A 288,358-nucleotide genomic window follows, 5' to 3' on the forward strand; every position below is an offset into this window, starting at 1 on the left:
AAGTTTTTTGTTCTTTTTTTTTTTTTTTTTCTTTTTAGAAAATGTCAAAAGAAATACTGGCTTTAAAGAATAAGTCATAACTTAAATTATTACCTATATTTCATTAGCTTATCTCTTATGTTCCTATTCTTCAGGGGCTCAGGGAAAAGTGTGAAGGAAAGTCAGTGGAATCTCACTCTTTTCCTAATACTCAAGTTTTTAGTCACATTCTGTAAGAGAAAACCTAAAAGTTGGTTTAAATACATTTAGCAGTTAGAGTGCTGCTGGGTGCATGAAATAACCTTTAGGTCTTTCACATTGTGTGACTATTCCATTTAATGGCTGTATTAGCTTTGTTAAAGGAATTTTTGCCCCTTTAGTTACTAATTTTTTTTATTATCTCTTCTCTGTCTCTCTCTGTTTATGTCTGTCTGTCTGTCTCTCTTACTCACTCTTTATCTTTCTCACTCTCTCAGTGGTTTCTGAGACCTCAGAATCAAGGTATTTTAGGGAAAATGAGGTCTTTGGAGCCAGATAATCCTGAATTTAAATCTTAGTTTTAACAATTCTGAAATTGTGGCATTGGGCAAAATTTCTAGCTTTTCGGTATTTCAGTATTCTAACATCTATGGGTCGGAAGAGTAAGGGCTACTCTATCTGTCAAGACTGCTCAGTTACGAGTGATCTGTAACCTTACTCAAGTTAGCATAAGGAAGAAGGAAATCTGTTAGCTAATATGAACTAAAAAGTCCTTAAGTAGAGCTGCCTAATTCCAAGAAGGGTTTGATCTAGGTCTCAAATAGTGTCATAAAGATTTATTTCTCCTTGTGCTTTTGCTGATTGGGTATATTCTCCAGTCCATATAGTGACCCCTGTCCACTTCAAACTTACACGTAACACCTGACCAGTATAAGAGACTCTGCTCCTCCCGTAAATGAGCCAGAAGTTCTGGCCTTGAGTCTTGTCATTGATGAGCTCCCATTGGTAAAGATTCCTAATCTGAACCAGCACCTGTGGCAAGAGTTTTGGATTGCACTAACTGGCTTAATCTGCAGCACGTGGTGAAGGAACTGGGAAGGGTGGTTCTTCAAAGTCAAAATCAAGAGCATACCATAAGAAGGGGACTGGAAGCTGAACAGAGAAATAAGACAAAATGAAACAAAACAAAAAAACAAAGTAACCCAAAACTCCCAAGTCCACTAAAACTACCTTGAAATATTAAAATATATGTTAAATTATATAGTATGCAAATGTCTTCTGGAGTAGTTTTCTCCTCCAGAATTTGGGAAAGGCAAGATGTTATTTCACTCATCACAATATATTTTTGTATGTCTCATGTGTGGGTGGATATGTGTGTGTATAATATTTGTTTGGTCACGTAAATTATTTACTTGTTTTTGAAAAAGGCATTTTTCACATTTAAAGTATATCATGTTTAAAAGAAACAAAAAGTTATATTATGAAGTCTCCCTCCTTTCCCTGTTCCTCACCCACCTGTCTTTCCCAAAGGCAGCAAATCTTAGCAATTTCTTGTATAGACTTCTAGAAATAGTTTATAGCTATCCAAATAAAGGCCTGTTTTATCTCCCCGCCCTGGTCGTGTTCTCCTCCCATTTTCTCTTGTCCCCGACTCTCCCTTCTGCTTCTGCACAAAATAGTAGAATATGTCACATATTCTAATGCCTCTTACATTTTTCATTTAAAAATATATCTTAACAGTTTATCCATAATTGTATATAAAGGGTTGTTTCACATTTTTACGTAATATATCATTAATGTGTTTGTTTGACAGTAGATGTTTATTATATGCTAGGCCACCTGTGAACAAAACAGAGAACAAATTTAGCAAAAATACCTGGCCTTATGAAAGTTACATTCTAATGGGAGCAGACAACTAAAAAAATTAAGAAAATAAACAGATTATATAGAATGGTGGAAGACGATAAAAGCTATGGAGAAAAACAAAGCAAGCAAGGAGGATGGAGTGTGAGAATTGAAATGTTTAGATCAGAAAAGACCTCACTAATGTGACATTTGAAAAAAAAATAAAAGAATTGACGACAGTAAGGAAGGGAACCATGTGCTTATGTGGGCTAAGAATTTCCTGGGTGGAGGAAGTGGCAGGTACAAAGGGCCTGAAGCAGAGATGTACCTGGTGTGTCCAAGAAAAACCTGAGAGGCCCATTTGGGTTGAGCACTGAGCAAGAGAGAGAAACAGGAGGTGGTGCCTGAGAGCCAGTGGGCAAATCATTGATGGCCTGTGGCAGTTGTGATGACTTGATTTTTACTCTGCATGAAATGAGAAACTCTAGAGGGTCGTCAGCAAAAGAATAATGTGATTTTACGTGCATTTAAAAGCCATCCCTGTGGTCAACACGTGAACAATAGACTAGGGGGAGAAAGGGCAAAGATGGAAGAAAGGAGGCTACATTAACATATTTTTCCATAATTTCTATTTTATTAAGAATGCCTCTCAAGAATGTATGTTGAATTTTATCATGCACTTATTTTAGCATGTTTGGTAATAATTATGATTTTTCTCCTTAGAGCTTACTAATATGGTGAATTATAGTAATAGATTTCCAAATAAAAAATCAATCATGCATTCCTGAAATAAGCCCTGCTTGGTCATATATTCTTTTTAATATTCTTACTGTTTCCCCATAATAATATTTTATGTGGAATTTGTTTATTTATGTTCATAAATCTGATTGGTTGGTAGTTTTGTTTCTGAGAAACATTTCTGGGGTTCTGCATCAATGTTTTTACTACTGCGGAAAAAAATGGAAGCTTTCTTCTCTTTTCTATAATCTAAAATGATTTTCAAATAGCATGAGAATTAGCTGTTCTTTAGAAGTTTGTTAGAACTTCTCCTGTGAACCAAGTCAGCCTTGGGCTTTTTTCGGAGGGAGTGGGAAGATGAAGCTATTTCACAAATTTCTTTATTTCTTCTATAGTAATTGATCAGTTTGGATTTTTCTCTCCCTTCTGAAGTCAGTTTTGGAATGTTATATTTTCCTAGAAAATTTTCCATCTCAACCAGATTATGAAATTAATTTAGAAAAGTTGATTAAAGTCATCTGATATGATTACTTAAATTTCCTCTGTATTTATAATTATTTCTTATTTTCTGTGTTTATGTTCTCTCCTTTCTTGATTGTATTATTTAATAGTTCATCTGTTTTACTGTATGTGGGTGTGTTGTTTCATTATTTTAAAGACTATCTTTTAGATTTATTTGTTAGTCTCCGTATGTCCTATATTCTAATTTACTAACTTTTGCTTTAATATTTACTCTTCTTTTGATTTCTTGTGCTGGTCTTATTAATCTGTTCCTGATTTCATGAGTTGGATACTCAATTCATTGAATTTCTTCTTGTTTACTAATATGAGTATTTAAGTATGACTTCACTGATGATTGCCGCTTTAGTTGAATCGTGCAGTTCTTATAGGTGGGGTTTTTACTGTCAGTTTTCAGACATTCTGCAATTTTGATTTCTGAGTATTCTCTTTGACTTAAATGGTTGACAGTGAGCTTTCAAAATTTCAGGTGGTGGGTGATTTCTGTTTTCTGATTTGTTCTGCTGAATTAAGATCAAGTTATATTTTCAGTGCTACTTCTACTTCATGGAGTTTTTTGATATTTTATTAGTGGCCTAAAATATGTCTTTTTCTAATGACTGTTCATTCGATACCTGACAATAGAGATATTCTTTGTTTTCAGGTTATAGGGCTTCACATGTATCCATTAGAGACACCATATTTATTTTTTTAGGCCTCCTATATCTTTATGAATAATTTTTGTACTTTTGATATGTTATGGACTAAAACGAAGTAAGTCTCTAACTGCCAATGTAGCTCTGTTTCTTATTGTTATCACTAGTAGTTTTTGCTTTAGGAATGTTAATATATTACTTGGTAACTAGATATTGAGAACTTCTTTGTGGATTGTACCCTTTGGTATTATAAAGTGTTTTTATTTGTCTGGGTTGATACTTTGTGTGCTGAACCAAGCTTTGTCTGAGATTAAGATCACGACCCTGATTTCTTCTTGTTTATACTTACTTGCTATGCGTTTGCCCATCTTTTGTTCTTAACCATTCAGAATCTCTTTGCTTTACCCATCTTTTATATAGCACACGGAGTTTTCTCTGTGATACTATCTGCACATCTTTTCCTTTTAATAGGTGAGATTAGCATGAACATTTAATAATATGATAGATGTGTTTGGTCTTAGGTAGGTTTGTTACTTTATGTTTGGCTTCTGGTTTTATTACTCTCAAATACTTTCATCGTGTAGCTTGTTTTTATTGCTTTATGCATGTGTATGTTTCTTCTGATAAATTTGAAGGTTTGTAATTTTTTGTACTCGCTTATTATTGTAAAATTTTTCATAATTTCCTTTCTCCTTTGTTTTTTTGGCATTATGTATTAATTCCCTACCACGAGTAACAATGAAAATTTCTAATGTTTTTCTCCTCCCCTTCCCTCATTCTGTCTTGCTAACTCAGTTTTAGATGATCATTTTGTCTTTTTTATGATTACCTTTTTAACATTAAACTTTTACTTTTTTTCCATGATGTGTCAGCCTTAATTTATTTTCTTTGACCTCTATCTGTTAAATATGAGAAAATCACTGGGCTTAAACTTTTCACCTTCTATCCTGTCTTCTCCAAACTGTTGTTAGTTATAACATTTCTAATTTTCCATCCTGTTGTCATTATATTCTTTTTTATGAAGGCATTCCACATACTTGTTTTAATCATAATACAGCAGTTAAATGGATTCCATTTCAACCAGTGGTCTTTTGCTGTAGTGAGATTTTTTTTTTTTTTTTCTGTTACTTCGGAATTTGCTTAAGTTTATTTTCTAGTAGATTGTCCATAAAGTTCTCACACGAAATATTTTCTGATTTCTTTAACATTTTAAACTTTTAATTATACTTGTACTTAAATGACATTTTGACTAGCTTTAGATTATAGGGTGACAGGGTGACACTGTCTGTACTTCAGAATTTTGTAGTTTGTGTGTTGCTTTAGAGAAGTTTAAAGCAACGCGATTTTTGAATTTCAGTTATTCTAAGTTACTTTACCATTTCGCTGGAAGAAACGATGTGTTCTTTGGTTTTGTATCTAATAGCTTCTTAGTATTAAGTGTATGAAGTCACTTTTTTTTTTCTGGGAATAGGATGCCTTTCCAATAGGAATATTAAATCCTTTTGTTATTTTTGGAAATTTTTCTTTATATGTTTTAACATTTGTTCTATTTCATTACCCTGGTTTTCTTTTTCTGAGACTCCAATTGTGTTGGATTATGTGTCCAATTATGTTGGATTATCGTGCCTCTCTGTAACTACTCTTGAGTTCCTATTTTTCTCTGCTTCCTCCTTCCCTTTTCCCCTGCCCTCTCTTTTTTATTCCCTCACTCTCTTCCTTTCTTCTTTTCCCTGGGATCCTGTATTCTGGGGTGTGTTCTTGCTTCTTAGAAGCAATTGTCATATCAAGGGTAGTAGTAGCATTTAATTAGTTAAATATTTGTCAATGTTTTCATTTGCTCCATTAAAACATTTTTTCAGAAATTTTTGGTGAGTGTTCTTCATCTACCGTTATATTTGTGATTTCTTATTTTTTATTATAGTATCTCTATATAATATCCTTATCTGTTCCTTTTTGATTGTTCATCTTGAAATAGAAAATTTTCTTATTCTGAACCCACCATTTGCAGGAGGTTTCTATGTGTAGGGAAGACCCAAGATCATACTTTAGCTGAGTAGGAATTTTCTTTTTGATCCAGGTGAAGATGAGACTTTGTTTAGCCTTTAAGTCTCCCCAGCTACTAGAAAAAGCCCACTCTGGGGTGGTTCATGATGCAAACTCTCTTTTTTCCCCCACTGCCACAGCCTGCTTCCTGCAAAATTTGGCTTTTTTGTTTTATTCTTCTTTGGGTGGTGTTCTTTTGTTTTTCAGAACCAAGTCCGATTTGGGAAATTCCTGTGTCCAGCTGGTGCATATCACTGTTGTGGTAGTATATTTTTACCATATATTTGGGAAAGAATAATTTAATAGCTCTTTCTGATTTCTCCAGCTGAAGGGACTCCCCTCTTCATCCTTCTGCATCTATCTCCATACGTCTACACTGCTGTTAGCAGCCACTCCATCCATTTTCTGATTTAAGGTTTCAACTGTATCCTAATCTTACCAGATATAGCGCTTTAAACTTCTTATTCACGTTCACCTAATTTCTTTGAGGGAGGAGAATTTCTAACAGAATAAAGGGAAAATACTAACTTCATACCACCATATTAGAACCAGAACTATTTCTATTTCAGTAGTTTAATTCAAACACTTGTTTAAGGTATTTCAGCCATACCTTTTCATTTTGATCAGAAATAGTCACATCTCACATAACCCCAGTTGACCACAGTGTTTTCATTTACCAAACGGTTATTCTGATTCCTTATCTTTCAACCAGTTTTAATGATCAATACATTATTTGTCATTATTTTTAATAATGATTAAATAAAGCCAGATTTGCTTTATAAAATTTGTACTTTCGTCTTTATGGAAAAAGAAAAATAGAAACTAATGGCTCCCAAGGTCTAGAGAATTAAACACCTAATTTTAAATTGTGCTTTTCTTTTTTCCATAAAAGTGATAACGTAACTAGAAATATAGTGCCTTAGAATTGTCAGTCTTTGATAACCCTACCTGGTTTCTGAGTCTGTTAGTGAGAAATATTTATAGCTTCTTAATATGGGCATATGGTTAGATCATATGCCATAGATCAGTGGTATGTATGGAGTTAAATTGATGGATGGAGTTAAATCCAAGCCCACAATAATGATTAATTTTATTAAGAAAGTCATGTCTAATTGGAGAGACTGTAATAGAAAATCCCCCTAAATTATATGAACTGGAAATAAGGGGGGGGACCTTAAAGGAATTCTCAGAAATTTTATCAAAAGTATAATAATAAATTCAGAAAGGACAATCTGTCACTTTCCCTCTCCCACCTACCCTCTTTCTTAAAACTCGTGAATGGTTTGCCTTTTCCACTTAGGAAAAAAATCAAACTCCTTAACATAGCCAACCAACCTTTCTGTGGTTTGGCTTTTACCTGCATCTCTAGCTCCATTTTACATCAGGCCTCCATGTTGCTTTTTCTGGAGCAGAAAACCTACTCTACTTCTCTCATACTTGGCATGCACTTTTCACTGCAGGGCCTTTGCACCTGCTTTTTACTCTGCCTACAGAAACCTGCCCCTTATCTTTGCTTATTTAACTAACACTCATCTTCAGATTGCAGCCCAGGAGGCTCCTCTTCAAAGAAGCTTTCCCTGGCCTTCTTGACTAGCTGCCCTGTTGTGTCTTCTTACAGAATCTATCCCATTCCTTTGTAGTTTTCATGTCTCCTCCATTAGCTATAATGTCCATAAGCATGGCTGTTTTTGCACATTATTTTATTCCCAGGGCCTATCACAGTGCCTGTCATGTAGTAGGCACTTTATAAACATTTATTGAAGGAATTAATAATGATTCTTAACATTTTTTGAGTGCTAACTTTGTGTCAGGCATCTGTATTTTCTTACCAAAAATGCTGATCTTCCTTTTAGAAATTATGAAGTAAAGTAAAGGATAAAATAGAAGAAGAAGAAAAAAAAGGAAAGAAATGAATCTAATTAAGTGTCCTTGAGGAAGAATTTTTGATCTTGTAAAGTTTTGCATATTTACTTCTAATGTCAGTTGAATATGAACGGTACCCAGGAGTCTAGAATTTGCATCAAAGCCTGTCTAAACTCTTAAGCTTATAAAAATGACCAAGGAATCTAATGATGGATTTTTAGAAGATATATTTGGCATTTTCTGCTTGTAATTGGATTAGAATTACAAGCAGATCAAATTTTCCTGCACATTTCTTACTTCTACTCTTGACCATATACTGAATCAGAAAGCCTGAGGTAGCAAGGGGAAGATACTGTTTTTTTTTTAATGTATTGTAATCCAGGCCTTTGTCTTCTGGAACTCATTGAGAAGTGTGCTTCAGGTTTTGATTTTTAATTTCTCATATTTTTTCTACTTTGCAGCACCTGCTGAATATTCTTCCTTCCAGTGCTACTTTTAATTTTGAGAGAAGAAAGTGACGAAATTAAGAATTACAGAAGATAAGAGCTCAAAAGGGCTGTGGGGATGATCTGCTCAGTGCTTTTCATTTTACAGATGAAGAAACTGCTACCCCAGAAGCATCAGTGCTGGAACAGTGGTGAGAACTCTGGCTTCCACACTCCTTTCCCAAAGTCCATGCTTGCTTATGGAAAAAAAAAAAAAAAAAAGAGTTAGATCCTGTGTTAAACCTTACTCATATATCAAAACTAGTTTTCTCATTGACTTGGCTTCAAGATAGAATAATGAAAAAAATAGTATCTTGAAAATAAATGGATTTTATATGGACACTACAATAATAACATTAACACATTTCAACTCTCAAGTCTATTTTCCTTAAATTTGATTTTTTAATATCATATAGAAGGTATGACTTTTAATCCATCTAGTACCTAGATAGCAGAAAGTGCACACAGAGCTTTGGCATAAATATATCTATGTTCAGTTCCTGACCTCTTCCACTTCTTAGCTGACACCTTAGGCAGACTACTTACACTTAGAATCTTAGTGTCTTCATCTAAAAAATATAAATAATTTAAATATTAGCACTTATTTAATAAACTACCTGAAGTATTTTCTTGGTGTGTTAATATGCAGATAAATATGTATTTAATAAATAAAATTCTTTACAGATTTCTATGAGGAAGAGATGATACAACAGTGCATGGCATGTAAAAGATGTGTGCTAAAACTTACTTTCCCATCCTTTTCTAAACCTGGTGGAGCTGCTCAGCTCAAGTCAGCTTGGGTGAAGTTTTGCTTTTCATTGTGCAGAGGCAGGCTGTTTGAGATCACTTAGGGAAGGCACCACTGGAAATGTTTCGTGTCAATGTTACCTGACATGGAACATGTACTGAGAATTTTTTTGTTGTACTGAGTATTTAAGTGGTTTATAAAATGACCCCTATGGTGGTTGCTGCTGTAAATGACAGGAAAAGGCACATGCTCTTGTGATGGAAAATCACTGCTTACTAGCATACCAAACTTTTGTTAATGTATTGATGGAGAATATTTGCATACTAGTTTAAAGTTCTGTCAGTTTAATAGATTGGACTATCAACCAGAAAATAACAGATTTTTAGAACAAACCACAAAGGCAAATTTAGTTTGCCTCATGAAGCAGATTAAATTCTTCAGAAGGAGGCCACTGCTACATGACACTTGAAGAATTGTTTCAAATCTGCAGATCCTGGCTTTTTACACTTAGAATCCTATAGCCTTGGGAAAAGGCAGTAGAATTTAGTGGGATAAGTAACACTATCTTCCTCTAGTTCCCAGAATCATGAAAAAGGAGCTGAATTAGCTTCCAGGTAATGGAGTGTTGTGGAAAAACCACTGATCGAGAAACCCAGAATGTTGGTTTTCCTCCTACCATTATAAGGTGTTGGGCAAAATCACCTAACCTCTTTCAGTTTTCCATTTCCTTATTAATAAAGTCATAGACCTGAAGTGGACTCTCAGTAAGGGAATAAAATTCTGAGTCTGATTCACTTACTATAAAGATATTTTTCCAATAGCCATGGGGATCCAGCACCGGGGGTGCATCAGCCTGTAAGGTAGTCTACAATACCCTTGTTTACACTGTATTCTTCTTCCTCATAATACTTTAAAGACTTCAAAGATAGCATGTTGTACCCCCTCCCGACTCTTGTCTTTTCTAGGCTAAATATCCTTATTACTCTTCACACTAATGTCATTTCAAATTATTTTACCAGCCTGGCTGTGTCTTCTGGACGAGTTCCCACGGCTTGATCCCCTTGTAGACTGGATCCCTTGTCTTCAACATAATAATGCTCTTTATAGAAATTCTCCAGGGCAGAGGACAGAGGCCAGCATTCCTTACCTAACGATCTATCCCAGGATTCTCCATTTTGTCTGCAAGAGGTCTTAAGACAATGATCTACTGGTCTCGAAAGCTCTTATCAAAGAACGGAATGTATTTTGTTCAGGATAACTCATTTCTTAAAGAATCCAGGGAGACTTCCAATTGTTTCTGTTTCCTTTGCTAATTGCCCATAACTTATCTATTCAATTATCTCTATGAGAATTTTCCCCAGAAGTTGTCAGACTCATTGATTTATAGGCTTAGGAATCTAACTTTTCTCCTTTTTTCTTGGGTATAAGTACACCGTTTACCCATGTTCCATAATCTGGACTTTTACCTACTCATCTATTTACACTAAGAGAACCATTTTTGGTTCTCCTCATCATTTTTCTGATGTGAACTTTTTCAAAGTCCCTGTTTTTTAATCATTTCACCTCTAAATGACTCCAAGTCAAAGGATGTAAAACTAGTGCGCTAGAAGTCTGAATTTGAATGCTTGGGTAGAGCACCCACTCTCCAGCCCACCCAATCCTTACTAAGCTTTCTGTTTTCTTAACCTACCATTTTCACACATTTATGCAACAGGACTGGTCCATGAAGTCTTCTGAGTTTGCAGCCCCTGTTGGTTCTACCCTTTCATCTTGAGGATTATTTTCCTTGGTAGTGAAGAAGGAGTTGCTGCTAAAGGTTTCCCCACCTTTGCTCACACTGTGTTCTCTGTCTAGAATCTTCTTCTCCATTTCTCCTAATGGTTCAGAATCTTTCCAGCATTATCTTATATGACAGAAGCAATGACAACAACTATTTATTGTGCAGGGAATATGGAAGTGAATGAGACCTGGTCCTGGGCTTAGATCCTTGGTCACTTATGAAGGAGTGGTATGTAAAGCTACACTTACAAGATGGTGTGTACTGTGGTGTTTTTGCACATGAACTCAGGAACCAGACTGCCTAGGTTCAAATCCAGGCCCCCAACACCTAGTGACGATTTATCCTGCAAAAAGTTTTTAACTGCTCTGTGCCTAAATTTCCTCTTCTTGAACTGGGGATAGAAGTAGAACACCCTTTTAGAGCTGTTGTGAGGATTAAATGAGTTAATGCATATAAAGGATTTAGAATAGTACCCAGCACATCTAAGATCTCAGCGTTTGCTGTCACTTTATTACTCTTAAAGTATAAATGTAATAAGAAAACATTCTCTGATCCCCTTCCTGCCCCTTATAACCACTCCCATGTATTAGATGTTCCCTCTCTTTGCTGTGCCACTCTCTCTATATATTTATAACAGTCAAGGCTGAAATGATATAATGTAATGATCTCGCTCCAAGGTACTGGCTGGTAATATATTGAAATCATTCCTACTGTTTGTTTTAAAAAGCTATTACCTCAAGCTTAGCTTCCACCCAATGTTCCCAGTCATGGTCTCCTTGGCAGCCCCAAGACCCATCTCTGGTATTCTTTGGAATTCCTTAAAATATAGCAACTAAAAGGTTAATTTTTGGCATGGAGGGGTCTTTATGATCCCATCCCAATGCTAATTTTCATTCTTTCATTCTGGTTGACCAGTGCCCCAACTATAGTGTTGTTAAACATTTTGAATTTCACTCTTGTTTTCTCCCTCTGCAATTTAAGTAGAATACAGGTCCACAATTCTTTATCCATCATCCCAAAGTTAGAAAAGAACTGAAAACCAAGTTTTCTCCTTCCTTCCTTCCTTTCTTCTTTCCTTCCTTCCTTCTTCCCTCCCTCTTTCTTTCTCTCTCTCTTTTTCTTTCTTTCTTTCCTTCCTTTTCTCTCTCTCTCTCTCTCTCAACTTTTACTAAAACATATTTGACCACAAATCTTATCCTGAACTGAGGTATGGAGTTTACAGTCTTTATTTGTTATCCCGTTTAGCATTAAACTAACATGCTTCACTATAAAGCTACTAATAAATGTATCATAACCACTACCTCAGACTATACTGGGAATTTTACAAAGTAAAAGTGAATATATTGTCTTATATTTCTGAAATACAAAAAAATTCTGAATTTTCTAAAACATGTCCAGCTCTAAGAGTTTCTGATAAGAAATTTATGAATTTTATAGGCTGATACCTTGGATTTAAACTCGCCCTTTTATATAAATTATGTGATTTTGAACAATTTAGTTAACTTTTCTCTGCATCAGAAACCCTCATCTATAAATAATAATGAATAATATTAGTACCTACCCATAGATTTGCTAATAGGATTTAATTAGCTAATGCATGGAAATTGCTTTAGAAAATGCCTGTCTCATAGTAAGCACTTATTTATTAGTAACTATTACTTTTAAATTTGTTGTTGTTGTTTTTCTTTGAAGGAAAGGTTTGTACTTTCCAACTTAATGCTTGTACAACACCTGGTGCACAGTGGGGACTCTAAAGGCTTACTGGATAACTTCGTGAATGAATGACTCCATGGGCCCCAAGTAGTGAGCTGATTCCTTTCCTGTTTTTCCTCAGAAAAATGGGTTAAACAGGTTAAAAAGCCTCTTTCACTTTTTTACACTTTTCACACACCTCAACTCATTTTAGCCTTTTTGTTTCTGACAGCATCTTAGAGATCTTTGCCCTCCTGTTCTTCCCATCCTTGGATACATGCTTTTCTTTCTATCTTTTATATATAACTTTGTTCAGTCAAGCACTTTTAAAGTATACACTGTCAAGCATACTGCTTTCTTTAAATTTTCCTTCTTCTTCTTCTTTTTTTTTTTTTTTTTTGCCAGAATTGATGTTCTAAGAATGTCTCATCGTCCTTGAGGCATCTTCCCTCTTGTGATCCTCCTGGAATTCACATACTGCTGTCTATATTTCCTTGAAACTTTCTGATATCTGCATAATCGAGTGCATATTCCCTCTCTGTGGCTACTACAAACCAAAAGAAATAGGAATATTTAACCCCAAGAAACATTATCTTTGGTCCTTAAGGTCCATTTTTGGTTATGCAAAATGCATAACAACATTTCAATACATTTTTGTTTTAAAAGATTCAGTGCTTCCTTATTGGTCAAAATGAAGTTCAGGGAATCTGCCACAGTCATCACTTACTCCATCATCTGAGAGGTAAAATTATTGTAAGGATTAACTAGGAGATATGAGATTGTTCTGCATGTAATAGAAGGAAACTCACTGAACAAGTCCAGATCATTGAAGTTACTCAGCATTATTATGTCTTTCCTCTGTAGTTATTTATTTTATAAATTGCATTTTCTAGCAAGGAAATCTGCAGGACACCCCAATGGCATTATTTTTCCTGTTTCTTTTCTCTTTCATTTTATCTAAGTTCTTTTTATCTGCAGGTTCATGTAGTTCTCTACTGGTATCCTCTTTCTTGGCACAGTGTGTTTACTTCCACCACTTCCATTAAATGTCTTAATTTTGAGCAAGGTATACCTTTTCATTGTCATACCCTTATCATGAGTCCTATCATGTCAGATATCAGGAATTCTTCAGAATCAAATTTGCTTCCTTTGTTGAATGCTTCATTTCAATTTATTATCCAAATATTGCTCATTGGTATCTATGTATTAGAAGGTACATTTATTATCTGTGATACATTTCCTGTTACTTGAGAACTTAAGTACCTCTTTCCTAGTATTCCGTGGCATACATAGCCTCTTCTCTACAATTTTGGGCCTTTTTCCTTTCTCCCAAATACCATTTTATCACCCATCTGATCTAGTTGTAAAGTCTCTGCTAAGAACATTCTTCCTAGAACACATTATTCTTTACCAAGAGTTCTTTATTCAGGAAATGTTTACCATGTTCCAGAAAGGCAACGTTGTTCCTTAACCCTGTATGCCTCTCAGGTCTTTAATTTCCTGTTGCCAGTGGCCTGTTTCTTCATTCAGTATCATTTATGTACTCTTATGGCCTTGATTGGAACCATGCTACCTCTGAAGTTTCAATTTTAAATATCTCATGTTCAGACTGTCTCCCATCCTTCCACTTCATTCACTGAATCTGCAACTTTGTCAAGACCTACAGTCCAGTACCCTATCCATCTCATTCCTGAGGAGAGGGAAAGGGCTCCTTCTGCCTTCTTCCCAAGATGAGTTTCCGTAATTCATTAACATAGCCACGGTCTAGCAAAGGTGCCCAGTTCATTTTATCTAATTCCCTTTTTGTTTTTCTTGACAAAGCCCCAGGCTGGTATCTTCTCAAATCAAACGGTTTAAGTTCATTGAAAAAAATCAAATATGCGTCCGGAATTTTGTTTCATTTTAAATTCAAGATTATAAACTTCAAACCTGCTGGACAGCTGTTCTGTATTTATTTAGTAAACTCATATTTCTACCCGACCAAAGACAAAGACTCTCTTAATGACCAAACTCTGGACAGGTTTCTCTGAGTCCTTTTGTTACTAATCCCTGACCTTGGGCTCCATCCTTGGCCAGCTTATCCAGTTTTAGCAAGAATCCTGCTGAGTCAGTTTAGAAAAATCCACCACCCTTGATATCCAATTACCCTGTATTATCTGATCAAATCCCTCATCCCCCCACTCTAGATATCTTATCACCCTGGCCTGCCTTCAGCAAGAATCCTGTCAAGTTGGTTAAGTTAGAACCCTCCTTACCATTGATGTTTCCTTCCTCTTAGTAATTTTCCATCCACTGACCCCTACCTTGCTTCTTGTAAGTCTCCACTTGTCCATGTTGTATTGTGAGGTGAGCCGATCTGTCTTTCCTGCTGCAAACTGCCTCCACTACTGCAGTGACTCCTCACAAATAAAGTCTTCCTTACTGCCTTTAACAAGTGTTATGAACAATTTTTTAATACAAGATGACATATTTCATACTTTCTTTCAAACTTCCACATCCTCTTTTCTCCCCTTGCTCTTAGCTGATAACCTTGGTTGACACTTCATTTATATTATAGAAGCTCTTGGTCAGTCAAGAACTCACTCCCCCTTCTCACCACCAAATCTACACACCTACCTGCCTCTTCACCAATCTTCTCTTTCCTGTCTCCTGTGATAATGATGGAACTGTCCCTTCTCTAAAAAGTTTCAATCTTCCCATCCTTTATTGCCTTGTCATAGAATTTAGTTCTTCCCTCATTCTCTCTTTCTCCTCAGTCAATAAACTCTTCTTTATATGTGGATGAACCCCATTACTGTTAACATGCTCCAGAGTCTTCCATATTGAAAGAAGAGAAGGAAATCTACTTTGACTCCATCTCCTTCCCAGCAGCTACTGTACCATGTGCTTTCTTTCATGACCAAATTTCTCAAGGATTTGTCTAAATGTGAGATCTCCACTTCCTTATCTCCCAATCATCCCTCAACCTATTCCAATGTAGCTTTTACCTCCAACATTCCATAATGTTGCCAAGTGAACACTTAATCCAAAATATTCTTTTTTATTCTTGTCTTACTTGACCTCTTAGCAATATTCTGCACAGTTCACCATTTCCTCCTTCCTGAAGTAGCTTCTTTCTTTAGCTTCTGAGGTACCACAGTCTCTGTTTTTTCCCTACCTCTTTGGTTGTTTCTCACTTCCTCCTTTTGTCATGCCTTTAAATGTTGACATTGCTCAGATCTCTAGCTTAGGATTCACTTTCTTCTTTCTGTACAGATTTTTTCTGGGTGATTATTTTTCCTGGAAAAGAAAGAAATGTCTTTCAATACCATATATATGCTGATAAGCCCCAAATATATGTTCCCAGCCCAGACCGTATCTCTGAGATATCCATAGATGTCTAAATTCTAACATGTCTGGAACTGAACTTTTGCTCTTCCAACTCCATCGACTATTTCTCTTCCTCTATATTCCTCATCATGTAGTCCTTATTCTCAGCAACCTGGGACTTGTTGACTGCTCCTTCTGAGTCACTACCCACAGCCTATCCATCTCCACATGTTAACAATTCTATCTTCACTATCCACTCAAATCCATCTTCATTTTCTCTTTTTGACAGTATCCCTCTAGTCCAGGCATCTCTTTACTGGGTCTCTATAGTAATCTCCTAATTTATTTCCTTGTCTCTATAGTCATCTTGTTCCAATCTATTTAAAACAGGGCATCCTGAAGATCTTAAAAATGAAATTGATAATGTCACTCCTCTGCTTAAATCCTTCAGCAGTACCCCCTTATGTTTAGGACTGATTCACGTCCAAGCACAAACTGTGCCCTCTCACAAGTCAGTTACAACTCATGAGCCACCATCACCCTCACTCATCTTGCTGCCTTCACACTGGCCTTCTCTTACTTCTTCAAACAAGAATGTTCTTCCTTTGTCTGGAACACTTTTCCCATACCATCTGTGTGTGGCAGCTTCATTCTTCAGGTCTCAGATTACAGATGTCTTTCTCAGAGGCACTATTATTTTCTTTAATACAATATATATTTTAATTGCTTGCTAATTCATTTTTCCTCCCATGTCCTCCCCAGACTAGACACTCCATGGAGGCAAAGATAATGTCTCTTATTCACAAATGGAGATACACTCAGCATCTACCAGTGTCTGGTATGGGATGAGTTTAATAAGAATTTGTTCAATGACTGAATCCAAAATTCTAGCTGACAAGATCTTAGTGCTTCTTTGACTCCCATTTTAGTCTCTGTGAAATTCAGTAGTGTGATTCTGTAGGTTGGTGGGAGATGTCTATATTAGTTACTACTTTGTGTCTTCTTACACTTAACTATGTCACTAACCATGGTAAGTCAAGGGAATCCCTATTCCTTGATCAGCTTGATTAAAATAATATCCTTCAATGATATCTACCCACCTTACCACCTCTTGGAATTCTCACCATATAAGTCAGTTTTGTTTTTTTTTTTCTCTTTCAAAATCCATTTCACAGCTATTTTCTCTGATGAAAGTGGGGTGAAAAGGAGAGGAAGAAATCTTATTATGGTATGTAATTCTGTTCACACTGAATAAAAATTCAGAAATAGCTAGCCTATTTAGGCTATATATTCTTTAGATTTAAAAAAATGAGATGGAATAAAATATATGTTGTAATAACCATAGGGGAGAGCCCATGGATCTCTATATTTATAGAAATGTAAAGATTTTAGTATGAAATGTATACAAATATATCATATTAAGTATGCCAAGTACTTTCATCAAAATGTTCTTTTCTAAAATGACAATTATTTTTGTATTTATTACCATTTCAGTAGTTTAATATATTTAAAAAGAACATGTACTTGAGTGGTAATTGACAATGGTGTTATTTTCCTTACAGTCTTAAAAACATATTCAAAAGTAAAAGTTTACTGGTAAAACGTCTACAGCATCATGACAAGAATTCAATTTATTTAATTAGAGAGCAGACATTTCTCTTAGGATTATAGCAACCTATGACTAGGATTATTCAGGTGCCAGCATTATTAAATAATAGAGTCGAAAGAAAAATCAGTGTAACATTTAAAATTCACTTACATGCTAAATTTTAATAGAGAGAAGGAGAACATAAAACAATGTCGAACCAAATTAAGGGCTAAGACCTCACTTTGTGAAGGCTAGAAATAAATGCACAAATTTCTTCCCCAGGTTTTCACTGTTTTGCTATGGACAGTCTGGATTAATTAGAAAATGCAGTGCACTTTTTCTTAACAGAAGAAAAAAAAACTGAATCAGCTGAGAGATAAGAAGAATAAACACTGAAATCAACATTGCAGCCGAAACTAAAGTAACTGAAGTGAGAATGTTTTCATAATGAACTTTTATGTTTAACAAGCCCAGACACTTGGAACAGTGTAAGCTATATTAAACCCTTTTATGAAAGGATTATGTTTTGTATGATGAGTGTTTTAATATAAGTATAGTACACAGCGTAAAATACAACTACATTTAACTCAAAGTAATTACGAGAACTCAGGCAAAATTATTTTCTCCTGTACTATCGATATAGAAAAGAAAATTCTTCTGGAACCTTTTCCCAACGTGTCTCTGTTTCAATTATTTTTGGCAGTATATATATTGCGTCTCTGCCTCCGCTACCTTTTATATCGACAGTTGGTAGCACAAGCCTTTTAACGCACAAAGGGTAGCAGCTCTTCAGCCAATCTGTGATAAAAGGGAAAAATGAAATCACTATGGAAACTGCAGGAAGGATCTAAAAGCTCTCTTTATAAAGTAAACGTCTGATGTTTGTGACTGCAGGGGTAAAAAATTCATAAATCTGTATGATGCTATCATTTCTGATTTGTTATCACTGCAAATGCCAACTCGAAGCAGACTGACCTTAGCTTCATTAAGTGCTGTCTGTTCAGAAACATTTACTATTCAACAGGAGGAAGACGTGGTCTGCAGAGAGGTCAGGGGTTTAAGGGAATAGTGTGGGACGGAGCGAAGAGACTAATTTGCTTAGAATGTTTCCTTTCTTTTCTCATTGGATTGTCTCTTTCTTTTAAATCACAGTGACTTGATGGAATCAGGCACACTGAATTTTTTGCTTTGTGTTTTATTTTGGGTTGTTTATCACTCAGAAATGGGGCAAATCTCAGACCCAAATTCAACTTAGAAAACTATGTCTGTCTTTGAGTTTGAACTGAAAAAAAAAACAAAACAAAAAAAAAAAAAACTAACCCTTTCCAAAATAAATACCAGGGAGAAGCCATTCTCACTTCAGCACCCAGGACCCCAGGCAGAAAAAAGGAAGGAGATCGTGACTGTACAAACTCTGATGAATTTGATCCGTCCACAGCCAGCAACAGACACCTGTGTCAAAGAAGAAGTTTCAGAATATCTCATCAGTTCTCAGAAGTTAAGTGACTTTTAAAAGAGAATTGTATGGGTGTTAAAATAGGGAGCTTTTTATTTAATAATAGTTCACCTATGGAGAAGGGACTCGGGTCAAGAGGAAAGTGAAAAGTCTCAAATGTGAAATTCTGCGAATTTGAGAGTAGTCTTAACTTAGAGGAAGATGAATATTCAAGTAAGTAAACCAGTTTTAGCACTGCATAGGCTGCTTCACTTATTATTTTCAGTGTTTGCAATTGAATACTGTATCATTAGCTAGATTTTCAGGCGATAGAAACTGTGGCTTTTTTTTTAAGTTTATGGAAACTTTACTTCAGTTGTAATGCATTGAAATGTCAAAGATTGATGTGCGTGGTAATTGATTTCATATCATCATGCTGTATTTAGAGAATTATAAACATTGCTAATCTAATGTTTCAGGGTATTTATGAACAATTAGCAGTTCTGCACTCGCATCTCAAACACACTTTTGATGACAATAATATACTGAGATAAGTTCTGTAAATCCTAAAAGGGCTGTTGTATAAATGATGATTAGAAAAAAATTAGAGTTTGTTTTTTTTTTCCCTGGTGAAATGAGTAAGGCTTTGAAAATAAAAACAGGAGTATTCTGGTGGTGAGCATGCAAAAATGCAGCACAATTAGCAGGGAGAATTCTTTGCTTTATAATAATATACTTGTTCAAAATTAAAGACTATGACATCCACCATTCTAACTTTATTGAACTTCTCCTACTACTACTGACTAGCGTGGCTGTTTGTGCAGGCTTTACAATTTCCACAGTGCTTTCTCCCAGGTCAGAAGAGCGTTAGTGGTCAGTGATACAAAATCGAATGGAAGTGTGTGTTTGTGTACTCAAACAGAAATCCATGCAGACTTTCATTTGAAAATACTTAAATGCATCATACATACCAACTTCACTGATGCTTTTTGTGCGTATAATGAAAACCAATTATCTGTGGAGAAAACTTGACTGGGTGGAAGGAAATTAAATTGGTTTTTAAAGACTTCCTTAAACAGCAGTAGCTAGGGAAAGCTCCAGTAACGTTTTAGCTCAGGACTGTAATGACTTTGCCATATTCATAAATCATGCTTTATCCTGACTTTTATCAGAAGACTTGGATGGGGAAGACTGCACGTGACAGGAGGCGAGAAGAGCACTTTCAGCGGAAGCTGTGCGTGTCTCGGGGCCGCTCTCCCCGTTCCTGTGACACTCTGGGAACAGCTGCTGGAGGAGTCAGGTAAGTCCTAATTCACTCAAAGAAAATATCTGTCTACTAACAAAAACTTCTAATGGTAATTTCTGGAAGGAAATATTCATGTTCTGGAATATGCTGTGACTTTTTTTAAATGTGTACGAAACAAATGTGAGGAAATCTTTACCAACTTTTCTGCCTAATTTCCTTCGGGGAGTTTCCCAGCTTCTGTCAAATGCTTTTGTGTTGAATATCAACTCTCATCAATCAGCTCCATGTAATTTTTGTTGTTGTTGTTGTGCTATGAGTCTGAGACCACTTAAGAGGCCATTTATGGAAACGTGGAAAACATACCGTTTCATTTACACATGGAACAATGCAAATACTTTCCCTTTGTTACTATTCAAAATATTAAATTCTGTTCTCTGTATGTACTGTTCTCAGAGTTGACTTCTAGCAGCTACTGGAGAAGAAGGAAGGCAGAATACACTACCATTACCTCAGAATATCTGATTACTTACTAATTGATGAGTAAAGTACTTCACTGAGTTTTCCCAAAGCCAAATATTTATCTAATTTAAACTCTATGTCAGAAAATTATGCAAGCAGACTCTATAAAAATATATATTATTGTGCTGCAGTGAGGTGGGATTGTTAGGGAAAATGCATGCTTTTCCTCCTATTAATTATCAAATGGCCAGACTATTACATGTTGCAGAAATTTGGATGGTGTAAAGTAGCCTCTAAAACTTTCCATTAAATTTTCACTGACTTTTCAGAACAGTGCTCTTAGAAATAGTGTTTTCATTTAGTGAATTAAATGGAAACCTAAGCAGCATTTACCCCATCCTGGATCTTAAATACTAAGAAGTTTATTTATTTCATGATGTGTTTTCGAATCAGCCAGTTGTATGATCGGATTTGTAAGATACTGTTTTTGAATATAATCATAGCAATATTTTCCTCTCACACCCCACAGAAATTTCATCTCTCAGTTCTCTCTCTCCCCAGCTCTCGAGAAAGTAAAGTTCTGTGGAATAAGTCCCCAGGGAATCTCTTTATGGCACTAAATACCCAGGGTCTACAGGGGGTTTCCGAAGTTGTTCACAGTTTTGTATTGTTTTCTTTCTACTGGAAGTACTTTGTGATACTGCCATGAATTGCCACCTTGGAACCGTTGGAAATCCCAATTCTACACGAGCTCTCACTCTAAACCAGAATTCAGTCTCTAATCTCAAATCGGCCAACTGAGATAAGACAAAAACTTTTAATTAGAATTTTAATATGTAATCCAAGCCATTTATAGATTATGCACAGAGGTGATCTTCTGTGTATTTAGATAACTGTGTGGAGAACTTAGATAATGTTTAATTTGGTGGAGAGACTATTTTTAACTTTGCTGGAGTCGGGTTACCTGCTACTTTCCGGGAGAGTCTCTTAGAAGTTCTATCAGTGTGAGGTTTATTGTGTGAATGAGTAACTGTAGCAAGTCCTGGGGGGAAATTATAAAAATTGAACTATTCTGTAATATAAAGAAGATACTCTGTTTTCCTTTCACATTTCTTCTGGGAAACCTAATTTCATGTCTCTCAATTCAAGCTCTGTGGATGAAAAGAGAGAAATAGCCAGTTGAGACCCAGGGGAATTAGCCTACCCCTTACTACTATTAATGAGTGGTACCTCTAACCTCATGTGTTTATTCCTCAAAACCCAGCATATGAAACAGTTTTTTTTCCTTCCCTTTCAAGAAACAGTTGGCACTTTATGTTGGACTTCTGCTTGACATGAATTATTTGGCAAATTGGTGACTGAAGTGTGAGTTATAAACTTAGGGCTGTGTAATAAGCTTCAGGGGTGTTCTACAGACAAAGACATCCTAGTAGGAAGTTTAGGAAAAAAAAACTTTATTAAGAAAAAAATAATCTTTCCTGCCTCTCATGAAACAAGGATTTAAAAAAAGATGTGTACCTTGCTCAAAGACTGATTCGCAGTTACACACACACACACTTTGCAGGAGTGTATCCTCTGCTTTTTATTTCCATGTGCACATGACTCTCATTAATGTTGATAACCCTCTGCACATGCCTCCAGAAAATAATGGACCCCGACTGTGAGAACTGTCTGTATTCAAACATGTTAAGAGCTGAATATTTAAAATCTGTTTGGCACACCAAGCTTTGAGGTTTTTTGAAGACAACAGAAGTTGGACAGAAAGATCAAAGGGGGAAGAAAAACACTGCAAAAGATAATGACATCTGGATGGGGCCTGGGTAATGCTCTAATTAAATGTACTTACACCTAAGTCTTATCACATGCTCAGGAGCAGAGCTTAGATGCCCCTTTTAAACTGCAACATTAGAGGCCGTGGTGGGAGCCTTGCCTGGGAGCTGTCACCTCCCCTGTGATCTAGCTCAGTTCTATATGTGTACCTATAATCTAACTTCCTTTCTTTCACTGATTGGGCTTCTGCTATTTTGTTCTTAAGATAGTCATTTCAATTAGGTTATCCCTTAAGCTTACAAAGATATGCATGTTCTTTGAAATGGGCTTGAAAAAAAATCAGTTTACCCCACCTGGAGAAAACAGGCTACGGGATTCTCTTCTTCTGTTGCTGTCTCGTAGGTGAAGATGAGCTTAGTGAGAAGCCTTGCACACGTTTCTCCCTGTTCAGGTGAGGTCTTTTGACATCCTTTCCCTTCTGAACATAACAGAAGCTTTCCCAGAGGACAGAACACAAGGTAGACTTCCAGAAGGCGCCAAGTCAAGGGAGTTTAACTTCTGAAAGAGTTCTGAAGCCTGTATTAATGGCACAGAGTTCAGTGAAATTAGCATGACTTGAACTGGTTTCAGAGTTCTGGCATTTAGGATAAAATACAGTGTGAAAGGAGGAAACTGTATTTGCTAGGTCTTCTTTCTTTCTTATTTTAATTGGGTTTTGAGACATCATGATGCAATCTCTTACTAGGTTCTTAAAAAATAAATAAATCAACCTTAGATATTTAGAAGAAGCTTCCAGACAGTGCATAGACATAGAGTGCATATCTCATTACCATTAACAGCCATGCATGGCTAAACCTCCCCCTGTTGCTTTGAGTATTTACCCTCTGGCTTTGTAAAGTGATGCTTGAGTGTGGGCTTTCCCAAGAAATTTCATAACAATTTTATAGACTCCACAGCACACCTACTAAATCAGAATATGCACATTTTTTCTTGAGTAAATGTTAACAGTGAATGAAATTGGTGTTCATTCTAGAAGAAGTCCAAAGTGCTTGTCTAGTAAGTCTTTGGGAGAAGTATGAGTCCACCTCTTATTTTAACTCAGTTTGAGAAGCTACTTTTTCTTTATCTTTTGTTTCTCCATTCCCTGCCTTCTAACACTGTTAAACAATCAAATGCAAGGCATTTTGCCTTCTTTCACTCTTCAGGAGAAAATTAATACACAAAGGTGAAGGTTAGAAATGCACTGTAATCTAGAAAGGTCCAGAAATTAAGAGAATCAAATGTACTCTCTGGATCTCGGGATCCATTAGGGAGAATATAGAACTAGTTATTTTTCTCCGAGCTGCCTTAATTTTGTTTTACTGCTTTAGGCATAATTGGAACACTGGCGAGGCTTTGAGGAAGGGAGGTGTTTCGGGGGTGCTTGAGATATCTAGTGAAGTCTAAAAAGAGAAAGACCAAAAAGACTCCAACCCCCAGGAGAACGGAAGTCTACTGGGGCAGATTTTTGTGCAGGATGAATTCAGTGTGCCACACCCCTCTGCAAAATGTTGGGACCCTTTTGGCTCAGGTAAGCCCATTCATGTTCTAGGGTACTTTGAAGAAACCCAATTTCTGTCTTCCTTTTAAAATTGGCTGTGCTGTTCATCTTAGATGTTAAGGTTTTCTTTTACTTGCTAAGTCTTCCCCATGTGATCTAATGCTTCATTTCTTCCCAGAAAAATAAGATATTTGCATCAAATTCAGCATTTCAATAATAGTAGTGGAAAGTCCCTCTTTGCCAAAGGTACTGGGTTAGTTCCTGCCACGAGCTCATCTGCATCATCTCCATTTATTTCTCGTGGGTGATGAGAAGACCTTTGCATTTGACCAAAAAGCACTAGTAAATAAGGAGTTAAAATGAAGGCAGGCTCACTGGTTTGCTGAGATCTGTCAGAGTCTGACTGGCTGGCTACATATCTGTCTCTGGAACAATAGGTACCTGTATTCTGCACGGACTGCTGGGCAGCACTGACACTCTGGAGAAGGTCTGCCTCTGTCTGCGCTTTCCTGGTGAGAATCCCCAATGACAGTTCCACTTTTCAGTGGAGGAGAAAAAAATATCTGTCTACTCTCTTGATGAAGGACAGAGCTTTGATCATTTTTATTCAGGCTTGTCTTGGCTGGAGGTTTCAGGTTCTTAGTCTCAAGTCAGCTGTCTCTCCCTTTCCCTCTCTCTCTCTCTCTCTCTCTCTCTCTCCCTCTGTCTCTCTCTCTTTCTGACACACACACACACACACACACACACACACACACACACACACACACAAACACCCCTCTCCCTCTGTCTTACTCTCTCATTCTCTCTCTCTCATTTCCCCTTGTAGGTTGCATGCAGGCAGATGAGTGCCACAGCTGTAACTGAGGCACAGAGCAATAAACAGAGTGGAGCCAATTTCTACGATGGCGAGAGGGGGCATCGGAGGTGACAACAACGACAAGGACTCAAGGACCGTCCTCCTGACAAGTTTTAGGTAAGACCATATTTATGCCCCGATTCTTGTATTTTTGCATCCTAGTGGCTGAGAGAGACGTGGAGCTAGAAAGCGAGTCTCGGGTAGGGAAACATTTGCGTGAGAGTATCATCTGCTGTCACTTGCCTGCAAACCTGTGTTCTCAGGGCTTTGTGTTACTAGAATCATCGGGGTGAGGTGTGAGCAGGGCTGGGCAGAAGGGTGAGTTGCTTTTTATGTCTGTCTGGTGACATTTATCATGCTGTTTAAATTCATATCTGGAAAAAATTCTGTTTGATGATAGTTAGCAATGTTTTGTGCAACGTAGAGCATATGGCCATGTAGAATTCCAGTGATGCTCTTTCATTCTTAATTTCTAATTATTTTTACACTCAACTGTACTGAGGTCAGAGAGTTTTAAAAATTAATGAGATTCCCTGTGGAGTTCAAATAGTACTGCCTACGTGAGCTGCCACAAAAAAGATAAAATGTGCTTGGTGCATTTTTAGCATAGATTTAACTGACTTACGTTGAACATACTCTATTTGAAATATCTGAATTGCACAATAGTTTATGGAAGCTTAAGTATTTGGGGATATTAGTGTTTAAAAATTTTTTTTAATGTCCTGGAGAAATTTTTGTCAAAATTAGACTGTAAAAGATGAGTATTTTGTGTGGCGATACTGCAAAAACTTAATAGGTATTATTATTATTATGGCAATGGAGAATACCTTTTGCTTTCGAGGAAATGACAAATAATGAATGAGACACATGCTAAGTAAATCTGCAAATTGCTTCATCTTAAGAAATATATCACAATTCAGGAGATATTTAAGGTAAAAAATTGCTAGCACGAACAAAGAAGCAAGTGTACACATAGATGAGAATTCTTTGTCACAAAAATGAATCCAGGGCATGGATTTAGGAGGTTAAGTGATTTCTACATTCTCCATGCCCCACAAAATTGGTGAGTCTAGGCATTTAAAAATGTACCAAAAACTTTCATTTCCCACAATTTAAAAACATTGTTTATGTTCCTGATAGAACACATTGTTTAAAAGAGGGGAACTGAAAAGCAGTCTGAGTATACAGTAATCGGGGCTAAAGATGCTTTTTATCCCGAGTTCCCCATTTATAAGACCCATTCTGAGCTTCCTGTGATATATTGTTATGTAAATACTGTGCAGCCAGGGAAAGCAGTACTATGGAGATTCAATTTACTTTGAAAGTTGTTCATTATAGCAGGGATGAATGTTATTTATTTGATGTGATTCAAAGGCTGGAAATGACTTTTTCATTGTGGCGCCTTTTGTAATGGGTGCAGGGTGATCTAATCTTTTTAATTTTGGCTTTCACACCAGTGGAGATGAAAAGAGATCTGAACTCATTTATCGGTTGCTAGGTCCTTCTGGAGACCCAAGTCCTGTTCTTGGTTGCTATGGCCAGTCTGACCTCAATCTCTGTGGTTTTGGGGACTTAAGCAGTCTTTTTTTTTTTTTTTTTTTTTTTTTTTTGAGGAGCATGTACCTTGATTTATGTCCAAAATTGTGGCTGAACGTCTTTGTCTGCAAGTGATAAATGGTGCTGAACAATTCATCAGTCCTTACAAGTAAACACCGCTGTCCCGCTAAAAATATGTTTTGTTCTGAGTTAATGGTATGGAACGAGGCAGCCTCCACACACAGCTATCTTTTACTGCGGAGGGGCCTCAGAAACTTGGAGCAAAGTGGAGGAAATTGGCATTCATTTTCTTGTCCATTAGCATTTCATTTGTGATTCGGATGGTGTGGCTTTAGGTGCACTGAGGATGAGAGGGTAAATCTTGCACTTCCTTACTTTCTCTTTAGTTGGGGCTGCGTCCGAAACAGGCTTTCTCCAAACACCTGGGTTCTGCTGGGGCCCTAAGAACTCAGGAGTAATTTCTCCGAAGGGGTCGGCCTCCTATTCGCAATTGCCAAGTGCTAGGGCGTAAACAGGCAGATGTGCCGCGGCTCTGTTGCCTTCAGTCTCATGCTGGTTCTTTGAGGAAAAGTTGTATCCAATACTGGTGACTCCCAGGGATGTTCTGCTTCTGTGCTACTTAGTGGTCCCTGGACGTCTTTGCATTCTAGAACCTTGTTAAAAGGAGCCATGGTGATTCAGACACTGAGGAATATATAGCCGTTCTTAGCAGCTGAGCCCTCATACATTTCCCTGTTCCCTTAAAAACTGCTTAATTGATGCTGCAGGGAGCACACACTGTGCTTTATAAGATGGTGATGACAAAATAGGTATCAGGAAAGGCATTTATTGCTTATAAGCGCCATCAGCCTTTTTCCAAGAGAGATTGCGGCTTTTGTAGTGTAGTTTTTTTTTTCTTTTAATAGTAATATGCTAATGGTTTTTATTCTAAATTGGCCAGCACTGAGTATCTCCAGGAAAAATGCGTTCCCTAAGAAGTGGCATCCTCCTCGAACTGAAAGGTAAAATTGAACGTTTTAAAAATACAATTTACAAGCCGTTTCATGTACTTCTCGCCAGCAGCATTAGAAAACTGCTTTCTAAATAAAATTTAAACTATTGTTTTGAACATAAAACGTTTAAAGAAGAAACTATCTTAGGGAATTTTATTGCTAGCAATTTGCTAAAGATTGGCTAGCTTTTATTAACAAAATACAATTAGGTACTTTGTATGTTTACTTTCAGCCTTAAAAATCAGCAGAGTTTTACATTTTAGAGAAAATGATCATTTTGGGAGTCAATAAAAATGATCTTTATCTATTTTATGTAGATTTTATTTCTAGAACTGGTAACAAAAACCAGGGTTAGGTGATGTGGATGGCCTCTTCCGTCTTGAAAATTCTTCAGAGTGCTAGTTTTCTGAAAAAACACATAAGGATGCCTTTATTAGTATAATTGGGCTAATTCAACTAATGTTTAGCTCTTTAGTAGAACAGCAGTTAAAAGTTCTATGCTCTGTTGTACAGGTAATATTTGTGGTGGAAGTAATTTCTGAAAAATTGATTTTTGACGATTTTTTAAAACTGCTACTTTAGTGCTTTATTAAGAGTGAGGTTTTGCAAAGCTCAATTGTGGCTTCTTGGGTTTCTTAGGTCTTCTCGAAGGTAATACTTTATATGAGTGGTTAATTTCACAAGAAATATTTAATTCCAGGTATCTAAAGACAAATATTCCCCGGTATGTGGTATGTATCTATGTATGTATATGAACATATTTTAATATAAAATGTCTTATAAATTTCACATTGTGTTTTGCTTTGCTGTTATTTCAAAGGATTTAAGTGAATGTTGGATAGCACTCAATTTCCTGAAATGATTAAATTCAGTCTCTGAAGAATCTGGGGAAAAGGCCTGTAATGACATTTTGATGACTTTCATTTTAAGGTGTAATAGAAATTGAGTAAAATATTTTAATAGCTATTCTCTAATATCTCATTCCAAATACAATGTTTTTATTGCTCATTCTAGCTTACAATTTTCTGGTGATAATAATGTTGGCTGGTAATTGTTTATTACACAGAAATCATTTCATCCTTATGTAAAAGTATTTTAGAAAAGGGTTCATGAATTTATCTCAGCTGAAGCAATTGTATTGAACTGTTTAGATACAACAACGAGTATTTCCAGATTCCTCCTATTTTAATTTGATACTTCCTTATAAGACTTAGGTGTAAGTTAAAGGGAGGAACATTACATATGATAGTTTGTAGTTTGAAGAGGAAAAACAATGTCAGGAAAGGCTAACAAAACAGAAGGAATAAATACTATGCTACCACAAAATTGACTTTCCTTCCAGATATCCTGTATTTTTTTAATTTAAAAAAGGATTAGGAAATTAGAAATCTGTGTATAAATATACAGTTATTATATCTATCTTTATTGAATAGGTAAGTGTAGATAGGTAAACTTAATTTGATTGCAGCTAATGTTACCAGAAACATCTTGGCACCTCAATTCTTTCGGGACATGTAGACACAAATAAAGTTAATCACATAGCTTTTACAGAATCAGATCTTTGGGGAACTGGAGTTGTGACGTATTAGATCAATTTTTATGTAAGTCAAAATGAAAACCTTAAATCAGTTTTTCTATGTGTGTTACACAAAGCCATTAGCTTCCAAATTGCGTTGTTCTCAATGCTAGTTAGAAAAATTGTTATACAATTTAACTTAATTGTAGTGAATATTTAAAGTCAGAATATAATATTATTGCTGAATTAACATGCAGTCAGTGCATTTTTTAATAAAAGTAAAATTAAGCACTAGTATCGGATTATTCTCTCCTAATGTGTTTACTGCATTTCCCTAAGTTTGCTTTCTTTCTGTAATTAATATTCCTTTCCACCTACCAGGGTTGCAGAGTAATCAGTTACTCTTTTTGCCTCCTCTAATTGTGGTTTTGTGTTTCTGGTGTGCCATTATTCTTATCTGTCACCTAGAAAGTTATAGTGACTTTGGAGCTATTTGTCTGACCTTTTTGTCTGAGTTTGGGGAAAAAAAAAAAAAGCCCTAAACTTGTTTCATTAGAAATTACGTATAAAGTGCTGAAAGATTTGAGTTGACCTTGGGATGTTGTTCAAGGAGTTGATATTAAAATGTAGAATATTCCCAGTAGTGGCAAGCTACTGGAATAATTCACTAAAATCTTTCCTTTGCCTCAGTTAGCTTATTTTTCACAAAATAGTTTGTCAAGTGGCAAAACTCAGATTACAGTGAGCATCATCTAGAAAATTTATTATAGAGAAAGAACTGGCAGGGAAGGGGGCCTCTTACACAGCTAATGGAGTCGCCCCAAGTTACTATCCTAGCATGTTGGCAAAGACACATGGTAAAATTTTATCTACTGGTGTTTAGTGTTTAATTACCTCAGAGATCCAACAGCAGAGTTTAATTGGTATAGCCATCAGTCAGATATTTCTGTTTAAATGATACCAGAATGACTTAAGAAAATGAAAGTTTTGCCAAAAGCAGAATTATATACTCTAACAGTCACTAATAATTAACTGAAACATTTAACATTTATTCAGATTAAAATGTGAAAATTGTAATTTGCTGAATGGTGTTTATAATTTTTTTATCAAAAGATGGCCTATATAGACTTATAGTGACCCCAAGTCCTTCTAAAGGTACTAGGCTTTATGATCTTACACTATCTAGTAAACAGAACCTTTTCACATTCTTAATAATATTTCTAAGCCATAATTTATATTCTTGATTTCGCTTGGCATTATTTAAGCATGATGTACTTGTGATACATAAATCCTTGAATTTCCTGTATTTTTCTGACAATTGAGTTCAAAGTCCGAAAGCAGAGACTAAAATATACCATAAGGCTAGGCGTGTCCTTAGAGAAAGAAAGACAAGGTAGCTTACCATGGCCAGGAACATATGGTGGATAGTTAATTATCATGATCTCAAGGGTTTTAACATAGTTTACTCCAGGCATCTTTGAAAGTGTTGGATTTTCAGGAAATATTTGAAGAAGAATTCAATTTGCTAGAAATTTGAACATGGACATCAAATAAATTATAAAAGTGTCTTCCCATATGGATTTAGAAAATATTCGTTCATTCAGTCATTCGTTCATTCATTCAACAAACACTTATTCAGGGCCTAGCCTGTGCCAGACCCTACTCCTGTAGCTCTTAATTTAATATTCACCATTGATTCAATTTAATTATTTGCCTGGTTCTGCAGATTATAGAAGTCTCACCAGTTATTCATACATCATCAGTTAATTACAGCACAATCGATGTCATGTGGGAACTTGTATTTCTCTTGGCTATTCTTTAAAAGACTTAAAATATATTCTGGACATATATGCCAATTTAGAAGAATATATTGGCAGAATAGTCCAAATGTGTTTTGAGCAGTTATCTTATTGATATGCAGGCCCACGAAGTAGTAGATACAGTTGGTTTTATTGCTTTTATGCTTCCTTCCAATGCTTCTTATACTATTTTAAGAGACCTCTAATTCTAATTATAAATAGCTAACATTCATTTTCTATATGCTCGTCAAGGTGCTAAGCCTTTTAAATTTGTTTTCTCATTCAACCCCTTCAATTACGTTACGCCAAAGGTAGTATCACTGTCCCTGATTGCAGATGAGGAAACTGAGGCTTTAAAAAGTTAAGGAACTCCCCGGAGGTCACAGTTAGTAGGCAGCTGAGATGACTTAAAACTCAAGTCTTTCAGGCTCCATTCATTCTTCTGGTCATTCAACAAATATTATTGAGCATTTACGATGTCCTCGGCCACTCAAGATGTTTAGAATAAAGCAGTGAATGTAACAGGCAGGTCTCTGCCCTTAGAACAGGTCCTCCCAAGCACCTTGATACTTTCATTACGTTATTTCCTTTTGCATCTATGGGTCCCCCAGGGCCAACAGGATAACATTTTAAAATTTCAAAACTTCCTCAGACTTCTCACCCTTTGGCTTCAGTCTTTCCGATTACGTTATTGCCTATTTCTGAACAGGGCTTTTCTACACTGGAAGGCTGATCTGCTCATTGCCCCACAAAGATTACCTTGCATTTTCTCTAATCATTCCTGCACCTGAAACACTTTTGCCACTGCTTTCTCAATGCCTCCCATCCTTCAGTGTCTGTGTCAAAACTCGTCTTAGAAATGAAATCCTAAAATTCCTTTATCTGAGTCGATCATTTGACATGTGACATTTGCAACAACTAGAATAACCTGTGGCTAGGTAACGTTTCACATATTTCCTGTGTCCTGGCTGCTTCAGTGTTGGTAGCTGTACCCAGCTGACATGCTGGCAAAGAGTTCAGACAACCAGCAGTAAAATAAGTAAGACTAAGTAAGACTAGAAGTCTTGGAAGCAGGAGCCCCACTGCCTAGCACAGCACCTGCCATAGATCATACAGTTAATACGCATTTGAAGCTGGGGAAGAGAGGAATGAAAGAGGGAGAGATGGACAACAGAAAGAAAGTTAGCAGGGAAAAAGAAAATAATATCCTTAAATTTATATCTGAGGGCCTTTAAAGATTTTTAAATATTTGATAAGGGTCAGGGATCCTATTAAGGAATATATACATACATACAATAATCTTTTTTTTTTTTTTTTAGTGGAGGTACTAGGGATTGAACCTAGGACCCCGTGCATGCTAAGCATGCACTCTACCACTGAACTATACCCTCACCTCTACACAATAATCTTGACTTTCAAATATGTTTTTGCTTCTTCTGAGAATAAATTGTCACTCATCAATATTAATAAATTAGATATATAATGAACTCTGTGGTGTTTCTGAAAGAAAGTGCAGTTGTGGTCTGTTTGTATTTGTTTTCCATCACTTTTCAGGCCCATGATGCAGCAGACTCTAAGTAGGTTTTATTGTTTAATGCTGAATATCATTATTTTTCTATCCTGGGGGCATTTTTCAATATCATAGAAATTGCTGACCCCCCCCCCCAAAGAGCTATTCTCTTAACCATCATAAAGTTTCATTAGTTAATACTTCACGTTGCACTTTTTTTGATAAAATTCAAATTCAACACTCAAAATCCTAGTGCAAATCTCCTGTATCAACAAGCAGCTCTTGTGGTTAATTTTATTTATGTTTTCACTCAATTGTGTTAAAAAAAAATGTAGCCTTGAAATCTCAAGAGAAATATATATGTCTATATGTTTATGGGTTCTCAAATTCAGTACTTAAGGTAGAAAGTTCACTTTGCAGGAAATTGCAGGTAGATATTTCTTAAAGCAACTGCTACATCTGACCACTGCTATGGAGCTGTTTTACTGACTCTAAGAGCCATGACTTGTCCTCATAGATACGAATATAGGGTTCACTTCAAAGAGGTATTACTAGTACATAATACGTATGTAACGTATACTAGTTTTCCTGGGTGAGGCAAGCTAGAAAGTTTGCGCCCTGAATCAGTGAGCATGATAGCCTGTGTGTACCCTCTAATTTATAGGGGTACTCTGCTAAAGCAGCCCCATTCTTTGGGCATCCCTACCTGCTAGTTGAGATAAGTGAGGCTAAAGCTTCAGCTATGAGGCTTTTGGCTATACCCTGCTTTTAAGAAACCAGGTATATTTCTGCAGACAGTATTGTAATAGTAGCAGCTGAAACAGTCAATGAGTATTCCAAAAATGAAACTGTGCTCCAAATGCTTATCTGCTTATCACACACTGTGTTGATGTTGGTAAAATGCAGAGGATGAGCTTGTCTCCCCTTTCACCCTGGATTTCTTTGGTCCTTTCATTTTGACACTAATTTCAGGCATGAACCTTGGCACTTAGCTACAGTGTGTAATTGTTGGTATCTCACTGCCACCTGAGTGCACAATGGAGAACGATATTTAGCCCCTGTGATTTGCCATAAGAACACACCACATGCAGTTGGAAAGGGAAATATTTAATCAGCCAGTTTTCTCATGCAGTCCCAATCAGCTGAGTCTTTTAAGATTTTATTTTCTCTAAGTTAACTGGTTGTTTTGTCACTGCGCAGATAAAGCCTTGGGATCCCTCTCATGCTGTGTACATTTAGGGACATTGTCTATCAATTTGAATGTACAAACAAAAGGAAGATATTTTTAAAATATGCTAAGTTAAAACTCATTTTGATCAAAATATTTTTTCTTAATGTTCCTTGAGTCCTCTGTTCAGTTGTTGGCTATGTACTTAATATGCAAAAGGCTCTAAGTGACGCACGAATAATACCATTCCATTTTTAGTCATGTTGTATTATGATGCTGTTGATCTTTAGAAGAAATTCCATTTGGTGACATTTACAAAAATAGTTTCACGTTACCAGCTTTTAATTTTAATTTTTAAAAAATATCGAGAATGATACAACTTGCAAGTAACAAGAAAATCACCTAGGAGATGTGTGTACTTATATAATTGGAAATGTGAAACACCTTGCCTCCCATCTGATATGCTTCTGTGCAGTCCAGGGAAACAGTTTTGACAAGTAGGAAAATGGTATAAGAATAGAATTATTTGTATAAAAATGCAGCATATCATCTTAAAGATTGAGTTCTATTTTTTTAAGGCTGGTGCTTTCAAAGTGCTAGAAAGATCTGAATCCAGAGTTTAGTCTTCATTGTAACTTAGTCCTACTAATTCAATGCTGCAATACAATGCAATACATTTCACTTCAGCTCATTGAATTTCTAATATTTATGAACATTTTAACCTCTTCAAGTCAATTATCTCTTTAATTATTTTATTTTATTTTATTTTATTTTATTTTATTTTATTTTGTTGGGTAAATACGATAGGAAATGTCAGTACACATGGCAAAGGATTTCTGGTTCTTTACCACAAAGCAAAATATTTTTAAAAGTTCAGAATTTCTATGTGGTTTAGAGCATTTTATTTTTTGCATTCCAAATTGGTTAAAAGTTGGTACAGTACATGATCTAACTAAAACGGTTTCTCTTTTACTCAATAATCATAATTATTGTCATAAATTTGGGAAGAATTCAAGTCATTTATTTACTCAATTATTCAATTGGCTTTTTTCCCTTAATTATCTTGTCTGGCCAGTGTTGCTAAAGGCACTGTGGAGGATTTTATAAAAGGAGAAAATGTGATCTTTCCCTCATCAACTATAGTGTAATTGGAGAGAGAAAAAGAACTCTGAAGAACTAATTGGATAATATAATAAAATTACTCTTAGTAATCATGCTTCAGTACTGTGAAGGGAGAAGCTATTTTATCACAGGTAGAAAACAGTATTAACAATCAAATGTAGCTTTTTGGCTCAGAATATTGTTTCAGATTATTTGTTGTAAAAACAATAATAAGAACATGTAGAATAAAGGCCAGTTCTTGAAAACAGATTTTACAATGATCAGTTGATTTCATCAGCAAATTTTTCATTTCACCAGGACTTAAAAAAAAACAATGAACTGTGTTGCCTGGTTAGTTGTTAATTCAACTGTCCAAAACTTAAAAATGCCTTAACAATTTATAATTAAATATGTGGGGGGGGGGTGAAGTTTACCATTGCCTTAATTGTACTTCAAGATACTCTTCAAAATTTGAAGACAGACATAAATTGAAATATTTTTAGAAATACTTTAACTTCCTAGCTATCTTGAGGAAACAGGCTAACACATTCTATGAGGTAGAAAACTTTTCAAAGCTGTCTTTAACAACATCCCTGTGTGTATGAAGCCTTGCTTTGCTCTCTGGGAGAAATATTACACCAGTCATTCAAATAGATAAAAACATTATTCCAAATAAAACCCAACATTGAGCAAAGAGCTTTGGGATTGGCTCAAGTTTTATTTTCTATCTCAAATATAAAATTTTAAGTTTTTAAGGAAAAGCAACAACTTTGCCTGTAGATTATCATTTTCCAAAGCCAAAGATGAGTCAGCCAAAAAATTTCAAAACTTTATTTAATAAACCTTAAAGTGTTTCCCCTTAGTTACATTGACAACTGTGTTGAAAAGCCCAGTGATAACTTAAATAGCCTCTTCTTTCACCTTGAGTGGTTTATACTTTGTAGACATAGAGAGAAGAACCTTGACCACTTTTGTTTTCTCTGCTCAGGAAAGGAAAGAATCAGATAGAAAAATGCACACCACATTCCTGCCAGACCTTGCCTATGGACAGTGTATGGCATCCACTAAGTGAGGAAGACGAATGTTCGCATTTTTAGGGGCTGAGGGGAGGGAACAGCAAAGAACTGGTTCTCCTGTGTATCCTAGCATGTGAATGAACTGATACTAGACATATCACAGGGAGAATCAGACAGAAGGATACTTAATGAGATCCACTCAAAGACCAGCATCCTCTCTAGAACCCAGCAGTTCTTGATTCTCAGTGTCTTTGGGAAGCAGGGTTCACCATCTACCTGTTTAAACAGGTAATGAGAGCAAAGGCATGACACACATCCCTGTGATTTTTGAATGTCTTCACTGCCCCCAAATAAGGAACTCCTCCCACTGCTGTCTGCTCTAAGCTGCATTTCATTTTGATAGCCATTTGCCGTAGGCACTTTGGAACTCCATGCAATGCAAGAGATATGGTTGAGAAATTCTTCAATGGGATTTCTCCCTACTCCCCAGTAGGGGATTCAGAACATGATTAGAGACTTTGAGACATTCTATTTAGCCTACTTCTAAAACTACACATTTAGGCTCACACCATTAGAAGAAAAATGAAACAAATCAGAAAAAGAAAAAAAAACTCGAGAAGGACAAAGTATTCTACATCAGGGAATATGGAAAATGGTTAAATTTGTGAAATCAGAAGAGATAAAAGAAAATATTTGGAAAAAAAAAGATCAAGTTTCTCTTGAATTACAGATTCGTTGAGTCTCAGTTTTACTTTCACTTGCTAAATCATGACATCCACTGTCGTCTTCAAATTTAATTTTAGTGTCATGCCTCTAAAAGTAAATATGTTTTAGCATCAACATCCTCACCTTGCTTATTCTTTCTAGGGGACGACACACGTCTTTGGCCCATCTTTGTCATGCTCACTTGTAACAATTTAACTTTAGCATCATTTACTCATTGTCATACAGTTCTTTCTCCCAATAAAGTAGCCGCAGTGTTTTGGTTAATGGTGCTTCTAATGGCAAATACAACTTTTTGTGCTTCATCTTGAAATATTTAAATGCAAAATCGAAATTAGAGTGCTATATCAAATGTCTAAGAGCACAGAGCCTTTTTCTTGCACCTTTGGTGAATCCACATCTCATCAGTAATCAGTGTCATTTTCAGGTTCATGCTCATTTTTAACGCTATACCGACTGGCCATGGTTTTAGTCATTTTTTCCTTTTGAGTTTAGTGCTCTGTGATTAGAGCACCTTGAATGTTTTTTGAAAACCTAATAGTCTAACATTTGAATACACACTTTGGAAGAAAGGATTATTAAAACGCAGACATCCTTCAGTGTTCACCAAGATGGTCTTCGGAGAATCTTCTCAGCTGACATATTTTCTTGTTCACTTTGGGGCTCTAAGTTAAGCAGCAGCCTTTGAGGTAGGAAAGTTTTAGTCTTTGGATTCAAACCAAATTGTTTTCAAATCCCACACCTACCGTTACCTTGGACCAATTGTTTAGCATCATTGAAACACAGTTTCTTCCTCTGCAAAATAAGGATTATAGCACTCACCTTACTAACATTCCTTGGCCATTTCCCACATCCCAGACACCATACTCACACGGCTATATACTGTCATTATCCACAGTTTACAAATTACCACATTGAGGCTTGGAGAGGTAAAGAAAACCCACTTAGGCATACGTAATTGTTAAGTGGTGGGGCCTCTTGTTGGTTCTTTTATTTCTGTAGAATTTGTTTTTTAGGAAAGGACTTGCAGGGTCAAAAGGTAGGTACAAAATAAATTTTTGTAACGTCATTTAGTTTCAGGCACTTGACTATGAGATGCAGTACTGAAGCTGTAATTTGTATTTCTCCATGTTGCTGCATTAGGGACTGATGCTATTTGAGAGTGTGCTTTGTAAGTGGCCATGGAGAGCTATATACTACGAGAGCCGCTTTATGCTTTTCTTCTTGAAGATGGTGATGGTGCTCTCATCTTGATGAGCACAACTCATTTTCAGTAAAGATTCTGGATAAAGGGCTGTTGCATGGAATTGAATGCTAGTCTACAAGGCAATTGTTCTGCCTTCGATGAAGAGTGGATGCCATTTCCAGAAGAGCTTGACATTCTCAGGGAAGAGTTTTACAGCCTTGAAGAATATGTGTGATTTGTATGATTCTTGATAAAGAAAAAAAAAACCGAGAGTTATATACTAGAAATTTAAAACTTCCATTCTGTTGTGGCTTCATCTGCGGCCCGTTCCCTACTCGCAAGACACTACTAACTTCAGCGTCTTCTCCTACTTCACCTTCAGGCTCTTGAAGTCTGTGCGATGCCCAAGTGTGTATAGAAACACAGAAATAGCACAGTCCCTTTTGTTAAGAATAACACATCAGTTTTCTTTCCTTGCTTTTGTGTGCTCTCTGGAGTTCACCCATGCATGATGTTCCAGTTGACTTCAAAGACAAGTCTGTGGTTGGATTAGCTCCACAGGACAGGCAGCAAGGTAAGAAACAGGCTTAGTGCTTTCAAAGCCTACTGGGGAACTGATAGAGCCAAGCTGTGTGGTTACCAAGACAGCTTATTCATTATGTCCTCCCAGAAGAACAGGTAAATTTGCATAATACTTTCTATTTTGTCACTACTAAAATTATTTTTTAAATGATGACTGGTCAGTACCCAAAAAGGTTGACTTATAGCTATATAATTCCTGCACTTGGGGAGTTTAGTGTCTAATAAAGGAGACACAGATATAATAAATTTGGAGTGAGAAAATGCCGCTAAAGTCATGAAGGTAGAAAACATGCAAATCATAGGGTAATTTTAGGTATTAAAAAAAGGGATGACTTAGCGAGTGGTATGTGCTTAAGAAATTGCAACTAAGGTACGTTTGCTTTCCAGACATTGCCAGCAAAGGTAGACTTATTACAGAACCCTAGAGCCAGGCATTGCATCACAAACTTAGGTCACACTTTGGGAGATGGCTTAGTAATGAGAGAGGCATGGTTGAATGATGTGGGCAGTGAGATGATTTCCCAAAGAAGAATATGGCAGACTGGAGAGGGTAAAGATACAGAGCAGACAGGGAAGTGTGAAGTGCCCCATGACCTGTGAAGCTGGGAGAGTCTGCAAAATAAAATGGAACTGCCTTTGATTCGGTCCCTGGAAAATAGGGAAGCAACCCTAGCAGTTCTGCTGAGTGTTGACCATAGCCTTATTCTTCAAGTTTGAAAGCCACGTAAAGGCAGATGAAGAGTCTTAATTTTCAGAAATCAGAGGACCAGATAAAACAGGCCACAATAATTCAGGAGAGCCACTGCCAGGTCTTGGACTGAGATTGTAGACGTGACGTTTAAAAAAAAAAAAAAAGGCTGTAAATTTAATAGATATGAAGGAAATAATCATACAAAATAACAACATTGACAAAACCCAACACCATGGAAGGAGGACTGAGAAACAGTAAAGGATAGAATTAAAAATTGCCTGAAGGAGGAATTACAGGTAGAGCAAGAATGAGTGAAGGTATCCAGCAAGTTCTCGAAAGAGGACCAAACATACTTGTTGCATATTTTTATTTCTGTCTCGGAATGAAGAAGAAAGAGAATACAGCTATGTCTTTGCACTTTGATTTATTCCATTTCAAATCCAGGATCACAGAGAATTACCATATACTAACATATTGAAGTTATGTAGGGCTAAAAGTACTTTTTAATTACGCGGCTCGTACACACGAGTGCTTTGTGGTCATTTTATTTGGCATTGTATAGGGAAACACTACAAAGAGAAACTGCTGTCTGTGTGGTACCCAAAGGCATAGACTTTGTATTACTGAACCTCAGACTGAATCTCGACTGTGGTTATGTTCTAGTGAATAGAGCAGAAACAGAAATGAATCATTTGTCTCCAGAAATTGTCACTCTGACTTTGCTTTTGAAAACACTGGCATGTGTACTGTGGCTGGAACAATCCTGCTTTGGTTTGTCATCAAACACTTCATATTGGACTTTGAAAGGGAAGAAAAATATTGTGTGATTCAAATGAGCTCTTCATTTGAAAAAAGAAAAATGTATGTGTGCTCTCATCCACTGATTTTACAATTACTTATAAATTTTAAATGTAGTTCAGATCTCCTTCCTGAGTTTAGGCTCAATATTCAACTGCCTGCACTGTCCATCGGGTACCCTCCAACCCAACATATGTACACTGACCCTCTCGTTCTTCTGAAACCTGCTCTCCGTAGTGTTCTGTGGGGCTGCTAAACTACAAACCCGGGGGGCATTTTTGGCTTCTCATTTCCCACTTCTGTTCTTTTCCCACCTCAAACCCATTACCAGGACCTGCTAATCTTCCATCTTAAATACTTCTTGAATCCGACTGTCCTGCCCATTGTCACCACCACTGCTACAGTTCAGACCTGCTGCCATTTGCTGTGGTTTATCTCTTGCCTGGCCATCTGCACCATTTGAATAGGCTTTCTTCCCCCAGCTTTGTCACCATCAAATCCATCATACGTACAACTATTTTAAAGCTTGATTTATCCACATTTCAGAGATATTATTTTTCATACCAAGAAGTAGCACACTGAGCTTTGCTGTCCCCCAAAATATGACAAATGCTATTTTCTCAGGCAAAAGGGTGAGGTTTATTTTTTGTTAATGAAATGCCAGACAAGCCCAGCCAACTTGCCAGGCATAATTAAATTGGAGCCTCTTTGGCAGTTAACTCCATCCATGCAAATGTTTTGCAAAAATTCATTTTAAACGATTTTTTTTTTGCCAGATTTTTTTCAGGATAACGTTGGGATATTCAGGAATCGGGGCATTCTCACAACATTATAAACATTTCTAAAGGCTGGTTAAATAAGCTCCATTATTATCCAAATCATTCAAATCCAGCCTTTCTTTCTACCCCTACCACAGGCACCAAAACTTCAGCACTTGGCCCATGTGGGTGTGAATGAAGTGGCAAAGTTCAGATTTAAAAACATTGCTTGAAAGTCATTTCATTTCTATTTCCTCTATGTTTTACAATACTACTTATCCACGATCTCTTTTTCTTCTTCCTAGTATCAGAGAGGGAACAAACACATTCCTTAAGAACTCTGTAGAATATCCTACAGAAGTAGATCCCCCAAAAGAACACACCAAAATGGAAAATAGACAAATATGTACATCCTGTTTTTCAAGCATACCATCCAATTTTAATTAATACAATCTCCATTGTGTCTTACCTCTTCTGTTGTAACTCAAAACTAGCCATAGATAATGTATAAACAGATGAGTGTGACTGTGTTCCAGGGAAGCTTTATTTGTACAAACAGGTGGCAGACTGGATTCGGCCCACTAATCAGAGTTTGCCAAGTCCTCATTAACTCATTACTTCTGTTAGTAACTCTTCTATTTTGATTTTTAAAGTTGTGGACCTAAAGATGAATGCTTACTTCTATAATGAATAAAATTTTAGGTTATATCAAAGACAAACGCATGAATTCTTTGATGGTTAGAAAAGATTAATTTTTAAGAACTTTTCTGTATTTGAAGTTACGGCTTACGCAATTGTGTGAATAGATGATAATTCATCTCCTGCTCTCACCATGACCAAAGTGCCTGGTTTGTGGTAGAGGCATAGTTTTGAACAAATAAACGGTTAGAGCCAACCCATAAGTCAAGTTGATCATATTGTAGACAAAATATCAGATCCAAGTTTTAAGACTCTCAGATCTTCGTGTTCTGTTACTTCAAATGATCCCGGCTTAGCTGCACTGATGTGGGATAAAGAAGGCTGCCCCTGGCGGTGGAAGCAGCACATGTTTCCCCCTGCATGTGTGCTCAGAAGCTGGTGGGGATTGTCCAGGGAAAGCCTGTGTGGATAGGTTGAGAATGAGTAGGGTATGGTTTTTTCTCTAGACCCATTACAAACAAGAAGGAAAACCCTTTTAGCTGTGAATGTGGGCTGACAAACATGATGGATTTACTAGTCTTTTGACTCCTTAGATCTGAGGTCATTGTGGGCGCAATGTCCTCAATGAGGCTTTGAAAGTACTTGTGACTGGTAAACGACCAGATGCCGGAAAAAAAGGTGCTATTTACAGCAATTAAAATATCTATTCTACAGAACTCTGTGACCACCATAGATAGTAGTAGGCTTGATTACAAAATACTGGTAGTGTATATATTAATATCATTCCACGTTAACTGGTGTAAATCTCCCTCATTCTGTTTGTAAAAGCACTGCCCATTGTAAAATCACGTTATACGTTTCTCCCCTCTCCACCATAAACGCTGTGCTGTTCTGATAGCAGTATTCCAAAGTTGCTGTGTTAATGAATGAAGGAGATGAAAACAGTCCTTCCCATGTTGGGGAAATGAACATCTATGTTTATTAATCTAGTTTTACTTTTAATTGGTTCACGGTTGATTGTTGATAGCCTTGTGGAGTTTTACAACACTCTGCCAAATGTGTCCTTGGTTCTTCCTTTGGCATATTTTTGTGTAAATGTGTGCGTTTATAATTATACAGCTATAAGGGCCCCTGCTTGCATACGCACACACATGCACATATGCAGATTTATTAATTTCAAGGAGATCATTCAGATGGCCAGGCTCAGAGTAGAGGTCATTATGACATGCATCTGCCTTTTGTGCCAATGACATCCTGGCAGATACAGCGTGCAAGTGTTAAGCCTGAGAATACCCTACCATTCTACAATAATTGCTACGTGTGTTTAGCCATATTAACAAAGAGTGTGTTTAACCTTCTACAGAAGAAACCTTTATACCTTACTATTCAGAGACAGCTATTTTTAAAATTTCCAAACTCACTTGCAGCTCTGTCCTCTGCAAGATCTTCCTATCTATTCCAGCCATATCAAACTATGCCAAAAACAGAAGAAAACAAGAAGAGACTGTATATGTCACTCATGTTGGCTGAGAGATAAGCTGAGAAAGCAAGAATTGGATGATGGAGGAATAAATGTACCATTGCCAGAAAAAGAACTCTTCTCTTTCAAGCCATATGTAACTTATCCATTGTAAACTGAGGAAGACTATTAATCGTAATCACTATAATTACTTACCTTACATTTGTCTATGCCAATAACTTACAAAAAGCCTTCCTCAAATTTGAATTCACTTCCTCTTTTTTGACAGTCCCATCAATTAGTCAGGCTAGAGTTTAATATTTCTTCCCTGTTTCCCACCTCTGCAAGTTACTTCCTGCTGTTCTTTCCAAAGCTGGTGTGCCAGATGTGGAGAAACAGAGCTCCTGCCTCGGACACCACCCAGAGGTTGCTATGTTTGGGCAACATGCTTGCTGATGTGTTAGAATGTGAAAATTTCTGCTGTGGTTAACATCCCCTTTGAGAGAATACAAATCACTTAAAAGCTCAGGGCAGATAACTTAGAATTATCAAGGCGATGCTACTTTTTTGAAATAGAGACATGTGACAGTATTAAAAATGGATAGTATGGATTAATTCCTAAAATTTATTCTCAGTTATATCATAGAGTCATTTCAATTCCCTTCATTTCTCTAGTAAATTAGCCACTGATAATCATAATTATGACACTTAGGTACAGTAAGACAATGAAATGCCTCCTGAATTATTAAGAAGTGTTAATTTATGTCTACCCTGTTATGTCGTTTCGAGTATTCTACTACATTATCATTTCTTGAAAATTGGTCACCTGTACATATGATATATACGTAAGATTAAATTTTAGTAATGGTAATTTTTTTTTTAGAAGAAAGCCTTATTCCTAGTGTTGAATAAACATGATTATGTTTTATATGGTTATTTCACCTAGATTTCTGTTTAGTGTCCATGACTTAGTTGCTCATTAGGCACAGGTTGTTATCTGGGAAAAATAATGCCGAGCATTTGTATGATGCTTTATTACAAACTAATGCTTTCATTGTCACATACACTGTCCAATTTATTATATAAACTTCAAAAGGTATTATTACCAACATTTTATAAAGTAAGCCTCAGGGAGCGTAAGTGGTTTGCTCAAAGCCACATGGCTAACGAGTCGTAGCGAAGAAACCCAATCCCATCTATCCGAGTCAAGAATGTTTTCCATCAGCCACAGCCATCTCAGAAACCCGTCTCCCAGAATTTGTTGGGCGGCTTCAGCCTGCATGGGCCTCTCTACTTGTGAACCCACCTGGCAGAGTTTTTTTCTAGAGCTTGTCAGAGGAGCTGTTACCAACCAACAAATCTGAGATTCAGAAAATGTGCTGTAATCCCCATTATCAGTGAAAAGGGCTAATGTCTCCAATATTAGATTGCATTCCATCCACCTGGGGAGGTGCATAGAATGCATCATTCTGCAGAGGGATGACTTCATTTATCCAACAATACAACCAAAGACTGTGCTAAAGCAGGACCCTTTGTCATAGCTTTTTACCGTATATGACGATAGTAAGCTTTGAAAGGAACTATAGCTGTGGGCATTCTCCATTTACCTTGGATACAAAACAGATTTTCTGCTTTTAATGAAAAGAACAGGCAGTGCCCATTCTAAGGAGAGAGTGTGAAATAAGAGAGAGCTCAGAACGCAAGGTTTTATCATCACCTCCTGGTTTTATTTTTTCCATTCTAATCAGAAACCTGCTTTGAAACAAGCTGTCCTGATATTAATAAGTGATATAGAAAAGTCACTGCCTTGAACATGCTTGTATGAAAAGTGGCACGAGAAGATGAGGGACACCTCAGATTAAGAAGTGCCTTCGCCTTTAATAATTAATTAGAAGGAACAAACAGTGCCTGGGAGGCAGGGCTGGATTCAGAGAAATAGAAATCTGAAACATTAGGACAGACTGCTGTTTTTCCTGAGATACAGCTGATGCTGAATGCACATTTCCAACTGGAATAAAGCTGGTAACAAAGTCTTCCTACACTCATCCAGTCTGGAATAATAAGGAGAAATGTCTCTTGAATTTATTAAGCCACTTCTAATTATTTCTGACATGTCAAACATACTGGGGATAGAGAGAAGAGAAGAAGATTGGGGGGAAACTTTTTTTAATGTGATGTGAGTCTCCAAAGAATTGAACAACTGGCCCCAGAAATCATCATTTTTGTGAGTATGACACTGCCGCTTAATAAACCAACAGGAAATATTGAAAGGAATTCTGTCCACATTCTAGAACTAGTGTAATTTCCAACAATGCAGTGTAATGGCAAGATCAAGTGTGATGTCATGCTGTACAACATCTAATTCTGTGAAATTAGAAAACTTGAGAAGGAAAGGGAAGGAGAAATATGTCAGGGTGGAATGGAGGGAAGGGTGTAGGAAGCCTGAGGTTCCAGTTCTGTCTCATCTGACCTTACTGATATGCAAATTATTCCACTGAGTCAAAGTAGCAGAGGTGAAACAATCAAGGTTTCCGAGGAAAAGAATTTCCAGCTTCACCACAGAAAATGGCAAGTTTTGCATTGGAAACGTCTGAGAGAGCATCTGAAGTGTTGCCTCATTAAAATTTATGATTAGAATTAATTCACATTCATTTTGCTAAGAACCAAATCCCCTGGGTGGAATCTGTGTGGGGGATCATAAAAAAGGATGATGAGAAGTGACAGCAGGTCTGCGGAGTGGTCAGCGAGGAGCACTCGGCCGAGCTCATCTTCCTCTTTCCCTTTTTTTCAACTTCCCATTTGGTGTTTGGAGATGATTTGGTGTTTGGAGATGATTTGGTGTTGGGGAATCAATGTCATTGGTTGGCATTTGTGTATGATATGAAATAAGTAGGATCCTTTTAAAAATCACTCGGGTTAAAGTGTGGATTTAAATGGCTTTAAATGAGACCCAAATATGTGGCAGTCAGAATACTGCTGCAAGGAAATGAGAATTTCATTTGTTAAAGAGAATTTTGTGCCTGGCCCTGTGCTCCGCTGACCTCATGGTGCTCGCAGAGCATGGGATACCTCTTGCACCGAGTTGCTGAAACCGTCCATTTCCTTTGCTCCAGATGTATGATCTCCAGTGAGAAACCAGACTGTGCTGTTCGGCTCCTCGTTGCCCCTCTTCTCCACATCCTCTTGGTTGCAAAATGCCGAGCCCAGCATCTCCTCTACATGCCTCTGTCGTCTGTGTAGATAATTCCCAGCTGAGGATGCTGACATCTCTTGCTAGGAGAAGTCATTTGTTTCCCGGTCTCTCCATTTTCCTTCAAATAATTCAATTGCTATCAGGAAATTTATTTCTTCTCTGACACTTTAGCCACCTTTTTATACCTCCATAACTTCTAATCCTAGAATTGCCCCTCACTCAATGATACTTAAGGCTGATGACTATTTCTGGGACACACCATCCTTACCTAGAGAACTGTAGGCTGATTATTGCTAAAATCTTATATCAGAATGAAGGTCTGCTGGTCTGCGTATTTATAAGCCTCTGCCTTCTGAAGGTTGATAGTGGTGAGCTTTTCCAGGTGCAGATGTGGGATTAAAATTGAGACCTTGTGTTTCTGTCTCACCATTGCTTTTTCTGTCTACTCTCTTAATACCAGACGCGGCTACTCACTGACCCCTTTCTTTAAAATTTTAATTCTTGACTAAGGTGCTACTTTATACATCAATACTTTCTTCCCCTCAGGATTGCCAAAGAATATCCCAAGTCTGAGGCACTGAGAAATGAGGCAAATGTTCCCCTCCTCACTGCCAGCCCCTTGGGGACCCGCATGTGGTTCCCAAGTCCCATGGCGCCTGGACCACAAAAAAGCAATTCAGTGCATCCTGGGAATATCCAAGTGAAAGTGTGAGGTTTACCTAGAATGGCTTCTACGTGGCTCTCCTGCAGGGCCGCAGGGCTCCTTGCTCTCTCGCTAGTGACCGTGTCCATTTTAGAACTGACAGGAAAAAAGGTTTCAATCTGTTCCTTTTCCGTTGTATAACACTTACTGAAGCACTTGGTGCATTCGGCAAGTCATCTTCTTCCAGTACTCACATTACCCTCTCTTTGCGATGGAAATTTCTATTTCAGGTTCCTAAGCAGCCATTTCTAAGTCTCTCATGTGGGACTTGAACTTAAGCTTTTAAACTGTAGAGAAAGGAAGGGAGCAAAGAAAGAAAAGACAAGCTGGATGTGTGGGCAGTTTTACTGCTGCTGAATTGCACAGTTGTTAAAAATTGCATCTCTGCTGTCCAGGTCAATTTCTCTTCAGTGACTCTGTGCAGAAACCTGGATTATAATATAAAAAACAAACAAGTAAGACATCCTTTTATGTTACTTAAAACCTAACTATGTAGAAAAATCTACTTCTGGATCTTGGGGTAAGTGTATGATAACACTGTAAGCTCTGATGCTTTACTGTGATATCCTGTAATGTGCCTGTGCTCTCACCTAATCGAGGGGAGTGAAGTTATTTGTGGAGCTATGTCACAGTGAATTTTTAAGCCAGACTGTCCCTCAGCTGAAAGAATTTCCTGTGATCATAACTGATTTTCCTAAAATCTGTATTAATGCTTTTACACTGCAGTGTAAATGATAAAATCTTGAGTCTAGTTTATACAAACCACATGTAATAATAACAATAGTGCGTATTAATTGAGTGCTTACTACATGCCATGCCCTAAGTTAAGCATTTTAGGCACTAGTTTATTTAATCCTCACAACCCTAAGTGGTAATACCGTTTTTATTCCCATTTTATAGATTAGGAAATTAAGTCAGAGAGAGATAAATAACCTGTCACATTTGCAAAAGGTAGTGTCAGGATTTGACCTCAGGTGGCTCAACTCCATTAGTCTGCTCCACTCAGAGGCTCTGTTTAATCATTGGTATTCTTGCAGTTCCTTCCTGATTTGGTGTTTTACACATTCAGTGAGCATCCTCCAGAATCAAAATTTTAAAGGAGTAAATGGTTTCCCGAAGTGATGATCAGTGAGAATCAGTTTTGCTTCTGAGTGCATCAAACTTACTCTTTTTTTTAAAATATATTTTTACTGAAGTACAATCAGTTTACAGTGTTGTGTCAATTTCTGGTGTACAGCACAATACTTCACTCACATAGGAACTTATTCTAAAAGAAGGAGATGCTGGTTCGCTGTAGAAGAAAAGACCTGAGAAAGAAGTAGGTAAATGAGCCTCAGGCCCCAAACAGCTCAGAGAGTAAAGCTTTCAGGCATATTATTTCTACTCGTGTAGGAAAGAAAGAGCCAATGTAAACAATTCACTTTTTGATATAAATCTCTATCCATCATGACACTGGTTTGGTGGCCGGGCTCGGAGAAGAGAAGCAATGTCAAAGGACTCCGGAGCCAGACTGCCTGGATTCAAATCCTAGCTCTACCGCTTCCTGACCATGTGATCCAGGGCAGGTTTCTTGTTGCCTCTGTGACTCTGTTTCCTTGTCTGTGAAAAAGAGATAATAGTACCTACTTTAGAGAGTCGTCATGGGGATTAAATGAGTGCATTGTATATAGAGCATTTAGAGCAAGCATTTAGAATAGTGCCTGGCACATAGTAAGTACCATAAGGGTGTTTGCTATATCACCATCATCGTCACCACCACCACCATCATCATTACCAGGTGCTCAAACATGGTGTGGCAAATATATCAACAGTGGTCTTATATGTAGACATTCTTAGGGCTTTCATGTAGAAATGGAAGATACTAGATTCGATTTCTATTAGACTTTGCTGTATAAAATGATTCTTAGATCACCTAGGTTTATTTCTATTTTAGAATTTGAGTGGTAATTTATAAGTTAACCAACAGACGTGCTGCTAGCATTCTAAATCAAATGATAAACAGAAACAGAGAGACTAACCCCTATCTTAAAAAATCTGAAGATGGGAGTAGCAAAAAATAGGAGATAATCCTACTTCCATTAGGGAAACTTGGGTTTGGAGTTTATAGCATAAAAATAGCTAATTTATTTGGGGGTAATATCGGTAGAGGTAAACTAAGGCTCATAGAGCACAGTTCTGATAGATTCCCACAGACTTAAATGTTCATTCCTGCTTTCTTCAAAGAGTTGGAATGGATGCTCTCTGATCCCCTTGAGGGCATCTCACCTCCACAGGGGTGAGAGAGGCTTTATGCCTTTAAGGCAACTTGGTTCAACTCTGCCTGCTTACTGATGGGGGAGCCCTGGCAAAACTCCAGATGTGATTAGTGTTGTATCTGTTATTTCACAGGGTGGGGTGTGTTTGTGTGGATGGAGGGGGAAGCCTATAATTTCATAGCTGTTAGAAGAGCATTTCTACTAAACCTCTTTTTATTCTAAAAATTGATGAAAAGATCTCAATGTTCAAGATGATTTGAGGACATTCTACTGTCCCCAGAATAGATTTAGTTACGGTTGTTATTTACTCTTGATGGCGCAAGTTGGAGGAGTGTAAATATTTCCTCCAAAATATCCATTACTATTTTGACCTTTTTTTTTTTTTTTTTGGTGAGATCAAAACCATCTTTTTAATTATTTGAACTCTGGAGATTGTTTCCCATAAATATAAAAATCAGAGCTATAAGCTTAGCCTAGACCAGTTAAGAAATACTGCATTTTAAAATCATAACACCATTGTCTTGTTGAGGAAGAGTATGACTTAGGTTAAACTGAACATTGACTTATAAACTATTTCAATTACTCATATTCATTGCTGCCTTGTGAAGTATAAGCATTCTTATTTTTCTATAGATTCTTTGAATTACGTCCTAAATGACTACCATGTAAATAAATGAGAACAACAGTCACACCATGCTTTTTGTCATTTTCATCAAATGCTTAGTGATCTCATTGCACTTGTGGAATTAAGTGAAGAAGCTCCACCCCGGCATCCATGGGTCAGCTATGTGGACTCTAGCTGCCAAAGGCGCTTATCCTTCTGAACAGAGCGCTTTGCTCAGCCAGTGTAGACATGGCCTGATAAACAATGGAACTTCTCCCTTGAGAACTGGAGTTTGGATTGATCTAATTCTTTAACTCAAAAATGTGCACAGGTTTGATGAGCGGTTAAAATGCCTGCGTTTTAGTAAAACAGGAGCTTAAATTGACAGTAATGTGAAGAATAGCATAATTTATAATGAACTTGAAAGGCAGTAGCACTCACTGTTGTGCAAGCTAATCAAGGGACTATCACATCAAAGTTTGAACGTGAGCTTAAATATCTGTGGCAGGGAGGTTGTTCTTGCCGGTTTACATCTGTCAGGTCTTAACACTGAACCTGTCAGAGTGCAACACGGCCATGTCACTTTTAACAAAGATGTCACATGTCATAGATATTGTGGGAAACAACCTGCTTTGTGTTTCCTTCTCTAGGATTTTACAAGGAAAAGCAGATGTAAAAGGAATTTCTTTAACACTGCATTTTTATTTTGCAGATTCTCAGACTGATGGAGTGAGTGACGGAGTGGGTTGCCAACTGTAGTTGATCCACTCAGCACAGAATGGCTGCGGGGAATATATTCAGACATGCCCAGAGAAGTCTGCCCAGGGTGAAACAAATACCTTTGAGGTTTAAATCAGGTGTGTGAAGAATGCGGGAAACATGACTTCTTAGGTTTTTGTTTTTGTTTTTGTATGTATGTTTCCCAAGGAAAGTGGTAGCTCTTGCCTCTTCTCCCAATTCTTTTAGTGCTATAAAACTGCCAGCCCAGAGTTTAACCCGCCCTCTCTCCCAGGATTTGATATATTCTACTCCACTGCCTTGAAGGGTTTTCTATTTTATCAAAGCTTTTGATTTTAAAGGCATAATTGTGGTTTTTCATATTCAAAAAGGGTTTTGATTTTGGAGCTATTTTAAAATTGGGCATTGAAGTTTGATACACTTTACCATTTGTCTATTTTCTTAGAAAAATAAATGCTATTTATAATAAATGAATTAATGTGAGATACCTAAAATTACATTCAAACGATCTTTTAAAATACATGTTCATGTTATCTGTAAGAGGTTGTTCAGAGGCTCAGAAAAATCAAGTTAAGGGAACTGTTTTTAGAAAATGTAAAGCACACTTCCTTGCAGGATGAAGTTGTGCTTAATAGCCTCTGTTTAATTTATTCAGAAACGACACGATTTTTGTTGCTATATTTTGTTAGAAAGGAAGGAGAGGCTGTTTCTACAGGTGTCATAGGAAAATCGATACTGAGCCACGGATTGTTGGATCCCATAGAACCATGGAGACTTGGCAGTGAAATTCTTCCAAAGGTGAGTAGGGGCATTGATTTTCCTTCTTGTCCCTGAAGAAATATGACACAAGGAATGAAGGCTAAATTTAGACTTGGAAACAAGTCTGATTTGAAACCATGCCTTTAAAAATTTGGTGACAAGTTTTTCAAAATATTAAATGAGGCAATTGAATGAGAATTTGAGTATATACATTTTTCTCAGATATTTTTCTTAGATTCACTTCTTTTCTTTATTCTTTTGGATACTTTTGAGGGGAAAAAATGGCTCTTTGACCAACGTTTTATCTGTAATTCAGACCCAGTGATTTCCTGATGGAATACTTGTGTTTTACAATACAAAACAATCTCTCGCTTAAACCTGCCACCAAGAATGCAATAGTCCTTTAGTTTCTAAGAAAAAGCATATTATATACACAATCAAACTTCAAATTACTGAGCCTGTCACTGATCTTCCTTATTTAAACTGTGTAATCTTCCAGCTAATTTGTGCCTTAATTTTTAGACACATACTTGCTTATTTATGTACTTATTTTACAGTTTCTTCTAGATTTCGAAAAGTTGAAAAGCTATACGTAATGTGTTGGTTGTTTTACCACATTGCTTAGCATTCCATCCGTACAGGCAGACGGTGTTCCTAGGTTTGGGAGTATAAATCCCAGGGGAAGTGAGCTGAAGAACATTTTATGCATCACTCATCCTATTATGAGCCCTGTGCTGCTCCATCTCTCTACAAGGTAAGCAATATATTGTGAGTTGGCTTCCGGCAGCCGAGAATGATGTATGCTAATGTTCTTGCTTTAAAGTGTATGTTTTTGGAACTCATAATGGGGAGTACAGGAATCATTTTATAAGCAAAAGAATAATTGGAACAATTTAAGTTACTCACACACGCTCTAGCTTGCTCATCTGTCCCCAGGTAGTATTTGGTTGTTCTACCTTGGGACCCACATCCTGTAGTGTTGTCTTCCTCATGTGAAATGAGGTGGTAAATTGGTCATTTTTATAATGAATTTGAGCAGAGTAGATGATCAAGGAAGATAATTCAGGCCTCAAAGTAGAAAACTGCCAGATTACCACCACTCTGCTATGTCTAGGGGTTGATATAATTAGAGTTTTAGTACATTGTGGGATCAAAAATTGATTATAAGAGTTAAAATATAAGATGATAGAAAGTTCATGGTAATGTATAGAATTCCCTTAATATTGTTTTCTTTTTTGGTGTCCAATGGAAAATTCCTAATTCTTTTTTTCTTATTCTGAACTTTCAGATTGGCTGAAACAACCACCACAACAAAAATTGTTCATAATTTGTGTTCTGACGTTGGATCATCTAGTTAATACCCTGACTCTGATTACCCGAAAGACAATGCTCTATAAGAAAGACTGTCCATTAGAAGGTTGCTACTGCATTATTAGTAAAATAACAGGGAAAATGCAACATTCTGCATGTCCCATCTGATGAGGTAAGATTTTATCATGTCCCGTAAAATGAGATTACATTTCATTTTATTTTTTACTATCCCAGGTCCAAGAAAGTTCTGCATTTCAATCTGACACAGAAACCCATAACATATACATTGTCTCAGCTGTGACCAGCCTGAGGCATTTAAAGCCAGGCTGTTTAATATATTCTATTTAATGTATTTTATTTATGCATAAATTACATTATTTTTACAGTTTTTCATCCCTTCCAACTTAGAAAACTATAACTCAATGTATCCTGCATATTTAAATAAAATAAATTATGTGCATTATAACTCTTACGGGGAGGGTAAGGCATACTATTCTCTAACCTTTGATGAGGTTTAACCTTTGATGTGTGAATTCTTAAATGTGAACAAACCACAGACAATGGAATACTTGGAAGTATTCTAAAGTTAAAGAGTTCTAAAAAGTTCTAAACTAAAGTTGAAAACTAAAGAGTTCATGGTAAGTGGCAGCTTGTGTTCACTGTTATAATAATACAACAACTGCATGGGAAGAAAGAAGTACACAAGACAGTGGAGAGGTGATGGAGGAGCTGGACACGTGGGAAATTCCAGGTGCCTGTAGATACAGTATGAGGCTCCTCAAATACCTGGCCCTCTTTTTTTTGGTACATATTCTGTCGTCCATCAAAGTGCTTTATTCACAGTCCAAAAATATTAGTGTTTTCAACATCACTAACCTTTATGTTTACAGCGAAATCTCCCACAGTATGTAATGTATCTTATCCGTGTCTGAGCAGCATGATAGTAGCCATTCTCTCTTTGGGTTTAAGCAAGCATGACTTTTCCTAAAATATTGCAAAGAGCAATTTCTAGTAGATAATTTGTAGTTTATAAAACATGATTTTTAGGGGACAAGTGGCAATTAATTGAAGTATAATTATCTTCCATGTGAAAATAGTCTGGGATGCCAACTTTGGTGAGCCGAGTCTTTGACTCATTATCATTTTCTTTGCTTGCTTTGTTGTCATCCTTTGGTTCTTTCTGGATCCATCTCTCTTTTGTTTCCCTCTGACTCCTCTATTGTATTCCAGTTGGCAGTTAAAGAACAGAAACAGAGAAATAAGACTGCATGGCTACATTTTCCCAGTGCCACCAACTGGGAGTTAAGCTGACTAACATTTTGAAAGCCCAGCCCATTTCGTTCACAGCAGGCATGGCAGGTAAAAGCATTTCTGTATTAAAGTACACACTTCGCTTCTTCAGGTTCTTGGTCTAATTTCTCTTGTTTGCCAGTTGTGGGGAGAAATGAAAATAGGTCTCAACCAACTGCCTGGGGTATTTAATCAAATGCCCAGCAACTCTTGATGATAGGATGCAGAAATCTCACTTTCAAGGATTAACTGTGGGGATTTTGTCAATCCAAATGGTATCCCCTTCTACGCAGCATGTTACCGGGCTACTTCCTACCCCTGACTAAATAAGATGTAGTAGAAGAGCTCCAAGTGGCTTAAGTAATACCTCCTGGGTTAGCAGATATCAAATATGCAGGATGAAAATTTCCATTAAATGTAAGTCTTTGCGAAGGTCCTCAAGCAGTCCATTTTACGTGTTATTGGTTGCTTCCGTTGGAACAAGGATTTGAGAATTGATTTCACTGTGTTCTGTTAATTTGATTATTACTTCCTAAGTGGTAAGTATAAACTTCTTAAATATTTTATGAAGCTCAATTAATCAAGCCAATACCATAACGCACATCCCAATATTGATCCTTGTGCTTTGGACCCGTCGCTCGGCCACGTTGATGCCTTTTTCTCATGTCCTTGTAGGGGAGAGCTTAGGGAGCTGGAAGAGTGAGGGAAAACATCAGTCCTTCTCCCCGAGCAGCAGCCGGCCTTGGAATTGTCTCCTGGGAGGGGATTTCCTTGGAAGTGGTGAAATTGGGATGAAAAATGCCGGTTTGCATTTATATTAATGTATTTTTAAGGAAGCTTAAGGGCACTATACAAAAGTCATCCAGGAAGGATAAATGTAATATTACATTTAAGGTGGGAAGCCTAAAGCTCTGAGATGCTAAAAATTATTGTGATAATATCATAGCTCATTTATGAATAAATCAAAATATTCCTTAGCTAGTGCACACGTGCCTTTTATTGAGATAAATTTTATAAAACCTCTCCTTTCACTGAAGGTAGAGTCTTTACTTAGACCTTCTTACCATGGAGTATAACCTAGTTTATTTTGTTTTGCGTTCTATGACCATCCTATGGCTATTTCTCATCAGACTGGATCAAAAGTTGACAGAGGGAGCAGTGGAAAATTAAAATAACTTTTCTTTGAAATGTTAGCAAAATAAATACATATATATATGAATAATTAAAGGCCAGTGGATGTCCACGCCATGACTGTTTTTGGAATCTTTTTAAGAGTGTGAGGTCCCGTCTATTTTAGTCACTAGACAAATTCTTTAGCCAATTTGCCCTCAAACTGGCAAAGATATTCTACTTATAAACGTCCCTTGAGGGGGTCCATGAAGAATCTCTGATACTCGTTTATTTTCTAAAGAAAGGTTCAGTATCAAAACATTCAGAATATTTCAAAGTTACCATGTACTTCTCTGCTTGACTAAAGGAACGTTGCCGTGGCTATAGCTAGAGTCTTTGGCTGAAGAAGGTTATCTTTTCACTGTTTTTCAGAGGTACAGAAATTTCTTGTTTTCCATTTCTACTTTGACAAGGGTTCCACACTTAAAAGCTTTGTCTCCCTGCATTTTCACACTTTCCCTCCTTGTTTCCCACCTTTTCTAAAGATGAACTGCCATGTTTTTACCTTCTTACCCCAATGTTTGTGTGCTTGGTGTATATTAAACCAAAGAAATTAAAAATTCAATAAATAGGGGGCTCTGTCTTCTTTGCTACAGGGTCTGGATATTTGTGTTTGTGTGTATGTGTGTGTGTGTGTGTGTGTGTATGTGTTATAATGTAAACTCTGCAGCTTAAGTTTAGTATACAAAGGTAGTAGTTAAACTGAAATTGAATTGACTGGTTTGAATTCCTGCTCTACCACTCACTAGCTGCGCTGTACGGACAGTTTCTAAACTTGCTTCTTCAGTTATAAAATGAGGAAAGTAATCGTACCTACCCCTACTTGGTTGATGTAAAGATTAAATGGAATAATGAGTGTGAAGCACAATGCTTAGTAGGTGGTAAAAGGCCAATAAATCCTAGCCGTGATCTTTGGTATGACTATTATTTATTGCACATTAGTGCAGATACACACATACCCTGTATATGCAGTTTTCTACATAATTCAAAGAATGATGGCCAATCTTAGGCAAAATTGTGAAAAGGCAGTATCCGCCCTCAGCACTGCCAGCTTATATTGAGAAGGAGCATTCTCCCCTTGCTCCCTTTGAATGCCCGATACCCTGCCTCTCTTCTTCCCTTTACTGGGAAAACCGCCTTTCAAGTAAGGACCTGAAATTTAGCCACACAAAGGTCTAGATGACTGAGAACATTTGAGGTGTTGCTCTTGTAAAGGTCACCGACCTCTTATCAAAGGTGGAATACCAACCAGCATTTTTAGGCATCCAGCAACAGCTGGAGAATTTTGTTTGATGGTGTGATCTCTCCGTTGCCTTCTGGAGATCTCCCCAGAGTGGGAACGGTTAACTGGGCTGGGGTAGAGTTAGTTCTGCTGCTGAAGGTACCCACTGGGGCTCTCCTGGGGCTTGTTTGACATCCTCAAAAGCTGCCTCTCTCAAAGCCTGGGGCCATTTAGGAGTGTCTTGTCAGCTTTTCTATTTTTTTTTTCTTCATTTATGTCTGTGGGTTTTGAATCTAGTTACGCCTTAGACCACAAGCAGTAGTCTTTTGAACATTCTTTCCTAATACTCTTTTTAAATTTTGGGATATACATCCATTTTTTTCCTACCCACATCCCATCTATATATTCATTCTCGGTTGTCCATTGTATTTCTTTCACAAAGGCCTGTATTCATGATTTAAGTTTTTCACACATCAAGCTGTTATTCTGAGACAATTTTCTGAAATATTCTTCTTCTTTTTTTTTTTAAACATAACTCTACCTGTATTTTCTACACACAGATTTGGGGATTCGAAGGACTGGGTATTCCTTCACCAGTAACATATGATTGGAAAACCATTTCATTTCTCAGCTTCAGTTGGTCAGTGAAGTGGGAAGAGAAGGCTCTGCTGTGGTGTTGTAAGAATCAGAGGACAGTGTTTTGTAAACTCACAAGTGGAGTAGAAGCTTTTTGGTTTCCTTTTCACCCATTATGACTACCTCCTCAAGCAATTTTTTTTTAAGGGAGGGCATGAAGAGACACATTATGCTTAGTAACTGGTGGAAGAAGAGATGGGATTCTCTCTCTTTGACATTTTTCCTTATTCTCTGAAATAGCTATTGTGTGCATTCTTCTGACATTCTGTCAGTTGCCTTCTGCTAGCATTATCCCGTGTAATGTAGAGACAGCCCAGGGAGAAATTCTCAGATGGCGCTAGAAAAGGAGAGATGTCCACTGGTAAACAGAAGGGGCCTGTGTGAATGGGCGAGATCCACAAACTGTTTCTCATAGGATCCAGATCATTCTTTAGAACATCTGTATGCATCATGGTCAGGCTGAGATACTCCCAGGTCACTCCGAAGTTTAGACAGAGGCCATGATTCTGGAAAATATTTTTTCCAGATCCTCTACATCAGTGATAAAAGAGAATAGCTAATATTTATCAATACCTGCTATGTGAAAAAATCACTTTCAATAAGAATAACCACTAATTGGGTTCTGGGTAGACACCAGGTAGGCACTGAGCTACAGACATGACCCAGTTGTCTAGTCCTTACAACAACCTGGTGGCACTGGTATTATTGTACCCATTTTATAAATGACGAAACTGAGGACTCTCTGACTCCACAGCCAGTGCTTTTGGATTTTCCCACAGGTCCTGAGATATAAATAGCATTATGTCCATTTTGCACGTGAGGCAGGTTGAAGAACTTGTCCCAGTGGCTCCGCGTGGAAGACCTGGAGTCCCATCCGGGTCGGCCTGACCCTACACACTGGAAACACTGCCATTCAGAGTGCTCCCATTCTCAGAAAGGACCTTTCTCTCCCTCTTAAGGTATGATCTGATGTGGATTAATACTGTCGTAAGTTGGATAAAATTGAATTACTGACAAAATAAAATTAGAAAAGACATATAAAACACAACCAACTTCTTTATTATTCGATTCAACAAACATAAAATTACCCTCACATTGCTATAGGTTCTTCCAAATGCTTGCTTACAATTTATGGCTTATCTCATGGTGGACCGATACAAAACTACCTGCACCAGCATCGACGGATGCACGGACAGTGCTTTGAGGAGCACTACTGGAGGCCTTTGGGATATAAAGATAAGGCAGATTCCTCACTCATTAACAGAAGTCTTGTAGCTGTAGATTTAATTTCAATATTTACCCGTGAGGCCTTGAATAATAGCCAGGTTGGAAATATACTAAACCACAGTTAAAGGTTAAAAGTCATGGCCCTTAGTTTTTGTGTTTTTTATCTAACCACAGTTAAATAGAATGTCTTAACAATATACCCCCAGGAATAAAATTAATTTTGTATGAAATATGGCTATTACATGAATGCCTATCTTCTTGTAACCTGCATAACTAAAAAATGTAGACCACTGTAAATTAGCTTATTTGATATAATAGAGATAGCACAATATTGGAGGTAAATCACTTTCTTTCCAGAGGACCGGTTCATTGCTGTATTCATTAATTAATGTTCTCTCCTGCTGTCTCCAAGTAGGTTAAAGAAATTAAAAGAAGTATGATAACAAAGCCAACAAAGCAAACATTTCTGGTTAGTTCCCACAGTGACTTGAGAAATGCTTGTCACCTCTTTCTTCTTCTGGGGCAGAGCAAGTTAGCTTAGCAGGGGTCCCTTTTTCGGCGTTCCTGAAAGCAGATCTTAAAACAGAATGGCCACGAGAAACAGCGAACACGTGTTTCCTAGGGGAGAACAGGGTCTGCAGCAGGTGCTTGTCTCCACATCCATCTGTAGAAGTGTCTGCAGGAAATAGATGAGGGAAAAGGCTTGATAAACAGAAAACTTGAGTTGCTATTTTTGATGTTTATTTAGCAACGTTATATCCCAGATTTCAGGACAAAGTGTAATTTTTGCCTGATTCCTGGCCCACCTCTCCAAGCATATGACTGCTGTTTGGATTGCTGTGTTTGCACGGTGCTAGTGCTGGTTATGGTTAATCTTAATCGGGCTCTAACTTCACGGAAGAGGTGCTAGATTCGAGGATCTGTTCAGATCAATCATTGTGTTATATTGTGTCACTGATTCTCTGCAGTCAGTTGAGGTAAAAATCGTGGCAAAAGATAGGCTCTTTATGTGTCCTTATAATGGAGCCCTTTGCTGACCATCACTTTGGCCCCCTTAGTACATTGAAATTCAAAGGAGGCTCCTCCATTCTTGTCCTTAAGCAATGGCTAAAGCAACCTAATGTTACTCAGATTTGCTGTCATCATTCATACATTGATCATTCATTTATGGAGTGCCCAACAGGTGCCAGGTCCTGTGGGAGATTCCTAGATCCTGGAGACATGATTATGAAGACTTGGTTTCATCTTCAAAGAATTTCCAGCTGGATGGGGAGGCACAGGGATGCAGGGAGAGATTTAGAGCATTGTAGCACTTGCTATAATAAATGAGGCCTAGGAATGTAGGAGAAGTGACAAACTGGGGCCATAGAGTCAGGAAGTGCTTCACAAAGTGAGTGACATGCAGCCCAGATTCGGAAAAATAAAGAAGAGTTTTAAATTTAATAATGGTAAACACATATCAGTATTTTTGCACAGTGTGACTTTCCTTGGGTGTTTTTCATTCGTGGCCTGTTTTTTGAGACTCTTATTAAGTGTCCTAGTGGAACTACTGTTTTTATGGAATATTTTGTATTATTTCTGTGCTTCTCCACATCATATTCCTGTGTCTGGACAACAGCTAAAAGTTAGAGTGGTTAAAAGCAAAATTTTATTTACACTTTCAGTATCTCCTTACTGAGTGTCTTTGCCATATTGATTGCCAGCAGCTTTCTTCTGGATTCAAAAACTCACCATCTGCTGATGATTTTTATTTCCTCCTCTGCCTATGATAAAATTCATTAGTAGTTAATGAGTTCCTAACTGTTAAATAGGGTTTTAGCCTTGCCTCAAAGATCTACAAGACAGGGCATACCTAAGATAGCATTTAATTTTAAAAACTAAGTTCATACTTAATTGAGTTTAGCGATGGTAGCCTTGACAAAATGGAGGCTTTTGTTTTTAAAAAAGAGAATGAGTAAGAAACCAGTGAGGAGATTAGAGAATGTTTTAACATTTTTTTTAATTCCAGGAAAAAACTGTAGTGCTTAAAAATAAATAACTGAGCACTTTAAAGAATAAAGGCTGTGACCATGCACTGCTAACTGGCAATTTAGACAAGGCCAACAAAGAGAAGATTATACTGAACAACAGGGAAAAATGCCCAAGTGAGCCAAATAGGCCATCTCACAATGCTTGATTGACAGCTAGACATTGGGTGAGACCACACAGAACTTAAGGGTCATTGATACGGAGTGCTGTGATGCAGTATGTCAGCTAAAGTGTGAGGGTAGCACATCCTGATACATGTCAAGAAAGTGGCAAGAGTAAATCCCAGTGTCCTATTTTTAACAGATGCATACTCTATCCCCATCCAGAATCCTGCCGTTCTGCCATGAATAAAGACATCTGAACATTTGAAGAAGTTGATAGAAAATGCTCGATAAGTGTCAGTCACTGTTCATTTATTAAGTTGGACTGATAAAACACTATTTTTAAAACCAAAACCAAAAGCTTGGTACCATGCCTTTGCATGTGCCAGACGGTTCTCCTAGAGATTTGAGACATGGCAGTGAATGAAAAAGTAGTCTTCCCTCTCCTGCAGCACTTAAGGCCCAGACAGGGAGACAGATACTCCAGTGTTAAGCATGTGACAGTAAGGTGGGTGGAGGATACAATGGGTGTGAGTGGAGAGGAGATCTCTCCAAGTTCTGGGATGTATCTGAGAAAGTTCCCTCAGCAAGTGAGATTTCATTGGGAGTTGAAGCTAGCCAGCTGTGAATAGAGGCTGAGACTGGATGGAATTTGGAGTTCAGGGGTAGGATGGAGAGTGGGGAAAAAGTGTTGAGCAAATGTGAGAGATAGGAATGAATTTCATAATAGGGTAGACCTATTGGCTAAATCCCAGAATATAAAATTGTAAGACAGCCCTGGGAGCTTAGAGGAGTGGGAAGATCAATCACTAGAAGACCAAAGATCTTAAGACCTAATGACAACTCAGCAAGTTCCCTGGGGTCAGTTCAGGTGTGTCTCTCGGTCTCTCACAACTGCTTTTCTCTCATCTGTAAAATGGTGGAAATGATGCATACCTTGCTTAGCTCATGGGATACCTGTGTGGATCACATCAATATATGAAAGTTATTTGTAAGCAATGAAGCATGTATGGTGATAGATTTTGTTTATCAGTACTTTACATGGCAAGGGAAACTTTGGGGAAAATTTCAAAATACAAATCCATTTTGGGAGATCTAGATCTGAGATTGTGTATGCAAATGAGCCAGCCCTTCATATTAATAGTGAAGGGAGCTCAGTCAGGGCAGCAATACAGAATAGTGGGGACTGTGGCAAAATGGAAAAAGGCATGCCCTGCCTGAAAATCAAGAAAATGTGTTGTCATATAAAAATATAGATACAGAAATACCAAGTCTTCTAATTTTAACTTCTACATTTTTAAAGCTCTTCTAATTATAAAGTTGGAAATTCAGATGTTTATGTGAAGCTAGTTGGTGCTAGTTCATATATTCAACAATGGCACTACGTGTGTGGGTCAGTGGGAAACAATGCTCCTCCCTCCAACTCACACACATAGGAACTGTGAAAACTGACCTATGAACTGTGACATCAGGTTCAGATGACTAAGGGAGAGTAAATATGTGCCTTATCACTTGAAATTAATGTCAAGGACATATAAGTGAGCCAAATTCTTTGGTGCATAAAGAGAGGATACTAGGCTAGAATACTGAGTGATGCGAGCGGCAGTCTTCCTTGTCACTAGACTGCTAGGACGGTTTTGCTTACTCTTTCACCTTTTTTTTCCCTTTCTCCAAAACCCACTGCAGCCTTCAGAGTCATATTTGCCGAGTTCTTTATGGAACATGTCACTCCCTTGCTCAAGAACTTTGGGTAGTTCCCATCACATACATCAAACTCCATGTCTGCTTTCTCTTGCTTTGTCTTCTTCGCTCATCCCTTCTTTGTGTTCTACTCTTTATTCTCTACATCTTTCTAAGAGCCAGTTCTGTGCTTTTTTCTGTGCACATTGAGCCTTCTGAATCCATTTTATTGGCTATCAGCTCTCAGAGATCTTTAGAACCAGAAATACGCAATGGCAGTGCTTGTAGTTATTTTTTAATGCACTTCGAGAAATTTTCTTAAGCTGAACAAGAAATGTGGACCTTGTTAATCATTTATTATTATGGTCCTGTCTTATTAAACTATATTAAATCTCAAACTAACTGAAAGTAGATGTAAATACCCAATTAAGAATGTGCAGACACACACACTTTAATGACTAGGTTTAGTCCAAACTTTAATGACTACCTTTCCTAAAACATACTTCTTATTTTATATTAACATTTTCATTATAACATTAAAATATTGCTCTAAAAGTGGTAATAGCACCAAAACCCTGCATGTGTAATGGGTGTGATAGCATAAAACCAAAAGCTTTTATTTTTGGCTTTTGCATTCTCAGTAAAGGAGAACTTTGAGGATTGTATGTCTTTTTAGAAACAAGAAGAAAATGTTCTTAGACAAAATTACATTTGTTAAAAGTGGTCACTTACATTTATTTTTATACTTACTTTCACCATATCTTGGCTATCCTAATACATATGGTTTCAGACTTCAGTTTGTTTTATATCCAGGATATGAGGTAGGGAAAATGAGTGATTTCTTTTCACTTATTGCTATACTGAGTTCTTCTTATTGGAAGCATGGCAAATGACTCTAGGACGTACTTGCTATGATTAGAGAAGGAAATAATATAAGAAGGATTACCTTCCTGGAAAGCTGGGTCACCCCTGTTTGAGAGCCTCTCATTTTAATCTTCATGTTATGTTCACTTTTATTTCACCTTGTTGTTGTTGTTGCTTTATGAAAGATGTTAATTAGAAATTACTAGGTTCTCATTTTTGCTCTGGGGTTTATACTTTGAAATAAGTGAAATTTAGTTGTCAGATCTGTGCAAATTATTTAGAGGTGTCTAAGGCAAAATCAATGTAATGGTTTCCCTGAAGGTACTTACAAAGCAATTAGAAAAATATTAATATTTAACTCCTATTATTATGCTTATAGAATCACAGGTGAGCATAGAAATAGTTCTAAGAATGCCTAGGTAATCAGTGGTGAATGCAAATCTCGAATGACTGCTTGCAAAGAATTTGGGTTTTGTCAAAAGTGTAAAGAAAATTTGACAGCTGCATAGGCTGAAGCTGGACTTTGTCAGATATTTGGATCTGACAACAAAGACTAAAATGGTTTGCATGGAAACTGAGAGTAACCCTGGTTTTCTGCAGTCGTGAGTACTTCAAGCTTCTTACTGTGAATTGCAAAGAGTTTCGTTCATGAAAACCATAAATAAATATGGTGACAAGGCCATGCATTACCAACTCTTTCATTTTTCTTATCCATCACCTCACAAAATATACATGGTTGCTGTTGCATTTTGATAACGGGGTGGATAATACACAGGTGGCTTCTGTTTTACTAAGATCACTTTTGTTTATATTCTTCTAGGGATCTGAATATAATACAAAGAAACATTCCAGAGCTGGATTTAATGACAGTATTTAAAATGACAGTATTTAAATTATATAAGTAGAAGGAAGCTTCTACTTATATAATTCTTATTGCCAAAAACAATTTAAAATTTGATTTGTAAATTTTCAGATAGGGTGAAAAGGTACCTGAAAAGCAGTTTATTTTCTTATACATTGCCAAGAGGATAATTTTGATTTAAATTATTTTATTATTTAATACACTTACTACATGAGTGTGTGAACCATTTAAAATATTTATTGATTTCTATTGTGAGTGCATTTAATGGTACATTATAGTCTCAATATATAACAATTAGATAGGTAGACTGAAAAATATAAACTTATATGACCACATAAGATTTTATGTTATAATATAGTTGACAGGAATGTGTTAGTTATCAAGCAATCTTAACTGTCCAAATTTATCCTATAAATGAAATTTATAAAATGGTTTAAAAATCTGCTGTCTTTATGACCTATTTAGCTAATTTGTAAAAGTAATCCTTGTGTTTAACATGATAGACATACTGAAATTAAAAATGGTGAGTTTCTTTTCCTATCTGAATCCCAAACTTAAATTTTCAGTGATTAATGTAAAAAACATGTATGTTTCAAAAAATGTTTATCAGTGTGACTTTACTGGCTACTTCATATGTCCCAGGCACTCTGCTAGGCTCTGGAGATACAGAGATGGGCAAGATAAATTCTCTGTCCTAAAGGACCTCATTATCAAGTCAAGATGACTGGAAAGTGGATAAATTGCCACACAAGGAATCAGAGAAGATTTACTTGGTTTCAGTGTCTCTGTGGGGTAACTGGGAAAGGTTTCATCTAAAAGGATGAAATTCAAGCTGTTTACGGAAACATGCAGAATGAAGACATAGGGGTAGGTCATTCTCAGCAGGTGTGAAAACAACACCCACAAAGGTACCCCACAATATGGTGAAACTTGGAGTACATGCACATGTGAAGGAAGAAAGGTAAACAGTGAATTAGAAAGATGTGACAAGGCCAGATGGCAACGAGCTTTGAATGCAAAGGAAAGGAATCTGAATTTTTAATCTTGTAGAAAATAGTCAACCAAGGTATATAATTGCATTTTTGGTTTTTAAACAGGCTTGTGATTTGAAATGTTTAGTTGTTATTTTTTAAGATGGTTAACTCTGCCAATCATCGAAAAATATACATAATATATGCTAAAAGGAGAAAAAAGAGGGGAAAACAAGGAAGATTTTATAATTTTCTAGCCCCTACCTGAAATAATAAGGAGCTGATGAGATGGAAGAAAGGCTAGATTCAATAAATGTTTCTGAGTTAGTACAGATAAATGTTAGTGACCAATTGAATGTGAAGAGACAGAGAGAGGGAACTGTTAAGGATGACACTGAATGTTCTGGTTTAGAAGACTGTAATGGATGACAGTGCCATTACGGTTAACATTGGAAGTAGGATAATTTACTGGGGATGGGGAGGGAAATAAACATCAAATTTGAAATACTTGAAAGAAATCCTAGTAGACATCTCCAGAGATAGTAATGTGGATGTGGAACTCAAAAGAGTTGCAGCTCATTCTTATTTCTAACTTTTTGAGGCAAGTGAGTGAGTGTTGACCTGAGGAGGTAGAGTTTTTTTATGTAGCGATAGAGTACTTCCTCTATAACCTCCAATCTAGGAGATTGAATGAAAGCATTGAAGAGTACCAGGGATGGAAACTTAGCAAACTGGCTCACATTAAAAATGTGAGTAGAGTGGAATAGTCTGTCAAGGGAGACAGAATGAAGCAAGGGAAGACTTAGGGAAGAATGGATTTTGAGCAGAAGGGAGTCCTGTTGGTGCCAGATTTCACTAAAGTGCCAAGGAGTATGAAGATTAAGCCTCAGTTTCGGGTTAGAAATAAGGGAGTTTATGGTCATACCAGGAAGACTGAGTTGGGGGAATGTAAGCCACATTACAGTAGGCGGAATAATGAATTCTACTTGAGGAAGCTGAGTCGGTAATGGCAGGCAGCCTACATTTTCCACACATTTGGTGTTGAAGGAAAAGAGGGGAATAGAATGGTAGCTGCAAGTTGTGGTAGGATCGAAGGAAGGCTTTTGAGAAAGCAAAGTTGAGAACAGTCTTGGAGAAAGATATTTGTAACAAAAGGGAAACAGATTACCTAATGGCACAACTTGTAGGGGCAATGGGAGAGGATACAATCCACCTGGAAGAGGGACCTTGGAAAGAAAAATGGGTACCTCTCTCCTCCAAGAGAGGAGGAAAGAAACTAAAGACAATTGTCAAATGGTAAAATAAACAGGTTTCTACCTCTTTTGCTCTTTTATGCTTTAGGAAGTAGGAAGCCAGATAGTTAAATGACAGTTGACAAGAGAAGAAGAGTAGTAAAGATTTGTAACAGCTGCTTGAGGACTAGGACAGAGAGATGAGCAGGTGTAAGTGAAGGAGTTTCTGAAGTCACCCCTTTGTAGTCGCATCAGTCTGCCCAGTGGTATAAGTTTTTTCAGCATCATGGAATAGCTTTGGAGCAGGAATAGAGAAGAGCTATTAATTAAATTACCCTGAGTCAGAAATGGATCCAGGGGTACGACAGAAGGACAGTTGGTACAAATATACAAGTCTGAAAGTGGTACTATAGTTCTGTAGGGTGGGGGAGGTTAAATAATCAAGATTAATAACATTGCTTTTATTTTTACTCCAATCTTGGAGGTTTAGGCAAAAAGACTTAATTTATTCTAAGTCAGCTTTGAAAGAAGACAAATATTTAGACAGGAATCAGCATGTCTTCTTTATAGATTCATCATTGTGTAAGTCAGCATCATGGCGGAAACCTACATTCATCGGCTTAGTTAGTTTTCCTGAGTCTTTGCAGTAAAATGAGTTCCCAGAAAGTTCATCCTCTGAGTAGGATTTTAACCAGGGAGACCATCATTACTTTGTCTCAACAACTATCTTTGTAGTTGCTTGCATTCTCACTTCTTGTTTGTAAGGGATAACAAAGATAAACCTTTGAGAAGGGATAATTGTACATTTATTTGTAAAGATTCCATTGTAGGCGTACAGCTGATACTAGATTTCCTCTCTTCTGTTGGCACCTTAAGTCAAACCTTTAACTGACTGTCACAGAAATTTGTTGAAGTCTGCCTTTATGTATAAAAAGCTTTTTCATTAAAACATCATCTAGGATGTGACAAAGTGGACTATATACCGAACTTGCTGGCCTGATTCTGCTCTTAACCACTTAAATCCAAATATGTCACTTTATATCTTAGAGCCACAATGAAATCAGCATAAAAATAACTGCTTTCCTTCAAGATTCAGGTTGAGAGCCTGCCATTTAGGAGAAATCATCTTATAATAAAATCCTCTTAGATGGACAGTTAAGATGGTTCTGCCTTCTCTCAGTCCCTTTCCATTTCTCATCCCTTCCTCCTCTTACTGAATGAGGTCAGAAGTAAATTTCAGTAGAGTCAAACATCACCTCCTTATCCATCACTCAAGTCCCCAGCACAAGTGCCCTAGCTTGATGTAGGGTTCTGTCCTCTTTATTCCTAGTGCCGTGTGATTCATTCAGTTGTTCATCTAGTCAACGAATATTGAGTGCCTGTGGGATAGTCACTTGTCTGGGCACTGTGAACATTCTGTGACATCTGTGAACGTGAATGATTCTCTGTAATGCTATTTTTACCCAACTGTGTTGAAATTTTATGCTCATGTTTATGTCTTACCCACCAGACTGTACATACCCGAAGGTAGGGAATTGAACCTTATTTCTTCAAAACCCCATGATCTAGCATAGTGTTTGACACTGAGTGAGTGGTCAAAGATTTGTCAAGTATGTTAATTATTGCAAACAGCTCAGTTAGCAGGAGCACATTTATAGTCTGAGACTTATAACGGAGGAAACGTATTTACAGAAGACTTGATATAACAGTCTCTTAAGTTATAGTGATCTGCCATGTTAGAAATACATTTAATCAACTTGATTTGTTTGGTGACCTCAGAAATGAAGCAACTTTGTAGTTTTGGTGAAAGTTACAGCTAAACTTGAGAAACATTTTCTGAGAGTGCCAACAGTAGATGGAGGCATTAAAAAATCCTATTCATGAAAACCAGAGAGGGGCAGGTTAAACCCATGGAGAAAATAAAATCTTTGGTTTTCATCATTGCCATCTAATAAGTGATTTCTATGAGTTATTTATTTACTTTGTAATTGAGCAAGTCATAAAATGAATTGAGCAGCCACAGATCTGTTGCAAATGAAGATGAAACATCATGTGCTTTTATTTAATAAGAAATTTAATCTTATTAAATAAAATTGAATTTTCAAGATAGTTAAAAAGCTTGGTATGTTGTATGGTCATAAGGCCGTTATTCAAACAAGTGACTGTCCAGTTTCAGTAGAATGTTAGTGTATTCAAGGGGAACATTTTCACTAAATTGGCAGTTGTTTAAATGCATTGGTCAAAATCGTCTTGATCTTTATCACATAAAGGATTACTTCTGGAAACTCAGTAGGTGATAAAAAATTTGTCGTGCATGTTCATTCTATGTGACATTTACCAAAATGGTTCAAAATTTTTAAGAAATTCAACTCTCACTGGTCTATTTTGGCTCATTTCCACCAAATAGGTAGATTTGCTAAATTTTCTTTTCATGTGCAATATTTTTAAGTTGAATTTAATAGTTGATTTGTCATTGTGCAAACACTATTTATTCACATGGAGTCCATGATTAGGATCTTGTTTCTCCTCTGATAAACTTTTTTATTATTATTATTTTTTACCTCTACTAGCTTCTTCAGTTATAAGAATGAAAATTCAAAATTTGACATAAATTTCAAATTTGAAATTTCTTTTAGTATGTTGATCTCTGAGACTGTAGAGCAGAGAAGGAAAATTATCTTAAGGAGAATGGTTTTCTACTGAAAACTTACAATAAACTATTTGGGAAATCCACAAGAAATACTTCCCCTCTATCAGGAAGATAGAAATTATTTTAGAGGGTCTTTCTTTAGAAATTCCTTGACATTATTTTTCCATTCACATTTGCTTTTGATTTGCCTAAGGAGAGCAGAGAATAATGAAAAACATAGGATTTGGTCTTGAGGTAGTACCTGAATTTGAATCCTAACCCCAGAATTTACATATGATGTGACCCAGGGCAAATTGCCTCAGTTGTCTCATGTAGGAAATGATGAGTGTCATTTTTGAAGAGTAAATGTAATAACTAATTTTAGCAGGATTAAAAGTAGAATGAAGTAACCTATAGAAAGATACTCACTTTGTAGTTGAAAACTATGGGATGTGACAATGACGAAATGGCTTTGAATCCGTTGTCTCATAGGCAAACCAGAGCCACTGCTTTACAGTCACCTTTTGTTCACATATATGCATTTGGATATGATTTTAGTTATTGCAAAATGTGATCAAAACCAAGACAACACTCAAAAGATACTTATATAGATGAAGCTCTATATTTAGGTTTTTAAAAATCAGTTTTGTGAGTACAGAATGGAAGGGACCTAGTTTGTCAACAGCGCAAATAAGCAAAGATCTAGCAGCTTTAAATGACTGCTTTGTTCATTCACCAAATATTTACTGAGTACATACTGTGTGCTCAGTGCTGAAGATGGAGCAGTAAACAAAACACACACAATTCCCTGCCTTCAGTAACTTCTGTTCTAATTGATCATGAGCTCAACCCAAAACAAACCAAGTGAAGCTACTGTGAGAGAGGAGAGAATTTGCTTTTATAATGCAGTTTCCAACTATAGTAAGTCAGGGTTCTAATGGATTTTATGCTTATGGAACATACTTTGTGTTCTTATGTTTATCTTTGGTGATAACAAATTAAAAGGGATATGATAATTTGGAGTGTCTTGGGAAGACAACATCATGAGTTTTCTGAAACCATGTGCATAGTAAATGGTGTGCTAGGAGAAATGCAGGAGAAACTAGGTGGTTTATGTCCAGAGAAGAAAAGGGCCGGAGGAAGTGATAGCTGACCTCGAGCATTTAAGGAGTTGATTCAAAGGAAAGGCAACAGACTGACTTTACGTTGCCCCAAAATGGGACTAGAACCAAAGAGTAGCAGATTTTAAAAAGTAGATTTTAGCTCAAGACAGAGAATTTTCTGCTTAGAAGAGTTATTCCATAGCAAGAGGTTGTCAAGGGACAGGCTTCCTCTTTGCTGAGGGTAACTCAGCAGAAGCTGAGAGAACACTGTGAGGGGTCCTCCCTGAGTGGGAGACTGGCAAATGTACCTCTGAATCTCCAACTCTGTAACACCATTTTTGTTCTGTAGTTAATCACTGCAAGGATTCATAGCCCAGAAAAGCTCCAGAGCCCTCATGATTCCAGTGACAGTATCACTGTAGAATCTCTCTACTTTGTAAATTTTATAGGAGAATGAGGTTTTCCTTATTTATCAGCCATGTTCAAGAAGTGTTTTGTATGATTTTGCTTTTGTTTTTTAAAACGGCGACCCCTTAGAGATTTGCCTGTCTAAGTCCATTTTCTTGTCAGGATTGGAGATGGCCAGTTATTCTGATACTTAAATATTCATTTCTGTGGCATATCTATATATTTCATTGGCCAACCTTCTGTGAATTGTCTGGATTTTGATTAGCTAAACTCCTGGCAAGCTAAATTTCTCTAACAATCTTCAATCCGTTATATTAAATGCCTGTTCAACCTTGGAAGATATATTGATTTTTTTTTTTCTCAGCAAAGTGACAAACACCGATTCCATGACTATAATAGAGATTGATTACATTTTATGGAACACAAAGAGAATGCTGATCTTAGTGAGACAATCTTAGGGCTTACAGAAATGAAAATATCATTTGAATTAATAATGAAGTTAATGAATTCATCTGTTGCTGATGAAGTATTTTGAGAAAATATGAAAAGCTCTGCAACTACACAAACACTGAGAAGAATTAAGACGAATTATGATATGCTGGAGGTGTCGGTTTTGTGAACCCTTTTAAAAACTTGATAGTAATTGTTCTCCAATCCAAAGCTATGGCATTAATCCCCAGCGCACCTGGGCATGTTGCATGGAAGTGTTCCTATTAAGAGACATTTTTCAGTTAAGTCAGGACAAAAGTAAATCATGATCGATGTCAACCAAATTCAAAATATTAAGAAGTCTGTGGGAGTTTCTGATATGATTTATGTTTCTGATATGATTTATGTACCCTAAATTTAAAGTTGAACGAGTTTTCCTTTTAGTCTAAGCTTTTTAATGGTTAAGCCTAAACTAGAATAAATAAATGTTAATATGTTTTTATTATTCTGCTTTGCTGTCTAATAGCTTTTACTTTATAACTTAAAAGGTATTTAAAAAACAAACAAAAAACCAGGCACACATGTCATAAGCTTAATGTTTGCAAAGTATATGGACTATGTTTTATGAGAGAGAATAGAAATAAGAAACAAAGGTAAATATTTTAAGGTGTTGAAATAAGCTATGGTGAATCTGGAAAACGTTGTTAAGGGAAGAGTATAGAATTACTTTCTCTGAAAAATCCTTGGAAAGAAGGAAACCAGCTTATGTCTGTTTAGGGACCTTATCCATTTGTCCATCTTCTATCCCCGTCACCTATCATTGTGCCAAACGTGAGATCTAGCTCAGAGGAGGAGTTCAGTAGCATCTGTTAAATGAACAAACAAGTTTCCCTGATAGCAGAAAGAAAGAGAAATCATCATAACAAACAACGTTTGTTGAGCTACTAACATGTGCCGTGGGACATTACCTGTTTTCCCCCAAGGTTTCGCAGTTCTTACATGGCTACAGGGCGGTAAGTCTCAGGGCAGGGCTAGGGGCACTGGCATTGATGAAGCTGAAGAATATTTGTGCGTATTCTGAAAGATCTGTTTACATGTCTGCTATAGTTGATGAAGAAAAGGGACCAAACCTGAGGATTTGGGAAACATCAGAGAAATTATTGTAAGTATTTTTGTGGCCCATTCTTTTATTCTATGATTGTACTATGCATGGTAATACTATTCTTTTTGATGTGTTCTAATTATTTCATAGGTATATGCTTTGGCTTTTCTATAAACTTTTTGTTGGTAAATTATTTTTGGTCCATCCTAGATGTTCTCTGTATCTCTGTAACTTTAGATTCCGAGAGTTCTAGAAGTCTTAGGTCCTTGATCCATACAGTGAAGAGATGAAATCTCCAATTTAATATAGTGATGAACAAATGATGCAGAAACTACTCTAACAATAGTTGACTATTTCCTTTGATCTTGTGTCTAGAGAAAACATTTTATATAATTTTTTATTTTATTGAACTTTACAATTTCAGATTTATAGAATGAAACCTTTTACTCAAGAACTCAGCGTTTGCTTAAATATTCTCACAGTTTGTAAAACATGACTTTAAAAGTAATTTAAATAAAATAACAACTTAGGACTAGCTAATTGCCACCAAACTCTACAAAAACTCTGCAGTAAATAGTTTTCTCCTTGTTATTTCCTATCTGAATAGACACGTTAAGCTGTTCCTTTCACTGTAACTTATTCAGCCAGCGAAGGCTCATGTGCACCCATTGGTACTATTAAGTATATGAAAGTATAATTTTATTTACACCATAGCTATTTTATATTTTATTTTTCCTCTCATATCTCCTAAATTAGAGTGAAGCTAGAATTCAGACAAAAACTAATTGCTGAAAAATTGGAAAATTAAACCTAGGAAATACATAAATCTACCTAACTATAGAGAATTTCATAATGAAATTATGTTTTATTTTAAAAAATAATGTTTAGAAGTTAAAAGAGAGAGATCCCCTGACTTTAAAAAAAATACATAAATTAGTTTTGTGTTAACTTTTTAAGTGAATTGTTTTGTTGGCGTAGGAAGAAAACATCTTTAACGTAGTGTGAATTAGTGATTTAAATAGCATCCGTTGGAGGTGATTTTGTGAACAAACTGCCGTTACACTTACATGTGAAATAAGTGTTCATATTCAGGATTCCCACTTATTGTAAGCTAAGATATTTTATGGGAACCAAGTACCTAACAGTATTAAATCACAGAATGAATGAAGGTAGTCTTATGAAGGGTATCTAATGAATGATCAAGTAACATAATTACTTAATGCAGTCTATAAACTCTAGTATTATGGGTATATATTTATTTCATACTCTTTAAAAATGTAAATATAAAGTTACCACCATCAGGTGGAAAGACTGATTGATTAATTAAAATGGAAAGGTTTTTGTAAAGTTTAGAAGTCAGTATGTAAATCAGTAACTTTTCTGAATGATTTTTAAAGCCTGCAGTTCTATTAAATTTTGAGAATTAATGAAAATGAAAGGAAGCCAGTTTCCCCTCCATACCATCTTCAAAAGTGACATTATTTTCAAGTTTAAATCCTAGGCAAGCATTTAGTAGATTGCAAGTACTATTTTTTTTAGCTAAGTTAGATTTCAAAGTTTCCTTTATAAGTTGTAGAAGTGGTTTTGCTCACTGTTTAAAAAATCTACGTTATACAGACATGTGTAAATTAAAAAGTGGAAGCCCTCCCCTTCACTTGTTTCACTCCCCAGTTTTGCCACTGCTATATTCAATATCTTGTAGTAGCTTGAATATATTTCCCTGTGCTATACAGTATAAAATTGTTAATATGTTTTATATATACCAGTCAGTATCTGCAAATCTCAAACTCCTAGTTTATCCCCTCCCACCCCGCTCCCCTCTGGCAACCACAAGTCTATACTCTTATGTATGAGAGTCTGTTTCTGTTTTATATATAAGTTCATTTGTCTTTTTTTTTTAATTCCACACATGAGTGATATCACATGGTATTTTTCTTTTTCTGGATTACTTCACTTAGAATGACATTCTCCAGGGCCATCCAAGTTGCTGCAAATGACATTATTTTATCATTTTTTATGGCTGAGTAACATTCCATTGTATAAATATACCACAACTTTTTTACTCAGTCTTCTGTTGATGAACAAATATTTAGGTTGTTTCCATGTCTTGGCTGTTGTAAATAAACTATTGTTTATCTGAAGGGTTAGAATTGGATGAGACCTTCTGAAAATAGACACCTAAAATAGAATTATAAGAAGCAGAGTAGTGTACTTTAAAAAGAATTTTTAAGGTGATAGTAATGCCTTACCAAAATCAGTTGAACTTCAAAGTTGGTCTTAAAAGCAGACTGGAATATTGATATCTAAGAGTTTCTGATGAAATTTTTGACTAAGGGCTTTTAGTTTTGAAAGAAATGAAAATATTGATGTTTATTTTGAGCAAAGTTGATTATTATTACCACACACCTAGGTTAAAATAAGAAATTCTACTTTGGACTCTTGCCCAGAGTTTCTCCTTGTCTCCTAATTCTCTTTTCCCCAAGTCCTTCTAATGTAATCTTCAGTTCACTTCTCCCTGGATACTTTGAAGTTTTCTTGTTGCCTCTAAGAGATTAAAAATAATATCATAACTAGTAAATTTGTTCAAAAATCCACTTTCTCAGTTCTCACCTCCAAAGATTCTGATTCACTATGTTTAGAGTGGATCAAATTATCTGAATTTTCAATAGGAATGCCAGGCAATTCTCCAAGTTATATCTGAGAAAGACTAGACGAAAAAGTTTGTATACTAGTAATGACTCTTAATAATTTTACCTTTCTTTCCTTTTTTATATTCACTAGTTTGTTTTATTTTTTAGATTCCACTTATAAGTGATATCATACAGTATTTGTCTTTCTCTGTCTGACTTATTTCATTTAGCATAATACCCTCCAAGGCCATCCATGTTGTTGCAAATGGCAAAATTTCATTCTTTTTTTTTAGTGGCTGAGTAGTATTTGTGGTATCTATAAACCACATTTTCCTTATTCTTCCATTTGTTGATGGACACTTAGGTTGCTTCCTTATCTTGGCAATTGTAAATAATGCTGCTATGAACATTGGGGTACACATATCTTTTCGAATTAGTGTTTTCATGTTCCTTTCTTACGTTTTTAGCCTCACATATAGTGTCTCTCTATCCTCCAGCCAAATGGGATGACATGCTCTCTCTCAAACTGGATTTTGAGTTCTTCTATCTTCGTGTTTTTCCTGGAAAACCAATTCCCTCCTCTCCACCTCTATCTTTACGTTACTCCTCATGTTCTAAATCAAATCCCACCTGTTAAACGAGAACTCACTATTTCTTCATCCTGCAATGGTCCATTTCTACAGCATTTATCAACATCACACAGTTGGTGCTGTGGTGTAGTATTGCTCCTTATGGCTCACGTGCAGTTCTTCTCTGTATTTCCCATAGTGCCTTACACATAATCAACATTAGAAATGTGTTGCTTCACTGGTTGAGTGAGTGAGTGATAATGTAATTAGACTAATAGGGAGCAGGGCAAAGACTGCACTTCAACCCCATGAAGCCACTTCTTGACATTTTGCAACTTGTTCTTCTCCTGAGAGACTCCATTACTCTCACTTCAGATTGGATTGCTTGTTTTGGTGAATAAAACAAAAACTAATGTTTACTATTTGTTTGAGTCTGTTAATTACATATTTAAACCACCCTACTTGCCATGCTTGAGGAAGTTAATCCATAGCAAGGGCAGAGTTTAGACATTTTATTTGAAATCTACTGTTACAACTCCAGACAGTTTTTACCCCAGCAGGTCTAGGTTGCTAAAGGTTCAGATGTTAGCTTTCTTAAAGTAGTTTAGCTTTCTTAAAAGAGAATTATATTTATGTTCAGAATAACTTCCTGTCAGTAGCTACAACATAACATTGTGGTGAGGTCTTTAGTGTAAGTGCAGCATTTGTCACAGGCACAGCGCTTGAAGTGCATTTGGTTTCTGTGCTGTATTCTTGCTACGTGGAACCAAATTCTACAATTTAGCATAGCTGTGAGTATCACCTAGCACTGTGTCCATAAAAACGGGATATACTTCATGCTACTGGAAACGATAATTTCCCGAGAATAGAAAAGGGAACTAGCATATATTTACCAATGTTATTCAAGAAAAGCACTATTCATTTGAAAAAAATTTCATCACGAGACAGGCATCTTCCTAATACTGTTTCATGACATAGGAACATTTGCACTATTTTTTCTCAGTTTTGGAAAGCAAGCACTTGGTAAGTCACCTTGGAAAAATGGAGGTGATTTATTAATTTGTCATTTTCTGAGACTGAAAACATCTTGACAAATGAAAAGATGTCCATCGACATATATTCCTTTCTCTTAAAACTAGCAATTTAGTACATTAGGGGAACGTCTTTGGGCAGGCTGGTCTCCTGTAGGTTTGACTGTGGAGGAGCAGGTGCGTGCTTCCAAAGTGTCTTTACAAGTGTCTCAGTGGGGCTTCCCTCCCACGCCTCCGCAGGAGACAGCTCATCTGTTTAATCCTTATGTTTCAGTCAACCTTTCTTATTATGCAGACAGGGCTCTGAGGCTCAGCTGGATTTTGACTCTCCCAATGAATTGATGGGGCTCTTTGATCTTAACTGTGTATTGCATCTGTTTCATCTTTCCTCTTCATGCATGGCCTTCCAAACTCTGTTGCTAGCTGGTGCTTTTAAAGTAAATGGGTATTTATACGAACAAACAAATAAAACTTGCCATATAAAGCTCAGGTACAAACTCCACTTTCCGAGTTGGACTTTTTTGTTTTTGTCATAGTAAACTTTCTTGAAAAAAAAATCCCCAAAGCAATTTAATTAGGTTACTCTGTAAGGGACCACCAGACTTGAGAGTATTTAACTGTGTGTGTGTGTGTGTGTGTGAGTGTGTCTGTGTTTTCTAGGATCAGATTTGCACAGAAAATAAGAATGACTGTTCTTCACAATCTAATACATTGTATGAGAGCATAATATCTTATTAATAGACCATATTGGAGCAAGAGGCATACAGCTCGCTTAGAAAAATCTATCACAGAACTGTAAAAATCCTGCTGGGCAATATTCTTCTTTTTGATGGGAGTGAAGAAAGCAGGGAAAATCAGTTAGAATCGGAACTAATCCATATGGAAAGATCAGACTAGGTTATAGGATGCTAAAATAGCATTTCTTTTAAGTAAATTTCTAAGATGAAGGATGTGCGGATGGACTCGTGTGAGGTGGGAGTGGAGCAGTGCTGCGGGAACAGCGTGGGTTGTCTGCTTCCCCGCAGTAACGCATATAAAGTCATGATTAATTGAACTAGAAAATACCAAGTTTTTATCTGTGTAATCTTTGATGCTCTAGTCTGGTATTTTGGAGACTTGTATTAACTCTTTCTGTTTTTAATTCTCCATGAATCCTCATTTATCTTTGAGTGTACCACGATCTTGTGATGATAATGTAATGTCCATGCTGTCAGGATGATTTCAGCTGCGCCAAAAAAATTGACGTTTCATAAGAGCCAGAGGCCCTTGGAAGAGTTATGAAGAGGTTTCTCTCCGAGAGGAGGAAGACTGTGATGTGACCTTCTAGTCTATTAAGCATATACTTTATCCCAACATACATATAGTAAATGTACTAATAGCTATTAGTGAATTGTCAGAATAAACATTTAGAGATTGAAAAATATAAGCGATTTAATCCCTACTTGTAGCTCTATAATACCATTTTTTTTTTAAAGAATATTCAGATAATTTTCTTCCACTCAAAAGGACCTCTCTAGCCACACCATGATACTCAACTCTGAACCGGGGAGATTTTCATCACTATTTTTGCACTTTCCATGTGGAATCTGGGAATGACTATGCAGGAAGGAAGTATGAAATGTTACTCAGTCCTTTGTCAAGCAGAACACCCTGAGAGCCACTAGAGATGTTACTTGGCCTTGCCTGCAGGAAATGCATTAACACAAACCAAAATCTTGTTTTATTTCTGTGCTTTTCTGTGATTCACAAGTCCTGAAAAGTTCCAACATATGTTAGAATAATGTCCATTTGGCTTATCAGTGTAACCCTAGGTCGCTGCAGCTTACTGTACTAGAATTTATTTCAAAGATGCTAAATTGCTGCCTGCACATTTCCTCATGTTCGTCAGTTCTGACCTTACTATTAATTCGTAACTTGACTTCTTGTTATTTCCTAATAGTAATTGGGTAATTCATTTGACCTCTGTTATTCTACCTAAATGTGAAGGGTGATCTTCTTACATTATCCTCTAGAGAAGGGAGGAAGAAGACATTTATATTGGGTGTATTGGTGGAGATATGGTTTCTAAATATGAACTGCCACTGAAATACCCTTGTCTGGGCTCTCTGACCATGCCTTTTGCTCGATGACTATCACTGCATGGTCTCAATTCTTGAATATCCCTTGCACCCATTAATTTCCATTGAACCAGAAGTTACCCAAGACTGTGTTATTTTAATTCAGAAGTTTAAATGACTAATTAGTGGGTCATGAAATCAACTTAATATGTAGATCATAACCAGCATTTAAAGAAGAAAGTAAGAAAGAAAAATATCAGAGTGCATTGCATATAATAAAAGTATTGTTTCATGAGGAAATTTTTTCAAAAATATTTTGAGTATATGTGTGGTACTTGGTTGTGCTGTAAATATTTTCTTACCATGGATCTCAATTAAAAATCAAAAGCCTGAAATATCAAGCCAAATCAAAACTGAGCTGGATCATATGGCCTCTAGTAAGGTTTTGCCTGGATGCTGGGTTTTAGAATTCAGAGTATTATTTTACCATATTCAAATTATGTTTTTCACTAGTTAATCTCAAGCAAATCAAAGAAATTAGCTCATAGCAATAGAAATAATAATGGAAGCTTAGCAAGTGTCTCCAGAATTGTTAAGAGATAGGCTGTACCAGCAGACTGAGGGTACAATATTCTTACCAATCAAACCATTTGGCTTTAAGTAGTTGTTTTAGAAACATGAATATTTAGTTACACCAGAGGAGCATACGGATCACAGAAGAAGGATTTTGTTAATACCTTATTTTGTCATTGGGCCAAACAGAATGAATGTAAACTATGACTGCATACTTCTGTTATATGACGAGAAAGGATGTAACAGTTACCACTCTTTAAAAATATCTCAAGGTTAAAATCTTTGCCTTTTCACTTAAAAAATGTCTTTGTAAGTGTGATCCTTTTATTATGAATGATATAATTGGGTTTTATTTCCCCTTTGCCTCTGTATCTACCAGGGATTAATGTAGGGAGGAAACTAGTTGTCCTTATATTGCACACTTGCAGTTTATTTCAGGACTGAGAAATGTCAGTGCTGTTCAGCGAGGCCAGCAGGAGAGACAGAAGAAGATTATAATTTGGTTGTGCACATGTGTATATGGTTTAATCTTCTTGGTCATGTCATTCTTACCCTCTGTAAAGTCCATGCTGGTGTGTAAATTTGGTCCTCTGTGACCAGCAGAAGCAGGCACTTCAGAGCAGAAATGTGGGGTGTCAGGCTCCACCCCAGACCTACAGAATCAAAATCTGCATTTTAACAAGCTGCCCAAGGGAACAACATGATCATGAAAGTTTGAGAAGTGCTGGTATATATGATAAGTACTACTGATTGCCATATAGACCTGTATCCATTTCGTAGGTAACATTTGCTCTGGAAAAGAAAAATTGACAAGTGAAAAGAACCAGCAGTCTTCCATATCCCAGAGCTGCAGTTGATCGTCTAATGGTGTCTATAATCAATGACGATGGAGAGCTGCTGCTGCTGCTGAGAGCATCCATTACCAAGTGTTGGCCGTCGTGTTGTCCATCAACTAACCCATTTAACCATCTTCTTCCCCTACCAGTTGGATGCTGTTTTACAGAGGAGGCAGCAGAGGCCAGAGGGCCTAAGATCACTCTGTTTTGAATCCAAGGCTAACATCTGTGGTGGTAGTTGCACCTTTTAAACGTAAAAAAGTCTCATTTGTTTCAAAATAGGGAGAAAACATGACACTTGAAAGATTCCTATGAGGGTATCGATTGGCATTTGTTTAGGTAATATTTTTAAGTAACATGAGTTCTCAAATTTTGTGTCTTTGAAAGACAGGAAGTCTTACGTTTGAAGTTTTAAGCCCACATCACACTTTAAGGTCATCAGCTCACAATTTATTGTATACGAGAATACCTGCTGTGTGGCTTCACGTGGCCCCCAGCTCCGGATGTTCTGCTGGTGTCTAGGGAACTTAGCCTTGAGAAGGAACTGCCTGTTTGTACATTTGTACATTTGTACATTTGTAACATGAATAGAAGAATCCTTACTTGAAACGACTCGAAAATTGTACAGAACGCAGGAATGCAGTTTGTCTCTCATGTGCTGAATTAAATCCTTTATAAGGAAGACATCCTTTGAGAAAGAAGATGCTGCAGGAATGTCAACATTTTGGTATTTATTGGGTGAAGAAGATCAACTCTTGTAACAAATGCTATTAAAATAGCATGGAATATTTTTTCTTTTTCTTTTATTTTGTATCAATATGAGATGAAGGGTGTTTACTAAACTTATTGTGGTAATAATTGAATAAGGTATATAAGCCAATTCATTATATTGTATACCTTAAACTTGTAGACTGCTGTATGCAACTATGTCTCAAAAAAAGGGAATAAGAAACAAAATTATACAGAACTGGAAAAAACAGCATTGAAATGAGAGTTGGCAAGGTCACCTTATGATGCAGAAGAACAGTGCCATGTGCTTCATAGCACATAGGCTGGTGAGCCATGTCCACTAGCAGGCGGAAATAGAATGCCCCAGCTTTTTTATAAAGAAACTAAGATATACTAATTGCACATTCAAGTGGGCATAATGAAAAAAATTTAGGCATTAAATTTGTTAGTATTTTAAATACATATATACATAAATTCATAGAATAGTGAAGAATATAGTCTGAAGAGTAGTCCTTCCTCCACTCCCACTTCCCAAGCTCCAGTTTCCATACTAAAGCAACCATGGTTAGCAGTTTTTTGTGTATTTTTCAAAAATATTCTCTACATACACAAGCATCATGTACAAAATCCTTATTAAACAAAATGACAACATACACTACACATGGTTCTGCGCCATTCTTCTTGAATGTATCACAGAAATAACTTCATGCCAGTACATCATTTTAATGCCATGCAGCATTCCAAAGCATGGATATAAAATAACTTATTTAACCAGTTACCTTTGGTAACTTCTTAGATTATTCTCCGTCTTTTGCTATTACAAATAATACTGCAACTGGGTTATTGTCTGTATAATGTCAAGCATATGCAAATATATGTATTCTCAGGTCTTCACATGCCAAGTCCTGATTTATGTTTACTATGCAATAGTTAAATAAATGGGGGAACATAACCAAATAGCATAGTGGGCAGAGTAATACTAATAACTGCGAATATTATTTACAATGTAGTAAGTACTTCATAGTAGTTGTTTCATTCTTACAATTCTATGCGGAAGTTGTTGTTACTATTATTGTTGTTGTTAATTATCTAAGTGAGAAAGCCAGCATCTGAATTCCCCCAAAAGCTTGACTCTTGAGCCCTTGTTCCTACTTACTGGGCTGTGCTGCTTCCCGGTGATTCCCTTGCTCCTGTAGCAACGACAGAGCATTTACTGAACATCTACTATGTGCCAGAGAGCTGATAGGTATGATTTAACCACAATGGCATTACAAGGCGGTGTTGTTTTTTAACAGAGCCTTAATAAGGTTTAGGAATTTGCCCCCATCCCAGGCCTATGAGGAGCCAGGAATGGAAACAGGGCATCTGACTCCTGAACTACACAGCACAACGAAGAATGGAATTCAGGCCTTCAAGTCTATGTTCAGCAGGCCAGAAGGCAGAAATGAAACGAATGGACCTGCGAGAGTTAATTAAACATGTTCAGGTGATCAGAGGGATTAGGAAGGCTGTTGCAAGGGCCAGTGGAAGACGTTTTGGGGCACACGGATAAGAGCACCTGCAGCTGATTAGGGCTGGGTGGTCTGTATGCATCTACAGTGGTTACTTCTGCATGGTTCTCCATGGACAGTGTTTCCAAGTCTAGATTGCCTTGTTCTCACCAGCTGCTTCCATCTTAACGAAATCCACACCTACGCATTGTATTTATATGTTACACAACCCATTGTAATGGTGGCATTGGCACGCCCTACAGAAAAAAGCAGCCTTGGTGATTCTGCTCTGAGCCAGAATTTGTGCCTACGGGGATCAGCAATCAGCATGTGCTCACATCGGAAAAGAAAAAGAAAAGCTCTGAGATTCCTCAAGGTATTGACAATTCCTCCAGGTCAATTTCTCTTTCAGCTTCCGTTTTCTTAGTGGTCTTGCTTTTTTCGAGCAAGTCAGAAGCTGTCATAGAGAAGTCAAAATTAGAGCCCTCTTTAGAAGACCTGTAAGTCTTATAAAATTATAGGTCTTATGCAAATTATAATTTGTAATTGAAGTCACAAGTGTCTGTTGATTGTTGTTACTGTGTTATTTTAGAAATCAGTTTTATCATCTAGGCTGTGTTCCTGTGCCTGGTCTCTTGTGTTTAAAATACTGAGTTTTCCCTGGTTTAGATTGCCTTATTTATATTCAGTGACTCTTTGGTAATGTTTTATAGAAAAAATGAAGGATGTAGTATAGGTGGACATGTCAGAATTATTTATATGGTGGTTATACTAAAGATAGTAACTAAGGTACGTAATGAGTGTTTACTAAGCAGGTCAGGAAATATGCGGCAGGCTTTATACACATTATCTGAGTTAATACCAAAACCCTATTAAGAGAGTAGTATTATTGTTGCTGTTCTTATTTTACATGTGAGGTCTTTTATTCCTACTTTTGAGATCAACAATTATAATGATGTTAAAGCAAGCTTTTCTAAAAGAAGAAACACTTTCTAATTTTACAGAACATATTTCCTATTTTGGCATTTCTCCTTCCAGTCTTTGTCCAGATGGACACAGTAATCAATATATGTACAATTCTGTATTCTACTTTTTTCAGTCAGTATAGTCTCATAAGAATTTGGTTTTCTCAGTCATCCTCATTATCACATAATGACTGCATGTGAGTAATTGCCATAATTTATTTAATAATTTCCCTCTTTGGGGACATTAGGTTGTTTCCATTTTCTGTTATAGATAACTACTTCAATGAAAAGCTTTGTGTGTGTAGCATATTTTATTCTCTTGGAATTTCCTAGGAAAAAGTCCTTTCAAATAGTAAAGAGCTTTTTTGACTCATTTTGACTTTCTGAGTTAGATTATTTTCATAGGAGCAAATAGTGAGCAGTATTGAAACATTCATTTTGGAATTATAGGAGAAATGTCTATTTTGAACTTTTTTTAGGTATGAACAAATTTTCAGTACTTTAAAGATATAATTTTGAGAGAATATATACCTAATTAATATATAGTTATCACATAAAGCCAAAGTTGTGATTTTTTTGCATTATTAATTGTAAAAGTAGACAAATTGGGCCTTGAGGAGGGTGTATGCAACAAAAGTATTCATTCTTCATCAACATGTATTTCTTTTTTTTTTTTTTCTTTTTCTTTTTAATGAGCACAGCTCATGTCCTAACAGGGCGTTACTAAAGTCACAGCTAAGTCTCTGTCCTTGATGTTGTGTTACAGCACACTCTTATATTGTAGCATTTCCAACTTCTTTATGTTTTGGCTTTTATGGAATCTAACTCGTTGCTTAATATCAGCCAGAGATGTGAAGAATAAAGAATATCATACGCACACACACACATATACACACTAAGAATCACTGAAACCATATTTTTCGCATCTCTGTTCTGGTGAAATTGAAGAAACCCTTTTGTCTCCTTAGGATGAAAGTATCTTTCTTTGTAATTTGGGGGATCCCTGAATCATCATATCCTCATTCTTTACATTTTAGAGTGCATCTAAATACATTTACCTTTTCAGCAATCTGCCTAAATAAACCAAGTGCAGGATTTTGGACCCTCTGTTACAGGAACATCTTCATGTGAAAATAAAATAAATTTAGGCTACATACCATGACTTATTAATGCAGTGTACTATAAATGCAATTTTCACAGGTAGCGATAACCATTTTGGTCCCTTTAGGGAACCAGATATAAAAAATCCCTATGCAAAAATGAGCTTCAAAATTGCATTTTAACTTTTCACCAAATTCTTTCATCCCAGAAAGACGTACTAATTTCTTGGTGAATATAACTTTATCATATTGTATATTATTTTTTAAACTCTGCAGTGCAGACTTTTTACTTCACTGATGTTTAAACACTTCGATGTGAAAAAATAATTCTTTAGCAAATATTACATTGGTTTAATGGCTTACCAAGCAGATCAAGCTCTTTACTGACCGAGTGAACGTTTCACTTTCAAAGATACTGTCATATTTTTATAGGAATTTTATATGTGTTAACTAATATGCATTTAAATTTCACTAAATTCTCTATATGTACATTTGTGTATATCTGCATATTTCTATATGATTTAAGTAGACTGATTTTTAGAAGGGAAAATTTGTATTAGGATGTAATGATATCTGTCTCTCAATCTAAAGTTGTAGAAGTTATTGTTAGCAGAGATGCCCAAATTAGTTTCTCACTTTATTCTATATAAATATGATTTGAACTTTTATGTGAGGGTACGTTCCAGAAATTGAAATTTATGAAGTACTCTTCTTGATGAAAAAGGGATGCGTGGAGACAACTTCTTATGTCAGAATACCTGTTCCATGGGTTGACTTAAAGCTATTTGGCGATTAAGCTGGCTCCTCCTGATAATAATCTGCCCATAGACATTACCAAGGTAGCACAAAGAAGGAAAAGAAAATACAAAGGCATGTGAAAATGGAACTCTGGTAGATTTTTAAAAATTCTCCTTATTCTAATATCCCATATCCTTAACATTGAGATTGAAGCCCTCCTTATTGCAACTTTGCACATCCCCTACTGCTTGAACTAAAAACCCTAAGAACTACATGTCTGAGATCTGAATGTATTCTTGGTCCCAAATCAATCTTGTCACTTGTCGGAAAGCAATGCAAGATAATAAGTAGTATTCACCTGATTGCTTTCCTGCTTCGAGACAGCTGGTGACGCGTGTCTTCCTGATAACCAGGAGTTTCAGATCTAAGGCAGGGATAAAGGGAAGCTGGGAGCTTGCAGAATCTAAATTTGACAGTCGATGGCTGAGGAGAGGGTCAGAAGGGATAGAATCTGTGACACGTATGAGAAAGGAATAAAATTTATCTGCTCTGGTTGCAATGATTAGATGTCTCTTTGTCTGGCTTTCTTACAGCGGTTGACTGATTGTACCTGCCAGCTGGTTAATATCATAATTAACAAAGTTACTACTATGTCTGCAAAGTTTAATCGAAAAATTTGCCAGGGATATGATGGCATTGTCACAAAGATCACAAGGGACTCGGAGTCGATTTTTGCTCAAGGTGGAACGGCAAAGCTGTGTAGGCAAAATGAGAAATCTCGAACTTGTTCAGCCAAAGGTAGGTTTCTGTCATAATCCAACCTCCTCAGCTTTCTTATTAAGATTTTTATTTGATGGTGAGTGGGAATTTTTTGTTGTTTTGTGACCAAAATTATTCATAAAAAGATCCATATGCTTCTTGAGCATTAATAGCATATTCTCTGGAAGCTTTGGGTGTTTATCCAAATCTGGAAATTCAGAAATACAGTGAAATAGCTTTTGATACTGAGAATGGAATATAAAGCTATGTTTGCCTATTGTGTCTAGCTAATCTTTATCAGTTTACAGACTAAATCTTTGGTAGCAAATATCAATGTATATTGTGTAGCACTTGGATTTAGTTTGCTCAACAATGTAAAAGCCATTACTCTGCTTTATTCTATTGTGTCAACCTTAAGGAGCAAAAAAAAAAAAAAAAAAAAAATCCACAAGCATAGTTATAGAATATGTAGAGGTTCTATTTCAGTTTCAAGAAATGCTCAGAGTAGGGGGAAAGAGGGCTGAGGGGCTGAGGTCTTAAAGTGATTAGGGCTTTTTTTTTTTTTTTTTAAGAGCACTTATAAAGACCGGTATTTGGCCATTGATTGTTAAACTTGTATTTTCTTTTTACTGTGATTTGCTTTGCTTGATTGAATATTCAAGCTCTGAGGAGTTTCCCAAATGATAGCCTTCACATGTTGCTAATTAATGAATGTGAATATTGATGAGGAGGGGCATGTGTCTCTGTGTATATGCCTGTGCGTTTCCTCTGAGTACAAAGAGAGAGGAAAGCATCTCAAAAATATGCAGAAGGCAAAATTTGGGATATTTATGCTGTGTCACAGCACCACTATAATGGCAAGGCAATCAATTTGCAATGTAATGGGGGATATATATTAAGGTTCTTTTACTTTCTCTCCATGGTCATGCAAGCCACTATATCATGGCCAAAAAAAAAAAAAAAAAGCAATAATTTGTTTTTTGTCTTTTGCTATCTATCTTTTGTGTTAATGGCAGTTTTTAAACATCATGAATAACATTTTGGGAACAAATTAATGCACAGCATGTATATTTTTTAATATGCCCATAAACTTTCTTGTGGGTTTATTCCTAACCATGGGAGACTAGATATTCTGAGTATGCTCATTTTACATTTGACAGTCAAATTTCATTTTCTCAAATTTTAAAAATGAATCCTTTTATGAGATTATACATTTTAAAGCCGTTGAGGGTCCAGATAATTTAAAAAACTATAGAAATTTCGGTTAAAATTTGACTTAGCACATTTGCAATCTTCACTGAAATTTGATGACGTTGATAAGAAAAACTGAAAGTGGAGGTGTAAATCATTATTTTATTTTATTCTGGACATCATTTTCAGAAAAGAATGTTATTCTCCTGTTAAAGGCGCTCTCTTTTTTTTTCCCTTTGACTTTACATCTCTCCCTTCCTACTATCTGGCACCTGATAAGCACTCAACATGTATTTATCGAGTGAATGAATTAATGAATTTGAGTCCTGCTGCTGCTATTCAAATATGGTTAATATTTGCTTCCTCTAAATCAATCTTTTTTTTTTAATGCAGTAAACATTATGGATAGAAACACATAGATGAATGGCACAATCACAGACAATAGGGAGGATTAAGTTCCTAAAATAATACAATGTTGTTTTAACCTAAACCCCCATAATATTTTGTGTAATTGAGATTTGCTGTTGTAAGAACTCAGTTGGAGTAGCAAAGGTCTATGAGGATTAGAAAGGGCCAGGGAAGTGATTCACAGCGGATACACCCGTTCTTTTAAACAGGATTATCTCCTGAGATGTGTAGAAATGAACTCTTGTCAGAGTTTCAAAGGAATTAATATTTTTGGTAAAATGTGCTAATGTAAAGAGTTAGAAGATTAGTGATGCATAATGAAAGCAATGCATTCTTTCACATGGAAATAAGAATATAATAAATGTCCTGCAGGTGATTGGGGCTGTAGCAATTTTATTCACGATTCAAGTTTGATTGACCTTTGTTAGGGTGATTAACCCTTCTGAAATTAAAAGCCAGAGCTGAATTATTCTGGCCAATTTAAATGCAAACATTGAACAGGTCGTGTGTCATTCAAATAATAATAATAAAAAACCCTCCTATTTTAATTTTCGTTTTTGCACGTCTGAATGAGATGCTGCCTTAGAGGGATTATAGCTCAGGCAGAGCGTACTAGTGGCAGAGAGTATAGAATAATGTTCAGATAATTGGGAGCACATGGAAGGGTCCCAGGCATCACTCCCCCCATTCAAAACATCAAAACCACCACCCCAACAAAAGCAGGGAGCCTAAAGGCCATCTCCACACAACTGAAAATGCGTGCTCTCAATAGAAAAAGCTTAGGAATATCCTGAAAAGGTTAGGAATAAATAACAGTGACATCTCTATTCTAATCCAGTGCCACTAAACTGTATATTAGATCCACATTAAATCCTGAAAATGGGGGCTTTTGGGTACGGTTGCTTATGAAGCTAATCAGAAAAGTTAATTATTTCTGACGTCTGGAATTTCATTCCCCATGATCTCTGATAATCTATGGATAAAGCCGGTATTTTCAAATACATTGTTAAGAGGAACATTCTCTAGTTGTTTACATAGCCATCTAATGGTGTGGTTTTGTTTTCTCCATTCAATTTTCTTGAAGCCTTGGTGAAAGGTTGCACGTTCAAGTTGCTTCCAAAAACTGTTTCCGTTTTTCATAGCGCATTAAATTTTTTTATTACTAAGTCAGTGAATATTTTTAGTTTTAGGTCCCACCACATAGTGAACACATCTTCTTTTTATGTGTCTGTGGACTATTAAAATGATAATAAAGGTTCTCGTCCTTCCATATGTAATTTATTTCTCTCTCTTTTCATCAAAGAATTTACTCTGAATGTGTCAAGGTAGAAAAGTCCAAAGTATTATAGTGTAAAAATTAAGAAGCCCGAGGTGCTATAGTTTATTTTTGCACAAGCGTTTCATGTACTCTTTTAACATCCTTCTGAAAGACAGGCTTCTACTCCGGGCCTGTGAAGAAAGTCAAAGATGAAAAACTTGGGATGGATTGACAGATTATTCAGCTAGCAAAGTGACTCTGACATCCTCCAGAGAGATGGATAATACCTTGCAGCATAGATTAATAACGTGTTCAACTAAGATCTGTTTGCTGTGAGGATAATTTCCTAATTCTTAATTGTGGGGCTAGTATTCAACCATAAAGGGTAAACAAATACTATCTGCACCTTGCCTGATAAAGTGTAGATAATCAGCTTTAGTTTTGATACATTGAATTGTCAAACTTAAAAAAAAAGAAAATCCCAGTTGTTCCACAGTAATATTTTCACTAAAAAAACAAACACTGCCGCTAAGTCAAATCTCTAAAATAAACACCACTAATTCTTCAGATACAAGTCGGTGCTATTCTCTAATTTGATTATTCTTGTTTTACCTCTTACCAGAACGAAATGAAAATAATTGGGGGCATTACAATTTATTGTCAATACAGCATTCTCGAGGCATAAAAAGCTAATGTGATAGCATCTTCTCAGGGTTGCCATTAATTGTCAGTAGTCTTTTCCATAAAAGAAAGTCATGGCTCGAGAAAGTGAAATTCATATTGTTTTGGGGTAGAAAAAAGAATTAGTGAAAGAGCAAAGGCAAACGAGATTGTATTTTGTTAAATCCTAAATCCAATCATTTGTTTTGCTTCAGCGTGTTTAGAAGACATTTTTATTTCTTTGTTGCCTTTGTTTCTGGCAATCTGTTCCCCTCTAATCCATCCACTCCCAGACCTAGCATTTTTGCTTATAGTTGTGAAATAACTTTCTTTGCATTAATAAGCCAAAATTAATCCATTTGACATTTTCATGGGCCACATATTTTAGCTGGAGTCCTTCTGTTCAAAAAAGCAGATGATTTGAAAAGCAACTAGTTATTTTATTCATTGCGTGTTATTTGTGAGTCAACAATTTAATTTAATTCCACAAAATTTACAGTAGGCCTACCAAGAGCAATTTTATTGTTCTGGGCTAAAGAGAGAGAACAAGTGGCACACTGGAGGATTTTCAGGGTTTTTAAAATCATTAAATAGTGAAAAAATAGTCACATGTGAATTTTTCAAGATGTTACTCTCTTTAACAACCATTCTAGAATGAAATGAGTTGGTTATGTCAGTCAGATGAACTTGTTTTTGTAATTTGTTTGATGAAACAATATTCTCTAGAGACAATAAATTCTGTATGTTGACTTTCCAGCTAATTGTGAAGGCTAGTTTCCTAGCATTGGTCTTCGGGTGAGTCGGAAAGCTACCTAGGGTAGTGCAGTGGCCTGTGGCCTATTGAAGCATGCTGTGCTATTTGTAATCAAATGATCACACCACCTCTACACGTTCCCTTGGAATCCAGAGAACTGCTTAACATGGCAACTTTAACTAGCATGCCTTCAGCATTACTATTTCTGGAGCCATCACTGACTAACCTGTATCAGTTTCAACAAGTATTTATTGAGGACCTCCTAGGTTCCAAGTACCCCTCAACCCAGTGGGGTGGCTCTAGGAGCCACATTTTATGGACCAGAAACTGAGACTCAGTAGAGAGTGATTTGCCGAAAGTTACACAGCAAGTCAGTGGCACAGCCTGGGCTGGAAGCTGGTGGCGTAATTCAAGGCCTTCGTCACCAGAGCTGTTCCTGCATCATCTGTAGCCTTCCACTTTGCCACAACTTGCTGATTGTGAGCACAGGATTTTTAGATGGATTTAAGCATTTCCCCCAGACAGAGGAGTTTCCTAAATCACAGAAACTGCAATAAAAGAATTAATTCTCTCCTGATGCAGTCCCAAGAAAGTAAGAGATGAGGAGATTTAGAATGACACAGGTTATTCACTGGTGTATCCAGGCAATGGACTTCACTAAATTGGCTCATTTCATGGAGACCAGAAATTGTCCTTCCCAATATTAATCAATTAGTTCATTGAAAACCAGTCATTAGTCTCTTTTTAAAATTGTCCTTAAAATGTGTGTGCTTACCTATCTTTCATTTAAAATTCTTAATTAATTCTGTCTAACACAGGCAAAATCTGAGGTACCTCCGTCCCACCTCATCCATTTCTGTTGGTCAAAGAGCCATACAACCATTGATAAATGTGCCTCTAGATTTTATAATTCCTGCTCTCAAAACTGGAGATGATCACAAAGTCTGGTAGATTTCTGTTACATAGGGAATGGTCCGATTGTTTATGCCAGATGAGTTTAGAGGAATATGTGGGGAAAAAAATCTTTTTGATAAATATTTTTAAAAATACAAGTTTTATGGAGTTACTGCAATATGAGAAAAATACACCAAGCTATTTGGTGAAAACAATTTTGGTTCTCATTTCCTGATTTATTATGAGAACAAATGAATTAACCTGGGGTAGGCAAAAAGTAAACCTCTTAAAAATCAGCCTAGAAAGTTTCAAAAGTTTGGGATTGACAGATAAATTTTCACTTGGAGACGTGGTGCACCTTTTGAAAGTCGATACTTTTGGTCTTTAAATTCTCAGAGCGTGGCTCTGAGAAGTGTGATTGGTCTAAATCCATCTCTGTCTACCCACAGGGCCTAGAAAAGGTGCCTGCCACATGGTAGGTACTGAGGAAATGTTTGTTACATTGGATTGAAAGTGACTGTTACCATCAGATAAAGCTGGGGACGCTGAACACAGTACTTAATTATAAAGGTCTGGTGTCTGCACTAAGAAATAAACCTAAGCTTCTGATCTGAAATGGGAAAGGAGAAGTTGAGAGAGAGAGAGATGGACAGAGAGACAGTCATAGATATATTCCCATGTCTCCTTCAGGATGCTTTTCAAAATGGCCCAGGTTCTGTTTTACTCCAGCTGTACCTCTAGGCCTATCAGCCTCCCTCAACTCTGAACTGTTAGTCACTAGTCAGTCACTTACAACCTACCAAGGGTGGAACTCGTTTTTCTGAGCTGATTAGAATTTTTAATCAAAATTATCAGGTTGGTTTATGTTTGTAGGAAAGCAGGAAAAATAATTCACAGTATTCCTTTTTGAAAATGAACGAAAAGGCAACTAAAGGGCATTGGGTAGAACCAGGGAAGTTGAAGAGTGTTTGCTGGAAAATGAGAAATTACTATTGTGATTGTAATTGCAAATGGAAGTACTTTGCAACAGAGAAGACTGAAGTGTGTGATAAAAGGAGACACACTGAGCGCATCTTCCCTGAGAGATGCTAGGCAAGAGAGAAGAGCAAGTTTGACCAACATCTCTTCTAAGGATGTAAATACTCGAGCGTTCATTAACCATTTGAGTCCTGCTTGATGATGATTAAACCCTTGGGCAGATGTGAATCAGCTTTACTATGGAAACATTGAGGAAAACATTTATGAAAAAGATGATCCAATTTTGGAAAATACAGGCCAATTAAAGTATGAGATTTAATTTAGGAATTTTTACTCTGTCTACATGATGTATATATTAATGATGATTTATCTCACCTCATTCTTCATCTTCTTAAGCAAAAGGAGATTTTTACTTATTGACATATTACTGAAGAATCGAGCTTTTCTCCAAAATTACACTTTTTTTTTGCATAAATGTGCCTAATTACCTGAATTCAGTTTTGATTAGCAGTGTTAATTGATGCAGCTGTGGATGGTATCTGTTTACCTAAATTACCATGTGCAAACGGCAATATGTCTGGAAGTGAATATGCTAAACTGAAAATACTAATTAGCTAAGACAGATTGTTATTCAAGTCACATAGTGGAGCTTTCTAATGAAAGCCTGGATGTGTCAGGGTTTTATGATATTCAGACAGAAATGTCTATATTACACATGATTTCTAAATTTAATTCATAAGAACAGATGGGATGTCAGCCAGGGTTCTTCCGCCTTATTCCAGTATTAATGTGAATATTTTACTCAACTGGAGATATATTCATATGTTTTTTTGTAAGAAACTGGTTGTGTGCTTTGACAGTGTGCCAGCCCTGCACATTCAGACTCAGCTATTTCTTGACCAGTATATTCACAGGTTATATCCACCTACTATCCCAAAGGTGAAGATAAATAAACCACATCGACTGGCTAATTTAATGAAATCAAAGAGCAGAAAGGTTAGTTAAACAGACAGCTTACACTGAGTAGTATTTTATTGGTGTTTTCTTCTTGCATCCCAAATAAGTAATAACAGTAAGTTTGATCGTAGGATTTTTAAGAATCAGTGAGCAGTTTGCAGGGATGAAAGGTGATTTCTCATTGTCCTTAACTATTTAAAAATGGATAGCAAAGCAGTGCTTATTTTCAAATACCCAGTTTTACAGTATGGCAGCTTTTTCTGTGTCTGTGGTTCCTATTGCCTTTGTCCTAAATCATGGTCTGCTTTTGCTTAAGGTTTCTCTCCAAAGGAAGCATTAATCTCTTACTGTCTGCTGAGGCACTCAGCACTCGTTAATGGTGATGTTAACTTAGAGGTACCCAAAGATTATAGTACAAATCCTGCACATCATATAGTGAAGAAATAATGGACCCATATTCTTTTTCCCAAGAGGCTAAATAACTGTACTTAATGCATAAATAAGTCTCTTCTTTCCAAAGGCTGTGAAAATAAGGCCTCTTGACTCAAACTTAAGAGTTTAAGATCCCTTATTAGATATTTTAAGATGCCATGAGCAAAATGGGAATACTTTTCATGATGCAAATTTGAACATAATTATAGTTTGGCATATTTAATTTAGGTTTAAGTGAGAATTATAATTACCAAAAATTGAATTATTTCAATTATGCTAATTTCTATCCCCAAAGTTTTGTGTAATTTGGCTTCTGCAAGATAGGTTTAGATCCAGCAAAATTACAATGGAATCTAATACTAAAAATAAGGAATTTGTAAAAATGACTCTGCTCTAGTTACATTTTAGCCACAAAAATGGTAAAGTACTGTTAACTGGCCTAGGAGGACATGCAGTGCTTGAAATAGCTTAAATCAAAGTGGAAAGGGAACATCTTGCACTGCTTGAACCATTTGCTTTCCATTTCCTGTATCAATACCAGTTGTAGTGCATTATTTGCTATTTGCTGTCTAATCAATGAAGCTAATCCAGTATTTTAAAAATAAAATTCATGTATGTTAGTTATGATTATTTAATAGTACACTTTGAAAAGTCGCCCTCAGAATTGTGTTGCCTTTGATGATCATTTTATTTTAGCATGAGTCCTTTCAAAGAGGCTTAATGTAAAATTCCTTTATTTTTGAAAACTTGGAAGGTTTTACTTCCCAGTGGCAAATCCTAGTTTGCTGCATGTTCTGTGGATAGTTTAATAGAGCTCGTTGTTATAGAACCGAAGTGTGTGTGTGTGTGTGTACACATTCATAAAAAATCACCTAAGTGAAGAGTTGAATTCTGGCACTAGAGTCAGTCAGCTGGTTTGACTGTCGGTTTGCGTTTACTTTCTGTGCTGCTGGATTCACTAAAGCAGCTGCTGAATCAGTGTAAGTCTGTTTTCCAAGCATAGATAAAAGAAGAAAAATCTTCTCTACAAAGTTAAGTCATTTATTCTATTCAAAGTGATGTTTGGAGCACTCTTTGGTCATCATGAGATTCCCTAAATATTTTAGTAAAAGTTTTATTTATTTATTTTTGTCTCCATGTGCAGACATGAACTTGTTTTGTGTCAAAATCTTTTCTGTAATCTTAGTAGACACACGTGAGCACTTCTACATAATGACATTAAAACGAGAATACAGGTTCCTGATGTGAAATGTGAATGAGTTAAGGAGTTTTATCAGACATTGCAATGAATTGTCTTTAGGCAAATCACTTAACCTCAGTGTGCAAATTAGTTAATTTTAAGAATAAATATAGCTATCTTTCTGACTTATTAAGGATTTATCACTTGTGCCCAAGGTTCAGTGGATCTATAAATGAAGTGTATGAGGCTTTTCTTTGAACTCTAATTGGCATGTGGGGGGAGCAGGTCAGACTGAGTTAGAGGCTGAGGGACTTAATCCTTTGAAGAAATTTTGATTTAGTTTTATTCCTTCTAAGTATTGCTAATGTAGTCTAAGATTAATTTGACTCTTTCACTGCTTCGTTTGTGCTGGTTCTTTTCAAAAGGCTAGAGTGTAGGCTCCCTGAGGGATATCTCTTCCTTCTTTGTTAAATCTCTCCTCTGCCTTCACAGAGCTTTATCACAGGAGAAGTGGTGCTCACAGGTCCTCCTTGAGCAAACTGTGGTTCCCAGTGATTCAAAATCACGGGCATTAACCCCACTTATAAACCTCAGTAACCTATGTTACAGGATACCATGTATTAGCTGACTAGGGGCTGTGAACCCTATGAAGACATTTAAAACATTTTAAAGCTCCTGGTTATTTTGGAAAAAAATGTATATTTTTGATCAGTTTATATTCTGGTCAAAGGAGCCCTAACATTTCATAAAGGCTAAAATTCATTTGAACTTGCTCCCTGAAAAGTATAACATATGTTACACTTGAATTAATGCAAATTTCAAATGAACGGGATTTGAATTGGTAAACAAAGCTTTGTAGACAGGCAGACCTAAATGCAGATTTTGCCTCTATCATTTGCCAACACTGTGATCTTGGGGCATCTTCTTAATTCTTCTGGGCCTTAGTTTACCCGTATAACAGAGAGAGAGTGATACCTACTAATAGTGGGGTTATGGTGACTAAACTATATAATGTATGTAAACACCTTAACTTAATGCCTATCATCAAATTGACATAAATAATAGGTATAATTACTGTGTAAAATACAGTAACTCTGCATTAAAAACCAACAGAGGCAATTATACAAATGCTTTTCATGTGGCATTTATTAACTCTTAAAGTTTTATGCAGTAAAGTGATTCAGATTTCCCACAAGTATATATACAAGTCTGTTTTGTCCCAGGTGTATATGTATGCATGTGTGTGTACACATACACAGATCACTTACATGAGAACGAAATTAAACCCCTGGCTTCCCAAAGTGGTACATGAACTTCCAGCTTCCTTCTTTTCCAGTAATTTCTGTCAGCTATGTAACACTTCATAGCCCCAAAGTTCTGTGCACATCATCACATGTAATCTTCACAGTGACAAGATAAGGCAAATGGCATTACGTTCTTTTTTATAAATGAGATTTGCAAAGATGTTAAGTGACTTACCCAGTGTCTCTTACTATAGTGAGGGACTAGGTGGCAATGAAAGAAGGAAAAAACACTCAGAGTCTTAATCTGGATTATCTAGGAAAAAAAGAAGTGAATAATGCTGTTTCTCCATGCACTACTGTCAGAGTCATATCCTAAGAGAATATTGCACATTTAAATATAGGGCTCAGAGATGCGTGTATTATGAAATCCAAGACATTATCCGGGATTTGATGGGTGGAGTGGAATTTGTTTCTCCTCAACAAACCTTTATAAAGATATTCTGACTCACTGCATTGTTCATAATAGACAATATCATTTTCACAGTTATTACTGGGGCTGATGTAGAAATGGGGTGGGCCACATTTGGGACCAGGAACTTAGGTCTCCCTTAGGCCTGCACAAAAGGCCTAGAGGACTAAACATGGGTGCACGTCTAGGGATTTCTTAAGAAATTAGTACCTGGAGCTAGATTTCACAAACATGTGTTCTTCTTTCTTACAAAGAGCTAGCAATAGGAGAAGGAAAATGACCCAAGGATGCCATTTCACCTGTTTATAATTCGTTATGCTGGGTTAAAATATTTCACCGATTCAACAAATACCTTATAAATACCTTGTCGTGGTGAGGTATTACAAAAAGCACTGTAGGGACATAGAAAGATAAGACGCGATGTCTTTAAGGATTTTAAAAAACTATCCTATCATTGGATACCTGCAACAGCAATATAGTCTAAGGGGCAAATTCTTCCTCCTTTAATTCTAGATGTAGTAAGTAATGCATTTATCCATTCATATATTCATTCAACTAGTATTTTATCCTCCTTGCGCTAGGTAGTGGAATACGAATGTGGTCTTTGAAATTGGATGGCCTGGGTATAGATCACTGGTTCTCCACTAATTAGATGTAGGGCAAATTATTTGAATTTTCAGCTTGCTTATCTATAAAGTTGGGTTGATCTTAATTGATTAATATTTGTAAAGCCCTTCCCACTGTGTGGGGCACACACAATTGCTGTCATTTCATGACAGTGAATACTCTTCCACTCAAGGGACGTTAAAGTAGTTGGAATGGGTAGACACATACCTAGAGCAGCTAGAGAATTTTAGCATGTAAGTAAGTACTATCTAACATGGTCCAGACTCCATCGATGCTGACAGAATTTAGAAATAGAAGAGATCTTTTAGAGAAAGGGAAAACAGTAGTGAAACTGCTTTCTGAACAGCGTGGTGTCTAGATTCTAGCCATGCCTTTTGCAGTATATGCAGCCCAGTAAGCATCTCCCTGGAGACCACTGTTAATTTAGGAACCTACAACATCTGTGCAACTCAAATAGGACCAGAGCCCAAACCCAAAACCACATAGAACATTTCTTATGCAGTGTGGTTGAATAGGACAGCACCCATCCCTGGGTGTTCATAAGCTACATGAACCTAATTGACACCAGCTTGTTGCCTGTTCAGATAGCACGCATGGTAGAGTTTTGGTGCATTTGGACTTGTTCAGGGTTCTTATGTCCAGAAATTCCAAATTTGATTTTTGTCATTAGCTCGTTAAGCTTGTCTTAAGCACACTTAATGAGGTCTGCCGGTGGAATGGCTTTTATGTTCTGTGGCCTTTGTGCTTATTCTCAGCGACTCTCAACTGTGGCTGAGAAGTTAATGAAGTTACTGCAGTGCTCGCTTGTCTGCTGCTTTGGAAAACACACCTCGTATGTGTTTGGGTATTTAAATTCTGTTTTCTAGCTTTTAGGGTTTATATCCTCATCGTGCATTCAAGTGCTATGGAAATAAGACCAGATGGATATGACAACCAGCCGTTCGGGAAATTACATACACATTACATTTTAGAAAACCAGTGTACATATGTCTTTCTGGATGCATTCATATGCTGGATTATTTTTGTTGCCTCCAAATGGTTGGGATTTCAATGAAGCAGTTACCTAGAATGGCAGCTTGAGAATTCCTTTTGGAGGGAAAGCGCAGCCTGCAGTGAGCCATTTAGTCAAACACAGCTGAGTGTGGGGACAGAGTCAGGGCCACACTGCATTTCTCTCCCTGCCTTTAGTCTTCTCTTTAGTACTCATCCCTACAGACATTATATTACAAATTTGTTTGTCTGTCATTTCCCCCAGCATGTGAACTCTGTAAGGACAGGAAATTTTTAATAGTAGTGCTTGACACATGGTAAGCCTGCTCGATGTGACAGTGGAAAAATTGGCTATCACTGAGATAATGAAATGGTATTCAATCCCCCCTTGTGCTGAAGCCAGCTTAACAGAGAGATTTCCTTTTGTCTCTTAAATGATGGACATCTGATTGCGAATCATGATGGTGATGAGCATACCTAACACTGACCATATGTGTGTGTGTGCCAGGCACTGTTCTGAGCACTCACAAAAACCGTCGGTGTAGGGGCCGCTTCTTCTCCCTGTTTTTCTGGATGGGGAATCTGAATACTACAACGGGACGGGGCCACGAAGCACACTCACCAGCCTGTTCTTCGATGTTTCATGTGCTGTTAAAATGCAGCTCCCAGGGTTGAAAACAAGTCATCTTGGGAATGTATCCACCCTTTCAATTAGCAAAAATCATCACGGAACCATGATTGATTAGTTCTGTGCTATTCTTAAATATGCTATTCAGTTCAGCCCAGTGGTGCAAGGAGAATTACTCACATTTTACTGGAAGATGTAGGAATCTGGAGAGGCAGTCCCTTTTCTTATTTTGTATTACCCTCTTCATTAACTTACCTACCTCCTTGCTCCTCTGTGGAAAGGAGAAAATAAGACTAGACGATAAAAACTATAAATAATTACTTCAAGTTTCTCTGCTGTTTCAAATATTACGTTCACAAGCCCACTGCATATTGTCAGCTAAATGGAACTATTGGTATTTGGGTTCTACCTTGGCTTACTCTTGGCTATTCAGGTTTCATTCTTACTAACACAAGTGGTGGTAGAAGAATCAAATTTATACTTGAAATCAAAACACAGAACTTTTAGCAACAAATGTATCTGCCTAGCCGGTTTTATTTAGGTTGATATTAAAGATTAATTTCCATACCTCAGCATAGACCTCCATGGTGGCGTAGATCTTGACCCAAGTGAGTGCTGGAATAGAATTGTTAATTCCCTAACAGTTGGTGAAAATCACCTCCAGACACATGGGTAATGAGGGAGTGGACAGTAGAGAGAAAACAATGGCTAATAAATAAATCTTCAGAAGAATCCAGTTTTCAGGGATGCATTTGTGTGCTGAGTGAACAGTGTTCCATTGCCTTAGGGACCATATCATAACTAAAATTGGGAATTATATCCATTGCCTGTATATTTCCTTGAAACCTTTCCTATTGTCTATCCTCAAAGCAGTATTATTTTACCAATTCATTTCCCTCTCACCTCCTCTGAGCAGTCTAGATGTTCAAATCAGTCTTCCTGCATTTCGTCTTTTCCTGAATTTATCAGTTCTGTGAAACCCCACTCAAAAATGAAATAGCTTTATATTGGGCTGACCTAGTTCTATTTATTCCTTTTATTTAATATGCATTTATATGTTGTGCAATTTTGCTATTAATACGGTAGGATATCAATTTCTGCCCCTGATAACTGAATGAGATAATTTGTGCAGAATTGCTTAGCAATACTAAGTACATGGTTACAAAGCCCAATAAATGACATCTGTTATTAGGCTTCTATTCCTATAAACATATTCAAATATACTGTAAGAAAACTGAAGAAATCCATTTTACACAAGAACTTTTGGATGAGCCCATGATTTTTCCTACTCAGAGTCAGATAAACAAAATCATATGTTCACGATTTTTATTGCACTCTTGGACTTTATCATACACGCTCTCTCTAGTCTTCTAGCAGTTATCTTCGTCATCATCACCACCATGATAACTATCTCAGAAAAACACCAACAATATTCCCAGAGTACTACATTTTATAAGGCACCTCTTCTTATGTTTTCTTCTTTCCACAACCCTCTGAGTACAGAGTAAACCAATCATGTCGCTAGTGTGGGACAGAGCTGAGGTTCAGAGTCTAATTCACAATGATAAATGGAAGATTGGGGCAATTATTAGTACTGCAGAGGATTTTTAATAACACCTGCAAACATGTCCCATCTTTAGAGAACAAATCTTGGAAAAGACTTTTTTGAACTAATCAGTGATTGAGCCTGACCTTAAGGAATGTAGACATTCTTGCCTGTGTTTCTTCCCCTTTCACCTTCCATTAGTGACCTTGGAAAGGGCTCTCAGATACTGGTTTCCAGCTGCCCCCAAGCTCTTCTAGCAGGCAGAAAGGCAAGCAGGGGTTTGGGGTGCAGTGCTAGGAATATTTGCTTTTTCATCAGGATTGTAATATGGCAGTGCCAGAAATATGGCAGGTCATGACATTTCTTAAAACTTCATTTTTTTAAGAGCAGTTTTAGGTTTACAGCAAAATTGAAAGGAAGATACAGAGATTTCCCATATAGCCCCTGTTCCACACATGCATAGCCTCTCCCACTATCAATTTCACTTACCAGAACAATACACTTGTTACCAAGGGTGAACCTACACCAACACACCATAGAAACCCAAAGTCCATAGTTTACCTTAGGGTTCAGCTCTTGGCGTTCTACATTCAGTGAGTTTGGACAAATGTATAATGACATGTATCCATCATTATACTGTCACACAGAGTATTTATATTGCCCTAAAAATCCTCTGTGCTCTGCCTATTCCTGTCTCCCCCAACCCCGTTCACCCCTGGCAACCACTGATCTTTTTGCTATGTCTGTATTTTTTTGCCTTTTTCAGAACACCACATAAGTTGGAAACAAACAGTGTAGAGCCTTTTCAAATTGGCTTCTATCACTTAGTAATATGTCTTTGAGGTTCCTCCGTGTCTTTTCCTGGCTAGATAGCTCATTTCTTTTTAGCGCTGAATAATATTCCATTGTCTGGATGTACCACAGTTGACTGACCCATTTACCTACTTAAGGACATCTTGGTTGCTCAGGTCATGGAATTTGATAAGGAAAAACTCCTGGGGATGAGCAAGTTCTGCTCATTCATGTTTCTAACACGGCAATGTGACCTGACTCCACGCAAATATGTCTAACAGCTTTAGAGCTGAGGAAGAGATGGATGGGATGTGGCTTTTACAAATGATCTGTGTTGCTGGGTGGGATGAGAAATGGAATATGCCAGGTTTTATTTAAACAACAGTTCGCCAGGTGACAAAGAATTAAGATAGCAGGAAGGGCTTATCTGTGGGTGCGAGGCTGAGTGTTCAGTCATTGCGGGCACAAGAGGACAGTGGGAACCAGAAGAGGATGATTTCAGTAGAACTGAAGGAGCTATGCCTCCATCGTTATTATTATAAACTAACTAGCGTTATTTTTCTATCCTAGACCCCAAATTTGGATGCCACCCTCATCCTTGAAGGGCTTATACCCGAGGTAGATAAACATTGCTGTCTCTGTTCATTGATTTTCCTAATTATTGACGATATTTGAAGAATACATGTATTTTTGACAGTGAAGGTTTAATCTTTCACATCTCTGTTTTTAATCAAGGAAATATTAGTGTCAAAGTAAATTTTTGTGACTTTGACTATTTTGTTGTGGTGAGAGTGAATAAAAAATTTTGATCACATAAAAAACAAATGAAGAAAAGTCTACCAACTAAATATTAAAAATAACCAGTGGAGGTTGACTTGACAGGTTTGTTTTTATTTGCTCAAGCTCTCACTGACTTTTAAGTTCTGAGAGCAGAAGCTTTGGGGAATAATGATCTAGGAGCATCAACAAACAGAAAAAAGATTAATATTAGAGTTTGTAGAAATGCAGGCCTGCTCATTCCCTGCTACTCACCTCGAATGGTTTTAAACTCTGAAAATGATGCTAGAACAAACAGATTTGCACATAACTAGCTTTAAAACAGGGCCCTGTAACAAGTCGAAATATTCTTACGGGAACAATCGGTAGAGCCTCAAACCCTTTTTGGACTCCAGGAGAGAACATGTTTTACCTTGCCGTGTGACTGGTAGAGTGTTGAGAATACCTTTTGTATACATGTGTTTTTATTTGATTTGTGAAACAGGCCCTTTCCCTTTATAGCCAGAGGAACCATTCTCAGAAGGCACGCAGGCAATCAAAATATTTTCAAATCCCGAAAGCCAAAGAAACACTAGCTTTCGGTTTATTCACTGGGCTGTGTCTTTCTAAACATTTTCTTTTTTAAGCTGGCCCTAAAGGGCAGTAAACTAGGCCTCTATTAGGCCTGAGCGAATAAAAAAGTTGAGGATTAAACGGCATTCAGCAGGAATGTCACCCAGATGATGTCTGTCTTAAGATGGATGGTCAGTCAGGTAAGTTGAAACAGAAAAAATAAACAGAGGACCATCACGCTGTGTTTATACAAAACAGCCAAGACTTACTCAGCAACATGCTAATCACAGACTCAACTAGATGTCAAGAAAACACATACAACGGGTTTTCTTTCTTAGTTTTTCCCCCATCCCAGCCTCATTACTCTGTGTCAGCAGTGTGCTAGGTATTGATAAGGCAATATAAGCATTGAGGAAATGGATGGATATTTTTTACTGGAAATGTAACTGTTGACATATAAGCAGGTATTAATAACAAAGGGTAGGTTGGAGACCTGTGCTCCACAGAAAGAGAACGAAATGACCTAAGCCAAGTTGGAATTTCAGATCTCTGCTGAATTCAGTATTTTGTAATGACTGTTTCCGTTGCCATTTTATATGCCAAGGGATCAAAACACACAATGTTTGTTAAGTAATTAGCATCAATCAAAAGTTCACAGTTGACAACAAACGGAGACAATCAAATGGTATTATTGGCAAAGAACCCTTTCTGAGAGTTCTAAATGCTGTATTTGACGGCCATTAACAGTAAGTAAGTATTATAAGAACTGAAATAATGTAGATGGTGTCCAGATAGGGGGACGTCAACTGTGTTTTGACAGTTCAGCATGGGACTTGTTCAGGGACTTCACCTGTGTGGGATAATTTAAGATGTAGTTGACAAATCCTGATTTCCTTCGAATCATAGAAAATATTTGTGAGTTACTGTCAGTTGCTGCAAAGCTAAATTTAAACCCATGCCCTTGGCTTCATGAGATGAAGTATTTCTGTAGGATCTTTATTTTCTTGACATTATCGTTTCCAGTACAATTTATACTGGCACCTTCATAATTCCCTGCTGCTATGGAGCCAGAAAACATACTTTGTGGCATCTCTTGTTAGTAGATGTCTTCTGGCCACATATTCATCCACATACATGCCAAGTGGGGTTGGGAAAGTGCAGGTAGAAAGTAGGCTTATCGTATCCCGGTATCCCAAAATGATGGCGTTGTTTCTAAAGCCACTGAGGAAGGTGAGTTGTGCTACCTTTATTGAGCACCTACTATATTCCAGTTTATATATACAAGTCTCCCCCCTCCCCGCTATCTGAAAGTAGAGCATTTCTGTGAAACCTTTTGTAAGCTGAAATGTCATAAAGCAAAGAAGCAATTACCTTATGACACATCTTGGTAATGGAGGCACAAAATAAATCGAGATGAAGCACAGATGCTCACAGACTCAGTTCAAATCTATCATGGCTCGATGCTGAGATGCTGAGGGTAGTTCCCGGGGAAGGAGCTTGACGGTGTCTTTCTCGTCGCTGGGAGGAGCTGCCTCCAGAACAGCTCACTGCAAAACAAACGCTGACAATCAGGGACACCTGTGAAAACTCTGATTGTCCACAAAACCCCAGAGAAGTAGGCAACAATATCACTACTTTGTAGACAAGAAAACTGAAACTGTGTTTAATGAACTTTCCCGAGGCTACCAGATCAGATTTTTAAATGAGCGTTGACTCAAAAGACCATATTCTTCCTATTACACCATAACATGCTATCTGACCACCTTGAGAAGCTGTACCAATTTGAAATAGAAAAAGAATCAATGGTGTTCATGATCCATTGTGAACAAACACTAAGCCTTGTCACACTGGCTCCTCAGTCCTCTTGGTAACTGAAATTACCAAGCCCGGCATTTCTTATGCCAGCCAGGGAAAGGTAAAGTTAGCTAAAGGAGAAAAAAATAAGAAAGAGAGAATATGAGATTGGTCTGCTTGTTGCTGGCTCTTAGAGGACGTAAAGGAAGACATGTGTTTCCCTACAACTTTTTTCTGTTTAAAAGATAAGTGGGATGGTCTAGGGTGAAGGGCAAAAAAGAACATTGATGTTGTGAGAATGAGCAAAGGAGAGTTGGTTTGGGGCTTATTATTCCATCTCCCTGGTCATTCGTCTTTTACTGAATGAGAATATTCCGTTTGGCTTTCAGGCTGGGCTTGTCATGAGAGAAGTGTACGTTAATTTCATATTTTCTAATAACTTTCTTTTGGGGATAAGCATTTTGGTTTTCTGCTGTTTATTATTTCAAAGGCATCTATATGCTAATATGTTTTATGCTAATTATTTTCATGTTTTCCCCTTAGGTTATGCTTCATATCACCCACCAGGGAGGATCATCTCTCATGAAAACTTTCAAATTTGATTTTGAAAATTATTCAGAAAAATTTAAGCCCTGCTATCTCCCAGTGTAGGAAAGAATATGCTCTGGAGAGCCCTGTAATTCAAAGAAAATGGACTCAAATGGATAACACTTGAGTTCTCATGCTACCAAACTCCTCTTGAGAAGAACAGCCAGGTACGTGAAGCGTTTAACATCATGACATTGAAATGTTGGAAGAAAAATTAAAATAAAAATCTAATAATAGGTTTTCAGAAATCACTAAATTACTATTTGATCCAGAGAAGAGAAAGGAAAGGCTGTTTTCATTCTCCGCAGCGTCTGAGGTGTGTTAACTGCTTCTATTGCTATGAATACCGTATTTTAATTGTATGTCATCATTTCTTAGTGTCATCTCTAGAAGTTCATTCTAATAATATTAGGGGCTGAAACTGAGTTTGTGCTAACAGGAAGAATCAGGGAAAAGAGGACTTGCATATAACAAGCTAGCTCGGTGTTTTCTTCCAGTTTTTTTTTTATTAGAGATTTTTTTAATGAGTCATAATTTAAAAGTAGGTTGCAATTAAAAAAAAAACATAGTTTAGCCAAGTCATCTATCTTAAAAACCTTTTTGCAGGCATCTTCTTTTGAAAATAACCAAGTCTTAAAAACTGATTCCTCAGCATGAGGTATTAAAACTGAGATCTCTTCAGAGAGTGATTTACATTTCCATGGGTGAGGAATCGGTTCCCAAGCACTGCAGGAGCCCAAAGAAAAGGCCCCCATTTCACAGGCCCCTGCAGTGGTCTCTGCCCTGCTCTGTGCTTAAGAGAAGCGAGGAATCAGAAGCCCTGGAGGCTTCACAGCTGACTTCAGTTGGTCTGTGTCCCGCCTCTTCTGGGCCGGTTCCTCCCTCCACCTTTGAGGGCTGCACCTGATTTCATCTTTATTAAATGCTTTCACTTTCCGACCTCAGCAGTGACTTCACCCTGCAAGAAATGCAGCCCAGCTGCTGCTATTCTGCTCTTGCTTCACTTCAATGCCTCTTGAACTCTAAGACAGCTGTGTCAGTAGGAGAGTTCCTTTTCGGGGTCGGAAGAAAGGTCTCCTGCTGGAAGGGGGCCTGACAGGTACGCTAGGCTCTCCTCCGGCAGAAGGGGCTCAGAGTCAGCCTCCCAAAGCCAGGCGAGGACAGGTACCTGGACGACCTGCTCTGGGACTGCCAGCCGGCCTTTCGACACCTGCAGTCACCACCTCTCTCCAAATGGGAAGAATCATTGCTGGGGATACATCTGGTAAATTGGTTAGAACAGAGGATTGTCAGTTAAAGGTAAAATAACATTTTGTTGAAACCTGGCTGTGTTTGGTACATTCTGTTGACAGAAGAGACCTGCAATAGTTTATGTGCTAAGCCTTTGTGGCCCATCATTATTTTCTTTTCATTCTACCTTGTCGGTGACAGGAACAAAATAGCTACACATTTTCCCTTTTAAAGTTGTGTTTGGGGAAGGAGTCCCTGAGCTAACACATGTGATCTTAATGCAGCCCCAGCGAAGAAGAAGCTTTCTCTCCTTGCTCCTCTCTGAACGTAAGGCAAAGGTAGTTCAAATAGAAAAGCAATTTGCATACAATTAGGCTCCAAAATTTATTAGGTGTGAGATGAGCCATGCAGTTCGATTAAGGAGGCTACTATGAGTGTATTATTCCCTTTGAGAACTAAATTCCCTGAGGACAGAAAGACAATCTGTCGGTAACTGTTAGCCTGCCATAGCTCTAGCAGGGGGTGCAGTTAGTGGACTTGCAGCAAACTTCTGGTGGGCTTGAGCAGCGGAATTGGTTGAGCACAGCTCGGGAAATGCTGCCTGACCTGAGGGGGGGCACTGCTGGGTTCTGAGCGTTGTTAAAAGTACACAGCTTTGAAATAATAGGGACTAGAGTCAGAGAAGCTGACTTTGGGTCTGTCGACTAAAATAAATGCACAGCCTAAAAGTTGAGAGTTATGTTTTATTTGGTGGGAGGACTCAAGCCGAGATGACAGCCTCTCAGATAGGCTCTGAGGGACAGCTCCAAAGAGGTAGGGGAGGAGCTAGAATACACAGGAGCTTTACAACAAAGACCAGGTAGTTGGAACAATAAAAGGTTACTTGTTATCTAAAGAAAAACAGGCATCTCAAGTTAAAGAATTTAGTGCTTTTCTATGTATGGGAGGAAGCAAACATTTGGGCTCATTGAATTCATTCCTTTGACAAGCACCTAGCTATCTAGGGCCAGTATCTTGTCCTTTATTATTCTGAGTCCCCTCAGGGTGCACCATTGTAAGTGACTACAGAGGCTGGGCTGCAGGCTTGTCTTCGCTTGGGGGTGGCAGCAGCGGCTGATGACTTGATGGTTTCAGCATTCTTTGTTTACTGATACAGTTTGCAGTATTTTTGGTTCACAAGTCCCACATCCATACTTACTAGTTTTCTGACCTGAATGCACTTCTTGGTCTCCCCAAACCTCATTCTTCTCGTGGGTGATATGGGGAGGGGGAAAAAAATCACACTTACTTTTTTAAATTGTTGGCTGCGAGGATTAAGTGAGATAATATATTTACATGGTGCCCACACCTAATAAATGCTCAGTTAATGGTCATTAGTTCCATTATCATTATTCTAACTAGGAAATAACACTTTCAGGGTTATTATAAGCATTATCATCATTAATGATATAAATGGTTATATGAAAGGTTCAAAAGTTTTCCTTAGGTTGTGGGAATTCAAAGATACACACACTGGATACTTTCTTGCTGGGAACACAGGTCCTGTGAAATGAAGGTGTGGACAGGGTCTAGCTTGAAATGATTCACTGGAATCTTCTGGAATCCCAGTGTTTCACTGGAAGCCTTTATGCCATGGCAAAATTTCAGGAAACACTCTTTGGGGGGGGGGTCACATCTAAGATTCTGCACAAGATGAAAAGTTGTAAAAATCCACCAAATGCTACTGCTTGCATTAAGCAATGTCAAATACTGACTAAGATAGAAAAAAGGTCACTTAGAAGCTTGCTATTTTTACCCTCACTACGAAGAATTCAGGTGTCCAGCTAACGAGCTGACTTTTGCACTTGTCTTTTCTGTACGTAAGATTATGAAAAGCCTCTAGTCTTGCTGTTATTGGTGGCCTCGTTGATTATAGGGTACAGTTTGAAATTCCTGAGTCTTACGAGGTGTGGGACTGATCAGAACAAAGGGTTCCAAGAGGAAAACCATCTTGCTGGCTGAAAAGCCCTACTGAGCTGCCAGGCCATCCTCACGGACCCAGAACATCATCTGAAAGCATGCAGTAGGGTCTCAGGCCAGGAAAAAGTTTCAGCCCTGCTGCTAAACTGGAGAAGAGTAAATAGGCTTGTGTTGGTCTCCAAAACACAAGGCTGTTCCCAGACAGAAAAGGCAGATGTTAATTAACCATCGCAGAGTTAGAATGGCTCGTGCCATTCTGCATTGAATAGTCAGCTTTGACTTCTGATTGCATGCCAAACAGAAAACAAACAAACCCAATGTACTTGCTAACAAAGGTTCTTATTGCATACAAGTCACATTTAAGGTAAAAGAGGAATCTTTTTGTGTGTATGTGGGTATGTGTAATCATAGCAGAGCCTTCACTGAAATGATCTCGAGTGTATATTTGTATGTTTTATTTAATTTTCTTCCTTTCCTGTGGAGTTCCCTCTTTCATGAAGCCATCCCTCAAAGTAAATGCTGATAAGAAATTAACACCCACACCCTGGTATACTTTAAGGTATTTCATTTTAAATATTCACACTTGGATTAAAGTGTAGCATCATTTATTTACCTTTCACAATGCTTAGCATATTGTAGAGGCTAAATACATAGCAATTAAAATAAACTAACCTTACTAGAACTATAGTGGTACTTTCCTAGATTTTATTTGACATTCTGTCATTCTTAAATTGGTCTAATTTCTCCTCAAATGGCAGGATTTGGGATTGTTCACAGTCACAAATGAGAGAACAAAATAAGAGAAAGGCAGTCTTATAAATGAAAATCTCTCTTATCTATTGGTCTTGCCTCCCAGACTGTCTGTCTGTCTCTGGAAAGCAAAGTCAATAAAAATGATAAGAGCTGGCATCTCACGAATGTACACCCTTAAACCATGAAGCAGTAATGCTGTGCAGGGAATATTTTTCTGACCTTTTCAAATTGCATCCAACTGTCTCGGGAATTTCTCAGTGACTAGAGGTAATAAGGTTCAATCTGTTTTACTGGCTGGCTTCAAATTTAGTTCCCCCGAATCTCTAACTTATCTATTCTTTGCATCTTAGCTCTGGCATCCATTCAGCACAGAAATCCATGCATCTCATCTTTTTTCCCTTTCTCGGGTTTTGCTAAAAGATCACACTGTGGAATCTACAACCATGACCACTCTCCACTTATGGCCCCTTGAAGAACAAAATAGTAGCATGGGGAAGGGTGGTAGATGTGATGTCTTTTGAGAAGCCCTTGTTGACTTTAATTAGCTTGTAGATTTCATCTCCATCTTACATCTCAGTTTTTACCTATGTGATTTATGCCCAAGTAATCTTCATTAGATAAAACTTTTTTCACCTTAACTATATCACGGACACTCTGTAAAATATTGAAGGGGCAAAAATAGATGAATCTCTTTTGTGTTAAATTGATTTTGGTTTTTCTTCTGTTGAGTCCAAATGCAATGAACACACTCCCCAGCATCCGAGTGTGACTTGCTAAAAGGCAGCTGGGCGGCCCCATTCTTCACTGTGTTCCCTGAAGGAGAACAGAAAACAGAAGCTGGGGACACATTTCTTGACCTCATGAACATGTTGGATGTCTGGAAGCCTTGACGAGGAGTTAAAAGCTTGTCTTTTCATATTTAGAGCATTTCTGTACTGAATATGCTGCGGGGGAGATGATAGCAGTGTTTTCTTATTTGTAGGAAACACCAAGTTCAACACACACTCACATGCTTCTTCTGTGGCTCCACCCCGTCGCCTTTGCACTGCCTTCTGCAGCCCTGATTAGAATCTTGGCTGTAAGTTCCTGTAGTCAGTGGAGCTTGGAGCCTCTTTCTGGAGCCTCTCTGTTCATGGGCAAACAGCCACGAAGAGGAGGAACTCTTTTTGAAGTTGCCCTTCTACGAGTCTGTATTTGCTTGTACAATAATTGTCAAGTTTGATCATCATAAGATATTTGGCTTTATAAAAAATGAGATTATTTCAAACAACTCTATTCAGAAAATAGGTTTAGAGGGGAGAGGATAAAGAGCAGACATTGTTTTATTCAATTATTTATTGTTTATTCAAAACAATGTATTTTTTTCTTAAACAGAATATACTTATGCCAAAACTCATCTTCTTAATATAGCTCATCTTTTCCATTTTAAAAAATAAAAATAATGGTGTTGATGAAAGTTAAGAGGAAACAAAATATGTTTAAGGATGAGTGTTTTTTGAAGTTGCTATTTTGTCATTTGAAATTCAGTTCATCTTGACAGTAGAGTCACGGTCCTGATTTTGCCCCCTTACAACCTGGGTATGGTTAGCTGGTAGCTTTATTTTTAGTAGAGATGAGGCATTTTGGCAGTTTTGCATAAACAGATAACCCAATATTTGCAATACAGCATAATGGTTTTTATCACTAGCCAGGGAAGAGTCAGACTTCCAGATAAGGTGATTGGAGCAGGTCTGTTCCTTGAATAGAGCTGCAGTACCCCTGACAGGTTGTTAACGCCGGTGTGTGCCAGGTGTATGCCTGCATGGACATGTGCAGCCACGTGTGACAAGCATACACTCACTTGAAACTGGGATTGAAAGGCAACAATTCCTAAACCAAGGGATTCCAGTTTGTCCCTGGAGATGTCATCTCAGTAAATTAGAAACTCGGCCATACCTATGACACCTTTCAAAACAGAGTGGCTTAGCCAACCATCTCTGAATACACATTTGGTGCCTCCTCTTTCCTATTTCTGAGATAAATCATCTCTCCTCCCCTTCAGGGCCGGGAGGTAAAACAAAATGAATGTTCAGCCCTTCCACTGACAATGTAAAGTGGTTTGAATCTGGTGGGAGAAAGGAATGAGGTGGTGCCGGGATCTATTTGTACTGTGCTGTTTTGCCTTGCTGGGTGTTCTCAGCATTTGGGGCATGCTTGGGGAGCTAATCAGGAACTTCCAGGTGCAGAGGCACAGGGAGAATGGGAAGTGTCATTAGCAGTGCTGTGAGTCCTGATGGTTGCTGCTCGTTGGATGACTGCCATTTACCGGGTAGAACATCCACACCTCATGTAGCCTCCCTCCCATCTTCACGGAAGCCCCATAAGACAGGTACAGCTGTCTTTGATTTACTGGGGCAGAAAGTGAGGCTTGGTATGGTTACAGCTGAGTTTGCTTGTTAGTGGCGGGCGATGTGTGAGGAAAATTCTTTTTACATAGAAAGGAAGAAGATAATTCACTGACTGAACTCAGTGAGTGTGGGACATTTTCTCCTCCTCTTTCTTCCCCTCCTCCACCACCTCCTTCTCTTTTCATCTTCTTACTTTTCTTCCTCTTCTCCTGTTCTTGTCTCAAAGAGAGAGTGAAATGAGGCTGAATATTAAAGCTCCGTCTTCCGCAAGACGGCCGTCCTTTTCTCAGTTGTCCTGGAGGTGCCTTTCAGTAGAGTTACATATTGATTTTGAAAGTCTGATGAAGGCCAAGAGTTCTGGCTAATGGCTTCTAGTGTCTAAACCCAAGGTAATTTTTATTACCTGAAAACAATACCACCAAAGCAGAAGATGGTATTATATGCTGTCCTCACAAGCTCACATTCAACACTGCCTCACGTCTCTTTTCGTCTGTGTTAATGGTTTACTGGGATGAAAAAGTGGACTGAGGAAAGAGATGTTCAAAGGGATTTTTGTGAGTAACCCAGGAGAGCCTACTTCTGTAAATATAGTATTTCAAAATCAGGGTAGCTAGGAAATTAAATTCCTCCAAATAGATCACTAAGATCCTTTTTTCTTCTTCTCTTTGCATCACATCTCAGTATTACAGAAATAAACATGCTTGATTGCCAAGGCAGGCTTGTTATGGTGGCCTTAGCTCAATGAAGATACCAATGTGTGAGGATTCAATTTCACCCTTAGAGTGATGCCTGACATACGTCAGTGTGTTTCTCAGTAAAGGGCCTTGGTTATTTCTTCTGGGTAAACTGGGCTTGATTGCCACAGCCCCACTTAGTCTCTGATGCCGAGGCCAGCAGCTTCATGGGGGTTTCATTTGTTCCCAGCGTATCATCAGAAGACAGACAATATATTAAAATATAAGCAGAGTGGTAGCATCTCAGAAGCTCTGTCACCAGTGTCCCCTGCAAATTTATTTCTTCCTAGAGTGAGTATTCTGAAGTTTGGGTCTGCATCTCACTTGAAATAAATAATCCCCTTTAAACATTTTCAAACAGAACTACACAGGAAAGGCAGCATGACTTTAGATGGAAATATGATTTCAAGATCCCCTCCCTCTCTCTCTGAGGGCTCTTGAATGTGCATGTGATCCCAGTACAGAGTTCTTCCATGAAAGCTTTTATGTTTTGCAGAAGGCCCCTTCACTTCCCACTGTCACCCTTATTGGGAATAAACTCAAAATAATATAAACAAACGAGTAGATTGTTCTGAAATGGTCTGTCACACACAGTTCATCTTCAACACTTTGCTTTCCATTACTGCTGAAAGAGGGAAGGTGACAGCATCACTTTTAAATCCGTGGGTTTAGTCGTGGGCACCTGCCTGTGCTTCTGTGATATACAGGCAATCTCTACTTGTGTCCGGGTTGCAGCAGTTTGTATTCCTTAATTGGAACCCCACTGATACCCTGTGGGATTTCCTCTCCTTGGCAAGGCAGTATATCCATACAGACATGGAGCATAGCCACTGTGGCCTACTGTAATATTATAGTCAGAAATATCAACACTGGGATCAAAATTAAAACAACACCTAGGCTAATGGAGATTCTAGACTGCCTTGTGATATGATTAGGAACTCACCATTTTCCTCAGTGTTTATCTTTGGACTTAAAGTCATGTCAGCAGAAATTCAGATTGGATATGCTTTATCAGGATGTTTCCTCTTCTGTTTTAATTCCTCATTGCATTGCTTCCAGAAGGGAGGGGCTGACTGGTAAAATTACTGACAGTTACACATGACAAACAAAGAAACACAAGAGGTCTGAGCTTTCTAAATAGAAATGATACTGTTTTATTATACCTTCTGCCTTTTTAAGTGAATAAATACTACATGATCAACTTTATGAAAATGCCTGGAAAGCCTTAATTTTACTAAAATTAAGTTAATTAAAATAAAATTAACAAGTAAATCCTCTTTATCTTAACTTTTATTGTCAGGACAGGATTCGTTACCTTGGACATCAGAGGGCCACGCCATTGTCTTTATTTATGGTTACATCATTTGCATTTGCTTCTCCTTTCTGCTATTTTTATTTTTGTCATCGGAGTCCATGAAGACTTAATCATGAACCTTCTAATTTTCCTTAAAAAAATGTTGATTTATCAAACTGGCTGCAGAAAAAGAAGATCAATCTGACATTGTAGGTTAATGGTAGGGAACAAAATACATTCATAATTAGAAGAGAAAAGGACTTTCCTTGTTCATTCTGGTTGATAATGAAAAGCCCCTCACCAAAGTATCTTAGAAAATAATGCATTCAGACTGAGTCGAATTACGCCAGCAGATTCTATTTATCTGTAGCTTAAAAAGCAGCTGCGTTTTTGTAAAAAGCAATGAATGTGGCAGTCCTACTTAAAGGTAGGAGAGAAAGAACACCCCTTGTTTTGTAATAAGGGATTTTCCATTTAAAAGAGCGAGCGATGTTGTTGTATGAAGTACGACCATTACAGTCTGTGTGCTCTATCTCACCCACCAGGAGGCTAATTACGGAGGGGCCAGAGAAGAGGCCGGTGCTACAGGGTTATCTCGCAGCCTCAGATGCTGGATAAGTTGGGAGAGACAGAATCGCTTTTGGGTGACATTCAGAACAGCTGGAGTGATTATTTGGAAGAGAAAAGCCTACCTATTCTTTTCCAAGGTAAACAGTTCATTTCATCTGTCGGCCACCTGTTTTATTACCAAATTATGCGACTATAAAGAGATCTATAAAGTTTGCTTTTAAAAAAATTCTTTCAGGTGCGTGACTATTCCCCCAGCCCGCCCATCCCCTGATGAATTCTTAGCAGCCTGCCCGAGACAAAGGATGCGCTCAGAGCCCCACCACACCTGGAGCCACGCTTTGAAGGATCTGCCAAGCTCACTTTTAATCGGGAGAACGAAATTACCCACATGGAGTCAGCAGAAAATGAGAAAGTAGAGCTCGTGCTGCGAATCATTCCAGCAAGTGCCAAGGGGCTAGTTGAGGAATGGCTTCATGAGGTGAATATCTTTAGCTTGTACTTAGGGTTTGGCTAGCGTATAATCATTTTCTCTTTTAGGAGCGATGACTATCATAAGTGTCTTTCCCAACTCAAGAGCGCTCCGGGCATGTGTCAGGCCGTTGTCAGACTCGGTATCGGTCTTGTCCTTGTTGTTATTTACTGTGACTAATTTTACATTTGCAAATACTCAACGTTCCACTGTGGCGGGGTCTCTCGGAGCCTGGGACCGGGGAGAGCCGCGTGTGTCTGTGTGCCTGGCCGTGAGTGCGTGTCGGTCACTCCTGTCTGTGTGCTGTGTGCCCTTGTTCTCGTCTCCTCTCTGTTGTGCACGTAGCCGGGGAGGGCTGGCCAACCACTGCGTTCTCAGATGTGGTTCGAGGCTTTCATTTGATTGTTGGACCAGGAAGAAAAGAATGTGTCACATCATGATTAACGGTCAATCTGAATTTTCAATTCATACGAAGGGAGAAGGGGGAGGAGGCTATGAGCCCAGTGATGAGACTAACCTTTTCCCTTTGGGAAGAGCATGATTCAAATTAAACAGCACTTTCAGTGTGAAATTAGTTTGAAGGCCTCTCCCTCGCTCCCTCGCTCCCTTTTTTTTGGTCCCTCATTTAACTCTTTGATGGGTGGCTCTTTCAGAGAGGATCCCTTCCTGCCTGAGTCTGTTCCCAGCAGCAGCCTATGGCTCCTCTTCCTTTGTTCTAGTTTTCTAAAGACTGGGTCCAAAACCCAAGGACAGAATATTTGGCTATTTTCAAAGCTCCATTATTTACAAGATGACATTCTCCCTAAAACATGTTTCTTTATGTCACGAACTGACCTCTCAAACAAGCAAATAAATAACGTTCTTCTTTTAAGGATAACTTTGCCAGGGAGAGGGGAGAGCGATCCTTTTGAAAGACCCCTCGAGTGCCCTCTGCTTTGCGCCAGTCTTCGCTGGCCAGGGGGCCAGTGAGGAAGAGCGGAGACCAGAAAGCCCAAGTTCCCTCTCAGGGGGCCTCTAGTTCCCCACATGGCTGAGGCATGGGATCGCCAGGCCAACCTGCAGCAACGCTGGCTTCAGGCAAGGATGTGCCTGGACACTTTGAAACCACCTTGCAGTACTTCCTGGTCCAAGGACTCAGGCCCAAACATGTAGAAAGAAGTGCTGTCTGTGGAAACACTGGGCTGCTTGCCCACCTGCACATCCTGGCTGCCCCCGTCAGGCCCACCAGGATGTAACCTGTGATTGATTCGCTTTCTGGAATTTGGTGGCTTGTTGGGGAAGGGATAGTACTGAAAAGGCTGAGACAGGGATTTTCTTGTAATGTATTTTCAAAGGGAAAATCTGAGAGCTTTGAAATTCCTTTCCCAAAGGAAGGAGAGGTGTGCTAGAGGAGGCTGGGGAGGTGAGGCAGCTGGGAGTGGAGGTCAAGGTGGGGGGGGGGGGCAGGTGGAGGCAGAGGAGCAGCTGTGTTTATTTTAATACATATCATTTAACCCTCACCTAGAAACAAATTGGAGAGGTTTGGGAGTGCATTAATCTGGACCCAATTAGCATGTCTTTCTCATTCAAAAGTGCAACCTGAGACTAATGAATATAAACTAGAGTTTTAGATGTCGTGCTTAAATCATTTGCATGTTTCATGCATGATAATTGAATTTATGTCTGCACTTCCTTTCACTTAACTATTTCCAGTCTCCTCCTGGTGAGTCACATGAAACAGGATTTCGTTATCCTGGGTGGAAAGAACTTACCTAGACTTTACTCCTAATGAGAAACTTGAATGCTTGTTTCTTTTATTTGAATTTGAATAACTCAGTATTTTTTCAAAAGCAAAAGGCAGGGCTTAAGAGTCTGGCATGCTGTTTCAGGAGTCGGTAAATAGGCCTTCCAAGTTGATTTTGGAAAGGGCAGAAAATCCATGGGAATTTATGGCATTGAGTTTTCAGTGGTCCCAGAGAACTGGGTTTCGATGTGGCCACTTTTCTTATTTCCAAGAGCAATGTCACTTTACCGCCACATAAAGAATGTTCTTGGGCTGTGGACTGGAGTTACTTAGATCACAGGGATTTCGTGCACAGCACTGTTTTTGGCATAATTCGATATTTGCTTCCATACATGCGGGTGGGAGATGGTGTCACCCTCCATGAAGGTCTGTTAATGAGCGGTTAGCACTTGTGGTCCCTTAGCATGCTATAGGTTTTTTCCTTCCTTTTTTCTTTCTTTTTTGTTATTTAAGTGTAGAAGCCTTAATGCTGACAGTGCAAGCAGGTGCTAAGCCCCCTGCCCCCAAACCTGCTCCAACATGAAAAGTCTAAAAGCTGGCAGTGTGCATGTGAGAACACTTCCTAGGGAAAAACTTGAAACATGAGGCTTGAAATAATCCCCTGGTTTCAGTTTGTATCAGTGATTGATTTGTCTGTCTGCTGTCTTTCCTCATGTGTTTCCAAGTCCAATGTCAAAGTAATGCGCTTTTCTCCAGGAATTCTCCCCAATGTCCTTTGTTTTGGGTGCATTCAGTGGTTGCGTGTTGCTGAATGTCTTCTAGTCTTGTTTTCTGGTCCTTGTAGCTAAGAATGTCTTTGAAGGATAACATCGTGTTAATTTGTGATGTCACAATTTAAGTGTGCTTCCTGTCACTTACGTGTAGTTTAAAATGTTCCTTAATGTAGCATGAAATGATTGGTTAGCTTTGAAATGGTTGTGAAGTCATGTGAAGAAAATAAGTTTTGCATCCGACCAAGATAAATTCACTCTAGTGCTTTATGGCTTTTTATTCCTATGTGATAGTAATAAAGTCTCATGTAGGGATGGAAGCCATGAAATACATTGTGAAAAATCATCAACTAAGAAGGGGCCATCAGTATAGAAAACGTTAGCCTGTGGAGCTGTGAACGTGATGGAGAAATAATTTAGCGTATAGCTTTGCTATGTGTGGTGTTTGAGTTTCTCTATCCTGAGATTTTGACAGCTAAGGAATCTAGGTTACAAGAGTTGATTCATCTTTGTAATCACTGATTTACATGCACATTTAGGTTTGCACATTTCTGTTTACCATACATTTTCTCCGTTCTCTATTAAGGACCGTGCTCTAGGGGAACTATTTATAGCCCGCTGATCTGGGAGGGAGCATTTAGTCCTCCTATGCCTCCTTTCTCCAGCTGTGGTCTTTCTTCTGAAACAAAGAAGAAATAGTCAAATCAGACTTGCCCTCTTGGAAATGTGGTCCAGATTGCTCTACTCCCAAGCTCCAGAAAAGGTCTACAAGGTTGGGGGGCAGGATTGGTCAACACCTCCTCAGATCCATGAATCCACTAAGAGTTGATTTCCACTTTACAGGGGTAGTGTAGTCCAGAAACACCTGGTGTCAGAGGCAAGGGGGGCTTTGGAACAGAGTCAGGCTCTAATCCCTCTGCTACCCCAACTTCGTGACCTAGGGCAAGTCATTTAAACTCTGAGCCTCTTTATCTTTAAAATGGGGAGAAATAATACCTTAGGGGGATGTTGGAAGGATTAAATGAAATCATGCCTACCTGTGCCTAACAAAGCATTTAGCATATTTAAAAAATCGACTGAAATACGACTTTTCCTCCCTTCCTCTCTTCCCTTCTTCCCTCTCTCATTCCCTTTTCTCTCCCTCTCATGTCCTCCCCTCCCTTCAGATGTTAGTCTAAAAACAGCACCTTTGCGAGAGAGAAGACTAGAATGTCTAATAAAACGCAAGCAAGTAACTAAAAAACAAAAAAGAATACCTAGTTGCCTCCTTTCCATATGTGGTTGAAATCCCTCGGTTGGATCAATAGTTTAATTTTTTTTCCTTGAATTGTTTTAATGATGATTGCCCTATTTTCACGTCTCCTGTTTTCTGTATATTTTGGCTTGACTGTGTGTTTTAATACTGACTATTGACTCCTACTCATTTTTACTGGTTTTCTGTATTTTTTTTCCACTGAGAATTCCAATAAAATTTATTTTCATCGTCTTTTGCCTCTCCATTTCCTCCACACGATGGGATTTTAGCCTGTGCTCTGAAAATGTCTGGACTGCTCCAGAAAGATAAATGATGTCTTTTCCTTAGAAACTGCCCACTGGTAGTGCCTAGAGAACTCTATCCTCCCTGCATTTGCATATCAATGTGCTCGGGGAAATTGGTCAATTTAGTTGTAACTTTGATACTAGCTTAACTTTTAAACATATAGAAATTATAATTGACTTTATCACTAGTTTATAGGATAACTATGGATAAGGAAAAGGACTTTGCAGGGACACAAATGCTGAAACGTTAAAAAAAAATCACAGAATAATGTAAGTGTACTGCTATAAAAATAGACTATAGTGAAAATCAGTGACACCATATTTGTGTCCACACTTTTTAAAATTATCACTGAATTTGTTTTTTATACCCCTATTCTTACTCCTGTATATCCAGATCCTAGTAATATCCCTAATCCTTAGTAGGTATTCAAATATTACTGGATAAATTGATGGGAATGGAAGGAAGGAAGAAAATGGGGGAGGGGATAAGTAAAGAGCTATATCCCCACAAGAAATAGATTGTATGGTTCGAGAACACATACCCAGTTAAAGGTCTACACTCACTACAGAGTGAGGAGAATCTAATTCTGTACTAGGGTAGATATTACATTCTTATATATCTTGGACATTCAAGATAAAATGACATATACAAAATTATTCTAGGGGCCCAGAGCAAGGAATATTCCCTAGAATCAGAGAAGGAGCCCTTTTGGGATTTAGAACATTAGCCAAATTTCCATAGGCAGGAGTCAGGGACTTAGAAATTAACTTATCAAGGAATTTATTAAAAGCTCAAATGTGTGGTTCTTGGAAATGTTTCCGATGTACAAAGCCTTGAACCCTGGAGCCCATATTTACTTCTAAATATCTTCACAAGTATCATTAGAAACAGACAGTAGCTTTCAGTGGACACTCTTACTTAGATTAATTAGTTACTGCTGAAGCTCAGTGGGCTGCGATTAGCTCTTACACCCATGTGGGACAGGACAAGTCTAGACTGCCAGCACAACCGTGATTTCAAAGATGGCCGTGTATTTGCCCAGGCTTTCCCTGTATTCTTGTGTGATTGTCCTTAAACTCCAATACTTGCTGTAACTATGAGGCAACCTGTGCAAAAGTGGTAGCCTCCAAGAAGGGCTTAGCATCCCCCAGCAGGTCTAGATGTTGAATCTGTCAGCGGACACTGGCCTTTTCAGGGTAACTGATTGGCCATAAACTTGCAGTGTATTCCTAGGTAAAGTGCACATAAATATGTTGACCAGTGGAACAAAATACTGCAGTAAAAAGTGATTTCACTCAGCAAGTGAAGGAGTAAAGCTCTGTCTCACCAGTGGTCATGGCATAAGCAAGAGAGACTCACATCAGAAAAGAGTGAGAGTGTGAATGTGGGGCAGAACAATCCTCACATTGTTTCTTCCCTAATCTTCATCAGAAGTTGCACTTCATCAGAGGTTTCACCCACGACATTACCTTAATCAATGGAAGGTAACAGCCATGGGATCTGGGTATGGACAGCTTAAGAAAAGTTCCACATTGTCCTGCACATTCAAAATCCCAAGATGGTGCTGTGGAATTATGAGGTCTCCTATTTGGTGAAATAGAGAGTTCAGAATTCTTCTCTCATTCTTTGGATAGTCCCAGGAACTCTCAAACCATGGTTCAATTAGCAAAAGCGTCATCTTTTTAGTCACAATTTGGACCTCACCAAGTAGCATGTGCTCTGAGTTGTCTTTGTCCCAGTGGGAATGGGCTTATGCTGGCCCACACTCTCACCTGCCCACCTTTATACCAAAGTCACTCACACCTGCATGGAAGCCATGACTGAAGGGGAGGTTCAACAGCAGCTCTGGATCAGAGTGGGGTCTACACAGGAGAACAGAGTGAGCCCACAATCTCAGTGAGCACCAAATAACACAACCTTCTCGGTCATGAGCTTTAGGTTTTTCCATCTCTAAACCAGTTCTTAGTGTCCAATCTCCCAAGGGTAGCTACTCCAGAGGGAGCTTCCCCAGACCCTGTACTTACAGATGAGGCTATCCTTAGATTCGAAACACTGATGGTCAAAGGGTGGCATGGGATGAGGCTTGAAGAAATCTCTCCTGATGCTACTGGAGGGCTCTTCTCTTCACGACCTTCCATCAAAGAGGCCTCCAGACATGTGACGATTCGCTCTTGCCAGGCCTCTTAACTTTTCTTTCCACCGTTTGTCCTGATCAAGATGAACAGAACATAAATTGGTTGGTTTGAAGTAATAATAGCAGCCCTCGTGGTTCATTCTTTCATTCTGTTAGCTCTTTTCTCTTTCATGTGTTTATTTAGGCATTACGAAATAAAACTTTTTAGGCAAGAGATATAAAAATATTCTGGGAGTTTGTTTATTGGTCTTCCAAAATCAGTCTATGCAAAGGGGACTCAGTAAATACTGATGGCTTAACTGCTTGCTAACTTAAGTTCAGAATCCCTACCATGACCCACAGATCTCACAAGGCCTGCGTTTGTCCCTCTCTTGACCTCATCTCCTGCCTAGCTCAATGAGTCCAGCCTCACTGATTTTGTGATATTCCCTAAGTATACCACGTGCACGTCTACTGCAGAGCCTTCGAAATTGCTGTTTCCTCTACCTAGAGCACTCTTTCTGGAAATCTACACATCCCACCCTCTCGTTGCCTCAAGTCTGCTCAGAAGTCCCCTTGGCAGTGAGACCTGCCAAGCGGCTATAAAAGAAGTTCCCTCCTTCTCCTCACTCCCAGCATCTTACTCTGATTTATTTTTCTCTGTAGATAACATTTTTCATAATCTGATATACTATATATTTCCTGATTTTTAAAAATTAATTGATTGATTGCCTTTCTTCACTAGAACATAAGGGTCCAGGAGGCCAGGGGATGGATCTGTCTCTTTTGTTTACTGCTTTACTCCCAGAGTCTAGAATCATGTTTGCACATGGTAGACACTCAAATATTTGTTGAATGAAGTAATATTCATTGGGTACTTCCTCACATCTAGGGGGTCAAGATACTGACATTATATGTCATATCAGCAAAAAATCACTTGTACTTCTCATCATTTGAATTAACCATGCTTCAAGCATTATCCTCTCCTAAGACAAAAAAAATAAAACAAAACAAAAAACGCTTACTTTTCCAGTCTCCTCTCTTGTAAGTCATATCATGATGAGCATCTTTGCCCATCAACTTCTATACAAATTCCTCCCTAGGACAAATTCTTTGTTGTGGAATTACTGACTCATAAGTTCATGGGCATTTTTATGGCTCTTCATTTATATTACCAAATTGCTTACCAGGCATGTTATATCAACTGACACTCCAAACAGAAGGAAAATGTCAGAAAATTTTGGTTTGACTTTATTTTTAGCAGTATCACACAGATTTCTGCTGAGTTCACCAGATTCCCTTGCTCTCTCAGTTCTTTTGATGGATTCCCCCTGAGAATACACAAATTTGCTATTTTTATTTACACTTTGAACTTTGATTCTAGATCCAGCATGAAATAAATTATTCTAGAAATGGAAGGAAGTCAGAAATTATATTTTCCAATTCCTCTATTATACATAGGAGGCAGTGAAGTTCCAAGATCATACTATGGGTGGCAAGCAAGTCTGGAAGTGAGAGCTCTCAAATCAGCACCTGAAGATATGTGAAAACCGTGAGTCAGCTCACAGGAGTCAGAGCACACTGTGCTAACTCTGAACTATCAGTGTCCACCTGTTCCTCATTAATGTCAAAATGTCCACTAGAGTCTCTCTTGATGTTTAGATTAGATACATTTATGGGGAGTAGGATGTAACTTTTGACTTGAACTTCCTGTTCCACTTGCTGTGTTAACTTGTTCTGGAAGCCTCTGTTTCTCTCAGTCTCTCTTGCACAATCTGGCCCCTTCACATTTACCTTCCTTCTGAATTTCAAAAAATTACAAGACAACTGAGAAACTGGTAGCATTTGTTGCATTTCTTTGAATATAAGCAAAACCATTAGAGAACTGGTCTTTTTACCAAAGAAGAAGATTTTGTGCTTTTCTGGAGCTAATACAAAATTGTCACTTGGACACTGTGGGAATGACTATTCAAACCAGCCCATACATTTATAAAAAGCTATACATATTTGAAGACATATATCTTAACATATAAACACACATAACCTCCCATTTCTCTCCAGGGTAATGTACACTAATGAAAAACTTAGAATTATATCTTGTCTTTCCTTTGAAAGGCTAAAATCTGGTCCTGTACTTTTTTTACTCACATGTATGCCTTCATAAGATCTCTTTTCAGATAAGGTGTTCTTACCTTATTCATGGATTGAATTGTTCCAAGAATGCCATAACCGAAGATCAAACAGTGCTTAACATCCATGGTAAATAATTATCAGAGCTCTGCTTATTTTCAGAAAGATCTTGAAGGATGAATCAATTGATGGCTTAAATAGGACAGTGTGTCCTGAAAAAAAGCATTAATGTATGAATATGTGTCTTAACCTGGTTGCCTTCGCTAAATGCAGGAAGTCTGAAATTTCAAACTATTTATGGAGAATACACAATTATTTACTGATAAGCATGAATATCTCTAAAGAAAATGTAAGTGTCCAGTAAAATAAACAAGTAACTCAAATTGACAAGAAGCCTCCAAAATGAACTTAGTAGTCACTCACCTGAGCTGTAGGGGCTTTAGATGTGTACATGCAGGCATATCTGTTTGTTTCAGGAGAAAAAATTTATTTTAAATTCAAGGACAGAAAGTTGTGAGGCTCACCTGAAACAAACCAAGCTTTGCACAAACAACAAACATGATTTAGGAAATTTTTATCTTTACTTTAAATGTATTTTTTGGTTATGGCCCCTTCTTATTTATGTTAGGTAGTTTAGGTAGAAATGAGCACTGGGCAGGGGGAGAGGAAGGGGAAAAAGTAATGTTAACCGGGGAAAGGGAAATAAGAATGATCTTTGTTCTTAGTCACCTGAAAAAAAAAAATTTTGATGAGAGACAAAGTGTGATATAAGCAAGATTTTTATTAGTGAAGTGAAAAAAAAAATAGTAAAAGATAGTCCACTCCCAAGAATTGGGAGTGGGCCGCTCCGGGAGAGGAAACATGGCGCTGTTCTTTTGTTTCTCCTGTTTTTATATCCTGGTTTCATGATTGATTGATTGATTGATTGATTGACAACTCAGGTTCCCTCACTCTGGTTAACTGACAGTTCAGTTTCCTTGTGTTTTGGGTTGTTCCTTTCCCCTTCCTCCCCACAGCCCAGTGCTCATTTGTATCTAAACTACCTAACATCCCTCCCTCTAGTCACATGACCCCAAGTCTTTGAGATGTCAAGGGCGACAACCACTCTAGCTACTTCCTGGTGATCTGGAGCAACGATGGAACTCGTTGGGGTCCTAGACTAGCTGGCTGTCACTGGGCAGATGCTGAGCCAAGGGTCGGTGTCCACTGAGCGGCTTGTATAAAAGCTGTCTTGGCCAAATGGTTACTTACCTTGTATAGCCACTTGAAGTTTAACTCTAGACGAGAAGAAACACATTTTGTAAGAAGGTTGAAAAGACAGAGGTCAAGTATATAGAGCTAATCCTTGCCAAAGGATGAAAGGGGCAGACGAGGGTCTTAAAAAAAAAATTGATTTCTGTGCTTTCTGTTGGTTTAGGTTTTAAAAGGCAGATGTTGGAGCGTTAGTCCAGCGAACTAAAGGAAGAATAAAAAGGACCCGAATGTTAGAGACATTTTAAATTAGTATTAAAACAATTTGATCGGGGCCCTAAAAGAAAAAAGATTAGAGCCAGTAGATGTTTAAGAAAGAGGTTTATCTAACAGGGATCCATAGTCCCCTAGGGTGATGGAACAGTCTCACTGGAGTGTTGCTTGAGAAGCAGTCGCAGATCACTAAGAAGTTCACAAGAATATGTGGCTCCCGTCTGTGAACCAGATCTCATCAGGGTTTTCCAGGGTTTGTCGGTGAGGTCTGTTCTAGCTCCTAGAGAAATGGATAGGGTCTCACGACACAGGTGAAAGGGAAGAGACTCGTCTGGTGATGGTAATAGTGTAGCAGGATTAAGTGTCCCACAGACGGAGACAGCACATCTGGGTTTTCCAATAATAATGCCTGATATTTAAGAAACCAAGCATCTGAGACCCAGAAATGTCCCTTGCCTTTTAAAAGATCAGAAACTTGGTGGTTAGCCTATGCTTGTATAGGGGCCCCCAGAGTTAGCTTAGAAGCTTCCTCCAGGAGAGTGGAGAGGGCGCCCAACACTCTTAGGCAGGAAGACCAGCCTCGAGCAGTGGGACCTACCACGTGGAGAGGTATCCCATAGGCTGTTGGGTAGGACCCAGCCGTTGGGTGAGGACCCCCAAGGCTCTTTCTCCTCTCATGAAATATAACTGGAAGGGCCTTGTGGGATCTGGAAGCCCCAAGGCCGGGGATCTTACTAGGAGATTTTTTTATTCTTCCATTGCTTCCTGTTGGGAAGGACCCCACTAGAGGGGTACCGAGTCATCCTTACCCTTTAAACTGTCATATAGAGGTTGAGCTATGGACCCATAGTTAGGGATCCAAAGCCCACAGTAACCGGTTAGTCCGAGAAATGCCCTGAGCTGTTTTCAAATAGTGCTATTAGGGAGTTATAAGATTCCCTGAATTCATTCAGGAGAAAGGCTATGGTTTCCAGGAGTCAGAACAACTCCTAGATAAGTTACCTCTTGTTTGACCATTTTGGCCTTAGACCTGGAATCCTTATATTTTTGCTCAGCCAAGAAGTTAAGAGTTTGGATTGTTATGCTGAGTGGCCTGTTTTCAGGTAGGGAAACAGATAAGCAGGTTATTAACATACTTTAGCCTCTTTTAAAGCTGTAAGTCCTGTAAATCTTGGGCCAAAGCTTGCCCAAAGAGGACTGTCTCTAAACCCCTGTGGTATCACTGTCCAGGTTAGCTGGCGCTGACACCCACTGGATGAGTCCCACTGAAAGGCTAATAAGTATTGGGACTGTGGACTAAGGGGTACACAGGGGAAAGCATCTTTAGGTCTAAGGTGAGGCACCACTGGGCTCCTGGAGGTATGTCTGCAGTAACACATCGGGGGTTGGAACCACGGGATGAAGAGGCACTACAGCCTTGTTTATGATTTTTAAATTTGGGACTAGTCTGTAGGCCCCATCCTTCTTAATGACAAGAAGGATAGGTGTGTTGTAGGGTCTAGAGGAAAGGGTCTGGAGAAGGAAGTTAGGACAGAGTAAGTGGCCCCAGTATCCAAAAGGAAAGTTATTGTCCCACCTGCTGCATCCATTTGTCCCCGCGGCTGCAGCCCAGGGATGGAGATCTCTTGCATTGGGGCTGACTGGAGGGGGCTTCTTTAGTCCCAGACAACCATCTGCAGGTCGCAGGCCGGTTCTCCCCCATGGGCCGTTTGGCTCGAGGGACAGAGGGCCACCCAGTGACCTTGCTTGTTACACCAAAAGCAGGCAGATCTTGGAGGTATGTCCTTACGGGGGCATTTGTTGGCCCACGACCAGGTCAGCGGCAGGTGTTGTGTTGATCGTCAGGCTTGTCTCGTGCTGCTGGGGGCCGAGGGCTTAGGGACGGTGGCTGCTCATCTGGGCAGGCCTGGCCTCTTTCCTTCTTTCCTTCTCCTGAGCCTTGGCCTCTTGTACCTGATCTCAATTTAAAAAACAAAACAAAACAAAAAACACCTGTGGCAGCAACGGTTAGCATTTATCAAGAGTTACTCTGGGTTCCTGGATTGCCTTTTGGAGTTTTTGTCTAATATTGGGGGCAGATTGGGTGAGAAATTTATCCTTTCAATGAGAGGTATATGATAGGGAGAGCAGGGGAGGATGTACGTTTAAGGGAGTCCCCCTCTCAAAGAGGTGTTGGGGACAGCAGGTTGCTGATAGTAACCATGGCCAAGGTGGTTATTTTGCATTTCTTTAGGAGATCACTGCTGTCCCTCAGCAAATAAAAGATGTGGATATATGGTATTTTAGACATTTGCCTTGTGTATCGTAGAGGAGATTAAGCTGGAGCAAGGTGCTTGAATTTATGCTATTTATGGGCCATGCTTTTGGCTAAATGTAGCCCAGGGGAGTCACAGCAGGGATCAACTGTTGGCTTTCCATCTAAAGGGCAGGATACTGGGGGAAGGTGGGTGCTTCAGAGTTCAGCATCCTGAGATGAAGCCCACAGGCTATAGTCTGATGTCTCAGTCTTCTGCCTGTAGCCAAGAGTACCCTGAAGCCATGGACCGAAGAAAGCCTGGCGTCCCAGGGTCACCGGTCCCCACAGGAGGAGGACCCGGCATCCCAGCCTCCTCTCTGGATGGGGAAAGCGGCCACAGTCTTACCATGAGCTGAGAGTCTCCGCAGTCCAAGGAAATAGTCAGTTTTAACCATGCGGGTGGTCAGTGATCCAGGAGCAGAAGAGCTGCTCAACTGGGACAGCCAGAGAAACAGGACAAAAATTGAGGAGGGAGTTAGGGGTAGAGGGCCCCTATGGAAGCTCCTGCATGGGGAAGGCAGCAGGAGAGGAGAACTTGAGCTAGAACTCCAGCATCTCAGTTTTCTAAGGCAGAGATGTTTTCTTGCCTAAGCAAGTGTCCCCGGAGGGACATGAAGCCAGAAAGGAGTCAGAGACATTGCAGCCCATGGTTACTGTCCACGGTGGTGTTTTCTAGAAAAGGCCACCAGGGACAGTGTTACTCAAGCCATGTACGAAAGCCGTGGCCAAATACTTGCTGGCCCGTGAATAAGAGTAATAATACGGTTACGAGAGTCCCCAGGGCACCACAGGTTGAAACAGTGGCACCAGGGGCGAGGCCCAGCCGCACTGGGAAACTGGGAGTTCTCTTTTAGGTCAGAGAGTGAGTAAGTCATAGTTCAGAGGAGGGCACCCCTGTTGGAGCCATAGGACCTTGCAGTGACCAGTGGGACAAAGAGAGTCAGAGATTGAACAAGGGTGTTTTTCAGAGAACTCAATAGCAGAGGTCAGAAAGCAGAAGCAAGGACCCCCAGCCGAGGATAGAGACCAGTATGTAAAGGTGTGAGTGATAAAGTAATCGGTACACAGGCCTGGTCCCGCGTCTTGAGTCAGCTGCCTACCTCACATGTCATCTTCTCCTCTTCCTGGTTTCGCAGCTTTTCCTTTGAGCATTGTTTTCAGGCGGTCAGCGGTCTTCTCTATAGGCCAGTCCAGCGTAAGGGCCAGAAGGGACGCGTTTACCGTGGTTCTGGAGTAAGCCTGGTTAGCTGCCCCTGGAGCTCCGTGGCAGGCGGGGCTGGCGGGGGCAGCGCGCGGGGGGGCAGGCGTGCGCGAGGCCCCAGACAGGCCGCTGGCTGCTTGACCGGCCCAGCACCGCTGGGAGCCCCGCGCCCTGTCCTCGCTCCAGCCTCCACAGCCCGGCCCCAGGAGCCTGTGCTCTGCTGGCCTCCGGGAGGGAGAGGGAGATGGAGGAGGAAAGATTAGGTTGAAGCACGCAATCCGAGTCACGGCACCAAAATCAGTGTTACCGGGAAAAGGGAAATAAGAATTAACTCGGTTCTTAGTCACCTGAAAAAAAAAGAATTTTTGATGAGAGACAGAAAGCGTGATATAAGCAAGATTTTTTTTAGTGAAGTTTAAAAAAAATAGTGAAAGATAGTACCCTCCCAAGAAGCGGGAGCGGGCCGCTCCGGGAGAGGAAAAATGGCATTGTTCCTTTGTTTCTCCTGTTTTTATACCCTGGTTTCATAATTGATTGATTAGATGATTGACTGATTGACAACTCAGGTTCCATCACTCTGGTTGATTGACAGCTCAGGTTCCTTGTGTTCTGCGTTGTTACTTTCCCCTTCCTCTCCCCCGCCCAGTGCTCATTTCTATCTAAACTACCTAACATTTAGATTGTAGAAAATAATTTCCGTAAATATTTTCCCCAGTTTTATCAAATCCAAATCTTTAAAGCCAATTGCATTCCCAGCATCTGTCAGCTGCTATACCCTCTCAAGTCTAGAAAATAACCTTATCTTCAGATATTCAAAGCCTCATATCCTCTCACTCCATTTCCACACCATCTTCCCCTCCAAGGCGCACAGGAACTAAAAAAACAATCATCCACCAACAGCCTGTTTCAGGCCATGTCGTTTACATACATCTCACCAGTAAGTCATTGTCCTCATTTTTTTTTTTTCTTCAGATTTAGAAACTGAGGGTCTGAGAGATGATGATCACTGGGCTGCTTTTCACATATTCTCGTACATCCCTGATGTCCGTCCTCAGATCCAGGGTATGACTTCTACAAGGTGTGCCAGCGGCCCCAGCTCCAAACCCACCCTCTGTGTTTTGTACGTTGTGATACTGCAGGACCCCTTATTCCTTCTGCGTGTCAGAGGCTGGAGCCAGGAGTGCATGCCCATCCCCACCCTCCACACACATATCCCTTACCTTGTTTCCTCTAATGGTTGAACCTGCCCAGGAGGGGGAGGGTTAGTGACCGCTCCTCCCCACCCTCACGCCCCCAACTCCCACCAGCTGTTGCTTTTTTTCTGTTGTTGCTAACGTTTTCCCATAATTCTTGCTAAAAGTCAGAATGATGCTAGAAAAGGCAGGGCTGGCCCTATCGGGGCAAAATGTCCTCTGAGTATCCAAACAGTAAGCTTTCTGTCTCCCACGTGGGAAGCACACTGCCAAGGGTCACTGGGTCCCTTGGGAGACTTTTCCAGACCTCCTCCACTTCCTTGTGTAGACAGTATGGTGGAGGAAGGTCTGTACTCTAATTCTATTAAGGCAGGCGACATCAAGAATAAAGGAGAGTGATGGAGTAGATATTTCAAAGTGACTCAGTCAACCTTTTGCAATCCACAGAAGCAGCTTTCTGTACTCACAGAGGACATTGTCCAATGACAGCTAGTGAACGTGACAGTAGAATTACAATCTGAGGACCCAGCTCTGCCCCTGGCCGGTTGTGTGAGCATGTGAAGGTCACTTCCTCTCTTGACTCTAGTTCCTCATCTGTAATCTGGGATAATTTCCATCCTTACTTCAGGTTGTTTTGAGGCTCAGCTCAAGCGATACATAAACAGAAATGCTGTGAACTGGAGGTACAGCACCTAGAGGGTTATTAGGTTGGAAATTTGACACAAAATGGCAAAATGTAATTTCACTTGAAATTTAACTTGGCAATTTTAAGTTCACTCACTGGTTCAAGTGCCAAGCCCTGTACCAGGGGCTGGGATGGTGCCAAGAACAAGGCTGACTCAATCCTCCGTGGGGACTAAAGGCGTGGGTGGCAGACACAGAAAAAGCAGTCAAACTAGAGATGACGGCTACGAAAAGGGGCACGCAGAGTTCAGTGGATGTGTGATGGGCTCCCTTTGGGGGATCAGGAAAGCGTCCTAGAGAAGTGACACTTGACCCTAGTCTCAGAGCAGGTGACCACAACTTCCTGAATACCATGAAACTAGACCACACAGAGTGGATACTCTCCCATCGTCTGATTTCCACACCTAAAAACAGCTCAGTCATTCCTTCTACTGTCACACAGATGTAAAAGCGAAATTAAAAGGGATTTTTAGTCTAAGGATGAAACTTTTGACACAAAGCATTTACCACTCTTATCCTCCTTGGCAGCTGAACACGGCTCAGACTCTCCGGAGCCATGACTGGGACACGTGCCTCAGTTTCTCCTGGGGCGCAGGTGGAACATGGGAGATGTGGAGGTGGAACGTGGGAGATGCGGGGTTGGAACATGGGAGATGCGGGCGTCATCTCTCCATATCGAGGGGCTAGAAACACATTTTTCCGTTCGCTGCAAGAGCAAACCAGGGGCTTCCCTCTAAGCTACTTTTAGAGTCAACCCCTCTATCTACTTTCCTAAATAAATCTCTCCTCTCCTTCATGTACAAAACTTTTTCAGAGAATTGTCATTATGTGTGACCTCAGACAAGTTACTCATCCTCTCAGGGGAGAAACAGTAAAACCACAGGGTGTTTCCTAAAGGTTTGTTCTGAGAGTTAAATGAGTTATGACTTAAAATAGTGCCTGGAACATAGGAAATGTTGTACCAGTGGAAGCCAATATTATTATGATGATAATCACCATCTTTTCCTTCCCTCCTGCTTACTCTCTGTTCACTACAATTTGCTTATAACCTATGACTCATATCTGTAAACAGCTCGTGTTAAGGTCACCAATAGCTGCATGTAGCTAAATTGAAGGAACTATTTCAGTTCTCATTCTACTGACTTCTCCATAACAATCGACCCTGTTGATCAGAGCCTTTTAAAAGTGTATCTTCTCTTCTCTTGACATCTATCACACAACAGTTTTCTAGGTTCCCTTTTCTTTCTCTGGCTACGGCTCCATTTCTTGTGTTGGCTTTTTCATCCTGCCCGTATATTTAGTCTGAAGCTACTCAGGATCTGGGTCTCAATCTTTTCCTCATTTCTCCCAGGGGTAAGCCTTTTAGAGGCTTCAGCAACTTCTTCCCTGTCAATTTTCTGAGTTTCAAATCCACAGACACAAGTACCTTCTAGACATTTCCAGTAGGATATTTCACAGGTACATCATCTGCAACATCAAAATAAATTCAACGTCAAATTTCTTCAAAACAGATTAGTTATCTTCTGCCTTAAACCTGGGCCTCCTTCCCAGCTTCCTGTCTCTGTGAATTCTACCCATTGTGTAAAGTAGAAGCCAAGGAGTAATCCTTGGTATAGTTCTCACCTCCCTTCTGATTTCAAGCTGTAACTTGTATGTGTCTATTCAATCCACCCATTTTCCCCTGACGCCACTGCCCTGACCCAAGGTCAGAATGCCAAAACCATGGCAAAAGCCTACAGCCCAGCATTGCCAGTCTGTTCTGCCCCTTCTCTGGGTCTCCAGTCCCATGTTCAGCCAGATGTGGCTCTCCATGTTCAAAACTGACTTGTCAACTTCCTCTCCATCTTAAAACCTTTGAATTTTTTTCCAGTGCTGTTAGAATAAAGGCCAAAGTCATCACCATATCCCCCAAGGCACTATCTGACTCTACACTCTATTCTCCTTTGTGTCCCTCAGTCCTTTCCAACGTATTCCTACCCTCCCACCTCTTTACCCTCCTGGCTGCCTCCATCTGGAAGGCTTTCCAAGTTCACCACTCCACCTCCATCTATTCAACCTTCAGACCTTCCTCTTCCCGTCTGCCACCTCCCCAGTCTAGCTTCCCAGTCCAGATCAGGTTCATCTGTTGTATTTTCCCACCAAAGTGTGTTTTTTATTTTATTTTTTGAAGATGGTGTGATTTAGTTCTGGAGGTCAGAAGTCCAAAATGGGTCTTGTCCAATTAAAATTGAACACTTGTTCTTTTCAAAAATCCTGGGAAAGAGTCCATTTCTGAGCCTTTTCTAGCTTCTAGAGGCTTCTTACATTCCTTGGTTCCTGACCTTGTATCTCTCCAGCCTCCACCCTCACACCGTCTTCCTCTGTTTATTTTTTTAGGATATTTGACTCAGTTTATAATTAACTATTCAATGTGTGATTAATTAATGCTCTTCTTGCCAAATATAACTCAGGCTCCATGACAGAAAGGACTATTTCTAGCCTTGCCCGTACTTTTCTCGAGCACTTACCAAGCAGCCTATTGTACACACTTACCAGGCAGCCTATTGTACAGAAGGAACTCAACATCTGTTGAATAATTAAATGAGTGATCTCCCCATCCTGGGTTATCAGAATATTTAATGTTTCTCTTCAAAATCCTCAAATCCAACCCCCAAGCTTGATCTTACTACATTCTAAGAAAGACTTGAGGATTATAATTAAATTTTTGGCTAAAACATAGCAAGGGTTTCTTTTCAATAGCTGTGGTTTCCCTGTAAAAGTGAGACTCATTAAAGCACATGTTGAAAGAATGCATGTAAACAGCCTCAAATCAAGACCCCAAGATTCAAATAGGAGAGAGGCTGCAATTAATCTGAAACCTAAATTGTATTTTCACATCAACAAAGTTATAGAAAACCAAGTCATTAAGTAATTGCTATTGTGACACAGATGCATGCCATAGTCGAAGTACTTTGCACAGCTGTAATCTCAAACTACCTAGAGGTTTGCCACATTCTTTAATTTTCTGATTGATTAAATGGATTATTTGACATTTTGGCAGATCATAGAAATTGCTGAATAACAAAGACTTCTTTCATTCCTCATTATTCGCTCTTTCTGAGCTTAATGCAAATTCCTTAGAAACAAAGGTGTGATATTTCCTTTTCTATAATTTTATTTCAGTGTTGTGTTTTTACTGATAATAGTAGCAGTTCCCACACAAAAATTTCACATTATTAACTTAGCATTTTCTCTAATTAAAATGTAATGCATAATAAGATATGAATTTCATATCACATTCAGATTTTTCTCTTGTCTACAGAGAATTCCATGCTTTTATATTCTTGTCAGTGGAACAGAGGATTTAAAAAAAAAAAAAAGCCCTCATTGGTTAATGGGAAATTTCTTCAGTTTTGGCTGCCAACTCATCCTTTGGGAGACTAGGTATTTCCAGGTGGCTGGTTAAATGACGGTGTGGACAGTATTTACACTGACTAGGCTGGCCAGAGTGGGGCTTTTTGTTTCCAAACTCATTTTCTCTAGTCCATTCAGTTAGTACTGATTATATAAATATTGCGTAGTTGTCACTCATCCACTGGGACACCCACAGACCTCTATTTACAACCTTCATCCAACTTCTAACATGGATAAAGCTCCTCTCTAATCAGGTTCTCATGCCTGCTTGAGGAGACAGAGTATTTGTTACAGGGCTGAGTGCCTAGGATGGCGACCCCAGCAAATACTCATTGAGTTTCTTCTAAGTGATGGAGCCTCACGAGGTATTAGAAACATACTGACAAGACACTGACTTCCCTTTAGAACAAGGTGCTCAGACTCCAGTGGGGAAAATTACAATGTAGTCCAGTAAATGCTGTATTGGTTGATTTAACCATCCTGTACCCAACTTGGCAGGCAGGGAAGGCTTGTCAAGGAACTAAAACCTCTGCTGAGATTTGAAGGCTAAGTGGTAGGAAACCCAGTGAAGATGCAGCATTCAGAATGAAACAGCAGCATACGGTAAGCTTGGAAACGTTGTCCACCACGACAGGATTCAAGATACACAATCAATTCCAGTTCAGTATGTCCCAAGCTCAGGCTAGAAGAGGGGCAGCTTAAAAAGTGGTGATTCAAGTAGAGACCTGAGGAGTGTGTCAAGTAAGGAGCTCTATTTTCTTTGTATGCAGTAGAGAGCCACTGAAGAGGCGGAGACAGGGAACGCTAGGATCAGCGTTGCATCTCAGGAAGATCTCTCTGATTGCAGGACTGGAAGGGAAAGATAAGACAGAGAACAGGAGACCCGTTTGGAGGTGAATGCAGTCATCCTCTCCTGGGGAATCAAACTGGGGTAGCAGTGGTGGTGGGGGTGCAGGGGACAGATTGGAAAGCTATTTCGGAGGTACCGTAGGCAAGAATTTGCAACCACTGGATGCAGACAGGGAAGGAGGAGTGGAGTGGAGGCCGGGCTTAGGCTACCTCGGGCTCCTGCGTGGATGGCATCACAGTCCGTGAGATAACACAGGCTTCCTAAATAGGCAATGTTAATTATACATAGCTGGATACACTCCTAAATCCTAGAAACTTTAAGCAAAAGAGATCAAAGCATTCCTTAGCTGGACACTTTCCTCTCTGTGCAGGAGATGTGAGACTGTGGCCCTTCTCCTCCAAGGGAGTCTTCCTCAGGTGGTACTCTGTGTTCTCACCCCCACCCTGAGTTCCCCTCCTCTATAACACGTGTCAGACGTGATGCAGTTTTCCTTTTACTTAGCCATTCCTTCCCCAGAACACCTTTCGAGCAGGGACTGTGTCTTATGACTCATGACTCAGATATTCATGAACTCAACCAGGTTTTCAACACCCACTGTGTCTCCTGGGCATCAGGCACTAATTATGCTCAAGACCCTGCAGAGTGCCTGGCACACAGGGGACCCTCAGTGAACGTCTGATAAATTAAATTCAGGCCAGCATATGACTTAGTTGGCTACTAGTCAAAGACTTTCACTCTCATATGAGGAAATCTCCAGGTATTAAGTTCTTTGCAGACAGCCTTTCTTCTCATGTGGTCCGAGGACCAATAGCATTGGCATCACCTGGGAGCTTGTTAGAAATACAGACTCTGAGGCCCCACCTCGACCTACTGATTCCGAATCTGTGTTGTAATAAGGGTCCTGGGAGATCGGTGTTCCTGGTGTGTACTGGCCCACAGATGCAGTAGTGCCCAAATGGTGGCTCGGCAGTGTTCCGTGATTATTCCCCAGTGTGCTCCAGTCCAAGCCAGACCTGCTGCTCCACTCACTGCCTTCACTCAGCTCCAGTCACACAGGGACAGGTTTTTCTCCTGACTTGTTTTATCAGTCTCTTACTCTTCTGATCAGGCAGCGTTGTGGTAGTACCCATCAGAGAGCAATAATGTCTGCTGTTTGTTCAGGATAAGAGTGCTAAACTGTTGGTGCTTTGCAATCATTCAATCTATGTTCAGCTCCTGACTCTCTCACTCACTTGTGGGGTGTCACAGTGGCTTTATTTCGTTTTTCTGAGCAGCCATCTTCTCATCAGTAAAATGGGGATAGTAACACTGCCTACATCATAGGATTATGGTGAGGAATAAAATGAAGTATTAAGTGCCCAACTCAGTAACTGATACACAGAACCCATTAAATTGTATCTATAATGATTTCATTTTGGGAAATCCTTTTCAGCTTTTCATCATTTATTTACTAACACTTATTGAAGATCTATGATGTACAAAAGCCTATATAGCAGGGTAGACGCAGATGTGCGTACCTTACGTCTAGTGAAGGAGATAAAATGACAGACAAATTGTACTAAAAGGGAATGTCTACGAAGGGCCACATGTATGGGCTGTTGTTATCAGTCTGTGGTTCGCCATGTGGCTTTTATAAAATATTGATGCCCAATACTGCCCCCAGAAATTTTGATTCATTCGGCCTGGCCATCTGGCATTTTTTAAGTACACCTTGTATGGTTCCATGTGCAGCAGGTCTCAGACCACAGACATAAGGAATCCAATGAGGAAGAAATTATTTAAGGATGAGATTCCTAAGGAAGGCTTTGTGTAGAAAGTGTTATCTTGAGGGATGAAGATGAGAATTTTTAAACTCAATTAATGATCATACCTTTTATTTTGAAAATTAAAATGATAAAGACTATTTTTTAAAAGTAAGCAAATTCTCCCCCAAATCCCAGCATTCTTTTACTTCTATATTGTTTGCTCATTTTTTTTTTTCGGTCTATAGGCATACATATTTATCATGCTAAAGCAGAACTACTCAACAGAAATATCATGTGAGCCACAAATTCAAGCCACACATGTAATTTTCAATTTCTCAAGATCCACATGATAAAAGTTTAAAAGATACAAGTGAAAGTAATTTTAGTAATTTTTTTCTCTAACCTAATATATACGAAGATTGTCAATATAAAATGAATGATATAAAATACATTCTGTTGCACCTTAGGTCTTCAAAATCCAGTATGTATTTTACACTTAATGCAAATCTTAATTCAGACTAACCTCATTTCAAGTGCTCGAGAGCCACATATGGCTGGTAGCTACCATATTGGACAGCATAGTTCTAGAAGATGTGATCTATATAAACATTTAAAGGATTCAGAGATAGTGGATATATTTTAACTATTTTTAGTGTTGTTTTTGTAGTTGCTGTTTATATAGACATCTGGGAAGATGAATCCTAAAGAGTCAGACCACAGTGTGGACTACCTCAAATACTGGGTTAAGGGATTTTAATTTTATTTAATGGCCTTGAGAATGCACTGGCAATCTGGAACAAAAATGCTTACTTAACTGGGCGATGTTAGATGAATTGGAAGAAAGGGCAGTTAGAAGTGAGAAGAGCACTTAGAAGTCCAAGGGAGAGGTAATTATGGTGTGGCTTCCAGCCAAGACCAGGGAAATGGGGAGAAAGGAACAAATGAGATAATGTTCACAAAGACATGGTGATTGATTTCATTTGGGATTGGGGGAGAGAAACAATGGAGTCAAAGATGACTCCTTGCCGGTGGGAAAGATGGGGGAAGAGATTCCAGGGGGAATGGAGTGATTCCGCTCAGTTTTAGTCATGTTGAACTTGAGATCTAAGCAAGATGACTCCCTGCTCCAAACGTCTAGCAGGCAATGACTGGAATGCGGGCTTGGAGTTTCTCTAGAGTGAGTTAAACCAAAGAAGAGAGTAGCGAATGTAACAGAGGAGATCCGTAGGAGAATATGAAAGCTGTTTTGAAACACCTGAAGAACTGATATTTGGGGAAAGAGACACAGTTTACCAGCGCAGCTCTGCAAAGCAGAAGTGGCACTAGTCTTAACGGCTCCAGAGAGGCTGAGTTCAGCATCATACGCGAGTAAATTACCTAACATTTAGATAATTGTCCACTCATAGAAAAAGTGCCCTCAAAAGGCAGTAAATTCCTTGGACCTTTCTGAGAGCAAACACTTAGAAATAAAAGCACATATAAATACAAATCAGATGCCTTTCTTTCTTTCTAAGTAGACTATGCATCCTATCTGTAAGAGCCTATTTAAATTCCCCGTGGTAAACACACAGCCTGAGTAGACTGTTAACCTCTATTAAACGCCTTTATTCAGAAGGGACAGGGCTTGTGTCCACCCATTCATACTTTCACCCTGGCACCCAGGTCTGATTAGCCGACCTGGAGTCATCCTCCCTCTGCTGCTCACTCAGCCTTTCGGACAGAGACTGTTCTCTCATCATATGGTTCTTCTGTTCTCCAGCCAGGGAGCCACTTTCTTTCAGCTTCTTCTCTCTATTTGACCATTCGTAACTATTAAAAGGGCATGTACGTTTTGGCTTCTAGGAAGATTCCATTCCTTCCTTTACTCCTCCTGCCTCTCCTTAGATTGATGCAGAATCAATGAAAAGAACATTTAGTCAATTACAGGGTTAGGTTGTGGTATAATTCTGGTATGATGTGAAAAAAAGTAAAATTATGAACCTATGTGAGGTTGCATGATGTCTCTGTCTCTCTGTCTCTGTCTGTCTCCCTCCTTTCTTCCTCCCTCCCTCTCTCTCTTTCCTCCTCCTTCCTTCCCTTCTTTCATTCCTTCCTCTTTTCCCTCTTCTCCCCATTCTCTCTTGGATCTTTTTTCTTGCTTTGGCTTGACATGCGAAATGCTGGTGGTTAGACGTGGACCTCAGTATTTCTCCCACTAAGGATGATTCTTTTCCTTCCATCCTCATCTTTTTAGAAAACAAGCAGGATTCTGGAAGGACTTGGGGGCATGCCAGATGACACCATTGTGATTCTTTTTTAGTTTTAGGCACAGATCCTGAAAGCAAAAGAAGTTTTGTGGATCCACATGGCCCAGGCTATTAAGTAAAAGCTCCTTCATCAGACTCTCTGTACAGCGTAGTAGGTAAGAGCATCAACTTTGGAGTCAGGCTGCCAGGGTCAGTCCTAACTTTACCGGTCACCAGCTGCCTATCCTGGGTCAGATTGCTTAATCTCTGTGTTTCTCCCATTCCTAACCTGTAAAAGAGGCGCATTATTTCTACAGTTACGTGGTGGCACTGAGGCTAAAGCAGGAACAAAACAGCATTCCCGTTCTGATAGCTTTGCATTCTAGCAAAGAAGACAAAACACAAGTAAATATACTACTTGTTGAGTAGTCGTAAGAGCAAAGAAGAAAAGCAATGTAAGGTAAAGGGATAGAAAGTGATGGAAGGGGTACTGCTTTTTATGGAACACATCAGGTAAAGCCTTTGTGAGGAGTGGCGTTTCAACAAAGACCTTGTATATATCTGGGTGACGCATGTCCAAACTGAGGGAACGGCAGGTCCCAATGAAGGAAGTTCTTTGCGTGTTCAAAGAGTAGCAAAGAGACTGGCGTAACTGGAATAAAGTAAGGGAGGAGGAGGTGGCAGGAGCTGAAGTCAGGAAGCAGGGAGAGGACAGACTATTTTGGCCTGTAGTCCACAGTCCAGAGGTTGGCAGGTAATCTATGTGAAATGGAAAGCCACTGGAGAGGAGTCAGAGATGACTGCAGAGGATGTTGCCAGTGCAATTAGAATTCTGTATAAAGTTGTCATTTACTGAGATGAGGGGAGATGAAGGGGGAAGCAAAATGGGAGGACCAAGAGTTTATAACCAGACACATTAAATTTGAGATGCCTATTAAATTTTTAATGGGAAAAGTCAAGTAGGAGGCTTAATAAATATATTTAGTGTTCAAAAGCTGCTGTGAGTCCATATGAGATGAGAACTAAGAATTGACCATTGAATTGGATGACAGAGAGGTCACTGGTGACCCGGACAGAAATATTTCAATGTTTTAATATTTCAGTATTTCAATGGGAGGATGAAAGGCTGACAGCAGGGAGTTAGAGAGAGAATGGGAAGATTCTGCTTCTGGCTATGATAGCTGAGCTTGTATCAGACCACCCTCCTGCTAAAATAACAAGAAAAGCTGGATTAAGAAAAAAAAATCTGTTTGAAGATATTTGAGATATACTAAGACTGAAAGTACTTGAGAAGCCAAGATGCAGAGAGAAAGGAAATATAGGAGGGAAGTTGAATATTTGATGCTGTTTTCCCCCCTATTTAAGGCATTTGCCTCTTGGTAAGTGGTACTGTAAGTAGAGGCTCAGAGACAAGATGAAAGTAATGGCTGAGGAATTAAGGAGCTGACCAGACCTATGGACAGTCTGATGGAGCTGCAGAGAAAAAATTAGACAAAGGAAAGCTGGTGAATAACGCAGAATTTCATTTGGGGACCCTGAAGGGCTTCATCCTAGGAGTAAGAGCAACCAGAAATAGAACAGACTTCCCAAAGAGAAAAGCCCAAATTCTACTCACCTCAATCACAGCCTGGAGTAATAGTCTTGCAGAAGCGATAATAAATCCTCTGGAGCAGAGCTGTCCAAGAGAACTTTGCGGGACGATGTAAATGATCTACATCTGTGCTGTCAAGTGAGGTACTTGAAATGAGCACTTGAAATGAGACTAGTATGACCAAAGAAATAATTTTTAATTTTATTAAATTTAATTTAAATTAATTTAGGTTTAAATAGCCACATGTGCTATTGGATCCTGTAGCTCTGGAGGAAGATCACATATGTAGAGCCTCAAATTATCCCTTTAATTTTTCACACTCTGTGTCAACTTTCAATCAAAAATTACCAAGCACATCAGGACATAAGAGCAAATGACCAAAAGACAAGAGAAAGAAATTATTAAGAAAGAGAACCATAGATGATCCAACTGGATTACCTAAGAATAAAATATTTTTTAAAATTAATGAAAAGATGAGGAATTTCAGCAGAACACTGGTACTAGAAAAACAGAAATAAATGGAAACTCTAAAACAGAATTTAAAACCTCAATAGATGAGTTCAGTCATAGATGAGAAACAGCTGATGAGAAGATTGAACTGGGAGACAGGTCATTAGAAAATATCTGGATTGAAGTACAGAGAAAAAAGAATGGAAAATATAGAAAAGCATCAATAAGTCATCTGAAGCACAGTGAAAAAAACTAACATACATGTAAGTGAAGGACCAAAAGGAGAGAAGAGAGAATGGGGTGTAAACAATCATTCAAGGCATAAGAATTTTCAAAACTGGTAAGAGTCTTCAGACCGCATTCAGGAGGGGCGAGCAATGATGGCATAAGTTTCAGGCTAACAGATTCAAACTAATCCCAGAATTCCCTTTCAGATGACTTATATCAGTTCTGGGTCTAAATGAATCAAAGCACTGTATCTCTTACCAGGCCAGTAGAAGCTGGCATAACTCAATGCTCAGTGCTGGATTGCTTATCAGGTTACCCTTATAAACCTAATTAGTTGATCTTATTAGAATAACCACAGTTAGAAAAATTGAACACAATAGAACAATGCATTGAAGAGAATATAAATGAAAATAATGATTTTGTGTCAAACACCTGACTGCCCTCCTTACGACCCTGGGAACTGCCAGCCTAAGAAGGATGTGCTGTTTCTAAATGCTCATTCCCTTCCGTTTTGTTTTAAGACCATAGACTGGACCATATACTTTAGAGTAATCTGCATCCTAGTTCTCCCTTCCATATTAATTGGAAAATTTCACTTATTGTAACTTTTTTTAGGTGAAGAACGCAGAGAATGAAAATACAAAATGAACCAGACACTTGAAATGGAAAGCTAACATAGAAGATAAATATGGGAATGAGAAAGGACCTAAAGGTGATTTAGTTCAGAGAGTTCTGGAGGTTTGGAAGAAAGATGGGTCCAGGTAGAGGTAGGCAAAACATCTCTGCTGATTTTCTTGTTCAGCCAGAGCTGTCCTACCCAGGTTTTAGGATTTTATTGGAAGGAATGTTTCCACTGATTTCAGGAAGGGAAAAAGTAATTTGCAAATTAACTGGTAGCCACTGGTCTACTGCAACTCACTCAGTAACAAAACTGTCTCAGAGAAGTGAACAGCAAAGCTTTATATTACAATTTTGTGAGGCTTCAAAGCAAACTTTTTTTTTGCAGCCCCCAAATTCTCAAGCTTTATCCAGTAGGAGTGTTCATGTGTGAAAACTTACATTAGTCAGATTGAGAAAATTACCTGGATAATTTTACTGGCAAATAAATCAGTAATCTGAAATGATTTCACATGGGACTAATGACACTTTACATCATTTTAAGTACAGTTAAACTTCTTAATTACAGACACTCTAGAGACTTAGAAAAATGGCTACAATAATGGCATGTCATTAATTCTAAGGAAATAGAGCTTCCTGGGCAACACCTGCAAGGTACATGCAATTGCCGGGTTAATATGGACTGTTAGGAATTAAGAGTTTCCTTGCTCTTAAGCCACAGTGAATTCCAGAAATCTCTACCCAGCTGTGCTGGTGTCCACAGTGCTTCATTTCAGTATTTTATATTGATACATGAACATTTCATAACTTTCAGAGGTTGAGAAAATTTGGTACAAGTATTGCGGGTTGGACACAGAATTTCTAAGCAGAGACTGACTCCTCAGAACCGCACATTCTAAACATGAATCTTTTAAGAGAAGGGATACGTGCTTCGTGCAAAAATATAGGAAAAAAAATAAAAGATGGCACTCCCTGTAGAACTTTTTCCTTTCCAATTGCAAAAGTGGAGTAAACAGCAATGCACTTATTTTTTTTTTTAATCACTTCTTATGTGCCTGATGGACGAAGAAACAGATTTATGTTCATTTCCCTTAACCTTGATCAAATGATCCTTCAGCTTTAACTCTGAAAGCTTTCAGATCTCCCAGTTCTTAGATTTCAGGCCGAATTTTGCCTTAATGGGACAGAAGGTTTACACAACTGTAAGAAGGGAATTGCAGCCACACAGCACACCCCTGTTCTTTAATATCAAGTGGTGATTATAACAACTGACACAGGCCCAGCTGGGTGCCTCGTCCTGGCTTTACACACGTTATTCCAACACCATCCATCCAACAACCCTGTACATGCATGTTTTAAAGATTCAGAAACACAGATTCAGGAGAAAACAAGAAATTGCCCAATGTCACAGAGTTCGTGGGGGCTAAGCTGAGCCTGGAACCCTGCCTCTTACTCCAAAATGCATGCCTGGATGACAATGACATTGAACTCCACTATATGTTATATATAGTATGTAAATGTATAATATGTAACAATAACATAATTAATATATCATATATGATATATTATGGCCAGAAAAAAATGCTATCTCATTTGAATAATAATACTTTGTATTTACAAAATTCTTCATATCTCTTTGTCATATTTGATCCATAAACTTCTCCAAGGAGGTAGGAAGGTGAAGCTGAGACAGAAAGAGGCTGTGACGTACTCAACATCCTATACATTCTTTTTGCTCCAAAGCCCAAGTTCTTCCCACTAAACCACTTTTCTCTCCATGCAGTAAAAAAAAAAAAAAAAAAAAAAATAATAATAATAATAATAATAATAATAATAATAATAATAATAATATTGTATAATAATGTAATAATAATATAATAATGTGTGGAATGCCTACCATGTGCCAAGAGGCTTTGATTCTCTCTGCCATTATTTATGTTAGAAAATCTCCCCATTTCTTTAACATTTTTATGTCCACAGTAATGTTAGTGGACCCACAATCGTCTCAGCTTCCGCTTTGGATTTACCTTTCCATTTCCATTTGTTGCACTATCCCCAGCATCTACACACATTCCTTCAGGAGTCCTGTAGATAATTCGTTTATACATTTTTTGCTATTCCCAGTATCAGTAATCTAAAACAAGATCTCTTCATTTCACACCTGAATTACTCCAGCTTCCCAATCAATCTTCTTTTTTTTTAAGGCTTTATTTTTTGAGAGTGATTATAGGTTTACAACAAAATCAAGAAGAAGGTGCAGAGATTTCCCATATATCCCCTGCCTGCGCACATGCTTCACTTTCTCCATGACAAACATCACTCACCAGAAGTGTACGTTTTTTCACCAAGGATAAACCTCCATTCACATGTCATAATCACCCAAACTCCATAGTTTACCTTAGGGTTCACTCTTAGTGGTTACATTCTACGGTTTGGACAAATGCACAATGACATGTATCCACCATTATAAGACCGGTGTTTTCACTCTGTGCTCTCCCCACCCCCACCCAGCAACCACTGACCTGTTTACTGTGCCCGTCGCTTTGACTTTTCCAGGATGTCGTATGGCTGGAGTCACACAGTATGTAGCCTTTTCAGTTTGGCTTCTTTCTCTTAGTCATATCCATTTAAGTCTTCTCCATGTCTTTTCATGGCTTTACGGCTCATTTCTTTTTATCAGTGAATAAGGTTCCCCTGTCTGGATGTACCACACCTACTTCTCCTCACACCTACTGAAAGGCATCTTGATGGCTTCCAAAATTTGGCAAATATGAATAAAGCTCCTTTTAACATCCATGTACAGGTTTTTATGTGAATATAAATTTTCAGGTTCGGGCAAATACCAAGAAGTATGACTGCTGGATTGTATGATAAGAGTGTGTTTATCTTTGTAAGAAGCGACTGAACTGTCTTCCACAGTGGCTGTACCACTTTGCATTCCCACCAGCGATGTATGGGAACTGCTGTTGTTCTGTATCCTCACCAGCACTTGGTGTTGTCAGTGTTCCAGATTTTAGTGTGCATTGGAATCTCATTGTTGTTTTAATTTGCATTTCCTTGATGACATATGATGTGGAACATTTTTCATATGCTTATTTGCCATCTGTATATCCTCTTTGGTGTCAGTACCTGTTAAGATCTTTGGCCCATTTTTAAATCAGGTTGTTTGTTTTCTCACTGTTGAGTTATAAGAGTTATTTGTACATTTTGGATAACAGTCCTTTATCAAATGTGTCTTCTGCAAATATTTTCCTCTCCTTTGTAGTTTTTCTCATTCTCTTGGCATTATCTAGCACAGAGCAGAATTTTTAAATTTTAATAAAGTCAGGCTCACCAATTCTTTCGTTCATGGATCTTGTCTTTGATGTGCTATCAACAAAGGCATCAGCAAATCCAAGGTCATCTAGGTTTTCTTCTACATTGTTCTCTAGGAGTTTTATAGGCTTGCATTTTACATTTAGATCTGTGTTCTATTTCAAGTTAATTTTGATGAAGTGTGTAAGGTCTCTGTCTGGATGCATTTTGTTTTGCATGTGGATGTCCAATTGTCCCGACATATTTGTTGAAGACACTATCTTTGCTCCATTGTATTGCCTTTGCTCCTCTGTCAAACAAAGGAGCTAATGTTATCTATAATAATAGATGTCTATTATTTATTAATTACTAATTAATAAATACTATTTCTATTTCTGGGCACTTTGCTCTATTCCATTGATCTATTTGTCTATTCTTTCACCAAAACCACGCTGTCTTGATTAAATACAAATATTGTCAGTCCTTCAACTTTGTCCTTCTTCAATATTGTGTTGGCTATTTTAAGTCTTCCAGTCAATCCTCTTGCTGCCTCTAATTTTATTTATAATCTTGCTTCTATAATGTGCTTTTCTTTAGCTCTATGCTCTTGAGCAAAGTAAGTTATCTCAAAAATTCTATTTCCTTCCCTGTATTAAAGCACTTGTGTTAGAAAAAAATGCCAAAATTTCTTAAAATTCTGATATTCACTGATCCCTAAAGCATTCTTTTTTCACCTCATCACCTCCCTGCATAACTTCTGTGGCTCCCCATTACTTGCATTATAAACTCTAATTTTTTTAACTTAAGAAAATGTTCTTTTAAATCATATTCCAGTTTACCTTTCTAGCTTCTTATCCCTTTGTTTTAATCATGTTTTACTCCATGAATGTCAAGTTGGTGCCAGGTCGCCCTCCATGTTCTTCCTGATCCCATGCTTGTTCTCATTAAGCCTTACAGTTGTCCCCACAGAGAGCTCCAGCAGACTACTACAAATAGAAGAATGCAATCTGAGACAATAAAATAAAATGCTAAAATATTTTAAGAGATAAAGGAAGTAACAGAATCAATAATAGGACCTTATGAAATATAAGAAGATTTGAAAAAGAACCGGATTGAGTTTCTGTAATGAAATATGAGTGGCAAATTAAACAGATTAAATATAGATGAAAAGAGAATCAGTGCACCGAAAGATTGATTTGGAGAAATTATCCCGAATACAAAATAAAGAGATGAAGAAGTAGAAAATTTTAAAGAGCATTGAAAGATGTAAAAGCAAGAATGAAATATTCCAATCCCTCTCATAAGAGTTTTAAGAAGTGAGAGACGTGAGGAGGTGATTTCAAAGAAATGATGTCTGAACATTTTTCTTTAAAAATTTAAAAATTAAAGTAATTATATATGATCCAGCAATCCCACTCCTGCCCATGTATCTGGATAAGATGAAAACTTTCATTTGAAAAGATACCAAATGTTTTCCCAATGTTTATAGCAGCAATATTTATAATAGCCAAGACATGGAAGCAACCTAAGTGCCCATCAACATATGAATGGATAAAGAAGATGTGGTATATGTATGTGTATATATACACAATGGAATATTACTCAGCCATAAAATGAGTGAATTAATGCCATGTGCAGCCACATAGATGGACCTAGAGAATATCATACTAAATGAAGTAACTCAAAGACAAATATTATATAATATTATGTCTACATCAAATCTAAAAATAATACAAATGAATTTATTTACAAAACAGACAGACTCACAGGCATAGAAAACAATCTGTGGTTGCCAAAGGGGAAATGAGTGGAGGTGGGGGGATAAATTAGGAGTTTGAGATTAACAGATATACTCTACTATATATAAAATAGATAAACAACAAGGATTTGCTTTATAGCACAGGGAACTATTTTCAGTATCTTTTAATAACCTATAATAGAAAGGAATCTGAAAAATATATATATATAACTAAATCACTTTGCTGTACACTTAAAACCAACACAATATTGTAAATCAACCATACTCCAGTAAAATTTAAAGTGATTAAAGAAACAGTGATTAGGAAGCTGTTGCAGAAAATAAAAATAAATCTACTCCTATATAGATCCAAGTAAAATTTCAGAGCATAAGAGACAAACAGAAAATATGATATGGAACAAGACAAAAATATAGATGGCTTTCACAACATCTTTAAGCTGACAATCCAAAATTCTATACTCTGCCAACTTCTCCTACCAAAATAAGAAGGGAACAAATACCTATTCCAGAAATGATAAAATTACATGAAATTATGGTTGTCTCAAAAGAATTAAGAATCTGTCACTATAGTCCTTACCTTTAAAGAATGTACACACTGCTGGAGGAGGTGCTGCAGATTGGCTGTCTAATATCATCTAAACGAGGGGTCAGCAAACTTCCTGTAAATATTTTAAATATTCTGTGAATATTTCAGGTTTGTGGATCACACAGATTCTCTATTACATATTCTTTACTGTTTTACATCCCTCTGAAAATATCAAAACCACTCTTAGCTCATGTACTGTATGAAAATGGGCTCTAAGCAGATTTACCTGCCGAATTTTCCATCCCTGATCTAAACTCTCAATTTAGCATACAGTGACCTCTACTTTCTTTGCAGGTTTTTCTTTTTTTCTTCTTCTTCTTCTTCTCCTTCTTCTTCTTCTCCTTCTTCTTCTTCTTCTCCTTCTTCTTCTTCTCCTTCTTCTTCTTCTTCTGCTTCTTCTTCTGCTTCTTCTTCTTCTTCTGCTTCTTCTGCTTCTGCTTCTTCTTCTGCTTCTTCTTCTTCTCCTTCTTCTCCTTCTTCTCCTTCTCCTTCTTCTTCTTCTTCTTCTTTTTTTTTTTTTAAGCACTATTTGTTAAAAAATCTCCGCTCTACATTGGATTTTCTTTGCACTTTTGGCAAAAATCAGTTGTCTGTATGTATGTAGATCCAGGCTTTCTTCTTAATAGTGTTCTACAGAGACACTCTATTCTGATGTATTTAATAGAATAAACTATGCTTACTACACACATCAGCAGGGAAATAGATATTGTCTTTCTGGACTGTCCCAAATGCTATAAGATGACCAGGTCAGGGGGCAGTTCTTGGCCAGTGGGATTCAGAAAAAGTTTCTTCTTTAACAAGGTTATGATTTAAAAGTGAAGCAGTCAACTGGAGACTATCAGTTCATATTTATCCTGGGACTTATGATCACATATACTAAGACACCAAAAATTGAGAAAGTTCTCATCCTAAACATGAAAAATTCAGTTGAACATTTGCATTTTGTGAATACCCGAGCAGGTCAAGCACTGGCCTAATTGCTGGGGTTGCAAAGATGCATATAACAGCCACCTACTTGGAGGACCTCTGAATCTACCAAGAAGAGAATTTAGGTGAATTAGTCGATGAATAATTTTAAGTTCATGACGATCAGTTTCAAATGATTGTCTATTAAAAGGACATTGCAGGCAACGTCTAGAGATCAATCTTAAACACTTACCATAAGTCACTTAAAAAACAAAACCAAAGTGCTTCTGTCATACAGATAAATGCTTGGTTATTTCATGATTCTGTTTTCTTTGGGCTATAATTTTTTACTTACACAAAACTTTTAAATTTATCTGTTATTTCCCTCGGGTACTTATTTGTTCAGAAGCAACTTTGTCCTCTTGGTATCAGCCAGTAAGTTCAAGGAGCACTTAGATTAAAGACTGTTCTAAATCTTTCATGCTTTCTGCAGAAAGTGTGGCTGTCTGTACTGCATGTGTGTATGTGTGTGTGTGTGTTGGGTGGAGGGTGAGGGAAATGTGCATTGCTGTTGGTAGCGGGATGGAAAGATCTCCCTTAACAAACAAAGGAACTGCTTTGTGATCCTAATCTTTTAAACAACAGAGAAATCCCTGTGACTTCTGCTCCCAATCATCAATTACATTACTCAATCAAAACCCCAGCGCAGTCACCTTCCGGCTCCCCACCTAGCTAGTTCTACACAACGTAACTCCAGCCATCTCAGTGCTGAAGCAGCAGTGTTAACAGAATGTATGAAGTTGCTTGTGATGCTTCATTCACAGTAATCAGAGAACGAAGTCAAGCGGGCACATTTATCATGGTGACCTCGGAGTTTGTAGGTGAGACATTCCGAAGGGAGAAGATACCTTTGATTAAGTTAAGACAAACTATAATGGATGAGAGTTCTTTTCACGTCCAATAAATCACCAGAGCCTCTCTAGGCTAGCAGGAATAGGAATCACTGCTAAATTAAAACCTGCTGCCATCGCTATGGTTATGCCTTTAGTGTGGATTCTGCCTGGACACCTCTGCAAAGGAAAGCTGGAAAAGGAAGTCTAACCAGTCTTGGGAGGATATTGGTGATTGACAACGATAAAATGCATTGCCCATTGGTCTTATTCAGGACCATGATTTAATAAACCTCAGTCCCTCTTAACTGTGGGATGTGGTGAAATGTCACTGGGCTCAATTTTAGTAATCAGCCCGGCAGGCTGAAATGGCAGTGATGTTGGGACCATTGTGTATGTGAATTGGTCTCTCCTCCAAGGGTCTGAGAGTCGGAAGGTGTCATTTGAAATAAGAAAATGTGAGCCTTTTTGTTTGGGTTTTCTCTGTCTATAAATTTTTGAATTTTTTCCCTGGGATTCTGAGGCCATGAATAAAATATGAGTATGTTCTCTTTCTATTTTTTTTCCTTAATGAGAGATTGCCTTGGATGGTAGGCCATTCCCTGCACAAAGAAAGCCACACACTGGATTTATTAACTCTTAGCAAATGTTTGTTCGAGGCTGAGTAATGAGGAGGTTTGCCAGTACAGCAAGATAAAAGGCTTCCCCACTTTGTGTTTATCCTCTGGGTAATGAAAAAACAAATTGGCGATTTTGTATTTTTCCTGTTGGAAATACATAAGGTCACCCGGGGAAAACAGAGAAGGTTAACTGGCATGAACGCTTGCCTGTAAGCATGGTGTCAGGAAGGAAAGGTCACAGATGGATGAAATATCCTAAACCAGAACCAGTACCACTGCACATGTAGAGCCAGAAGAAAAGAAATGGCATTCAATGAAAGCAGAGCCTTGGGAATGGCACTGACTGGCATGCAATGAATCCCGTATTTTCAGCACAGACGTTAGAAAAAACCTTTTGTAATCAGTAGAATAATATCTCCCTTAAGTTTTTCACTTTTTTGCCACTTTCCATTATCTCCCACTCTATTGACATTTTTCCCCCTTTCTGCCTTTGTATTCTGCTCCTCCACTCCCTCTCCTTTTACATCTCTCACCACAGAGAAAAGCTACTTGCTAAGAGTCAGAGGGAGACGGGAGGACTCAGGGAACCTACAGCCATAGCCTTCCGGTGATTGATAACCTCTGCAGAGTTCAGAGCATTCAGACCTGCCTTAAACTTTGGCTGATAACTTTTCTTAACATAGAGCAAGATCAATCCTTTCTTTCAAGACATGGGATTGCTTGCAAGTTTGCAGAGTATTTCAGTGGAATATTTTGCTGCAAAGTTGCACTAATCATTCTCTTTGGATGAATAAACCAGTTTGGCTAAGGATTCTGTTAAGTTAGAAAGCAAAGGCTGTGGTCATTTCCTGCCAGCAATCTTATTTCTCTGCCCTGGGAAAAACTACCTTTCTCCAGCCCTTCAGGAATCCCTATTCTGCACCACAACAATCGAGATTGGGTTAGAAGTGGAAGAAAAAGCTTCTGGTTGACCGATAGCTTCCCCAGAATATACAATAATCCCTGTCCTCAGTGGGGAGGTAGTGATGTTTGTCATCAGGATAGGAAAACTGAAAGAAGAAAGAGAGAAAAAATGTAAGAAGAGGGAAGGAGAAGAGGGAAAAGATGAAAGAGAAATGGAAAGATGGGAGTGGTAAAGAACCAGTTTATGAGAAGGAGGAAACTTGTGGATGAGAGAAGAGCCTGGGAGAAACCAAACTGGAAAATAAAGTCAGTGCAAGCCAGAGTGGACGAGGGTCACGGGAAATAGGTTCATTCAAAAGAGGATAATGTTGGATTTCAATTATCCCCCTAGTTCTTCTGTCCTTCAGAAGTGGAAAATTACAGGGTTCCGACTGGAAAAATACCACCTTTTCATTCTGTACAGGAAGGAAGGGAGACCAGTAGGTACTCAGAGGAAAAGACATGTGCTCAGGTTAACTCTGAACTCTGAAGCTTTGATGGAAACTCTGTGTCGAGGACTCTTCACATTTGAGGGGACCGCTGACATCTAATTTCACTCGCTCATTTTGCAGATGAGAAAATCAAGGTCTGGATTATTGGGTGGGCTTTTCCCAGATGGAGACCATCTGTCATAGGGATGCAGTTGGGAGCTGAACCCCCGTTTTCTGCCTCTCTGTCACGTGACTTCTGTAGCGGCTGCTGGAGCTGACCATTCATTTGTCACTGTGGGCGCCTGGCCCCTGACGGAGCGCTGGGCTCCTGCCAGCTGCTCTCCCCTCACAGCTCTGACACTAGAAACAATAGGGGACCACAAAAGGTTTCCAAGCAGGGGAGTGATGTAATACAACGGCGTTGGCACAGGATCATTCTAACAGCTGCATGTGGTGAGCAGGTGGAGGATAAAGAAATCACAACACCATGAAGCCCTGATAAAGTACCTGTGTGACCTTGAACAAACCCGTTAAATCCTGAACTCGGTTCTCTCATGTAGAAAATAACAGCATTGGCTGGTCCCTGGCACTGCTAACGTTTTATGATTCTGAACCACCCCTTTCAGCAGTCGTGCCAGTTAACGTTACTTAATTGCAAAAGCTGACAGGCTATGACACGCCTGTCATTTATTGCCCTCAATGCTGGCCACACAGGCCCTGAGGTAAACTGGCCCCTCCACAAACAAATCCCTGGGAAATGGCAACTCTAGAGGCTTGCCAGAGGCTGGACCATGCCATCCAAATGGGGACAAGATGGGCCCAGACAAATATCTGTTTAACACTACTCTCTCTGATTAATATTATCCAAAGCAATAGCCATTAAAATACAAAGGATTTACACAGCAAGAGGCTCTACACCAGTTTCCCAACCCCAACCAGCTAATAGGAACAGAATCCCAGGGGTTCCCGCTGAAATAGTTCACGATCTAATTGAAGACAAAAAAATAACAGACAGCTAGTTCTGTCACTGATAACGTCGTCCTTCTGAAGAAAACCCAACTCCTTAATTGTTTCAAACCAGTTGCTCTCTTATTTTCCATTTTAAAAGTTGTCATTTCAAAGAAAAGGCTGTCTCTTGGCAGAATTTACCCTTTAGAATCAGGTTGATAACAGCCCATTATATGGAGAAAGAGGTCAATAATGAGAGTTCTGGAAAAATAGTAAGTTCTTGTCACATGTGAAAAGAGAAGTGTCTTCCGAAAGAGAAAAATGTTATAGAGAGAATATTATTCTACTAGTCTCAGCAGTGTTGTGTGAGTTGTTCATAAAGCATTCTCTGAGGTTTGAAAAAAATTAAGTTACAAGGGCTAGATTCATGAACAGCTTTGGGATGTCTGATAAACATGGGGAGACTAAACTAGAATTTATTATTGGATAATCAAAGTTTATACCCACAACTGGTAAGAGGGGCAAAAAATGATGTCAGGGGAGATGGATTTATCTGGAAGGAAGAAGTAGGTAAGCATCGAATGTCCACCCACTCAGAAGTGCAGTGATGTGTGCGTCTAACTCACGGATCAGACTGAACAAAGATGGGGGATTAGGAGGCGTTATCTTGTCCTTTACTGGATTTTTTTTTCCCTGACGAGGAATTCACAAGTCAAATCTGAGAGCTGGCCATTGCATAACTAGGCCTTTTATTTTCATGGTAACTATTTATCAGAGATTTCCCTTTATCTTAATTGAGAAGGCTTCTGTTTGATTTCTTGATAAGGGATTTGCCTGAGGTGGTACACTGTGATATTCAGATTAGTCTAAAAATCCAACTGAATGTTAACAATACAGGCACCAACTCTGTCAAAAAAAGCAACCCAAGATGGAAAATAAAGGACAAAGAGCAAGAATTTATCAATTCTCTTAACAAACAAACAAACAAAATGTGTAGGGCTTCTATATACCAGGCACTACTACTGTGAACACAGAGATCTCTGTGATTTTCCCCAAGTTTCCTTTGGATATTGTGTTGAGTGACCACTATCTTAACACATGCTTTCATTCATAACTTATTAGAAGTCATAAATTTGATTAATAAAAAGACAAGTAATACATTTTCACTCTCAGTTCTAACTTCTGATAGTTTTATAGCCATTGATACATTTAGATATTTCTCAGCACAATTTTAAAAAATACCTCATGGTTGTGAAGTTTTAAATGAAGGTAACACCAACATTACTTTTTGTCACCTTTCTTTTCTCCCAATTTTTTTCAGATGTAGGATATAGAAGTACTTTTACTTTTATATTATCAAGGATGATGGCAGTTACATTTTGTTCTCTAATTATAATGGAGTCTTTACTGCCTCCCTAAATGATGAAAGCACTTTTTTAAAAGCATTTACTTTATTATGACAATGTACACGTTTCACTGCAGAGCCAATGGGAACTCGTATTCCATCTCTTCATGTTTCTCTCTGCCACTCAAAAATACAATATTTTCAGAACCAAGGTCAAAAGACTCTTTTATTCTTACCCTTCATTAAATTCTAATTTAGTTTATTTGGGGGACACATTATTCTTGTTTGTTTTCTGAGTTTTTGATTTTCTCTTGCCTTGAGAAAAATATGTTACTGATACAGTCCAGCTTTTAATCATTGCAACTACGTTCTGAGATCCATTCTCTTCTTCCTGAAATCACGCTTGTTGGGTGGCAATAACTTTGCTCTATAGTTGGCCAATTTTTTTTTTTTGGCCTGTTGTACAGTTGTCATCCTGACCATGTTTATCATTGGACTCTTGGTTTGGTTCCCCCATTTCTTATATCTTACATCTTCATTTTCTTTCAATTAACCTTTGTTTTGCTTAAATAAGTACTTTGAAATGAGATGAACTCACAGGGTCCTCATGTATCTGAAAATGACTTGACTTTACTCACTTTTGATTATTAGTTTGATTAGTTATGAAATTCTACAATCAATAAAATGTGCCAAGAATTTGGAAGGCCCAATTTTATTGTTTTCCAGCATTTATTCCTGATGGTGAGATGTTTGATGATGATCTCCTTTTTATCCTTTCATAGATTATCTTTATTTTTCTTTGGTAACTTTTGAAGTCATCTCTTTATCTTTGGCGTTTGGAAATTGTAGAAATTATACAGTGTTGCTTGTGGACCTTTTTTTGATTCCGGAAAAACTCTGTTAAAGTAGCGCTTCCTCTTCTTTCAATGCTGGAATTTTTTTTTTTTTTTTTGTATTTCTTCATTTTGTTTTATTTTTAAATTTTTATTTATGTTTCACCTATTTAGAGAGAAATGCACAATCATAAGCGTACACTTCATTATTTTTCACAAGCTGAAAATATCCTTGTGACCAGCATTAAGGACGGGAAATGGAATGATTTCCAGCCCTCCAGAAGCCTTCCTCACACACCCTTCTAATCATTCTGCCAACACAACCACCATCCTGAGGTCTAACCTCAGGAAGATTTATTCTGCCTGTTTTTTTTTGTCTTTTATATCAATGGACTCCATATATTATTTCTTTACTAATTTTCTTTTATGCAAATTTTTCATCCTTTCTCTGGGACTCCTGGTGTTCAGACTTTGGACCTTCTGGATGGATGGATAGTTGGTATCTATTATCTGTTCTCTTGTATTTTCCATCTTTTTTTTTTTTTCCTCTTTGTAGTGGAACATATTCTTAACTTATCTTCTAATATTTTACTTTGGATCCATTTTTTTTTCCTCTGTTACTTTTCCATATTATGTGGGCTGATAGAAATCTGGGTTGGTATCACAATAGGCCCCCAAATATAGTGACGTTAAATAATACAGAACTTTATCTCACGCTCCTGGAACTGGCGTGAAGTGGATGGGATGACCGCGGTGCCTGAAGACTTTCAGGAACCCGAGTTACTCCGTCTGGTCACCGTGGGTGTATGCATATGTTCAAACATTACGTTTGTACATGTGAATTAAAAAAAAAACTTACTCTCTTTCCTTCAGGATTTTGACAGCCTTTTGTCTTCTTTTTAATTGCTCAGCAGATCTTTAGAGAACTATAACCTTTAGGGAAATCTTTCTGCCGCCTGAGGTTTGGCAGTTACCTTCCTTTCTTATATATATCTTTTATATTTCACAATATTTACCAGATATGCTTTATGAGTTTATGATTTTTTTTCCCTTGAGGTTGTGTCATTTTCTCTTCTGACTTGAATATGAATTTTTCCACTTCTTTCGTGCTGTTCTTGTTTCTTGTTTGGTTTTAATGATGTTCAACAGAGAAAGTACCAGAAAAGGATCATATAACCATATACACCCACCACGGAGAAACTTTTTTCTGAAAGGTCTATTTGTAAGACATACTCATGCCTGGAGAAATGATGTCATTTATAGTGGACCCACTGGGTAAGAATTATCACAAAAAACTAGATCTGTCCAACAGTGTTACTGGAATACAGCAGAGCAGCCAGGCAATGGGTGACTGGTCTCTTTTCCCAGAAACTTATAAGAAAACATACCACCTCCAGGGGCTTCTATCTTTCCGCATATAGGATGACGACGACATACGGAACCTTAGGAATTGGTGAGACAGCTTTCAGCTTCAAGTGACAGGGATGCATCTCAAGCTAGTTTAAATAACAGGGGGAAGGATTTATTGGTTTATATGATTAAAAAATCAAGGCGTTGATCTAACTTCAGGCCTGGCTGAACCCAGAGGCTTAAAATATGTCATCTGGAGCCAATTTTTCTCCCTCCCCTTCCTTTGCTTTTTCCTTTTTCTTGATCATATTATCCCAAGCAGTGGTTCAGATTTACATTCTCCTTCTTTAGCAAACTTAGTGAAATGATAAAACTCTCTCAAGAGTACGGGCAAAACTCTAAATTTGACTGATTATCTTGGTTTGAGTCCAGAGCCTACTCATTAACCACTTACTAAGTAGTTTGAATGGTCTAACTGATCACTTGAGTCGTATGTTCATCCTTGGAGCTGGGGAACTGGACCAGCCTCACCTGCATTAAGGGCCTGAGTATGAGGAGCTGGCGGTGAGTGATTCCCAAAATTACGTTGGAGTGTTTGAATAAAGAAGAAGAATGAAAATGTGCTGGACAAGCAAAATAAACAAACAACAATGAAACAAAATGACCCCCTCCCACGTACGTGCACACACACACGTCTACTCTACCTTTAAAAACCTCTTTAAAGTCTACATTCACTGAGCTTCATATCTTAACATTAAGAATCCAGCTGAAAGCATTCCTAGGCTTACAAAATTTTACTCTGTGATCATCTATGCTTTTACCATCATCTTCCACAAACTTGTTTTGTTTCCATCCCACACACTTTACAATGAAAGCCAAGGCATAACAAACTAACTTCTTGGCTGTGGGTCACCCAATAAAATGTGTTCCCGTATATGCTCTGGACTGGAAATACCTCTTGGCAAGAGAATGATGGAACTAGCTGCCTTCATCATAAGGGAGAAGAGCCATGTGTAGCTTATGTCCTGAATAAAAAACCCAGCGTACAACTTTCAAACAACAGATTGTCCCCAGCAGTAGCGAGCCATGGGCAGTGACAAATGAAGCCTTCCCCGGGCTGTCCCCCGTACCTTAGTTGTGTTCTGAACCGAGCAGAGCTGCAGCTGAGAGTGGATGAGGCACTGTGCCCAGTTAATCCTTAGTGCTCATGCCAAGACTGTCAACAAAGGGTCCCATTGTCATGGCACAGTGGGGCTGTGATACCAGTCAGCTAGGAACTCAATGGAGACCACAACTCATTGACTGAACACTGTCTCCCACTCCCTTCCCCAAATGGAAATCAATGTTTGGCACTTAGCATTCATGAGTACAGTTCTCAATGTGCACATGCTTGTGCAGAAAAGGAAATGGATGAGCAAAAGCAGCCTTCACTTCCAGACCTCAGAGGGGCTGCACGCATCACTGAGAAAAATTGATTTAGCAAAAATTATGTCTGGTCCTAACTGCCCCCCCCTTAAACATTTTTTATTGAGTTATAGTCATTTTACAATGTTGTGTCAAATTCCAGTGTAGAGCACAATTTTTCAGTTATGCATGAACATACGTACATTCATTGTCACATTCTCTTTCGCTGTGAGCCACCACAAGATCCTGTATATATTTCCCTGTGCTACATAGTACAATCTTGTTTATCTATTCTACATTTTGAAATCCCAGTCTGTCCCTTCCCACCCCCCTGGCAACCACAAGTTTGTATTCTATGTCTATGAGTCTGTTTCTGTTTTGTATTTATGTTTTATATTTTTTTTTAGATTCCACATATGAGCGATCTCATATGGTATTTTTCTTTCTCTTTCTGGCTTACTTCATTTAGAATGATTCTCCAGGAATATCCATGTTGCTGCAAATGGCATTATGTTGTCGGTTTTTATGGCTGAATAGTATTCCATTGTATAAATATACCACACCTTCTTTATCCAGTCATCTGTTGATAGACATTTAGGCTGTTTCCATGTCTTAGCTATTGTAAATAGTGCTGCTATGAACATTGGGGTGCAGGTGTCATTTTGAAGTAGGGTCCCTTCTGGATATATGCCCAAGAGTGGGATTCGTGGGTCATATGGTAAGTGTATTCCTAGTCTTTTGAGGAATCTCCATACTGTTTTCCATAGTGGCTACACCAAACTGCATTCCCACCAGCAGTGCAGGAGGGTTCCCTTTTCTCCACAGCCTCTCCAGCATTTGTCATTTGCGGAGTTTTGAATGATGGCCATTCTGACTGGTGTGAGGTGATACCTCATTGTAGTTTTGATTTGCATTTCTCTGATAATTAGTGATATTGAGCATTTTTTCATGTGCTTTTTGATCATTTGTATGTCTTCCTTGGAGAATTGCTTGTTTAGGTCTTCTGACCATTTTTGGATTGGGTTGTTTATTTTTTTGTTATTGAGTCGTATGAGCTGCTTATATATTCTGGAGATCAAGCCTTTGTCAGTTTCATTTGCAAAAATTTTCTCCCATTCCGTAGGTGGTCATTTTGTTTTGCTTATGGTTTCCTTTGCTGTGCAGAAGCTTGTAAGTTTCATTAGGTCCCATTTGTTTATTCTTGCTTTTATTTCTATTGCTTGAGTAGACTGTTCTAGGAGAACGTTTTTGAGATGTATGTCAGATAATGTTTTGCCTATATTTTCTTCTAGGAGGTTTATTGTACTTTGTCTTATGTTTAAGTCTTTGATCCATTTTGAGTTTATTTTTGTATATGATGTAAGGGAGTGTTCTAGCTTTATTGATTTACATGCTGCTGTCCAGTTTTCTCAACACTATTTGCTCAAGAGACTGTCTTTATTCTATTGTATATTCTTGCCTCCTTTGTCGAAGATTAGTTAACCAAGAGTTTGTGGGTTCATTTCTGGGCTCTGCATTCTGTTCCATTGGTTTATATGTCTGTTTTTGTACCAATACCATGCTGTCTTGATTACTGTAGCTCTGTAGTATTGTCTGAAGTCTGGGAAAGTTATTCCTCCAGCCTTCCTTTTTCTTCAGTAATGCTTTGGCAATTCTAGGTCTTTTGTGGTTTCCATATAAATTTTATTATGATTTGTTTCTAGTTCTGTGAAATATGTCCTGGGTAATCTGATAGGGATTGCATTAAATCTGTAGATTGCCTTGGGCAGTGTGACCATTTTAATAATATTGATTCTTCCAATCCAGGAGCATGGGGTATCTTTCCATTTTTTTAAGTGCCCCCCTTTTTTTAATGGGTTATGTTTATTTCTAAACAATACTAGTTCATTTTACTCCTTATTTCCATATTATACTTGCTATATTAAGAGTAAACTGTCTTTAAAAATATTTTGTGATTAAGAATTCTCACTTGGTAGAATAGCCATCTCCTTATTGCTGCTAGTTGGTGAGATTCTTCTCATAATATGCTTATAGTAAAAGACTCAGAGTTGTTTTTAAGAATTCAGAGTAATTTGAATTCATCGGCTAGACGGTTCTGTAGAAATAAAGTGGCTCATACTACCCATGAGAAAGCTTGAATAGCGATGCTATTGATTATTAAAATTCTCTCATATTTAATAATAATATTAAGTTGTATGAGCAGAATGAAGCGTGTACCACATTATTTTGCTTATAAATGTAGTTTTTTTATTTTTTATTTTTTTTCACTTTTCCATTCATTTTATTTTTTTTAACATTTTTTATTGATTTATAATCATTTTACAATGTTGTGTCAAATTCCAGTGTTCAGCACAATTTTTCAGTCATTCATGGACATATACACACTCATTGTCACATTTTTTTCTCTGTGAGTTATCATAACATTTTGTATATTTCCCTGTGCTATACAGTGTAATGTTGTTTATCTATTCTACAATTTTGAAATCCCAGTCTATCCCTTCCCACCCTCCACCCCCCTGGTAACCACAAGTCTGTATTCTCTGTCTGTGAGTCTATTTCTGTCCTTTATTTACGCTTTGTTTTTGTTTGTTTGTTTGTTTTTGTTTTTTAGATTCCACATATGAACGATCTCATATGGTACTTTTCTTTCTCTTTCTGGCTTACTTCACTTAGAATGACATTCTCCAGGAGCATCCATGTTGCTGCAAATGGCATTATGTTGTCGGTTTTTATGGCTGAGTAGTATTCCATTGTATAAATATACCACACCTTCTTTATCCAGTCACCTGTTGATGGACATTTAGGCTGTTTCCAAGTTTTGGCTATTGTAAATAGTGCTGCTATGAACATTGGGGTGCAGGTGTCATCCTGAAGTAGATTTCCTTCTGGATACAAGCCCAGGAGTGGGATTCGTGGGTCATATGGTAAGTCTATTCCTAGTCTTTTGAGGAATTTCCACACTGTTTTCCATAGTGGCTGCACCAAACTGCATTCCCACCAGCAGTGTAGGAGGGTTCTCCTTTCTCCGCAGCCTCTCCAGCATTTGTCATTTGTGGATTTTTGAATGACGGCCATTCTGACTGGTGTGAGGTGATACCTCATTGTAGTTTTGATTTGCATTTCTCTGATAATTAGTGATATTGAGCATTTTTTCATGTGCTTTTTGATCATTTGTATGTCTTCCTTGGAGAATTGCTTGTTTAGGTCTTCTGACCATTTTTGGATTGGGTTGTTTATTTTTTTGTTATTGAGTCGTATGAGCTGCTTATATATTCTGGAGATCAAGCCTTTGTCGGTTTCACTTGGAAAAATTTTCTCCCATTCCGTAGGTTTTCTTCTTGTTTTACTTCTGGTTTCCTTTGCTGTGCAGAAGCTTGTAAGTTTCATTAGGTCCCATTTGTTTATTCTTGCTTTTATTTCTTCTAGGAGAAAATTTTTGAAATGTATGTCAGATAATGTTTTGCCTATGTTTTCCTCTAGGAGGTTTATTGTATCTTGTCTTATGTTTAAGTCTTTAATCCATTTTGAGTTGATTTTTGTATATGGTGTAAGGGAGTGTTCTAGCTTCATTGTTTTACATGCTGCTGTCCAGTTTTCCCAACACCATTTGCTGAAGAGACTGTCTTTATTCCATTGTATATTCTTGCCTCCTTTGTCGAAGATGAGTTGACCAAAAGTTTGCAGGTTCATTTCTGGGCTCTCTATTCTGTTCCATTGGTCTATATGTCTGTTTTGGTACCAATACCATGCTGTCTTGATGACTGTAGCTCTATAGTATTGTCTGAAGTCTGGGAGAGTTATTCCTCCAGCCTCTTTCTTTCTCTTCAGTAATGCTTTGGCAATTCTAGGTCTTTGATGGTTCCATATAAATTTTATTATGATTTTTTCTAGTTCTGTGAAATATGTCCTGGGTAATTGGATAGGGATTGCATTAAATCTGTAGATTGCCTTGGGCAGTGTGGCCATTTTAACAATATTGATTCTTCCAATCCAAGAGCATGGAATATCTTTCCATTTTTTAAAGTCTTCTTTAATTTCCTTCATCAATGGTTTATAGTTTTCTGTGTATAATTCTTTCACCTCCTTGGTTAGATTTATTCCCAGATATTTTATTACTTTGGGTGTTATTTTAAAGGGGATTGTTTCTTTACTTTCTTCTTCTGTTGATTTATCGTTAGTGTAAAGAAATGCAACTGATTTTTGAACGTTAATTTTGTAACCTGCTACCTTGCTGAATTCTTCAATCAGCTCTAGTAGCTTTTGTGTGGACCTTTTAGGGTTTTCTATATATAGTAACATGTCATCAGCATATAATGACACTTTTACCTCTTCTTTTCCAATTTGGATCCCTTTTATTTCTTTCTCTTGCCTGACTGCTGTGGCTAGGACTTCCAGGACTGTGTTGAATAGGAGTGGTGATAGTGGGCATCCTTGTCTTGTCCCAGATTTTAGTGGGAAGCTTTTGAGTTTTTCACCGTTGAGTACTATGCTGGCTGTAGGTTTGTCATATATAGCTTTTATTATGTTGAGATATGTTCCCTCTATACCCACTTTGGCGAGAGTTTTTATCATAAATGGGTGTTGAATTTTATCAAATGCTTTTTCTGCATCGATTGAGATGATCATATGGTTTTTGTCCTTTCTCTTGTTGATGTGATGTATTACATTGATTGATTTGCGTATGTTGAACCAGCCTTGTGCCCCTGGGATGAACCCCACTTGGTCATGATGTATAATCTTTTTTATGTGTTGTTGGATTCTATTTGCTAAAATTTTGGTGAGGATTTTGGCGTCTATGTTCATCAGTGATATTGGCCTATAATTCTCTTTTTTTGTAGTGTCTTTGCCTGGTTTTGGTATCAGGGTGATGGTGGCTTCATAGAATGAGTTTGGGAGTATTCCCTCCTTTTCAATCGTCTGGAAGAGTTTGAGAAGGACTGGTATGAGTTCTTCTTTGTATGTTTGGTAGAATTCCCCGGTGAAGCCGTCCGGTCCTGGACTTTTATTTGTAGGGAGGTTTTTAATTGCTATTTCTATTTCCTTTCTAGTGATCGGATTGTTCAGATTCTTCTTGATTCAGTTTTGGTGGACAGTATGTTTCCAGAAACTTGTCCATCTCCTCTAGGTTATCCAGTTTGGTTCCATATAGTTTTTCATAATATTCTCGTATGATATTCTGTATTTCTATTTTGTTTGTTGTAATTTCTCCATTTTCTTTTCTTATTTTGCTAATTTTTGCTCTCTCTTTTTTCTTCTTTGTGAGTTCGGCCAGAGGTTTGTCGATTTTATTTACTTTTTCAAAAAACCAGCTTTTGGTTTGGTTGAATTTTTCTATGGTCTTGTTAATCTCTATTGTATTTAATTCCTCTCTGATCTTTATTATTTCCTTCCTTCTGCTGCTTTTTGGGGCTTTTTGTTCTTCTTTTTCTAATTCATTCAGGTGGTGGGTTAAATTGTTTATTTGAGATTGTTCTTCTTTTTTGAGGAAGGCCTGTATCGCTATAAACTTCCCTCTTAGCAGTGCCTTTGCTGTGTCCCATAGGTTTTGAGTGGTTGTGCTTTCATTATCATTTGTCTCAAGGTATTTTTTAATTTCAGCTTTGATTTCCTCATTGATCCATTGTTATTTCAATAACATATTGTTTAATTTCCATGCTTTCCTTTTGTTCTCCTTTGTTTCTCTGTTGTTGATTTCCAGTTTCATGGCATTGTGGTCAGTAAAGATGCTTGAGATAATTTCTATCTTCTTAAAATTGTTGAGGTTTCTTTTGTGCCCAAGTACATGATCGATCCTGGAAAATGTTCCATGTGCACTTGAAAAGAATGTATATCCTATTTTTGGGGGGTGTAATGCTCTGAAAATATCCACCAAATCTAGTTTTTCTATTGTAGTATTTAATTTCTCTGTTGCCTTGTTTATTTTCTGTCTGGAAGATCTGTCTAGTGATGTTAATGCAGTGTTAAAATCTCCAACTATGATTGTATTCCCATCAATATCCCCCTTTATCTCTGTTAGTAATTCTTGTATGTACTTAGGTGCTCCTATGTTGGGTGCATATATATTAACGAGTGTAATATCCTCATCTTGTATCACTCCTTTAATCATTATAAAATGTCCTTCTTTATCTTTCTTTTAAATGTAGTTTTTTTAAAAACAAATAAGGTGTCAATTGTTGAGAAGAGGAAAGAGAATAGCAATAATAGTAAACCATGCCTGTTCTAACCCAATGATGTGTACGTTTTAAACTATGTCTCCACATAAGACTAATATTTAAGGACCTGCATTTGGTGTCATTATTCTAAATGTGTGCAGGATCATGTGGATAAAAGTAACACAATTTTAAAGTTTAATTTGACTTTTTTTGCCATATCTGACTGCCCTTTTAATTGCATGCTGAGTTTGGTGATGTGTCCGATTTTCCTTGTGGCATCACAAGAATAAAAGAAGTAGAAAGAAAAAAATATATATATAGGAATCAAGAGTCCCTGAAATTTCTATTTAAATGTTCAGTCTCAGCACCTACCGTGGTGGCTCTTTCTCTTTCTTCTTTGCTAAATGATCTCACTTTCAGTGTTGGAGGTTATTCTCTCGAACCGTTTCAGACAGTTTTCTGTTATTACTTTAATTCTCAGGAAGCTGTTGGCAATTGCTACCAAATTGCTTCATGGATCAATTCTTCCCTCATAGCCCATTAAATTCTGCTTTTTTGTCCTGAGTGAGAAGTCACAAACACATTTGGTTACATTTGGTCAGCAGGCCATAAGCCCTTAACTCCTGTTTAGAACTTACTGCGGTAGACTCACATTAGAATTCTGAATGCCCCATTTTGTGGGGCTTTTCCAGATTTGACACCATATCTTGCTATTAAGGAAAGGTGTATTGGGATTCAGTGTTACTTGCTTGGATATGTAATCAGGAAGGGGGTGTAAGTACACCGGATGTGGTTATTGGCTAAATCCCAATAGTCTTGTTGTTGATTGCAAAAATGGCCACAGATTAGTCCTTTCCCCTCATCTAGGCTGCTTGGTGATGTGACTCCGCAGCTCCGGTAGCCAATAAGTGGGTCTCTTTCCCTACTGCTTAAATGTGAGCTGGCCTGTGACTTGCTTTGATAACAGCACGTGGCAGGAGTCATGATGTACCTGTCCCAAGCCTTGCCTTCAAGAGGCTGTGCACGCTGCTGCTTGCCGCCCTGGAAGCCTGCTTCCCCCAGGTGAGGGGGCCCAGACTGACTTGCTGGAAGATGAGATGCCACTTGAAGGAGAACCACTGACCATGTCCTGACCTATATTCAACAAGACCCCAGCTGACTCGAGGCACAGCTAAGCCCAGGCCAGATTACTGACCACAGAGCTAAATTAATGGTCATTGTTTTAAGCCGTTGATTTTGTAGTTTCTTATGCTATAAAAATTAATTGATAAAAGCCTTATCTTATTGGTTCTGGCAGTTCTTGACATTCTTATCCTATAAGTACCACTTTCCAGCTTCTATCCCAAACTAAGAAATCCTTGCTGGATGCCTTGTTAGAAAACTAATGAAGATAAGGATCTATCACTATAACATTTATGCCTCTGAAGGTATCAGTCCTCTATTAAAAGACTGCGAACAGCTGGTTATTGCCTTTTGAATAATACTCAAGCTTATCAACTCAACATTTAAAGCCCTCCACAATCTGATTTTAGCCTACCTTCTCAGCCTGGTATCTAATTCCATTCAAAAACATTTTTTTTCCAGACTATCCAGATTACTTTATTTTTCCCAGATTTTGAGGCTTTCCCACCTCCTGTCCTTTCCCTATACTGTTTCCACTACCTGGAATGATCCCAGCCTCTCATGTCTGCACGGTAAAATCCCACGTAACTGTCAAGGTTCATTTCAAATGTTTTCTTTTTCGTGATGCTTTTCCCAAACATCCTGATCAGAGTGGAGGATTTCTTCGTCCCTTGAATGCTGAAAGGCCTTCGCTTCTAGCCTTCAGAAGTGACTGAAGGATCTTGGGTTCTCATTGCTTTGACCCCCATGATGCTCCGGTAGAGAGGACATGGCCTCTACCAGTGTCATCATCCAACCTCCCGAGCACTCATCATAGGCCTGAGCCTCACATACGAGGGCAATGAGTCCCCTTAATTACCCTGTCTGGTGGTATTACTTTCAGTTCATATGTGACAAAAGTGAGGCTCAAAAACCTAAGTAATTGGTCCAAGGTACCACAAATCCCAGGCGACGGTATTAAACCTGAGCTTCTACTTTGTCTCTTAGGTCCCCCTCACAGGAGACCTTGTGCAGGGACACACAGCAGTTGCTAAGTCAGGGTCTTGGCGGAGCATGGTCAGAGCTTTGACCACATATATCAGCCCAAAGGAACCTCTACACTGAATTAGGGAGTCACATGAAGGAAAGAAATTGCTAAGAAGATTTGCTGGGGGTAGCTGGTCAGAAATACTGGGCTCTATCAAGACTTGCTTCTTCAACTTCCTTTGCCTAACCTAGAATGTTCTGAAATATTCTACAAGTTATTATTGCCAGACCTTGGTTCACCACTACAGATAGTCAATAAACTCCTGCTGTTTGCTGTTAATTGGGAACTAGCAATTTCCCACCCACCCCACCTTCTAGTCGTGATGAAATCCTGTTTCTATAGTCTAGCTTGTTTGTAGGATTGGCTGTGACCCTAATGGATCAGATTTCAACATGGTGGCTGCCTCTTGGCCCAGGTCCTGGTTGCTCATGGGCAGCGGGGATCCAAGATGAGACTCAGAAAGCTTGGCCTGGCTGCTGGGAGGTGCCGGCAAGCTCTCTCCTTTTATGAGGACTTTTACCAGGACCTAGTTGGTTTGTTTGGAAAGCCACAGATTATTCTCTTACACACATTAGGGAAGTGGACAAGTTCCTAATACTTGTGAGTGACTTCCTTCTTCAAATATTAAAAAGAAAGGAACTCAAAAGGCATCACATGTTGGTGATGGAAAGGTGTTCTCATGGACAGAAGCATTTGGATACCCGGTTTGAACGACAGAAATGATGAGAACGACTTCATGACTCGCAGCCGGCCTCGCCGCAGTCTTGGACGCAATGACCCCACTGTTAGTCTTCAGTTTGGTTGAGAGGTGGCATCTGCCGGGCAGGCAGAGCTCACACCTGGGGTGTCGCAGGAAGAGAGGTCTGTCCTTGAATCTGGGGTCTATAGGATGCAGGCTTCTGGATTAAACTTGTGCTCCCATCAAGGAGTTTCCTGGGTCTCAATCTCAAGGGGTCCTCCTCCTACCAGGACCTTGGATGTGGATGCTCAGAGAACAGTGAATGTGCCTGAAGACCACAGCAGAAGTCTGTTTCCCCCAAGGAAACAGCTGCCCACTGCAGAAGGCTCTGCCTGTGTGGAGATCTCGTTACCACCCAAGCAGTACCTAATTTGGGAGATGGTGGTTCATGCCAAGTTCCCTCCTCAGCTTCTTGACAGTCTCTATCACAGAGGAGCTGCAGCGGGCTGGTGCCAGACGGGTTCCCAGTTCCATGTGAAACAGCAAATATCTGCAGACACTGTGGGGGCCTGGCAGCACGCTGGGCCCAGAGGGGAATTAGACTTGGTTTCTAGTCTCCAAAATCTCTCCAAGGATATGATATAAATACACGGCATTAAAGAGAAAAAACAGACAGAGCTTGTAGTACAAACTGCTTCTCGTTGTGTCTCCCATGCTTTGACGCCATTGGGTTTCATTTGCTTCCTCTTTCATGAAGTCACTTTCTCATTTTTAGTTCTAACAACAGCAGTGACAACAGTGAAGCTGTGTTTCTCCAACATCTTCTTGCCAATTACTGTGCTTCACTCTGAACTAATAACCTGCCATTTGCAACAGGCTGTTCCTGGAGGCTCATGGTGGGACTCTGGCACATAATAGGTGTGAGGAAAATGCTTACAGAGTGGAAGAATTATTCAGTATATCAAGGAAGGCAAGCCAGGGGGTGAAGTGTGTGTTCTTTAATATCACGAAGCCTGAGCTTGAAGTGTGGCCCTGCCACTTACCTGCAGGGACACCATAGGCAAATGTCTTTAGCTCTCAAAGTCTTTCAGTGTCCCTGCCTGTCAAATGGGGATAATAACAACAATAACAATAATAATGATACCTAAACTAAAAGTTGTTAGAGATTTAAGCGATAAGCTCAGTATGCAGGACAAATGAAGCACTTAATAAATATTATTATTATTACTGTTATGATTGTTCTTTTTGCCAGGCCTTCTACAAAGTGATTTATCTGCATCTTTTTTCACTGAATGTTCACAGTGTACACTTTGAAACAGGTATTAATATACATATTTTAAAAAGAAAAAAAGACACTATGAACTCATCTACAAAACAGATTCACAGACATAGTAAACAATCTTATGGCTACTGGGAGAAAGAAGGTGGGAAGGGATAAATTTGGGACTTTGAGATTTGCAAATGTTAGCCACTATATATAAAAATAGATTAAAAAATAAAACAAGTTTCTTGTGTATGGCATAGAGAACTATAGTCAATATCTTATAATAATCTTTGATGAAAAAGAACATATGCATGTATATGTATGACTGGGACATTGTGCTGTACACCAGAAGTTGATACATTGTGACTGATGGTACTTCAATTAAACAAACGAAAGAACAAACAAATATATATATGTATGTATGTATGTATTTTACTTCCTAATGGAAAATCAAGACAAAGAGAGAAAAATTTGGTCCAAGGCCAAAGAAGGGACTGTCTCAGAGATCTAATCTCTCAACCCCCAGCAGCCACAGAAGGTGAAGGTGTGAGAAAAGAAAGGCTCTTTATGAACTTAAAAAAAATTTTTTAAACACTCTGTAAACTCTGTGGGAGGCTTATTATTCCAGAACTGGCAAAGGTGATTCTACACAACTCAGCTGGTCCATAAGTGTGGCTGTCCTTGAAGCAAGATAACTCAGATCAGAGCTAGGATTTTGCAGAAGACTACTATTATTTCCCATCAAACAGAACACGAGGACTCTCATTTCCTTTGTTACCGGAAACTTCCCTTTCTCAGGCTGCTCGTTATACCAAGAACGGGCTGCCAGCCTATAATTTAAGGTCTCTTCAGCAGCCTCAGGGTCCCATCCACATCTGGGTCTTCACTACAGAAGACTAAAAGACTAACTCTCTCTGACCAGCTCCCTGCCAGTCCACATGCAGACACAGAGACAAGTCTGCACACACTAAGAGTGCCTCGAGGGGCCAAGAGTGTCTTTGGCAGGGTGGAGTCAGCCAGAGCTCCTAAACCGTACTCAGATCTGGAACTTGGCCACTCCTGGCCCCTAGGACCTTGGGCTTTTCTACAGTTGCTTCTCATAAAGCAGATTCCCAAAAGGCTCAGCTCCTGGTGGGTCTCTGGTGATGATGGTGGCATCTCCAATAGCAAGGTCTTCCACGAGCTACTCCCTGGTCATGGACCTACAGTGCATGATACCCGGCCTGCCCTTGGGGGGCTCCCATTTAGTGTGGGACTCCTGGCAGCAGCATCTCATGGTGACGGCAGCTGCTGGGTTCCTGTACTAGTGGCCATGGGCCATACTCCCAGCAACTGCACCAACCTCCAAACCTCTCAGGTTCTCTGGCATCTTAGAGCCCACCCTGAGCTGCGCCCTCTACTGGCAGCGATGAGAAACGAGCTCTTACAGAACATCTTCCTCAACCTGCAGAACTGCTTACATTGTTACTACTACTACCACCGATAATAAATTAATATTAAAAATAGTTACATTTTTACACATTTGCAGCATGCAGACACTATATTAATATATTTTATCTTCATCACAATTTTATAAGGTAAATACCCCAATACACATTTCAATACACATTTAAGACATGAAATTGAGGACCAGAGAAGCTAAATGACTTATTCAAGGTTATTAGCTGGAAGGTGGCAGAGTCAGTATTCAAACTCACATTTGTCTAATTTAAAAAGCTCTTACTTTTACCCTCAAAATGCCATCTTTCAAGTGAGAGGTACTGGCCCTGGAGACTTGTACACGTTGCCTTGTATAAAGAACGTGCGGACAGAGGTTACCGTGCCAACCACCCATCCTTCTGAGATGGCCCAGGTATCCACCCAGCTCAGCCTGAGCTCTCGGGATTCTGGGGAGCGTCCCTACCTCCTGGAAGTGCTGTCAGGACACTGGCAACAGCTTAAATTCTGTATCACACCCCTACCCTCTCTGCCACCACCTCTCCTTCCTACCTCTCCAAAGCAAATCCCTAAGACATGCAAACCAAATTCCCCATTCTGGCTGACCTAAGTTCCCTGAAAAGTAGTGGCAATGGCTGTTTCTTACACGCAATAGACTGATTTGTGGGTCTCCCAGAAAACCAGCTGAAGTCAAATCTAATAACTAGTATAAAACTCCAGCTTTGATCATCCATGAGTGGAGTATCCATGGAAAATGTTTAATCTCACATGGGGTAACATATGCAAGACGTCTCTGAAAAGTATAAAATATCCTGCAAATGCCAAGTCTGATTATTCTTGTCACTACCACACTCACCCTCTGGCAGGTATGCACTGAGGGAATATGAATGACTTCAGGACCAGTCCTAGCCAAGCAGAGCTGCAAAGGTAGCATGTGTGATGGGGAGGCCCGGAGACGGCAGGGTTAGAGCCCTCATGTGATAGTCGGGAAACCTGGGTCTGAGCCTGACCCTGCTACTAACAAGCTGGGAAAACTGTGGCAAGCTACTGGCCAGCTTTCTCTGAGCTTCCATTCAAAAATAATTCAGTAACAATAATAATGCCATACATAAAACAATGATTGCAACTGTTACCAACTGCTGTATACTCACTCCAAACCATGTGCTTGTGTAAGAGCTTTGCATAAAACAGTTCTTCCCTTCATTCTCATAACGGTCCTCTGTACCGTTAACAGCCCCGTTTTACAGAGGCATAAACAGAGGCCCAGAGATGTTAAGAGACTTAAACTGGCTTCGTGTCAAGTAAGGAAGGAAGCCTGTATTTGGACCTAAGCTGAATTCTATTTTCCTTTTCCTTGCAAAATCAAGTGGAAGTGATGTGGGGGTTATCTGTGCCCTGTTTCTACGTCACTTGTAGGAAAATTAGCTATGGTTAGATTTCAAATTCTTAAAGAAGGAGGAAGAATTTCGTTAGTATCCCAGAGAGAACAAATAGGCTCCTAATAAGTGAAGCAAGCACATGATTGATTATGACGTTTTCCTAATACATGAGCTCTGCCTGCTCGCTCTCTGGAAAATGCCTTTCAGAGTGAGGGCGTTGCTCCCAGAGAGGCTACCTTGAGAGAAAATGGATTATTGTACTTAACTCCTCTTGTTACAGCTATCGATTGAGGCTTCTTCTCTCTTGCTGCGTCTAGACTGTGAATTTTTTCATGGAAAGTGCTGGAACTTATCTGCATCCTCCTACACAGGGCTTGTCACATAGTACATCAACATTCAATGGCAGAATGAATGGACATGTGCTGCAGAATGAATGAATGTATAAATGAATGAATGTCTGGTTCCTTATCCTTGGGATTCTTTGTTCTTTTCTGGTAGAGCTAATTGACTTCCTGGTCAAGCTAAATGGCTAATCTTGTCCTCTGTCACTTGGAAGTCAAGAAACCTAGTTCAGCAGCTCAGGTTTTGAGCCAAACTTGGCACTTGTTTCTCCTTATAAAAGCGTCGTGGACATTTGCTGTCTGTGGGTACCCAGAACTCATTTTACGTTCTTTCAGGAACACCTGCTCGCTATTCATATTTCTTGTGACCCTGATTGGGGTAACACTCCTTTCTTCCCTCCAGCCCCAGGAGTGAACCTAGGGCCCAAGTATGACAGTCGGGGTATCCCCATCCTCTGGCTAGTCAGTTGCTTAGTTCATAGACAAACACATCACTCACACCGCCCCCAGTGAATGACAGGACTTCTGCTGAGCCAGTCAGGGAAAGGAAGCTCTTTTCCACTAGGGACACTGGGCTGGTTCAGTGGAAGCCTATAGCAGCTGGTGGCCATATTGCTACTAAAAGAGGATGGCCTGCCCAAGAACGATGTCAAATTAGGAAGAGTTGTGAGAAGAGATGAAGAGAAAGGTATTCTTGACAACACAATTTACATGCTATTTAAGAGTTCATCCAGACTTGGAACCAAATCTGCTATTGGATGTTCAGTAATGTAATCCAACAAAGCCAGCCCCCTCTGGGGTGTGTGTGTGTGTGTGTGTGTGTGTGTGTGTGTGATCTGACCACCAGCTTGGACGGCCATTGAATCCCATCGCCATGTCTTGCTTTAAGGAACTAACCTAACTTGCTCCCACTGATGGATACAGGCAGCCCTTCTGATCCGTGTCTGCCCTGTGCGTGTGACTGTGTACTCTCTAAGTCTTTGATCTTCAAGTGTGGGATGGTTCCATCACTACCAGAGTCCTGAAGCTGCTGTTCTGACATATGTTAGTGGAGAAAACTGGTTGCTTTCAGTTAAAGATACAGTAGCCTGACTTAATAGGTAAGAGCCTTTGGTCTCAGGTAAACTGGGTTCAAATTCCACTCTGCCTACTCAGAAGCTATATAACCTTTGAAAATTGCTTTATCACCATGACACTAAGCTCTCTTGACTGCAAAATGGGGATAAAAAGGTCCTCATTGCAAGGAATTAGATAAGTTATGTAAAGTGCATAGAGCTTGGCAATACATAGTAAATGCTCCATAGCAGTGTCTATTGCATTATTTTTTTATAAGCCTTAAAGGCAATCTACTCGCCTCTTTGGTCTCCCTTAAAGCTGTATGCTGACTATTGTATGAAAACAGATACAAGTGTATCTGTTTTTAAAGCTGTATCTGACTATTGTATGAAAAACAGATACAAGAAAGAAAACATCATCTCAAAGAATGACCATTATAAAGCAGATTGAGTGATTACTAAAATCTTCAGAAACTGGAGGTGATCGGCCTATACTGTTGTGTAATATGGACTTTGGAAGGAAAATAAAAACACCCAGAAGGTTTTTTTTTTTTTTAAATTGAGAACTCTTAGGCGGAACAATAAAGATATTATAATTTATGAGGCACCAAGTAATTTACATGAATACCAAAAAATATGGAAAGCCATTTTAGATTTCATTAAAAAGGATTAGAGAAATATGGGTAGGACTTCTTAATATGAAACCAGCTAAATCAAACATCACAAGTAAACAAATATATGGAGGGCTTTATTACAATAATTTATTTACACGTATGTGATACTGTACTATGAAATTTTTAAAAGGCAGGCATGCAATGTCGATGGAGACAAAAAGAGTCTGTGCAATTTTTTTTTTGGAATGAAAAAAAGAAAGATAAAACAGCGGGTGGAAAAGCAAAATAATTGTAGTCGAAAAGAAATATTAAGGAAAATATAATGATATGCTGGGAGAGCAATATTTCTAAAGACACGAAGGTCCTTAGAGAAAGAATAAAGTGTGGTTGGCAGAGACGGTAAAATGTAATGTCGGGGAGGGGGAAGTTTCTGCCTTTGTCCCTCTTGAGTTCTTGTGGCTGGACTCATAATAAAATTGACACAAGACAGATTAACTGGAGGAAAAGAAACAAATTCAATTCATGTGCACGGAGGTCTCATAGAGATGGGATCTAGGAAGTGGCCAAAGCAGGCAGCTTTTATACTTTTTTAGACAAAGAAACAATGGATTTGAGAGGAATTGACAGGACAAAGAAACATGGGCTTGGGTGCTTAATTAGCAAGGAATTTAAGCAAAGTCTGGGCTTGGGTAGCAAATTAGTAAAGAATAACAAGCTTTCTTCTCTACAGTCTTCGCCCTGACTTCCCTGACTCTGGGATAAGGATGTCTTCTACTTCGCGGTATAGGGAGGGTCCCTTTCACTTGGGAGATTTGTTTCCTGCTTTCAGGGAGACAGAGAGGAGGGTCAGAGCCTCTTGCATCGGCTGTTTCTTAAGTAACTTTTAATTCAAAATAATCACTGAACCATTGAGGTGTATTTTGGGGTGGCCGGTCCCAGGCCCCCATGGGACCAAGTAAAGGGCCCTCTTCTGATGCTCCATAGCAGCCAGTACTGTGGCACCGGCTTTTGAGAAAAGAGCTTTGTTGCAAGTTTAACCTGCAAGGAGAGAGGAGGCCAGGCTCAAATCTGTCTCCCCGCTCTGGGGTTCTGTCAAGTTTTCATGAGTTAGCAGAGGAGGGTTGGTATTCGGAAGCGTTGGTGGGGCAGGTCTGCACTGGAGGATTTGGAACCTGGCCCTTTACAGTAATTCCACATCTTCCTAGACAGCAGACCTTTTGCTTCTGAAAGGGTTCTGGCCTTCAGGTTCTGGTCGCGTCTCCATCCCTTGGTTCCGCAGGGGGAGAAACTTTGGTTCTAGGTGTTATTTCAGATCAAAATGTTCTCCTCTGAGTGTGTTTAGGCTACGTGATACAGTTTTATTCTATTGTCTCCGAAAAACAACTCAGTATCATGTTAGCAACAGGGTAGGGCCAGGTTGGGGTTGGCTCTGCAGTCACATTTCTACATGCCATCCACACTGAGTTCTTTCCTCATCAATATATTTCAGTTTTTGTTGGCTCCTCTCTACATCCCCATATTTACCCTACTAAGCACTTAATGTATGAACACATTTTAACTAATGTGTCTAGATTGAGGCCTCATGGTCTAACACCATCACCAACAAAAGTCTTCCTTCTAGTTTCTCAGAGTTGGCAATTCCCCCCAAACTGATTGCCTTTGGAAGACAAGGAATGAGAGGCAAGTGCCCTCCTAAGAGCTCTCCTGATTAAGAGATGAGGGCTTTGCAATTGAAACTGATTTCTTTTTCCAAACGAGGCTGAATTCTGTCTCTGTTGGCTTCGGACCTCTCCCTCGTCCCTTTAAATGTCACATCTGCCTGCATCCCTCACTATGTTTTGCATAGGTCAGGATGCTTCCCCCCCACTCAGCTGAGGAGGGATGAAGTCTTGGGCACCGAGGATTCATCATCTTTATAGATGTTACATGTGCTCAGTGCTAGAAAGAAAAGCCACAAAACACTGCCTTTAAACAAGGGTCTGTGAAACCCCCTGGTCCCAGGAATTTAGCCCTCAGAAATATTTAATGCCATCCAGGGGCTTCTTGAGTGGCATCAGAGATGGGTGACTACTAACTAGTTGGTAAACACCACTTGCTCATGGTTGTGTGGCTGCTGTGAGGTTATTATCTTCTTTTCACTCCTGGGTGTAAATGCCCATCAGGTATGCATGTCCAATGCCTTGGACGCTGATGGGAGATCCATCTCAATTACTGAATAGGAGGTTGAGCAGCAATTTTGCCTCTTAACCAGCAGCTGAGTATTGCAGAATCTAGGCAATGCTCCACGTCTAGTGTGTGTTATTTCTGGAGGAAAGTTAGCCTTGAATCTTTGTCTACTCCCCCCTGAAACTTGTAATTGGTGTGTTGCGTTTAAATCATAGTCTAAATTTTGTTTGCTGTTAACACTCCCAGGATATCTATTTGGAGCAGGAATGGCAAGAATAAGAGGCGAGTGTTTTGCCTAGAGAATTAATCTAAGAACCCAAACAGAATCCTTTCCAGAGGCAAGAAAATTGACAGAAAATGATGGGTGAAACACAGCTTGCTGTCAGAGTAATCATCTTTAGTTGTGGGAAGGGCGGGGGGTGGAGGGTGAGAATGATCACCATTAAATGAAACAAGTATCACGGGGAAGGCATTTCTGGGAGCACATTTTGATGGAGATGCCTCATCAGCTGCCAAATCTCTCGGCAGCTTGGTGAAGATCGTTCTGCAAATGGCCACGGAGGCCTGGATTTCCTCACTTCACATTTGCACCTTGCAGCTTTTAAGGGCCATTAGGACCTAAATACTGCCCCATCAAAGCTCTATGTGAGAGGAGCTGTTGCTGGCAGCCACATAGCCCGTGGAACCTCAGCCTCCGACATTCTTAATAGGTAAATACTTTTGCTTATGAGAGAGAATGATGATCTGAAAATGCTGACGCTCTCATACTCTCGGCCTCCGCGAGCAGGTGGAAATGTGACATCAACGCCCATCACAGCCTTATGAGAGCGTCGCTGTCCCGAGGGGTGGGCTGGAGCATCAGAGACCTCACCTTTTGAAAAGGTTGCATAATGTGAGACATTAAGATTAAGGCGGTATTTACTGTTCCGTTCTTACATAGATATTCCCAGATTCACAGGGAGGTATTATTTCCCTTTAAAATGCTTTCTGTGCCTGCCAGTTACTGAATGCAATCAGATAGCTTTGCGTGGGCTAGCATACCAATTAGAGGCCTTGTCTGGGTTACGTGTGATGCCTTCCCTCTGAAACTCAATAGCACGTCTGCACGTAAACAGATACAGAGAAGAGAAAGCCCAATTCTCATAAAAAGCCTGGAGACTATATCCGTTCTTAAAATTACATGTGTACGTAGGCTCAAGGTAGAAGGCAAAATAGCCATAAAGTGTGGTGAATACACGAAGATTAATGAGGGGAAGAATCTGACAAAAATATTTAATTAGAATGCAATGGCCTGGCCCTATTATCTTGTATTATTATACATCTTGTCACTAACCAAACCTGTAGCTAAACTGCAGGCATTTGTCTTCATTATGTAGTAAAACAGTATAATGAGCAGGTTCCAAATAACGAATAACAGCCCTGAAATCATCACAAACCTGGAGAATGGTAAACGTTTCTATTTCGATTCCATGGGCTCTGGCAGCGAGAGCCCAGCCCTGCTCTAAGAGAGGAAGCAAGAAGAATTCTTTTGTGTTGAAAACTGTGGGTAGGGACGTAAAACCAAGGTGACTTCTATGGTGATAGCCAGTGAACTGGGCATCCAGAGGCCCAGAGGCCTGGCTCTGCAGTAAACTTACCAGGAGAGTTTTCTGGATTGCAGTTTCCTTATCTGTCAGACGTGATGGATGTGCATCATCTCGAAGGTCCCTTCTGGTGCTAATATTCTGTGTTCAAGAAAATGATAGGAATTGTTAATTCTTGTTGGGGTCTAGTGTAACTGATAGGCAGGAAGCCATTCTTCATTCATTCATTTGTTCATTCACTACACATTTATTGAATGTCAAATAGAATGCCAGCTGCTATTTCAAGTATGAATGGTCCAGAGATGAAATTTCTGCCCCTAACATAGTTCTGTGGTTTTCAGTTCTAACTGCACGTTAGATCAACTGGGGAAATGCAGGAAAACTCTGATGCCTGGGCCCTAGCCCCAGAGAGTCTCATTGAACTGGTTTGCAGTAGGGCTCCATCTAAAGTATGGTCTGGCTGGAGAAACTCCTGATCTGGAGGAAGATGCAGAAATTACAGCACATTACATGATAGTGTTAAGGATGGTGTCTCTGAAAGAAACACCTTCCACTCACTGAGAGAATCAAGGGTCCAGAGGAAGTTCTCTGCAAGAAGTAATGTCTGAGGTCAAGTTTAGAAGGTGAGCAAGAGTAACGCTGGCTGAGAGGTGTTGGACTCAGGGTGGGCTGCCCCCAAACATGCCACAATGACACACTGATGATTCTGAATGGAAGTTACTTAAGACACAGCTAATGCAGGAGGATCACTCTAACCGTCTTTTCTCTCTCCCCAAAAGCAGGAGACAAACTTCCCACGTGAAAGGTGCACTCCCACCATCTGGAGGTAGAAAGTCACCCTTACTGCCAGAGATGGGAATCTAGGGCCCAGCAGCCTGCATAAACAAACCTGTTACTTCTTTAATTTACTATCCCAAGCCCAGACTTCTTCACTAATTGACCACACAGAACCTGAGTTTCTTCATCCTGTCAATCCCTCACAAATATGTTGCTTCTTTGTCTAAAAGCATACACACTGCCTGCTTTGGTCACTTCTTAGGTCTCATTTCTATGAGACCCCTGTGCACAAGAATTAAAATTTGTCTTTTTTCTCCTGTTAATCTGTCTTGTGCACACAAGTCCAGCCACAAGTGGAGTACAGGGGGAAATTCCCCTCCCCCACAGAGGGGAAGCACATGTACTCCCGGAAGAGATGGATGCCGAGACATCAGACATGCAGCGAATCTCAAGATTGGCCCAGAATCTCAAGACGTTCAGTATGGCCAGAGCCCAAGGGAAAGCTGGCCAGATGAGGTTCAGGAACAAAGCCTTTGGTATAAATTGCTAACTGTTCCCCAGTAACCCTTTGTTTTAAGGGGGTGCCCATAGCTACCCAATTAGCAACCACATTCCCCAGCTCCCCAGCAGCAACTACATATGGCCACAGAAGTGCGTTCTAGCTGACAGGAATGTGAACAGAAATGATGTGAACAACCTCTAGGTCTCATCCTCAGGGAAACAATTTGCTTGCTTCCCGATCCTCCTTCTGTCTCTCTATGAGCTGAAACACAAAAGTAATGCTTCAACCGTGTTGGTCAACAGCATCCGAGGGAATGAGAGGTAACAAATCAGAAGAAATCCCTTCTCTAAATGATAACTGGATCATCCACTAGCTTGGATGTATACTCTAGGGAGAAATAAAGCTTTTCTTTTTTTTTTTTTTGAAAATAAATATTTTTATTACAAAATAGTCCATTCAGAAATTCTAAGCTGCTTGCAAGCTTCCTTAGTTTTAGGTTTATAGCACTTTGCTCGAGTCCAAAGCATAGGTGATTCCATGTACGTAGGGAGAGCATCTGTGGCCCCCAGGGGTTCAGGTGTGCAGGGCCGTCCCACAGGGTCCCCCCTTGTCTGTCTGCAGCAGGTGCCACTCGGTGAGGAGCTCTGAGGACACCTCAGCGTACAGATGTCCAGGCCCCAGCTGCCATCCTCCTCTGGAACTTCGTGCTCTGGCGCAAGGACTCTGGTGAGGACCGTCAGGTGCCTCTCCCCATCCGAGGTCTGAAAGGCTACGTACTTCCTGAGGTTGTTGTCCAGGTCATGGTAGGTAATCGTCCGGTTTACCTGGATGCTGGGAGGGGCTGCCAAAACAAAACAGAGCCTTCCTCTTGTGTTTCCCCAGAATCCTGAATAACAGGAGTATCTCCTCTGTCATCTGATCCATGCTCATGGCTGTCTCAGGCAGTGATCTTCTAGCTCTCCAGAAGCCCTCCTTCCGGGCTTGGGAACATTCATGGATCATCTGCCCTGCCTCCTTGCCAGCGCAGTGTTTGGGAGGCGGAGTCCCTGCCGCTAAGAGTTAGTTGAACAGGAATTCTCGCTGCTGAGATGATTCTCGGCTTGAGGGACCCCGTGGGCTCAGCGACCCATCTTGACCCCGCAGGTGGCCGAGCCGCGATGTCAGTCCTTGCCTGAGTCCAGCGCGTCCTCCATCTCCATGGCCTCCTGATGTCACTCGAAATAAAGCTTGCATTTTGCTCGGGTAATTGTTGGATATTTGTAACAGCAGTGTATAGACTGTTCTCTAATTACTATACCACTCAAAGGTTACTTTCTGGTGAAGAAAAACATCACTTTGGAGGGTTGGCTTTTATAGACATCTCTTTTTGTGAAATTCTGCTGTAGAAAGTATAACATGGGGTTTTTACAAAATCTTATTTTTCAAAAGGAAGACATTTTCTGAATGATAATTTTGGGGGGGGGCGATATAGCTCAAGTGGTAAAGTCCATGCTTAGCATGCACGAGGTCCTGGGTTTAATCCCCAGTACCTCCTCTAAAAATAAATCAATAAGCCAAATTCCTTCTCTTCTATCCTCCCCCAAAAAATTAAAAATTTTTTTTCACAGATTACTCCTCGGTCTCAATGTAGTCTTAGTGTATCTAACATATCTTGGTGTTTCTAAGTATCTCAAGATTATGCAAAAATGTTCTTCATTCAACTACCCTGTCTGTCTTTGGTTGATTAAGGCCCATTGTAATTCCAAAGATCTATATTATTAGAATGGGCCTGGAATTGGCCTTTTGTTTAATATTCTGGAATATGATTTTAGTGTGCAATTCCCAGCCTTCATGGTAGTACAAGCTCTCAGACACTTTGTTGGGTTTTGATTGAGAATATTTGCAGAAGAAATTTCCAGGGGAACACTTAGGTGATACACCTCAGGAGGCTGCAGGGCTAGCTGCAATCTCAGGTCCCCAGGGAAAGGAAATCGCCAGTGGAAACATGACTATTACTGGGGAAATAGATCTTCCTGACAGGACATAAATCAGAAGTTCTGACCAGCCATGGCCATGAAAATGCCCTTGGTTGTCCTTTGAGAGCAGAGGTGTTAACACCATCAGTTCAAGAGAGCAAAGAAAACTGGTTTGAATGCCAGGGACCTCCCTTCTGCTTCACTCTAGATCATTCACAGACCTGCTTGCAAACACAGGCAATTGGGGGGAGTGGTTCCAGTGTGCTGTGGGGGGGAGTCAGTCCAGTTGGGTTCTGTCTTCCCAACTGGGGGTGGTTTCCACCATCATTCTCCCGAGCTGAGTGCCTTCATTCAGTCTTGCCCCTAGGACTCTAGATGGGCTGAGGGCCCTCTCCCTCCATCTCTAAGGCTCCTATTCTTTCAGGCTCTCTTGCTGCTGCCTTGGTTCATATTCCCATAACTGTTTATCTGAACTACTGCAGCAGTTGACTCCTCCCTTGGTTCTCTGAATTCTAACTGCATATTATAGCCACAGGCACTTCAAGAGCACGAATCCGAGTGTGCTACTCTCCTGCTCCAGCCCTCCGAGGTCTTCCCTTTGCCCACGGGATTCTTGTTGGACCAGGTCTGTCAGCTTCCTGTAGCTCCCTTGGTATAACTCCTCATTTTTCTTCCCCTAGGTTGGCAGATGCATTGCTTCCCTTGCGCTTGGGAATGGGTGATACCATTGTCACTGCAGGGGTGAAGGAGACACTCCAGTGCCTCCAGGCATCTCTGAGCGCAGAGTTCCCACTCTGCTTCCCTTTGCCTCAGCTCTCGGGAGCTGCAGCTCTGCATGGTTGATGCAGCCAAAGGGTCCATTTGCTGTGAGCATACTTGTAACTAGTTTCTCACCTTCAAGGTATTTCTGCTCTCAGGATAAGAAATCAGATTGGCCATGGATGGTTCTTACGTTATAACTAGCAAGCGGCAGTAGTTGCTCCTTTCGCCTGTGCTATGATTCTAAAAAGCATTAAAAGTCTCCTCCCATCACACACACATACCTGATTCCTAAGAATCAAAACATTATTTAAAACACTTAAGGCAGCAATAGAGAAAAAGAGAATATTAAATGGGGTTAAGGAGTGTCAAAAAAAAAAAAAAAGATGGGAAAGAATGGTCTTGAAAATTGAAGAGAAACTTCATGAAACTTCGAATACTCTTCAATTTTGCCAAGAGCTGACCCCGGGCCTAGACATCTGTGGTCCATAGCCAGAGCTGGGTGCGTTTAGGTGGCCTGTGGGCCAATGACTGCAAAGATGGTACTAGCCTACGAAAAAACCCTCTAAGGGGTTGGGATTCTTGGTCACTAGTCCTCTTTCTCTGAATTTCTTGAGAAATGAAGAGGCAAGATATTGAAATGTGAAGAGGATAATAAAAATTTGGCTTTTGGTCCCAGCTTTCCCATTTACTAGCTGGGTGATCTCAGATAAGTAGCTTAACCTCCCTGAGCCTCAGTTTACTTAATGGTAAACGAGGGAACACAAACACCTACTCACACCCTACCATGAGTCTCACTGAGATAAGGAGGTTCAATTGGCAGTACTGAAGCAGCACGCAGAGGTGATCAACAGGTGCTTTATCTCATCTCTTCTGAGCATCAGTCTCATCGGTGCCAAACGTTGGAAGGACTGCTCGCCGTGTCTCTTACAGGGCTGTTAGGATCCATCATCAGACAACGTACATGGAAGGACCACTATACTTTGTATAGTGCTGTATAATGTCAGAAAGATTTGTTATTGTTGCTTTGCTAATTATTGTTATGATTCTTGTAATGATTATTTATGAGGACCTGAAACTTAATGTTCTGTTTTTAAAAGGCTAATGATCCTTTGTCTAAGAAATGAAGATACTTGGTTCTCAGGCAATGCATGTCACCCCTGGCAGCTGTCCACCCACACTTGAGAGAAGGAAGAAAGCCAGTGTGAGAGAAAGTCTTGGCAGTGCCCTGGGAAGCAGAGTGAAGGGAGACCTAAGATGGGATCTAGTTTTTGCATTGCAGCCTCTGGCTTTCAGATGACAGGAGAAAGCTCAGAGCTGCTTTGCTGAAACAGGGTGATGGTTAAATCACAATACAGTGCCAATCTTATACGACGGTAGGTGAATTTCTACCCTATCTCAAAACTCAGCCCAAGCATCATCTATTTTACATGGGCTTGGTCTCTGTGCTCCCACAGCACCCACACCTACCTCTATTTGAGCAGCTATCACACTACATTATATTCCAGCCATTCATCCATCATCCCTCCATCCATCCATCCTTCAATAATTACGGCATGGCTCTCATGGGCTGGGCACTGTATTAAGTACTGATGTCATACAGTTGGTTCATTCACCTATTTCTTCCACTAGACTGAGAGTTCTGTAAGCCTTTTAAATTCATGCCTATATCCTTGAGGCTTGGCCTAGGGCCTGGTACATAATAGACACTCAGGAGACAGTGTATGTGGTGACTGAGAGCATGCCAAGCCCTGTGCAAATTGCTTAAGCCTTAACTCTCATTGTCTTCATCTGTTATGATAATACTTGCCTCTATGTTTACTCTAAGGATAAAAATTAGATACATGAAACACTAAGGAAGGTACCTAGGATCTACTAAGGGCTGTATAAATGATAGCATAATCGTAGGAAATGACTTAGGCCTACACTCTTCAGCATAGGGGACGGGACTGCCATAGTGATGGGGAAATTCATGCTCCCTGTCCCCGCTTCTGTCGTCCCTCCCCTCTGGCCCCCATCACCAATGCCCTTGTGACCACTGCACATCCAGCAGCATCTCCTGGGCCCCTCTTGCTCGGAGGCTCACTGGGGTATAGAATTTGCTAAGATCTCTGACAGGCCTTCCCAGCACCAGGTGTCATCTGTTCCAATTTTTAGCAACTTTGTCCCTCTTTCTGTTCTCACATCAAGGAGCGTCCCAAGGGGCCAAACTCATATCCGAGCACAAAACCCTTCACTTTAGAAGCAATACCGAAACTGTCTGGCCAAGAACAATGTCCCTTTCCCCAGGATTAATGTTCCCTTTTTATAACTGCTGATCAAATTAAGACTACAATGTGAGCAAAAGCAGAGAACGGCAGAAAAGAAGCTGCAGAGTACAGAGAATTCTTCCCGCCCCCTCCACAGCCAACCACACAAGGCTCGAAGCTAAAATAAAATTAAAGGGAAAGAGAAAGAAAGGGACCAAACTGATTAGGTGCTGGTATGCAGTTTAGAAAATCGGTTTAACTGAAGTTAAAAAAAAAAAAGTGCTGTGGTGGTTCCTGTGATTAGATTTAAAAATTCATCTCCTTGAATAAAATGCACTTTGTCACTCTGCTGCCCTCTGTCCTGCCTCCAAGTCATCCTGATGTTAAGTCAATGGCCTCTGGGTTGTGTTTCCTGTCTCCACAGCCAGTCACTGCGATGCTCAGCTAGTGACAGTCACCAAGAAAAATCTTCATCAAAAACATGGGTTTAGAGTCAGTTAAACCTGGGTTCATTTCCAGATTCATGCTCTTTGAGTTAAGTAGCTTTGAGCAAGTTTTTGAACTTCTCTGAGCATGCTTCTCCATCTGTAAAATGGGTACAATAGCACCGAGCTTACAAGGTGGCTACGAGGATTGCATAGGATATGTAAATGCTCAGCATACAGTAGGGGCTCCACAAGTGACAGCTCTTTCCTCTTTGACACCTAAAGATGTTACTTTTGTTTTTGTTTTGATCTCCTTTAAAATGAAAATCACTATTAAAAGTGTAAATTTTTAAGCTATTATCAGTTATCTGCTCCCCCCTCAAAGAGTTTCAGGGTTTTTTATTTTAGGCTTTTATAGAGGAGATGGAGGGCAGACATAATGTGACAGACACAGAGTAACCAGGGGATCCAGGGGAGAAGGCAACTCTGGGGTGTGGAAGGATGACAGAACCAGGAGACCAGGAGCCCAAGACAACCATACCTCTTTTAAAAATGTATCATTGCCTGCTCTTCCCCCTCTCCTTCTTCCTCCCTCCCTCCCTTCTTCCCTCCCTCCTTCTTTCTCTTTCTTTTCTTTCTTTCTTCCTTTTTCCTTCCTTCTTCGTTTCCTTCCTTTTCTTTCTTTCTCTTTCTTTCTTTTCTTTCTTTCTTTCTTTCTTTCTTTCTTTCTTTCTTTCTTTCTTTCTTTCTTTCTTTCTTTCTTTCTTTCTTTCTTTCTTTCTTTCTTTCCTTCTTTTCTTTTTCTTTCTTTCTTCCTTTCTTTCCTTTCTTCCTTTCTTTTTCTTTCTTTCTTTTCTTTCTCTTCTTCCTTTCTTTTCTTTCTCTTTCTCCCTCCCTTTTTCTTTCTCTCTCTCTCTTTCTCCCTCCCTCATTCCCTCCCTCTCCCTCTCTTAAAATGCACCACAGCGAGGGGCTGCAGGGCTCTGAGAGTCCAGGTCCAGATCTCATGTCCTTTGCCAAGAGCCTGAGGCAAGGTTATCCCCTAAAACCACAGGCCTGGAGATTGGAACGTGTGTTCCTCCAATGATAACGAAAGTTCTGTGACTGAAAGAGTAGAAATGGTGAAAACAAGAGATGTTCACTGCAGCATTCCAGGAGGTAAGTATCATTGTCCTTGTTTTATAGATGAAGGGCTTGGGGGTTAAAGAGACTGAGTGATCTGCTCAAGGTCACAGAGCTGGCAAATGACAGAGCCAGGACCTGAGTGGACTTCTGCCAGTCTGAGGGCTTCTACTCTTATCCAGGGCTGTGCTGCATAAACCAGAGGGTGACACTGAGTGAAGTAGTTGGGTATTAGATGGTCCCTAGATTGAGAAAACTCGTTGTTTGTCTTAAAAGCAATAGAAAATGCGCGTTCCTTCCCTGTTGACTATGTTCCATCCGTCTCTCTTATTTCTTCCTTCTGGATGAATAATGGCTCTTCCTACCTACACTCCTGGAAAGGCAGAGCCTCTGCATAACTAAGTTCTTATTAGTAAATTTGGGAGTGCATTTAATCTGCTTCCAGCTTTACAAAAAAGGGGAGCAAGAAGTTCTTCTCAGCAATGTCAGCCTCGTCACACTGAAACGTGTGGAAATCTAAGTGTGGCAGCCAGGGGTCCCACTGGGGTAGATTTAAAAAAAATTATTTCTACATTTGGTTAAGGTCAGTGTATTCATTTCACAGTAGGGAAGGAGGAATTTTGACATTTTTCTAAGGGTGATTGATTGGTTTGTGTCCATTTGTGAGACTCAACATGGCAAGGGGCCATGGCTAATGGAAGAGGAAGGGAAAAAAAAAACCCAAACAACTACTTTTGTCAGAAATCTGCCTATCACCATTTTGGAAGCTGTCCAGAAATGTTGAACACGGACATAGATCTGAGCAGAAGATAGAAAATGTTCAACACACACATTAATTAAAGTACAAAGGAAAGCTTATTGACAAGGATTTCATTTGAAATATGCATCCCAGCTGCCCTGAGAAAGAGTTACCCATTTCCCCCAAGCTCCCTGCTTTTTGCTGACAAGCCTGTGTTCCTCACCCAGAAGCATTAGAAAAGAATAAAATCCTCCCCACAGGGAACTTCTGCCTGGAAGGTGCCTCTTGCCCACACTTCATGGACTCCACTTAAGGTTCAGCTTATGTGGAGCTTCCTGGGGTGGGGGCGTGGAGTCTTCCTGAGCCCTCAGATTAACTCCGTAAAGCCTGACCTTTGACCTCCATATGACTATAATCAGAGCATCTGTAACTCCTCCCTCAGTCAGTCCTCCTGGCTAAACTCTGAGTTTGAGGAGTTGTCGGGGCTAAGGGCATGTGTATCTGCGCATCATTGTATCTCATGTGCCAAGCACAGGGCATGATATTTCTAGCAGGCATTACCAAATATTTGCCAAATAAATGAATGAATGGCTTTTAAACCATTTCAATCTCTGCCTTTTGAGCTGGAGCACAGAGTCATGCTTTCATTTCGGAGAGATCTGCCCTGGTTGATATTACTCAACCACACTCTGGTGCCATGATGAAGTGGGCCCGTATTAAGTAGACATAAGTTTTGGAGAACCCATAGAACCTTGAGTAAACCATTACATGAATGCTTCTTGTTCAGTTAGGTCATTGTTAAAGAATAAGCAGAAGTAATGAGAGTGATGAGGTTGGCATGGTGTGTTGTATCACTGCTCTGAACACTGATTCCTTTTATTCTCACCAAGGATGAGAGCAGATAATCATCTAATTATGCTTACATTGATAGTGAGTCATGAACATTTTTTTTTTCAGTTTAAGAAAAAGTCCCAATCAACACAGCTTTTATCGTATCCTTAAGATATCACTAATGAATCTGAAGAGTCATCTGGTATCTTGCTCTTTCTGTACCTGGACAACTTAGATTATTATTCTTCAGCCTGCTGAACTGTTCCTTTTTCAGAAACATAGATACCATTCAAAATTTTTCTGATATCCTTGTTTTTAATTGTCGTGGCTTGCTGAATCAAAGCAGCTGAATTTGATGCCAGTTCAATGTCATTTCCCTCAAGAACTAACTCATCTTTCTGAGCTTGAGATACTGAACAAGCAACACCCAGCCTCATCCGAACCCTGCATATGTATTTTTCACCCAAGAAATTTCAGATTCCAACAAGCGAACCATTCTCCTGAATAACAATGTTAATGGGGAAGTGAGCATACACAGACCTCATCTTGTGACGGAAGCCCAGTGTAACACCCTTGATCCTGTTCTGTACATGACTACGGATAGTGCAAACAGTAGCCAGTTCTTTTCTATTTCCCCACCACTTGTCAACCCAGAGCCTCTTCTTTTTCTTTCCAAGGAGACTGAGTTCTACCTTGATGTGACTGAAGTCCCTCTGCAGGGTGCCTCTGGGGCCCTTCACAGTAACTGTGCGTCCCTTCAGAGTGATGTTGACATTTTCTGGAATGTCGACAGTCTGATTGCTGAGAATGGTCTTCATTCTTGCAGTAGATGTAGCAAAGAGGGGAGTCATGAACATTTAACTGGAAAGCATTTCTCGATAAAAGCAGGATACTATTCCTTGGTGATTGGTCACATTTTTCTGTGATGACCTCACCTACTGCATAACCACACTAAAGCTTCCCTATTGACTCCATTACTTCTGATTCCTGTGCATTCATGGGCATTAGGCTTTGTTTTCAAGCATGTGAAGTCAGAGACCATGGGAATGTCAACACTGGTCACCTAAGAATCCTAGAGCTGATCATTCTGATGGTGATGGCCTCAAGCTGGGGCATGCCATGATGCCAGTGATATTCCCACAGGGCCTGGCGGTGAAAGTCACATGGTTCCATTGACTCCACAGACAGTTCCTGGAATAGTTAATAAGTTACTCTGTTCAGGGAGTCCCTGGGGTCAATAATACCTAAAAAGGTAACCTCAAATGGCTCCTTTTCTGTTTGGGGGCTTAGCTTGCATGCTATTACAAAGGGACAAAATGATTAACTCGTGGATGTTCCCAGCTTGTCCCCTTTCCACTCTCTCCCTGAAAGAATTCCAGTTTTATGGTCAGTCTTTTCTCCTCTGTTCTAAAAATTATCAGGATGGTTCTTAGGGTTTCCATGTTGCAGAATCTGAAGGGTAGGGTAGAGTAGAAAACACTTAATCCAGGAGGTGGTTTATGGCAGCAAAGTGGGCCTGACCCAAGTGCACTCCTCTGAGGCCAGGCGAGGAGTTGAAGGGGAAGGAGTGTGGTGAGAAGGGAGCACAGTCGCCCATTCATACCTGCCGTACAGCTTAGGATAAAGGCGCAAAGAGAGATGAAATGGTACAATGAGGAAATGGGTTAAAAATTCCCAGATATTGTAAGATACTAGAAAAGTAAGTGATGACTAAGGTCACTAACAACAGTTTCCATGAATTATGTACAGCAGCCTGCTATGTGATCTTTGAGAGGCTCAAGGGTGACAGGAAATTCTGTTTAGACCACATTTCTTTACTGAGCTCTACAAGTAGGTCAAGACCCAAACACACAGACCTGGCTGAAGCACAATGTTCCACATGTGTCACCAAGACAAATAGGCTTCCTCCACACTTTGTTTCAGGCCCCATCTTAAAGACCCTTTCTTTGGTTTTAATATCTTCTGATCCATGTCCCTTCTTCCAACTCTTCACATTTGAACCAACCTTAGGATTCACTGCTAGACTAAGCTGACTGTGGAATCTACTCTGGGGGTGAGTGTCCATCTGTGAACCTTCTCTTACTCCTCCTGGTGATATAGTTAGTTAGATGCAAACAAGGCTTGTCACATAGGGTCAGGCTGCTGCTGACTGGCTGAGGGATCTGTTTCTGACCTGGTCCTCAGAGCTGAGTTGAAAAAGCACATGGATCTCATTCCTGATGGTTGCTTCCAATGACCCTCATGGGTTTGCCTCAATGACCCTTTCTGAGGGCTGCCCTCCCTAACATGATCTAAACTTCTGGGGCTGTGTTTTACTCCTCCACCCTGAATCATCAGTTGGAACGAAGTGTGCTCCCAATGCACAACACACCTTGTGCCTAGAAAACTAAATTTGCCCTTTTCAAAATTCAAAGGTTAGTTACAAGTTTAGCCAGCCCCACTCCTGTCTTCAATAGCACAGCTCTTTCCCCTTCCTCACACCCTATTTAGTCCTTCAGTTTCAGACATAAACTTGGACTCTACCACTCCACCTTCTTCCCAGAAGCACTGCCCCAGGCAAAGGGGGAGAGCAAACCAGCCAAGAATCTTCTCTTTCCAAGGTTCAGTGACTAGCACAGTATTTGGCACATACGAGGTGCTCAGTAAATAGTTACAGAATGAACGGTTCTGCTTGAGAGGACCCTGGGGCTGCGTTCTTGCAGTATCAGGAGGAGTGGAGAGTTACCTAATTAACTGATGTAAATTTCTCAGCAACATTGCATGAGGTTTTACTTATTCAAACAACATGATCTGCCTAGACTTCAGGGCAACACTGGGGTCATAGTCTGATCTTTATACCTCTCTTAGACAGATAAGGAACTTGAGTTTGATAAAGTCAAAGTCTTGGGTTTAAATCTAGTTCTCTCCCATTTCACTTGTGTGAGTTTAGGGAAGTGACTCAACCTCACTGACACTTACCTTGCCCGTCTGAAAAGTGGGATAAGAATGCCTTCCTCGCAGACTTATGATGAGAATGAAATAAGGTAAGAAAGGCCAGCACATGTGAATATTCAATAAGTGGTCCTTGCTGGTATTGACTGATTCACTGAAGAGTCTACTCTGGAAAATTCAAAGTTTAGAGTAGGTAAGTTAGTATGGATTCACTTTAAGGAGAAACCAAAAAAAAGTCTTTTAATTTTTATCACAAGACTATTGCGCCAACCTCCCTCTGCAGCTCATCTATTCTGCATGGAAAAAGTCTCACTGTTGGAAAATTCAGCCTCACCTTACCTAGGCAGGCGCTAATTTCCTCCATAGAAAATAATTTCTCATAACCCTGGGCATAATAACTCTTTCTATGCTTGGAGGCCATTAGTCAACATAAAGCTCCACAAAGTGAAATTTTCACTTAATTTAACATGTTGGTTGTTTTCCTAGGCATAATGGAACTAGGTCTATGGTCACAAGTCCTGCATCCTGGGCCACTGACCATAGAGGAAAACTATCACTAATTAGCACCTTTGAGGGGCCTGTGGAAGGTTTGCTTTTATTTTCTCCTGCTTTCATCCCTTTGGCAAACAGCCCTGGAAGGCTGGTCTTAAATGCTAATGAAATCGCAGTTTCTGTTGGAAGATGCAATCCCAGAACATTTGAAAGCTCAAAAACTCACTTAACTGTGTGGTGTATTGTTATGTATATTAATATGCTTTTGAGAACTGCTTTTTTTTATATAATTCAATATCTATTTGAAGAGCATTTGTCCAAAAGTAAGGTACCACCTAATACGCTTCTCATTTCCACACCATTAGCAGGGACAGCTCATCCTTATCATCCTTATCCTTTGAGTTTCAAGGTAATTTGGTAATAAGAACTCCATAAATTCATAGGTGGGTAGATGCAAACTGTCTATCTCTCAAGAGGAATAGAAATATGAATCCCTAAAAGAAAATACTACAATTATTTCAAGCAATGCGCTTTCTTGGAGCTACAGCTTTTATGGAATGCAGCACCATCAAAACTGGAGAACTGAACACCAGAAACAATTAATATAAGAACTGTAACCTTTTTTTAATTTAATTTTTTTATTGAAGTGTAGTTGATTTACAATGTTAATTTCAGGTGTATAGCAAAGCGATTTAGTTATACATGTACATACATATACATGTATATTTCAGATTCTTTTCCATGATAGGTTATTATAAGAAATTGAATATAATTCCCTGTGCTACACAGTAGGTCCTTGTTGTTTCTCTTTCGTATATAGTATATGTATCTGTTAATCTCAAAGTCCTAATTAATCCATCCCCTGCTCTTTCCCCTTTGGTAACCATGGTTTGTTTTCTTTGCCCGTGAGTCTATATCTGGTTGAACAGCAACCTTTTGCATTTCGTTTCATCTTCTCCATAAACAAGTCAATGGACATTCTGATCTGAGCAAAAACCTCAGGGCATCGGGCCTAAAGTTTAGGCACCCAACCTAAGACTCCATTTGAGAACAGAAAAATATCCTCCCTAGTTAATAAAGGACCTGGACACCTGCTGAGCCCTCTCCGGAGAGTGAAGTGGTCTCGGTCACTTCTCCATCATGTTTAATTCCGCCCTACCGGTCTCTTTTAATTTCACTGTGGCTGTGTCTCCTGCACAGTCTGGCTCCCTCACTTTATCTGTGATTACACACCGGTGTCTGAGGCTTCACTATAGAGTTTCGGGTCTTGACAGTGTTTCCCATCACAGTGTGAGAATTTTCTATTTTCCCAGGCCCTAGAGATCAGCTCTGTCTTTTGTGAGAAGGTGGCTTTCAAAAGAGCGCTGAAGTGGGGAAGAGGCGGGAGCCGCGCATGGGCTGCCAACCTAGGCCTGAGCCCTGCTCTGCTCAGCTCCGGAAGAGCTTGTTCAGAGGGGTTTGGCTTAAGCCAATGGAAATAAAAACACTTTTTCATTTTACCTGTCCCCGGGAGGGGCCAGAGTTATTCAGAGAGCACAGGAGGCCCTGGCCAAGAGGAAAACCCACAGAACTGATTTGTATGGAGCAGCAGAGTCCCACCACACACAGGCTCCAACAAGGTCAGACAAATAGGGCCCTTCCTCTCCTGGCCCCCTGCTCCTTCTGTGGTTTATTTGTATCTTCAAAAACACCACCAACAGCTGCTTGAACTCTTCTCTCCTGGAGTCTGCAATGCCAGGAGTTGACTTCTGAGCAAGAGCATTTACGTATCAGCCAACAAGACTGTTGTCCAGGTTAAGTAAAGAGAACGTTGTCGTGTGTGTCATACAAGAGCAAATCATTATGCAAAATCAATATCACCTTAAACACAAATTACTCTAATTAGGCTGGGACAATGGAGGGACTGATTTGTGAAGACGCTACTGGCTTATTGCTATAATTACTTGTTCTTTCAAAATAATCTCTCATCAGGTGAGTCAAGATGTTTCAGAAGCTTTTCCTTACACTACAGAGCTGACTTCTCTTCACTCCTTGGTTTTTTGAGCTGCAGCAGGACTCAAGCATCATAAAAAGACTATTAGAGGTGGCCTAGGAATTGGAAGCGGGCATTAATCTGAGCTCAGACTGGCCGTTAATGTCGGCTATGAGACAGCATGGAGGATGTGAGGACTAGGGGCATTATTGCGTGATTCTGCGGGAAGCAATGCGTGGAAGGAATGTTAGTATTATTTTTGGCTTAGGTTGCAGCAAAATTAACCTTCATTTCATTGCTCTGAAAACCCAGCAAACAAAATGCCTCTATCAGAAGCATAACTTTCTACCCAGTAACGTCTTGGAATAAAATCCTTGTTTTTGGTGGAGATTTATTTCCACATACAGAGATTTTGGAGTTTTTGCCACAAGTAAGAAGCCATCCAACATATGTAACCAAAAAATGCATAAAGACACACATAATAGAAGACCATTATTACCTACTCTTGCTCACAAAGAAAAACCTAATGCAAAATGATAATATTAAGCCTGTATTTTAGCAGTGTTTGTAATTCTGTTCTCCAGTGCGAACAATAAATGTGTTTTTATCTGGAGCTATAATATACTCAGACATTTAAAGTTCTCCAAAATCTAAAGGGGAATAGCACAGGACAGCTCCTTGGCATGATGGTTTAGCTGATGGAATGAAATGTTAGCCTGACTGTAGCTGATGGGTGCAGAAGAGGCTCCAGCATGGATAGTAAGAGTTTCAGGTATTTTATATCAGTCCTGAATAGCATAAGAGCAAGAAAGGGATGGGGACTGGAAGAAAGCTAAATGCTGTAGGCACATATTTATACCTGAATGTGGATGTGGTTGGCAGCTTCTGAAATGGCCCCTTATTACCTCCGCCTCCTGGTTTTCATGTCCTTGTGTGATCTCCTCCCCTTGAGTACAGTGACTTAATTGTAATGAATAGATTATGGCAGCAAGGACGGGATGTTACTTTCAAGATAAGTTTACAAAGAGATGGTGACTTCTGCCCTACTTGTATTCTCTCTCTGGTACTGCCTGCTAGTAAGCTCTCCTGAAGCCAGCTGCCATGTTAGGAGATGCTCTTTGCAGAGGCTCAAGTGACAAGGAACTAAGGGTGGCCTCCAGCCAATAGCTAGAGAGGAATTGAGGTCCTCAGTCCAATGATCAGCAAGAAACTGAATCCTGCCAACAAGCAGGAGAGTAAGCTTGGAAGCAGCTCCTTCCCTGGTAGAGCCCTGAGGTGACTACAGCTCAGGCTGACACTTTGACTACCGTTTGTACCACGTCCTGAGCCAGAGGGCACAGCTAAACTGCATCCAGATTCCTTACTCACAGACTCTGTGAGATAATACATGTTGTTCTGAAAAGAAAGTAAAGAAACAATCCCTTTTAAAATAGCACCCAAAGTAATAAAATACCTAGGAATAAATCTGACCAAGGAGGTGAAAGACTTATACATGGAGAACTACAAAACATTGATTAAGGAAATTAAAGAAGACTTAAAGATATCTCATGCCCCTGGATTGTAAGAATCAATATTATTCAAATGGCCAAACAGCCTTGGCAATCTACAAATTTAACACAATCTCTATCAAATTACCCAGGACATTTTTCACAGAACTAGAACAAATCATATTAAAATTTATATGGAATCAGAAAAGACCCAGAATTGCCAAAACAGTACAGAAGAAAAAGAATGAAGCTGGAGGAATAACCCTCCCAGACTTCAGACAATACTACAGAGCTATAGTAATCAAAATAGCATGGTGTTGGTACAAAAACAGACATATGGATCAATGGAACAGAACAGAGAGCCCAGAAATGAACCCATAAACTTTTGGTCAATTAATCTTTGACAAAGGAGGCAAGAACATACAATGGAATAAAGATAGACTCTTCAGCAAATGGTGTTTGGAAAACTGGACAGCTGCATGTAAATCAATGAAGTTAGAATACTCCCTCACACTATACACAAAAATAAACTCAAAATGGCTTAAAAACTTAAACATAAGACCAAACACTATAAATCTCCTAGAAGAAAACATAGGCAAAACATTATCTCATATACATCTCAGCAATGTTCTCCTAGAGCAGTCTACCCAAGCAATAGAAATAAAAGCAAGAATAGACAAATGGGACCTAACTACACTTACAAGCTTTTGCACATTAAAGGAAACCATAAGCAAAACAAAACAACAACCTATGTAATGGGAGAAAATATTTGCAAAAGAGGAGACTGACAAGGGCTTGATTTCCAGAATATATAAACAGCTCATATGACTTAATAAGAAAAAAACAAACAACTCAATCCAAAAATGGGCAGAAGACCTAAACAATCAATTATCCAATGAAGATATATGAATGGCCAATAGGCACATGAAAAAATGCTCAATATCACTAATTATCAGAGAAATGCAAATCAAAACTACAATGAGGTATCACCTCACACCAGTCAGAATGGCCACCATTCAAAATTTCACAAACAATAAATGCTGGAGAGGGTGTAGAGAAAAGGAAACCCTCCTATACTGTTGGTGGGAATATAGTTTGGTGCAGCCACTGTGGAAAACAGTATGGAGATTCCTCAAAAATCTAAAAATAGATTTACCATATGATCCAGCAACCCAATTCCTGGGCATATATCCAGAGGGATCCTTAATTCAAAAAGACACCTGCACCCCAATGTTCATAGCAGTACTATTTACAATAGCCAAGACATGGAAACAATCTAAATGTCCATGGACAGGTGACTGGATAAAGAAGTTGTGGTATATTTATACAATGGACTACTACTCAGCCATAAAAAATGATAAAATAATGCCATGTGCAGTAACATGGATGGCCCTGGAGATTGTCATTCTAAATGAAGTAAGCCAGAAAGAGAAAGAAAAATACCATATGATATCAGTCACATGTGGAATCTAAGAAAAAAAAAAAGACAAGTGAACTTATATATAAAACAGAAACAGACTCACAGACATAGAAAACAAACTTAAGGTTACCAGGGGGCAGGGGGTAGGAAGGAATAAATAGAGAGTTCAAAATTTGCAGATACTGACCGGTATAGATAGACAAGTTTATACTGTATAGCATACGGAACTATATTCGGTATCTTGTAGCAGCTTACGGTGAAAAAGAATATGAAAAATATATGTATATTCATGTATGACTGAAACATTGTGCTATATACCAGAAATTGACACAACATTGTAAACTGACTATACTTCAATAAAAAAAATTAAAATTTAAAAAAGTACATGTTGTTCTAAGCTGCTAAGTTCGGGGGTAATTTTTTTACACAGCAATTGTTTACAGCAATGATGAAAGTAGTGGAAAAGAGAAAGTTCTATCAAATCAGGCACCATTTCTGGGATGGCTCAAGCCTCACAATTCTTCTTTTCAAAGGATAAAAACAACAATCTTGTCTGTGGCTGAGCACCCTTTCCCTCTTTTTCTGCCCAAACTCAAGCACTCCACTGGGTTATAAATTCTGTTATTATGGTGTGAAAGCAGCCACAGAAAACACAGAAATGAATGAACAAGTTTGCATTCCAATAAAATTTAATTTACGAAAATAGGCATGTGAACTATATGGATCTAACGTTAAGCTCCCTTCTCGATGGACAGATAGGGACTAGCAGGTGTGATCCTGGCTGGACACGGATTCCCAGACAGCATGGCGCGTGTGCTCGAGCATCTGGCTCCTTCTAATATATGTCTTCACCTCCCCCAGCCTTGGAGTTCAGCCCCCTCACCAGAAATGCATTTACTGATATTCCACTTAATCAATTTGTTTCTGAATTTCTTCATAGGATTCAAAACAGCAGTTTGATTTGGGACATTCCATTTACACTCAAGAGAATGAAACTGTAATTCCTATTTTATTCCTTTTCTGTCTTGCATGCCAAACACAATTCAAATTGTCATTCTTTCTTCAGAACTAAATACCATCTTGAAAGTGTTTATTCTTACTGTTTAAAACAATTTTGATGCTGGCTGGTTCTTCTATCTCAAGTAAACAATACACATTTAAGAAATTAAAATGATTATTTTTTTTCCCATTGAAATGATTTTCTTTTAAGGAGAATGTTGTTTTGTCAAAAATCAGGATGTCTCAATGCTTTCTATAACATTGTTTTTTGCAGATAATGCTAGATGGTGTATTAGATGATTGTCCAAAATCTGAGTCCTAGTTCTAACTCTGTCACATATTAACCTATGTAATCTTGGGGAAACTATCTAAACTCATTTTGTTGATTCTATTTTTCATCTTTGGGACAAAAAAGAGATGTTAATTCTTACTGTGGCTCTCTAATAAGAATCTGATGAGTCAATATATTCAAAAGTATATCATAAAACTTTGTAACAACAGTAGGTATTACTATTTATCAAGCTTTTATTTTGTACCAAGAACTGCACAATAGATGAGGGATATAAAACTGAATAAAACTAGTCTCTTCTCTTCAAAAGCTAACTATATCAAATAAATTAATAAAATAGGTAACACTTTAATAGTATTCACTATGTTCTAAGCACTCTGTACCTGTTTCATTTAATCTTTACAGTGTAAGTACAATTATTGTTCCCGTTTTAAGAGGAGAATATCAACACAAAGAGAGGTTAAGTAATTTGCCCACGGTCACACAGCTCATAAGTGACTGAGCCGGGATTCCAATCAGGATGTTTGATTCCACCATGCATGTGCTTCACCATTACACTGTTTTGAATATTAGGACTATAGATGTTTCACTGAAGGCAATTAGAAAGTCAGAAGTGATTTTAGAAAGCAAATAATTAGGAAGAAATAAAATTAGGGATGGACAGAAGAAAGAAATATTTCTATAACTTCTTCCCATCAAACACAAGTCCCATGGATACTCTGTGAAAAAAAGGATCTTGTGGCCAGATGTCTGGGAAACATCTTGACCCTCCTCAGAGTCTTAATATATGATAGCCTGGTCAGGTCCTGATTTCAGCCCTGTAGAAATGACAGCTATATCCTTTTGGCTGGTCCAGTGTTTCCCCAAAGTATTTGTCCTCAAGATCCTTTTCACTAATGTAGTTAAATGAGTTCTGCAGAATATTTTGTCTCTGCAAAACACTGGTGTAGAACTTACCACTGAAGAAAATTGCATGGAGTGGAATAGAGATTTATAACAGCTACATGAGAATGAGAGAGGACTCTGACCAGGGGCAAAGTAAGGAGTTGCCGAAGAGCTTGTGAACACAACTGGTCTTGAAAACCATCCTTTGGTGATCATGCCAGTTGGCATGGCTGTGGGGTTATCTGTAGCTACGCTCAGCAGCTGGAGAGTAGGGGCAGAGAAAGTAGAAATTGGGGTTGACCTGGGATTAAAGACCAGCAAGGCAGATGAAGTAGAAGACAAGAAGGGAGGAAATGAATTTACTATTAATATTTGAAAAGGACAAGACAAAAATGATGTTATGTTTCTTGCGCATCGTACAAACTTGAAAGTAATAAACCTACAGCCATCAGAAATGTCATTGTATAAGTAACTTGACAAAGAAGACAGAGAAACACATTCATCAATTCTGAGGGAAAGATAATTGACTCTTTAAGTTAATTTGGCAACCCTAACACTTTCATGCTGGGGGTATAACTAAGACTTTCCAAGCACTGATGCTCAGACACCTTTGCCATTATTCCCAGTACTTACGGTAAATTCAGGGGTCTCCCAAGCACATGCATATCTTCATATGGAGAGGTTCCAGTCTAGCTGATGGTTATCTCAGGCGCTGGTGGCTGGGTAAATGTCCTTTCTCAGATGTGACTAATGCACAGAAGTTGGCTAAGAAAGGCAGTTCACATGGCAACTGAGGACTGTTGGAGTGTGGATCTCCTGAAAGAGAGAGAGAGGAGGTAGGGCTCAGAGGGCAATGATGGGGGCTGGGTTCTCTCAGTTGCTATTCCATAAGGAATAGTGACTTCTTGCAGCAAGTCGTGATTGGGTTAGAAGGCACATCACTTCAGGGTAGGGTCCTTAAACTTCTAGGTCTTCAGGATGCCTATACTTTCTTAAAATTTGTTAAGGTCCCTAAAGGGCTTTTATGGAGTTGTATCTATCAATATGGATTATATTTGAAATGAAAACTGAGAAACATTTAAATATCTATTAATTTATTTAAAAACAGAAATAATAAATCTACTACATGTTAACAAAAATAATATTTTTTAAAAAAAATTGCATATTTTCCAAAGTAAAATAAAATATCATGAGAAGAATGTCATTGTTTTGCATTTTTGCAAATCTCTTTAATGGCTGACTTAATAGGAGACAATTTGAATCTCATCTTTTTCTGTAATCACTCTGTCATGATCTACTCTTTCGGTTGAAGACAATCCTGCCTCACACATACATATAATTGGAAAAGGGAGAGACATTTGGTTTTTCAGATAATTGTGAACATTCTTCTTTGATACCACATCAATACTCAAAAAGTGCTGGTTTCTTAATGGTTAGTTGCAATGTAGAACCTGAAACCATATTAATGAACTTTTGGTATTCTGTTATATTAAAATTCATTGATCCATCTCAGACTTTAAATGGATATTTTATTCATGAAAGACTTTGGCCATTTGGAAAATATTGGTTCACTGAGACATGCAGATCTTCCAAATGACCATTTATTTCATTAAACAATATAAATATCACATTTATTAATATCACCTTCATCTTGTCAGAAAAGTTTTTAAGTTTTGGAAAGCTGTCAAGCTCATGGTAGACAATACGAGTTTTCCAAGATTCTAATTTTTGCTTAAAAGCTTAAATTTTGTCATTGACCACAAAGACTGTCAGTGTTTTCCTTGAAATGACAGGTTCACTTAGGGTGACCAACCATCCCACTTTGCCCAAGATTGAGGGGCTCCTGGGAGGGTTCTGGGGTTTCAGCACCAAAACCGGGAAAGTCCCTGACAAACTTGGGTGAGGCACACAAGTATCGGTTCACTCACTTTTGAGAAAATATTCGTCAAAAACTCAAGTCAGAGTAACTGTAGTTTGTCTGTCATTCTTTCCAGCAAAAAATGGTGTTCCAAGACAAAGACAACCAGTTCGGTTAGTAAATCAAATCACCACACGAGTCCTCCTCCCTCAGATAATCATCATCCTTTGGTATGCAGCAGAGCTGCTTGGTGAGTATTTCCTATTTTGTCACATAGCACGTTAAAAAGACGTGTACTCAAGGGTCCATGTTTAACTAATATATTAATTTCTACTGCTTCATTATAGGCATTCTTAAATACAACTGGCTTTTTTTTTTTTTTTAAATGGAGGTACTGGGGATTGAACCCAGGACCTCATGCATGCTAAGTATGTGTTCTACCACTGAGCTATATCCACACTATGCCCCCTCAACAGCCTGAGCAGCTGACATTTTTTAAAACGTAAGCATGTGACTATGAAGAATCATAACTACCAGGAATTTGGTGCCACTGCTTAATTCATGCTTACATGTCAGCAGTTTGTCCCACCATGGCTTTTGCACCATATGGATAAAAGGTCAACAAAGGACATAAAAAGGCAAATGATGTCCTACTATATTTTGAAAAGAGCTTTGATCTCACAGATGGTCTATCCCCCAGGGTCTAGAAACCATACTTTAAGAAGCCTCGTCCTGGGCATAAACCTTGCCAGAGGCTCTGTTCAAGCATCTGCCCCCTGTGAACCCAGAATTGCCACCCTCTTTTCCTCTCCTCCAAGGATCTTCCCAAGGTTTAGGAAGGTTCTCCTTTTGAGTTCCCAAAGCACACAAGCTTCAAACACACCTTCTTTTTGATCATACGATGCCGACCCTCTGCCCACACTTCTGAATGAAGCTACTTTCAGTGATTCAGAAGCTCTCCATCTTCATCCTTCTAAGAGAATCCACCTTCTATGATCCCAACGTGGTTTTCTGGCCCCATCCATCTAAAGAAGAGAGAACACAAAACAGAAATTTAATCTCCATTGGGTCACAATCCTGCTAAATATTTTAATACATTTTAATATCCTAGTAGTCATAATCAAGGCAGAAGACTAGATTTGAAAAGAGAAGAATGGGACCATTTTCAAATTAGTGCAAGTATTAATTTGTATTATTTTACTATGGACATGAACAGATTTTGTTTTGGTCTGTAAAATATACTTAAGATGTAAGTTGTTATTGCCAGTGAGGAACTTCAGTCAGAATTATAAAAGTGAAAATGACATCCTGTAACCTTGAGGACTCTGCATAAAAACAAGGCTTTGTAACCGAAAGTAGACTCTGAGCCACTTTTCCTCCAGCCTTAGAGTCATCCAGGGGTCTCATTATCTGTCAGGACATCTGCCATAGGCTGATGAAGGATGAAATAAATGCTGTACAGTGGTGACATTTTGCTACATTTAGGTTTGAAATAGTTTTTTTTTAATTCAAAAAAAAAAAAAAAGGACAGATGAAAAGAAGTTTGAGATGAGATTGGCAGGTGGATGTACTCCCCAGAGATATACATTGCTATTCTTTGGCATCAGAAACATAAGCCAGAATTAATTTAACTACATAGTTCTACTTTCATTTTAGGTGGCATTTTACAGTTTATTAAATATTTAACATGCACTATCTCATTTCTCTTCACAGCACTCATAAAAAAGGTATATATATTTTTCTCTACATTTGACCAGAGGTGGCCAAGGCTGAATGATTGTCACTCCGCAATAAGTATCCTACCCATGCCTACGGACCTAAAGTGCAATATTCATCCAGTGGACAGCCATGGCTTTATGGAAACCTTGATGGTAAAGAAGAAGAAGTAGGGGTAGAAATGTTAAATATGGCAGATGGAAGTCACTGGTGGGTATCTGCTAGCTCCTTGTGCCGACTGCTGGAAATGCAGCACCAGCCCCCTTCTGCCTCTCCTCAGGGAATACATTGCCCAGAATCCCTTGCCAGAGTGTTTCCAGATTAGGTGGAAGGTAGAAGAGAGACAGACATGTTCGTTGGTGCTTTAGCAAGAATGTGGGGAGATGTAGCCTCAGTGGGTCTGAGGTTTTGGAGCTGCCTCCAGGTGGTTCGTGGTGCTGCAGCAAACTCAGGGTTGTACTCAGTTACTGCAGGTCACTGCAGATGGTTTCTCATGGTTCCTGCAACTTCCTGACTCTCTGAAAGCTAATGGTGACCTGAGAACAAGCAAAAGCTTTACTTGTTTGGTCTTTGAAACTCCAGCCCTCACCACCATGTTCTAAACATCGATAGTCCCCATATTAAATTCCTGCCTGCCTGAAACACCCAAGAGGCTGATTATTTTCTGACAAATACCACAAATGGACAGTAAGTTTAAAAAAAGAAGCATACGGCTTTAAGGATAATGAGAATGTGAATTAAAACAACAGCTGAGATACTAACATTTTTTTTTGGGTGGGGAGGAGATAAAATTGGGAAGAGTAAGTGATAACTGACATATAGGGAGAAGAAAACTGAAACCCAACTACATGTAGTGGAGAAATACTGATAAGAAGTAAGCAGATTTATGCTGTACTATTGATTCCTGGAAAGTTTCAGGTAATTTTGAAGTTGGAAGCACTGAATGAGTTGGAAATAGGTGGACTGATTGAAAGTCTGTATAAGTAGTTTAGTGGCTGGAAAACTTTTTCTGCAAAGGGCCAAATAATAAATACCTTAGGCTTTATGCCTCATATGGTCTCTGTGACAGTGATTTAACTCTGCAGTGGTAGCGCACAAGTAGCCAGAGACAATACTTCTACAGTGGACATGACTGTGGTCCAATAAAACTTTATTTACAAAAACAAGTGGCAGGTCAGATTTGGCCCTTGGGCCATAGGTTGCTGACCTCTGTTTGGATCATTAGAACATTTCATTAGCTTGCATAGTTCTCCCAGGATATGGATCTAGGATAAAACAAGAAGTTTACTCTCTGGAAAGGTTGAAATAAAGAGATTCTATAGTTGGTGACACTAGACATGGCTGGGGTGTGGCTACGGAGTGAAGAATCATATGGAAAATAGAAGAACTACATACAACCTGCAAACTGAGCCAGGGGACCCAGAGACACCTTACCTGGCCAGACTCTGATTCAAAGTATGCTTTCTGAAAAATGGAGCTAAATAACAAAGGAAAATTGAAACTGGTTGCCTAAGGGGAGTGAGAATTGGGTGTGAGGTGTTCTTTCACCTCCTAGGTATCATAGTAATTATTTGACTTTCAAAAACATTGCATGTAAAATCATAACTAAATTAAGAAAAACATTAAAGTAGAGAAGTTCAAGGTACTATATGTATGTTTCACGACCCTATGAATAGGAAGGGTGGTATCACTACCCTGATTTTCCAAGTGAAGAGGGTTAAATTCTGAAGCTGAATAGCATAGAGGAAAAGCTATTGCACTGGAAAAAGGAAATATATTGGGTTTAGTTGGTAAAAGTAGAAGAACTGATTGGTAAATTAATGGGAGGTATTGGTAGAACCCCACAAATATAGAAAGCACTAGAGAGTGTTTAAACTTTCGTGATCACAAGTGTGAGCCAAAAATATTGTTGGACACCAACAGCTCCAAATGAGCGGAAAATCTTGGCTAAGACTGAGCAATGCTGGCATCACTCCTAGTTGCCCCAGCTATGAGCACCCTCCCCATGTTAATGATATAATGAAAAATGCAAATGAAGTAAACAATAATTAGGTGCAGAGTAGCACATGGCCCAATTAACTCAGTACTGGAATGGAATTTACAGGGCTGGAGTGTATGAATGATAGAGAAAGGAGGAGATCGCGAGGAGATGACCTGGGTTACAAATAAATGTGAGTTAGAGATTCTCTTGGTTAATGCTGACCTGTTCCATCTCTGTCTGACACTGAAGTAGGTGTATTTTGGTGAGTTTTCAATCCCTTACCCATTCCACCTGGAGCCATGACTTCAGGGCAGGAAACAGTGGGGCAGGTGGATGACAGAGTTCATAATCCACACCTCATGGCTCTGGAAATTTACTTGGAATGATCACAACTGCCTTCACCAGTTAGTTTCCCCAATAAGAGTGGTGTTTCTTGCCATTGTCAAGAAGGAAAGAAACCCGCTCAAACAGGTATGGATGGGAGGAAGGAGTCCCCAGGGAACTAGGTTTTAGCACCAGTGCTTGCCTATCACATCTGCCTCTCAACAGCTGGGTGACATTGGGCAACTTCTGTACAGCCTCAGTTCCCTCTTCTGTTAACAAATGTTTGGGGGACAGTGATGGTTAATTTTATGTGCCAACTAGGCTGGGTTGTGGGGTGCCCAGATACTTGGTTAAACATTATTGTGAAGGTGTTTCTGCATGAGATCAACATTTGACTAAATAAAGCAGATCACCCCCCTTAACGTGGATGGTCCTCATCTGATCTGTTGAAAGCTTGAATGGAACAAAAAAGCTGAATAAAGGAGATTTTGCTCCCTCTCTGCCTGATTGTCTTCAAGCTGGGGCGTTGTTCTTCCCCTGCCTTCAGACCTGGACTGGAACGTACACCGCTGACTCTCCTGTGTCTCCTGTGCCCAGAGACCTTGGAAGCTCTCAGCCTCTCCAATCATGTGAGCCAATTACACACACACACAAACACACACACACACACACACACACACACACACCCTATTGGTTCTGTTTCTCTGGCAAATCCTGACTGATACAAAGATGATAATAATACCTTACCTATCTCATTTGGATTCCTGAGAAAGGTTTTATTTAGTATCATACCTGATCAACTGCAAATATATGCACAGGCACACACAAAAAATTGGTCTTATTATTATAACCATCTTCTAGGAAAAAAAATAAAGAAAAATCCAAAAGTGCAAATGTTTGCTGATTATTCTTTGAGCAGAAGCAGTAGAAGGTAGTAAATGAAGCTATGAACTTGGGGGTTAGAGAGAAACTCTGTTCCCCACATATTAGCTGTAGGATTTTGCACAAATTACCTAACTTTACATCATCTCAGAATTCTCTGCTGAAGAATGGAGTCGATAACACTTTTTTTTTCCTATAAGCCTGTTTTGAGGATAAAATGTGATGACATAGATAACATCTCTCACTCAGTAAACAGTGGCTAATATTGCTAAAGGTCAGATGATTACCAAAGACCACTTAATTGATTAATGAAAATGGGACCTGAATCCACACCCCCTACCCCTGACTGTTCAGCCCCAGGACTTCCCACTTTATCAGCTCTTGTGGTTGGAGAGCCTTCCCCCAATTTTGCTGGGTGAGAAAGGATTTCTCTGGCGTTGCTTGAAAAGGAATGCACACTTTTCTACATGACCTTCTTCAACAACACATTTTTAATGAGAGAAGTGAACCTTCATTTGTCATGAACAGTTCCTTTCTTTCCTCTGCAACCCGCTGAGGTCGAGCTGTCCCTTAAAGAAAGCCTGTGATCTTCAGTCTCAGGCTCCTTTTAATTAAGGCTGTGAATGGCTAATGGCCAGCCTGCCGGGAGTGAGAGCTGGGCTGGGGGCAGGGTATGAGGAAGTCCGTCAGGAGTAAGATGCTAGTGGCTGAACTAATGACTGAATCCCGGGCATCTGACAGCACTCTTTATAATTCCTCAAAATGATTTTTCAGACTTGGCATGTATATACCTGGTACACACTCACCAAATGCCCTCATCCTTCTGAGGCCCCAGAGGGGGCACTTCCTTTTCAAATAGGAAATGACTTTCTGGATGGCCTAACCCAAGACACTTGAATGTCTGTGGGTCAGCAACAAATAAAGCTAACTTGTGGCTAGATAAAATCCTCAATCTATCATCTTGGTCAGAGTATTGCACATTTTCTGGAATGCTGGACACAGCTTATCACAGTTCTGAGCAGTTTTCAAGAGTGTGGACTGGACATCCTGATCCGAGGAAGGGTAGCTCAAGTCCCTAGTCCACTTTTGATTACAAAAGAGTCCCCATGAGTCTTTGCCCATGGGTAGATGAGTGCTTTGAAAACTGGAGAAGCATTTTAAATACTTTTTATCTTTTCTCATGCCTTTCTGTATTCGTTTTATAAAAATACATTCATCTTTTATGTTACAATACAGTAAACTATCTGAATCTGTTGTTCTTAACTTCCTTGGGAGGTGGAGGAAGGCAGAGCTCACAGACTTCTTAGACCCTCTCTCCGCAAATATACATACACACATATAGACACACACACATATAATTTCATATGGGATTTTAAGGAACCCTTGTTCTAAGAACTATTGATTGTGATAAAGGAAGGAGACAGAATGAGGAATAATATCTTCAGGGGCACAGAAGGATTCCCAGGAAGATGGCCAAATCCTGGTGTGCGCTTTCAAGAGTCAATTTCTGGAAGAGCCCATTAAAAGTTCTAGGTTGATATCCTAGAAGAGAGGAAGAGGGAAGGAAAATTGGATGGAAAGAAGAGAGGAGGAGGGGAGAGGGAGGGAGAAGACAGGGAGGCAGAGACAATCAGAGAACTTCAACAAATACTGCTCATTGATAATCTCCTCTACATCAGACCTGGTCCTCGGACAAGCCGTACAGATACACGTAAGTGCTGTTTTGTCTGGAAGCCGTTCCCAGAATAGAAGGGAGCAAATATGCAATCACTTAACTCTACAGAGAGATGCACTCAGTGCCCGGAGAGGACACCGGAGGACCCTCAAGAAAGGCTTCAAAGCAGAGGAGATATTTGAGTTCGGCCTGAAATATAACAATGATTTCAGCAGGCCACGTGCGTTTGAATATTTTCGGACCTCTGGGATGCCTGTGGATTTGTGCTGGCGGCGTGACCAATGTCATTGCTTGGAAGTCCCATTTCAATTGGAACCAATCAACAAGTACATGTGAGGCATCTGCTCCTGGGCAGGGACTGAGGGAGAAAAAGCAGCAGCATCACACTGCCTGAAACCTGCAGGAACTCAGACTCCACACAGCTTAGCAACCCCAGGGAACACAGACTAGAGGGAGGCCAGGGAAAGCGGGAAGCAGGAGACCAGGGCGAGCCAGTCGGGACAGCCTGGAGCAGGAGGCCTCCTCTGGGTTCAAAGCACCAAGAGTGGGCACTAGGGGCTGAACCCAGAGAAGGGGGTATGCCTGGCCCAATGCCCCACCCCCTGGGCTTTTCCCAGCAGTGAGAACATCCATTCATCAGGTGGTGAGGATTTCCTTCTCTGTCTCTTCCTTCTATTTTCTCAGCTCTGTCATTTTGTGAATGAAAAAGTTATTTTTTGTTTGTTTGTCCTTGTCTTTGTATAATCCCTTGCAAATTAAGGCATGCTCATCTGGAGTAAGAAGCTCCTTGGAGCCCAGCCTGCTTTTGGTTAGCTTAGCAGAGGAAATAGCAGATATTTTTAAAAATGCAATTGTGGTGGTTTTCCATTTAAAAAAAAAATCTATTTCGGCTGTTCAGTGGAGATAAACAATCTTTTCCTTCTATCTTTCTAAGTTCTCAACTGGAGCTCTATAACAGAAGATAGATTAACAAAAGAAAAGCATACAAGTTGACTTACTGTAAGTTTTATGTGACATGAGCTTCACAGGGAAATGAAGACCCCAAGAACTGGTGAAACCTGAGTGCGTGTCTGCCGGGCGTGATGCAGAGCAGACAGTCCTGGGAAGACGTGCTAGGACGCGGGTGTGAGCTGAGGAGGGTGAACGGGGAAACTTAGGAAGACCTGCTCATCTGGATTCGACTTGGGGTCCCTCTGTCTTCTGAGACAAGAATGCTCCTTTCCTGGGCCAGAGCATCTCTCTCAAGAGGGCTTAGGACCTGCTTGAGGGGAAGGTCAAAGAGTCTTTCTAATACTTGCCATTTCTCAAACTCCTTCAGCTCAAAATATTCAATATTCTGAAGTGCCATATTTTGGTGTCCTGTGTCCTGAATCCTGTCCCCTACTCTCCCCATCTTCTGATATCTTATTATACCTCAGGTGGTTCCCTGTTCTTTTTATTCCTTGGCTCAGCTTTCTTAAAAGAGAAGGAAATGAATCCTTGTGTCATCCAAAGGGCAGGTAAGGAATATGGAATAAGAAAGTCAATGTTCATAGCAGCACTATATACAGTAGCCAAGACTGGAAAACAACCTAAATGTCCATTGACAGATGACTGGATAAAGAAGTTGTGGTATATTTATACAATGGAATACTACTCAGCCATAAAAAAGAATAAAATAATGCCATCTGCAGCAACATAGATGGCCCTGCAGATTGTCATTCTAAGTGAAGTAAGCCAAAAAGAGAGAAAAATACCATATGGAATCTAAGAAAAAAAAAAAGACAAACTTATTTACAAAACAGAAACAGACTCATAAACATAGAAAACAAACTTATGGTTATGGGGGAAAAGGGGTGGGAAGGGTTAAATTGAGAGTTTGAGATTGCAGATACTAATGAATACATAAGCAGCAAATTTATACTGTATAGCACACAGAACTATATTCAATATCTTGTAGTAACTTATGGTGAAAAAGAATATGAAAATGAATATATGTATGTTTGTGTATGACTGAAGCATTGTGCTGTGCACTAGAAACTGACAAAACGTTGTAAACTGACTATACTTCAATAAAAAAAAAATATATATATATACAAAAAAAAAAAAAAAAGAAATACTTGTCCCACTCAGAGAATATTGGAGCTTCTTCTAGGAATGTATTCACTGATTTGTCATTTCAAAAACATGCGTTGACTAGCAGATACTAACTACTATATATAAAATAGATAAACAGCAAGGTCCTGCTGTATAACACAGGGAACTATATTCAATACCTTGTAATAGCCTATAATAAAAAAGTATATGAAAAGGAATATGTATATATATGTATGTATGCATAAAGAAGCACTATGTTGTACACCAGAAGTGATCACAACATTGTAAACAGACTATACTTCAATAAAAACAATTAATTAAAATTTATTGCTGGAAAAAATACTGAGAACCCACACTATACTAGCCACAGTCCTAGGAACCAACAATAGGGCAGAGGAGGAAAAACTGGTAAAAATCTCTGCCCTCCTAGATCTTACATTCCAGCTGGGAGAGATATACTAAAAACAGATAATTAATTAAACTATATGTCAATTTGATAAAGACAAATGAATAGAGAAAATTCAAGCAAGGAAGGGATATGGGACCGCTAAGGTAGGGGAGGGCGGCAATTTAAAATAAAGAGGTCAGGAAGGCCTTACTGAGAGTGGCATCTGAGCAAGTGGCAAATATTCTGCTGAAGAGATTTCCATGCGTCCACAGAGCCCTGTCTCGCCTCAAGAAAAGTATTTCTTTGGAAAGGCCTTTTTTGGTGGTAAATATATATAACATAAAATTTAGCATTTTAAACAATTTTAAATCTACAATTCAGTGGCATTAATTACATTCACCATGTTGTGCAACCGTCACCACCATCTATTTCGAAAACTTTTTAAAAATAATTCCAAACAGAAACTCTGTAAACTGTTAAACCAGTAAGCCATAACTCCCCACTCCTCCTTCCCCTGAAACCCCTGGTAACTTTTAATCTACTTTTTGTTTCTATGGATTTGCCTGTTCTAGATATTTCATATAAGTGGAATTGTACAATATTTGTCCTTTTATGTCTGCTTCATTTCACTTAGTATAATTTGTCAAGGTTTATACATGTTGCAGCATGTGTTAGAAGTTTCTTGCTTTTTAGCGGTAAATAATACTCCATTGTAAGCATACACCACATTTTATTATCCATTAACGTGTTAACAGACACTTGAGTCGTCTCCACATTTTGGCTATTGTGAATTATGTTGCAGTGAACAGTGGCATACAAGTGCCTGTTCAAGTCACCGTTTTCAATTCTTCTGGGCTTGTACCTAAAAGTAGAATTGCTGGATCATATGGTATTTCTACGTTTAGCTTTTGAGGAAGACACTATTTTCCACGGTGGCTGCACCTCGTACATTCCCACCAGCAATACAGAAGGATTCTGATTTTTCCATACCCTTTCCTACCCTTGTTTTGATTTGTGTGTTTTTTTTTTAAATTACACCTGTCTTAGTAGATCTGAAACAGTACCTCACTGTGGTATCGATGTGCATCTCCCTAATGACTAATGATGTGGAGCATCTTTTCATGTGCTTATTAGTCAGTTGTATGTTTTCTTTATAAAATGTCTACTTAAGTCCTGTGCCCATTTAAAAATAGTGTTGCTTGTCTTCTTGTAGTTGAGCGTTAGGAGCTCTTTATATGTTTTGGATATTAAATCTTTATTAGATATACAATTGGCAACTATTTTCTGTTTGGAGAGACCTTTTTAAATAAAAATCATATTACAAAAGGTTAAGGAAGGAGGCAAAATAAGGAAGTGAAGGAAGCAGAGAGCAGACTCTTCTTTGGAAAATTAGGTGGTAAAGAGAAGGTGGTAACCAAGGAAGATTTGTGATAAAGCTGAGGGATAGTTAAGTATCATAGGAGGTAGAAAGGGAGGAAAGAGACAGTGAAGAGTGATGGACTCATAGAAGGGTAGTTGGCAGGGAAGGTGGTGGGGATTCAGGGAAGGGAGTGGGTACAGGATGTAGAAGGATAGAAGGACATAGTTGGAGACGTGAGTCTGGCAAAGTAGTGACAGTAGAGTGTGACTTCTTTTTTCTGATTTAAGGAGGAAAGTGAGAAGCCAGGGCTTCATGTCCTTCCTGCCACCTTCATGGATATGGGAAGTCAAATTACAATAAATCCAGTCAGTAATATCTAGAATTTGTAATTTTTCCCTCCTAAATTGATGAATAGTTTTTTATTGTCAAAACAGCTTCAAAGGTAGGTGTAACCTATGCCTGGACATTATAAAAATGAAATCAAATGTCCTTCAAAATCCCCTACATTTTCTGAGTCTCCCAATTTCCAGGTCAAAATGTTTTGCAAAATAACTGCCATTCCACTGCTCGTTATTAATGGTGGTGATGGTGGAATGTTTTATTTCGATAAGCCTGTCCCTGTAATTAGAGACCTTGACCAGCTGTTCCTGCAAAACTGGCTTTGTATAGCCTTTGCTCTTGAAATGCTCCTTACTGTATCCCAAGACCTGAAAAGGAACCAATTTAATTTGGTTCACCCAGGTTTTTAAAGACTCATTTGAACGCAAAATACTTTGCTTTATATTAGCAACTATTAACCTCCCAAGAACCAGAATTCCAGAAAATACACTTTGGGAAATGCTGACCTGGATGGATGATTCCTTTTCTGGAATGTTCTGCCTCCATCCTTAGTTTTATCTCACAATCTCAGAAGAAAACCTCCTTCCTCTCCAGCAGTGCTTTTCTCGCCTCCTCTGTAGTTCCTTTGCTCTTTGCTTTTCTCTAGGAAGCCTTGAGCATGGCGTTTCCATGAATGGCATTCTACAGAATCATCTCATTCCAAAAGCTGAAATAAAATGAAGCAGAATGAAATGCAACATATGCACACGAGCGCACACACACACACACTCACATGTATATATTATTGTTGTTATTATTGGCCCAATTTCTTTCTACTGTTCTAATCTTTGATACCCCTATGGCAGTTTCATGGGCAAGGGTCCATCACATGCAGTTTTTGAGCAGAGATAACTCAGTGAGGGTGTGGAAATGTTCCCCAGCGATGTGGAGGCGGCTGAAAATTGAGCCCCGTATGAACATACAGCCTCACGGCAAGGTGGTGTGGCAGCACCCGTCCAGTCTGCCCGTTTGCATTCACCCAGAAAGGGGCACTTGGTTCATAAAAAGCTGGTTCAATAAGCCCATGGCTTCTTTCCTGCTGCTGTGATCATGAGCCCCTACTATAATTATAATGAAGTGATTCCATAAACAGTACTACCGTGTATTAAACATACGTGAGAGCGTCAGATAGACACCATGATAACAACAGAATGTTAACAAGCACGAATGTTTTTGTGTTTGACAAAGCATAACAAAACTTCTGTAAGCCACGCCTTTCCTTTCAAAGGATGCCAGCAAGTCTGGAACATAAGCTTCACACCAGATAAACAACCAAACAAGGAAGAAAATAACTGGGAAAAAGAAACCCTACAAAATCTGAATCTGAATTCCAGTTTTCAGAGAACATATTAAGCTTCTTATCCTAATCCCAGAGTCAGAACAACAATATTATTTACATGCAAAAAATTGAAATTTAGTGTAAGAGGGAAGTACACTTGATGGGAAAATAAGTTCTAGTTCAGATATTTGGGGGACAGGGAGAGACAGGACCAAAACTCAGGTCAGTATGAAATGGCAGGCATCTATTCGAGGGCAAGGGTCCCACGGCTGTCATGATAGTGGGCCTCCCTAGGGATCAAGATATATGAAGATGAAGAGTGAAATGTCATTGTGGCAGCAAATGTATAGAAAACAAAGATATGTACATCTGTGGTAAACTACAGAACTGATGGGAAATCAAATGAGCAGGACTTGAGGAGCCAGTTTTGGAGAATACATTTTGAGTCAGAGTGCTGGGAAGTGGGAAAAACACAGACTGGACATTAGGAGACCAGAGTTGTGAACTTTCTGGGACAGGCTAACTTCTGTGACAAACACCCCTCTAAATATGATTGGATTTGCATAATAAAAGTTTATTGCTCACACTTATCACAGATCGATGTGGCCGGCAGTGGGTTCTGCATCACCAAGGCATTCAGGGACCTGAGGTGTTTCCCTTTATTGGCTCCACCACTCCCAGGGCTTCATAGTCTTCCAGTCCATGTCTGAGCAGGAGAGGAAGAGAGAAGGAGAGAGTAGGAAGCATGAGAAAATGTATGGGCCTGGAACCAGGAAGTTGCATGGATCACTTCCACTCACATTTCACTCTGGCCAGAACTGGATCCCACTTAATTGCAAGGGAGGCTGGGAAATGTAGTCTTCCTCTGTGTAAAGGAGGAGGGTGAAAAGGGTTTATCTCTGCTGCATAAACCTACAAGTGAAACTTAATTTTGTCCTACTTTCCTCATCAGTGGTCAGTTCTCAAGTCAGACAGAACTGGGTTCAGAACCAGGTTCCCCTACTTATTAGCTATACGGCCACCAGAAAAGCTACAGAAACTTTTGGAGTCACATTCTTCTTTGCCCTTCAATTGGATAATAATAACATACCCATCAAGAGTGCCTGTGAGGATTAAGACATAGGAATTACAGAAATAATTTAGCATAATTTCTGGCATAGAATAAGTACTCAATAATTATACTGTAAGATTTATTTCAGGTCTAAAGTCTAAAGATCTCATTTTTCTTATAATTGTTATTGGCAAGTCAGTCCCAAGCCACTGTCATCAGAGAAGGGAAAGGTTCCAGGGTTAGCAAACATTTGACATCTGTGTCTCCACTCTCCTCTCCCATAAACATCAGCAGCCTTGGCTAATCAACAGCCACATTTTCCCCCTTTAAATCTGACAAGTCCTCAGAGTCCTTATAACTTCGGCATTAGAGCCAGCATGCGCAGTGCAACCTATCTGCCACCATGAGTCTATATTTTATCCTGATAAGAAGTGAGATCAAAAGATCCGGGACTGGTTGCACCATCCAGGTAACAGGTTTGGATGCAAGAAAGATCTTGATTTCAAAATCGAATTTAGCATTACTCAGAGAAGAATGTAAGGTCACATCCAGTTGTATGAAGTCTGGCTGGGATGCATGGAGAGCCTTAAAAGAGGAAAGAGAATAAGTATAACTGAGGCTGACAAAGAGTTTTAGTGACCAGTTGAATCCTCAAATCAGAAGCTAAGTTAAATACAATCAGGGCTGATGAAAACCCATCAGATCTGAGTAGCAAGAGGTTTCCAAGTAGATCTCTGAATGCTATTTGTGGGCTGTGACTAGCTCAGGAATCTGGGTGGGAGAGCTGCTGTGATTGCAGAAAGGCAGGTCGAGTTCTGTTCTCCAGGAACGTAGCCCAAAATACAAGTGAAGAAATTGGTTCATGCTTAGGCGGAGGCTGATGATCGAGGAAGGATTTTTAATAATAGGAATCACAAAAATATGCTTAAGATTCAATGGAAAGAATCCCAGAAACCAAAGATCTATTTCAAAATAGAAGTGGGAAGAGATGGAAAAATCCCAAGGGAAAACTCTCAGGGGCAGAGCCGAGTGACAAGAAGACAGAGGAAATTAGTAAGAGGCCAGGCACAGTCCTCACAAACCAGAGGCTCCGAGTGGCAGGAGGAAAAGATGGCAAACTTTCTGCAAGTTAGTGATGGTGCAGAGACCTGGATTTAGGGCAAATGGATCTAAACTGAACGTTTCAAAGTGAGGAACATAAATTCCATTTTGGATTCAGACAGGGCTACAGCGGAGGGCTCTGTGAATCATGGGGAGAGACTGCACATTTCGAGTGGCTTTGCCAGGCCATGTTTTCCTCTCGAGTCCCTCCTTTAACCCTAGCATCTTCTTTCCTCTTTGACAATTCCTCATGAACTGCCACCCTTCTTCCATGCCACTCACATGGGGGAGAGGAACACAGTGGAATGAACCCAGGCAGCAGTAAGACAGCCCAGGGTTTGAATCCTAACACTAGTACTTAATGCTTCCAATCACCACTTCTTCACTTGTCAGGTGAGAATAATCATACATCTTTTTAAAGGCTATTATGAGAACAAGATGAGAAAAGTCACATAAAACATCTAGCACTGTGCCTCATATTGACAGATTCTCAATAATGACTAGCGAGGCATGTTTCTTACTAAAAAGCAGAAGAATTCCATTCTATGGTTCTTCTACAGATTGGGGTCCTAAAATTTTATTTGATTGCTTTGCACAGCATTAAAAAAATATAGTGGACAACTTTTGTTTCTGGTCATGAGAGACTAACAGGGTCCAAACTCACCCTCCCACCATAAATAACTAGAAAACTGGATGAAATATATAAACAGCTGCTTTCAGACATTGGACCATAGGCAGCACAGGACTGTTATCCTTGGTAAATAAAACAACAGAGGTGAGCCCCTATGACGGCCCTGGCTTTTTTCCTAGAGGCAATTTCCGGATCAATGTGCAGAGAGGAGGAACCCAAAAAGCCCGGTCGTCTCTGAGTTGAGGCAACAGAGACTGCACAGTGGGAAGCCTGAGGGAGCTAAAGTTTTCAGGGGAGAGTAAGAAAGAAGATGAAGTTGTAGGTGAAAGAGCTTCTGAAATCCACACGGGGGAAACTTTGAGTCTTCGGCTGAATACCAGTCATAAGGAAGGTGAAACTTCATCAAATCAAGTGAAGAACAGCTTTCAAGGAAAGAATAGCTCTGGGGACTTAATAAGCTAAAAGTTCTAGAGCTCACACAGGGCTAGAACTCCTTATGTTTCCAGAAGCCAGAGGAGAGAAACCACATTGAATACATGTGGCATTCAGTAGAGACTTCAGAATACCCACAACTTACTAGTGGGACTAAAGAAGCCCTACACTTACTATAAATAAAGCTTAAAATCAAGTCTCAAAAAGATGAAAGTGATCCACAAGTAACTTAACAGCCCTGAACACTTTTTAAAGGAAAAGCCAAAAAAAAAAAAAAAGCAGCACTCAACATTGTAAAATTGATAATGCCCATCATTCAATTAAAAATTGCTGTTAGACATGTGAGGAAGCAGGAAAATGAGTCCAATAAACAGGAAAAATCAATCAATATAAACAGATGCAGTCATGACAGAGATGATAGAACTGTCAGGCAAGGATGTTAAACATGCTCAATGTGCTCAAAAAGTTGAAGAAAAATCTAATGTAAAAAGGAAAGAAGTAAAAGATATATAAGAAAAGAACCAAATAAGATTTGAAATGAAAAATAAAATATATGAGGGGGAGGGTAGAGCTCAGAGGTAGAGTGCATGCCTAGCATGCGTGAGGTCCTGGGTTCAATTCCCAGTACCTCTACTAAATAAATAAACCTAATTACCTCCCTCCATTAAAAATTTTTTTTTCAATAAAATAAAATATATGAAATAAAATTTTCACTGGACAGGATTTACAGCAATTAGATACCACAAAAAATTCTACAAACTTCAAAACGTAATAATAGAAACCATTCCCAAATTAAACACATAGAGTCAAAAAGACTGACAAACAAAACCCAAGAGGAACCTCAAGGAAAATATCAAGCAGTCTAACATACATATCACTGGAGTCTAAGAAAAAGGGTTTCTGGGCTGAACAGAAAATATACTTAAAAAATAAGGGCCGGAAAATTTCAAGATTTGATAAAAATTATAAATCTACAGATCCGAGAAGGAAACAGAATGCAAGAAAAACAAAAAAAAAAACCACAATTCATTACAAATGAATTACATTACAAATGAATTGTTGAAAAACAGAGAAAAAGAAAAAATCTTAAAAGCGACTGAAGGAAAAAAAGGTATAGAAGAATACATAGGCATAGAAGAATAAAAGGTGTAGGTATAGACGAATAAAAATAATCACCTCAGACTTCACAGAAATAATGTAAACTAGAGGCAGTGGGATGATGGATTCAAAGCACTGAAAGAAAAATAACAGTGTAATTCTAGATTTCACATTCAGTGAAAATATTGCCCAAAACTAAAGTGAAAATAAAAGCTTTTTTAGACACACCAAAGCTAGCAGAATTTACTACTAGCAGACTTAACTATAAGAAATATTAAAGGAGATTCTTCAGGCAAAGAGAACAAAATATCAGAGGAAACTCTGAATTTACAAAAAGTAATGAAGAGTACAGGAAGAGGTGAATATATTGGAAAAGATAAAAAAAATTGTCCCTTTTAAAATTCTTTAGGGGCACTTGTTTAAAGTAATAAATAACAATATATCAGGAGTTTATAACGTGTAGGAATAAAACGCACAGCAACAATAGCACAAATTATGGAAGGGGAAAAACAGAAGGCACTTACATTATGCATGAAGTGGTAGAATATTATTTAACACAGACTGTGCTTAGTTAAAGATGTAGATTGTAAACCCTAGAGAAACCACTAAAAATAAAATACAGCTAGTGAATAAATCTTGGAGATAAAATATAGTCATAAAAGTGCTCAATAATTCCAAAAGAAAGCAGGAAAGGCAGAGAAATAAACAGACGCAAGAAGGACAAATAGAAACCAAATAGCAAGATAATAGATGTAAGCTAAATATATTGATAATTACATTAAACGTTTGGTCTTTTCAGACTGGGTAAGAAAGTTTTGATGGCCTGTATGTGTGTATCCCCCCAAATTCAGTATGTTGAAATCCTAATGCCCAATGTGACGGGTATAGGTGGGTGGCGCCTTGGGGAGCTGACTGGCTCATGAGGGTGGAGCCTTTACGAGAGGTGCTCTGTAAGAGCTCCCAGAGAGCAGCCCCTTCCACCCTGTGAGGACGCAGCGAGACGTCTCCCGGAAGAGGGCCCTCACCTCACCGTGGCGGCACCGTGGTCTCGAACTTCCCAACCTCCAAAACTGAGAAATAAATTCCCTTTGTCTATAAGCCACCTAGTCTGTGGTATTTTGTAACAGAGCCTGAACAGACTAAGACAAAAGCAAACCCCAAATAGATGCTGTCTACGAGAAACTGACTTTAAAGATAAAGATACAGATAGTTTGAAAGTGAAAGAAGGGAAAGCTATACAACACAAACACTAACCAAGGATAGAGTGGCTAAATTAACATTAGAGAAAGTGGGACAAGAAACGTAACCAATGACTGAGACATAACCTAATAATAAAGCACCAGTTCATCAGGAAGACATAACACATTTAAGTGTGTATGCACTGAACAACTGAGTTTTAAAATACATGAAACAAAAACTGATAGAAAAAAAGGGAGAAATAAACAAACTCACAATTATAGTTTCAAATTTCAAAACCCCTTTCACAACTGACAAAATAGACAAAAATATCAGGAAGAACATAAAAGACCTGAACAACGCTATCAATCAACTTAACCAAATCTATAATTTTAGAACACTCTATCCAAAAGAGCAGAATATATATTCTTTCAAAATGCACACGTATATTTACTAAGATATTCTATTCTGGGACATAAAAAATTCAGTGAATTTCCAAAGATTGAAATCTTAGAAAGTGTATGTTATGACCATGCAGAATTAAATTAGATATCAAAAATGTATCTTTGAAGTCTTCAAATATTTGGAAATGAAATGATATTCTTCTAAATAACCTATTGGTTAAGGAAGAAACATTGAAAATATTTTGAACTTGAGAAAAATGAAAACAAAACATCAAATTTTGTGGCTGCAACTGAAACAACGATTAAAGGGAAATGTATGTTTTAAAATGTTTACATTTAAAAAGAATAAAATTCTAAAATAAATTACCGAAACTTCCATTTTAAGAAGGAAAATGAAGAAAAATAAGCAAAATAAGTGGAAGGAAGGCATTAATAAAGATAAGATGAAAATCAATAAAGTAGAAAATGGATACATTGTAGAGACAAACCAATAATATCAAAAGTTGGTTCTCTGAAAAGGTCAATAAAATTAATAACTCTCTGTTCAGGCTGATACTTAATGAGGAGTAGGGAGGAATGAGGAATGAGATGGTGAGGAGGATACTGGATGAAAAAAAGGAATGATTAAACTGTTTGTGTTGGTAAAATATTCGTCTTGATTTTATTGGTGGTTACAACTATTTCTCTAAACTTACTGAACTGTATACTTAAAACTGTTGTATTTTATCTTGCGTTAATGTCGTCACAATAAAGTAGGTTTAAAAATGAGTTGAATTTGTCCCTCTTTCTCCACTTAGGACCAGTTCCTACGATGCCACATTGCCTCATGCCAAGCCCATTTCGTTCTATTAGAGGGCCAGGACTCAGCTGAGGGAAGTAAAGAAAGCAGAAGGCAGAATTCAAGGAGGCACTCACTCTCAGCGTCATGCACAAGCCTGTCCTTTTATGTTACCTGCCTGGCTCTGCAGCCTGGCTTCCACTCTAACTACTTACTCTCTTTAAGCTCACCAAAAACAACAGACTTCCTGTGCTTCTACTTGCCACTCATCCATACAACAATTTTGAGCAACACTGGCAATCTTCATCATCTTGAAGTCTGTTATCATTATTAGCTCCCAATTATCGGTATGCTTTGGTTTTCCACATATTCCTCATTAGTCTGTCCATCCACTGCTGTGGTGGCAATTATCCCGCTCTTCACAGGGCTTCTAGATCTTCCTTTGAGCTCTGCTTTCTATCCTGAGCTCCAGATCTAAATTGTCTCCAGCTGCTTATGGTGACGCAGGAAGTCCCATGTTTACACTTCACCAGATACATCCCAAATCATCAATGTTGCTCCGCGTTGCCTTCTGATCTCCCTCCTCAGATGTTCTCCTGGTCACACTACCCACCTCCACCACCGGATCCAGTCAATTCCATCTCTAATGTACATTCCTAGTTTCCATTCTTGCTGCTGCCATCCATCTCCCTAAAACTTCCAAATCGGTATCTTTTACAAGTGTCACCTAAATGGGCTCCCAGCTGCTGCATGCCCCCCAGTCTCTCCACTGGTATCATCTTCCTAAGGGTAGATTCAATAGTTTATTCTCCTTTCAAAATTCTTAAACGACTCTCCTTCACGTACTAAACAAAATCCAGATCCCTGGTTTATGTTCAAGGTTCTTCATTATTTTGCTTAAATCCCCCTTTTTTGGTCGTATCTCCCACTAATCCTCTGCTCAAATTATTGAAGGGAAAATCGCACTTTCCTCTACTACACGTCTGACCTTTGTTGATGATGATCGTGTTAGTTTGCTTGGGCTGCCACAGCAGAGCGCCACAGACCAAGTGACTTAAAAAACTGACATTTAATTCCTCACAAGGCTGGAAGTCTGAAATCAAGGTGTCAGCCGGGTTGTTCTCCTCTAAGACCTTTCTCCTTGATTTGCATCTCGTCATCTTTTCCCCCGTCTTCGGGTCTTCCCTTTGTGTGCGCCTGGGTTCTAACTTTCTTTTCTTGTAAGGACGTTAGTCATATTGGAATAGAGCCCACTCATATGACCTTATTTTAATTTAATTACATCTTTAAAGACCCTGCCTCCAAATACAGTCACATTCTGAGGTACTGGGGGTTAGGGCTTCAATTTAGGAATTTTGAGGGAAACACAACAATTTAGCTCATAACAATGGCCATTGGCTTAGTACGCTTTTGTTCGACATTACAACCCATCCAATCTTTACCCAGCCTCAAAGACCAGATCAGACATTACCTCTGTCTTGATGTTTTTCCACATGGGCAAACCAGATAGGCCCACTTACTATTCTGAGCCCCGGTAACATTTGGTTTGTACATCTGTCAGTACATGAATCACAGTCACTATGCATTAGAGCTGCCAGTGAGCTTCTCTTCTCACTTCTTCTATAATGTAAGTTCTCTGAAGCCAGAGAAAGTTTTATTTTTACTGTTGTCACTCCCTTGACCACTAGCACTGTTCTGGCACAAGTAAACATTTGAATTGATTGAATATGGTCAGCCTTCAGGATGGGACTTCCGGAGCCCAGACGGGGTTTCCTTTGCCTCCTATCTCCTCACGTCCTGATGTACTTCATGAGTTCACTTATGGCACTGATTCTAGCTGAAGTACCTCTTGATAAGTGTAGTGATATTTTAGGTTTTTAGAGTAGATGTTAGTTGTGGGAAAGCATGAAGAATGTTGAGAGTTGGGGCAGGGAAGCAGGTGAAAAAGGAGTATAAATATGCACTGAGGATTTAAGGCATACAGAATAGGACTTCTAGAAACTTTCTGTTCATTAAATTCTCATGACAATGCTATGGAGATAGGCTGGAGTTTTTCACGTTTTACAAATGGGAAGCCTGAGGCTCAGCAAAGTTAGGTGACATGTAGTTAGTAGTTATTGGTGGTTAGTAGCACAACCAGAATTCTAATATAGGCCCAGTGAGTTTCCGGCATTTGACCTCAACCTCTTTCTACCATGTCACACTCAATTAGAAAATGAATATATGTATGACTGAAACATTACACTGTACACCAGAAATTGATACAACATTGCAAATTGACTATACTTCAATTTAAAAAAAAAAAGGAAAGGAAAAAAACCCCAAAATTTGGGTAGATCTGATAGTAACGTAGTATATGGTACTTCTTAGGTGGGAGACACTGTTCCAAGTGCCTTAGATACAGCAATTCATTTCATTTAAAAAACTCAGCAAGGTGGGTCCTATATTATCACCATTTTACATGAGGAAACTGAGGCACAAAGATGTTAAATAACTTGCCCACGATTAAAGTAATAAGTAGAAAGCCCAGAATTTGACCTAAGCTGCTAATTCTGGAGTCACCGCCTTAAATGACTCTGCAATACTGCCTCTTTTGTTCTCAAGTTGCCAACCCGCCATGGACCCCAGCGGCCCCCTGGGTTAGCGTTCCCACTTGGAATTTCTGATCGCCAGCTGTCTGACTATCAGCCACTCGGAGGGAAGCCAGACACAGACACGCAAGTCAGTCAAACCTTTCCCAGTTTCTTTCTTTCTCAAACTTTTCATAGTTCAGTAACGACTGAAATAATAGGTACCAGACGTTCACTTTTCACCCTTTGGGAAAAGTGTTTCCCTGTCCACATGCCAGCACACATACCTTCTCAGCCCAAGCTGGGATGAGAATTGAGTTTTTTTGTTTCTGTTTTTTTAAGGAAAAGTGAGTTTCACACATCTAGTTGATCTCTACTGGTTGCTTTTTGGTTTTTATTTTGTTTTTACTTTTTTCAAAAGAGGAATGTATAAATTGGTAAATTGCCCAAAAGCATATCAATTATTTACACACATATTTGTATGTGAGGACACTGTATTTGTGCAGACACTTTCCCCAGCTGCTGCTAAAAGGCAAGAAGACATTTCACCAAATGTTTCACCTGTGGCTACTTGCTTCTATTTGTTACCTTTGAGGAAGAAAATTGAATTTTGCCAAGAAGCAATGTGAAATGTGTTCTGAGCTCCACATCTCTCCTTTCTGGGTCCCTTTATTGGGGGAGGACTTTTTCAGACTCTTTTACTCACTTTGGCCCTATGGAGATGAAATAATTTATCCGATTGGTAAATGTGGCAAATGGCTGGATCAAATTCTGTTCCTTTTTTATTTTGCCTTGAACTTCCTTCATGGCTTAGAGAGGGAACTAACTCAAATTTGTGTGACTGATTCATCCCAAAAGACACTTTGCCCACAGGACTTCAAACTGACTTTGCTTTTTTTTTTCTTTGCTTTTTTTTTTCTTTCCTTTTTTTTTTAAATTGAAGTTTAGTCAGTTTACAATGTTGTGTCAATTTCTGGTGTACAGTATAATCTTTCAGTTATACATATACATACATATATTTGTTTTCATTACAGGCCACTACAAGATACTGAATATAGTTCCCTGTGCTATACAGTAGGACCTTGTTGTGTATCTATTTTATATATAGTAGTTAGTATCTGCAAATCTCGAACTCCCAATTTATCCCTTCCTACTCCCCTGGTAACCATCAGTTTGTTTTCTACGTCTGTGAGTCCGTTTCTGTTTTGTAAATAAGTTCACTTGTGTCTCAAACTGACTTTGGATTCAATAGTTACATTAAGAAGTAGAAACCTTCTGGGGAAGAAGATGTTCCAGGCCTAAGCAATTCCATGACCAGAATCAGTGGCAGTGGACACGGCTGTGTGAAACTAAAGTGCTCACGAGACTTCACGGAGGCCAGCACACTGGAGAGTTCACACAGTACCTGGAGCTGCCACCATCCAAATTTCAAAACATTGCTAGAATCCCAAGAGACCTTCTGTGAGAATGAAGCCAATATGGTAAATGCATGGTAAATGCAGAGTGCCAGAATTAAGCTCTTGTGGGAACATCCCTGCCAACTGTTTTTTAGTTCATAGATTGTGACTTCAGGACAACTGGCATCTATTCTTGACATCCTGGTGAGGCTAAAACTTCTCATAATTGATTAAGTCCCTGGTACTGTCTTTGCCAGTACTCACTGAGGTTATGCAGATGGACTGTTATATGCTGGGATTTCTTTTCAACTTTTGAACAGAACAATTTAAAAAAATAAAAGCGATAGAGAATGAAAATACTGATAAAGACTAAGCTGGAGTGAGTAACCAGTTCCAGAAGCCAAGCAGACTTATGACTACGGAATTTCAGAGTTAGGCAGACCTACCTGCTGGGTCTCACCCATGCTGGGCCCAGCAGGCATCTTCTGTTCCCTCTACTGCAGGGCAGCACAGAAGCTAAGGCAGAAGAATGTTCCTTGTGAGCAGCTCCCCTCAAAGGAAGCACGGTGAGCATGCTCAGTTACTGCTCTTGTCCAGTGGAGAGATGGGGAAGCCAGATAAAATGGCCCCTCCTCGTGGAAACCAAGAGTGGGAAAATGGCGTTTCTATCTAGCAATGTCCAAAATTGTTCAATTTTCCTATTTCCCATTTTGGATCAATCTGTAAAGCATTTGACTGTGACTTATGCCCAGAAGATCAGTTCTTATACTAGTTTTTGTACTTTTGCAACTGCTGTGGTTGTAGGGTACAGCAATTTAGAATAGCATTCACCCTTTTTGAGTTTGCACCAGGACTGTAATAAGATAAGGTCTTGCTTTTGCATGGCCGGCTTCAAACAATACCTATGTCATTTTCTATTGTTAACATTTCAGTGTCGGCCATTCCAGATTGTCATGTCAGAAAAGGTGAAAAATACTTCCTTCTGTTCATTAGTTGGACAACCACAATTTTAAAAATAGCCTTCAAATCCAGGGATAAGCTCAAGGGAGCAAGCACATCACTTTTGCTTTATGTCACCTGGGACTAAATCATCTTGCTCTCCTTCTTACTCATCTGTATCTCCCAAGAGGGGGTTAAAAAATATATATATATATATATATATCCCTCCTTCACTAATCATACATTATTCTCCTTCTCAACCCCACAAAGGACCTTCTAAACAAGTAGATTTATTCTATTTTTACATCTGTTTACAATGCTTTTATTAGTGAGTAGATAAGATAAAATAAGCTGTAACTTTTTAAAAAAGCAATTGATATGGTGGCCTTAAACTCAGTGGAGTGTGTCTGCAGAGCTGTAAAACAATGACTCCTGTTCCTTTCCATTGGAGTGATGGGTTAGTGACAGATGTGACCATTAGTTGCTGCCCCATCTGGACACCTCAACCATCGCACATGACACCTGCCATAGTATTTGCTAAGCTGATTTGCCAACATCGAAAAGGTTACCAATTTGATTGCTTAAATTTTATTCCTAAATCGGTTCTTTTCAGGTATGCCATATCACTGGGACTGGGGGAGGATTAATGCTTGAAAGTTTGAATTTCAGAAAGCACGTCAATTTTTCTTGAGTTTTGGAAGAATTTGAAAGGTTTTCTTTTTTAAAAAACTTTTTTTTGACAAGGTATTAACTCTCAGTAAATGTTTATCTTTAATTTTAACCTGAAACTAAGTTTGAGAAATTCCAGTCCATATGGATTTTTTTTCACAAAACTCATCAAGAGGGCTTGCAGAAGACCACCTCCGATGAAAAATGATGAAATGGCTACTTCCACTCCAAGAAGATACAGAGTGTTTTATTTATTATGACCCCATTTACTGAAAAATCTCCAATTTAAATATCAGAAATTTCTAAACTTTCCAAACCAAGAAAAGAAAGAAAGAAAGAAAAAGGAAGGAAGGAAGGAAAAAAGAAGGAAGGAAGGAAGGAAGGAAGGAAGGAAGGAAGGGGAAGAAAGAAAGGAAGGAAGGAAGGAAAGATGGAAGGAAGGAAAACAGTGTTGCAGAAACTGCACCGACTTTCTGAACAGCATCCAGGACAAGCTATCAGAATATCAGAGCAGGCTCAGGGAAGGTCACTGAGCCAGAATTCTTGGTAAACGCCTAGAGGAGATCTCTCAATAAAGGCTCACTCAGGACACCGCCATCCACCAGCTCAGTGCTTTCCTCTCTGTCTCCCCCTTTCTGTCCTGAACCTGAACTTCTGCCCTGCTTCACCCTGGAAGAAAATGAGCCCTGCATTGAGAACAAATACAAATCATGCCTTCCAGCCCCCACCTGCCCCTCTGCTGCTCTCTATCCTTTTTTTTTTTTTTTTTTCCCAGTTACACCTTAACACCTTCCAATGTTCCTTCAAGCCACACCTGGAGGGTAGATGGGAGAGAAAGAAGTCAGTGTTCAGCGAGACCTTGGGCTTAATCAGCTTCGCCAGGCTGCCTTGCCTTTCCTCCAGGTGTCTCTCCTGATGCCCAACTCTTGGTCTTGTGCCCCCTCCATGAGCTTCCAGGATACCCTGCACTGTCCCCACCACTTCATATCATAATTGCTCATTACATATTTACATCCATCCCCAGACTGTAAGTTCCCCAGGGCAGAGATCACATTTGCCTTGTTTAGTTCATGCCCAGTACCTGCACCTAGTAGGGACTCAGTAAATACTAGCTCTTACTGTGATCATCACAGCAGAAGCAGGTTAAGTGGGTCATTTGGGGTGAGCCTGAAAACCTAGCAACTCTTCTATTAGAAAAATTCAACCAACAGACTAACACAGGCAGTCTTCCCACATCAGGGTGGCCTGCATGGAAGGTACAATAGCTGAGCCCAAAGTCAGTGTTCTCAGCCTTTGTGTACAGTGGCGTCACCTCAGAGTCACTGATGCTTGGAGCCTACCTGCAGAGATTCTTCTTTAATTGTTTGGGGTGCAGTCTGACATGAGACTCTACCATCTCCCAGGTATATGAGTTCCCTGGGCTGCTGTAATAAATTACCGCAAATTGGGTGGCTGAGAGTGACATAAATTTATTCTCTCAGAGTTCTGGAGGCCAGAAATCGGAAATTAAATTATTGGAGGTACTGGGGAGAATCCTTCCTCGCCTATTCCAGCTCCTCGTGTCTGTCAACTTTCCTTGGCATCTTGACTTGTCCGCATCACTCCAATCTCTGCTATCTTTACATCAACTTCTTGTCTATGTGCCTGTTTTCCTCTATATGTCTCTTACAAGGACACCGCCATTTAATTTAGGGCCCCCTTGATAATCCAACAGTCTCTCAAGACATCAACTTAATTACATCTTCAAAGATCTTTTTTTCCCAAATAAGGCCATGTTCACAAGTTCCAGGAATTCAAACGTGGACCTATCTTTTGGGGAGCCAATGTTCAACCCCAAACACCAGGTAATTCTGATTTACAGCCACTAAGTAACACACACAAGTTTGTAGGTGGGCTCTCACATCTGTGCCCGGGCTTGGGTGGGGATGGACCACGTCTTTTGCCAAGTTAGAAGGATCATTTTGGAGCATTCCTTACCCTGATGGAAGAGGAACAGAGGGTTAAGGATGGATGGTGAGGAAATGCCAGGCAAGTGAGACAGTGAGGGTGAAAAGCATGGATCTGATAACCAGTCTCCTTCTGTTCTGTATTCTTCACCACTTTCTCCTTCAGATTTATCTTTCCCTCTTTAGAAGGATCTGTGCTATTTAGACTTTTTTTTTTCTTTCTTTCTTCCCTTTCCCCTTTCTTGGCTGAAGAATTCTGTCTTAGACTGAATATCCACAATCTTATTCTCATATCTCATATTGTTTCAAAGGCAACCATGCCCTTTGTTTGGGTCAGACTTATAGACAAAAACTGTGGACAGGTTTTTGGTATGTTTCTTTGGGTAACTGAGACATTTGTAATTAATATCAAGGAAAGTCTGCTCTTCCTTCAGACGTGAGTATAGAAAGTCAGATGTGCCCCTATATTTCAGTGAAACCAGAGCTGTCTCACACTGAGTCTGAATTCTTTAAAAACGAAAAAATGGAAAAGGAGTGAAATGTGTAATTCTCATGAAATTAGGGCTCCTTCCTGCTTCTCTGTTTGCTGTTTGATTTTCCAAAGTCATGTTACTTCAGCTCTTACCAGAAATAAATTTGGCTATCTAACAGTGATTATACTCTGGAAGGAGGTCACAAGATCAGGGATAGAATGCTGGGTTATCTTTGGATTTTTCCTCTTTACCGTCTTTTGGGAACCAGACATCATTAGAAGTTCTAATAATTGTGGTACAAACAGTACTTTCATGGCAGGCTTCTTGCAACCTTCTTGAAGGGAAATGTCTAGCCCTTATTTATAATAACATAAGTATGTGATTCTGAAAGAGGCAGCAAGGTTGTGGATTTTGCTTTGACTGAAAAAAAAAACCCAAAAAAACAGACACTGCATTTTTGTTAAAATGGAGGGATGGAAGGCTGTTGGATGCTGCTGAGATGAGAAGGAGCAGGAAGAGCTTGCTCATGAATGCATTCTGCTGTCTGGAATGTGGGCTAACACTCCCTGACTGCTGGCACCAACTTGCTTCTACCATTTTTTTAAGAGGGAAAAAAAGGAAGAAGAAAATACCCATTCTGCCTGGTTTCACTTTATTGTCTCATTCTTATTCTAATCCGCAAATAAAAAGGGTATAGTCCTTTCTGCTGATTCAAGACTTTTTTTGCAATTTGGAGAAAAATCCTATTTTTTTTTCTTCCAATTTTCATGAAAGGATGAGCAATCCTGGCCGACTAATTTAGGTAACTTTTCAGGTGTTTTTACTGAAAGGAGAATTGCCAAAGAAATGCGAAAAATGCTCGCACTTATCGGAAATGCAAATGTGGCATTTGTTCAGCTTAATGTGAATAGCCTTGCCCAGGCAACAACAGAAGAGACAATTAGAATGCAGTCGTGGTTCCAAAAATTCACCCTTTCTTCCAGCTAATATGACATTCTTTCAAAAAGAAAAGACAGAGAAAGAAAGAAAAAGAGGAAATATACGTGGTTTTGCTTCAGTTACCAACACACACACAAAATGCCAATTTGGTCTGGGTTTTATTTTAATGAAAAAAAAATCTGTTATTGTGCAAGTATTGTCAGAACAAAGTAGCTGTAAAGGCATTTTATGTCCATACTGCCTTCATTATGACTGGGTCGTAAGAGCAATGGAACTCAGGTCAACCCATGTGAGGAGTGACAGTGGGTGTTATTCGCCACTGAGGACTGGGGCAGAAGAGCCATGTTTATTGCCCATCATTTTTCAGTGATTTTATGGCACCATTTGGGAGATGAATAAAATAACTGTAGCAGGCAGGCATGTAAATAAATTAAGCATTAAGAACCAGCGAGTTGTAATCATCTTTCTTTGAGAATGTACTAAATAGTTGCAATCAGGAAAATGGACGAGAAATTGCATTAATTTGAAGTTCCAGTTACAGAGCACACCAGCAAAGGCAGGACTCCGGGTGCGAGAGGATGTCTGAAGGAGAGAAGAATGCAGTTGTCTTCTGGGTGTGTTTTAGACTACAAAGCCACACCGGGCAAATAAGGCATGGGTCACTTCACCTTCCTAAGTGAAAGTATCTATTATTGATGAACAAACTGCAATGAATGAACTCTTTAGCAATATATTACCATTTCCCTCATTTAAGCATTCAAGTCTTCCAGGCCTGAGAACCATGGCAAATATAAAACCAATTGTCCCCTTGTATCATAATGCCTCTTTCCACAATGACCACTTCAATTATTCAGAGGATCCTTTTAAACATTAAGATTGATTGGGAATAAGAGGGTAGAGTTTGATGAAGAGATGTGGATTTTTTTTTTCCTTTTTCTTTTAGAAGGAAAATGGGAGCTGCGAACAAGGAAGCATTTTCTTCACTTTTACTGAGTTAATGGTTGGACCTCAATGGTGCAGATTTTCCAGCATCTTCTCCAAAGTAAAAACTGGTGCCCTCCCAACTTTTCCTGATTCTTAGCCAAAGAGAGGTGCATTTGGCCTCTGTGGATATTTGCTTTAGTCGGAAGATAGCTTTAGCCTAACATCTAGATTTGTGATGCATGTGAGCCAGTGCATTTGGGGAAAATCTCAATGCAGAGGAAAAAGTATAGATTTCAGTCATCACCAGATGCTGTTCAATTCCTAGTTGTACCACTCACAAACTGTTTGTCTTTAGGTTCAGTTTCTTTGCCTGTCTGAGCCTTTTTTTTTCTTATAGATAAAATGGACATATTATGCTCATATCATATTAACCTCCTGCTACAAAATCTAGTGAAGTGTTTGCACAATTGATGGATGCTGAAGCTGTTAGTCTTATAGTTCTGGAGACTGTCAATCAAAATTATTCCTAGTACAGTACTGTTGGTGGATAGCTAATGCTTATTGAGCCCCTACTGAGTGCCAGGTACTCGTTTAGATGCCTTCATGTACATCATCTCATTTATGTCTAACAACAGTCAAGGTATTTTGCATAATCCCCATTTTGCACTGGGACAAAATGAAACTCAGGGAGTGGGTGAACTGCTCAGAGACTATTTAACTACTAGAAACTAGGGTTAGAATTTGGATTTGAACCTTCTAATTCCAGTTTAGGGCCTCTCTCTCTCCAATGTTCCCTCAACCACATGTGCCAGCAAAGTTAGGAGGTCTGAAATCAAGATTCAAAAAATAAAGCCTTTATCTATGGCTACATTACTATGATTGACTTGATCATTTTTCATATTAGCCAGAGTTTTTTTGTCATAAATAAGAGAAATCCAAATTGTCTGGGATTATGAAAAAAGAATTTATTGACTCAAATAATGGCAAAGTTCAGGAGAAGCTGGTTTTAGGCACCGGTAGATTCAGGGATCCAAGATCAATGGCTCTTGGCTGTGCCCCATCCCTCTGGACTGCTGGCTTTGTCTCAGCTGACACCCTCCTCCTCCAAGGGTGGCAATATGGCTGCTAGCATTTCCTTGCAGATAGCTTCACAGTGGAAATAAAGATCCTCTCTTCCCAACAGAAAGAGGTTCCAAAATGAAGCCTTTTTGGGCAATTTGGGTCACATGGCCATCCCTGAATCAGCCCATCTAACCGGCTTAGCTGGCCCAAACTGGATCATAGAAACACACTTCTCGAATTAGGGGTAAACTTCCGTCAGTGGAAACAGCATAAGCAGAGATGAGGGAGAGGTGTCCCAAGGGAAATGTTTGGAATTAATGTGAGCAAACTAAGTTATAGTTGCTGTTCTGGAAAGAAAACTGAGAATCAAGCCTCTCATCTATAAGCTATGTGACATTGAGCCAATGAGAATTCAGGCTCTGGTGACAGACAGACCAGATGAATTCTGGCTCTAGCATTTTTGAGCTGTGTGACTTTGAATAGGATACATCATCTCTCTGTGCCTCAGTTTCCTCATCTATAAAATGGCACAACTCATAGAGTTAGAAATTGCTTGGCATATAGTAAGTGCTCATTTATTGTTAGCCACTGGCTAACATTTAAAAATTATTATGCCTCAATTTGACCAGGACTTTGCCCTTCCTTGATTAACACACAGAATGAAAGTGAGGACATGCACATGACGGCACACTGGGAAAATAAAAGGCACGCTGAAATAGATTCGTGGAGATGGCATTGTTATCGCACTTGCAGGGGTCAGATGCCCTTCCCTCACGGTATCTCCTTCAAGTAAAATTTGTCTGACCAGACCTTGCAGGAATCCTACCACACTTGCCATTTTCTTGCACAGCTTTATTGATGAGCACTGAGTGAAAAAAGGGAACCATTGCTGGTGTTCAGCAAATCATCTCTCTCCTCTGCTCAAACCTCTTTGTGGCTTTGCCTCTTACTCAGAATAAAATGGAAGGTGCTCATCATGGTCTAAGGTCTCATCTGCCCTCTTCACTTCCTTCTCTCTTGTCTCATTGCCTCTCATTTCCCTCTTCTCTCACTGGCTTCATCCACACTGGCCTCCTTGATCTTTCCAAAATGTGAACTTGGTAGGTACAGCCTCAGGGCCTTTGCATATTATTTTAACATTCCTTATCCACTTTCTCACTTAGTTAAGTATCTGGCAAATGTCAACCTCCTCTGTGAAGCCTTTTCTAACCCACGTGAAAAAATACATCCCTCTTGATGATCTCAGACTACCCTACCCCCCCATACTCTTTATAAACACTCATTTTCACTTGCCATTTTATATATTTATTTATTTATTCATTTGTTTATAATCTGTTTCCTCTAACTAGAATAAAAGCTCCTTAAAGGAAGGATTGTTGTTGCTCTTGTTCATGGCTGTATCCCTGGTGTCTAGGAGAATCTGGCCATAGCGCCAGAGATTCAGTAAATATTTCCAGGATGAATAAATAAATTAGGACTGTAAAAGTACCTGGTGCAAAGTTTGGAACATAATCAATAATCAATAAATGTTGGTTTAAAAATATTTTTTTCAGTAAATCCCTCAGTGAGATTTAGTTGGTAGTTACTGGGTTATTGGAGATACTATTCAGCAATTCTGTTCCTAGGTATTTATTCAAGTGATTTGAAACATATGTCCATACAAAAACCTACAAGTGAATATCGATAGCAACTTTAGTCATAATTGCCAAAAATTGGAAGCAACTAGAATTTCTTTAAATAAATAAGTGAGTGGATAAACAAACTGTGGCCCATCTATTAAATGGAATATTACTCGGTAATGAAAAGAAATGAGCTCTCAATCCACAAAAAGACATGGATGATTATTAAATTCATATTGCTGAGTGAAAGAAGCCAGTTTAAGAAGCTATATATTGTATGATTCCAATTATATGGCATTCTGGAAAAGGCATAAATCTAGTAATGATAAAAAATAGTTGGTGATAACCTGGGATTGGGGGGAACAGGAAGGGAGGGTTAAATAGGTGAAGCACGGGGAATTTTTTTAGGGTGGTGAAACTATTCTGTATGATATTACAACTGTGGATACATGACAGTAAGCATTTATCAAAACCCACTCAATTTTACAGCACAAAGAGTGAACCCTAATTTCTGTCAATTACTTAAAAATCATTTTAGGAGGTCTAGTAGTCATACGATGTAAAGTAGAATGTCACGAAACAATCTATTTGTGTTGCCAATGTTTGAAACAAACTCACTGGAGGTGGAGGGAGAAAAAAAAAAAGTGCTGACCATGGGAAACGAGTGGAATATAAAACTAACAGCAAAAGAAGTTGTAGATAGGCACTGTATTCTAACTGATAAAGTCATATCCCACAAGGGTATCAGTTAACAATCCTGCTATTGCTACATGTGTAGACTGGAATTGAACAATTAAGTAAATGGATGGTTGATGGTGGAACCCAAGCTTATCACTGCTGGAGTAGAAGTTTAAAGATATGCACAGGGAAGAGACTAGAATGATCTACATTGCAATGGAACAGAATTGGAGACATCAGTATGAACTCATGTTTAGCTTAACATAGATACAGATGGTTCCATATAAAAATACATATAGATATGCATGCATCTGTAAATTAATATGCACACACATGTCCTTGCTGTCTCAGCTGAGAGAGCTAAGAAGCGACAGTACCCCCCCAGTGGCAATGAGCACACCTAGTAAGCAGGTCTTGGTTTCTACGGCCATTCTCCAATAAAAGGAACAAAATTCCTTGAAGAAACAGCTGAAATGGGTGAGTCTAGGAACAGGACAGGAAATATACAGGATGAGTCTGGAGCATTTTATAGTGCCAGAAAGTAAATGCTATAAAAACCAAAAACCAAACAAACGATCCCACAATGATGAGGGTATGTCAAAGGGACACAGGAACAAACTGAAAGAGTTTCCAGTGGCCAGAGCTGAAATGATTTGAGTAACAAAATAAATTAAGTAGCATGGGGTGATAACCTTACATATGAAGTAAATGTCCATGAGCCATACTGATATAAAGTACTGAATAAAGAAACAAATGAGGGGGAATCAGCAAATCTCTCATGCCAAATAATTCCAAATAACTTTAGATATTTCACCTTCTAGAATATGGAAAATAACTCCCAAATCACTTAAGTATACTGCACATGGTGGAGAAAATGGACAAGCACGACCAGGTGATTGATGTCAATAACCTCAGTGAGTAAGTCACGTTGATAATATGTACCCTTGACGTGATGTGATGAAAATAACACTTCTCTGTGGTCTTCCTCCCCCAAACACATAACTCCAGTCTAATTATGAGAAAAACTTCAGACCAATCCAAAAGAATATTCTACAAAATACCTGACCAGAACTCCTCCAACTGTCAAGATCATCAAAAAAAAAAAAAAAAAAAAAAAAAAAAGAAAGAAAGAAAGGAAGAAAAAGGAAAAGAAAGAAAGTAAGAAAAAAAGCATTCTGATGCACAGCCTGATAAACTGTCACAGCCAAGTAGAGCCTTAGGATACATGATAATTAAATGTGATGGAGCACCCTGGATAGGCTCCTGGAGCAGAAAAAGAACATTAGGTTAAAACTAAGGAAATCTGAATAAATAATGAACTTTATAGATAAACAACAAGGTCCTACTGTACAGCACAGGGAACCATATTCAATATTTTGTAATAACCTATAATGAAAAAGAATATGAAAAGGAATATATGTGTATGTATAACTGAATTGCTATGCTGTATACCAGAAATTAACACATTTAAATCAACTCTACTTCAATTAAATTTTTTTTAAAGATTTTTAAAAAAGAATAGATTTCAGTTAATAATAATACATACATCACTATTGGTTCATTAATTATGACAAGTAATAATAGAAGATGTTATAAATAGGGAAAACTGTGTTCAGGGCATATGGGAATTCACTGTACTATACCTGCAATTTTTCTATAAATCTTAAAGTGTTCTAAAAAATAAAGTTTACATATATTAGAAAAAGTTACTGCAGACAGAGTCCCTGGGTAAAAAGCACACAGCATGAGGGTGTGGTGAAGAGAGTTGAAGAGGGGGAAGCAGGTAGTCAGTTAGCTTATTTTAGGCTTTAACTTGGACTAATGAACAGTTTTGTCCACCTTCATTTATACATTTATCAGACACAGGTCCATTGCTCATCTGCATTTCCCAGGACCTGTGCTGGGGGAAGGGGACACAATGGTGAACCAAGAAGGGGCATGTCTGCTGTCCCCAGGGATCCACATGAGTAGGGAACACAAATATTAATAACATAATCATACGAGCAAATGTAAAATTCCAGTTGTAGTTAGTGTTCCAAAGGAGAAGTACACAGAACCATGAGAACACAAAAAGGGGCACCTGAGTCACAGAGAAGCTAAGAAATGTGTCCCTGATCCAATCTTAAAGTCACACCGGTATTACATGTAGCACTGCGTGAGGGTAGGGGAACACTTGGGCCGTTGACCACATGAAAATATAACGATTTGAGATTTCTTAGCTTCATTTTGTCCAGTGCAGTCAGCCTGAACAGATCGACTGTTGTGCAGACCACTTCCGTTTTGTTTAGGTTTGGATAACTGTCATTTTGTTATAGGCAACTGCTTCTTGTTTGAAGTGGGAGACTCGGTAAGGAAGAATTCAAAAGATTTTTAAGGCTACCTGACAGGATTGCTTCATGGTAACAGACAGAGCCATGAGAAATGTTTGAAGTGGCCATGAGAAATGTTTGAAGTGGGGAAGATTACTTTCTCAGGGTTTTTGTATTTTTGTTTTTTTTTTTTTCCTGGGTGCCCCCTCAACCCCCACCCAATGATTTCCCCCAATAGATAAGAAATAATTGCTTGTTTCTTGAGGAATAAAAAGAAGGAATATCCTCAGGCTGCTTTCCTCATATTTGGTATGAATATGACCAACGTCTATTCTAATTCTTGAGGCATTCTTAAGAAGAGCCAGCAGACGAATGAAAAAAGGCTTTAACCTTTTTCCTTTGCTCATTATGTAAATTATATTTTTCAGCTTCTTTTTTCCCCCTCCAGTCTCAATGCTAACTCCCTTCCCCTTAATTTTTCTGAATGAGTTTTCTGTTCTTTTGTCTATTTCCAGGATTCACATTCCTTTGGGGTAGATGGATATATATTAAGACTTTTAATATGTTTACTGTTTTACCAGTTTAGAACGTGGTGAAAGACAAGGAAAATAAAATGAGTACACGGTGCCCTCTGGATAACTCCATGGTCATGGCCAAGTCTTTTCTGAGCATTAAGTGGTAATCTGGCTGCATTGTTCGAGGAAGCAGTGTTCAGCATTCTAATCTCTTACAGGTAACAACAGCCGAAGTATATTAATTATAACTTGAGAAATCAACGAGAGCGTCTAACACATAGGTACCCTTTTCCTCCAGGCAGGATGAAACAGAGTGAGCACAGATACAGAATCATCATCAGACTCACCGCTAACCTTTGCCCTCATTTTCATTCCTGGTTTTATGCAGGAGTAACTAAGCAGATTAATGTCACAGAACTGGCTGTGATTATTTTTAGTTTAAACAACAGTGTCTGCCTAAGATAAATGCATGTACGAGATAGATTTCACCCCGGAGAGCAGTTCATCTTTCCTTTGGCGTGCCATTTTCCCTTTACTGCTCCTCAAATGGATTCTGAATGTATAGATTGCATTATCACATTAAATGAGGATGGGTAAACTTCAAAGCGTTCAGAGTTAAGATGCACCTGGACTTTCAGATTCGGACTTGAAAGCAAGCTCACATTAACTGATGTATGAAGCCGTAATGGAGACACCTAATGTCGTTGTCAAATTCCTTTGAATAGTTTTTAAATGAGACAAACTGAATATAGGACTTGGGGGCTTTTGAATTATCCTCTCTAAAACTGATGCTGCAAAGGAAGGGGAAAGAGATTTAATATTTTTTAAAATAATATATTATAAAAGTATATTGATATTAGTACTCACAGCTAACCTTGTATCTAATTGTATCCATTTTGTTATTTAACTGAATAAATCATGGTTTTCGGCACAAAGAAATAATGTTATATATAAATTATTGTTATTTTTGTCAATTACTTTATTCTTTCATTCAACAGACACCCACTGGGCTTCCACTATATCCAGGCACTAGGCAAATAAGTCAGTGAGGATAGCTCTAGCCACCAGGCCGTGAGCTGTATCATTTCTGGGCCAAAGGTTGTAATTGCTGGTGCAAGACTCTTCAGAGCTCTCTTCCTCTGTTGGGGTGACTAAGAGAGCCACATGTCCCGTACTGGAGGGTTACAACATGAGGGGGAAGGTCAACCTGTGTTCCTGAGTGTGGTCTTCACTGACCCACAGTGGACATGTAGCATGAGTAAAAAACCAACCTTTGTTATGTTAAACCACGGGGTTAAAAAAATTATTTTTTAATTTTATTTTTTAATTTTGGGGGTAGGTAATTAGGTGTATTTTTTTTACTAGAGTTACTGGGGATTGAACCCAGGACTTAACCCAGGACCTAACTCTGCCACTGAGCTATACCCTCCCCCAAAAACCATGGGGTTTTGAGATTGATTTATTATTGGATCATACCCTGGTTTATCCTGACTAATAGAGTAGTTCCCTGCTTAACTAGTAATCGTGATGGTTAAGAGTTGCCATTTATTAAGTTTATAACAAAAATCGTATGAGGTAGCTATTACCATTCATTCTTTAGAGGGGAGGAAACTGAAGTTCAGAAGGTCAAATAACTCACCCAAAGTCACATAATTTATAAGAAGTAGAGAAAGGTATTGAACCAAAGTCCATGTCCATGAATATGTCTCCCATACTCTAAGTATTGTAAGTGTCAGGGGCTACACATAAAAATAAAATCTTTTACAATATTAGGAAGATATTTACTAATTCACCCTCATAGCTCACTTGTTCAGTACTCATAAAACAGAAAAATGCTTGTAGCCATGCGTCCTGAAATGGGTTCCACAAAATTCTCGATCCTCAAGATGTTAGTAAGGCTTGTTCTATGATCAAATAATTGTGTAAAACATCTGTACGAGTTGTGTATGACTCAATTCGTGTATACCCTTTCGGACTCATTCAACTTCACTTGTCCCACAGCTGCCACTACCTAGTTTTGCCGTTACCAGTGTTACCAAGTCTTGGTCTCCAGCAAGGCCTCCATCACTCCTGCTGCCAGAGAGTTAAGACATGGTTCACAGATGTGTCAGCAGGACCTACTGGTGCTTGCTGGAATAGATTGCTGCTGCATAATGGCCACTCAGGGGTGAGCTTGAAGCCCTCCCACTGTGCAGAGCTGCAGCTGGTATACCACCGTGGCCCATACATTTAGTATGGAGGAGAGGTGCCTGGGGTTTGAATATACAATGACTTCTGGGCAGTACGAATAGGCTGGTTAGTGAACTGGAAGGAACAAGACTGAAGGATTAGGGGGAGGGTATAGCTCAGTGGTAGAGAACATGTTTAGCAGGCAGGAGGTCCTGGGTTCAACCCCCAGTACCTCCATTTAAAAAAAAAAAAAAAAGGAAGGATTGGTAAAAAGAAGGGCTGAGATAGACCTGTGCAAAAGAATCCATGGAAATGGGTACAACTGAGCCAGCTCTGACAGCTTTGGAGATCAAAGGAGACTATCTCTGAAAAAGATCAGAGTAGAAGGACCTAGAGTAAGACTTCCCTTGATACCCAGTGCCCTCCAGTTGCCCCCCAGTGTAGCTCTCATCATAGTTACCTACTCCTTCTTGACCACAATATAGAATGAATCTACGTTAATACAAAAAGCCAGTTTATGATGTTTAATCAAGTTAATACATCACTCTGTCAAAATAACATTTCTATCTTAGTAAAAATTTCTGAGCAAGCTTCTTGCATTAGAGTCATCACTTTCACCCGAGGAAGGTCAATTCGTCCGTGGTGTTAGTGCCTCCTAAGAATAGACTCATTCTCTCCCAAAGATAGGGTCCTATTCAGGGACACACTGAGAACTCTCGAGACGCGTAAGAGCATAGCAGGACTGAAGTATTTGGTGGAGCAAGGAAGGGTAAACGTGCTACTACCGGTATTTCCAGAATCATCATTCCTCACAGTTGTCTTTCTAGGAAGTAAGTATTACCCCCCAAATGACAGTAATTCTGTAGATCAAGCAGTGCAGTCCCTTCAGATGATCTGGACTTGAATCTTGGCCGTGGCACTTAGTAGCTTAACTCGAAATGGAGTTAAACCTGAGTCTCAGTTCCCTCATCTGCACATGGGATAAACAATATCCACTCTGCATATATCATCAAGTCATCGTGAATTTGTATTTGTATAATCTTAGGCAAGTAACTGAAATTGTCTGAGTCCCATTTTCCCCATGCCAACTCTATATTAGAGGAATAGTTCTGGTAATCACCAAGATCCTTCTTGCTCTGGTGCATACAAAAGCATTACCTGTAAAGTGTTAGAGAAATGTAAATTCGATTACCCTCATGATTTGTAACATTTGTACTAGTATTACTATTTTGAATGCAGTGGTTCTTGGGAACCAGCCTTCTCTAAGAAAGGAAAAAGCATGGTCCTTGATACCCTCCACATGGGACTGTTGTCAGTGGCAGAGACTTGTCTCTGTAAAGGCCATTCATTGGTCAGAAGCATGAAGCCCTTTGCTCCTCCAGCTTGAAATCAATGACTTCCTGCTCTAACCACCAGAAGGAGACATCATCTGTTTTGTGTTCTGATTTACACACAGGAGTTCTAACAGCAGCTTTGAGACTAATGAATTCCCACCCTCTAGAAGTCAGAAGCATCAGAAACATCAATTTCTCACTGATTTCAAGGAGGGAGAATGAAGGCTCTGTCTGCCCTCTCACCCCCTTTCCCCTCCTCTCCTTGGAGGATGGATGGAGGACTGCAAAGAAAAGACTCAAAGGAATGCTCTTGGAAGTCACTTAACGTTATCATTCCTTTACAATGATGATAAACTGCTTATTAAGACTTGACTATAGACTCAGCCCTGAGCTCTGTTGTTTGCTCGTATATTCTTATTTTATCATCAAAACAACTCCATGAGGTAAATGTCACTCTATGCCCAGGACACTGAGGCTTAGAAAAGGTAAATAACTGAGAAGTCAGTGAAATGAGGGTTTTAACATATAGTTGTTTGACTCCAAAGCTAGTAATTCTGAATTTTTTTTGTATCAGGACTGCTTTACATTCTTAAACATTATCATAGACTCCCTCAAAAAGCTTTTGCTTGTGTATGTCATAACTATAGATATTTAATAAAACCATATGATCATGTAGTTTGGTGCAGCCATTATGGAGGACAGCATGGAGGTTCATTAAAAAACTAAAAATAGACTTACCATATGATACAACAATATAATTTCTGGGTATATATCTGGAGAAAACTATAATTTGAAAAGATACCTGTACTCCAATGTTCACGGCAGCACTATTTACAATAGCCAAGACATGGAAGCAACCTAAATGTCCACTGACAGATGACTGGATAAAGAAGTTGTGGTATATATACACAATGGAATACTACTCAGCCATAAAGAGAACGAAATAATGCTATTTGCAGCAACATGGATGGACCTGGAGATTGTCATACTAACTGAAGTAAACAAGAAAGAGAAAGAAAAATGCTACATGATATCACTTACATGTGGAATCTGAAAAAAAGTGACACAAATGAATTTATTTACAAAGGAGAAACAGACTCACAGACATAGAAAACAAACTTATGGTTACCAGGGAGGAAAGGAGGTGGGGAAGGGATAAATTGAGAGTTTGGGATTTGCAGATCCTAACTACTATGTATAAAATAGATGAACAACAAGGTCCTACTGTATAGCACAAGGAACTATATTCAATACCTTGTAATAGCCTATAATGAAAAAGAATCTGAAAAGGGATATATGTATAACTCAATCACTATGCTGTACACTAGAAATTAACACATTGTAAACTGACTATACTTCAATTTAAAAAAGATAATTTATAAAAACAATGTGATAAGTTAAGACTATAGGAGCACATAGTAACAGCACCTAATTCATCTTTCGAAGATCAGAGAAGATTAAGAAATACACTAGTAATTTTACTGCTATATTTCAAAGAGTCTATTTTCAAATTTAACTCCATTATCCAACTCGATGTCACTTTCAGCATTGACTTCTAGTTTCCTCCCCTCTATTTAAATGTCGAAAGTTTCTTTTTTTAAATTCAGACACATTGCTTTGCATTTTCAAAGTCAAGTCTCATTGTTATTCCTTCTTCAGGTCCTTTTGTATCGTTTCCCTGATATCCCTGGTATTCATAGTATCTCCCAAATGAGTACCATCTGTGAATTTCATCAGAGTGTTGTCTGTTCCCTATTCTGGCTTATGAATGAAGATGTTAAATAAGAACAGACATTGCAGGGCAGCTGCTTCCTACAGCACCCCACCAGGAGTCCTCCTGGTGTTTATGACACCTTCCCACTGGCATTCATTACTTTTTGTTTATAGCCCTTTAGGTAGCTTTGACTCCCAAATGATAAGGATGATGTTCAAGTGAATTTAAATTTTTTGTGATTAAAATTTGAGGTAAGATATGACATACTTTCTGTTAAGTTCTGAGTTCTGGAAAGCAGTTACCTAACTTCCTCCCCTCCTTACCTCTGTTCCAGAATGACTCTAGTGTTTGCTGATCAACTTAAAAATCTGCATGTGGAGAGCACTATATCTCAGTGTACAGGATGGTGAAATGGAAACAGGTGTCACGTTCTGACTTAAGGTGAGAAACCATGATGTAGGATTTGCTTGCAAGAGAAGTGATCAAAATCAGTTAAAAGATTTGTAACCATGTACCCCAATGAGGGTACCAAAGGTTAGATTATTGCAGATTATAGAGTGATTTTTGGAGTCATTTGGCGTACCGTGAGTCCTTTTATTGTATGACACAAATCAACCCCTTTCCTGTTTAAGTTACTGTTTGTTGAGGTTTCTGTTACTTGCAGGCAAACACATTCCTGAGTGATACAATAACAAATTGTTATATAAGGATGGCTACACTGAGCCACATGAGTAAAAAGAGGGATAAATTAAGAGAACAGTCATAAAAAATGGGTTAAGGGTTATATGAGAAAACATCAAAGCAAGTCAACTTTTTCTGGTCAGAAAAGAAAATACAGAACTTGGAGAGTGAGTTTAGCAAAATTGTGTGAATGGTTAGTGTGCAAAGGATTATGAATAATCTTTGTTTTTTATAGAAAGAATGAAACAAGATGCAGGATCACTCTGTAGGATGGTTAGATGGATAAATTCATCTTTAAAGAGAACAGGGTAAACACTGGAATTCTGTTTGAGCATGGCTCTGAATCTCCTTTTCTAGAAATCTTAAAGAATGCAAAATACTTTCTATCTAAAATTAGATATGTTTTCATCCCAAAGAAAAATAAACTGGGTAACCCCTTTTCAATATTTTTCAGCCCTGTATTTCTTGAAAAAAATCTTAGTTATACATATAAGAAATGGATAAATATATAGGCAAACCTCATACCTTCAATAACTGAAAGTTAGGTATTTGAGAAGCCAAAGAATATGCCTTAGAGTGTTGTCCTGATAATTTATACTCCTATTTTTCTACATTCAAAGTCAGAATCTTGACTTCTTGACTCTCCACACCTCACATTTAGAGAGTCAATAAGAGAATCTCATTTTCTTACAGAGATTCATGGTGTTTCTACACATCTCCTTCATGATAGAAAAGTGATTTGTTTTACAACAAATAGTCACAGATCTTATAATTGTCATTTTAAACCTTGTTTAAACTTCATCATACGGTACATTCATCAGTTGCTTGAATCCACTGCCATCGTTTTCTTCATTTGCTTCAATTTCTATGTGTCACCTGAGGAGCATCATCCTTTTCAGCACAAGATGCCCACGTTTCGTTATTATGAACAGTGTATTCATAATATAGGTGACTAAGTCCTTGGAATATTTTCTTCTTCTGTAACTTGTGGCAGACCAAAAAAATAAGCCTTGTTAAGATAGAATCTTACGTGGGGGCTTATTTATCTTGGTTTATCCCAACCTGGACACCAAAGTCAGGAATGTAACAGTTACACAGTGTTCATACAGATCAGTTAGCTCCCTGGAAGGTTTACAAAAACAAAGCAGAATTTGAGAATGACTGAAATCTAGACCATAGGATTTAAAAAAAAAGTCTTCGTATTCTCATATTCAAAATATTATGAATAAGACACTGTGAATTCTGGATTTTTCTTGCAGTCTGTTCCATGCCATTCCCACCAGTTGACATCTTCAGAGAAATATCTATATCTTGCTTTAGGACCCTAAATATTAACCATGATATCTCTAGTCTTTGATAATGTCTTTTCTCAAAGGGTAGTCTGCAAATACTAAGTCCCCATCAATTACTACTTATGGAGGGCTTACTTAGCCTCCCATATTTCCTAAGCACTCGGGAAAATGTTGGCTGGTGCCAAAGGTGGATTTACCATGAAGCTAATGAGGGTAAGCTTTGGAACCCTTCAACTGCACTGTCTCCTTCCAAGTCTCTGGGAGAGGACCCTATAAATGTATAAAATTTGCATGAATAAGATAATTTAACCACAGTTACTTAAGGTTACTGTTTCTTTCCACTCCAATCTCCACTCTGTCCTACCTCCCTTCAAGTCAGGTAGCAGTGTGCCTGCAGGTACTGGAGATCCAACTAAGGGAAGAGTGAGTTGTGCATTCGTTAATTTGTATGGCATATGTTTCTGTGGCTCACAGTCATTTCTGAGTCCAGCTAAGATACTGCTGGGCTTCCAGGTGATGAAACACCTCCTGGGAACACTCCTGCCATTCACTACCTCACTCAGCCTCCTGACACCAAGGGGCAGGCACAGAGGTCCCATCACCACGTGAGCAAGTCTCATGGCAGCTGGCACAGCACACATGTGGGTCTTTGAGGAGAAATGTGCTTTAAAACATGTGGAGCAGGAAGCAGGCCTGTGGAAAACCTTCCAATCAGAAGTCATGTCAAATGAAAACAGAGGATTCAGATCTCATTGATGTCTGGTCAGAACAGAATTCCTCTCTGGTCAGGAATACAGTCATATACGTCATATGCAATTACAGATGTACCACCCATTTGCTTTTTTGAAGGTAATAGTAAGAATTTATCAGAATTCCTGTATTTGTAGGGTCCAAAACTGTATCAGTATTACAAATAGTGACAGCTTATGTACAAATGAAACTTGAGTTTCCCTAGTTTGCAAAATGTTACCCATAATTAGTGTTAAAGATAAAATAAATTTTTTCTAAATTATTGATAGCAAAAATATATATTAATCGATCATGCTAGAAGACTATTTTCTATTTTCTCTAGAAAAATTATTGTCATATGAAAAAGCAATCAGAGAATATGCAGACAAGACTATCACAGAGATACTTTATACAATTAATTAAAAACATTAGTTTTTTTTGTAACGTTTGTGGTATTTGGCTGCTTTTAAAAGTGTGTCATTTGTTGTGATTTCTATTCTCATTCTAAATAAATATTTATTCTCATAATTAAGTTGTCATTTATAATTTTATATTCTTCTTTATAATGTGGGTTCCCTAACGTAAAATTTTCAGGCTCCCAGAAAGGTAAATCCATCTCTGACAGAAGTGTCTCTCTCTTCCTCTGTCTGTCTGTTTCTCTTCTCTCTCTCACACACACACAGCTTAGTGCATCTTGACCTGTGTTTGTGTTCTTTACAACACTGCATTTTGTCTGTTTGTTAAATTGAACCTCTTGATGTTTGATGGAAAAGGATATCTTCAATATCCCTTTTAAAAAAAGCTCTTTCTTTCAGGGGCTTGTCACTTATTGAGGAGTAGTGGGGGTCTGAGCTGCTGAGAGCCTCTCCCATTGGACTTCTCCATGAGCCTCCCTTCCTAGCAAGAGGTCAGGGTGTTTAACAACTTCACGTGTACGATCAGCTTAGTGACTTTGCAGCAATCTCTTCCTGTATTTCATTCTGGTTGTCTTCTTCTTCCTCTTCCTCTTCCACATTTTCCTCCTTTTCCACCTCCACCTCCTTATTTAATAAACCCTATCATTTGGTTTTTATTTTGTCTAAGAGAAAAAGATAAGGAAAATGAATGCACCAGGAAGAGTCCTTCCAGCCCACAAGAGATCAACCTGCATTCCAGGTAGGGCTGTTCCTCCTGTGGTACCAGAAGGTGCCACGGGGGAAACAGCAGAAGTGGAATCTCTGAAAGATTAGGAGGATGCTGAGGCCAAACTGCAGGTGGTTAGCTGGGGTGGGAGGAAGTTCTAGTACAAGGGAAGAATCCAGATAGACACGAAGTTCCAACGAGTAAGAATAGAGCCAGGGCAGTTTAGAGACACATCTAAAGTCTAAATTAGAGACTGAAAGAGTCAAGCGACCAGAGGGCAGGGAATAAGTCCACCAGAAATAATCAGAGATGTGGGTTCAGTTTAAGTCCTAGATCAGAACCAAAGTGGATGTGGTATCAGGGATGCACAACTAAAGTCAGGGGGATGAATGACATCCAGGGCAAGGTTAGCAGCCAGTGCCCCAACTGCTCCAGACCCCATGTTCTTACTTTGAAGAATTGGATCTGGCTGTTGGCTGAGCATAGCAGCGATAAGAGGCTTCTTCCCCTGAGGAACAGCATGGACTCCAAGAGAGCAGATTAGATGTGGAGTTTATGACAACCTCTTCAAGCAATGATGCCAATTTCAAGTAGGTAGAGGTATGACTCTCTTCATCCTTTAATGGCAAGTGTCATATTTGGAAGAAGATGAAAGATTTCGGGGTTCAGATTATGGCCCCTTCCAAAGTAAAATCCTTGAACCCAATGATTCTCTCCATGAACAAATAGCAACCTCTTTTCTTTATCTTGCAAACAGAAGTTAAAATCATTTATCAATATTGGTGATGTGAAGTTTTACAAAATAATCCATTATAGTAACACTGTTAGCCTGCTTTAGAGGTTTTTACATTCTTTTTTTTTTTTTCATTAAACGAACATAGATGTTAGAGTTGCTATTATTAGGAAGAATAGCAGCAGCATTTAATTTTACTTACACATTTTATTATATTTGCCCAACTGAGTGCTATTATGACCCAGAATAATGGAGGATGTTCATAACTTTCTCCCATCTCAAAATAAACCAAAGACTTAAAGTTTTCCCCAGGTACCTTTAGCCTTGAATTGAAGTATTATTCCTCCTTGTACATTCCTCCATCTTGTTCTATCAGAACTTCCAACGTTAAATATTGCTTCAAAACCCTGAGGGTTTTATAAGCTTAACCACAGGCTGCCTTTAAAGAGACTTCACTTATAATTAACTAGTTGAATGTGTCTAACTATTACTTACTGTCCAAATAAGTGCAAAATAAAGTACCTCTACTTAAATATACAAAACAGCCATCTATAAAATCATAAGCAATAAAGTTATATAGTTAGATTTGTCCCATTTCTTTGGTTAAGATAAAAATAGAATGTTAGCTTCTTAATAACATTTTCTCATACTAAAGGAAGATATAGCACTTTTGATTGCCTATCAACTTTAATATTTGCTGATATGGAAAAGTGCTAGTCTCTGCTAAATACGGAGAAGGCTTGACCTACTTTATTTGCTTTAAACATCTTGCATTTTAAAATGTAGGATCAAGGACTGTAGATTTTTATCATATTTCCCTAGCCTTCTCTAAAATAAAGGCAACACAGGGAAGTTTTGGAAGGAGAAAAGATGCAGGACTCTTGAGGGCAATTTGATAGAAAAGATTATTTTAAATAAATTTAAAAATGAGACACGCTGAGACTTGTGCAAGGAGAGACATGGAATTTTCTTCAAATCATGTGAAAAATCAGGTATATTCACAATAAATGCTTGGCTTGGAAAGATTTCATAAACCTGTGCCTCTCATTTGCTTGTCTCTCATAAATCTGTCACATACCAAGGTACATGAGATATTGGGAACTGTTCTTTGGGATTAATGGGAGAGAGGGCTGTGCTTGTTTGGAAGGAAAAGCGTACTTTTATGTGTCAAATTTGGGGACTGTTGACAGAGCACTCGACAGACACGGTTACTGGCGCAAATCAATTAAATCTAGACCAGAGAAGAGGAACGCAATGACATTGCCTTCAACAGACACAGCTGGGTGACAAGATGGGGCAGGAAACAATTTTGCAGCTATCAGCAACCCAGGCAAAAGGTTGCACGAGAAAATTCAACAGCAAAAAAGAACAAGGGAGAGCTGTGGAAGGAAGGAGGTGTCCAGGGCAAGTGTTGAGCCTACATGATGCCCAGGGCACGTAGAGAAATACGTGGGAGGGGATGGGAGTTGATTAAGAAGGGAGTTGTGTTCTGCAATTGGGAATGGCTGAAAGGCCAGAGAAACACGGTTTAATAGCTGATGTTTCCTATTTCTACCTCCCATTATGACATGAACTGGGACAACACGGTCTCAAACAGAATTTTCCAAGAAATGACAGAATTCCAAACACTGTTTCCCTATAATTTACAGTGTCTGGAATGCTGAGCACAAATCTGTTACTCGGCTATTAAACAGTCTTTAAAATGTTCTGGTTTGTGTCTGAATGGTTATGGCAGTCAAATAAAAATATATTATGCTCACTTGTCTCAGTCTGAGTGTCCCCCAAAGCAGATTCTGACATAAGGATTTCTGAGCATGTACCTCTTCAACCCCCTCCACTTAAGAGAAATATTACAAATGGATTTCTGGAGAGATGTTATAGTGTAATGGTTACAGGCAAAAATTCTCAAGCCAAACTACTTTTTATTGTCTGACGCTGCCACTTACTCACCATGTGGCCTTTGAGTAGTTACCTTGACCTTCTTATCAAAAAATGTTGATGCTACTAGGATCCAACTCCTAGAGCTGCTGCAAGTATAAAATAAATTAATACAAATACTGTGCTCAGAATAGGGTCAGGTCCATGGCAAGAAGAATTAGCTCTTCTTATCATGGATTTGTTTTTCATATAGCTTTGAAAATCCTTCTCAAAGCAGTGTTCCAGGAACCCACTGACAATGAATCAGGGTTGACACAAGAGATGAAGCCAATTTGTCTAGCCTTTATCCTCTATAAAGTGAAAGACAGTGAGACAGGAGGAAGACCTGTGTTTTTGTGTCCGTATAGCTTTAAAGACTATAAAGCACAGAGTCTCAGAGGAGAAAGGGACCGTAACAGTCAGCACTTTAACCTTTAACCTGCTCTGAAGGTGTCTTCTGTAATATGCCCTAACACACATGCATCTGGGCTTCTGCCTGGTACTCAATGCTCATCAAATTATTTAATGTTAATTTTTAAACATTGTCTTAGTTCAAGCTGCCATAACAAAATAACATGACTGGGTGGCTTAAACAACAGAAATGTATTTCTCACAGTTCTGGAGGCTGGAAAGTCTAGCATCAAGGTTCTGGCTCATCCAGGTTCTGATTAGGGCTCTCTTTCTGGCTTGCAGCCAGCCATCGTCTTGCTGTGATCTAACATGGTCTTTCCCTTGCGGTGTGCACGTAAAGAGAGATCTGTTTCTCATCTTTAAAAGTTCTCCAACTCTGTAAGATGAACCTAATGATCTCATTTAACCTTAACTACCCCCTAAAAGTTCAATTCCAAATACAGTCACATTGGGGGTTAGGACCGCAACATATGGATGGGGCGGGGGGGGGGGGGGGAGACACAATTTAGTCCATAGCAAACATTTTAGTTTTATTGAACTAAATTTGGCCTCACCACAAGTCACAAATTTACCTGAGAGCAACAAAAGAGGAGATGAAACCTTCTCCACATGACAGATTTGTAAGAATTCAAAACACTTAAAGCATCCTTCTAATTTGACTTGTCTTCAGGTTAAATGTCCCCAGTTCTTTCAAAAATTTTTCACCTAGACTTTTCACCATCCCATGAATGCTATATCCTTTGTTAATTTCTAGACTTAAATATGGTATCTATAATTGAAAACAATGTTCCAAATGTGATTTGATTAATATAAAATGCAAAGGAATTAGTATCTTCTCTACTGTTGTAATTATTCTGGCTTTGAGGCAGGCTGAGACTGATTCACTGTTAGTCACTGGACGACAATTTATAGGTAATTCACTTACTACCTGGCATTTGAGGTACTCAGTAAGCACTGGCTGAATTGAACTGAAGTCTACTCTGACAGGGTTCTTTGATATAGCGAGTTTTACATTTTTCTGAATCATCTCCTGTCTAAAGGGTTCATGGAAGACTAGAAATCGGGCCACTCTGGAGTTCTCCTGATATTTTTGTATTTACAGTAAGAACAGTAATAAGGATCTGGACTAGTATGGAAAAACATTGCAATGGATGAATACAGAGTGCCTGCACTGAAGGAAAACTGATAATGTTGCTTTCATCTCTTTCCAGAATAGTGTGGACATAGCGAGAGAGTAAACCGGGGGCCATGCATGCTTCTGTTATGTGTCTTCAGTAATTGCTTTAACATGTGACTCTGCCATTTAAGCAATAAATGACATTTACTGAGGGTTTAATATGTCAGCCACTGTACCAGACACTTTCACTTTATCTTGTTAATCCCATCAACAGCCCTTGGAGGGAGGTCTTATTAGCCTCACTTTACAGAAAAGTTATAGAGTTTGCTTAATTTTACATGCTATTGTAACAAGCTAATCTACAAGCTAATTTTACATGCTATTTCTTGTATTGGCTGCCAAATCCCAAGTGCTTTCCACCACACCTGAGCTAGTGAACCTGGGGTATGCTGAGGATACTGGAAACCATAACTAATACACAGCTTATGATCCTGGGACATTATAATTTCCTGATGGCAGGTGGATTCATTTACCAGGGTTGACACAACAAATACTACAGACTGGTGGCATGAACAATAGGAATTCATCTCAGAGTTCTGGAAGCTAGAAGTCCAAAGTCAAGATATGGGCAGAGCTGGCTTCTTCTGAAGCCTCTCCCCTTGGCTTGTAGATGGCCATCTTCTTCAGATGTCTTCACAAGGTCTCCCTTCTGTTTGCGTCAGGGTCTTAATCTCTTCTTATAAAGACATCAGTCTTATTGGATTAAGACTCACCCCAATGACCTCATTTAAACTTGTTTACCCCTTTAAAGACCCTTTCTCCAAACATAGTCATATTCTGAGGTACTGGCCAAGGGGAGTGAGGATTTCAACATAAGGATTTTAATGAGACACAATTTAGCTCATAATAGCAAGTAATTAAAAATATCTTAGAAGGTAAGTAAAATATAATGCACAAGAGCCTGGACTCAAACATTTGACTGCTTTGGTTGAATCCTAATTGTTTCATTAACCAGCTGAGTGACCTTGGGTAAGTTATTTACCTGTCTATATCTCAGTCTCCTAATCTTTAAGATGGAGATGTAATAGTATATTTATAGGTTTTTTATGAGGATTAATTGAGTACACAAACGCACACACACATCTGAAATGCATTAAGTCCTGTATATGTATGAGATTATTACTTCATAGAATAGATAAAGTAAAATGGAAAATTCCTTTAATTTTAAAGTTAAAACATCATAGAATTTTTTCACTTATAGAAGGCTGACTAAATCACAAATATCAATTTTTTCTCCATTTCTAATGGGATAGAGTAGAAAAAAAGTCTGAGAAGCAATTTATGCTACCATGGATTGCTCTTCATGCTAGGCAGACTTCTAAGACGCCTCCCAGTGATCCCAGTGATATTCGTGCCCCTGCAACCCCCTCCCTGTGAGTGTAGGCTGGACCTAGTTACTAACTTTCAATGAATAAAATATGGCAAAAGCGTTGGAATGGCACTTCCAAAATTAGGTTATAGAAACCTGTGACATCCATCCTGCTTACTTACTCTGTCTTCTGGCTCCTTCTGTCTACCTGCTCTGATAGAGCAAGTTGGTATGTTGAGAGTTGCCCTATGAATAAGGCAAGTGGCAAGTAACTTAGCACAGCTTCTGGCCAACAGATTTTAAGGAACTGAGGCCCCTTGGTTCAACATCCTGAAAAGAACTTAATCTTGCTAACAACCATATAATTAGGTTTGGAAGAGTTCTTCCCTAAGCAAATTCTTTCATTTCAAGTTCTGGGAATGACTGAAGCCCCATTTGGCACCTGGATTACAGCTTGTGAGAGACCCTGTGCAGAAGACTCGGCTGAGCTGTGCCCAGATTCCTAACCTATAGAAACTATGAGGAAAGTAAACACTGTTGGTTCAAGCCACTGAGTTTTGGGGTAATCTTTTATGCAGCAATAGATAACTGATACAGTCTGCTGAAGGTGGAGAATATTGTGGAAGAAGATGGAGCCATTATGATTCAAATGGAAAACAAAATGCATGCAAACACAGCAGAAGGACCTAAAGAGGGCTAGAGAGGAGCTGTGCTCGGAAGATCCCAGCTATTTTCTAAGATTCACTCTGCACAAGTAGCTTTTCCCCATCAGCATGTTTGGAATCAACCCTCAATTGGATAGCTTGCAAATACCCTTGCTTTGCACTAGTTGCATGTCAAAGCACTTAAATTGCTCAACCTGCTCCAACACATTCACTCCTACTGTTTTCATCATTAATGAGGCATTCAGCTTTTATAATCTAGGAGATGACCTAAAGATCAGAGTTAATTTAATTTAAAATCAATGTACTAGAGAAGAAAGCCCCTGCCTCCAGTATTGACGTCAAACTGCAGGCTTCTGCAAACTCAGGGACAAAGACAGAGCAGTATATGCCATGGTATTATTTCTAGCCAGGTGCCTACAGTCACGCAGTCATAAAGTTCTACCAAAAGAGATGTTGAAAATTGGCCCCCACCTGATTAAATACTACTTATTGGAGGCTTTTGTTTGATAAAGTGAATTGCAAACAACTTCCTGGAATCATTATTGAGTCTTGAGTAGCTAAGACCAATATCAATGAATCCTACATCCCTGATATTTTGGATCAAGTTATTCATGACTGAGATAATCAAAAAACTTAGAGTAATGAGCAATGGTTCTTATAAAATGTTTGTGTTTTTAACTGAGTTCCATTTGTAACATTACTTCCTCCTATTGCAGGAAGTAAGAAGGCTCTGTGATGCAATGGCTGGAGGCATCTAATTCACATGCAGTTCTTTTCTCATCAAAGTCTGCTTTCTGATTTTTCTAGAGTCTGCAGTGAGATGGCTTCACAGTTAATTATTTTCTATTCATCCACTCATTCACTTGTTTATTCATTCAGCAAACACTTACTGCATATCTCTTCTGTGCCAAGCACCATGATAGGTCTTGGGGATTAAAAAATGAGTAACACAGTCCTTCAGTCAAAATACAGTAAGGTTTGTTATTGTAACAAATAAGCTCAGAATCATCTCAATGGCTTATCACAACAAGTTTACTTCTGGCTTACGTCAAGTCTACAAGGTCCACACGATACGTCCGTGGCAGCCCAGGCTTCTATATTTGCTGAGACAAGGGACTACCAAACCGAAAAGCCTGCTACCAGTAAATAAATGCTTCCATCAGAAAGAGACACAAGCTCTCCTGTTTGTATGGCCACATCTGCCCCTCAGACAGAAGTGCAGTCCACCCCTCAGCAGTTTCATTAGGAGGAAACGCAGAACTGGACACACTATTGTCTACCATACACAGACTTTGCCCCGACACCCCTCACTAAGTTTAGTTCTGGTAGCCTATGCAGACTTGTCATGGGCATTTGTATGATTTTTGCCAGGCCTTTAAAATATTAAACATATCTTGGTAACCCCCTAATATTGTTCTCATAGACAATTAAGGGAATGGAGACTCCAAGTTAGAAATGACCCATCTCCCTTTCTCTGAAGATGGTGTGGTCCTTCCCTCTCTTCTCCTCTGGCCCAGGTAGGAAAGTCTGATCACTTCTTGAAAGTGGAGAAATGAGCAAAGGAGGATGTAGCTGAGACCAAGCTAGACTTTGAGAGTTATATTAAATTCTCCATCATTTATTTATCCTTGTAATCATTTAACCAGTTGACAACTATGTAATAAGCAACTCTACTATGTGCTGTGTGCTAGGAATGAGGTATTGATCAAAATAGACACTATTCAAACAATATATTGAGGGAGACTGTCAAGCAAATGAGCAATTACAATGCAGTGTAGTAAAAGCTTTGCTAGAAAAGTGCAGAGAGCTCTGGGGACACACTGGGGTACCCAATGGATGAGGGAAGGGTCCTGGACCTTAGACCTAAGGAAAGGTCTAAGGTGTGCAAAGGAGTAAACTAGGTGAAAAGAGCTGGGGGAATGAGTGATTGTTCCAGAAGACAAAGGCCTGGAGGAGAGAGTGAGGCAGAAGAGGGAGACAGAGAAAGAGAGAAGACAGCAGCAGAAACTTTTGACATGCTCAGGGAACTGCAAGAAGCCAGAGCATGGATCCAAGGTGGGGGAGTTTTGAGAGATGAGAGTAGAGCCACAAGGAGGAGCCAGGTTTCAAAGGACCTTGTCAGCCAAGAACAAGAGTTTGGACTTTTTCCTAAGAGCAGTCGGAAGCCACTGAGAGGCTTCAAACATGAGCAAGTGATATGACAGATACTTCCGGTTGGAAGTAACAACCGCCCTTCACAAAAGCCTGGCAGTTACTATGCTGCCAAAGGACCCGCCCCAGGCCTGCTCACAGCAGTCCTGGTCTTTGGCTGGTTTCCCTAGCAGGGCAATTTATGAGCAAGTGCATCAGGGATTTATGTGTTTGGGATGATCAGGAACACCAGGGGAGCCCCAACACAAAACTATTTTTTCCACTCCCTGCCAGCCACACTGAAACCCTACTCTTTATTCCTTTATTTTTTTTCATTTATTTGCTCAACCAAGCGCCTGCTATGCAGATGGAATAGAGCTTATGCAGTAAAGGAAAGGAGACAAGGACAGGGCTCTTGCTTTCAAAAGGCTAAAGGTCTAGCAGGGGAGATAAGACAAGTTGAATAGTATCACGTGAGGGAGGCGGACAGAGCTACAGGAACCCAGAGGAAGAATGAGCCTTTCAGGCTGGGTCCCCGGGGGAGGCTTTATGGAGAAAATACCACCAAGGCTGGGCCTTCAAAGATGAATCTGATTTTCTCAGGGCCACATTTTCATCAGAAGTCTTCCGGCTCTCTATGAGAGAAATTTAACTCAAATGAGCTTAAACAAAAAGAGGGTCTTATTGGCTTCCACACTGGGAGGTCCAGAGGTGTGGCTGACTTCAGGCCTAACTGGATCCAGGGACTTGATGTTGTACATCAAAGCACAATCTTCCTCTCTCCAGGCTTAGGAAAGACTCTCTCTGGCAGGCAAGATGGCTCTTAACAAACCCAGTGTAACCGTGCTGTAAGGCTGCCCTAATAAATCACCACAACTGGGGAACTGAAAACAGCAGGAAGGTATTCTCTCACAGTTCAGGAGGTCTGAAGTCTGAAACCAAGGTGTCAGCAGGGCTGATGCCTTCTAGAGGGTCTGAGGGAAAAAAATCTCTTCCATGACTCTCTTTTAAGTTTCTGTGGTTTGCCAGAAATCCTTGGCTTTTTTTTTTTTTTTTTTTTTGGTTTTTGATGCATCCCACAAATCTCTGCCTCCAGCTTCACACCATCATCTCCTCTGTGTTCCTCTTCTGTGCCTCTTTATTTAAAATTTCCCTCTCCTTTCTTAAGGATACCAGTCACTGGATTTAGGGCCCACCCTAAATGTACGATGATCTTTCTTGAGATCCTTAACTTAATCAAATCTACAAAGAACTTATTCCAAACAGGGTCATGGTCTGAGGTTTCAGGTGGACATACATTTTAAAGGGACTCTATTCAACCCACTACACCCAGAAAAGCCATCTTTCCCACTGTCTGTGGCACAAAATCCCCCTCCTGTTTACCTAGCTGAGGCCACGGGCCAGATCTGTGGTGGAGGAGTTGGCTGTGGAGTTCAGCCTCTCCACAACCACATGGAGTGAGTTCTCAGGGGAAAAGAGTTCTGCTCCCAAAGAACAGGAGAGGAAATATCAACGACAGGGTCCTGAAACCAGCTGGAGGGGCTTTCTGAGGGATGACACAGCACAGTCTTAGGAATCACTATGCTTCAGAACTGAATGGACTGCAGAGATAGTTAGTCTACACTGGCTTCTATTCCCTGTTATGGTTGAGAAGCACAGGACAAGGATTGAAGACCCCGGACCTAACAATCAGTGAGGGACATTCTGTTGAAGGACAGGTGCTCTCTGACCTGAATTTGGGGAGTGGGAGGTACCCAGAGAATGGGACAAACCAGACAGGCACAGAGCCAGTTCAAGAGATATGAATGGGTCTTCAGGACACATTTTACAGTAATTCCTACAGCTATCTCTGCCTTAATCTATTTAAGCATTTTGCCTATCAAGCTAAAAATTAAGCTATTGGTTTTCAGAGGCTACTCTGAAGACTGGTGTTGAGGCCATGTTTGCGTCTATCTTCAGTGAAATTAGAAAATTAAGAATAACATGGAACTACATGGGTTCAAATCCCAGCTGTGTGACCATGAGTAATAAATATACTTGACCTCTCTGAGCCTTAGATTTCCAGCACAAGTAAATTTGGGTTGCTCTGACTTAAAAAAAAAAATGAATAACATGAGACATTTTTAAAGCTAAATTAATTCAACTAAAAGGGCTACATTTTGTTCCTGAAATTAAATCCTTTCTACTTTTCTGGTATTTGTTAAGCTATTTTTAAAATTAAATCGTGGTCATAGTAGAAAGTAATTTTTATCTTGTGACATTCAGTTTTGTAGCCTGTATTTGGCAAATGAAAATGTTGGCAACCCAAAAGATGGTGGTTTTCCATCTTTTTGGACAGGGAGGGCATTTTACTGACTTACGAAATCCAAAGGTCTTGGATCCCTACTCTTGACCAACTGCTTCATCTCACTAGGTGGCCCCAGAGCTGAGAAACCTCAGGGAGAAATCACAGGGGACTTCCCTGAACATTCATTTTTCTAAAGAGGAAGGTGACCTTAATTTTGAATTGACTTTTGCTGTGTTTGGAATGTTTTAAGAAAGCTCTTTTTTTCTTAGGATGAGATGGAGTTTGCTAGCTGCATTATTAGTTGCTAGGGGACATGCCACTTTGAAGTGAAGCATGCACATGGTACCTCCTAAACCTTTGTACCTTAGAGACCTTACCACCATTATTGCAAATGTTCAAAAACTACAAGACCTACTTGTCAGTCAAAGCAACTGAGCTGGTTGAAAGCCACTGATTCATTTGAAAATCTTTACCTGTACTTTTCCGAACAGGAAAATTAGCAGGGCATTCTTCAGAGTAACGGACCTGGGAATTTGAATTTGATTTGTTTATCTACAACAACATCACACCAAGTTAGCATTAAGCATGCTTCAGCCAAACCTTACAATTGGTGACACCTGAGTTCTTCATCATCCATCACGCTACAAGCACTCGTGCCCCGCCACTCTGAAGCCACTCTTGTTAGAATAACTGTTTGGAGGTGGGGGGCCATTGTGAAAGCCTACTTAAGAAACCAGTTAGATATAAAGCAATTCTTTCCTGGGACTTAGAAGGATGAACCTAACCAGGAAGCAAAGAGATACTTAAGAATAGCATATTGGCCATCCACTGGGGTACGGAAAGAGACCTGCATTTTTTTTAGGTGGTACTATTGGATCCACTCTCTCCACCTCCCCCAGCTTCCTTTAGGTTTGGTCAGTTCCTAAAGAATAAAGGAGATAAGCAATGCTAAATAGCCAGCAAAGAAAAGAAATGAGAGTAATCACGTATGCGATCAATGCCTCACCCTCCAGACCTTAGAGCAGAGGAAACAGTAAACATCCCTGACCTGTTTTTTATTTACTCATTGGTTTATTCATTATTTATTAGTTGATCCATTCATTCACTGATCGGTTAAAAATCATAATTTTATTAGTGACTATTACATGCAAGGTATTCTTGTCTTAGGACCATAGGATATAGAGATAATTAAAATGAACTTAATGGAAAGGAGCTTTTAGGAAACTCATTTTAGCCTGGTGCTAAGGAGATTGTTGGTGTCCTGAGGTCCCCTGGGTATCCTGTTGGCCTCAAAAGTGTTGAGCAGGTTTCAGGCTTCTATTTCAGAAGATGAGAAGCAGTCTGTCTGATTAGGCCTAATATTTTAAGGGAGAGAAACATAGCATTGATGAGTCCTTCCCAGGGACAGTCAGCTCCCAAGGGAAGGAAAGCAGACAAAGACTTAAGGCATATGGCTGTCCAGGAAGAATGCATGTGTGTCTCCTGAACTTAAATCCAGGGGAAAGCTCACTGGGAAAGAAGGGAAAAGACTAGTCACTAACCACCCTGATTTGCCATTAATAAAATTTGTACTTAATGGTATTAAGAACCATTATAGATTAATGGATATTAATAACCAATCCAAGCACAGGTTTCATGGCTACTCATGACCATCACAGGGCTGGAGACACAGAAAAACAAAACATAGTTCCTACCCTACAGGAGCTCCTTATACAGTCATGGAGGAATATTGGTAAAGAAAAAGAAGAAGTCTTGCTTTCAACTGAGCTTTACAAAACATAAGAGGGAGGATAAAATCTTTTCATCCTTCTGGCCTCTCATTGGAGGGCTGGTTCTATCTGTTATTGAAAGCAATAATAGCCACATATACTGCATACTTCCTGTGTGCCAGGTGCTACTCTAACTGCACTGCATTCATTATCTTGCTTAAAACCCTGTGAGATGGGCAGTGTTATTACTCTGGATTTGCACATGAGGAAGTGGAGACACAGAGAGCGTATGTGACTTGCATGAGGTTGTAAGACTGGTAAGCAGTGGAGCTAGCACTCCAATTCAGGCAGCTGACAAGAGAGCTTCTGTGGGTAACTATCGTGCTATGTGCTCTGCGTCTGGGACTGCTGTGTCAGAACCAGGGCTCAGCAGGCGTCAGAGTGGGCAAGACAGGGTGGGCTGGTTTCTAGAGACGAAATGGGGGGTAGAGCAGGTGTTTTCAGGACAGGTTCTATCAGCCAGAAATGTCATAAATGGAGGTGAGCATCCAACAATGTGTGAGATTAGCCAGGTGGGAGGGATGAGCTTTGGAAACTTGATAAGCTTACAGGGGTAAAGGAGGGGCCTGGGGAGATGCTGATGTCCCTAAGGGTGAGGAAATGTAGCCACACTGACAGATCCCAGGAGATGGAGCCAGGTGGTACTCTAAGCAAGTGGATGGTAACAAAACTAACCTATGGATGACCTGCAAGTGACTGTGTATTGGTCGTGTTCTGGTTTTGTTCCAAATAAAAGAAACAAAACATAAACCAGTTTAAATAAACAAGAAAATGTATTGGGTCATACAACTGAAATGTTCACGGGTGTGTTAGCTTCAGGAATGTCTGGATTCAGCTGCCCAAATCAAAAATCTGTCTCTTTATCTCTAGATTCTGCTTTTTTGCTGACTTCATTCTCAACCAGACTATCTCCCTGTAGTAGCTTCTGAGAGCTTAGCATTGACAGTGGAAAGAAAGCTGCTTTTTCCCAATAATTCTCAATAATTATTCCCAATAATTATAATTGAATTAAACCAATATTTACCAATATATACCAGCATAAGGAATGCAGCAGTGAAAAGAATAAGTTTCCTTCCTCATGGAGGTTACATCTAGTAGCAAAAAAACCAGACAGACAATAAACAAATACAAGCATAGTGTTGGGTAGTGATAAGTGCTTCTGAAGAAAAAAATCAGGGTAAGGGGAAAGAGATATGAAAATGTGATTGTAGATAAGGACTGAATTATTATGGACTGAATGTGTCCCCTTAAAATTCAAATGCTAAAATCCTAACCCCCAAAGTTATGGCATTAGGAGAGGGGCCGCTGGGAGGTGTTAGGTCAGGAGAGTGGAGGCTTCAAGAATGAGATCAGTGCCCTTAACACAGACCCAGAGAGCTTTCTCCTTCTTTCCACTATGTGGAGATTCAAGAAGTTGGCAGTCTGCAGCCCAGAGGAGGGTCCTCACCAGAACCTGACTGTGCTGGCACCCGACCTCGGGATTCAGCCTTCAGAACTATGAGAAAGAAACGTCTGTTGTGTATAAACCACCCAGACTACGGTCCTGTGTTACAGCAGCTTAAGCGGACTACGGCAGTGATTAAGGAAAGTCTCGCCGAGGAAGTGACATCTGAGCGGCTGAATGAAGTGAGCCTTGTAGACATCCGAAGGAAGAGCACTCTGGGAGCGGGGAGAGCTAACAAAGCCGTGTCTGTGCACTTGGGGAACACAGGCTTTCCATGTCATGCTGAGCATGAGAAGGCGAGGAAGGTTTGGACCCTGAACTCAAGGAGTTAGTAGTCAAATAGGGAGAAATGAGCAGGTTAAAATATGTGAGCAGTATAGGTTGATTGACATCATGATATGCACCTGACACTGAGGGTTAGGGCGCCGTGAGGGCATGAAGGCGGGACAGGAATGATCAGGGAAGGCCTTAGTTTGTTATCAAGCCTTTACTTCCTAGGGTTAAAAATATAGCAGTCTGATCATCACACACAGTAAAGAGGACCATGGCTGTGAGTTCCATACCTGAGTCTTTACTGATTGTTTCCTCTTACTGTTTCCACAATGCAACTTGTCAAGAGGAGCAAGTTATACCCAGATCTGAGTATTTGTACAAAGGCCTGTAGCATGTTCTCATTGACATGGTGATGAATCTGAACCCCAGCAAGAAACAATGGACAAAGCAGCTTTGCTTCACAAAGGTTAACCTTAAAATCTAATGTTGTCATGTTGCTGCAAATAAAGGGACATTTGCTAAAAGTCCCCAACTAAAGCCACCAATCAAACTTGCCTTGCCCTTTCTGGCTTTTCCTCTTTCTGTCTCCTGCACTGAAGAATGATTTATCTTTTAACTTAGCCTTAATTCACAATTTCACAATTAATTAAACATCAGCCTAATCATTATACCCACAAAGCATTTAAACTGATGTTGGGAGAATGATGGGGAAATGAATAATGCTTTGAAGGTCCAAATCAAGTTATTTGATTAATGAATATTCCACAAGGGCATTTGGGAGATGACCTCTGTTGATGACTTAAAAAAAGACATGTCTGTTTAGATAATGAGAAGACAAAGCAAGCTTGAGTTATCTCTGGGTGTACTTTGTGCAGAATTACAAGGATTAATCCATACAAAGTGTATTACTTTTCCCGTGGCTTGTTGGAGATAACAGAATTGTAAGATCAATAAATAAAGTTTGGCATTTCAGAGATGCTGCTTGATGATAAACTGTGCAGTGCGCACCCCAGACCGCCAGCCATGGTGGCTCTGAGCGCAAGACGCCCACCAGAGGCTTATGAAAGAAAGCTGGGCTTGTTTCTGATAAGGCTTGCTGTGGGGTGGGCTGTTTGCCTCATAAGCTCTCCATAATCCCTCCTAACACCTGACCTTTTGATTTCTTAGATGTAGAAGAAGAAAATTGGTTGTCACCAGCTTCCTGTATATTCAAACAAATAAGAAACAGCTTACCTTGTTTTGTGATTTAGAAGGAACCTTTTCCCAGCAGTTTCATGATCAAAAACGCATATTGCAAAAGGGAATCGAACATAGGTCAAAGACGCTGACTGCAGCACACGATAAGAGTCGGACTCAGAGGAGGAGGTGTTTCGATCACAACCAGACTGGATTCTTTAGCGAAAAACACGCTATCACAAAACTGACATTGTAATCTCAGACAGTTAAGTTACATTTTGTCCTTAATTATGTGAAATCTTAGAACATTTCAAGCTGAATCAAAAATGGGGATCATCAGAGTCCCCAGAGGATTGGGGTTGTTTGAACATGAAGCAAATGCTAGAGACTTAATTGCTATGGCAAACAAAATAGTTCTTTCCCTTCTGAGCTGTTTTTTTTTTTCCTTTAAAGCATGGAAGCAATCCTCCAAAAGCAGGGTTTACATTCATTCAATAGATAACTAATAGTCCAGAGCCTCCTGGTGCTAAATCATTTCTCCAGAGCAAGTTGAGAACTTGAACTCTTATGGACCCCAGAGGACCTTTGGATGCCTTGCATAGGGAGAGGCTGGAAGGGGACCAACTATTGGTGCCCACCTCCTTCCCACTGTATGAAGGATGAGTTACCATTTTCTGAAACCATCTGTTAAGCAACTCTGAATGAGTCTAACTCCAAGGGAAGAAAGATGGAGTACTCTTTTAGAAACAGGAGACTTTCTGATGTGGTTCAGACTTCAAGGCTGTAATTTGGAATAGAAATTTTAGTAATTACAAGGTCCTGTATCTAGTGGTGGCATTGAAACTGATTACCTCTTCAACTTTGAGCAAGTTGCTTAATTTCCTTCTTCTAAAAATGGAGGAGCTTTGCTCAGCTCAAAGTTTCCTTTCAGCTCAGAATCTCTCTTCTATTCCTTTGCATGGGTGAGAAAATCAGGAAGTATGGCACTGAGATTATTTGTAGTTGCTGTGACCCGACCATTAGGAAAATAGTTTATTAACCTTTTGAGTAGTTGTCTTTTAGAACTGAGTCCTCAGTTTTGACTTTTCAGATGTCCTTTAACATAAATCGCCCAACAGTAAGTTATTTATTACAATCTGCATTTATTTGCACTCATTTCCAAAAATTACTTGAGAGCCAGGTTTCTCATATCATTTGTCATACTGAATGATGATTTTGGCATTTTTTGGCATACAATCCTTTTGGACTTGGGATATTCTATCCCATACAGTATTTCCATAGGTTATTGTCAAGCAGATATCCTTGCTTTAATTTGGTCTTAAAATGATTTCCTTATGCTGAATATTTCCAAGATTACCTTCCTCCAGGAGATCATTTAAAAGTCAAATGACAAGTCTGGCTTGCATTTTCCCTTTTCAAGTCTAGGAAGAAGACTTTCTCGAAATATTTGGCATCTTGCTCTTTGGCAAAGCAGTACCTGGGGATTGCCCAGGATGTCAAGCACTTTTTGGTTTCTAATCCTTTGCTCTCTCTTCTCACAAAGGGAGACATCCTTGCCATTGGGATCGACTCATACCTGGAGCAAGAGGAGTTTGAGTAAATCTATTACCTCTCTCTGGGCCCTGCTCAACACTCCTTTAGCTTGGACTTTGAGCCCCACTCCAGTGACTGATTTTCTACCATTCTGCCTTCATTTTTGTATCTTCTCTGAAGCCTCAGTTCTTGAGAACAATGGTGACCTGTTCTTCAAACCGGTGCTCAGTCACTGGCTATCTGATATTACCTGAAATTCTTCCCTGACGCCATCTACTTGCCTGGCTGTATCAATAAACATTAGATCTTGTTCTTGTTCATTGAAAGCTTACGCTCTTCAGGAGTGCTCTCAGGGACAAGCCATCAGGGCTCCAGGGACCAGGTTTTTGCTCTTCTGACTTTGGATGCAACTTGTATTCATTTCTTGACTCTAGTCCAACCAGAACTGACACTTGGCATTAACACCCTAGGTGATCCCAATGATTACAATTTTAATGATGCACAGCACTATCTTTAGTCAACTAACATAAACATTTTCCTTATTAGAAACTGATCAATATGCAAATTCTTTTAGTCACTGTTTGTTGACAACCAATCTCATCCTCCAGAGTCTATACAGGGACCTGGATTTCACAGTACCAGATGCACCTGAACTGTGACAATCCCAGATTGGACTCATAAATAGAACTGCCACACTACTGAGTTAACCATCATGATATCTTGGTACTTCTGCTTCCTATCCGAATGACTGCTTCTCCACATCGGCAAGCTCATTTTATTAGGAATGTCTGGTTTCTTGTTTTAGGGTCTCCTCTTTCTGGCCCCAGGATAGCCATCTACACTCTGCTCATCCACATGCAAAAAAAAAAAGGCCAAGAAGTCTTATTGAATAACAGATTGACATAGGGCAGCTCTGCTAACAGAAAATGCCCCATTATTCAGAAACTGTAATGCTACCAGTATCTTTCCAATTTTCCATTTGCTCCTATTTTTTCCCATCTTCTCCCTTTCAGAGTGGGTGCTACCTTCTCATTAGTATCTCAGCAGGAAGAGTCTTCACAGAGAAAGTTTGCTGGAGCCGTCCTGGTGGAAACCTGTTCCCCTGCTTGTATTTTCATGACTGAAACCCATGGTTATATTTGCTACCTAACCTTTGTCACCTGGCTTTTATGAAAGAAAAGGAATTTGAGAAGCAAATGTAGTAAGAATCTAAAAAAGACCAGAAAGTGTACTTAAGGATTGGGTCTCCAGCAGTGCGGAGCTGTTTGGGAGAGGAGGTGCAATCTTTATTCAGAAATGGACCCAATTCCAAGGGCTTTTAGTACAGGGAAATCACACAGTTGATAATCATCAGATACGATTTTTACATTGAACTGTCATTATGGAGTCCCACTTTAAGACACTAAACTTATTTTCCCCACTCTGTGAAAGTTCAAAATCAGGGCTATTGTGAGTCTACCATACTTTTAAAGTCAGTGGGAGGGAGGGAATTTCCCCTATTTCCTGCAGCAAAAGGCATTTTTACACATACAGCAGAATACATATAAAGAATTCTTAGGATCCTGGCATATGGCAGATGTTAAATTTGGCCTAGGGAGTAACACCTCCCAAGAAAAAGTGAAGTGAGGGAAGCCTTGCTGTATAGTGTTTTCAGTGCAAACTTGCAAGTCAAATGCTGGGGCTATGGGTGACTGCGGGGCAGAAATCTGCGTTAGTCTCATTTTGGATTCACTTCCCCTGGGCTGTCGGGAGTCTTGTACCCCTTGGGGCTTGGATGTAAAGAGGATGCAACAGTCTGTAGGATCTTCCCTAGGATCCTTGAGTGTGGGTATTGTGATGTATGAGGGTGCTACTGAGCTATTCTGAACAATAATTTTTCCTCCAGACAAGTTCTAGGATTTGAAGACACAAGTGGAAGTGGAAATGAGGAGGGGGGGTGGCACAAATGCAGTGGTCTGCACCCTATCTTTGTGAGCTGTCTTTAAGACATCATTTGTGTTTGCTTTAACTAGCTGTGGCTTCTCCCAGGAGGAGAATGTAGATAACCTTTTCCATTAGGTGCCACTGGAAGGACTGGCTGGAACACATTTCATTGCAAAGAGTAAAAGCTTTGCTAAATTAACCAAAAATACAGAAGGAGCTTATGGGACACATTTGTGAGAGGCTCAGCTAACCTTCATACTGGCTGGCTCCGGAAACATGACGTGTCAAGACTGAAGGACTTCCTTTCCGCGACTATCTTTTCCCTTCTTGCCCATGGCCCAATATGATCTTAGTTTGTCCAGGTTCCCACAGAGGTAATCCAATCCACTCTGTTCAACTTTAGGAGTGTTTCCAGTATCATCCCCTAGTCCAAACAGCACTAGCCAGGAAGGGACTCTTCTATGCCTACTCCCCAGCAAGGTGATGAGCAAATGGTGGACACTTAATCAATATATGTTTGTCCAATTAATGAATGAATGAGTCAAATGGTCTTTAATGAATTAGAGAAAGATCACTGCAAAACCTCTTTACCCAAAATATCAGGGAAGCAATGGTCTCATGGAAAACAAAAAAATCACTTGAATGAGGAATAAACAAATGTTCACTAATACAAGGACCTCTGCTTTATATTCTGGATGATGCTACATGAGGAGGGAGGCAGAACAGAAAAAAACAGCTATAGGTGCCCCAGGACAATGGGGAGGGCTTATTTCTCACAGAGGAATATAGGATGCTGGGATCCCCAAAGCTGCCTAATACACTGGCTTCATGTATCAACCTTCTCAGAAACATCATGTCTGAACAAGAAGATTCCCAGGTGAGGACCACAAAAGATAAAGACTTTATGCTTTGTGACTGTCTGAAATATTTTGCACAGTTAAGACTCCAAAACATTCCATAGGGATGCCCCCTTATAAAGACCCCTTCTTTGACCAAACTTTATTCAGGCTCCTCTGAGCTCTCTTTGACTAAGCTTCAATCTTGGCCTGCCTCTAGCAAGCATTCTGTCAGGCCAGTTTAGCAATCATCCCATACCCTTGGTATTTCCTCTCAGTAATTTTCTGTCTCCTGACCCTCTCACTCTCCTATAAATCTCCAGCTGTCCTTGCTATATTTGGGGTTGAGTTCAATCTTTCTCCCCTATTGCAATAGCCGTGGATGAAGTCTTCCTTAACCATCGTTAAAAACTGTTGGAATAATTTATCTTTTATACACCTTATCCACTCACAAGCTCGTCTTCCCCCGAGGATGCCTTTCCTGGCCTCTCTGGGGAAGAAGGGATAATGGTTGCCACTTTGTGCAGCACCATCTAGAATATAAGACAGAGATCCTTACGTCAGTGAACTTTTGTGCTTATTCCTCATTCAAGTCAATTTTTTTTTCTTTGAGACAATATTTTTCTTCTCTGGTATTTTGGGTAAAGATATTTTACAATGATATTTCCTTAATTCATTTAAAGATTATTTGATTCAATCATTTGTTCAACAAAAATATACTGAGGGACCACCACTTGCTCATAATTATACTAGGTATTAGGCATAAAGAATCCTTACAACTCATTGTTTTGTTTTTAGTTAATTTTTAAACTACTAAAAAATTAAATGAATACACCAGTAAAAATGGAATACCCTCAAGCACACACCACCTCGCTCCCTTCTCTCAGCCTCTAATCTCCCAGGGAGGTTCTGACAGATTTTTCTTCAAGTCCAAACATATGATCATGGGTTCGAGAGAGCCAACCGGATTCTCTCTCTTACCATTTGCAATTGATATCTCATCTTCTTTTCCTTCACCAAAAGCTTTAAAATAATCTTGATGTCAAGGGAGTCAACTTTCATGTACAGTGTCTAGAACATTGTAGAGATTCCACAAAGGTCTGTTGAATAAGTAATCTTGCACACAGACTCCCTGCCTAATCCAAGAGCACCTGTTGCTCCCATGGAAACTTTTATATGTACTTTGCCACCAACGAGAGTTTTTTCATCTATCTACTACTGTACAAATATACCCTTGTATGTATATAGTCCATGCTGGTTTGCTCTTGTCTTATATGTGTATCTTGTCTCCCAACTAGAATAAAAACTTCTGGAAAGTTCAAGGGTAAAGCTCACATTGTTCAAAGATGGCAACGTGCCTGTCTTTGAACTAGGTACTGGGGACATGATAACAGCTAGTATTCATGAGCACTTACTGCAAGCCACAAACTTCATTAAGCAGTTAAAGTAAACTAACTCTTTAATCTCCATTACAATGATGAGGCAGGTACTATGTATTATTAGCAACCCTTTACTGAAACTAAGGCACAGAGAGGTTAAGTAACTTGCCTAAGGCTGCTCAGCAAGAAGTAGAGCCAGAGTTCAAGCCCATATAGTCTAAATCCAGACTCCATGCAGCTGCTGAGATCTCTGTTTTACAGTCTGACTCATAACTCCTGGTTAATTAATTTGAATATATGGGAAGATGAAAGTTTTCTATCATTCACTCAATCCTAAAAGAACTGTGTTAGAGAAAATAGGTTGGCAAGTTTGACATCTTTTTAGCTGGTTTGCTTGAAGAGACGCCTGCTGTTCTGGAAATAACTTCAGCATGACACTGTGTTTTGCCAGCCTCCCAGCTAACTTTAAATCGTGTGGGTCACAACTATAAATGCTCTGTCCTTTTTCTTGTCGGGATTTTGAATTTGCAGAGCTTACATAAGTAGATGTTGTTAAGACAAGGATGAGAGATGATTTGATTCGGGTATATTTGCTCAGGAAGAAAGTGCAATAGAGAATTAGCCCCGAAGGGAAGGACTTCTGATATCAGTTTTTCATTTGCCAGAGAATCCACTGTGCCTCTAAGCAAGTCATTTCACTTCTATCTGCCTGTTTACTCGTCTTTAAAATGTGCAAGATAATCCCTATGCCTCCTGGAAGCAGATAAAGATGCTAGCTTATTTAAATATCAGAAGAAAATAGGATGAAAAATTCTATGATTACATGTCCCTGTTACACTAAACAACAGCAGATGTGTACAACGTTTAAGTGACCCAAAGCCTTGATATGCAGGTAGCACATCCACAAAATTAAGCCCCATTTGGCAACATTATGAAAGGGGGGCTGTTTTCCTGCTTATACCCACCCACTCTGGGAACCTGAAGTTTGACCGAAAGAGCCTTTGAGAATCTATTCTAGAGGAACCAGTTTAAAATACCATTAGGAGGGGCTTTAACTCTAGACTTCAGGAAGATGAAAGGATGGTCAGAATAACATGAATATACACTTTAAACAGACTAGGATATCATTATACACACATACCAAGTGGTAAATTCTATGCCCATTAAATTCTGAGATAAGCTACAAATTTGTCCTCACTTAGAAACTGATGACAACCCTTAACCAATGAGGTCAAAATAAAAGGCTCATCCATTAAGAGGTCTTTATTCAGACTCTCCTGGATTTGTGTGTGTTTCTCATCATCTGTCCTGAGTTTGGTAGCATCTTTGTATTAGTCTTCGTTTCTCTTCTAAAGTGACTCTCAGTCAAGTGTGTTGGCATAAAGTTCATTCAAAGTGTCCTTTATCAACAGACAGGGACTTTGACACTCTCTAATAGGCTCCCCAGGATGCCTGTAGACATGATTTGTTAAACGTGGGCTGGTGTATCTAATTCACTGTTTCCTGTGCTCTCTACTGTGTTGTGTAATGAACAGACATATTTAATCACCTGGCTGGGGTCCAAGCTGAAGATGAAGGCGTCTTTCAGCACCCTGAATAGTCAGTTGTCAACACAGCCCTGAACTTGCAAAAAAAAGCAAAACCAAACACCTTTATGACTAATGTCATTATGCCTTTATCATTAAGTTTTTTACTGCCCTAACACCAAGTGCTAAGTGCCATCTTGACTTTCTTTTGGATAATGAAATACAAAACCTATTGTGTGTGTGAGAAAGTGATGAAGTAAAGGGAATAATAGGGAACTTCAGGAAGCGAAGGAGAAAAAAAAATGTGTCCTGTATATCATATCTGGTTCTGCATTAGGATTGTGGGAAGATGGTTCTCCTTAGTTCCTTCCTTCTGAGGAAACAAATATTTTGTATGTGCCTTTGGTGCAGGGAGCTGCTATCTTTGGTTACTTCTACTCCAATCCAGTGGCTCAATCTTTTCACAGTTATTAGGAGCTGTCTGGAATACAAGAATAAGAGACACATTCTACATTTGAAATTCTATGGAATAAGAGGGATGGATTAGTAAGCAAGAAACTCACGTGTATTGACAGCACAGCTTTCAGACCAGGTCGTGCCATATTTCTAAGTATACGAGGAATGCAACCATACTTTGTAAATGATGAAGGGTTATCTAAACACAAGGTAGCTATTTTGTTGTAAGAAGAGTCTAGGTATTTGCACACGTGTTGGCATTTAAATACATCAGCAGTGGACAATTAAGCTCAGAAGCATAAGCACTCAGCTAGACTAGGTCTTCTTCCAGGCAGGGTGCAATCAAAGCCCATTTTCCATCTGACTTGGACCACCCTTTCTAACTTACATGTTGGTAGAGGTGAGGTCTGTCTGCTGGTAGCCCCTCATCATGATCTCATCTGAGAAGGCAGACCTAATGAACTACGTACATGGGGGCAAGATTTGTGTGCAGATGTTTGGACCATTAGTTCTGTGCTGTTTGTGACATGGTGAGGACAAGACAGTCCTGGCATCTGGTCACACCTCATCATGACAAGCCATCATTACAAACCTCCCACAGATGGGAGGCCCTGCTATCTTGGCAAAAGGTGGGTTCTTGATTCCACCTTCTTTTTCAATGTTCCCTGCCAGTAAATACTTGAATTGAATACTCTTAACAAGAGGGGTTCAAACTGGAGTTTTTCAATTTGATATGGCATAAACCGTAGGAGGATTCTCTCACCTCTTTTCAGGAGAGAGTTGTGTCATGAATGGCTCAAGGCTCCTCACTAGTGACTGGAGGTGTGATCAGGGCGTTGTTGTGGAGAACCAGAGATGTCTTCACCCTTGAATTTGGCTCCTCTGCTTCCCACCAGTGTGAACACACACAGTTTACTTAGATTTTCCTAACTTTAGTTACCTCATCTACCAAACAGCAGTAATAGTACCCACTTCATAGGACAGTGTGAGTGTGGGCTTTACCTGCAGGCGTTCCTTCAGCAGAGGTTTCCCAAAAGTCTCAGCTTACTTTAAATCATTGTCAATGTAACCTCTTTGAAGACTTCTAGCAGACAGAGAGAACCGCTTGGTGATAACTGTCAGCTCTCACTTTAGCCAGCAAGGACACCATACTTGTGATAAGAAGATTCAACAAAGAAGAAGAGTGAATCTCATGCCCAGGAGGGACTGTGATGGTGTAGGCTTGGAATGTGTCAGACGCACTGTGCTCCCCTGAGCCCATGCCAATCACTCAGGTGTACGTGTGTACTTCACGCTCCCCACCAGACCTCCCTCAGTGTCTGTGGCTCCAAGCCTATAAGCCAGGATCTGTACCCACCCACCCAGCCGTTACCTGGGGCATGAGCATTTTATGAGTGCTATGGTCTGAATGTTTGTGTGCCTACAATATTCGTATGTTGAAATCCTAACCTCCAAAGTGATGGCCTTGAGAGGTGGGGCCTTTGAGAGATGCTTAGGTCATGAGGGTGGAGCCCTCATGAATGGGATTAGTGTGCTTATAAAAGAGGCTTCAAAGAGATCTTTGTGCCTTCCACCATGTGAGGACACAGTAAGAAGGCTATGAAGGCTACGAACCAGAAAAAAGGCTCTCACCAGACACCAGCTGGTATCATGATCTTCCCAGCTTCCAGAATTTGTTGTTTATAAGGCACCCAGTTTATGCTATTTTTGTAAAGCAGCTTGAACCGACTAAAACACTTCAATAAAACCAACATATAGTGGGTGTTCAAGAAAAGAGTTTTCTTCCCATCTCCTCCCTTGTTAAAATGCACTTGGGTATCTTGTTAATATAGTCATGCTACTTGCATAAATAAACATTGAGTATAGTATTTGGTGGTTTTTCCTTAGATTGCTTACCAAAAATAGATACTTTTATCCATTCTGCCTTAAATTGTACATAAGAAAAACAAGTAATGAACAGCCACGTACCCTATACTTCATTATAATAAAACTTTTGTTTTAAATCAGTGAGTGAAATTATAGGCATGTAAACGCTTTAAACACAATAAAAATACGTTAGACTTGCTACCAATAATTTCAATCTGAAAACCAAACATTTCACTTAGTCCTCATTGTATGGCATGTTCATTTAGTGAGGCTGCTTGGAAGTTATTTTTAAACACAGCCACTTAAATCATCACGTCTCGCATACTGTCTAGAAGATGCAATGTTTCGTTATCAAACAGAAACATTATGTACTGTGGCATATGAGTCACTAAAGAAACAGCAAGATATGTTGTCACTCCCAAATAATAAGGCTTGTTACTGTTATTGATGATATCTTTATAGAACCTAAACTGAGAATCTCAGATAACATTCTAACTGAACTACATAAAATTCCAATAATGCAAGTATTCTAAAGGATTTTTGTATCTGCAGTCTCAACTTTCATTTAATTAACAGTCATTTATTGAGCATTTACTATGTGCTAGATACAGTGCTCTGCCCTGAGGACTCAAAAATAAAGGCAAGACAAAGTCTTAAGCAATCAATTGGTATTTGAAAAAATTTAACTAGAAATCATTTTAAACTCTTGTCTACTTTAACCTGCAGAGTAATCTCCGTATGCCAAAGAGCCTCCTGTTTAGCATAATTAAAAACACAACTTGTTGGGATGCAGATTTCAAAATAAAAAAGCAAAGATGATTTCTGAAACCATGTCATTTGGAAGACACTGAGAATCCATTTTAAAAAAACCTTCCTGTATTCTGTTTAAGCATAATTTGGGTTTAAGGTATGAATGAGAGAAATTTGGAGGATATCTCAAATTGGACTTTTTTGGTTATCTTAAAAACTTTCAAGAAAACTATGCTTGAAAACACAAAGAGCAGGATAAGGTTTATATTTGGACCAGTGATTCACACTATATATGTTGTCATTTCTCTAACTATTTGGGAGAAGAAAAAAGGGAATATTGATACAAATAGCCAAAAAGACTACAACTAATACAATTAATCTATTTTTTTCTAATAAGTGTGAAAGTAATTAGGTTCCTCCTGTTAGAGAATTTCTTTAAAAGTTTTTGATTCTATGTAGCTCTGAAATTCTGAAGTACTCGAAATACATATACATAAACATGTGTGGGTATGCAAGTGACTCTGTGTGTGTGTGTGTACCTACTTCCCAAGGACTTCTGGGTTTTCATCGTTATAACACAATTCATACCACTGTCAGAGACTGCTCTATGAATCTGTGAGCCTAAATTAAGAAAATGTTGAGATAATGATCAATAAAATTAATACTTATTTTTAATAGATTTTTATAGTTTTCCATTTTTATACTTTAAAATATTCCTCTGACATGTGCACATGTCAAAATGTCTATTTTACAGTAATGTATTTTATTCATAGATACTCTATTAAAGGTCTAATTTGTAATAGAAAGATGATAAATGAGTAGAAAATTATATTCCATAATGTGTCTTCATTATTAACCACACCTTTGGGAAACCCGACAACACAGATCTTAAGAGCAAAGCTGAGGTATTATTGTCTACTCAGTGGGCATTGACCCAAAGTTCAGACTTAGTACCAGGGAGAAAGTGAGCATTCTTGTAGCTGTCTCAATCAACTAAACATTTTATATAGTCGCTTAACATTTACTGAAGGTCTCCTACGTGCACTGTCCTAGTCCTGCAGATTCAGCAGTGGCTAAGGCACACTCTCCTTTTCCAGGAGTTCACTGTATCTCAAGGAGGACACTCAAAGCACAGTATGACAAAAACCAATGGAAGTTCTACACGTTGGGGAGACTGTACCAAGCCTTCCCTATTCAGACAGTGAACTCTGAAACATTTTCTTCCTGGAATGTCCAGTCCTTCCTTTTCTGAACTAGCTGATGCTTAATCTTACTTCAGATCTCAGTTTAAACAATACCTTTTCAGAGACACTTTCTCTGAGACCCTGTAGCCAAGATCTATCTGTTTTATGTTTCCATAGCACCCTGTACTTTCTTTCTTTCTTTCTTTTTAATTCACAGAAACTTATGATTATTTGTGTGATGCCTGTCCTTCTTGCTAGCACTTTTTCTCCACAAAGACAGAACTTCCATGTTTTTTCTGTTTACTGCTGTACCTCACATCCAGAACAGAAATTTCCACATCATGGAAGAGAGCATCAGAGGAAATGTGAGCCATTGTAAACCTGAACATCCCCATTTTTATCAGACTCTGGAACTTTACCCTCAGCCTGTTGCCTGTTCTCAGTCTACCGTCTTTTTGTTATCTAAAAGCGAATCTTAGCTAATCTTAGACTTAGCTAAGCTTGCCCGTAGGGGTCATCCAAATGGTTCTCTTCACTTCTAAGAAGTGCTTCGGATCTAAACTATTCTTCAGTCTGGACCCAAGCTACTCCCAGGTGTCTCTTCAGAATGGCTGACGTCTCAGTTGTTACCCTATGTTTGTATCACAGGATTCCCTAGAGGTCTCTGTTGAGTTCCAGTTACATTTCTAGTCAGAATTGATGGTTTCGTCAAGATACAGTGCTAGCAACGAGCCTGGCAAGTACAGAGCCATAAAAAAAATCCCACATCAAAGGCTTTGTGTATGAAATTTTGTTTCTTTTAGTATTTAGGTTTAAATATTAATGAAATTTGTCTCTGTACAAATTAGATGAGAAAACAAGGTGAGAAAAGTGCTTCCTAGATTCCCCCGAGACAAATCAAGCAAGAGCGTGTGCTTCCTTCCACAACAGGACATGTTTTGAATTTCCCTCCTCATAAATATTTAAATTTGAAGTCTAGCAGCAGTTATTTCTGAACTAGAATGACCAAATTTTTATAATAGGAAGGAAAAATACATTGGCAATCCAACTAATTTCTTGCTCCACTGGAAAAATACTAAGACATGATAATTTCACCAAAATGGGACAACCAGGACAATGCATTCAGGAATTGCATGCATAAACTCTATAATTATATATCTGCATTGAGGGATATACATTAAAACATAATTTGTAATATAAATTCCTTTTATTTGTGCTTGCTTAGTTTTGAAAGTATCTATAAGGTACATATTTCAAGTTATGTATTATAACCCCTGTCCTTAAAGAATTAGATGAGATTTTGACTCAGGAAGGAATTTAACCGCTAAATCCTCACTTACAGTTAAATTTGGGCCAATGTTGCTCAAAAAGCAAAACTAATTAATGTGGAAAGTTAGATTAGCTCTTAAGATATTCCCTATTCTGGCCCATACTTGAAAGCAAAGATACAAGTTAATATCTAAAATAAGTCAACTAGCTTGAATCTTATAGTTTCTTAAAATAAGTTATCTTGCCACCTTTCTTTCCAATCATGAAATACTAAATATTCAAAAGGAAAGGTTAAAGTAGTTATGATATAATTGTTTTCGAACATCTAATGAGGACACAATCAATTATTCTCATCTCAACTCCATAAAAACACAAAGAAGAGCACACATCCTTACCCTGAGACAGTGAAAAATAAATAAAAAGAGATATTCTCAAGGACTGACTAAAATACTAGAACAGATTATCAAAGAAGACCTAGAAATCTTTTGTTATTTTTTTAGCAGAAACATTTTTCGGATTACAAATGTACAGTTACATAAAATGCAAGCATTAAGGAACTAACAAAAAAGTAAGTATTACTCCCAAAGGTAACTACTCTTCGAGGCTCATCTCTAAGTAATCTGATTTATTATTATTTTAAAATGAGATAATTTTATATAATTGCTCTGCTACTTGATTTTTATACTTATTAATTATCTTAATCATCTTTTCATACCAGCATTATTATTTTCTCTTTTATTCTATTCATTCCTTTTTTTATGGATGCGTACAAGTAATTCATTAAAAGAATGTTCTCATATTTTTAACCATTTTCGCAGAGATAAACTTTTCTGTTATTTCCATTTAGGGGCTGGTACAAACACCACTGCAGTGAATATTCTTTTACTACTTATATGTAAAATGTGGAAGCATTTTAGTAGGGAAAAAGTTCTAGTAAAATTTGATTTTTTTAAAAAATTAGTAGATACTCTAATACTGTCTCCTGAAAGTATATACCTGTTTCTACGTATCTTGTAAGTATAGATACCATCATGTTGAAATTTAATAAGACCAACATTACCTTATTTTTGGTTTCATTTGGATTTCTTTGATTATTAGGGATGCTGAGTAATTTGCAAATGTCTTTTCACCCCTACCACTTATTCTTTTTCCTGTTACAGTGTTCCCCCACCCTTACCCACAGGGGACACTTTCTAAGACCCCCTAGTGGGTGCCTGAAATTGCATATATTACTAAACACTATAGATCCTAGGTTTCTTCTTATACATACCTGTGATGAAGTTTAACTTATAAATTAGGCACAATAAGAGATTAACAATACTAATAATGAAATAAAACAATTATAACAATATACTGTAATAAAAGTTATGTGAATGTGGTCTCTCTCTCTCTCTCAAAATATCTTATTGTACTGTACTCACCCTTCTTCTTTCTTCTGATGGGGTGTAATTCACATCCCAGGCAGCACAAAGCAGGATGGTGCATGATTTCATATTACTACTCAGAATGGTGTGCAATTTAAAACTTATGAATTGTTCATTTCTGGAATTTTCCATTTAATATTTTCGGACTGCGGCTGACCACTGGTAACTGAAATTGAGAAAGTGAAACCATGAATACGAGGGGACTTCTATCTTTTTTCCCCTTTCTTCTCCTTTCTTTTGGTTTGTTTGTCTTTTTCTTGTTGATTTTTAGGAGCTTTTTTATATAGTATGGACAAAACACCTCTTCCAGTAACAGTTTTGTGTGCATTTTCTAACAGTATTACTTATATTTTAATTTTGTTAAATTGAGCCACTGAAGGTTTACTGGTTCAAAGACAGTCGAACACAGACACTTGTGCTCAGACTTCTTTTTCCTTTTTGGCTACAGACAGACATATTTGTGCATTCTGAGAGTAAATAAATACATTCTCAGACATGAATTCTTTCCAAAAATATTTATCTCTAACTAACCCATTTTTAGGAAGCCACCAGAAAATGTTCCACACATGAGTAAGTAGATAAAGAAAATACATGTAAGACCCAAGCCACAACGAATTCAACACAGAATAGTTATGGTGAGCACCCCTAGGAACATGGTGGAGAGAATTTCTAGAATAAGAGCAGGACAGCAATCAAACTGCCAAAGAAGTATCCAAGAAGGAAAACAGCATAAGAACTTACATTGCCTGAAATTATGCCTTCGCATAAAGCTACAGTAATTCACACACTGTGGCATTGGTGAAAAGATACCAATAGAATATCTAATTCAATAACAGATCTCTAAATATGTGGTCACTTGATTTATGATAAAGTTAACATTATAATGCAGATGAGAATGGATGGTCTTTTTGGTAACCGATGCTGGATCAGTTGGATGCCCACGTGGGAAAAATTAACTATTATCCTTACTTCATGTCATTCACACAAAAACAGTTATAATGGATTACAGATCTAAATGTGAGACATAAGAAGTAAGCTCTTAGAGTAAAACATAGGAGTTCATCGTTGTGACCTTGAAATAGGCAAAAAAAAAATTTAAACAGAACACAAGAAGTACCTAATTGCACTAAATTACAACTTCTTTTCACGAAAGGACATCATGAAGACAGGAAGAAGGCAAGCACAGAGTGGGAGAATGTAGTTGCAATTCATAAAACCAACTAAGAACTGTATCCAAAATATGAAAATAATTCCTATGCGTCCATAAAAAAAAGCAGAAGTTTCACATTCCATGCTATTAACCATCCTGGTGTGCTCCATTTTGTGTGTATTCTTCTTTCTAAGCATCTTAGTTCAGGCTGCTATAACAAAATACTGTCGACTGGGTGGCCTGAACAGTAAACATTTATTTCTCACAGTTGGAGAGGCTTGGAAGCCCAAGATCAAGTGTCTGGTGAGAACTCACTTCCTGGCTTGTAAACTGCCTTCTCACTATATCCTTGCATAGCAAAGAGAGAGGAAGCCACCTCTCTCATGTGTCTCTTTCTACAAGGTCACTAACTGCCCCATTAGAGCCCCACCACATGACCTAATTACTTGCAAGGCTCCATATCAAATCCTATCATGTTGGGAATTACAGTTTCAACACATGAATTTTGTAGGGACACAAACATGCAATCCATCAACTGAGACTTTCAAAGGTATTTTACTGCTTCCTTTTCTTTTCTTTTCCTACTATGGGTTCAAATCTCAGCTTCATTATTTACTAGCTATGAAACATTAGAAAAAATATTTACCTCTTTGTGATTTCATTTGCCCTTGTTTCTTCACCTGGAAACTGGAGATTATTATATTTCCCTCATAGGATTGTGATTAGAATTAACTGTCTGTAATGCTATTAGCAAATTTCTGTATTGCTATAGATGTAAAAATCCTATATAGTCAAATAAATCACTAAAAACAAGTAGGGTTTATTCCCCAATGTAAGTATACTTCATTACTAGGAACTTAGGTGTATAATGTGGATACAATCACCATTACTTGGAGATAATTGCATATACCTAAAAGAGTTGTTACAAGGATTTAAAAAAATCTTTTTTTTTTGTTGAAGTACAGTTGATTTACAATACTGTGTTAGTTTCAGGTGTACAGTGAAGGATATTTACATATATGTATATATATATATTCAGATTATTTTCCATTATAGGTTATTATAAAATATTGAATTTAGTTCTCTGTGCTATATAGTAAATCCTTGTTGCTTATCTACCTTATGTATAGTAGTTTGTATTTGCTAATCCCACACTCCTAATTTATTGCTCTTCCCCCTGTCCTCTTTGGTAACCATAAGTGAAATATTCTATGTAATGCTTAGCTAGTACCTGGTAAGTACTACCTTGAATATATTTTGGCTATTTTTATTCTTAACATTATTATTATAGATTATAGGTAAAAAAGCATATGAGCATCCAGAGAAATTTTGATTTTTTAATAAAATCTAACAGCTCTTCTTATTTAAATATATGAATTCTTCCAAGTAAGGTGTAGAAAGAAATTTTTTAATAACATAAAGAATAGCTGTGTGAAGATAGCTGGCAAATATCAGATTCAACAATGAAACATTAGCAGAATTATTATTAATCCCAAAACCAAGGATACTTGCTATCATGGCTATAATTTATTCTAGAAACTGTCACTAACTCAGTAAGTCAAAAAAAGTATGAGATACAAATATCTGAAAAGAGTGAAATAATTTATTATTGACTTATGATTCATTTTTCTACTTAGAAAACCCAAGAGAGTCAACTAGTAAGCAAATGAAACAAGGTAGCTGCAGACAAAACAAACAAATGGATAGCTCTTCCCCTCTACCAGCAATAACCAGTTAGAAATTAGAATAGAATAAGAGTTCTTATCCACAGAGCAAAGAAAAACCCTAACAATGAACTGAACAAGCAACGTGCATGGGCCTATGTGAAATGAAGAATAGGATGCCACTGAGATTTTAAATCATGTTTTAAAAGAGGAAAATGCTATCTACCTGGATGGAAATAATGTTCCTTATGAAGATATTAATTTTATACAAATAAGTCAATAAATTTAACAAAATTGCAAGAGAAGTTCAGAGGAAATTATATACCAAATAAAACCATAATTAAAAGACTTATATTACATGGGGTAATCTTCTCAATATAATGTGAAGTGAGGGAAGAAGAAGAGTATACGCACTATACATATTGCTCCTGTTCAGTTGACCCTTGAGGGTCATGGGTTTGAACTGCTTGGGGAAACTTATATACAGGTTGTTTTCAGTAGTGATTACTCCAGTACTACACAATCCACAGTTGGCTGAATCCACAGATGTGGAGCCATGTATAGTCAGGGCCGACTGTAAGTTATGCCTGGATTTTCAACTGTGCAGGTCGGCTTCCCTAACCCCCACATTGCTCAAGGATCAACTGTAGTTTTAATTTATAAAAATAAATTAAATAGTAACTTAATTAAATTACTAAATTGTTAAAAATAAATTTATTTTTATCATTAAATTACATTTTATTATTAAAAATTGAATTACATTGTATTTATTATTAAAATTGAATGAAAACTTATTACTAAAACAAATCACATTTATTATTAAAATTTATTTTTTTAATTAATTAAATTTTATTTATTATTAAAATTATAATTATAAATTTAAAATACAGGTAAGCAATACATATAAAATATCTAGAAAAAGTACTCTAAAATTTTAACACTGGGATGGGAGGGAGAGGACAGAGATTACTGGCAAGATTTCCCTATATTTTTTCAATTTAACACAATGAGAATGTATTAATGTATTACTTTCTGTGTCTATTTAAAAAGGTATGCTTCAAAAGTAAAATCTAATAAAACAATTTTATCAGTGTGAAATAGGCTGATGGTGACATTTGTTTTCTGTCATTCACACTTGGGCCCTGCAAAAACATCATTATCCACACTGTTTTTTGTGCAATGGATAATATATTTAATAATTAACTCTCCACAGTATGTGGAAATCATGCTTCAACACTAAGTTTTATTTCACATAATAGATTTCAGTAATGTGTTTCAGCACACAGTATAATTAGTTAATGGGGTTGTATTCATAAAGACTTGGTCCAACATAGAATTATGTTCCCTTTAAGACCTCTTCCTTTTGAAATTATGCACTCTGCTGTGCCTGGATCACACATATGCACACACACTTAATTTTTCATTCAGATGATCATAATTTGTGGCTTTCAGAGACTGCTTTTTATTTTCATTTCTATTTTTACCTTGTAGTAGAAAATATCAATAGATTAAAAATCAGGTAAGGTTTAGAAATATTAGTAAGTCTGTTCATTATATATTGAGTGTCTGGAATGAAGTAAAACAGAAAAATTCTTGTCTAGAAAAAATATAATACATTAACTTTTTAAAATGCACTTTCACACATTCTAACAAAATATTTTATTCATGTATTATGTTATTTTATATAATAGTATTCTTATAGAGGGTTTATCAAAATATTTTCACCAAACTGAAAAAAAAAAGAAGCTAATTACTATTAATTACTATCATTTTGGTGTCAATGAATGCTTTCTTTTGTAATGCAAGGCATTAAGAGATCATCTTCTGGGAGAAAAAGTAAATATGAACTTGGTCATTGATACAAAAACTTTCTCTTCATGTTGACATAATGGAATGCTCATATTTGGAAGCCAGGTAAATCATACTGAAATATTTTAATAAAGCTTATTTCTCTCCTACTTCTCCATGTTACACTTTCACATATATTATTGTAAGAATTTTGTAATCATTTGGTAAGTCTGAAACTATTATCATAATGTTACAGAAAAGGAAACTTTAATGCAAAGTTATTAATTTGCCAGAGAAAATTGAGAACAAATGCTCTGCTAATTAAAGTGCACAGTACTTTTGTTCTTCATAGTATAATACATGAGTACCTATAATATTTCTTCTGAGATTAGCAATACATTAGTTATCTTGCATTTTGAGACATTTCCATTCACCAAACTCAAATATCATGTAATTTACATGGCAGGGGAAAATTCGTCTTTCTTCTTTGCAACTGAGGTAGATACCCAATCTGAAACCTGGTGACTGCCTTTGGTCTTTTCCCTTACTATTCACATTCAAGGCTTTGGTATAAGTCCTGTCAATTCTGCTTTAAAGGTATTGCACATCCATTGTTTCTCTCCATCTCCACTGGTCCCATTCCAAGTCAAGCCCTAGTCCCCCCACCTGGACCAGTACAGCATCTCCCAGCTGATTTCTCCCATCTTCCTTTTTATTTATTTATTGTCTTATAAACAACAGAAATTTAATTCTTACAGTTTTGGAAGCTGGAAGTCCAGTATCAAGGCACCAGCAGATTCAATGTCTGATGAGATCCCACTTCCTGGTTCACTTATGTTTGTCTTCTTGCTGTAACCTCACATGGTGGAGGAGGTCTCCCTTCTACTCTTGATACTCAGGAAATTCTCTGCAAAGTAGCCAGCGTAATCATGTCAAGCTTAATTCATTTATGCCACTCCCCACTCTGCAAAAAGCCCCAGTAGCTTCCTAGTGCTCTTAGAATAAAATAATCACATCCTAACTCTACCCTGCTTGCAGGGCTCTGTGTGCATGGACCCAGAGCTAGCTCTTGAACTGCCACTTACACTGAACATGCCTCACTTGCCACCCTGGCCCCATGGTCTTGTGCTGATGCCTAGAACCAGCTCTCAGCTGTCTCCCACCCATTTTACTTGGTTCTCCCTCCATCTGGATCACTCTCCAAATGACCAGCTTCTTATCCTTCAGGTCTCATCTTAAATGCCACCAACTTACAGAAGCCTTACTTAAGTACTAAATCTAATTAGGGCCCTATCCCTTTATTCTTTTTTTAATGATAGTATACATTATTTGAGTTTAACTTTGTGACTGCACTATATACACCCAACTCTTAAAAGTCATTTATTTTACGGGTTAAAAACGAAAGTTACTCTTCTTTATCCTGTGTGTCACAACCCTTCAATTTTCTCTTCAGAGAAGCAAACATTTTAAAATCATTCACTAGTTTATTCTGCTGTTTTCCTACATCTGTATTTTTGTTTCATTACATAAATTTCAGGTGTATAGCATTATAATTTGACATCTGTAAACTCTACAAAATGATCACCACCATGAGTCTACCGCCCAGTTTTGACTTTTGTTTAGATTTCAAATATAAGTGATATCATATGGTATTTTTCTTTCTCTTTCTGGCTTCGCTTAGAATGACAATCTCCAGGTCCATCCATGTTGCTGCAAATGGTATTATTTTATTATTTTTTTATGGCTGAGCAGTATTCCATTGTATAAATATATCTCAACTTCTTTATCCAGTCATCTGTCAATGGACATTTAGGTTGTTTCCATGTCTTGGCTATTGTATATAGTGCTGCTGGGAGCATTGGGGTGCATGCATCTTCTCAAATTAAAGTTCCATCTGGATATATGTCCAGGAGTGGGACTGCTGGATCATAGATAGGGTAAGTCTATTTTTAGTCTCTTGAGGAATCTCCATACTGTTTTCCATAATGGCTGCACCAAACTATATTCCCACCAAAAGTGTAGGAGGGTTCCCTTTTCTCCATACCCTCTCCAGCATTTATTGTTTGTAGATTTTTTAGTGATGGCCATTCTGACTGGTGTGAGATGATACCTCATTGTAGTTTTGATTTGCGATATTAAGCATTTTTTCATGTGCCTATTGGACATTTGTATGTCTTCATTGGAGAACTGCTTGTTTAGGCTTTCTGCCCATTTTTGGATTGGGTTTTTTGGTTTTTGTTTTTCTTATTAAGTTATATGAGCTGTTTATGTATTCTGGAAATTAAGCCCTTGTCAGTCTCATCTTTTGCAAGTATTTTCTCCCATTCCATAAGCTGTCTTTTTGATTTGTGTTTCCCTAATAATTAGCGATGTTAAACATACTTTCATGTGCTTGTTGGCCATCTGTATATCTTCTTTGGAAAAATGTCTATTGAGATTCTCCATCCATTTTCTAATCAGGTTGTTTCTGTTGTTGTTGAGTTCTATGAGTTTTTAATATTTGGATACTAACTTCTTACCAGAAATGATTTCTTTCTTAAGAATGTTTTGGTTATTTGCGACCTTTTGTGGCTCCATACAAATTTTAGAATTATTTGATCCAGTTCTGTGAAATATGCCATTGGAATTTTGATAGGGACGGCACTGAATCTGTACATTACTTTGGGTGGTATAAACACTTAAACAATATTAATTCTTCCAATCCATGAACACAAAATATCTTTTCACTTGTTTTTGCCTTCTTCAAATTTTTTTCATTGGTTTTCAGTGTACAGGTCTTTCATCTCCTTAGCTAAATTTATTCCTAGTATTTTGTCTTTCTGATGCAATTGTAAGTAGGATTTTTTTTTTAATTTCTCTGATAGTCCATTAGCAGTGTTTTGTTGAATTTGGTGTGCTAATATTTTGCTGTGGATTTCTGCATCTATATTCATTGGTTATATTGGCCTGAAATTATCTTTTTGTGTGTGATGTCTTTCTCTGGTTTAAGTATCAGGGTAATGCTGATCTCATAGAATGAGTTAGGAAATGCTCCTTGCTCTGCAATTTTTTGGAATAGTTTGAAGAGGATAGGTGTTAACTCTTCAATGTTTGGTAGAATTCACCTGTGAAGCCATCTGGTTCTGGACTTTTATTTGTTGTGAGTTTTTAAATTTCTGATTCAATTTCATTACTAGTAATTGGTCTGTTCATATTTTCTATTTCTTCCTGCTTCAGTCTTGGGAGATTGTACCTTTTTAAGGATTTGCCCATTTCTTCTGGGCTGTCCATTTTTATTGGAATACAGTTGTTCATAGTAGTCTCTTATGATCCTTTGTATATCTGTGGTATTGGTTGTAACTTCATTTCTGATTTTATTTGAGTCCTCTCCTTTTTTTCTTCATTAGTCTAGGTAAAGGTTTGTCAGTTTTACCTTTTCAAAGAACCAGCTCTTAGTTATATTGATCTTTCCAATTGCTTTGTCTGTCTTAAGTTTTTAGTTACTTCATCTATCCCACTCTAATCTCTATTATTTCTGTCCTCCTACTAATTTTGGACTACATTTGTTCTTGTAGTTCTTTTAGGTATAAAGTTGGATTGCTTATTTGGGATTCTTTTCTTATTTCTGTAGGTAGGCTTGTATTAGTATAAACTTCCTTCTTAGAAACAGTTTTGTGGTATCCCATAGATTTTGATATGTTGTATTTCTATTTTCATTTGTCTTTAAATATTTTTGGATTTCTTCTTGATTTAGTCGATGATCCATTGGTTATTCAATAGCATATTGCTTAATCTCCATGTTTTTGTGGTTTTCCCTAATTTTTCCTTGTGATTGATTTCCAATTTCACACCACTTTGTTCTGAGAAGATGCTTGATATAATTTCATCTTTTTTAATGTATTGAGATTTGTTTTGAGACCTAACATGTGACCTATCCTGGAGAATGTTCCATGTACACTTGAGAAGAAAGTTTATTCTGTTGCTGTTAGAATGACTGTTCTGTAAATGTTTTTAAGTCCATCTGGCCTAATATGTTAAATCTGATGTTTCCTTATTGATTTTCTGTCTGAATAATCTATCCATTCATGTAAGTGGGATGTTAAAGCCCCTTACAATTATGCTTTCAATTTCTCCCTTTTAGTCTGTTAGTATTTGCTTTATATTTCTTGGTGCTCCTTTCATTCTCTTATTCTTTACCAAAGCACCCTATGTATTTATTTCTCAAATATGACACAATCAGTAATTTTTACGTAGTTTACTCTCTTGCTATCTCTCCTCCACGACTAGAATTCAGGTTCAGTAAGAGCAGGGCCCTTGCATGTCTCCTTCATTGTATACCCTGTCCCTGGTACAGTTCTTGGAGCATAGTGAACTCTCAATAACAACTGAGTGAATGTATACTTTTTGACATGATAAACACATGAAGTCTGTATAGAAAATTTAGACACTCATTTTTCCAAATATTTCTAATTTCTCATGTAAGATTCAGTAATAACAAAAAATAAATTACGAGCCATAAGATAGAACAATATTCCATTATTCTCTGAGACCAGACTTTTGAAAATTGGCTTATGAAATATTCAAAGAAAAGCAAAATTTTATTTAATCTAATTCAGAAAGAAATCTGACATTAGTTTAATTGTTGTAATTGCAGTGAATGTCACTTTAAAAAGACACCTTGGTTAAATGGATGTTGTTAACAGTAATACCATGTTTTCTTTTGCTAATTAGTTTCCTAAAGCCTGTGGTTAGGAAATCTTTTTGTTTTCTAATTAGTTTCCTTTTTTGTTTGTTGTTGATTTGTTTCTTTTTTTTTTTTTCCTTAATAGTTAATTACATTTCACAGTACTTAGGATAGATAGTACATTATCTTTTGTATCCAACTCTAGATTTAACTTTCCATTTGGATTTTTGTCATGCTATGCTGACTTCTCCTTCTTAGAGTTGCTTCAAACCATGTAAACTCTAATAGAGAAAACATAACATGTTGCAAGTTAAATGCTTTATTGTCAGAAGTCATTTATCCTGCTTCTACTGCATGGATGATTGCAGCAAAGAGCAAAAATAATGCAAAGGGCTGTACGAAAATAACATGTGTTATATCCTGCTATTTTTAATAGGCATCTTCAAAGAGATAACCCCCTAAGAAGAGCTTATCTAATCTGAATTAAAAACATAAAGGGATTTCTTATAAATGAACTGACTTGCCTTGAAGTTGATGTGTCAGGATTAATTATTAAAATAACCTTTTATTTATGAAATACTGTAAGTTAAATTACTCCAAAGCATGTAGAAAGAAGAAATGAAATAAGCCAGACAGTTTGCCACAATTTAAAAAAATACTGAATTGCACACAGCATCTGTCTGCCACATCTTTCTTTTACACCATTATCCAAAAACCTGGGACTAGGGCTTTGTTCACCAGCCAGCAGTAAATGCATTGGCTATAATGTCAATGAACTTTAAAGCAAGCTCACCAAAACGGAACTCATTATTCTTTCAGGCATATCGCTATTGGCATACGGTACATTCATTCCATGACTTTTCATTGTGTAAGTGGATTATATTTCTCAGAATGATTCTATTTTTTTTAATGCTTAAACAGGCATGCATTTTTATTTACTGCAGCTGTGAGAAGCTTTGTGTAGAGAAATACATCTTTAAGTAAATATAAATTTTGTCCTTGGTGACAAGCTAATACATATTACACCAAGGAATTTGGTAGAGATTGATTTCTATTTGTGGGTGAGAATAACACTGGCATGTTTATTCTTCTATTAAAGTTCATGAGGGAAGGGGATAAAGGAAAGATAGATTTTTGGAGTGGTTCTAATTGCAAACAGATTACAGAATTGACATTCTATGACAGTAATGGAGAAGAATATGCTTCGACTATGCATTGACATAGAATGGTGGATTGGCGACCAGTGAGCTGGTGAATAAATTGGAGGCAAGAGTGATTTGCAGGGAGATAGCTTAGTGCTGAGTTTTCCTAGGTTAGGCACAGCCTGAGATCAAGGCAAGCATCTGAATAATTCTTTGTCAGACATGGGTCCTGGGGTTGGTCACAATCAGCAGATCATCTCAATAATATCAGAATGGAAGCATATTTTGCTCCATAGGGAATAAGTACTTCTGTAAGACAATAACAGCTGGAAAATTATATTTTTAGTCATAGGCACTTCATAAAATGTAAAAATATCATTTCCCTTTCTCACCTTGGAGCCAGGTCATCAACAAATATATGGTTTAGTCTTTTTTCCATTCTATGCACAATCTTATAAAGATTCAAAATGAGCATAATCAAGGTGCATCTGGCATAGAATTAAGGTTATAAGGGAAGAGGTAAGACAGTAGCACAAACAAATGCACATTTTGGCTACGTTTAATGCTTGATACTTGGATATCAAGCACTGTTTTTCTCTGTATGGATATTTACTTACCAAATTCTTATTTGGCAGACGTCTCCGTGAAACTTATCCTTTCTTCTATTACATTTAAGAAGGCTGTGTTTCTCTGTTTTGAAATTATTTATTACATAAATCACTTCAAATCCTTCCTTGTCCCTTTTCCCTCAAATGATTCCAATATTATTCTGTAGAGACAGACAGACACAATTCAGTACCCCAGATTTCTACTTTATTTTATTATTACTAATACCTGACACTTCTCATTAGGTCTCTGACTCTACTCAGTGATCCTGTATTGGGCTCAACACGGGAGGCTTGACATTTGCTCCACTTTTCTGTCTTAGTGTTTTTTTCTTCTTTTTCTATGTTATGACCAATATTAATTTAACAAAACAAAAGATGAAACCTAGAACCAAAGTTTCCAATTAGCTTCACAAGTAGCCCTTTGTCTCTTTCCCTAAAAAAATAAATTAATAATAGATGAAGACATCCGTTAGGAAAAGAATGTTAAAATGTAATGATGGCTGCATTTAAGAATAAAGGTCAGCTATCAGTTTACAGTGGCAACTCGCAAACAATGACTGTTGTTTCCTGGGGCAAGTTACGTGATTCTGATGGCTGTTCTGACCCAAGCACATTGTCTGAACACTGCAAAAATTAAACACTTCAACAACTTCAATTTCTCATGGATTGTAAATCTAGTAAAGTTACGTCTCCTAAATTCCATGATAACACTTTAGTAGATCTGTATATACGAAAATCCCCCTATTAGTAGTGCAAAGAAAATATAAAATCATTTTGCAATTCCACCCTAAAATAAGGTAATGATAATTATAGGAGCTAATACTTGCTGCACTTACCCATGTGGCAGGTCTATTTTATATTCATTATCTCATTTGATTTTCTTAACCACCCTATGAAGCGGGGTGAATGAGCAGAATTTATGGGGTATAATCATAAGCATTTTTGTTTGTCTCCCAATGATTCTTTAAGATTTGTACAGGGAGAAGGTTCTTTCTGCCCCATTTGGAATGTGGTCAAGGCCCTATCATTTCCTTAGCCTCTCTTAAGAAGCAAATTTATGAGTGATATTTTAGATTAAAGCTACATCCCCCTGAGCCCTCATGTCCCATGGCCCACAGTTAGCATTCCTACTCAGGCCTACTTGCCCATCTACACAGCCCTGTAGGACAGATTTAAGAGGATCTCCACACCTGGAAACATGCATGCCTTCTTTAAAAAAAAAAAAATAGCTTAGATCCAACATTTATTAAATTTAAAAGGATATTTATAGGGTATGTATAAGATAGAAAGAATAACAGCACAATGAGCCCCTAAGTACACAATATCCAGGTTAAGAAATAGAACATTTTCTATTCCTTTCCCACCTCCATTATACCAATGCATCTTTGTCTTATATGGCTGTAGTTCATTCATTTGCTCTATAATATTTCGTTGTATGAACTTACTACAATTTATCCAATTTACTATTGACTGACATTGTGCTTTTAAATTGCATTTCCTTAACTACTGATGAGGTTGAGCATCTTTTCATATGTTTATTGTTCATTCCTATTTCTATCTCCTCTGTCTTTCGTGTATTTTTTCTATTGTTTGTCCTTCTCTTACTGATTTTTAGGAGTTCTCTCAATCTGTCTTTCATGTGTATATCCTGGTCCCTAGTCCACGGACTGTTACAGTAGTTAATATTTCCTGCCAGTGAATAGTTTGCCTTTCATTTCCTTCGTGGTCATTTTTGATGAAGAGACATTCTCAAACATAATGTAACAAGTGTATCAAAAATTTCCTTTATGCTTTACATTTTTAAAGTCTTGTTTAAGAATCCTTCATAATCCCAAGATTGCAAATATATTTTGTTATGTTGCCTTCTAAACGTTTTATAGTGTTGGCTTTCACATTTATCTATAATCTACCTGGAATTGATTTTTGTATATGGTATGATATAAAACTCAGTGTCTTTTTCTGTTGGGTAATTCAGTTTGCTAATGACAAGTACTGTGTAATAACCATAAAAAAATAAAAACAAAACAAAACAAAAAAAACCCTCAGTGTCTTTTTTATTCATATGAATGACTCTCCCAGAACCATTAATTTCAAGATCTATTCCTTCCTCACTGTTCTGTGGTGTCATCTCCGTCATTAGATTTCCATATATCTGTGAGTCGGCTTGGGGAGTTCTATATTCTGCTGCATTGATCAGTCTGTCTATCCTTGCAATGATGACACACTATTTTAATTACTAAAGCTTCATGGTAAGTTTTGACATTTTGTGTGCCATACTCCCACATAGTTTTTCTCCATTAGGCATATTGTGGCTATTATTGGCTTGCTGCTCTTCCATACAGATTTTAGAATCAGTATGCCACAATTCACAACTACAGCACAACAAACATTGTGATTGTGATGACCTTAACTCCACAGATTAAGCCAGTGAGCACTGACATCTTCACCGTGGCTTTGGCAGTATGTCTCAATATCAACGGGACAAGTCCTCTCTTAACTGGTTTTTAATGCTTTCTTGACTGTTTGGGGACATTCATTTTCCATACAACTTTTAGACTAAGTTTACTGAATTCTTCAAAACATCCAACTGAGACTTTATTGGGAGTGTATATATGTGGATTAATCTGGGGGAGAATCTACATTTTCATAAGGGATAGAACCATCGAAGAGCACAAAATGTCTCTTCATTTATTCAGAACACCAGAAATCTTCTCTTGCTTTTATTTAAGTTCAAGATTTTCTCCATAAAAGTCTTGTGTATTCCATTTAAGTTAAAACTATTTGTACTTGTTGCTGTTGTGGATGGTGTTTATTTTAATTAAATTTTCAGGTTGCTTATTGCTTTGGTAGAAACTGCTATTAATTTTTGTACTTTGGTTTTGTTTTTAGCTACCTTGCTAAACTCTCTTATTAGTCCTAACAGTTTGTCAGATTTTTAAAAAATATTTCCTTCCAATCCTTATTTCTCTTATTTCTTTTCCTTTCCTCACGACGTTGGCCAGGACCTTCAGTACTGTGTTAAATAGCAGCAGGGATATTGACCCCACATCACATGCTCCCAGTCCTGTTATAACCCTTCACTGTGCTTTAAGTATAGGAGAAGGAGGAGGGGTACCCACGACAATCAGCAGGTCTCTTTTAGGTTACATAGCTTGCAATAGTGGGAGACATGATAAAACTTGCATCATATAATTCCAAAGACCTTGGTCTTTGCACTGTATTTACAATAAATGCTAGAATTTAATTCACTTTAATAACTATGTATTGATTACCTATTAATACAAATAAATACGTCACTGTGGTTCCCGCCTGAAATTTTAGTTATAATTTCATGGAAAACATATTTATCTAAAAAAAAAAAAAAATACTGCTGATCTCATCAACTCCCTCCCAAAATATTAAAAAGCAAACTCTTGGAATTTTCTCAGCAAGGAGACTCCTCAAACAGATTCATTAACCAGAAGATTGAACAAGAACACTGTCATTTTTCAAAGCATGAAATTATCCAAGTGAAATCATAACATCAGTTTTATAAAAGGAATATTTTACTCTTCACTTGAATAGTAGGCCTTAAAACCTAAAAGTTAGTCATTTCAAGTTTGCCCTTCTTTCAGAGTGATATGTGATTACTCATAATGAGAAACTAGTGCCTTTGAAAGTAGACCATAAGAGGAAAAAGTCCTTTTTATTTTTTTTCATTTTCCTACTGACTGCACCAATGAAGGACCTCATTAATCAAGATGATGCCATTGAAAAGCTGACATGAGACACATCACCATGCAGTTGTCATTTTTGCTCTCCTGTGATCTATTTCAGTTTCATACACTTGTAAACAAGTTTTATCCCCTTGCACCCAATCAAGAATCTGCCTGCTTATCTTCAAGTATTTGAAAAGTATTGTAGGAGACGGGAGGGAAATGCATTCAATGAACATTTATTAAGCACCAAGGAGACTCTATGTGGCACTCAAGACTATCAAGGTATGGAGAAAATGTAATCATCTCCCTCACGTATCTCCAAGGCCAGAGGAGACAGACAAAGTAAGCAGAGAAAAAAGACAAAGAGAAAGACAGAGACAAAGTAAGCAGGGATAAAAGCTGTAAACAAAGCCTATTTTAGAGTTTTGAGAGTACAGATGGATAATGTACTAGATATCTATTGCTGCAAATTTAGCAGCTTAAAAACCACATTTATTTTCACTAGGTTCCTGTGGATCAGATCTTAGCTATGGTACTCTCTACGGTCTTATAAGGTTACAAACAAGATGTCACCTGGGGCCATGGTCTCATTTGAAATTTGACTGGGGAAAGATCTTCTCCCAAGTTCACATGGTTGTTGAGAGCACTCAGTTCTTTGTAGGCTGCTGTAATAGTGGTCCCAGTCTCTTGTCAGGTGACATTGAAGGATGCCCCCCAGCTTCTGGCCATGTATTCTCCATCATTGCAGCTTGCTTCTTCAAAGTTAGCAAAGAAAAGAGAGACTTCAACAAGATGGGAACTGTGAATGTATATAACATAATCAAGTACAAAATAACCACATGTTCTGTTCAGTATAGAAGCAAGTCACAGGTTCTTCCCATACTCAAGGGAGAGGATCACATAGGGCATAAATATAATACAATGGTTCTGTCTGATACAGTTATTTACTCTGTCCTAGGGTGCTAACTGAGTACTGAAAACATGGATAGATGTCCAGATGAAATGCATAATCTCACAGTGTAAGAGAGCAAACACTAGCCAGAAACTTCAAATAATCCTTGGAACTGTTACATGGTGGGAAGAGGGTGAGCATGGGTTGAAAACAGATGCTAATCTTAGTAACCAATTTTCCAGAGCACCTACCATGGTCAAGTTTTTTTCAGAAGAGTTTACACATGTTGTTTCCCATTAACCTTCACAACAACCCTTAGTCTGCTGGGGCTGCCATAATAAAATGCCATAGAATGGGTGGTTTAAATAACAGACATTTATTTCTCAAAGTTCTGGAGGCTGAGAAGTCTAAGATCAATGTGCCAGCTGACTCAGTTCCTGGTGAGAGTTCTTTTTCTGGCTTGCATGTGACCTACTTCTCACTATGTCTTCCCTTGGCCTTTCCTCAGTGTGTTTCCAAGGTGGGGATGTGTGGAGAGGTGGAGCGAGGGAAAGGGAGGGAGGGAGGGAGAGAGAGGGATCTTCTTTTCTTATAAAGTGGATAATTTCATCATTAGAGTCCCATCTTAATGACCTAATTTAACCTTAAGAAGTAAGAATGGAGCAGAAGGGCTAGCATCAGGATATATTTAGGAGGTAGAATCTACAACACTAAGGCACTAGTTGAATATAAGCACTGAACGGATCAGGGATGATCAGGGATGATTCCCAGGGTTCTGATTGGTTAACTGAGTGAGTGATGGTGCCACTCACAAAGAGAGGTTATCAGATGACGGGGTGGGTTTGAAAAGGACTAGGAGATAGCTGCAGGTTAAGTTAAAGGAATTTCAATGAACTCAATTTTTGTTAAAGCAAGAAGTGAGGTCATCAACTAATGTGTAACGACTGAGGGGATGGTTGAGAGTGGATGGATGCAATAGGAAATTAATAAAAGGTGAAAAATTCATGGCTATAGACTCAGACCCAAAGGCAGCTAGAGAACATGAATTTGTGGTGAAGCCTAGCATTGGGCTCATTGCCTGTCTTTTATTCTGCTCCCCGAGAAAAGAAAATGCATAGTGGAAGTTGTTCAAGGATGGAGACTGGCAAAAGGGAGTATCAGGATAAGGGAGCATTTTTACTGTGATCATGGCACCCTGGCTGGGTAGGAGGCAAATAAAGCCAAAACAGAGAAGGAACTAGAAGAACCCACAGAGCACCAGACGTCAACAGAAAGTTAATTGTCTTCCAACTACATAGAGAACAAAATCCAAAGCCCTCACCAAGACCTACAAGATCTTACATAACCTTGCCCCTGGCCACCTCGCCAAAAGTCCCATACTGTAGCTTGATGAGTGTAATAGGTGTGGTTTTGCTGCATGATGTTGACAACTGCTGTTTCCTCTGCCCAGATCACTCTTTCCCAGGTTATCTACATTGCCCCCTCTAACTTCATTCAGTTTTCTCTTTTCATGTTACCTTCTTAGAGTGGCCTCTCTTTGACCTCTTATCTAAAATATCATCTCTTTTCTGTCCATCCCTTCACAGAACTTTACTTTTTATTCTTAGTAATTATCATTATTTGACATTATGTTATATATCTCTCTATGTTCTGTCTCTCCTACTATACTATAAGTTCTAAGAGGACAAAGACCTTGAAATATCTTTAAGTAATTCTTTCACATATTTCAAAAAAAAATCACAAAATTTTAATGAACACTGAAAAGTCTTTCATTCAGTCACCATTCATTCAGTCACCCCTCTGGAAGACAGACACATGTATTGCATTCTTGTGTATTTTTCCAGGTCCCCATGCAAATATGAGCAAATATAAAAATATGTTCTTAGCTTTCTTCTTTTTTTTTTGCAGAAAAGGGCACATATTAAACACACAGCTGGGCTTGCCTTTCTCCTGCTGCAGACCTTTCCCAGCAGGGCAAGAGAAAGTCCTCATTTTACTTTTATTTCAGAGATTTAGAGTTTGGGGATTGCTTGATTTACAGCCAACTAGTATTTCATTATATAACCATATCATAGTTTATTGGACATTTGGGTGTTTTCTATTTCTGCTATTTAATAAATAAGTAACTTTGTACATGCATTATTTTATCTAGGTGTAAATATAGCTATAGACTAAACTCCCCAAGGTGGTTCAATGTCTATATCCATTTATAATTTTGATAGATAATGGCAAATCACTCCCTACAGGGATTATACCAATTTATACTCCCACCAGCCAGGTGTAAAAATAGTGTTTCCCCACAGTCTTGCCAACAGTGAAGTTTTTGCCAGTCTGAAAGGTGAAAAATGGTATCTTGGTATACTGTTTTCACTGAGTGAAATGGCATCTCACGATGAGTGAAGTAGACCTTCCTTTCATATGTAAAGGTCTTTTATGCATTTATTTGCAGTGTTCTCTTCTATGAACATGAAATAAAACATCGCACTGTGAGCTGTTCTGGGCAGAAATGCATCCTTGAGTCTGCCAAAGGATGTAGATAAAAATGATGCTGTGGCTCTAATTGGGTGTCCATTAGCCTACTTGCAAGATGAACGTCTGGGCATTCAGGCCTGCCCACTTTGGGTCTAACCACACTCCTCATCCTCCTGTTATTTTTTATTCTTTGACTCAGTTTACCTTGGCTTATCAGCAACTCTGGCCTTGGAGCCACTCATCCATCAATGTCTCTCCTCCGTCTACTTATTATTGTTCAGATTTACTCTCTCTCATCAACTCCTTCTTGGAGTCAAGGTTCTAGGACCTGGCCTCTCCCTGCCTTTGTCCCCAGAGAATTAGGTGTTGAATACAGAAGATAAATTTTCTTTCCTTTCTTGCTCTTATTTTTCAAGCAGTAAGTGAAATCATTTGTAATTACCGAAGCCATGTCTTGGTAAATTCCTCTCTCTCAGAAATGTGGACAACTGTCACAGAAAATGACTTCCTGAACACAGATGACTAACAGATCAGAGGATGACAATTACCATAATGGAAGTGTACCTTTCAAGTCTTTGGGGAGCAACTTATAATCTGTTTTTGAACCTTTGCTATAGTATCACTGGGTTGTTTAGTAAATATTTCTTTTGTTCACACTTTGTATTATGAAAAACAATCCTATTGCTGCAAATTCAATTTAATTTAGCAAGAATTTATTGAGCACCTAGTAATGTTCTTAGCCTTATGCTAGAGGTTGTGGGGAAAATAGATGAAGTATATGATATACCCTTGCCCTCGAGGAGTGTGGGATTTTAGTAAGAAACAATATGTATGCAAATAACCCAATTAGCCTGGAACTCGCAGAGTGCAAATATGGAAAAGTAGGGAATACAATAAGTCAGCTGGATATAAATTATGCTCCAGATGCACTGGAGCATTCATCTACACTGGACAAGCCAAACTTGGCCCTTCCTTAGGACTTCTGTCCAGAAAGCACCACCTAATAGCTTCTGATGACTTCTGACCACTCAGGACTCAATAAGGCCTTCTGTACTGACCAGTCTAAATTATCCAGCCTTCTCCAGCACCAATAACACTTTCTCTTATTTTCTTCATATCATTTCAGTCTCTAAAATTTTCTGGTTCATTTATTTGTTTACTTGTTCATTGTCTTCCTTCTCCCACCAATGTCAGCTCCATGAGTGTAGGCACTTTGGTCTATTCCCCTCTATGTTCCTAAGGACTAAACTAATGCCTGGTACATGGCAGGGACTCAATAAATCTGTGAACTAGTGAAATAAATGGATAAAATGAATGGGACTGATGTTAAGACAGAGGAGAAGAAATCAAAGTCTGCTGGTATTGCTGGGTATGACTTCATGGATGTGCTGGGAATTTGGGTAGTATCTGGAGAATTGATGGCATTTCAGTTGAAAAAAGAAGAAGGATCCTGACTGATTATCCAGTTATCAGGTAGGTGTCTTGCTGGAGAAAAAAATTAACAGGCTTTTAGAATTATTTCTTCTCATCATAGAGATGTGTCAAAGCCAACAAGATCCACTCTCAGAAGGGACAGCTGTGCTTTTCATAGCACTAATATACTGAAGAGTTTCCTGAATTGTGAAGGAAGAAGACAGGCTCTTGTTGCCACTGAGAATCCATAAAAATCCCATCAGGATGCCTGCTTTTTGCCAATGGTAGAACCTCCATCAGGGTTCAAAAGTGTATCTAATATTAGTAGAGGACATTAGTCCAGAAATAAACTTCAAGATTTTGAAACCAGGAGTGTGAGGGAAGTTAAAGTTCACATCTCAGGGGATGATATGGCATTGTGATTGAGTATATTTTGAGAACTTATTTTCAAAGACAGGGTCAAGCTCTATTGTCCAAGAAATAACCTAGAGACACTGAAGTTCTCTTCCCTGCCCCCAACCATCCAGTTAATCACCAACTGTCATAAAATCCACCTTCTTATAAATTCCTTCACTCCATGTTTTCCCCAATGGTATTTCCTTTGTACTTCTCCACGGCTCTTACTTCGCTGGCTGCCATAGCCTCCTAACAGAATTCTCTGCCCTCACCTTGACTTACCATATTGTAGCTGAAAAACTTCTAAGAAGCAAATCTGACCATATCACAGCCCGGTTTAAACCTATTAAGATCTTCCTACTATCTTGCGGATAAATTCCAAACCACAAGCCATGATATTCAAGCCTATTAATGATTTATCACTTTTCTGTCCTCCCAGCCCCACTCCTCAATATTCTCCCCAAACTTCCATCCTCAACCACCTGTACGTAGGGAATGCCTTGTTGGTCCCTAAACTCGTAGCACTATTTCTTGATTCTAAACATACATTCTTTTACCCTGTTGACCCTGCACCACCATTCCAATTATGCTCTTACCCAAGCAACTTTTCCATGTCTCAATGATGCCTAGAATCCAATCTTGGATGCCTAGTGCTCTGGGAAGCTTTTCTAGACAGTCTCCCCACTAGTTAAGCAGTATCAGCTGTTCTCAGTGCCTCTGCTTCCTACTGCTACACTTACACTCTGTCTCAATTCTTTGATTCCCCCAAACAGCCTGGGAGATCCTTAAGATCAGGATATACCTAATTCATCTTTTTAGCCATAGCATCTCACATAAGTCTGGCATGGTTCCAGTGGGCACTCAATACATATGTGTTAACTTCCAAAATAAGATACCCACCACAAAAGGCAAGAAGAAGACTAGAAAAGCCACGTTTGCCAGAAGCTAATGGTTGCAATCTTATAGTATCAGTCAAGAAAGTGCAGGTGGGTTGGGAAGGGTAGGATTGGATATAAAACTCTATGAGTTCAATGCTGTGAAGGAACTGAAGATGCAGCCAAGAATGATTTTTAAGTTC

General features: G+C 38.8%; 1 protein-coding gene, 2 long non-coding RNA genes and 2 pseudogenes across 16 annotated transcripts; 1 reads left to right on the forward strand and 4 right to left on the reverse strand.

Annotated features, from left to right (window-relative positions):
- Positions 1-8,076: 8,076 nt before the first annotated feature.
- Positions 8,077-120,324, forward strand: LOC116156423 (uncharacterized). Of its 13 annotated transcripts, none has more exons than XR_010383175.1 (14): positions 8,077-8,238; positions 18,545-18,872; positions 19,811-19,938; positions 24,480-24,626; positions 27,007-27,067; positions 49,472-50,295; positions 50,898-51,010; positions 51,545-51,739; positions 52,798-52,926; positions 83,833-84,037; positions 102,673-102,884; positions 111,620-111,781; positions 111,880-112,122; positions 119,721-120,324. XR_010383175.1 is itself a non-coding variant. In XM_064491615.1 (7 exons), the coding sequence occupies exons 4-7, from the start codon at positions 49,538-49,540 to the stop codon at positions 51,612-51,614; spliced, it is 405 nt and encodes a 134-aa protein (XP_064347685.1). In that variant the 5' UTR covers positions 23,845-24,165; positions 24,480-24,626; positions 27,007-27,067; positions 49,472-49,537; the 3' UTR covers positions 51,615-52,791. The 13 variants fall into 13 exon arrangements, 1 of the variants encoding a protein (XP_064347685.1); XR_010383176.1 differs by lacking the exon at positions 8,077-8,238 and adding an exon at positions 17,550-17,633; XR_010383174.1 differs by lacking the exon at positions 8,077-8,238 and adding an exon at positions 18,164-18,251.
- On the reverse strand, positions 113,859-120,687 carry LOC116156424 (uncharacterized). The gene is made up of 3 exons (XR_010383178.1): positions 120,452-120,687; positions 118,171-118,354; positions 113,859-115,285 (listed from the first exon to the last, which is right to left on the reverse strand). It is a non-coding gene; the product is annotated as an uncharacterized LOC116156424 (long non-coding RNA).
- A 19,532-nt stretch (positions 120,688-140,219) lies between these two features.
- Positions 140,220-193,250, reverse strand: LOC116156421 (uncharacterized). Its single transcript, XR_004140214.2, has 6 exons — positions 192,922-193,250; positions 184,772-184,912; positions 172,509-172,595; positions 143,958-144,039; positions 142,461-142,607; positions 140,220-141,931 (listed from the first exon to the last, which is right to left on the reverse strand). It is a non-coding gene; the product is annotated as an uncharacterized LOC116156421 (long non-coding RNA).
- On the reverse strand, positions 174,251-175,442 carry LOC105097494 (intraflagellar transport protein 43 homolog; annotated as a pseudogene).
- LOC105097495 (large ribosomal subunit protein uL6-like) lies at positions 181,958-182,766 on the reverse strand (annotated as a pseudogene). Its single transcript, XR_010383045.1, has one exon. The product of XR_010383045.1 is annotated as a large ribosomal subunit protein uL6-like (transcript).
- Positions 193,251-288,358: the final 95,108 nt, after the last annotated feature.

The sequence above is a fragment of the Camelus dromedarius genome, chromosome 11, assembly GCF_036321535.1.
Source record: "Camelus dromedarius isolate mCamDro1 chromosome 11, mCamDro1.pat, whole genome shotgun sequence".
NCBI classification, from domain to species: domain Eukaryota; kingdom Metazoa; phylum Chordata; class Mammalia; order Artiodactyla; family Camelidae; genus Camelus; species Camelus dromedarius.

Bases quoted from the DNA above. Each gene is read 5' to 3' on its own strand.
- LOC116156423 (XM_064491615.1), top strand. From the start codon at position 49,538: ATGGCTGCGGGGAATATATTCAGACATGCCCAGAGAAGTCTGCCCAGG. The intron at 50,296-50,897 runs GTGAGTAGGGGC...CCATCCGTACAG, and splicing joins GCAGTGAAATTCTTCCAAAG to GCAGACGGTGTTCCTAGGTT. The intron at 51,011-51,544 runs GTAAGCAATATA...CTGAACTTTCAG, and splicing joins CTGCTCCATCTCTCTACAAG to ATTGGCTGAAACAACCACCA.